The sequence below is a fragment of the Henckelia pumila genome, chromosome 1, assembly GCF_033568475.1.
Source record: "Henckelia pumila isolate YLH828 chromosome 1, ASM3356847v2, whole genome shotgun sequence".
Taxonomy (NCBI): domain Eukaryota; kingdom Viridiplantae; phylum Streptophyta; class Magnoliopsida; order Lamiales; family Gesneriaceae; genus Henckelia; species Henckelia pumila.
This window is the reverse complement of record NC_133120.1, coordinates 9,879,337-10,167,694: the sequence shown is the minus strand read 5'-3', so window position 1 is coordinate 10,167,694 and position 288,358 is coordinate 9,879,337. Positions and strand designations below refer to the sequence as shown.

Sequence of the window (288,358 nt, the reverse complement as noted above, 5' to 3'; positions counted from 1 at the left end):
CCCGATCGAATCAACAACCATTGGTAAATCGAGAGTCGTTCGAGATTCGATAACTATGCAATACATCTTGAAGATCAAATAGTGACATCGCATGTGTTACTAAGAAACCATTTCTTAAAACACATCATGTACTCTGGCCAGAGATTCGTCACACTAATATCTGCTCAGATCGCATAGGATATCCACACTCGCAAGTATGTGGTGAATCCTTGACAACAAAGCATCGAATCCTATATGTGTTGTAACTGTACCCAATCCCGACACCTTATGACCCCAATAGAGTCGGTAAACGAGTCAAAGAACAGTACTAGCATATAGAGTCTCAATGATGTTTCAAGTAGTAAGGACTAATGGTGTACAACCAAAACCGCGGACTTTATCCACTCGATAAGTGATAACCACTTGGAAAGTCCGGATAGGGTAGTTCGATCATTCATCGTATGAATATCCATTTGCATGCTTCGAACATCTCTATGTTCCTTACCAATGAAACGTGGTACTCTGCATCGCAAATTCTAGTCTCAAACTCGAGCGATCCTTATCCTTATTATCGGACGGCTCAATCGACTAGGAACAGTTTAGAATATACAGTGACTATAAGATGTGTTTCATGATAGACATCTCCATGTTCTACCACATCTTACATACACTATAGTATATTCAAGGTCTTTATCAAAACAACAATAGTATATCACAATATAATAATATGAAGAAAGATAAAGTCATTTCCATTAATAAAAGTGTAAATTATATTAAACAAAAGATTGTTTATACAAAGAGACATCAAAGCCCTTAGCCACAAGTTGGCTCACCGGGCACCTACTCTTTCAATTTCCCACTTGCCCTAAAACCAACTAGTCATACTACGTAGACCCATTGCTTCGCGATGTTTGTCAAATAATGGTCCTGGCAAGGGCTTAGTAAGTGGATCAGCGATATTGTCTGCAGAGGCCACTCTTTCGACAGTGATGTCTCCTCTTTCCACAATCTCCCGGATGATGCGGTATTTCCTCAGTACGTGTTTGGATCTTTGATGAGACCTTGGTTCCTTTTCCTGAGCAAAGGCACCCGTGTTGTCACAGTACACCGGGACTGGACCAACAACTTCAGGAATGACGCCCAACTCTTGGACGAAATTACTCATCCAAACGGCCTCTTTAGCAGTAGCTGATGTTGCAATTTATTCTGCCTCAGTGGTGGAATCCGCTGTGGTGTCCTGCTTGGAACTCTTCCAAGAGACAGCACCGCCATTGAGCATGAACACAAATCCAGAGGTTGACTTCGAGTCATCCACGTCACTTTGGAAGCTAGAGTCGGTATAGCCTTCCAATTTTAGTTCTCTTCCTCCATATACCATGAACATATTCTTAGTCCTTCGTAAGTACTTAAGAATGTCCTTCACGGCTTTCCAATGCATTTGACCGGGATTAGCTTGATATCTGCTCGTGACACTCAGAGCAAATGCTACATCCGGTCTGGTAGATATCATCCCATACATGATACTACCTATGGCTGACGCATATGGTACATGTGTCATTTTCTCTATCTCTTCATCCGTCTTGGGACACATAGACTTGGATAGAGAAACTCCATGACACATGGGTAGATGTCCTCTCTTGGACCCATCCATTGAAAACCGTTTCAATATGGTGTCGATGTAGGTTGATTGAGTGAGTCCTATCATTCTCTTAGATCTATCTCTATAGATCTGTATCCCTAGAATATAGGATGCCTCACCCAAATCCTTCATCGAGAATCTACCTGATAACCATATCTTTGTTGACTGCAACATCCCTACGTCATTCCCAATGAGTAGGATGTCATCAACATAAAGTACTAAGAATGTCACAGCATCCTTAACTACTTTCTTGTACACGCATGGTTCCTCCGGGTTCTTGATGATGTTGGAGAACGCGGCGATCAGATCAATCAGAATTGATACCCTTTGCAGCGGAAGTTTAAAAATTTTATATGGAACGATTCCATAATGGGTATCAAAACTTAACGATTAAATTGTGTGTGTAAAAATTAAATAACAATTATAAATTTTTACCTCCAATCTCGAATCGAGATTATGGACACCAACAGATTGCTCTGCTCTTGTTGTATATCCCTGGAACTGATGGACGAACTGTTCTTCAATCTGGTCCACGAACGGATATTAAATCCCTCTGATAGATTGCACTAGAAAATCTATCAGAAGTTTCTACGAAGAGAATTAACGAATTTGATCCATTAAACCAGACTGTAATTCAAAATTCACAGACTGGATTTTTTCGAGTAGAGAGGGAGGGGGGGCGGCCACTTTAGAGAGAAAATAACTAGGTTTTTGAAAATTGTGACCTGTTGTTTTTAATTTCTGTACTGCAATAACTTATTTATAATGTAGGCCGCTAACAGCTTAGGGCCCATTAGTCATAAGTTCAAGCTCGACAAGCAAAGCCCGCATGTTCAGAAATTAATATAAAATTCATCATGACTCCGATTGATCAACCGATTTCACCAATGTGCACAGAAACCATTTCTGCACCTTTTAAAGTCAAGATAAATTTTTCTGAATCCGAATTCATTGATTTCCAAAAATGTCCATCCCTATGTCATTTTAGGAAATCTTACTCCTCTACTCTTAAATAAGAAGTCCAACTTCTTTGTTCATTAAATTTAACTCTTTAAATTTAACTATCTCAACGGGGATTAAAAATCCATTACTCTGTGTGACCCTCAATGGTTCAGGGATACAGCTAGCCGTGGGCTCACAACTCCTTGTGACTCAAAACAACAATTTCCGACTTGCCCATCGAATCATGGTAAGAGCGCCTAGCAACATCGCCCCATGATTCCCTAGGTATCACTGATAGTGCCTGCAAGAACCAATAGATTTTGGTTAGCGTACAGTACGGTCCCTTCATCCATATATCCCGATCGAATCAACAACCATTGGTAAATCAAGAGTCGTTCGAGATTCGATAACTATGCAATACATCTTGAAGATCAAATAGTGACATCGCATGTGCTACTAAGAAACCATTTCTTAAAACACATCATGTACTCTGGCCAGAGATTCATCACACTAATATCTCCTCAGATCGCATAGGATATCCACACTCGCAAGTATGTGGTGTGTTGTAACTGTACCCAATCCCGACACCTGATGACCCCAATAGAGTCGGTAAACGAGTCAAAGCACAGTACTAGCATATAGAGTCTCAATGATGTTTCAAGTAGTAAGGACTAATGGTGTACAACCAAAACCGCGGACTTTATCCACTCGATAAGTGATAACCACTTGGAAAGTTCGGATAGGGTAGTTCGATCATTCATCGTATAAATATCCATTTGCATGCTTCGAACATCTCTATGTTCCTTACCAATGAAACGTGGTACTCTGCATTGCAAATGCTAGTCTCAAACTCGAGCGATCCTTATCCTTATTATCGGACGGCTCAATCGACTAGGAACAGTTTAGAATATACAGTGACTATAAGATGTGTTTCATGATAGACATCCCCATGTTCTACCACATCTTACATACACTATAGTATATTCAAGGTCTTTATCAAAACAACAATAGTATATCACAATATAACAATATGAAGAAAGATAAAGTCATTTCCATTAATAAAAGTGTAAATTATATTAAACAAAAGATTGTTTATACAAAGAGTCATCAAAGCCCTTAGCCACAAGTTGGCTCACCGGGCACCCACTCTTTCAATCTCCCACTTGCCCTAAAGCCAACTAGTCATACTACGTAGACCCATTGCTTCGCGATGTTTGTCAAATAATGGTCCTGGCAAGGGCTTAGTAAGTGGATCAGCGATATTGTCTGCAGAGGCCACTCTTTCGACAGTGATGTCTCCTCTTTCCACAATCTCCCGGATGATGTGGTATTTCCTCAGTACGTGTTTGGATCTTTGATGAGACCTTGGTTCCTTTGCCGGAGCAACGGCACCCGTGTTGTCACAGTACACTGGGACTGGACCAACAACTTCAGGAATGACGCCCAACTCTTGGACAAAATTCCTCATCCAAACGGCCTCTTTAGCAGCAGCTGATGCTGCAATGTATTCTGCCTCAGTGGTGGAATCCGCTGTGGTGTCCTGCTTGGAACTCTTCCAAGAGACAGCACCGCCATTGAGCATGAACACAAATCCAGAGGTTGACTTCGAGTCATCCACGTCACTTTGGAAGCTAGAGTCGGTATAGCCTTCCAATTTTAGTTCTCTTCCTCCATATACCATGAACATATTCTTAGTCCTTCGTAAGTACTTAAGAATGTCCTTCACGGCTTTCCAATGCATTTGACCGGGATTAGCTTGATATCTGCTCGTGACACTCAGAGCAAATGCTACATCCGGTCTGGTAGATATCATCCCATACATGATACTACCTATGGCTGACGCATATGGTACATGTGTCATTTTCTCTATCTCTTCATCCGTCTTGGGACACATAGACTTGGATAGAGAAACTCCATGACACATGGGTAGATGTCCTCTCTTGGACCCATCCATTGAAAACCGTTTCAATATGGTGTCGATGTAGGTTGATTGAGTGAGTCCTATCATTCTCTTAGATCTATCTCTATAGATCTGTATCCCTAGAATATAGGATGCCTCACCCAAATCCTTCATCGAGAATCTACCTGATAACCATATCTTTGTTGACTGCAAAATCCCTACGTCATTCCCAATGAGTAGGATGTCATCAACATAAAGTACTAAGAATGTCACAGCATCCTTAACTACTTTCTTGTACACGCATGGTTCGTCCGGGTTCTTGATGAAACCAAAATCCTTTATTGTTTCATCAAATTTCTGGTTCCAACTTCTTGATGCTTGTTTTAGACCATAAATTGATCTCTGAAGCTTGCATACCTTATGCTCGCTTCCCATGGATGTGTACCCCTCAGGCTGCTTCATATAGATTTCTTCCTTAATGTCTCCATTAAGAAAAGCAGTCTTCACATCCATTTTCCATATCTCATAGTCATACCAAGCAGCTATGGCAATAAGGATTCTTATGGACTTGAACATTGCAACTGGTGAAAAGGTTTCATCATAGTCAACTCCTTGTCTTTGAGTATAACCTTTCGCCACAAATCGCGCCTTGTAGGTCAATACCTTACCATCAGGCTCAAGCTTTCTCTTGTAGATCCATTTACACCCTATTGGAACAATTCCATCAGGAGGATCTACTAAAGACCAAACTTGGTTTGTATGCATCGAATCTATTTCCGACTGCATAGCTTCAAGCCATAAATTTGAATCCGCATCAGAAATTGCTTCCTTGAAGTTTCTTGGATCACATCCAACATCGGGTTCATCTTGATCCCCTTCAAGAAGAAGACCATATCGAATAGGAGGTCTAGAAGTCCTCTCGGATCTTCTAGGTATAGGCGTGTCTATCAATGGTTCCTGAGGTGTAGGATCGTTATTTTGTATTTCGGGTTCTTCTCGAATATCTTCGAGTTCCATCATCTCGCCTTTCTTATCCAATAAGAACTCCTTCTCCAAGAAGGTGGCATTCCTTGAAACAAACACCTTTGTTTCAGCAGGATGATAGAAATAATATCCGATTGAATTCTTTGGATACCCTACAAAATAACATAAGGTGGATCGACTATCCAACTTATCTCCCACTGTCTTCTTCACGTAAGCAGGACATCCCCAAATCCTCAAGTACGAATACTTAGGAGCTTTGCCATTCCATAACTCGTATGGTTTTTTGTCCACTGCTTTAGTGTGGACGTTGTTCAACAACAATACCGCCGTTTCAAGCGCATAGCCCCAAAACAAAGGTGGAAGCTCAGTGAAGCTCATCATGGATCGAACCATGTCCAACAAAGTTCGATTACGACGCTCCGATACACCATTCAGCTGAGGTGTCATAGGAGGAGTCCACTGAGAGAGAATCCCATTCTCTTTCAGATAGTCCAAAAACTCGGTACTCAAGTATTCTCCACCTCGATCTGATCGAAGTGCTTTAATACTTTTACCTAGCTTGTTTTCTACTTCAGCCTTGAATTCTTTGAACTTTTCAAATGCTTCAGACTTATATTTCATTAAATATAAATACCCATACCTAGAATAATCATCAGTAAAGGTAATGAAGTAGGTGTGGCCATATTGAGTACCAACTCTAAATGGACCACAAACATCTGTATGGATCAAATCCAACAGATTTTGACTACGCTCAGGTTTCCCCTTAAAAGGAGATTTAGTCATTTTTCCCTTTAGGCAGGATTCACAAGTAGGTAGAGAGTTAATATCAGACATATCAAACATGCCCTCTCCCACTAGCTTGTTCATCCTCCTTGAGGAAATATAACCTAGCCTAGCGTGCCAAAGGTTTGCCGGGTTTTGACTATCGATTTTCCTTTTGTTTGTTGTTGCCGGTTTATCAACATAATTTAATGGAACGTCTTTTAGTTTTAAGTTATATAGATCATTTTCAAGTTGTCCATTTCCAATCAAACATTCATTCTTGTAAATATTGCAAATCTCATTCACAAAATTGCAAGAATAACCATCTCTATCAAGCATAGAAACAGAAATAATGTTTTTAATCAAATCCGGAACAAATAAAACATCTCTCAAAAGTAACTTAAAACCATTCTGCAAAATTAAATAAATATCTCCCACAACTTTAGCTTCAACTCTGGAACCATTTCCGAGCCTCAGCTGGGTCTCACCCATTCTAAGCCTGCGACTTCTTGTCATCACCTGCAAATCATTGCAAATGTGAGATCCACATCCGGTATCCAATACCCAAGAAGTAGTATTAAGTGAAACATTTATTTCAATATAGAACATACCCTTCGCAGTTTGCAACTGCTCTAGATATTCCTTGAAGTTACGCTTCCAATGACCGGGCTTCTTGCAGTAATGGCATGTTGGAAAACTGGCGTTCAGATCAATCACGATTGATACCCGGTGCAGCGGAAGTTTAAAAATTTTATTATGGAACAATTCCATAGTGTGGGTATCAACCGTTTAACGATTAAATTATAAGTGTGTGTAAAATTAAATAACGATTATTAAATTTTACCTTCAATCTCGAAGCGAGATTATTGGACTCCAACAGATTTCTCTGCTCTTGTTGTCTCTCCCAGGAACTGATGAACTCCTTCAATCAGGTCCACGAATGGAGGTTTAATCCCTCTGATAGATTGCACTAGAAAATCTATCAGAAGTTTTCTGCGAAGAGAATAAATGAATTTGATTCGCTATTCCAGACTGCAATTCAAAATCACAGACCGGAATTTCTCAGACAGAGAGAGGGAGGGTGTTCGGCCGAAATATTTGAGAGAGAGGCTAGGGTTTCGAAATTTTTCTCTCAAAATTATGACCTGTTGTGTGTAATTTCTGTACTGCAATAACTTATTTATAATGCAGGTCACTAACACCTTAGGGCCCATTAGTCATAAGTTGAGGCCCGACAAGCAAAGCCCGCATGTTCAGAAATTAATATAAAATTCATCGTGACTCCGATTGATAAACCGATTTTACCAATGTGCACAGAAACCATTTCTGCACCTTTTAAAGTCAAGATAAATTTTCCTGAATCCGAATTCAGTGGTTTCCAAAAATGTACATCCCTATATCATTTTAGGAAATCCTACTCCCTTACTCTTATTTAAGAAGTCCAACTTCTTTATTCATTAAATTTAACTCTTTAAATTTAACTATCTCAACGGGGATTAAAACTCCATTACACTGTGTGACCCTCAATGGTTCAGGGATACAGCTAGCCGTGGGCTCACAACTCCTTGTGACTCGGAACAACGATTTCCGACTTGCCCAACGAATCATGGTAAAGCGCCTAGCAACATCGCCCCATGATTCCCTAGGTATCACTGATAGTGCCTACAAGAACCAGTAGATTTTGGTTAGCATACAGTACGGTCCCTTCATCCAAATATCCCGATCGAATCAACAACCATTGGTATATCCAGAGTCGCTCAAGATTCGATAACTATGCAATACATCTTGAAGATCAAATTAGTGACATCGCATGTGCTACTAAGAAACCATTTCTTAAATCACATCAAGTACTCTGGCCAGAGATTCGTCACACTAATATCTCCTCAGATCGCATAGGATATCCACACTCGCAAGTATGTGGTGAATCCTTGACAACAATGCATCGACTCCTATATGTGTTGTAACTGTACCCAATCCCGACACCTGATGACCCCCATAGAGTCGGTAAACGAGTCAAAGCACAGTACTAGCATATAGAGTCTCCATGATGTTTCAAGTAGTAAGGACTAATGGTGTACAACCAAAACCGCGGACTTTATCCACTCGATAAGTGATAACCACTTGGAAAGTCCGGATAGGGTAGTTCGATTATTCATCCTATGAATATCCATTTGCATGCTTCGAACATCTCCATGTTCCCTACCAATGAAACGTGGTACTCCGCATCGCAAATGCTAGTCTCAAACTCGAGCGATCCTTATCCTTATTATCGGACGGCTCAATCGACTAGGAACAGTTTAGAATATACAGTGACTATAAGATGTATTTCATGATAGACATCCCCATGTTCTAACACATCTTACATACACTATAGTATATTCAAGGTCTTTATCAAAACAACAATAGTATATCACAATATAACAATATGAAGAAAGATAAAGTCATTGCCATTAATAAAAGTGTAAATTATATTAAACAAAAGATCGTTTGTACAAAGAGTCATCAAAGCCCATAGCCACAAGTTGGCTCACTGGGCACCCACTCTTTCAATCTCCCACTTGCCCTATAGCCAACTAGTCATACTACGTAGACCCATTGCTTCGCGATGTTTGTCAAACAATGGTCCTGGCAAGGGCTTAGTAAGAGGATCAGCGATATTGTCTGCAGAGGCCACTCGTTCGACAGTGATGTCTCCTCTTTCCACAATCTCCCGGATGATGTGGTATTTCCTCAGTACGTGTTTGGATCTTTGATGAGACCTTGGTTCCTTTGCTTGAGCAACGGCACCCGTGTTGTCACAGTACACCGGGACTGGACCAACAAATTCAGGAATGACGCCCAACTCTTGGACGAACTTCCTCATCCAAACGGCCTCTTTAGCAGCAGCTGATGCTGCAATGTATTCAGCCTCAGTGGTGGAATCCGCTGTGGTGTCCTGCTTGGAACTCTTCCAAGAGACAGCACCGCCATTGAGCATGAACACAAATCCAGAGGTTGACTTCGAGTCATCCACGTCACTTTGGAAGCTAGAGTCGGTATAGCCTTCCAATTTCAGATCTCGTCCTCCATATACCATGAACATATTCTTAGTCCTTCGTAAGTACTTAAGAATGTCCTTCACGGCTTTCCAATGCATTTGACTAGGATTAGCCTGATATCTGCTCGTGACACTCAGAGCAAATGCTACATCCGGTCTGGTAGATATCATCCCATACATGATACTACCTATAGCTGACGCATATGGTACATGTGTCATATTCTCTATCTCTGCATCAGTCTTGGGACACATAGACTTGGATAAAGAAACTCCATGACACATGGGTAGATGTCCTCTCTTGGACCCATCCATTGAAAACCGTTTCAATATGGTGTCGATGTAGGTTGATTGAGTGAGTCCTATCATTCTCTTAGATCTATCTCTATAGATCTGTATCCCAAGAATGTAGGATGCCTCACCCAAATCCTTCATCAAGAATCTACCTGATAACCATATCTTTGTTGACTGCAACATCCCTACATCATTCCCAATGAGTAGGATGTCATCAACATAAAGTACTAAGAATGTCACAGCATCCTTAACTACTTTCTTGTACACGCACGGTTCCTCCGGGTTCTTGATGAAACCAAAATCTTTTATTGTTTCATCAAATTTCTGGTTCCAACTTCTTGATGCTTGTTTTAGACCATAAATTGATCTCTGAAGCTTGCATACCTTATGCTCGCTTCCCATGGATGTGAACCCCTCCGGCTGCTTCATATAGATTTCTTCCTTAACGTCTCCATTAAGAAAAGCAGTCTTCACATCCATTTGCCATATCTCATTGTCATACCATGCAGCTATGGCAATAAGGATTCTTATGGACTTGAACATTGCAACTGGTGAAAAGGTTTCATCATAGTCAACTCCTTGTCTTTGAGTGTAACCTTTCGCCACCAATCGCGCCTTGTAGGTCAATACCTTACCATCAGGCCCAAGCTTTCTCTTGTAGATCCATTTACACCCTATTGGAACAATTCCATCAGGAGGATCTACTAAAGACCAAACTTGGTTTGTATGCATTGAATCCAATTCAGACTGCATAGCTTCAAGCCATAAATTTGAATCCGCATCAGAAATTGCTTCCTTGAAGTTTCTTGGATCACATCCAATGTCGGGTTCATCTTGATCCCCTTCAAGAAGAAGACCATATCGAACAGGAGGTCTAGAAGTCCTCTCGGATCTTCGAGGTTCAGGCGTGTCCAGTAATGGTTCCTGAGGCGTAGGATCGTTATTTTGTATTTCGGGTTCTTCTCGAACTTCTTCGAGTTCCATCATCTCGCCTTTCTTATCCAATAAGAACTCCTTCTCCAAGAAGGTGGCATTCCTAGAAACAAACACCTTTGTTTTAGCAGGATAATAGAAATAATATCCGATTGAATTCTTCGGATACCCTACAAAATAACATAAGCTAGATCGACTATCCAACTTATCTCCCACTGTCTGCTTCACGTAAGCAGGACATCCCCAAATCCTTAAATACGAATACTTAGGAGCTTTGCCATTCCATAACTCGTATGGTGTTTTGTCCACTGCTTTAGTGTGGACGTTGTTCAACAACAATACCGCCGTTTCAAGCGCATAGTCCCAAAACGAAGGTGGAAGCTCAGTGAAGCTCATCATGGATCGAACCATGTCCAACAAAGTTCGATTACGACGCTCCGATACACCATTAAGCTGTGGTGTCATAGGAGAAGTCCACTGAGAGAGAATCCCATTCTCTTTTAGATAGTCCAAAAAATCGGTACTTAAGTATTCTCCACCTCGATCCGATCGAAGTGCTTTAATACTTTTACCTAGCTTATTTTCTACTTCAGCCTTGAATTCTTTGAACTTTTCAAATGCTTCATACTTATATTTCATTAAATATAAATACCCATACCTTGAATAATCATCAGTAAAGGTAATGAAGTAGGTGTGGCCATGTTGAGTCCCAACTCTAAATGGACCACAAACATCTGTATGGATCAAATCCAACAGATTTTGACTACGCTCATGTTTCCCCTTAAAAGGAGATTTAGTCATTTTCCCTTTTAGGCAGGATTCACAAGTAGGTAGAGAGTTAATATCAGACATATCAAACATGCCCTCTCCCACTAGCTTGTTCATCCTCCTTGAGGAAATATGACCTAGTCTAGCGTGCCAAAGGTTTGCCGGGTTTTGACTATCGATTTTCCTTTTGTTTGTTGTCGCCGGTTTATCAACATAATTTATTGGAACGTCTTTTAGTTTTAAGTTGTATAGATCATTTTCAAGTTGTCCATTTCCAATCAAACATTCATTCTTGTAAATATTGCAAATCCCATTCACAAAATTGCAAGAATAACCATCTCTATCTAGCATAGAAACAGAAATAATGTTTTTAATTAAATCCGGAACAAATAAAACATCTCTTAAAAATAACTTAAAACCGTTCTGCAAAATTAAACAAACATCTCCAATGGCTGTAGCTTCAACTCTGGAACCATTCCCGAGCCTCAGCTGGGTCTCACCCATTCTAAGCCTGTGACTTCTTGTCATCACCTGCAAATCATTGCAAATGTGAGATCCACATCCGGTATCCAATACCCAAGAAGTAGTATTTAAGTGAAATGTTTATTTCAATATAGAACATACCCTTTGCAGTTCCCAACTGCTCTAGATATTCCTTGCAGTTGCGCTTCCAATGACCGGGCTTCTTGCAGTAATGGCAAACATCCTTGGATTTTCCATTGTTTGAAGCCTTTGTCTTGTGCTTCTTCTCGGGTTCGACTTTCTTGGGTGGGGCAGAACGTTTCTTACCCTTCGTACTTGGCCCCTTCTTAGCAGAAGATGAGGCCCACCAAGAAAGCTGGTTTATCCTTCTTTAGTGTGGATTCATATGTCACAAGCATATTGACCATCTCTTCAAGGGTGGCCTCTATCTTGTTCATATTAAAATTTACCACAAATCCGTCAAACGAAGAAGGAAGAGACAGAAGCAGTAAATCCACGTTGAGTTCATGCTCCAACACCAAATCAAGAGTTGCTAACTTCTGTATGAGCCAAATCACTCGTACCCCATGATCACGGACCGAAGTCCCTTCACGCATGCGACACGTCATTAGCTCCTTAACAGTAGCGAACCTTTCAGCCCTCGATTGAGCCCCAAAAAGTTCATTGAGTTGAGCGTGAATGTCAGCAGCATTCACGGTGTCCTCAAATCGCCTCTGGAGTTCATCAGACATCGAGGCTTGCATATAGCATTTGGTCTTGATGTCATGGTCCCACCATGCATCAAGTTTGGCCAATTCCTCCGGACTTACGTCAGCTGGTGCTTCCTTCGGAGGTGATTTCTCTAACACGTAGAGCATCTTCTCCGAAGTCAAGACAATCTTCAACTTCCGGAACCATTCCGTATAGTTTGCGCCTGTCAACTTGTTTTGTTCGAGGATCGAGAATAATGGATTACGCGAATTCATTGTATGAAATACTGAAAAGAAAAACAGACATATATCAATGATTGTTTAAGCAATTTACTAAGACATAAAATAGGCGAATTTAATTTTATGAATCTCACTCCCACTATTTTAACGATTTCACTACCCTCTAGTGAAAACGGGAAACTTTTTCCTTAGTGAGAACATGGAGTCCAATTGACAAACTTATGGTCCCGAATAATATCAGCCAACCATAATTCTCAAAAGGTAGAGCCCAATTGCTTCCAAAGCAACCCCCATGTATTTACCTCATGTCCAATAAGGGCCCAATAATATGACGCCGTTTATAGTGACATGTCAAGATGACCCATCAATATTAAGTTGTGATGGACGGTCGCCATGTGGATCCCCCAATAATATGAGCCGATCCCATGGGAGTTCTACCCAACTTACAACATGTGTCGATCCAATGTACAGCTTTCCGACGGACGGGCCCTCCCAATAATATGAGCCGGACCGTATCCGCGGGTAGCATCACATACATTGACCGTTGATGGAAGGTAGGAACATTTAAACAAATTTAAATTTCCTTTATTTATCTTGATATCAATTTTAAATCATATTTAAAATGAGGGATTTTTAATTATGAAAATTTGTCTCATCATTTTTCAATTTATTGTATGCTTGCCGGATTCATACAATTATGTCTAAAACATGCATACAATCATAATATCATATATTATATATAGGATGATCGATTCCATTTCTAATTGACTCGTGGTTGCCAATCACGAGTCTTAGTCCAATCCTAGGTAATATGCAGTATGCAATGCAATCCTATTACATTAGCTTCCAATTTACATTTCTTCGTCTTTATTGTCTGCTGGGCCCACCATCTTCAAATCTTGATCTCCCACTAAATCTAATGTATTTACAATAAATAGCAATGACAAGTAGGGGATACATTTTAGGGGTGGGAACGGGCCATAAACCAAGCCCACTTTTATTACATATGACATTCATATTGGGCCATAAACCAGGCCCATTAATAAAACCAACAACAATAAAACAAATGTAAATTCCTAACATACACCTACAAAATTGGTCATGGCAATCGATCATCCTTATCCAATAACATTTAATTCAAAATTAATTTATTGGATATCATGCATATGGCAATTTAAATTTAAACAGGATAAAATCATATTTTATATATAAAATCATATTTTACATATAAAATCATATTTTACCTTTTATTAAATAAAATCATATTTTATCTACAGAATCTAATTTTATAGATAAAATCATATTTTACTTAATATATACATAAGATCAAATCTTATCATCAATTTTACCAAAAATAATTGATTTCAAAATTCAATTTAAGGATAAAATATTAAAATTTTCCAAAAATTCAAATTTATCCAAAAATCAATTTTAAAATTTTCGGACTCGAACAATTCGATCCGATGCCTCGTGAACCAATCAAAAACAATTTTTTGACCGAACCAAAAATAAAATTTTAACACATTAAAATTAATTTAAATAAAAAAAAATAATTTTTCCCGCGGGCCGCCCGGGACACTCCCGGGCCGGCCCGCACCCGTGGGCGCGGGCCGGGGCAGCCCGGCTGCCCCTTTAGGGCAGCGACAATCGCTGCCCTGGCGGCGCCGTGCGCTGCCCTGCGCCGAGCGCTGCCCTGGCGGCGCTGAGCGCCGCCCATGGGCGGCGACGTGTGCCGCCGTGGGTGGCGCTGTGCGCCCCTTTTGGGCGGCGCCGTGCGCCGCCCGGGGCAGCGACCGTCGCTGCCCGGGTTTTGCCCGAAAAAAAAAATTTTTTTTTTATTTAAAATATTTATTTTGTTTTAAAAAACCAAGACTCAAAAATTTTTGTACAATCGATTAATTTAATCGTTTGATCTGAGCAACCTGGCTCTGATACCACTGATGGGTAACTGGCGTTCAGATCAATCACGATTGATATTCGGTGCAGCGGAAGTTTAAAATTTTTAGTATGGAACAATTCCATAGTGTGGGTATCAACCATACGATTAAATTATTTGTGTGTGTAAAATTAAATAACTATTATTAAATTTTACCTTCAATCTCGAAGCGAGATTATTGGACACCACACAGATTTCTCTGCGCTTCTTGTATCTCCCTGGAACTGATGAAAAAGCTTTCCTTCAATCAGGTCCACGAATGGAGGTTTAATCCCTCTGATAGATTGCACTAGAAAATCTATCAGAAGTTTTCTGCGAAGAGAATAACGAATTTGATTCGCTAATCCTGTCTGCAATTCAAAATCACAGACCGGAAAATCTCTGACAGAGAGAGGGAGGGGCGGCCGAATTTCTAGAGAGAGCTAGGGGTTTTTTTCGAAAAATGTCTCTCAAAATTATGACCAACTGTGTGTAATTTCTGTACTGCAATAACTTATTTATAATGCAGGCCACTAACACCTTAGGGCCCATTAGTCATAAGTTGAGGCCCGACAAGCAAAGCCCGCATGTTCAGAAATTAATATAAAATTCATCGTGACTCCGATTGATAAACCGATTTTACCAATGTGCACAGAAACCATTTCTGCACATTTTAAAGTCAAGATAAATTTTCCTGAATCCGAATTCAGTGGTTTCCAAAAATGTACATCCCTATGTCATTTTAGGAAATCCTACTCCCTTACTCTTATTTAAGAAGTCCAACTTCTTTATTCATTAAATTTAACTATCTCAACGGGGATTAAAACTCCATTACACTGTGTGACCCTCAATGGTTCAGGGATACAGCTAGCCGTGGGCTCACAACTCCTTGTGACTCGGAACAACGATTTCCGACTTGCCCAACGAATCATGGTAAAGCGCCTAGCAACATCGCCCCATGATTCCCTAGGTATCACTGATAGTGCCTACAAGAACCAGTAGATTTTGGTTAGTGTACAGTACGGTCCCTTCATCCATATATCCCGATCGAATCAACAACCATTGGTATATCGAGAGTCGCTCAAGATTCGATAACTATGCAATACATCTTGAAGATAAAATTAGTGACATCGCATGTGCTACTAAGAAACCATTTCTTAAATCACATCAAGTACTCTGGCCAGAGATTCGTCACACTAATATCTCCTCAGATCGCATAGGATATCCACACTCGCAAGTATGTGGTGAATCCTTGACAACAATGCATCGACTCCTATATGTGTTGTAACTGTACCCAATCCCGACACCTGATGACCCCCATAGAGTCGGTAAACGAGTCAAAGCACAGTACTAGCATATAGAGTCTCCATGATGTTTCAAGTAGTAAGGACTAATGGTGTACAACCAAAACCGCGGACTTTATCCACTCGATAAGTGATAACCACTTGGAAAGTCCGGATAGGGTAGTTCGATTATTCATCCTATGAATATCCATTTGCATGCTTCGAACATCTCCATGTTCCCTACCAATGAAACGTGGTACTCCGCATCGCAAAGCTAGTCTCAAACTCGAGCGATCCTTATCCTTATTATCGGACGGCTCAATCGACTAGGAACAGTTTAGAATATACAGTGACTATAAGATGTATTTCATGATAGACATCCCCATGTTCTACCACATCTTACATACACTATAGTATATTCAAGGTCTTTATCAAAACAACAATAGTATATCATAATATAACAATATGAAGAAAGATAAAGTCATTGCCATTAATAAAAGTGTAAATTACATTAAACAAAAGATCGTTTGTACAAAGAGTCATCAAAGCCCATAGCCACATGTTGGCTCACTGGGCACCCACTCTTTCATCATGTTCAGCTCAGATTGGGAAAACAGATATTTTAAACTCTTATGATCAGAAAATATTTCAAACTTTTTACCATACAGATAATGTCGCCAGATTTTTAATGCAAAGACGATAGCTGCCAATTCAAGATCATGAATTGGATATCTGAATTCATGTGGTTTTAGTTGTCGAGAAGCATACACAACAATATGTCCTCTCTGAATCAAAACACATCCCAAAACTTGTGAGAAGCATCACAATACACAACAAAATCACCAGTACCTGAAGGGATTGTCAATACTGGTGTTGTAGTCAATCTTTTCTTCAACTCAAGAAAACTAGCTTCACACGCCTCAGACCAAATAAACGGTGCATTCTTCTGTGTAAGATGTGTAATAGGCTTTGCAATGGACAAAAAGTCTTTGATAAATCGACGGTAATAACCTGTTAAGCCCATAAAACTTCAAATTTCTGGAACAGATGTCGGTCTCTGCCAACTTATCACAGCTTCAACTTTACTTGGATCAACTGAAATATCATCTCCTGAAATAATATGACCCAAAAATACTACCTGTTTCAACCAAAACTCACATTTGGATAGCTTAGCATATAGTTTCTCCTCTCTCAACGTCTTCAAAATTGTTCTCAAGTGGCCAGCATGATCACATAGGTTCTTAGAGTATATCAAAATATCATCAATAAAGATAATCACAAAATCTCTAGATACTTTTGAAATACTCTATTCATCAATCCCATAAACACTGCTGGTGCATTCGTTAGACCAAAAGGCATGACTATAAATTCGTAATGGCCATACCTGGTTCTAAATGCAGTCTTAGGGATATCTTCATCTCTTACCCTCAGTTGATGATAGCCAGATCGTAAATCAATCTTCGAATATACCGAGGAACCCTGCAACTGATCAAATAAGTCATCTATTCTAGGTAAAGGATAACGGTTCTTTACCGTTGCTTTATTCAATTGCCGGTACTCAATACATAACCTCATCGATCCGTCTTTCTTTCTGACAAACAATACCGGAGCGCCCCAAGGAGAAACACTCGGTCTGATATAACCTTTGGCTAACAGATCTTCAAGCTGCTCTTTCAACTCTTTCAATTCAATTGGTGTCATACGGTAAGGTGCTTTCGATATCGGTTGCGTACCTAGCATCAATTCTATGCTGAAGTCTACCTCTCGAAACGGAGGCAATCCCGGAATCTCGTCAGGAAAAATATCAGCAAACTCACTAACCATTGGCAAATCAGCCAATTTCGGGCTAGTTTTTAATACATCAACTGCGTAAATAAGGAATCCTTCTGCCCCTTTCTGCAATAAATCAGTCATAGCAAGAACATATATCAAAGGAATTCTGGCTCGTGATCCCTTACCATAAAATTTCCACTCGTCAACCATCTCCGGTCTGAACCTCACAATCTTCTAAAAACAATCAATTGTAGCCCTATACTTAGTTAACGTGTCTATACCGATAATACAATTAAAGTTGGATAATCCAAGTACAATACAGTCTAAGTCAATCTCATTACCATCATACTGGAATGAAAAGTTTCTAACCGACTTCATGGATACTATACCTTTTCCCAAAGGTGAGGAAATAGATACAATAGCAGATAATGGCAGGTACTGAATGCAATAACGCAAATTGTTCAGAAATAAAGTTATGAGAAGCTCATGTATCAACTAGTACATAAGCAGGATAACCGCAAAGAGAACAATTACCTGCTATCACATCATCAGGTGATGCGTGCCTGCTCCTCAGTCAATGCAAATACTCTAGCTTGTTGTCTCGAAGGTTGACTCACAGTCTAACTTCCTCCTCCTCTACCTTGCTGCTGAGTCTGTGGTTGGAACGAATGAACAGAAGATGCAGATTGAGCCACTGGTCTTGATGATCCTGCACCTTGTGAACCTCCAACACCCCGCTGTGGGCAGACCCTCGCAAAATGTCCGGTCTGATTGCAAATATGACAACTACCAAACACTCCCCGACACTGGTCACTGGCATGATGACCTCCACACTTGGTGCAATACACCTCAGAACCACTAGACTTTTGTCCAGCTTTAAACGGTTTGGATCCACTCGAACTTGATGAACTACCTCCAGACCGCTTAAACTGCTTACTCTTTCCTTTGAAGAAGTTCTTCTTACCACTTCTAGAACCTCCTCCTTCAAATTGTGATGGTGGTGGAATCTGTGGCTGATCAGCAATTGGCACATGTATAGCTGGTGCTGGCACAAACAGTGCTCCTCGTTGCCTTAACATCCCAGCTTCAGCCCCTTTTCCACGATCAAGAGCATCGACAAAATTGTTCGGTCGTCCCGCATTCACGAGAGTAAAAACATCTGGATTCAACCCGTTAATGAATTGGTGAGCTTGAGCTTCATCACTGTCTACTATATGGGGAGCAAATTTCAACAGACTCGTAAATTTGGCAACATATTGTTCAGTGTTCAATTGCCCTTGCCGCAAGCTAGCAAATTCCGCTCCTTTCTCCTTCATATAAGATACTGGGAAGAATCGTTGATAAAAAGAAGTTTTAAAAACAGCTCATGTAATGACTGTACCTCAATGCTCTAGTGCTCTTCGTGTTGCTATCCACCAACCTTTGGCAACTTCATGTAGTTGGTGTATAACAAGTTTGACTCGATGATCGTCGGCATAGTCAAGGGATTCAAACAACTCTTCCATATCCTCAAGCCAACTCTCACATTCCACAGAGTTTTCAGTTCCTTTCAGTGTTGGCGGTTTAAACGACTAAAAGCATTTCAACAGTGTTTCCATCGGAGTAGCAGTTATATCTCCCATATCTCTCGAAGTACTACCCTGTTCAGTTCTAGGAATTTCTGTTATCGGTGGCGCTATCGGTTCTACTCTCGGTGCTTCAGTTGCTTGTGGCACTGTCGGTTCCATCACTGCCTATTCTTGCAACGAAGTTGGGCCAGTGTGTCAAGTCACTGGTCTTCGAGGCATATCTGATTATCAAACATATTAGTACACAATTCAATTCTCAAATATAACAAATTTGTTTCAGTCCTCCTCTTATTAGCACACAAATGCCAGATCGAGTTCTGATTCAGTCGCAATCAAGACATGCTTCCAATCATATCAAATAAATAGATAGCATGCAATTCTTAAAGCTGGAAGTCAGTTCAGATAAAAAACATGCTCCAAGAATAAATAAATCAGAATAGAAGACTCGATCTGCCCCGCTCATTCACTACAGTTCAATCTAGGTCCAAGAGCAACATCAGCTCTGATACCACCTGTTGTAGGGCCTCGGGTTGCTAATCTCAATCTTAGGGCAATTAGAATTTAAACATCATTAATTAAACAAGGAAGGAATAAGATCAAACAAATTTTTTTTTTCAAAGAGGGGTGCGCGGGGTCTGTCAAAAACAGCAGACCGAGCACAGAGGGGTGCGCGGTGTCCGTAAAAAACAGCGGACCGAGCGCCCCCTCTAATCCAACTCTCGGGTTGAGAAAAAAATTGGGCTACGCTCGGTCTGCTAAAAAGAGCAGACCGAGCAAAATTCTGGGCAGTCTTGTGCTCTGGTTTTTTACAGCAAATTTTGATCCTTTTAACCCTTCCAATTCAACATAATGATATCTCAAAACATGTAAAAATACATAGAACAAGATCTAAACATGTTTATAACAAGTTGATACATCAAACCAACCATTAGAAATTCAACAAAAGCAAGAAACTATACAAGGTGTTCATCAACTTCCTAAGAACAACATTCATAAGTGTTTCCAACATGCTTTCTATTCTTCTAAATTCATCAAATCAGCTACACAACCCGAGTCCACATATCTATCTTCTCTCATAAGCTACCCTCGATGGCTTTGGCCAGCTCTTGCCCCATCTGTTGTCATGCACACATACAAAACAAGACAACAGCCGAAAACATCCGGTGAGAATACAATCTCAGTATAATCAACATATATACGCGTTAAATAAAAACATATCGACTCTAAATATTTCAACTCAAGAATAGAGTAAACGCATATATATAAAGAATTGATTCCTATCACACTCTTTGCCATCAAGATTCGTATACGATCTTGACATGGATATTCATCTATCGTCGTCTCATCAGACTCAAAAATAAGGTCGCCTCAGACCTTGGCATAAGAATCAATTCATATCTCATATCGTATCATAATCAAATAGAACCAAAGATCCACTACTTGAGATGGATCGACAACATCATAACAAAATCAAAACAATAAACAAGCATGTGATTTTGGCGGGTGATAAGTGCATTTTGTATGCATTATTTCATGTTATTTTTATGTCTATTTTGTGTGCATTCATATTATTTTTATGTGTTTTTATGTGTTTTAGTGCATGTGTGTGTATTTCACTCCTTGGGTTAATTGTAGGAAAATGGATTTTTGAAGAGTGAATTACGGAGCAGCCTTGATCGAAAAATCATATTTAATTTTAAAAACATTGAAATCCAATCTCCACCGTTCAGATTCAAGTTAAAGATGTTTTGAAGCTGCTGTTCAAATTTCAGCTCAATCCGACGGCTAGATCTCCAGATATGAATGATTGAAAATTGTCGCTCGGCGCATATTTTTTGTACTGCGCGCGCGCGCGAGTCCGACGTACAGGCCTCTGTTTTTATGTGCTGCGCGCACGCGAGGCCTATGCCCCGCGCGCGCGCGTGTTCGGGCGTCATATGTGTTCCGAAAAATCCTTGTTTTGAGAGGAAATTAACTGATAGGCGTTCCGGACCATATATATACAAGATATAACATATTTTTGAGGGTTTCGGAAGCTCCAGAGCGCAGACAACGCAAGAGGAGGCGGCTACAAGGCTTGGGAGAGAAGATTTCTTCTTTCTTTTCTTTTTTTATTTTTATTTTTGAATTATTGTTTTTAATTATTGAGTAGTTTATTTTCAACCAAGACGGCGTGATTGGGCCGAACAAATTTATGTAGAAAACTTGGATGTTTCTTTGGGATTTTTTAGAGTTGATTTTATTTTATTGATTGTCAGATTTATATTTGTCTTGTGAATAGTCTGATTAACTGTTTGCTTGAATGTTAATCAATTCCAAATCGACAGAGGAGGTTTTGATTTTGATCACTCTAATAATTAACATATTGTAAAACCGACTAGAAATAGAATTCGGTTTCAGTGTGCGGTTTAGGTGTAAACTGAATTTTCACAAATATTTAATGCATTCAAATTTGATTAGAATTACGAAAGATTATTTCATCAATATTTGAATAGGTTTGATTGTTCTAGAAATAGACCTTTGAACAAATTAGGAGAATTCCCGTGAATTAAGATTAAATCTAAGTCCTGAATCGACTACATATTACGTGATTTGTTCGGTACCTACGTGTGTCTTGGTTGTCTTTATTTTAATTATTTTTATCTTTAGTTATTTTTATTCGTATTTCTTAAGCAGTTTTTATTTTATATTCTTATTTTATTTAATTCAAAATATTTTCTATTATTTTGTCTAGATTAAGTAAAATAATTAAATCTTGAGAATTGACAACAGTTCCTGTGGGATCGATACTTGGACTCTCAGTCCACTTTACTATTACTTGACCTGGTGCGCTTGCCAGTAGATTTTTATCAAACCGATTTAGCCGGTCAAGTTTTTGGCGCCGTTGCCGGGGACTGTTTAGTTGATATTAGGATAGATTATTTGCTTGAGGCTAGACATTTTTTTTTTATTTCTATCTTTTCGTTCTTTTCGTTTTTTTTTATTTTATTTTAATTTTGATTTTTTTTTCTTTTCTTTTGCTTGTGAGGTACTTGGAGATGGATCATCATCAGGTGTTCACAAGATTTGGCCAGCAATACTTGGAGCCATTCTATGCTGTTTGGGGGAGATTCAATGATTTGGAGAACAGATTTCGATGCCATAAATTTTCGAGCTACACCCTCACTCAATTTTTTTATGGTGGTTTGGATGAGATTACAAGAAGTTGGGTGGATTATGGAGCGTTGGCCACTGGCAGTCAATTGTTTAGAAGAGATGAAGACAGTGCGATGCACTTATTAAATGATATGGCAGATTTTGACTACCATTGGCATTGTGATCCTTCACTGCAGGGTTGGAGTCACCAATATCTTCCAGATATCAACTCTAAAAATTTTGCGAACCAGCCACCGGAGCATCAAGAAGAGTGCATAGGGCGTTCCGAAGATTATGTGGCTCAATTGGAAAATCTTGTGCGACAGCAGACAGAGTCAAATCAATTTTTTGGAAGCCGCATAAGTCTTTTGGATGAACAGATTGCGCTTATTAGAGAACCAATTTTGGATATCTGCCAATTGAGTGAAGTAACTGAGCCAGAGCATGAAGAAATCATTTTTGAGGAATCTTCTTGTGAGGATGAGCCAAACATGATAGTGGAGGAGGAAGAACCATACAAGGATAGAGATTTTACCTCGTCAGTGGTCGTTTTATGTACACCGTTAGAAGATACTTTTTTGCCATTGACGCCACCTCCACAGTATTACATCCTCTTTGAGCTTCAGCCTAGAATCAGAGTCTCTTTCCAAAGGAAAATTTTCATGCCGAGTACTGTTGGACCGACAAGCTTAAACTGCAAATATCACGCCAAGCTTGAGGGCGAAGAAATTCAAAACCCATACGTAGAATCGTATGATTCTTACTATGGGCGGCAGCCGCTCTTTGATGGTGGCTTCTGCATAGTCGGGCTATAGACTATAATTTTAGCGCTGACTGGGAGGCAACCCAGTGTTTTTGCTTTTGTTTTTATTTTGTTTTTTTTTATATTTTGTTTTTATTTGATTTTGTTTTCTTTCCCATGCCAGTTGGTCATACCTGCCGATATATCTAGACTGATGCTACTATCCCAGCTGATGCCGTCAAGAAGGAAGAGAATGAAACGAAAACCAGGGGAGTGTTATTTCTGTTTTCATTGTGTTTTTGTTCGTTTTGAATTCTGTTCATTGTCTGAAGCATTGAGGGCAATGCTTTGGATAAGTATGGGGGGGTAGACTAGTTTATTTCATTATGTTTTGTGTTTGTGTTGCATAAAGTTCGTTTCATGTCTGTTTGCATATAGTGTGTTTTTGTTGTTGTTTGTGTTGTCCTGCATGGGTAGGACGAGTCATGATAGCCAATGATGATGAAGTTTATTTGAAAAAAATGGATTTTTGAAAAATGAATGCTCTTGACTGGACATGAGAAACTGTAGGTTGAACCGTGAATATTTTTAAGCACTAATGTTAGACCAGTGAATTGTAGCGAAAGATTTGATGAAGTTTCTATCTGTTTGACCATTGCACGGCAATAGATGGTTTGTGGATCTTGATTGTGTTCTATGAATTTTGATGAGGCTCTAGTTTACACTTATGATCTTGGGCGCACCTAGAAAAAATTTATATACAATTCCATCCGGGCCTTGAAAGGATTAAAATCCTAAAAAAAAAATTAAATAAATAAATTTAAGGCTAAGTATGCGGATTCAATGGGATTGATGCTCCATCCGGGCTATAGACGAGGGGATTAGAAAGAAAAAATAAAATGATTTTTCGTATCCTAGCCAGTTATAGCTAAGTCAGTGGGTAATTATTGGGGCTAATGCAATACCGGGTGCAAAATCCGGAGGTGTGTAATTCATTATCTCAAGGGAGGTGGGTTTAGTCTAGAGGTCGTTGGAAGGAATGGGCACTTGAAGAGTGAAACTTGCACTGATTTGTCATAGGTCGCTAAGCAGATTTGAGACGAATTCGGTCTAAGTTGTATGAAACTGGAATGACATTTCACACACACACGTTCACGTTCAACCGAAGGTGTATTATGAAAAGTTGAGAGCATGTCTGTGTTTTATGTTTTGTGATTAAACTTCTCGGAGGCTGTGCACTCTCATGAATCATCCTTACTTATATTTTTGTTTGCATTTTGTTTTTTCATGTCTTGCTCGAGGGCGAGCAAGGTTTAAGTATGGGGGTATTGATAAATGCATTTTGTATGCATTATTTCATGTTATTTTTATGTCTATTTTGTGTGCATTCATATTATTTTTATGTGTTTTTATGTGTTTTAGTGCATGTGTGTGTATTTCACTCCTTGGGTTAATTTTGTAGGAAAATGGATTTTTGAAGAGTGAATTACGGAGCAGCCTTGATCGAAAAATCATATTTAATTTTAGAAACATTGAAATCCAATCTCCACCGTTCAGATTAAAGTTAAAGATGTTTTGAAGCTGCTGTCCAAATTTCAGCTCAATCCGACGGCTAGATCTCGAGATATGAATTATTGAAAATTGTCGCTCGGCGCAGATGTTTTGTACTGCGCGCGCGCGAGAATCAAGCTCGCGCGCGCGCGAGTCTGACGTATAGGCCTCTGTTTTTATGTGCTGCGCGCGCGCGAGGCCTATGCCGCGCGCGCGCGTGTTCGGGGGTCATATGTGTTCCGAAAAATCTTTGTTTTGAGAGGAAATTAACTGATAGGCGTTCCGGACCATATATATATAAGATATAACATATTTTTTAGGGTTTCGGAAGCTCCAGAGCGCAGACAACGCAAGAGGAGGCGGCTACAAGGCTTGAGAGAGAAGATTTCTTCTTTCTTTTCTTTTTTTTATTTTTATTTTTGAATTATTGTTTTTAATTATTGAGTAGTTTATTTTCAACCAAGATGGCGTGATTGGGCCGAACAAATTTATGTAGAAAACTTGGATTTTTGTTTGGGATTTTTTAGAGTTGATTTTATTTTATTGATTGTCAGATTTATATTTGTCTTGTGAATAGTCTGATTAACTGTTTGCTTGCATGTTAATCAATTCCAAATCGAGAGAGGAGGTTTTGATTTTGATCACTCTGATAATTAACATATTGTAAAACCGACTAGAAATAGAATTCGGTTTCAGTGTGCGGTTTAGGTGTAAACTGAATTTTCACAAATATTTAATGCATTCAAATTTGATTAGAATTACGAAAGATTATTTCATCAATATTTGAATAGGTTTGATTGTTCTAGAAATAGACCTTTGAACAAATTAGGAGAATTCCCGTGAATTAAGATTAAATCTGAGTCCTGAATCGACTACATGTTACGTGATTTGTTCGGTACCTACGTGTGTCTTGGTTGTCTTTATTTTAATTATTTTTATCTTTAGTTATTTTTATTCGTATTTCTTAAGCAGTTTTTATTTTATATTCTTATTTTATTTAATTCAAAATATTTTCTATTATTTTGTCTAGATTAAGTAAAATAATTAAATCTTGAGAATTGACAACAGTCCCTGTGGGATCGATACTTGGACTCTCAGTCCACTTTACTATTATTTGACCTGGTGCGCTTGCCAGTAGATTTTTATCAAACCGATTTAGCCGGTCAGCGGGACAACTCAAGAAGCTTCATTCTCGAGTTATAAATCCCTGACTTGCGATGTCGTCTTATACCTTCTCGTTTTGTCTCTGTTCTGGAAGCTTTAAATCTCAAGCAAATCTTCTTCGGTTCGAAGGAGGACTTCAGAAGTTTATCAAACTTTTACTAATACGAAATCAAAGCCTTTGTCGCAAGGATTCCAGAACTATTTTCGAAATCGAAATCGGACGATCGGATCAAAAGTTACGGGGTTTTGAAATTCGGAAAGCAAAAGAAAAACGAAGATCTCGGCTCTTGCTTCTGAAAATGCTGAATGAACTAGCAAGAATACACGTTAAAAGCTGACTCACCAATTATCCAAAATCAGATATGTTCAAGAAAAATTGAAATTTAACCTCTGGAAACTTAAAAAATTACAATTTAATCATCGGCCCTCTTTTTAATTCAATTTAAATCCTAAATAATTTAAGAATATTAGAATTTAAATCGAAACTCTAAATATTCCCGAATTAAAATTAAATAATCTCGTATTAAATTAAATAATTCCGGGCCTTACACCTTTGATGATCCTTTGAGATGATCTGATGAATAGCTTGTATATGTGGGCTTGGTGAGCAAGTAATCTGTAAATTCAAAGTGCTCGGAGAGATAGCTTTCTTATGTTCTTCTTTTTGTATTTGTTCACTAACTCATTTCTGAAGTTGTCTCTCTAATATATATTCATCTTTTGCAACGTTCTTCTTGATGACTTAGATTCTCTCTCTGAACTGTCTTGTTATAGTTCTGAGAGACTTTATAAATGTCTTCATAAATGTGAAACGAGATCCAAGATGAGTAAAAATTAATCCTTGCGGCTATTTATATGGACAATAAATTCTCTCATGGAAATATTCAAATATAACGAAGAGTCTTCTTGAGCAGACAAAATACTTTTAATGCTTTGAGCAGTCCAAATAGTCATTTGAGTAGTTCAGGCAGTTCGAGCATTTCAAGATCTTTTACTTGTTTTACAAAACTTGGCAGTTCAATTTGTGATCACCAAAACTAAGGGTCCAACAGAGTTACAACAAGAGCTATCTTCGCTAATATCGGAATAGTGACGCCAAGTGAATTTTTCACTAAGATATAAATTTTGTAACACCATATGTATGTTGATTAAACCATACGAGTGCCCAAGCAATTTTGAATGTCAAAATTAAAATTTTTAAAACTTCCGCTGCATCTTGGGCACGAGAAAAATAGTACTCCAACACTCCTATCATATTGTCATGGTCTACCCAACAAAATATGACAAGCAGGCATAGGAAACACATCACACAACACCTCATCTACATACTTCCCAATAGAAAATGCTACCAAAACTATCATTAAATCACAACAACCTATATGGTTGAAGATGTTTAGTGTAGGCAAACTCAACTTCTCCACAAGCTCACAACTAGCCACATTGGTGCAACTTCCCCCATCTATAATAAGGCTGCACACATTTTCATTCACAAAGCTCCTAGTGTGAAACAAATTTTCCCTTTGGATATCCCCCTCCTCCTTATGTTGGGCACTCATAATCCTCTTAGTCACCAACAATTCTCCAACAACAGCTGTAACGACCCACTATATCAAGACGTGTCTTTTCAACGTGCTTATGTCCTCACTCACACGCACCCTGAGAAACTTTCCAGGGGGTCACCTATCCTATAATTGCCCCAAGTCAAGCACGCTTAACTTTAGAGTTCTTATTTGATGAGCTCACGAAAAGAAGATGCACCTTCTTGATATGAATAGTACATATGAAATCTTTTAAGCCCTTCTCAACCATATAGTCCCATACCTACACAGTCTCAGAATCCCTCTCATTTCGGCACGGGATCGGTTCATTCATGTCTCCCTCTGCCTAGGAGCCTACCAGGAGCCGCTCATTGTCCGTGCAACCTCTTGGCACCGGCGATCACTCCCTGCCTCTTCAGCCCCGGGCGTCACATGCCCACCAGCTTCCGCTTGGTTCGTCCCCGAACCATACCGTACTAAGAGAGATCGGCTCTGATACCATTTGTAACGACCTACTGTATCAAGACGTGTCTTTTCAGCGTGCTTATGTCCTCACTCACACGCACCCTGAGAAACTTTCCAGGGGGTCACCCATCCTATAATTGCCCCAAGTCAAGCATGCTTAACTTTAGAGTTCTTATTTGATGAGCTCACGAAAAGAAGATGCACCTTCTTGATATGAATAGTACATATGAAATCTTTTAAGCCCTCCTCAACCATGTAGTCTCATACCTACACAGTCTCAGAATCCCTCTCATTCCGGCACGGGATCGGTTCATTCATGTCTCCCTCCGCCTAGAAGCATACCAGGAGCCGCTCATTGTCCGTGCAACCTCTTGGCACCGGTGATCACTCCCTGCCTCTTCAGCCCCGGGCGTCACAACAGCCCCACATTTCTCATCGGGATCCTCCAACGCAAACATATAATCATAATTTTCAACATCCTCCTCACTTTCAGATTCAAATTTTCCATATGCATTCACAATCATCACTCTTATTTGGGTATTGGATAGCAATATTACCAACCCCTTGACTCCTAAAACATTTAATGTCTCTAGAATGATTAATAGGAGTTTCATATTTACCTTGCACTCCTTTTTTTGGAGCCTCTTTCTTGGTGTCGATTTTTGTCTTGAACACTATCTTGTCATCCTCTCGTTTTGAAACGTTTGGACGCCAAGAGGTCGAAGAACCTCCAGTTCAGTTGGTTCGACTAATACCCCTTCTTTTGAGTTGTTGTTCCACTTTAATAGTCACCTGCACCATCTCATCCAAATTAAAGCAGTGACTAAGCTCCACCTGATCTTGAATATCCCTATTCAAACCACATAAAAATCGTGTCATGGTATCCTCAAGGTCTTCCTCTATCTTAGTTCTAATCATGGCCATCTCCAACTCCTTATAATAATCCTCTACACTCCTTGTACCTTTCTTCAAATTTTGCAAACGCTTAAACATCTCAAGATAGTAGTGATTAGGTACAAATCTCTTCCTCGTAACTATCTTCATATCATCCCAAGTCTCAATAGGTCTCTCATCATACCTCCTCCTAGTAGTCACAAACTGATCCTACCAAATAAGGGCATAATCAACAAATTCAACCACCGTCAACCTAACCTTTCTGAGTTCGGTGTATTGGTGACAATCGAACACAAACACTACCCTTTTTTCTCACTCCAAGTATTCTTCAGGATCGGATTTCCCATGAAACGAAGGGATTTTCATCTTAATACTATTAATATTTTCATCCTCTCTACCCCCATAAGTATATCTTCCACGCAACGTTTCTCTCTTACCTCTACCAAACCTTTGGTCTCGCCTTTCTCTTTCCCCATTCTCATTATGAATTTTTGCATCATCACCAACATCATAATCATCTTTAGCTGTCCTATTCCTATTCTTACTCTCACTGGCACTAACTTCCAATTTATTCATCATTTCATGTATTGGCTCTAACTCGGCCTTCATTATCCTAGTCAATGCTTCGATTTGAACCTTGGAATATCCTAGGTTCGAACCTTCTCCTTCTTATTTATTAAAATTTTTATCAACCATTGTACCTGCAAGAAAAGTTAGTAATAAAATTTTACCTCACCCAAATTCTCACAAGTCTCCAAAGAAAAATAAATCAAACTCTCTTTTTTGTTTCTTCACTCAAATATATGGAATGACTTATACTTTGTGGTTTTATGTGTATCAAACTCACAAGTTTAAACTTGTAGACACTTGCAAATCGACTCACGTAAACTGCACAAAAACAAGCTAATTGACTATGAAGATTGAAGTAGATTTGGCACCCAAAGATGAACAAAGACACAAGAAATTGACCACAAGTTATTTTTTTAAAAAAAAAAAATTCGGTATCTTTCTTTTTTTTTTACCGAATTTTTTTTTTAATTTATAACTTGTAGCACAAGAAAAAACGAAGCTTGTGAAACAAGATAGAAAAAAAAACGACGTAGAAAGTCAACAAAAAGTAGACTCGAACAAATAAAAACAAACGAATAACGACTAAAACAAAGAACGATTAATAAAAGAGATATGACTTACTTGGATCAAAGGAACCGTGCTCTGATTAATAGCATTAATAGCAAACAAGATTATAGATGGCAAACATGCCTTGAATTAAATTTTTTCAGTCTTTTGAAACAAGTAAGTTTGTGAAAATTCACCCCTAGTTTACGAGAACTGGTAACAAAGATTCACGAAAAACAATTGAAAAATCAAGAGGACCTTCAAAGGAACTTGTCTTTGACCATCCAAGTGATAATAAACCGACAAACGACATAAAGTAATAAACTTTGATAAGTTTGATTCAAGAACAAAGCAAAGCTTTGGGAAAAAATTCTAGTGTTATTTTCAATCCACTAACTTCATGAATCCGTATAATATTTTATGTGCATCCGACATTGGACAACACATTTAGTACTAATTGCTAATGAACTATCAAACACTCAAAATAGGAAAAATATCAAAAAATAAAAAATTCCTCACGATACACACAACACGCCGCACTGTGTGTGCACATACCCTAAATAAGGGTCTGGAAATATGTCCGTGTGCCCACGACGATTCGAAATTTACGTCGTCACTTGGACACGGACCCTGTGCTAGGTCCGTGCTTGGGTTCGTTCCATGCATGGATGGGGCAAAAAAGGTGCACAGGGTCTGGGTCGGGTCTAGACATGGGTCCAGGCAAGGTATGGACATGGGTCTGGGCCTGGGTATGGACATGACAACACATTTAGTACTAATTGCTAATGAACTATCAAACTCTCAAAATAAGAAAAATATCAAAAAATAAAAAATTCCTTGCGATACACACAACACGCCGCACTATATGTGCACATACCCTAGATAAGGATCTGGAAATATGTCTGTGTGCCCACGACGATTCGAAATTTACGTCGTCACTTGGACACGGACCCTATGCTAGGTCCGTGCTTGGGTTCGTTCCATGCATGGATGGGGCAAAAAAGGTGCACAGGGTCTGGGCCGGGTCTAGGCATGGGTCCAGGCCAGGTATGGACATGGGTCTGGGCCTGGGTATGGACATGGGTTCGGGACTGGTCCTTGTCTTGGTCTGAATTTTGTCCGAGCGTGTCTTATCTCCTTGATCTTTTTGCACTCAAATCATGTTAAAATATCCTGCAACTTGATTACCATTCTTCTCAAATCCATCAAAACTCGTTACCGCTCTTGCAAACATTCCTTGGAGTGCTTCCTTGAATCATTTGCTTCGATATCTCATTATTGATACTTTTGGTAGCTCCAACGGATCCCTAATATACTTGGTTATTTGACCATCTTGAGATTCATCCATGATCGCATCGTCAAGCAGCTGGAAGGAGGTGTGGGATTGACTATATGTCAGACAGCTCGACTGCTAGGCACGAGTGGAAGCCTCCGCAGACCAGTCGAGCTAAACATCGCTCAATGAATGGTCCACGTAGAAACTAATACAACTCCAGACCAATTCAGAGAAGATATAGGCAACTGTAAGATTTGGGGAAAGTCAAACAATACACGGTGTCAAACACACACAGAGAACATATTGCATCTGCATCTGCATGAACACACATACATTGGCGTGCACACAAAGTATTTCAGTTAGGGTGAACCAAGTGTGGGTTCCCAAAGGCCTAATCCATGCTGGACCAAAATAGATGTGGGGACCATGTTATTCAACTTTGTGATTGCGGGTACAAATATGAGCAGAAGACCTACAACCATCAATTTGGTACCTTGACAGTGGCTGCTCTAGGCACATGATTGAAAACACGCTACCGCTCACTCAACTAAGTCACTACTCAAGACCACAAATCACATTTGATGACAACTCCAAAGGTAGAATTGTGGTAAAGATAAGATTATTCACGGTAACATTATTATTGATGGTGTTTAGTGGTTGATCACTTAAATTATAATTTGATAAGAATCAGTCAACTGTGTGACAAAGGACTTAGTCGAGTTTATGAAACATAGTTGTCTAGTTAAATATTTTTCTGGTTATTTAATCTTAACATGTAACAAATGTGGAAACACATATAAAATGGCTTGGATGGACCAACCAGTCTAGCCGGTATGCTTTGTAGCTGCTAATCAACAAAAGAACTGGCTCTGGCCCAAGTGACTGAACCACCTTAACTTTAAGGCTATTGCTAGTCTGAGCAAGCATGCTCTGGTCACTTGTCTGCCAAAACTAGATTTTAACAAAGACAAAGTATGCTCAGCTTCTTAGCTTGGGAAGAAGTTCATATCATCTTTTAAAAACAAAAGGTGCAATTCATCAACCTGATGCTTAGGACTGCTGCACATGGAATTCTTTGGTCTTGTATCAATCATGAGTCTAGAGGAAATGAAGTACTCTCTAGTAGTTGTAGATGACTATTTCCGTTTCACTTGGGTCATCTTTTTAAAATCAAAAGATCAAACTACTTCTCAACTGATCAAAACTTTTTAAACGTCTTTTAAATGAAAAATATTTTGGGATTGAAAAAATCAGAAGTGATAAGGAAACTGGGTTTGTCAATAAAACTTTGTCTTCATTTTTAGAACATCATGGAGTCAAACACAAGTTCTCAGCAACTAGACACCACATCAAAATGGTGTTGCAGAAAGGAGGAATGAAACTCTAAAGAAGCTGCTGAACTATGTTGGCTAATTCTAGGGTGTCACGATGTGTTTGGGCAGAAGCAGTGAACACGACTTGCTACACTCAGAACAGGTCAATGATTAATAAAAATCTTGGAAACATATCGTATGAGACCTGGAATGGCAAGAAGCCAGTGGTATCCTATTTTAAGGTGTTTGGTTGCAAGTATTTTATCCACAACAACGGTAAAAGTCATCTGACTGAATTTAATGATAAGTCAGATTAGGGTATCTTTCTTGGTTACTCCTTATAGTAAAGCTTATCGAGTTTTTAACAAATGAACTCTAAATGTTGAAGAGATTGTACATGTTTTTGATGAAACAACCTCGACTGACATGACGATTGATCCAACTCAATTGACAAACCGCTTATGAGAAAGAAATAACTCTGGAAGATGACAGTGAAGATAATGTCCAGTTGAGGGCACTTCAGTCTCCAGAACCTGTTGTTGTAGATCAACCAGTTGATCCAATTGTTCCAACAGTCGATGCAAAGGCAACTGAGGAGATCCTCACTGATGGAGTGTGCAGTACAATCTGGGGTCAACTCCGTCGTGTAACTCCCCAAACTCGTCAAGATCACCGTAGCATCAGTCTCCGTCATCACAGTGTCTCCCGATGTTCGACCATATAACAAGAGTGTAGGGTTGAGCGACCATACTCAAAAGACTATCTCAAATGAGAAATGACTCAACATGAATATGCACATACAACATAATATGATAAAGCAGTAAAACATGGATCATGACATATAAAATGCATTGTATAAGCATGCATACTCGCTGTCAATATTAGTGTACTTACGTACTTTTCTAAGATAGTCCTAACAATATAAGAAGTCTAGGGTCCAAGCGTGCAAGCCAATAATTATCATATCACTACAATTGATCTAAAAACCTTAGGTGTTCCCAAATTCTAATAGGGATCTCGGACTATACATGTGTCTGTCGTCAGTCTTTTTCTGTCAAAGGCTCCAACTCTTGGGCACGCTCAGCTGCTTCCCGGCCCTCGATTATAAGGCTAAAAATGTCCTAAGAAACACCAAGATTGAAAGGGAAAGTGTGTGAATTGACAAGAAATCTGAATCTCGGATGACTTTTTTATAGGCGGAGTTGGACTTTTCGAACTGCACTTCGGACATTCCGAACTGTGCATGCATGCCACATTCCGGACTGCTCTGATCGAAAGCTCCGAAGTCTTGACACCTAAGAGGAAGCCTGAGTTTGGACCTTCCGAATTCCCACGTGTCCGCGTATAGTTGACACTTCACATTGCATGGTCTAACACGAATCGAACCTTCCGATCATGGTTCGGACCTTCCGAACCTCCCTTTGCTTCTTAACTCAACATTGGTTACTTCAGTGCTTCCGAACTCTTTAGGGGTTCCGAAGCCTTCTTTCCTTATTTCTGATTCGATTAAACACTTAGTTAATTAGTATAAAGATCTCTTAATCGTGTTTTACCATTTAATCTCGTAAAACGAGATGCGAGTTACTACATTTAATCTTGTAGCCGCTCCTAAATGAGTTCACCAATTATATATTAGTTGGATTTTAATTATAGTTTGGACTTAGGTACTGCCAAAATTATATATAGAAATATTTATAGCACAACACAATAATTTTTTTTTCGTTACTAAATTAAATAAAATTCACTAATCACTAACGGTAGGGATATACACTTTTTTATTAAATTAAATAACCACCACTAACACTAATTATAGGGATTCACAATTTAGTCACGTATTCATATAGAAATGGAAATAGATAATAAATATATTCCTCATTAAAAAAAAATCCCAAGTTGATAACATCATTTGGATAACCAACACCATTTATTAATTGGCACTTGCAAAAAGTTGGGTAGTACCGGAGGCATTTAGCTAATGTCTCATAAACACTGCAGCATGAGTCGACAATGACGATCACCATTACGCATCAATGCTACAGACATGATAATTGACAATTGACAATTGACAATTGTTTTAATTTCAAAAATTGCACAAAAAAACCAGATCTATAATGGCTGCAACAGCATATAATTGCTTTTCTCACGAATCACATTGATCTTTTCCACTTTGCACCACTATTCACAAGCTTAGTGTAGACATTCTTAAAATCTTCAAAAAATAAGGCCTGATCATCAGCATACTTGGAGATCCATCTGTTGTCAATCAGAGGAAAAATTCTGGATCAAACTCCTATGCATATTGATCAGATATTTCTTTTTAAGATTTTGTTTACAAATATAAATAGCTAGATTCTAGCTCGTGACGTACATGTAACACCACTATTGACATGTTAAATGCACTATCGATATTTAGGAGTGTTTAAGTTCAAGGGTGCCAATATAATCACATAGCACATAGACGACAACTATAAGAGAAACCAGTTTGTGTCACCCCGCGTTTAATGTAATTCTCTTGAGCTTTGAAACACTGTTACAACCATCAGTGCCTGAGATTTTTCTCACACACAACAGATAGTAGAACAAGATGTTAATGAAATAAGCACTGAATTCAATGATTAATATTAGGATTCCATCTTTACAGAGTAAGTTTGTTCCCCCCTGAAAAGAGTAACACGCAAAAAAATATATCGGGATACCCTAACAACTCTCTAATGTTGGATGGCTAAAACCACGGCCATGATCTTGTTCTCATGTCAAAGCTCTTGATGCTAGAGCCTTACTAAAGTAAACCATTGTCTTAATTGAATTTAATTGAGATAATAAGAGATTATAGATTTCGGGGATCGACTTGTATTTGAGCAGGGGCTACTTTGCAATTTTCAGAAATTTCAGGGACTAAAATGCAAATTTGGAGATTATTAGATATTTAAGTCCCTTTTGACTTTTCTCCTTCACTTCACCTCCTCCCCATCGCCTTCTCCTTCTTATCCAACCTCCATGGACACCTCCTTGAGCTTTCAGATTTTACCCCGAGCTCGATCCGTCCTTTGAAAATTAATTCTGAAGGCATATTAGCGATCACGACAGCGAGAGCTTCGTTATATCGTAAGTATTTCTCCGATCAGATTCGTTCTATTTTCGGATGTTGTTAGAATCGATTGAGTTGCGAGTATGTCGTTCTTGGCAGAGTTCTGATCGTTTATTCTCAATCGGTTTTGAATTAGGACGTCGTTCGGAATTGTTAGAAATTTTGGAAGTTTATACTAAAAATTGAGTTTTGAGATTTGTTGGGTTTGAACCTTTATTGTAGTTTTAGCATTGATATGAGTTGTTTGAGATGCTGTACTGATGTCTGTATTTCCGGTTTGATCAGTTATAGCCGTTATGCCGCCAGTTTGAGTTTTGGAATATCAATCGTTTATATTGATGAGATTTTGGATTTAGGAGTTGGAATTGAGTTTGAATGGTTTGAATTGGATGGATTGACTTTGGAACTCTTTTATATCTCCTTTCAGATTCAGTTGCAGATCGTGGAGTTCAGAATTGACAGAATTCGAATCGTTGAAGAATTGATCAAGGTTTGGTATCGAGGTTACTTGATTCTTTGACTTGAATCGAATGATGTTTGATTGAGCCTTTTGTGCTTGTAGCTTGTCCTGATTGCAGCTACGTCAATCAAAGAAGAGGTAAAAGATGACTTAGACTAGAATGAAACGAGTAACTCGAATCCGACTTGATTCGAGTGTTTCGAAGAATCACATACTTGCACGTTATTTGGTTTTACTTGAAATCAGTTGAATGTGTAATATTTTGCGTTGCATTCATATTGAGCCAATTACCTTTGTTTTGCGGGCAAAAGAGGCCTAGAGGAGTTAGATGTTCTGTGGACTATAGTTGAGCGGCATTGGTTAGCAGATTTTTTTACCAATTGTCGAGAAACACTCTCTATAGGCGCCCAGAGTCTAGAGGAGTAAAATATGCATCGTCCACCTCGATCGGGAGAGTCGGTGTGTTGAAGATATTTTGTCCTCGGGATCCCAAATGAGAGAAGAAGAACATTTACCTTGTGATTATCCAGACTTGATAATCCTGGTTTTAAAGACATGCATTGCATTTTATGCATTTGATTTGGAGTTATGGACATGCTATTGAAATTCTTGTTTGGTTGTTTCATATATCGCGTTCGATATATTATTTGATATGCATGTTTTGTCTTTTTTTACTGGGAATATTATTCTCACCGGATTATCCGGCTGTTGTCTTGTCTTTGTATGTGTGCTTGGCAACAGGTGGGGCAGGACCGAGTCAGAGGCAGCATGGCTAAGGGTTGAGTCGAGTAGAAGTGAGGATCGGTTTAGGAGTTGAATTTATTTTCAAACTCGATTTGTATTTTGGATTGTAAACTTAAATTGAAAGCATGTTCTATTATTTTGGATTGGATGTATAACTTTAGAACTATTTTGTAATGTATTATGCACGTTGGATGTGTTGATGCATGTTTTAGATTGAAGATTTGAATGGTGGTTTGAATTGAAGAAAGCCTGCCATAATTCTGATGTTTTCTGGGCAGAGGGCGCGCTCGATTGCACGAGTTCGTAGGATCGAGTGCGACCCTTAATTTTGTTGAGGCAGTAGACCTGCAAAAATGGTGCGCTCGATCCCACGAGTTCGTAGGATCGAGCGCAACACTTGAGATTTCTCCGGCAGTACTTGATGCATGGATGGTGCGCTCGATCGCACGTGCAGCCCTTTCAAAAAAAATTTGTCTTGCCTTGACTTTTGAATTATTGTTGATGATGGTTTAAATTATTTTAAGATTAGAGGATTAGAACCGAGGCCTCACATTAAGTGGGTATCAGAGCGATAAGTTCTTGGTTAAACTAGAGTGAGCGGGGTAGTTCGAGTCCGCATGAATTAAATCCTCGCATGTGTTTGAATTATTTAATTGACTTATTAAATACCATGCGAGCATGCTTTATTATGTGAAGATTATTTGAATTGCATGATTTGTGATTAAATTGTAAAGAATGAATTATCTGGAATATAAACTGCAATTGTTTCTCAATTGCAATTGAATATTTCTGAGATAGAAGAAAATTGTTGAATAGAGATTATGGACACGAGATGATTGAGATTGAGATGTTTGTGTCCTAATGCTCTCGAAATTGAGATATGTGTTCCTCGATGAATTTTGAATAGGAATCTTTCCACATCGGAATCCGATTGAACGAGGTTGTTCTACGACTGAAGAATGGACGTTACTCCGACGCCGATGGAAGCCTTGTTGATGAGGTTCCAGACCTTTCAACCCCCAACCCTGAGGAGTACAGAGAATGCGGTGGAATGTGTAAATTAGTTAGAAGAAATCGACCAGTTATTTGATTCTCTGGAATACAACGATGACCGTAGAATTCGGTTAGTTATGTACCAACTGCAAGGGACTGCCAAAAGTTGGTGGATTTCAAGGAAGAAGGCATTAGAGAATCAAGGCTTGGTTGTTTTGTGAAGTTTGTTTAAAGCTGAATTTCTTAGGCAAATTCCGTTCCAGAAATCGAACGTGTACAGAGGAAGTACCACTAGGGGTATTTTGCAACCGAGAGGATAGTCATTCAAGTAGTATGGGAGTAGTTCTTCTAGCTCCAGCGGATCGAAACAGTCTGGTTCGGGACATAGTTCAAGATCTTCCGGTGTATCTTGCAATAATTGTGGAGGTCAACACCTCAGTGAGCATTGTCTCGGAATTTCTGGATGCTGCAATATCTGCCATTTGCCAAGACACTTTGCTAGGAGATGTCCTCAAAGTTATACCAGTGGATCTCAGTCGGGGAGTTCTTTTAGACCAATGGTTCAACATGAGAGACAAGCTCGTGTGGTTCACTCATTTCAGACGCCGCACCAGAATCGACTTAGAGGCTCTTCGATCATGAATCAACCTCCGATTCAACGGACGTTGAATCTTGCTCTCAACGAGGATCCGCAGACTTGTGTTGCACCCGATGATGACACAGCAGGTAACCGTTGAGTATGATTTTATGCTCTTATTCTGATAGTTCTGTTACGCTCCTTACTTTCTTAACTGAGGATATTACTATGATGCACAATCTGCCTTTTGAGCTCTTACTTTCCGTAGTTGTTATTGTCTGTCGTATGACATCTTGATTTCAGAATTGTACGGAGGAATTCTCTTTGTATGCAGTTGATGTCCTAGAATCTAAACCGAATTGGTTGATAAACCAGTGGTTAGAGAGTTTGCTGGTAAATTTTTTTTCAGATGAGATTCATGGATTGCCTCTGAATTATGAGGTTAGATTCAGCAACGACTTGAGATCAGAAATCATCAGCTGAGAGTTAGTAAGAAAGAGGTTTAGAAGACGGGATTTGGAATGAGTTATCCTCTATGACCGATGTCTTCCTCACTTCTGGTTGGAGTGTAGATCTGTTTTATGTTATCTACTATCGGTATTTCACCTGAATGATGATTGATGCAGTTCTGGTTTAGAGTTTGAAGCAGATATGAGAATTCGTTGAAGGAATTCGGATTGGGATAGCAGTTCGAGTTTCGGGTCAGTGCCGAGATCGTTTGTTGTGAGTAAGTGATTCTATTATGCCAGATTTTTCGGGGAAAGCAAAGTATCTTGAGATTGGCACTTTGCAGTTATTCAGTATTCTTGATTTCGGTACTGATGATCTTTCAGTACTTGGCTATTCTTCTTATTGAGATTTTGGATGTATTCTTGTTCAGAGGAATCACGCTCTAGTCTATACATCGAGACAGCTGAAGACGCTCGAGACTCAATGTCTAAATCTGGACTTTGAGCTCGCAACGATCTTATTGATTAGTAGATCTGTTATCTATTGTCTTATGAGGAGATTTCCGTGATCTTTTCTAATCTTAAGAGTTGGAGTATTTGTTTTCGCAGACGGAACTGATTTGGAGGCAGAGAAGAGGATTAGATTGTATGAGATTTCTGACTACGAATCTTTATCTGAAGAATTGAATGCAACAGCTGATGTCTTGATCCGTAGGATTTGATCTTATTTTATCTACTATATGTTTATGATTGTCTGATTGATGAAATCTGCAACCGTATTCCGTACATAATGACTTTTAGTCAGGATCAGAGGATTTATATTTTGTCAGAGGTCGTCAGATGTCTTGTTTTGCCGAAGTCCGTCAGTTTAGATAGAGATCCTCGTTGCACTCGTTCTTTCGGAAAAGACTTCGAAGAGACTTTTGTTGTTTTGATTACAACTTATTTCAGTTCAATATCCTCAGAACGACAGACAGCCAAATCAGATAAGTCGACTTTTGATTGACGGACTTGAAAGAGTAAATTGAGAGATAGAGTTCGTGTTGGAATCGTGTTCGATTTCGAGGACGAAATCAGTTCTTAGAGGGGGAGAATTGTAACGCCCCAATTTTATTTTAATTGACTTTAATTGAGATAATAAGATATTATAGAATTCGATGATCGACTTGTATTTGAGCAGGGGCTACTTTGCAATTTTCAGAAATTTCAGTGACTAAAATGCAAATTTGAAGATTATTAGATATTTAAGTCCCTTTTGACTTTTCTCCTTCACTTTACCTCCTCCCCATCGCCTTCTCCTTCTTCTCCAACCTTCATGGATGCCTTTTTGAGCTTCCAGATTTCACCCCGAGTTCGATCCGTCCGTTGAAAATTAATTCTGAAAGCAGATTAGCGATCACGAGAGCTCCGTTATATCATAAGTATTTCTCCGATCAGACTTGTTCTATTTTTTAAATGTTGTTAGAATCGATTGAGATGCGAGTATGTCGTTTTTGGCAGAGTTATGATCGTTTATTCTCAGTCGATTTTGAATTAAAACGTCGTTCGGAATTGTTAGGAATTTTGGAAGTTTATTCTAAAAATTGAGTTTTGAGATTTGTTGGGTTTGAACCTGTGGTTTTAGCAATGATATGAGTTGTTTGAGATGTTGTACTGATGTCTGTATTTCTGGTTTGATCAGTTATAGCCGTTATGCCGCCAGTTAGAGTTTTGGAATATCAATCGTTTATATTGATGAGATTTTGGATTTAGGAGTTGGAATTGAGTTTGAATGGTTTGAATTGGATGGATTGACTTTGGACTCTTTTATATCTCCTTTCAGATTCAGTTGCAGATCGTGGAGTCCAGAATTGACAGAATTCGAATCGTTGAAGAATTGATCAAGGTTTGGTATCGAGGTTACTTGATTCTTTGACTTGAATCGAATGATGTTTGATTGAGCCTTCTGTGCTTGTAGCTTGTCCGGATTGCAGCTACGTCAATCAAAGAAGAGGTAAAAGATGACTTAGACTAGAATGGAACGAGTAACTCGAATCCGACTTGATTCGAGTGTTCCGAAGAATCACATACTTGCACGTTATTTGTTTTTACTTGAAATCAGTTGAATGAGTAATATTTTGCGTTGCATTCATATTGAGCCAATTACCTTTGTTTTGCGCGCAAGAGAGGCCCAGAGGAGTTAGATGTTCTGTGGACTATAGTTGAGTGACATTGGTTAGCAGAATTTTTGTACCAATTGTCGAGAAACACTCTCTATAGGCCCCCAGAGTCTAGAGGAGTAAAATATGCATCGTCCACCTCGATCAGGAGAGTCGGTGTGTTGGTGATGTTTCGTCCTCGGGATCCCAAATGAGAGAAGAAGAACATTTACCTTGTGATTATCCAGACTTGATAATCCTGGTTTTAAAGACATGCATTGCATTTTATGCATTTGATTTGGAGTTATGGGCATGCTATTGGAATTCTTGTTTGGTTGTTTCATATATCGCGTTCAATATATTATTTGATATGCATGTTTTGTCTCTTTTTTACTGGGAATATTATTCTCACCGGATTATCCGGCTGTTGTCTTGTCTTTGTATGTGTGCTTGGCAACAGGTGGGGCAAGACCGAGTCAGAGGCAACATGGCTAAGGGCTGAGTCGAGTAGAAGTGAGGATCGGTTTAGGAGTTGAATTTATTTTTAAACTTGATTTGTATATTGGATTGTAAACTTAGATTGAAAGCATGTTCTATTAGTTTGGATTGGATCTATAACATTAGTACTATCTTATAATGTATTATGCATATTGGATGTGTTGATGCATGTTTTAGATTGAAGATTTGAATGGTGGTTTGAATTGAAGAAAGTCTGCCCTGTTTCTGATGTTTTCTGGGCAGAGGGCGCGCTCGATCGCACGAGTTCGTAGGATCGAGCGCGGCCCTTAATTTTGTTGAGGCAGTAGACCTGCAAAAATGGTGCGCTCGATCCCACGAGTTCGTAGGATCGAGCGCAACACTTGAGATTTCTCCGGCAGTACTTGAGGCATGTATGGTGCACTCGATCGCACGTGCAGCCCTTTAAAAAAAAAAAAAATTGTCTTGCCTTGACTTTTGAATTATTGTTGATGATGGTTTACATTATCTTAAAATTAGAGGATTAGAACCGAGGCCTCACATTAAGTGGTATCAGAGCGATAAGTTCTTGGTTGAACTAGAGTGAGCGGGGTAGTTCGAGTCCGCGTGAATTGAATCTTCGCATGTGTTTGAATTATTTAATTGACTTTTTAAATACCATGCGAGCAGGCTTTATTATGTGAAGATTATTTGAATTGCGTGATTTGTGATTAAATTGTAAAGAATGAATTATCTGGAATATAAACTCTAATTGTTTCTCAATTGCAATTGAATATTTCTGAGATAGAAGAAAATTGTTTAATAGAGATTATGGATACGAGATGATTGAGATTGAGATGTTTGTGTCCTAATTCTCTCGAAATTGAGATATGTGTTCCTCGATGAATTTTGAACATGAATCTTTCCGCATCGGAATCAAATTGAACGAGGTTGTTCTACGACTGAAGAATGGACGTTACTCCGACGCCGATGGAAGCCTTGTTGATGAGGTTCCAGACCTTTCAACCCCCAACCCTGAGGAGTACAGAGAATGCGGTGGAATGTGTAAATTAGTTAGAAGAAATCGACCAGTTATTTGATTCTCTGGAATACAACGATGACCGTAGAATTCGGTTAGTTATGTACCAACTGCAAGGGACTGCCAAAAGTTGGTGGATTTCTAGGAAAAAGGCATTAGAGAATCAAGGCTTGGTTGTTTTGTGGAGTTTGTTTAAAGTTGAATTTCTTAGGCAAATTCCGTTCCAGAAATCGACTGTGTACAGAGGAAGTACCACTAGGGGTATTTTGCAACCGAGAGGACAGTCATTCAAGAAGTATGGGAGTAGTTCTTCTAGCTCCAGCGGATCGAAACAGTCTGGTTCCGGACATAGTTCAGGATCTTCCGGTGTATCTTGCAATAATTGTGGAGGTCAACACCTCAGTGAGCATTGTCTCGGAATTTCTGGATGCTGCAATATCTGCCATCTGCCAGGACACTTTGCTAAGAGATGTCCTCAAAGTTATACCAGTGGATCTCAGTCGGGGAGTTCTTTTAGACCAATGGTTCAACAGGAGAGACAAGCTCGTGTGGTTCACTCATTTCAGACGCCGCACTAGAATCGACTAAGAGGCTCTTCGATCATGAATCAACCTCCGATTCAACGGACGTTGAATCTTGTTCTCAACGAGGATCCGCAGACTTGTGTTGCACCCGATGATGACACAGCAGGTAACCGTTGAGTATGATTTTATGCTCTTATTCTGATAGTAATGTTACGCTCCTTACTTTCTTAACTGAGGATATTACTATGATGCACAATCTGCCTTTTGAGCTATTATTTTCCGTAGTTGCTATTGTCTGTCGTATGACCGCTTGATTTCAGAATTGTACGGAGGAATTCTCTTTGTATGCAGTTGATGTCCTAGAATCTAACCCAAATTGGTTGATAAACCAGTGGTTAGAGAGTTTTCTGGTAAATTTTTTTTCAGTTGAGATTCATGGATTGCCTCTGAATTATGAGGTTTGATTCAGCAACGACTTGAGATCAGACATCATCAGCTGAGAGTTAGTAAGAAAGAGGTTTAGAAGACGGGATTTGGAATGAGTTATCCTCTATGACCGATGTCTTCCTCACTTCTGGTTGGAGTGTAGATCTGTTTTATGTTATCTACTATCGGTATTTCTCCTGAATGATAATTGATGCAGTTCTAGTTTAGAGTTTGAAGCAGATATGAGAATTCGTTGAAGGAATTAAGATTGGGATAGCAGTTCGAGTTTCGGGTCAGTGTCGAGATCGTTTGTTGTGAGTAAGTGATTCTATTATGCCAACTGAAGACGCTCGAGACTTTGGATGTATTATTGTTCAGAGGAATCAAGCTCTAGTCTATACATCGAGACAGCTGAAGACGCTCGAGACTCAATGTCTGAATCTGGACTTTGAGCTCGCAGCGATCTTATTGATTAGGAGATCTGTTATCTACTGTCTTATGAGGAGATTTCCGTGATCTTTTCTAATCTTAAGAGTTGGAGTATTTGTTTTCGCAGACGGAACTGATTTGGAGGCAGAGAAGAGGATTAGATTGTATGAGATTTCTGACTGCGATTCTTTATCTGAAGAATTGAATGCAACAGCTTATGTCTTGAGCTGTAGGATTTGATCTTATATTATCTACTATCTGTTTATGATTGTCTGATTGATGAAATCTGCTACCGTATTCCGTAAAAAATGACTTTTAGTCAGGATCAAAGGATTGATATTTTGTCAGAGGTCGTCAGATGTCTTGTTTTGCCGAAGTCCGTCAGTTTAGATAAAGATCCTCGTTGCACTCGTTCTTTCGGCAAATACTTCGAAGAGACTTTTGTTGTTTTGATTACAACTTATTTCAATTCAATATCCTCAGAACGACGGACAACCAGATCAGATGAGTCGACTTTTGATTGACGGACTTGAAGGAGTAAATTGAGAGATAGAGTTCATGTTGGAATTGTGTTCGATTTCGATGGCGAAATCAGTTCTTAAAGGGGGAGAATTGTAACGCCCCAATTTTATCTTAATTGACTTTAATTGACATAATAAGAGATTATAGAATTCGGGGATCGACTTGTATTTGAGCAGGGGCTACTTTGCAATTTTCAGAAATTTCAGGGACTAAAATGCAAATTTGGAGATTATTAGATATTTAAGTCCCTTTTGACTTTTCTCCTTCACTTCACCTCTTCCCCATCGCCTTCTCCTTCTTCTCCAACCTCCATGGACGCCTCTTTGAGCTTCCAGATTTTACCCCGAGCTCGATCCGTCCGTTGGAAATTAATTCTGAAGGCAGATTAACGATCACGGCAGCGAGAGCTCTGTTATATCGTAAGTATTTCTCCGATCAGATTCGTTCTATTTTTCGGATGTTGTTAGAATCGATTGAGTTGCGAGTATGTCGTTCTTGACAGAATTCTGATCGTTTATTCTCAGTCGGTTTTGAATTAGGACGTCGTTCGAAATTGTTAGGAATTTTGGAAGTTTATTCTAAAAATTGAGTTTTGAGATTTGTTGGGTTTGAACCTTTATTGTGGTTTTAGCATTGATATGAGTTGTTTGAGATGCTGTGCTGCTGTCTGTATTTTCGGTTTGATCAGTTATAGTTGTTATGCCGCCAGTTTGAGTTTTTATATTGATGAGATTTTGGATTTAGGAGTTGGAATTGAGTTTGAATGGTTTGAATTGGATGGATCGACTTTGAAACTCTTTTATATCTCCTTTCAAATTCAGTTGCAGATCGTGGAGTCCAGAATTGCCAGAATTCGAATCGTTGAAGAATTGATCAAGGTTTGGTATCGAAAAGCCCAGCAGCATTTTTATATGTTGAGAGTTGATCCGTGACTTTATCTTGAAGCTCAGTATCTTCACACATCTTCTCAATACACGCATACAACCCCTTCATAACTTCAGCATCCTTTTCTATCTCAGGATTTGCATAAAAGAATTCCGAATTCAAAAAGTAACCAGTTGCATGCAAAGGCCTATGAAGCTGATCGGTCCACCTTTTATCAACGATTTCAAAAATCTTTTTGTATTTCTTTTCATTGTTGTTGAAAGTCAAAGCAATAGCCTCCTTAGCTCGATCCATAGCCTCGTATATATACCCCATTGGAGGTTTTTTTTCACCATCAACTAATCGAAGCACTTTCACAATTGGACCACCAACTTTAACTGCAAAAACAACATGATTCCAAAATGAAGGCATCAATATAACCTCGCTTGCACGTTTACCTTCGGCTTCCTTAGCAAATCGACTCGTGTTCCACTTTTCTGAAGTGAACATCTTTCTTAAATTCACCTTCTGTTTTTGAAATCTCTTCAATGTCAAAAATGCAGTGGCAAATCGAGTTTTCCCAGCCCTAACCATTTCTCTTTGACAGGTGAATTCTCTCATCATGCTCAACACTTGTGGCCTATTGTATATGTAGTCATTCACCATCATTCCCTTCTCGTAAACCTTCTTCAATACTGGAATTTTGAACAAATCTTCAAGCATTAAATCCAAACAATGGGCAGCACATGGAGTCCAAAATATATGTGGAAACCTCGACATCAAATGCTTCCCTATATATAAAATTTTTTTGTTGTCACTTAATTAACAAATTTAATACTCATTAAAAATAATCACTTGAATTCACATTTCATACCTGCTGAAACATTTGCAGAAGCATTGTCCATAACCACTTGAACAACATTTTTTGGACCAATTTGCTCCACATATTTTTCAAGTAACTCAAACAACTTGAGACCTGTATGAGAAAAGCCAGAGTCATCCACAGATTCCAAAAATACTGTCCCTCTTGGCCTGTTCACCAAAAAATTAATCAAACTTCTATTCTTTCCATCAGTCCATCCATCAGCCATCAATGTGCATCCATATTTTCTGTAATCAGCCTCGTACTCTTTCAAAATACGTTTCGTACTTTCTATTTCATTATTTAAATAAGTTATCCTAACTTCATGGTAAGTTGGGGGCTTCCAATCAATAGTACAGTAAGTAGCTGCTTTACAAAATTCCTTAAAACTCTGATACTTTACAGCGTTGAATGGAATATCTGCATCGTGCATCCATTTGGCAAAACATTGCACCACAGACTCTCTCACTCTTTTCTGAACTTCAGCATACTGCTTTGAATCTGTTGCTCCTTTTTTCTTTCCATGATTCATAACTTTATCCATATTATTGACAAAAAAATAATCAAGGGGACCAACCGTTTTTGTCTTTTGACTTGAGAAAACAGGAGGGATGTTGCCAGTACTCGCTGTTGAAATTGTCATTGGTTGTTTCCCTTTTCGATGGATTGGAATTGGTAACACGTCATCTTCCAAATTTTCCAATTGCTCAACAAATTCATCGAAATCAGGATTCACTTCCATTTGATGCTTGACTTTTTTTTTCTTGGACATGTAATCTTGAAACAGTCTCAGGGCATTTTGGACATGCTTTGGCATTTCGATGGCCTCCGGCAAGATGTTGCTTGATTCGAAATATTCCTCCCTTGAGAGTTTTGCAACAAAAATTACATTGCACGGTATTAGTATCGTTTGGATTGATTAAATTCCCATAGTTCCAACCAAGATCTTTTCGATTGTCCGAATTTCCAGAAGTCGACATTGATCTGCAAAAATTGCAACCAATATGTATATTATTTCAGAATTCAGATTATCAATAATCTGTAATTCATGTCAATTTTCAATTTTCAGTATATAATTATATATAATAACAAAAGATAACAACAAAAACAAATTAATAAACTATGCAGATTGGCAGCAAGTCAAAAACCAAACAAAAATGTTGCATAATTAAAGTTTAATTGATACTCTGTCATTCACAAGTCAATATTTCATTTTTAAGTATATAATAATTATATATTATATATAATAACAAAAGATAACAAAAAAACAAATTAATAATTCCATGTGCTTGAAATAAATGAATATGCAGAAAATGAATGGGCAACCGACAGCAAGATTAAAGTTTAAAAATTAAAACTGAAATTAAAGTGTATAAAACAGGGTATATGAGTATATACATGATTCCATGTGCTTGAAATAAATGAATATGCAGAAAATAATACCTAAAAAATATCTTGATTATTTGGAGTTGGAGCTTGCGTTGCTGCTGCAGTGTTCCGTGTTCTCTTCTGCCTCTGCCTCTTTTGCCGTTGCTGTTTTCTCTCTTTTTCGTTCTTTTTTGCAGCTGCAGCTGCAGCTGCAGCTTTCAGTCGTAGTCGTTCTGTGATCTCTTCTGTTTTTTTCTGCCGATGGGTTGCTAGTGTTGGGGCTTTGGGCTTTGGGCTTTTTGTTTTAAGTAATTAACTTAAAAAAAAATAGAGAAGTTGCATTTTCAAAATGCAACTTCTCAGTTTTTAAGAAATAAAAAAAAAGTTTTCTCAGGCGCGCTCTGTGAAAACTTCCAAGGCGAGCCCAGGCGCGTGCCTGGCTCGCCTGACTGAATCACTGCGCCTGGGAAGCTCCCAGGCGCTAAAGGTGCGCCTGGTGGCGCCTCTCGCCAGAGCCTTTGACAACTATGGTTCGGATTACAGATACGTCAATCAAAGAAGGGGTAAAAGATGACTTAGACTAGAATGGAACGAGTAACTCGAATCCGACTTGATTCAAGTGTTCCGAAGAATCACATACTTGCACGTTATTTGTTTTTACTTGAAATCAGTTGAATGAGTAATATTTTGCGTTGCATTCATATTGAGCCAATTACCTTTGTTTTGCGGGCAAGAGAGGCCCAGAGGAGTTAGATGTTAGCAGATTTTTTTACCAATTGTCGAGAAACACTCTCTATAGGCGCCCAGAGTCTAGAGGAGTAAAATATGCATTGTCCACCTCGATCGGGAGAGTTGGTGTGTTGGTGATATTTTGTCATCGGGATCCCAAATGAGAGAAGAAGAACATTTACTTTGAGATTATCCAGACTTGATAATCCTGGTTTTAAAGACATGCATTGCATTTTATGCATTTGATTTGGAGTTATGGACATGCTATTGGAATTCTTGTTTGGTTGTTTCATATATCACGTTCGATATATTATTTGATATGTATGTTTTGTCTCTTTTACTGAGAATATTATTCTCATCGGATTATCCGGCTGTTGTCTTGTTTTTGTATGTGTGCTTGGCAACAGGTGGGGCAAGACCGAGGCAGCATGGCTAAGGGTTGAGTCGAGTAGAAGTGAGAATCGGTTTAGGAGTTGAATTTATTTTCAAACTCGATTTGTATTTTGGATTGTAAACTTAGATTGAAAGCATGTTCTATTAGTTTGGATTTGATGTATAACTTTAGAACTATCTTGTAATGTATTATGCATGTTGGATGTGTTGATGCATGTTTTAGATTGAAGATTTGAATGGTGGATTGAATTGAAGAAAGTCTGCCCTGTTTCTGATGTTTTCTGGGCAGAGGGCGCGCTCGATCGCACGAGTTCGTAGGATCAAGCGCGGCCCTTAATTTTGTTGAGGCAGTAGACCTGCAAAAATGGTGCGCTTGATCAACACTTGAGATTTCTCCGGCAGTACTTGAGGCATGGATGGTGCGCTCGATCGCACGAGTACATGCGATCAAGCGCAGCCCTTTTAAAAAAAATAAAAAATTTGTCTTGCCTTGACTTTTGAATTATTGTTGATGATGGTTTACATTATCTTAAGATTAGAGCATTAGAACCGAGGCCTCACAACCATGAACTGTCCTCATTGAGATAAAGCAGCCGCTACCCCGCACCCCAACGATCACAATTTATCCCATGTGTATCAACCTCAGATCTTCTATAATATACGTAACGATGGGCGGCTTCTAATTCTCTTTGGGGCTCATATTATGTGAACCCATATAAACCACACACTTAACATGCTAGCCGGTTTTCTTTATTCACAGCCCAACTTCTCCCATTCTCACTTAACAAAACTACCACAGTAATAAATCCCAACAGAAAGACCAAAACAAAGTTAATCAATAGCATACCTCATACATTCGTCATCTTGAACAAGTGCGCGGTCTGTGGGTAGGCCAATCATACTAGACATCCCATCTGCACGTATGAGAAACATGCTCATTTTGGAACGAGTCACATCCATGGAATTAATAGTTTGGAGTTTCTGTACAAAAGTAGAAAGATATATTGTAAATAATAGACAGATTTGATTGGATCTTTTCATATTTTTGTTTGTCACCTCTGAGTTTTTCCTCAACTTTATGGCTACGGCTTGATTTCTTTCAGTTTCATACGAGTTAGGGGTGTGTAGTACATTGACGGAAAACAGAGAGAATCACATCATGCTAAAGTTGTTAGGTAACCAAAGTTGATAGTAACCTGATGATGACCACGGCTTCGCCAGAAGAATTTTATAGTAAGAATTGTCAAACACTGTTGGATTTCCAAAACCTTTGTTTCCTAGGGTATGAGCTCCAAACAAAGCAACAAGTTCCCGGGTTCTGTAAGTACAAAACACAGATAATTTCCACATGACATGATCAAGAAATCTCAATATGTGAAAAATGTAAATATAAGTGGTAAGCATTCCAGGCATCATTATTTGATAATCAAGACCACTTCTTAACATACTACGGAAGAATTTGTTGGGTGCCTACATTCTTATTCATCAATCCAACAATTTCTCTAACACGAAAAGGAAAAACAGACAGTTTTAGCACATAGCAGAGAATCCAAGGTATTTGTACTGAGAAGGTTCAACGAGAAACTTACAATTCCAGATCCAAACTCATTTTCAAAACAATACCCTTGAAAAGTATATTCAACAAAATACAGAGCAAGATATTGATCAACATGATAGGCAAAATGTCCACCACGAATGTCAGGAAAAAGACAACATGTTGTATTTAGATATTTGAAAATGTCAGGGCATAATATTAAAAGGGGAAGTGGCTGTTAATCTCAAATGTGTAATGGTACAAAATCACACCTATACCAAAACATGGTTTGCACGCATACTGGAAAATGCTAATAAATAAGTGAGCAGGTAAAGAAAAACTATAAAGTCAAAATTAACTCTCACGAGAAGCCTTTTCTCTTAAAGCTCTGCTTCATGGAAGCAACATCCAGTGTTTCTACAGGAAGCTTCCCTTCAGGATCAGGACCCCTATCAGGCAAATTAAAACTTTTCAGTTATAAAAACAGTGTAGTATACACCAATTAGAATTCCCAGATGCCTCTAAAATGATACCGAGTATCTCAAATAAAGGGTACTCATAGAAAAGTGTTTCATCATAAGATTGGATTTCAATTTTCAATTCAATATTTCATGACAATTTTATCTAAGACTAGAAAAATGTTCATGCAAGTTCAAGCTTTATGCTATAGTCGTTCAGTTCTTCTACATTGTAAGTGGTAAGCTATTGATTGGCAAAACCACCAAATTCTCCTAGCAGCAAAGAGCTAGATGACTTCATGGAAGTGTAAAACAGAGATGAGCAATTTACATGGCATCTACTCTTCCCAGCTCAACATTGATAGTTGGACCTCCACATATTAAAACAGCAGATGCTCCAGCAGCAGCTATCAAATCTGCCCATGATACTAAAAGTACATCGAGAATCGAGGGGTTGTAAGGTGTCCATGTGGTGGCTGCTAAAGCTAATAAATCTCATAGTCATGTCTATAAAAACCTGGTTTTACTGAATCCACTTCAGCTTTAGCTTTCTCCAGAATCTGGACAACAAAGTATCTACTTATGTATCAGAAAATTAGATGTTGAGAAAAGCTTAACCAGACTGGATGCCCAAGTGAAGCCCAAAGGTATCTCAAACATAATAATAAACAAGTAAAAGTATAGTGATAAATCATACAACAGCAAGTCCTGGTAAGCATGCATACAAGGAGATTGTTTAGTAAAAGAAAGGGAAAAAATAAAACAAAAGGAGAGAGGCTCGCCTTCAATGACCTCTTAAGACCTGTATTTTCGGATCTGTCTAGTTCATAAATTATAGATCCATTCATTCCACCTGAAATAAAATTCGTTAGCTGCCAGTGAAAAGTGTTAAGAGATGCAGATCAGAAGAATGGGTCAAAAAGGATACCAAAATTGTTTTTGCATAGACCACACAAAATTTATTTTGTGAGTAGGTCCATGAGAGAATGATTTACACTCATATGACCTATAATCAGAATAATTGGACCTCTTTATTATATTGAGAGCTGTCTGAAAAGAGGACATTGGTTTACTCCCCTATGGTACAAAGGCAGAATGTTTTTCAATACAATTTTGCTGCAACACTCACTAGTAGGCTGTGCTAAAGGTGCTTATTTCCCAAGGATTTAACATAACGAAAATGAGCTGGGAGATACGACAAATTGGACTGAGATTTGGAGGGAGATTAGTTCCCATAACCAGTGGAATCATAGCCTTCTCTGACAGAGTATTTTAGTAAACACAGCCAGTTTTTTCTATTAATTAATTTACCAGATCTCAAACGACATAACTATGACTACAAGCTCTAGGTTATCCATTTCTGACCACAATACACCAATATTTGAACAAAAATTATAAGTATTTGGGTATGTGAGAGTGGAACCAAATACTACTTGAAGAGTTTTCACGGGTAAATGAATAGCATTTGCAAATAAAATCGATAGGAATATAAAGCCTCTGAAAGACTACCCGTTTTGTCATCCTTATCAAATGTTCCAGCGTCATGAAAGACTAAACGAAGTAAACCAGCTGCATTGCCCTTGGATAGTATTTTGCTGATCTCTTCCTGTAAGTAGACATTTACACTGAAAACAAAAAACTGTGAGGTCAATTAGGCTAAAAAATCAATAATTACTAACAATTAACCGTCAAACAACAGTCGTTTTGAATAATTCAAAAGCAACCAATATCTAATTGGTGAAGTCATAAACTTACTCTTCAGCGGCAGAAACATTGGCACCACGCAAGAGCAACGACGTAGTTGCAGTGAACATAAGCTCCCGCCTTCCAAAAGTGCAGGAAACGCGTCCATCTATGACAGAACAGACAAATATCAATATATAGGCAACTTGTGAGATATGAGGGAATGAGAAGTCGTGCCTGAAGCTGAAGAAGAAGCAATGGTTAGCTTTTTCCCACCAACTTTGACCAACGGCGAGATTTGAGAAGGAACTGATGCATAGCGGAGCAACGACAGATCCACGGTTGCTGCGGCGTTCCTCATCTCCAGCTGTTGGTTGGGATTAACCTTTCTTTTTATTCTTGGAATCCATTCCAATTATTCCATTTTTATCGTAATATTATATTCAGGTGATATTTTGGACAACTTTTAGGAATTATTTCTAAAATTTTGTTAAGAAAAATCACAAAAATACTTATTACAAATTGTTCGAAATACGGCCTCAATATAATTTTACGGACAGGATAAAATTGGAATTGACCAATAATTGGAATGGATTCCAAGAATAAAAAGAAAGGTTATAATATGAATTTAATAAATTTTTAGGAAGTATTTTTAAGATTTTCTTAATAAAATTTTCTAAATTTTGTTTAAAATAAAAGTTCAGAAGTATTTTCTAAAAACTTTACAAAATACTATATCATAATCAAAATAGTAACCCGTTACTTGTTTTACAAGATTAAATAATAAAATATGATTAAAGGACCATTATCCTAATTAGCCAGGGACGTAGTCAACGTGTAATATCCAGAAAATTCATAAATCTATTCATGATTTATTAAAATAATTTTAAATGAGTTTTAAGTTATTTTATTTTATTTAATCAAGATTTAATACTTATTCTTAATTGAATGATTTCATGTGTCGTGTTAAATGATTTTTAAGTTATTTCATTTTATTATTTATGATTTAAAAGTGTAATATTGATTAAATGATTTTATATTCTTAAATTGTTTTAAATTATTATTATGCATATGATTTCATGAATTGTGTCTATATTATTTTAACGATTTCGATTGAGTTGATGGTTTCAGGTTGAGTTTAATTTTGGACTCACGGGACGAGGCTAACCTACTCACGAAGTATTAAAAAATAATTATAAGAGTATTTTGAGTATAATATTGGTATCATTTTATTTTATTCATCGGGAGAAGAAAATTTTATTAGTCTGAGTTGGGATGTTCTGGACAGACTACGTTTTATGTAGTCAACACACGCATCGTATTAACTCCCCTCTTTCACACTTATCTACCCCTCTACCCCATCTTTAATTTCAATTCCCCACTCCTTTAATGTGTTGTCTCCTCTCCCTCATTGATTCTCCTTGCACGTCACTTTTCCCCTTCCTTTCCACTCCTTTGGTTCTTCATTTTGTTCATCTATTATTTCATCCGAGGTAAGTCCAAGATTCCGAATTCCGGTTGTGCTAAGGTTAACTCGTTGCCAAGACTCCGAATCAACTCCATCTTCGGTTAAGGCAAGCTTTTCAACAATTATTTTAAGATTTTGAAACTCATTCAAGATTATAATTATTTTAATATCAAAATGTATGTTGATGTGTATGTTTTAATGGTTTATGATTTTGAAGAAGCATGAAATTACGAGTATCAAGTTATGAAGTGTTGAAATTGTGAATCGTGGTCGTTCTTGACAAGTTTTTGATAGATGTGTAAAAAAAATAATGATTCTTTTGACGATTATGATGTTATTGGAAGTTTTAAAGGTGAGAAATTGATGTTTAATTGAAAGAAAATGAATTTTTGAGATTTTGAAGAAGTTAAGCAATTTTGATGGTAGTTACTGTAAGGTCCAAATCCACTAAAATCACTTACGATGATTTTAAAATAATTTTTATGATTTTATGCCATAAATTGTTTAAGTTATGATTTAATGTGAAACGACCCTAACTACTCGCTACTAGACTATAATTAAAATAAAGGAAAATTACGGATTTTTAAAAATTTTGCCATGACCTATTTGTAAAACAAATAAGCCATCAAGACTCAAACATCAATTTAAATAAGGAAAGAAAATTGACTTCAAAACTTAAGTGCGTTAAACATAAACATGCAATCCTAGTAACCACCTCCCGGTTACAGCATAAAGTAAACTAAAGCATTTAAAATTAATTCCAACGATAATCATAAACTTGCAAAAGCGGAAAACGTACTTCAAAACATAAGCTGTAGCACAGGGAATGCACATCCTGGCTATAAATACTACAAGATCTCAAATAATACTTCATTATTACAAATTCGATAACTGTGCGGAAAAACATAAACTAAAAGGAAGCAACGGTCACTGGGCCTTGCACTACCGATGGCCTCATCCCAATAGATCACGCCCCTCCGTCTCCTCCACAAAATCCTCACCTGCAAACATTCAAGCATAGTGAGTCTAAAGACTCAACAAGCATAACAAGGATAATAACAAGGGTTTAAAATACGTGATGCAAAAACTCAACTTAAACTGTAATATGCATGAAACTAGAAAGATATAGAAATCATGCATTAATGAACTCACACTATGATAAACTTTAACTTTCATAACATTCAACTTAGACTCATGCATAACTGAAAGACTGACATCAAGGCAAAACGAGTCAACTAAAATTGTGAAACTTTAACTTTTAAACTTTTCTTTACTTTTTCCTCTTAGAAATCCGATCCCTGATTTGTGACCCTCTGTTTCGATCATGATCATGGCTGCAGTGCACTATGCCGGCAAGACGACGAGATTTCTTCCGACGAACTTAACCCCTCTATGGCAAGGAGACCGAGATGCCTCCCGATCCCACATTGCCCCTCTGTGGCAAGGGTAAACAAGATGTCTCTTGCTCCTTGCCTAACCTCTATAACCTCTTGGTGAGTAGACCGAGGCATCCCCCGGTCTAGCAACACCCCTCTTGTCACAAACAGATCACTTCATTCAAAAATATTTGCTTTCTTTTCCCTTTTCATTTATAAAGACTCAACTCATACATTAAATGACATGCAAACAAGTAAACTTCCTTTTTCTTTATTAAACTCAAGAACACGTCAAATGCACACGAATAAGCAATCTTTAAGACATGAGACTCGACTCGAAAATGTGAGTTTAAGGTGGATGAGTGGCTGCCCCTAAGTCCAAAGAAGACAACTTACCCAACAAAATCCTCAAACTTGACTTAACTCGAGCAAGTAAACCGAAAAGCCCTTAACTTTGTCATGCCTTATCCAAAACCCGTCCCGCTTGAACCGACACTCAACAAACTCTCCAAATAATCCCAAGGAATAGGTGGTATCATCAAAAGATCAAAAGAGCAAATTTACAAAACACAAAAATCGGACAGCCCCTATTCAAAGGAAAAATCTTCACTTGCACCCAATTTTGAAAAATCCATAACTCACTCAATTCTTATCCGAATCGAGCCCATTTTATATCGACGCGACCACAACGTCATGAACTTTACCATGGAATAGCCTAACCCTGCCCAGACCTCAGCCATGACCCTGCCCTGCCCCGTGAACAGTGCTGCCCTGCATACTCACACACCTCCAATTCCAACAATTCAAACACTTAGCCCACTTTCCTCAACTTATCTCCACACCAAACACCCAAACACCTCAAATAACCTCTCTTAGGAATTTTCCCAAACACTTGGGCTACACTCAATCCACACTTTCACAACACATATCAAGAACATCAAGAATTAACCATCAAAACTCCAAAATGTTGAACAATCAATCAAGACCAATGCAAGACCATTAAATACTTCAACATCAATTAAATTTCAGCCCTCACATGCAAAATTTCGAAATTTAGGTCCTTATACATTCTGAAAATTCGAATTTTGGCAAGAACATCCATATAAATCCATGTCATTACACATATACTCAACATTAAATCACATAAACTCAACCCCATAACACATTTAGCAAAAATCAGCCCCTTAAATGCCCAAATTCGAAACCCTAACATCACAACATCATGCATTTTCGAAATTATTGCAAGAAGTCTTAAGGGTGGGGGTAGATATTGCTTGAATGTTAGCCCAAAGAAATAGTTACACTTGCCTTCACCAATCTACCAACAAATTTCGAACAAGAAGAGGAGATGAGAGTGGAACTTCAACCAAACACCAAGCTAAGCATCTAGGGGAGCTTCTCCGGTGGCTGGGACGGCGGCAGGCGGCGGCGGACGGCGGCTGGGCGGCGGCTGGAGGGGTTGGACGGCTTCTTCAAGGGAGAGGGGAGAAGTGGGCGGCTAGGGCTAGGGTTTGGGAGTTAGGGTTTGTGTTTGATTTTTTTTTAATTGAAATGTTTTAATGATAGTGTAAATTAAAAGTGTAGTGTATTGTGTGTAGTGTTTTAAAATTTTACTTGTACTAGCAAAAGTACTACTTGTACTATTAAAACTTTTTACCTCAAACTTTTTGCTATTTTCAAACTTCTAAATTTAAAATTTCAACTCACAACATTTTGATTGAAATTCCACTAACCCGGATTTAATAAAATCCTATTTTATGGAAAATTTAGGAAATAACCCAAGAAAATGATAAAATTGCTTTTTGACCCCTAAAAGTTCAAAATTTGCATTTTTGGCCAAAACCCCCCTTTTACCTCTAACTTAAAATCTTAAAATTAAAAATCTTGAAAATAAACCACCGAAGCCCACCGTCGTCGCCTGCCTGGATAAAAATTACTAACTAAACAATTCAAGGCATTTAATTCAAATAAGTCAAGCAAGGCTAACTTTAACTGAAACTTAAACAATTAACTTCAAGAAATTTAAAATATAAATACTGAAAATAATTTTAGGCATGATTTTCAAATTTTAGAAGTTCTTGGTGCTACAATTCCTCCCTCCCTAATAAGAAATTTCGTCCTCGAAATTAAAACTTACCAAAAAGCTTCGGATATCGAACTCTGATATCTGCTTCTGCTTCCCAAGTGGCCTCTTCATCCGAATGGTTCTGCCATCTCACCTTGATCATTGGAATCGACTTGTTACGGAGTCTTCTCTCCTGTCTATCCAAAATCCGGATGGGATTCTCCTCATAGGTCAAGTGAGGAGATAGCTGAAGCGGTTCCGAACTAAGCACATGGGATGGGTTCGAGATGTACTTCCTCAACATCGACACATGGAAGACATTATGGATCTTATCAAGGTTAGGCGGCAAGGCCACTCTATAAGCCAGTACCCCTACCCTATCCAAAATTTCGAAGGGCCCTATGAACCTCGGTGCCAACTTCCCTTTCTTTCCAAACCTCATCACACCCTTCATGGGTGCAATACGGATAAAAACATGATCACCCACCGAGAACTCCAAGTCTCTCCTCCGGTGATCAGCATAGCTCTTCTGCCTACTCTGGGCAGTCCTCATCCTATCACGGATCTTAGCCACTACCTCGGTGGTCAACTGAACAATCTCCGGACCAAAGTCTGATCTCTCACCTATCTCATCCCACAACACTGGAGATCTACACTTCCTCCCATATAGTGCCTCGTAGGGAGCCATGCCAATAGTGGACTGAAAACTGTTATTATACGCGAATTCCACTAGTGGTAGTCTCGACTCCCAACTACCTTGAAAATCAATAGCACATGCCCTCAAAAGATCCTCCAAAATCTGAATCACCCTCTCTGACTGGCCATCAGTCTGCGGGTGAAAGGCGGTGCTAAAAAGTAGCTTCGTACCCATAGCAGAATGAAGACTCTTCCAAAAAGACGAAGTAAATCGTGGATCTCTATCAGACACTATGGAGACTGGAATACCATGTAGTCTAACTATCTCCCGGATATACAACTCCGTGAACTGAGTCATCGTGAAATTCATCTTCACCGGTAAAAAGTGAGCCGACTTAGTGAGACGGTCTACAATCACCCAAATGGCATTCGAACCTCTCAATGTCTTCGGCAATCCCACGACAAAATCCATGGAGATGTTCTCCCACTTCCACTCCGGAATAGGGAGAGGCTTAAGCAAACCGGCGGGTCTCTGATGCTCCGCCTTAACCTGCTGGCATGTCAGGCATTCTGACACGAATCGGGCAATGTCACTTTTCATGCCTGGCCACCAATAAAGCTGCTGAAGATCCCGATACATCTTCGTACTACCAGGGTGGATTGAGTACGGCGATGTATGTGCCTCTGCCATGATAGTAACTCGCAGAGAATCACCTGCGGGAACCCAAAATCTACCTCTGTACCTCACAATCCCATCTACCACAGCATACAAACCGCTGCCTTTCTCCTCATCTCTCTGTCTCCACTTCCTGATCTGCTCATCAACTGACTGCGCTGCACGGATACGATCAAAAAGTGTAGTCTGCACACTAAGGGAAGACAAACGGGGAGCTCTACTACTCGCATAAAACTCAAGACCATACCTCTGAATCTCAACCTGCAGCGGTCTAGACACTGACAAGGAGGTAATCACTGCAGTCTTCCTGCTCAAAGCATCTCCAACCACATTAGCTTTACCAGGGTGGTAGCTAATATTGCAGTCATAGTCCTTCACCAACTCTAACCACCTACGCTGCCTCATATTCAACTCCTTCTGGGTGAAGAAGTACTTGAGGCTTTTGTGGTCTGTGAAGATCTGACTCTTCTCTCCGTAAAGATAGTGTCTCCAAATCTTAAGAGCAAACACTACCGCTGCCAACTCTAAGTCATGAGTAGGGTAGTTCTTCTCGTGCTCCTTCAATTGCCTAGAAGCATAGGCAATAACTCTATCTCGCTGCATCAGAACTGCTCCCAATCCCAACTTGAAAGCATCAGTATACACCACAAAATCACCTTGCCCGGATGGCATGGTCAACACTGGCGCTGTCGTAAGAGCTTCCTTCAAAGTATCAAAGCTCCTTTGACACTCGGCACTCCAAACAAACTTGGCGTTCTTCTTAGTCAACGCTGTCATAGGCACAACAATGGAGGAAAAACCCTTGATAAATTTTCGGTAATAACCGGCTAATCCAAGAAAACTGCGAATCTCAGACGCGCTCCTCGGTATAGACCACTCCTTCACTGCTTGAACCTTTGAAGGGTCTACTTCCACACCGCTCTTAGAAATAATATGACCCAAGAAAGCAACTTTCTCCAACCAGAATTCACACTTATCAAACTTGGCCAACAACTTGTGCTCTCGAAGCACCTCAAGAACGGTCCTCAAATGCTGTTCATGCTCCACTCTATCCTTCGAATAAATGAGGATGTCATCGATGAAAACAATGACAAAGCGGTCCAAGTAAGGCTGAAACACGCGGTTCATAAGATCCATGAAAACCGCAGGCGCGTTCGTCATCCCAAACGGCATCACAAGGAACTCGTAATGACCGTAACGAGTCCTAAAAGTTGTCTTCGCCACATCTGACTCCTTCACCTTCAACTGGTGATAACCTGAACGAAGATCAATCTTCGAAAAGACGGATGCACCTTGCAATTGATCGAAGAGGTCCTCGATCCTAGGTAATGGGTACTTGTTCTTCACCGTCACTCCGTTCAAACCTCGGTAGTCTATGCACAATCTTAGACTACCGTCCTTCTTCTTAACGAAGAGAACTGGTGCGCCCCATGGGGAGAAACTAGGGCGTATGAATCCCTTGTCAAGCAACTCTTGAATCTGCTCTTTTAACTCCTTCATTTCGGTAGGAGCCAATCTGTACGGTGCCTTGAAGATAGGCACAGTACCGGGAATCAAATCTATAGAGAACTCCACTTCTCTATCGGGCGGAATTCCCACAACATCGCTAGGGAACACATCCTCAAACTCCCTGACGATAGCCACATCAGAAATAACTGGTCGCTCTGGCAGCTCTGTCAAAGATAAACTGGCTAGAAATGACTCGCACCCACTAAGTACAAGCCTCTGAGCTTGCAAAGTAGAAATGACTCGAGTCTTCCTCAAGCTCTTAGCAGCCTCAAACCAAAACGGTTCCTCGCCCTCAGGCCTGACTAGTACTGACCTCTGCTGAAAATCTATCATCACCGCATTCTTCGTCATCCAATCCATCCCAAGAATCAGGTCAAACTCTGGCAAAGGTAGCACTATGAGGTCTGCTACCACTGACTGACCCTGCAAAAGCAATACAAGGTCTCTCACCAAGCTCCTGGTGGATAGCTCTTCCCCTGAGGGGATAGTAACTGAGAATCCAACCTCCAATTCCTCGCTCTGAATGCCCCTCTCAAGGGCAAAAGACTCCGATATAAAGGAATGGGTAGCCCCTGAGTCTAATAAGGCCCTCGTGGCTACGCCTGCCACAACAATCCTACCTGCATAGCAGTAGTTACAACGACGAAAGGTTGAAGTTAAAACCACGAGTTCTACTTAGGCTCATTCTAATTCAACAATTCCCAAACAAGATACTATTCATGCTAAATAGTCAAAGGTCCTAAGGCATGCAACAAGTTACTAGAGTAAAACCTCAAACAAGCAAAGATTTAGAGTCGCATGCATCAAAAAAATCTTTAACTGCTCTAACCCAAAAGTTAAGATATTACCTGTGAGAAGAGTAGTGTCTGGGTCGGCCTGCTCGGCCTCCATCACGAACACTCTGCCCTGCACGGGCCTCCTCAGCTCTGGACAATGGGTAGACATATGTCCTGGCTTCTTGCACTTGAAGCAAACTCCAGCATCCTTCAAACACTTCCCAAAATGCGGACGATGGCAAAACTGACAAATAGGCTTCTCCCCAGCCTTGGGAGGAACCTGTCTCTGGGCCTGACGCCCCTGCGGTGCCTGCTGTCTCGGGGGCCCATGATACGGATTCTTGCCGTGCTGCTGCTGCTGAGAGTGGCCCTGATGAGGGAAGGGCCTCTTGCCATGCGCCTCCGCGCTAATATCTCTCAGCGTCTGCTCGGACCTCAAGGCACGCCTCAGTGCTGAAGCATAATCAGATGGCTCAGCCATCAGCACATCCCTACGGATGGTAGGTCGAAGCCCTACAAGAAAGTGTTCCAGCTTCTCTTTCTCATCATCTCCAATCAACGGCACGAAATGGCAGCCTCTCTCAAACTTCACCACGAACTGGGCTACCGACAGATCACCCTGCCTCAAGCTCATAAACTCCGTCTTCAAACGGGCTCTCACATCAGCAGTAAAGTACTTCTCAAAGAACAACTTCTTGAACTCAGCCCAAGGTAGAGTAGCTGGGTTCACAATCTTCTCCATACCTCCCACCAGAGGGCGGCATCATCCTGGAGGAGAAACACAGCACATCTCACTCTATTTGGATCTCCCATCTGCATATAGCGAAAGATCACCTCAAGGGAGCGGATCCAACCCTCCGCTATCAACGGATCAGTGGTGCCAGCGAAGTCCTTCGGATTCATCTTCCGAAACTGCTCATAAGTAGTCTCCGATCTAGCAACAGGAGCATCCACATGACGCTCGAGGATACGGGCCAATCCTGCTAGCACCTGCCCTCCTATATCCACCTGCGGCGCCGGTGGAGGCGGTGGAGGCGTAACTGCACGCGGATCATGACGACGAGCCATCTAAACGCATTGAGAAAATCCAACATTCAAATTTCATGCCTTAGAAAATATTTTTAATTCAAATTTAAACTTCTCAATAACTCAAGAAACTAATACATCAAAACTTAAACAGATAGAGACATTAAACTTAAATCTTACAGACTTTGAGGCGAGATCCCCTGAGTTTCAGCAACCGACAGTAGGCTCAGCCCAAACCAAGACCGTGCTCTGATACCAACTGAAACGACCCTAACTACTCGCTACTAGACTATAATTAAAATAAAGGAAAATTACGGATTTTTAAAAATTTTGCCATGACCTATTTGTAAAACAAATAAGCCATCAAGACTCAAACAACAATTTAAATAAGGAAAGAAAATTGACTTCAAAACTTAAGTGCGTTAAACATAAACATGCAATCCTAGTAACCACCTCCCGGTTACAGCATAAAGTAAACTAAAGCATTTAAAATTAATTCCAACGATAATCATAAACTTGCAAAAGCGGAAAACGTACTTCAAAACATAAGCTGTAGCACAGGGAATGCACATCCTGGCTATAAATACTACAAGATCTCAAATAATACTTCATTATTACAAATTCGATAACTGTGCGGAAAAACATAAACTAAAAGGAAGCAACGGTCACTGGGCCTTGCACTACCGATGGCCTCATCCCAGTAGATCACGCCCCTCCGTCTCCTCCACAAAATCCTCACCTGCAAACATTCAAGCATAGTAAGTCTAAAGACTCAACAAGCATAACTAGGATAATAACAAGGGTTTAAAATACGTGATGCAAAAACTCAACTTAAACTGTAATATGCATGAAACTAGAAAGATATAGAAATCATGCATTAATGAACTCACACTATGATAAACTTTAACTTTCAAAACATTCAACTTAGACTCATGCATAACTGAAAGACTGACATCAATGCAAAACGAGTCAACTAAAATTGTGAAACTTTAACTTTTAAACTTTTCTTTACTTTTTCCTCTTAGAAATCCGATCCCTGATTTGTGACCCTCTGTTTCGATCATGATCATGGCTGCAGTGCACTATGCCGGCAAGACGACGAGATTTCTCCCGACGAACTTAACCCCTCTATGGCAAGGAGACCGAGATGCCTCCCGATCCCACATTGCCCCTCTGTGGCAAGGGTAAACAAGATGTCTCTTGCTCCTTGCCTAACCTCTATAACCTCTTGGTGAGTAGACCGAGGCATCCCCCGGTCTAGCAACACCCCTCTTGTCACAAACAGATCACTTCATTCAATAATATTTGCTTTCTTTTCCCTTTTCATTTATAAAGACTCAACTCATACATTAAATGACATGCAAACAAGTAAACTTCCTTTTTCTTTATTAAACTCAAGAACACGTCAAATGCACACGAATAAGCAATCTTTAAGACATGAGACTCGACTCGAAAATGTGAGTTTAAGGTGGATGAGTGGCTGCCCCTAAGTCCAAAGAAGACAACTTACCCAACAAAATCCTCAAACTTGACTTAACTCGAGCAAGTAAACCGAAAAGCCCTTAACTTTGTCATGCCTTATCCAAAACCCGTCCCGCTTGAACCGACACTCAACAAACTCTCCAAATAATCCCAAGGAATAGGTGGTATCATCAAAAGATCAAAAGAGCAAATTTACAAAACACAAAAATCGGACAGCCCCTATTCAAAGGAAAAATCTTCACTTGCACACAATTTTGAAAAATCCATAACTCACTCAATTCTTATCCGAATCGAGCCCATTTTATATCGACGCGACCACAACGTCATGAACTTTACCATGGAATAGCCTAACCCTGCCCAGACCTCAGCCATGACCCTGCCCTGCCCCGTGAACAGTGCTGCCCTGCACACTCACACACCTCCAATTCCAACAATTCAAACACTTAGCCCACTTTCCTCAACTTATCTCCACACCAAACACCCAAACACCTCAAATAACCTCTCTTAGGAATTTTCCCAAACACTTGGGCTACACTCAATCCACACTTTCACAACACATATCAAGAACATCAAGAATTAACCATCAAAACTCCAAAATGTTGAACAATCAATCAAGACCAATGCAAGACCATTCAATACTTCAACATCAATTAAATTTCAGCCCCTACACATGCAAAATTTCGAAATTTAGGTCCTTATACATTCTGAAAATTCGAATTTTGGCAAGAACATCCATATAAATCCATGTCATTACACATATACTCAACATTAAATCACATAAACTCAACCCCATAACACATTTAGCAAAAATCAGCCCCTTAAATGCCCAAATTCAAAACCCTAACATCACAACATCATGCATTTTCGAAATTATTGCAAGAAGTCTTAAGGGTGGGGGTAGATATTGCTTGAATGTTAGCCCAAAGAAATAGTTACACTTGCCTTCACCAATCTACCAACAAATTTCGAACAAGAAGAGGAGATGAGAGTGGAACTTCAACCAAACACCAAGCTAAGCACCTAGGGGAGCTTCTCCGGTGGCTGGGACGGCGGCTGGGCGGCGGCTGGAGGGGTTGGACGGCTTCTTCAAGGGAGAGGGGAGAAGTGGGCGGCTAGGGCTAGGGTTTGGGAGTTAGGGTTTGTGTTTGATTTTTTTTTAATTGAAATGTTTTAATGATAGTGTAAATTAAAAGTGTAGTGTATTGTGTGTAGTGTTTTAAAATTTTACTTGTACTAGCAAAAGTACTACTTGTACTATTAAAACTTTACCTCAAACTTTTTGCTATTTTCAAACTTCTAAATTTAAAATTTCAACTCACAACATTTTGATTGAAATTCCACTAACCCGGATTTAATAAAATCCTATTTTATGGAAAATTTAGGAAATAACCCAAGAAAATGATAAAATTGCTTTTTGACCCCTAAAAGTTCAAAATTTGCATTTTTGGCCAAAACCCCCCTTTTACCTCTAACTTAAAATCTTAAAATTAAAAATCTTGAAAATAAACCACCGAAGCCCACCGTCGTCGCCTGCCTGGATAAAAATTACTAACTAAACAGTTCAAGACATTTAATTCAAATAAGTCAAGCAAGGCTAACTTTAACTGAAACTTAAACAATTAACTTCAATAAATTTAAAATATAAATACTGAAAATAATTTTAGGCATGATTTTCAAATTTTAGAAGTTCTTGGTGCTACATAATGATTATGGTTTCATGATATAATTATTTTATATTTAACGCTTTCGATTAAGTTAATGGTTTCAGGTCGAGTTTGATTTTGGAATCATGGGACGAGGCTAACCTACGAACGAGATGATAGAGCGTATTTTTACGAACGTTTTAAGTATAATATTGATATTGTTACGCCTTAAACGCATATAAATCTCGAATTATGAGATTAATGTTTTTAATGCATTAACAAGTCTTATTTCTCTATGTTTTGATGATTAACAAAACTAGGTTAAAATATTACTAATATTTACATTGAGCTTATTACAGAGTTAAAATTTTCAAGATGAATTAAGACTAAATTCATACTCAAGATCAGAAACAAAATTCGAAGAAGTATACTGCTACGGGATCGGAACCTCCGATCATGATCAGAAGCATCTTCGGAAGCTAAGGGTAGATCGGAAGCTCCGATCATGGTTCGGAAGCTCCGATCTATTTCAGGGAGTTTTATATTGTTCGGAATGAAGAACGAAAGCTACGAAGAACAGGTTCGGAAGGTCCGATCTATGATCGGAAGGTCCGATCAATTTCTAAGGAATATTATATTGTTTGGAAGCAGATCGGAGGCAACGAAGTGAAGCAGATCGGAAGCACCGAACGTGATCGAACGTTCCGATCTTGAACGGCCGCCTGATAATCTTGTCCGGAAGACTTTTGCCCGACACCACATTTATTGCGCCGATCGGAAGCTCCGAAGTGGATCGGACGTTTCGATCCAGTACACCCGCGTGTCTCAGAATTCAAATTTCGGAAGCTCCGATGCAGGGATCGGAAGTTCCGATCGATGCCGAATTTTCAGCTAAAAAAGGAGGCATTCCGAGGCCATTCAATCCATCCCAACATCTTCAAGTCTCTCAATCCTCTCAAGCATTATTCAAGCCATTTGTTGAGCAATTTTGTAGCCCCTTTTGAGTGTTCAAAATATATTCACATATCGAGTTGTATACGGGGTTGTAAAATCGAGGGTTGTTAGTTTGTGAGTTGGTTGCTCGGTTTTGTAAACACTTGTGTGTGAAGCCAAGTGTATTTTACGAGTGTTGAGGCTATCCTTGGAGCCCTTAAGGCCAAGTGTTCGAGTTGTATCGGCGCGGTGATCGTGTTGAGTTGTACGGCTATCCTTGGAGCCATCAAGGCCAAGACGTTGAAGTGCTAGTGGATCCTTGGTTAATCGACTTAACCAAGAAGGGGAGACGTAGACGATTTATCGTCGAACTTCCATAAACATCTCTTATCCCTTTTACTGCTTTATTTACATTACGCATTTATTTACCGCACTTATTATTTGATTGCTTAAGTCTTCTGCTTGCGTACTTGCATAATCGCTTTAAATTGCTAAAGTTGCCAATAAAACCTAAATCCCCCCCCCATTAGGTTCTAACAAGTGGTATTAGAGCCATTTGAAAATACTTTTCAAATCCTTTTTATGGCAAACCTAGCGAGTGATTATGCTCAAGGGCAATCTACTAATCGTCCTCCTCTTTTTAATGGCATAAACTACGGGTATTGGAAAAATCGTATGTCCCTATATATCCAATCCGTAAACTATGACCTATGGAAAGTGACGGTGAAAGGTCCCTATACACCTATGAAAATAGTTGATGGGATTGAAATTCCTAAGGGAATGGATGTCTTTTCAAAAGAGGACATGAAATTAATTTCGCAAAATGCTAAAGCTATGAATATCTTGCATTGTTCCTTAGATATGAACGAGTACAACCGGATATCGATGTGCTCATCCGCTAAAGAGATATGGGACAAGCTAGAGATATGTCACGAAGGCACCAACCAAGTGAAAGAGACAAAGATCGACTTACTCCAACTCAAATACGAAACATTTGAGATGGAATCCAATGAAGATGTTGACACCATGTTCCGAAGGCTTACTCAAATCATCAATGAGTTAGCACAATTGGGAGAACAATATCCTACCAAGCAAGTTTGGAGGAGAGCTCTTCGTGCCCTACCAAAAGAATGGGATGCAAAGAGAACCGCCATCATCGAATACAACAAAGGGGACACTGCCGCCTATGATCTTGATCAACTACATGGGACCCTAAAAACCCATGAGTTAGAAGTGTCCACGAGAAAAGAATCAAAGAAAGAAGATGTCAAGCACAAAGGGATAGCTTTGACTACACAAGTCGAAAAAGATGACGATGATGACATGGCTCTCCTCGCAAGAAAATTTAAGAAATTCATGCGAGGAAACAAATTCAAGAAAGACAAGAAACCTGAGAGAGAAGTGACCTGCTACAACTGTCAACAACAAGGTCACTACGCCAATGAATGCCCACTCAAGAAGAAAGTGGACAAAGGAAAGAAGAAAGCCCTACTAGCTACCTGGAGTGATAGTGACGACGACGACGAGGAAGCAAACCTCTGCTTCATGGCTAAGAGTGATGACATCGTCTCTGACGACGATGACGAGGGAACTAGGAAAACTGTTCTCCCTAGCATATGGTATCTAGACAGTGGATGTTCTAGACATATGACGGGGAACAAGGATCTACTCCAATCAGTCAAACCTAAGGAGAAGGGAACAGTCACCTTTGGAGACAACAACAAAGGAGTCATTGAAGGCATCGGCTCAATAGGTATATCTGAATCTTGCCTGATTGATGATGTACTCCTAGTGAAAGGGCTTAAGCATAATCTACTAAGCATAAGTCAATTGTGCGATAGAGGTTATGAAGTCAAATTCACTCCCCAACACTGCACTATATCACTCACGACTGACAAATCCATAAATTTCAAAGGATATAGAAGTGAAAATGTTTACAAGGTTTCTTTAAACAATTTATCTTTATCAAATATTAAAAGCCTTGTATCCTTGAATGTTGATGACAACATTCTTTGGCATAGACGACTAGGTCATGTTGGTCCTAGTACCATAGAAAAACTTTTTAAACTTGATTTAGTTGTTGGTATGCCAAAATTCAATTTAAAATTAGATTCTATTTGTGATGCATGTCAACTTGGCAAACATACAAGGAAATCTTTTAAAAGCAAAAATTTTATATCAACTTCTATGCCCCTTGAACTTCTTCACCTAGATCTATGTGGTCCCTCGAGGAACGCTAGCCTAGGAGGGAAGCTTTATGCATTTGCCATTGTGGATGATTTTTCACGTTACACGTGGACATTGTTTTTAGCCCACAAAAATGATGCCTTTGATTATTTTAAAACTTTTGTCAAACGAGTTGAGAATGAGAAAAATATTTCAATAAAGCAGATCCGTAGTGACCACGGAACTGAATTTCAAAATGAGAGTTTTTCAAACTTTTGTGAAGAGAAAGGCATCGGTCATAATTTTTCTTGTCCTAGGACTCCTCAACAAAACGGGGTCGTTGAGAGGAAAAATAGGACACTTGTGGAGATTGCGAGGACCATGATATGTGAGCATTCTCTACCAAAATATTTTTGGGCTGAAGCAATGAACACTGCCTGTTACATTATCAATCGCGTATCAATAAGGCCAATTCTCAAGAAAACTCCATATGAATTATGGAGAGGGAGAAAGCCTAACATTTCTTACTTTCGAGCTTTCGGTTCCAAATGCTACATACATAACAATGGTAAGGACAACCTTGGAAAATTTGATGCCAAATCCGACAAAGGTATCTTTCTCGGATATTCTACCTCAAGTAAGGCCTTTAGAGTTTTTAATAAACGCACTTTACTTGTTGAAGAATCTATGCATGTTATTTTTGATGAATCTATGTCTACTATTGTTCGCACTAACATTGATGATGTAGAATTACTCGAAGAAGAGTTGGCTTCCTCAAGCCTAAATGATATAGATGTTTCCGTTGAGAAAACACCACTTTCGAAGGATTGGACGCTTCACAAAGATCACCCAATGGATCTTATCATCGGAAGTCCTTCGAAGGGAGTAGCCACTCGTTCTTCTCTTAATAATATTTGTAATCATCTTGCCTTTGTTTCGCATGTTGAACCTAAATGCATAGATGATTCTTTGTTAGATGATGCATGGATAATTGCGATGCAAGATGAGTTGAATGAGTTTAAACGCAATGATGTTTGGTTTCTTGTTCCTAGGCCGCATGATAGATCTATCATTGGTACTAAATGGGTGTTTAGGAATAAACTTGATGAGCATGGCACTATCACTAGAAATAAAGTTAGGCTTGTTGCTAAAGGATATAGTCAAGAAGAAGGCATAGATTATGATGAAACTTATGCGCCTGTTGCTAGACTAGAATCTATTCGCATGCTACTTGCTTTTGCTTGCTATAGAAATTTTAAGTTATTTCAAATGGATGTCAAGAGTGCATTTCTTAATGGTGAATTGAAATAAGAGGTTTATATTGAGCAACCTGATGGCTTTGTTGATCTTTCTTTGCCTGATCATGTGTTTAGACTAAACAAAGCTTTGTATGGTTTGAAACAAGCTCCTCGAGCTTGGTATGATAAAATGTCTACTTTCTTGCTTTCAAATGGTTTTTCAAGAGGAAAGATCGACATTACCTTATTTACCAAGAATGTCAAAAATGATCTTTTGATTGTGCAAATTTATGTTGATGATATAATTTTTGGTTCTACTGACGAAACTCTTTGTCAAGATTTCTCTAAGTTGATGCAGGAACACTTCGAGATGAGTATGATGAGAGAACTTAACTATTTCCTCGGATTACAAATCAAACAGTGCAAGGATGGGTTCTTTGTGAACCAAAGCAAATACATCAAGGAGATTCTAAAGAAGTTTGGAATGGAGAACACAAAATCATCATCTACACCGATGAGCACAACAATCAAACTCGATAAGGATGAAAATGGTAAAACTGTAGATCAATCTTCCTTTCGTAGTATGATTGGTTCCTTATTATATGCTACTGCTAGTAGACCGGACATTATGTTTAGTGTTTGCCTGTGTGCACGATTTCAATCATGTCCAAAGGAATCACATTTGTTCGCCTTAAAACGCATTTTCAAATATCTTTCAAATACTCCAAATCTCGGCTTGTGGTATTCGAAAAATTCTTTCTTTGATTTAAAAGCATATTGTGATGCCGACTTTGGTGGATATAAGGTGGACCGTAAAAGCACTAGTGGAACTTGTTTTTTTTTAGGAAACTGTTTAGTTTCTTGGTTTTCAAAGAAACAAAATTGTGTTGCGTTGTCAAAGACCGAAGCCGAATATATGGCTGCTGGTAGTTGTTGTGCGCAAATTCTTTGGATGAAACATCAATTGCTCGACTATGGCGTCTCTTTTTCAAAAATCCCTATTTTCTGTGACAACACTAGCGCCATATGTCTAACAAAAAATCCGATTCAACATTCGCGCACCAAACATATTGACATTCGTCATCATTTTATTCGTGACCACATCGAACGAAATGAAGTTGAACTTCAATATGTTGATACAACTAATCAAATTGCTGATATTTTTACAAAACCACTAGATGAAAATACTTTTATTCGTTTGCGTGGTGAACTTGGCATGATTGAGTTGTAATCACTTGTTGACATATTCTAAAGATAATTACATATTAAGGGGGAGCTTAATATTAAATTCGAGCAAATTAATTTTGGATAATACAAATCAATTGTATTTATTCAAAATTAAGAAGCTCACATTTTTTTTTTTGTGAATTATTTGCTTAAATGTTAAATAAAATAAATTTTAAAGAGTCGAAATCATGCATTCTTCCTAAGGAAGATCGGAACCCCCGATCCAGATCGGAACTTCCGATCTGTATCCCGCCACTTTTCATCTTGCGCGGTAAATTTTCCCTCCCGGATGCGGATCGGAACCACCGATCACGATCGGAACGTCCGATCCCCATCTGATCCGACTTTTCAAATTACTTTTCACCGCCTTATCTTTAATTACCGCCTCAGGATCGGAACGTCCGAAGCCTGTTCGGAGCTTTCGATCGTGGCCTTACCTCAGTGGACCGCACGATCGGAACGACCGATCCAGATCGGAGCTTCCGATCGTTCCAACCCCTATAAATATCAGAAAGCTCATTCCGATTTCTTGCACCTAAATTTCTTCTCTTTTCTCTATTTCATCCGATTCCAACCTATAAAAATGCCTGTCAAACGTCGTCGCGATCAGGCAAGTTCTAGTCGCCCTATTATTATCCGTGATCCTACCCAACCAGCTGTTTCTAGGCCCATTCCTGATGATTATTTGCATCGTCAGATTCATCCGGGTCGTATCTTAGATACTACCTACTTGGCCCAATCCCATCTCCTACTGTTGAACTTAATCAATGCTCAACATTGGGAATCCTTTTTTCAGCCATCTGTCCCCGACCGAATCTTTCCTCCACTGATTCACGAGTTCTATGCAAACCATGAACTCGAATTAGGGCATGGTGATATCACCATTGCCACCATCGTTCAAGGTAGGCATATCATTTTTTCTTCTGCTGATCTGTCCTCCTGGTTTGATCTTCCCAGGAATGGACCCGGTGAATACTTTTCCCAAACTTGGCCACAAAATGATCCAAACTTTGATCGTGATCTCTTTCTTACTACTATTCTCGGTCGTCAAGCCACTGCTGCTGACGATCGAATCCATCTCAAGAGTCTTTGTCCTGATTTCCAAATCATTCAAAAACTCATCACCACATCCATAGTTCCCCGCAGTGGAGACCTCTCCACTTGCAAATATCTAGATTTGTATATTCTTTTTCATATCATCTCCTCTCGACCTTTTAACCTTCCGCGCCTTGTTATGCAGACTATGCATCACATGGCAACGACGACCAAAAAGGTTTCCTTTCCTTTTGCCCGGTTTATTAACCGGATTTTGAGTCGTTTTGATATTGATTTTGAGGGGATCCCTTCTCTTGAAATCCAGTCGAGTCATATCATCAACCATCAGTCTATTATCAGGATGGATTTATCTTGGAATCCTGTGTATTCTCGATGGGTTGATGATCCTAGTAGAGCTTTTTCTAGATTTTCTCCTATTTCTGATTTTCATCGAGACTTTTCCTCTCTTCCTCACTCTATCCAAACCAAAGGTTTTCCGACTGGTCCGCTCAACACTGATATTCCATCCTCTTCCAGTTTTGAGGCCTTTGCGTCTACCATTGGTGATCTTCCTTTCCAGGCTCCTGAGGTTCCTCCTACACAAATAAACCAATTTCCTAGCGACCGACTCTTCGAGACTCTTCATCGCATTGAGACGAGTATGCACACTCATTTTACCGAGTTGACTGCTAGAGTTGCCTCTCTGGAGACTCGATTTGATGACTTCGTCGCTCACTACCCTCCTCCGCAGCATGATGATGACTCTTAGATTTTTATTTTATTTTTATTTGTATTTTTTTTCTTGCGTTGTATTAAAAAAAAAATTTATTATTGTAATGAAATTATTGCGTATTTTTTTAATTAATGTTTCATTACTTTTTGCTTATCACAAAGGGGAAGAATTAATGGTTAAAATATTAATTGGGATAAAATTTGTTTATCTGATAAAATTTGTTTATCCGTTAAACTCTGTTGTTTATAAAAATTGTTTATGATTATCGTATATTTTATCTCCTGTTTTTAACCAAGTTTTGTGATCATCAAAAAGGGGGAGATTGTTACGCCTTAAACGCATATAAATCTCGAATTATGAGATTAATATTTTTAATGCATTAACAAGTCTTATTTCTCTATGTTTTGATGATTAACAAAACTAGGTTAAAATGTTACTAATATTTACATTGAGCTTATTACAGAGTTAAAATTTTCAAGATGAATTAAGACTAAATTCATACTCAAGATCAGAAACAAAATTCGAAGAAGTATACTGCTACGGGATCGGAAGCTCCGATTGGAGATCGGAACCTCCGATCATGATCAGAAGCATCTTCGGAAGCAAAGGGTAGATCGGAAGCTCCGATCATGGTTCGGAAGCTCCGATCTATTTCAGGGAGTTTTATATTGTTCGGAATGAAGAACGGAAGCTACGAAGAACAGGTTCGGAAGGTCCGATCTATTATCGGAAGGTCCGATCAATTTCTAAGGAATATTATATTGTTCGGAAGCAGATCGGAGGCAACGAAGTGAAGCAGATCGGAAGCACCGAACGTGATCGGACGTTCCGATCTTGAACGGCCGCCTGATAATCTTGTCCGGAAGACTTTTGCCCGACACCACATTTATTGCGCCGATCGGAAGCTCCGAAGTGGATCGAACGTTCCGATCCAGTACACCCGCGTGTCTCAGAATTCAAATTTCGGAAGCTCCGATGCAGGGATCGGAAGTTTCGATCGATGCCGAATTTTCAGCTATAAAAGGAGGCATTCCGAGGCCATTCAATCCATCCCAACATCTTCAAGTCTCTCAATCCTCTCAAGCATTATTCAAGCCATTTGTTGAGCAATTTTTTAGCCCCTTTTGAGTGTTCAAAATATATTCACATATCGAGTTGTATACGGGGTTGTAAAATCGAGGGTTGTTAGTTTGTGAGTTGGTTGCTCGGTTTTGTAAACACTTGTGTGTGAAGCCAAGTGTATTTTACGAGTGTTGAGGCTATCCTTGGAGCCCTTAAGGCCAAGTGTTCGAGTTGTATCGGCGCGGTGATCGTGTTGAGTTGTACGGCTATCCTTGGAGCCATCAAGGCCAAGACGTTGAAGTGCTAGTGGATCCTTGGTTAATCGACTTAACAAAAAAGGGGAGACGTAGACGATTTATCGTCGAACTTCCATAAACATCTCTTATCCCTTTTACTGCTTTATTTACATTACGCATTTATTTACCGCACTTATTATTTGATTGCTTAAGTCTTCTGCTTGCGTACTTGCATAATCGCTTTAAATTGTTAAAGTTGCCAATAGAACCTAAATCCCCCCCCCCCCATTAGGTTCTAACAGATATGTTTTTTATGTATGAGTCAGGGGATGGTATTTTTATCAGACGAGTCGGGACGGGTGACTGACTGCATTTTAGAGATGAACACACATTATGTATTGAATGATCATTATCCTATCTATCTACCCGGTTCCCCCACCCCATTTGTAAGGCCCAAAAATATTAAGTTCTTAATTACGGGATTTAAGATGTAAATTCCAAATATGAGAAAAATATTTATTTGAAGAAGTTAATAAATTAGAAATTTCAATTCGGGTCAGAAATATTTAATTTGAGGATTTTCGGATTTTAAGATTTTAATATCCGAAATTCTTAAATTAAAATATTAAAAATATGTGAATTGATATTTATGGAATTTAAGATTTAATTCCAAGAGTATAAATATCAAGGATTGAATTTGAGGATGAAATCCGAGTAAGGGCCATTTGCAAATATTGAATAGTTCAAGGACTAAAATGATAAGGTCCGAAATGATTTAATTTTAATTCGAGAATATTTAATTTGAGAATATTTAGAGTTTAGAATTAAATTCTAATATTCTTAAATTATTTAGAATTGAAATTGAATTAAATCGCTTGTCCGGGGACTGAATTGCAATTAGGCCAAAGTTTAGGGATCAAAATGCAATTCCCTTGCAACTTGGTCATTAAAAACGTGTAAAGGGAAGAAAATTCATCAGAATTCCCAGCCAAGAACCGAGAAGGAGGGAGAGAAGGGGTTTCAACCATTTTTCATGTTTCAAGCTTCCGTAAAAATCAATCCGCCCGGTAGATCCGATTGAACATATATTTGCGATCACAGCTCCGAGTGCTACTTTTTGATGTAAGTTTTATGAAGTTCTACCATGTTTGAATTTTAAGTTGTTGTTAGAATTAAGATTTGATTGTATAAACATGTTCTAGCATATACGACGATAGCATATCTAAGACGGATCGAGAAAAGATCGTCGTTTGAACATGATTTCGATTATTGTTCGAATTTTCAGAAATCTGAGTTTAGGGGCTGCATATTTCGAAAATTCAGCTGAAGAATTGATGATGTTATATTATTAAGTTGATGATCATATTGATGTTAAAGCCTTTGAGATTTTCGAAATCGTACCGTTACGCCGTCGGTTCAAGATTTTGAATTGCTATGCATTCTAAATGTCTAGAGCTCATCTTCAAGCTTATTGTAGATGAATTGAATATGTGATTATGTTGAGAATGAAGATATAATGATATTTGAATCTAAAGATTTATCGGACTCGAATAGTTGCGACGTCGGTTTGAATTCCGATTGTATTAGCAAGATTTGAACTATATAAGCTTTAAAGAAACATCGATTCAGATTGGACATTGATGTTTAGCTATGTTATAAACCATTTCAGATTTGAATTGAAGATTATCGAAGTTGAATCGACGAGTTCGAGTTCGAATGACTTGAAGTGTTTGAAGTTGAATCAAGAATACCTTCAAGTAGCACTGATTGAAATGAGCAGCATTGTATGACCGATTTGGCTAGATTTGAGATGATCAGCATTGGCAACAGATTCAAGATATTTGAATTGCGATGAAAGGTATGAGTTGACATTATTCTTGCCAGGTAGAACAACTCGAGAACGTGGTGGTTTTCGAGTTATCCTGAAATCACATAATTAGTTGTTTAAGTGCTCTTATGTGATTTACTTGCTTTTGTTGCTATGAATATTGACTTATGTGTTCAAGATGTTTATCAGTATTTATTTGATTAATGCATACAGATTATATTGCATTCATCTTGAACCCTACCTTGAGTAGCACAGAGGGCAGAATGGCCTAGAGTGCATATGACGTTTGGAGAACTGTAGTGAGTGGCATGGAATGCAGATTTACTTCCAGAGTCAAATGACTCATGGCACGGAATATAGATTTATATCCAGAGCTAGATGACTCACTATAGTTGCACCAAAGTCAGGGGAATTAAGATATTTAACACCACCTTGATTGGGAGAGTCGGTGGTTAGTTAAAGATTTTATTCCCCGGGATCCCAAGAACTAAGCTTATTGGTATCAGATTTGATAGCCTATTCCTTGGCACATGCATTGCAATTATGCATTAACCTAGAGCTTTCTATGGTTTAGAATATGCAGTTATAAATGCCAATATGTTGTCATTCAAGATATGAATGTTTTGATATGCTGTATATGCTATTGCTTGAGATTAATAGTTATGCTTCAAGAATTTAAGAATTGATGATGATTCTATTATTTACATGTTATTACATGTTTTACGATTTCAGATTATTATGACATATAGATTTCATATGCTTTAATGATGTATATGCATGTCTTTCATACTGAGATTTATTCTCACCGGAGTTATCCGGCTGTTGCTTTGTTTGTATGTGTGCATTGCATCAGGTTGGGGCATGATCATGCTATAGTTGGCTTGGATAGCTTGAGAAGAGAGATAGCATGTGGTGATTCGGGTTTTAAGAAGATGACATGTAATTATTATTTGGTAAACATGTTAGAAAACAAGAACCTTTGTATAGGTTGTTTTTGTCAAGTATTGATTTATACTTGAGAGTTCATGTATTCTAGATCACTTGATATTAGTTTGAATGCATGTAAATTAGCTAGAATCATGTTTAGAAGTTTATATGAAAGTTGTATAAGTTTTGGAATCACATTGTACAACAAGATTCATTTTATTTTTCTGGACAGGGTGCCCGCTCGATCGGGTGAACTCCACCGATCGAGCGCGGCCTGTGAATTTCCAAAGCAGAGAAGTGAGTTTTTGGGCTCGCTCGATCGGGTGATTTCCACCGATCGAGCGAGACCAATATGGATTCAGACCCGAGAGCTGGACTTTCTTGCCCGCTCGATCGGGTGAATTTACCCGATCGAGCGAGGTGCTCAGTTTTAAAAAAAATAAAAAATTTAGCTCTTGGTTTGAATATTCTTTTATTGTTCGATTAATTGTTTATTAATCGTTAATTGCCCTAAGATGAGATTAGCAACCCGGGTCCCCACAACAGGTGGTATCAGAGCATAAATTCTTGGACTAAGATAAAAGTTGAGCGGGGTAGATTGAGTCGCATGCATTTATAGTATTGCATTAGTATGATTTACTTGCTTTACAGAATTGTATGTGACTATGATTGCTTGATTGAACACTACTTGCTTTATTGAGATGAGAATTACATGCTTATATGTTGATATGTATGCATGATTTCTTGAATTCATCAGAATAAGTGAATTCGTTGCAAGCATGTAATATGTGAAAAAGCATGAGAATTTGCAAGAATGTGTTCTATTCAGAAGCATGAGATTATATGTATGTTATACTGACATTGTATTTTATAATCTCTGCCATATATATATTGCTTCTGTTAGTGAATAAGACAGATTATGCAGAGAACATGAGAACCTCAGACAGAACAGAACCGCAGATAAAATAAAACAGTGTTGAGGTAAGTTTTTGAGCCGATTGCAATGAGTTGTATGTTAGTTGAACAACTCCAAAGCTATGAATCATCAACTCAGAAAGATACAGAATATGCTATGTCTAGAAAGGGGTTGATTTGAAGAGCTGGATCAGTTGTTCAAGAGAAGAATATTCAGATGAACTTAGATTCAGCTTGATTTTATATCAACTTCAGGACTTAGCAAGAAATTGGTAAAGTTGCCAGAAGAAGTACTGAAATTGTTTGGCAGGTAAGTAAACAGAATTGTTTCTTTTCGTATATGCTAAAGAAGATAGAACAGTAGACTTTGCAGAATAGAAGCATAAGTTGACTTCAAGCCAGGAATAGAAGAACGAAATCACGAACCGGTAGTACGAGGTAGAGTTGAATTTTTATTCACGCCTCTATAATTGTGAAAACCTATGATCATCACCTCCACTTTTCATAGCAGTATAGCTATGAAGCAAGAGATAGTGACAACAACAGCAAAGATTGATTCAGCCTAAACGCCAGCAGATGAAGACATATAAGCATAATTCCCCCGGCTGAAACTGATCAAGAGAAAATATAAATGACAGATAATGTCATAGGCAATAAGCAAGTACAGAAAAGAAGGCTCAAGTTGTATCAGATAAGAAGATTACAGGTAAGTGAGTTAATTCTAGTTAACCGCTTGTATATTGATTGCATAGCATACATTCATAGATCAGTGATTTGTTATGCTATAATCTGTATCTAATGAGCCTGTATTCATCGTATTTGCTAAAATTTTGCCTTTGAGTAGATGGAATACATTTGTAAGATTAGTCATAGAAGATGAAATACAAAATTGAGGAAATAAGATTGAATGTGCTGATATCAGGCGTGAGATATTAAGCTAGAATGCATTATAGATATTAATGCAATATCTGAGTACTAGTTACCAGTTGATTGAATCCGTGCACTGATAAAGAAATAGACATGACTAGCAATTTATGATATGAGTTTCAGAAAGTAGATTTTGTTATTTCGGTACTGGTTATATTACGTTTGACCGTGGAAGAATGTCAGTAGAAGTCTAGTCGATATATTGAACTAGTACAGAAGTAACCTAGAATTGACAGCTATGTCAGTGGTTAGAATGTACAGAAATAGTTCAATGACATATTTCGACCTTTCTACGACATGAATGCAGTTCTATATAGAGTGGTGTCTAGTACAATGGTATTATGACAACTTGTATAGAAGAGAATTACTTAAACTGAAGAACTTCAGAAACAGCTAGCAGATTGCGTAGAAAAGAGTTATGTAGTACCGAAATGATGATTAATTCTATGACAATAACTTAAGTCGAAAAGAGTATATTCGACTATTGTCAGCTGAGAATTAAGAATTAATAAATGAACTCATATCAATAGAGAATAAGAAAAATCAGTTACAGTGGAGCTTTTTCTTCAATTTTGCTGAAGCTATTACATCATAGAAATCATGATTCTTGAATTTCTTGATATCGATTCAGAGGTTGTGTTATTTGACCTCGATTGATGTTGATTGACTCTTATTCTTTGCTAGAGTCTACTTTGATTCACTCGCTGTCATTCAGAATATTTGATTTTGACTGACATTTCCTTGAGCGAGTTCCTTTGATTTGAAATTTGAGAATTATTGATTATTTGATGTGTTTATTCAGTGTATCTTGATGTATTTGGCTCGTAACTGATAGAAATTCAGATTCAGACTAGAAGCAAGATTTATGGGTTTTAGATAATTGATGGATTTATTGGGTACAGATCTGTACTTGTTGAATGTTTATGCTTGACAGATACTTAAACGATCAGAATTGTTGCGATCCAAGCTAAACTCGATTGTTTTGGAAAGATGAAAGCAACATTGATCTTAGATCAAACAATAGAATATTGATTGAGAACGCTAGATTAAGATATGAGATAAGAAAACAGAGCAGAACAAATGAATTTTTGCGGTGAATAATCATTTGATTATGCCAGATATTCTAGATATGGAATATCAGATTCTGAAAGAGGTATATGACAACAGATTTAATATCCATTCAGTTGTCTAAACATGTATGACTTACACGTAGTCAGTACTTGGAAATTAGTATTGGAAGAAGAACTGAAAACAGATACGATAGAATTGACAGTACCAATACTAAAATTCCAGTAAAAGAAGCAGAAAAGAAGAACGCAAATAGTTTATGTAACAGATTAGTTACATAAGAGTTGAAAACAGATCAACTTTGTGAACGACTTTAGTTTGAATCTACTTGAATCGTCATGATTTTGCGATTTAGAGTATAGTAGATTTCGACAGATTCAAGAATATGTTTGATTAGATAAGATACAAACATAAAGCGATAATCGTTATGCATGTAGCAAGATGATCAGATTACAGGAATTATTGAAATCGATTGTCAATATAGAGACTTTAGATTTGTCTTCTAGATTGTGACAATGATTGTCAGATGTTCTGAGTGTTTGGTTGTATGAGATTTCAGTATACCATCCTCTGATTAGTGGACTATAAGATGTGATTATCCAGATTTCCGAGGATATGCTCAGAACTATAGTACTAGATTCGGTACTAGTTGATTGATTATTTGCCACGTGAGTACTATGATTCCTGTGATAGCTATTAGATAAAGATCAAGACAGTATTTTGATGATTGATTGATCATAAATACAGAATTGTCTTTCTATTGAACGATCTTTTCAGCTATGAGACCAGATATGAGTCAAGAAAAGATAGAGAATGTGAAGATTGCTTTGAACAGAATAAGAACAAAATAGCAGTGACAAAGCTAGCAAATGAGCAACAGATATAGATTTTGAAGCCTGAACAGAATGATCGATCAAGAAGTTCTTTCCCTTCGGTTCAGAAAGAGATTTCCGAAATTATGAGTATATGATCTAGCTTATGGATTAATACTCGAATTGTCCGATAGATGAATTGTTATCCATATGCATTGGCTGAAGAATATCAGCTAGAATATGTATGTGCATTCAATTCAGAGGAAATTGAAACAGATTATAGTTTAAGAAAAGCTGACTAACTGATGCAGAGTTAGATCACGAGAAAGAGCAACTTAGATATAAGTTGACTCAGTGATTATATGTTGTGCAGAAGCAATCAGAAAGAAGATTAAGATACGATAGAAGAGAAGATATCAGAATAGATAGCGAAAGCTCAGAGAATTGAAGTCAGTATTACTTCAGTTAACTATACAGCTTACGAGAATCAGCAATAAGACCGGATGCAATTTCGAGGACGAAATCATTCCTTAGAGGGGAGGAATTGTAAGGCCCAAAAATATTAAGTTCTTAATTACGGGATTTAAGATGTAAATTCCGAATATGAGAAAAATATTTATTTGAAGAAGTTAAGAAATTAGAAATTTCAATTCGGGTCAGAAATATTTAATTTGAGGATTTTCGGATTTTAAGATTTTAATATCCGAAATTCTTAAATTAAAATATTAAAAATATGTGAATTGATATTTATGGAATTTAAGATTTAATTCCAAGAGTATAAATATCAAGGATTGAATTTGAGGATGAAATCCGAGTAAGGGCCATTTGCAAATATTGAATAGTTCAAGGACTAAAATGCGATAAGATCCGAAATGATTTAATTTTAATTCAAGAATATTTAATTTGAGAATATTTAGAGTTTAGAATTAAATTCTAATATTCTTAAATTATTTAGAATTGAAATTGAATTAAATCGCTTGTCCGGGGACTGAATTGCAATTAGGCCAAAGTTCAGGGATCAAAATGCAATTCCCTTGCAACTTGGTCATTAAAAACGTGTAAAGGGAAGAAAATTCATCAGAATTCCCAGCCAAGAACCGAGAAGGAGGGAGAGAAGGGGTTTCAACCATTTTTCATGTTTCAAGCTTCCGTAAAAATCAATCCGCCCGGTAGATCCGATTGAACATATATTTGCGATCACAGCTCCGAGTGCTACTTTTTGACGTAAGTTTTATGAAGTTCTACCATGTTTGAATTTTAAGTTGTTGTTAGAATTAAGATTTGATTGTATAAACATGTTCTAGCATATACGACGATAGCATATCTAAGACGGATCGAGAAAATATCGTCGTTTGAACATGATTTCGATTATTGTTCGAATTTTCAGAAATCTGATTTTAGGGGCTGCATATTTCGAAAATTCAGCTGAAGAATTGATGATGTTATATTATTAAGTTGATGATCATATTGATGTTAAAGCCTTTGAGATTTTTGAAATCGTACCGTTACGCCGTCGGTTCAAGATTTTGAATTGCTATGCATTCTAAATGTCTAGAGCTCATCTTCAAGCTTATTGTAGATGAATTGAATATGTGATTATGTTGAGAATGAAGATATAATGATATTTGAATCTAAAGATTTATCGGACTCGAATAGTTGCGACGTCGGTTTGAATTCCGATTGTATTAGCAAGATTTGAACTATATAAGCTTTAAAGAAACATCGATTCAGATTGGACATTGATGTTTAGCTATGTTATAAACCATTTCAGATTTGAATTGAAGATTATCGAAGTTGAATCGACGAGTTCGAGTTCGAATGACTTGAAGTGTTTGAAGTTGAATCAAGAATACCTTCAAGTAGCACTGATTGAAATGAGCAGCATTGTATGACCGATTTGGCTAGCTTTGAGATGATCAGCATTGGCAACAGATTCAAGATATTTGAATTGCGATGAAAGGTATGAGTTGACATTATTCTTGCCAGGTAGAACAACTCGAGAACGTGGTGGTTTTCGAGTTATCCTGAAATCACATAATTAGTTGTTTAAGTGCTCTTATGTGATTTACTTGATTTTGTTGCTATGAATATTGACTTATGTGTTCAAGATGTTTATCAGTATTTATTTGATTAATGCATACAGATTATGTTGCATTCATCTTGAACCCTACCTTGAGTAGCACAGAGGGCAGAATGGCCTAGAGTGCATATGACGTTTGGAGAACTGTAGTGAGTGGCATGGAATGCAGATTTACTTCCAGAGTCAAATGACTCATGGCACGGAATATAGATTTATATCCAGAGCTAGATGACTCACTATAGTTGCACCAAAGTCAGGGGAATTAAGATATTTAACACCACCTCGATTGGGAGAGTCGGTGGTTAGTTAAAGATTTTATTCCCCGGGATCCCAAGAACTAAGCTTATTGGTATCAGATTTGATAGCCTATTCCTTGGCACATGCATTGCATTTATGCATTAACCTAGAGATTTCTATGGTTTAGAATATGCAGTTATAAATGCTAGTATGCTGTCATTCAAGATATGAATGTTTTGATATGCTTTATATGCTATTGCTTGAGATTAATAGTTATGCTTCAAGAATTTAAGAATTGATGATGATTCTATTATTTACATGTTATTACATGTTTTACGATTTCAGATTATTATGGCATATAGATTTCATATGCTTTAATGATGTATATGCATGTCTTTCATACTGAGATTTATTCTCACCGGAGTTATCCGGCTGTTGCTTTGTTTGTATGTGTGCATTGCATCAGGTTGGGGCATGATCATGCTATAGTTGGCTTGGATAGCTTGAGAAGAGAGATAGCATGTGGTGATTCGGGTTTTAAGCAGGTGACATGTAATTATTATTTGGTAAACATGTTAGAAAGCAAGAACCTTTGTATAGGTTGTTTTTGTCAAGTATTGATTTATACTTGAGAGTTCATGTATTCTAGATCACTTGATATTAGTTTGAATGCATGTAAATTAGCTAGAATCATGTTTAGAAGTTTATATGAAAGTTGTATAAGTTTTGGAATCACATTGTACAACAAGATTCATTTTATTTTTCTGGACAGGGTGCCCGCTCGATCGGGTGAACTCCACCGATCGAGCACGGCCTGTGAATTTCCAAAGCAGAGAAGTGAGTTTTTGGGCTCGCTCGATCGGGTGATTTCCACAGATCGAGCGAGACCAATATGGATTCAGACCCGAGAGCTGGACTTTCTTGCCCGCTCGATCGGGTGAATTTACCCGATCGAGCGAGGTGCTCAGTTTTAAAAAAAATAAAAAATTTAGCTCTTGGTTTGAATATTCTTTTATTGTTCGATTAATTGTTTATTAATCGTTAATTGCCCTAAGATGAGATTAGCAACCCGGGTCCCCACACCATTACTTCCCATGTCCCCTTGTTCCCTTGACTCTCTCTTCTTCCCTATCCTCTACACGATTCTTTCCCCTTCTCTCCATTATATCATCTTCTCCTTCTTGTTTCTTAATTGAACCTTCACGGTTCTTCAAGAAAGTCACAAGACAAAGTTCCAAATCTCGTTCTTGGTGTGGTTAGCTCGTTGCCAAGAATCCGAATCAACTTCGTCTTCATTTCAATGCAAGTACAAATTTAAAAGATTTTGAAATCCATTCAAGCTATTATGTATTTTGATATGAATTGTTGTGTGTTGAAATATGTATGCATGGTTTTCATGAATTTCAAGAGCATGAAGTTATGATTTTACGAGATTGTGAAGCGCAGGTTGTTCTTGTCAAGTACTTGAGTTGATTCAAGAGGTTCATGTTCTTTTAAGATTTTAATGTTTTGAAGTTAGTTAAACCATGTTCAATTACAAGAAAATGAGCTTTGATGATTTATGTAGTTAGGATTTTGATTAAAAGAAGTTTATGTTTGAAGTTTGAAGTGTTGAAGTTGTGTTTGGTGGCACCAGATTACCTATATTTGTTATGATTTTGAGGATAACAATTATGATAGTGATCCAAATGATATGAGGCCAATTCTATTTGAAAGCTAGCTTATTTATCTACAACTTTCATGTTTTGAGTTTTGTCAAAATCATTTTGAAAGATTGGTCAAAGTCACCCCAAAGTGTGTAGAGTGTTTTGATTTCCCGGCAGTGACACATCTGGGGAGAATGAGCATAACTTTTCACTGAAAACTCCAATTGAGGTGAGGTTTTCGGAATTAGAAAGCCAAGATCCAGAGCTTTCATGTTTACCACCTTTGTTGGAAAACGTGTTCAGATCAATCAAGAATTGATACCCGGTGCAGCGGAAGTTTAAAAATTTTATTTTATTATATAGAACAATTCCATATCAAGGGTATCAAAACTTTTACGATTAAATATGTGTAAGTAAAACAAATAATCACAATTAAATATTTTACCTTAAAATCTCGAAGCGAGATTATGGACACCAACAGAACTTAATCTGCTCTTCTTGTAAATCCCGGGAACCGATGGCGTCACGATCAATCACCGGAATTAGGTCCACGAACGAAAAACAAAAACCCTCTGATTGACTGCACTAGAAATCAATCAGAAGTTTTACGTAGAGAATAAACAGATTTGATCTGTTAATTCGGATTGCAATTTTTCACAAAAATCACAGTCCGAATTTTCTCAAAAGGGACAGAGGAATTTTCGAAAATCCTCTTGAATAATTTGATGCAGTATTTTCGAAAATTCAAGAATGAACTGTATGGAATTTTCGAACACTGCTGCCTATTTATAGATAATTTCTAGACTAGATTAAGTTATAATTGTATTAGGACTCTAACTCCTTAAAGCCCACAATCCATAACTTAATCCCAACAAGGCAAGCCCGTTGTTCTAGAAATTAATATAAAATTCATCGTGACTCCGATTGATAAACTGATTTCACCAATGTGCACAGAAACCATTTCTACATCTTTTAGAGTCAAGATAATTTTTCTGAATCCGAATTCAGTGATTTCCAAAAATGCCCATCCCTATGTCATTTTAGAAAATCTCACTCCCTTTAGTTAAGAAGTCCAACTTCTCTTTCATTAAATTTAACTCTTTAAATTTAACTATCTCTAAGGGGTTTTAGTAATCTATTACTTGTGTAACCCTCAATGGTTCAGGGATACAGCTAGCCGTGGGCTCACAACTCCTTGTGACTCGGAACAACAATTTCCGACTTACCCATCGAATCATGGTAAGAGCGTCTAGCAACATCGCCCCATAATTCCCTAGGTATCACTGATAGTGCCTGCAAGAACCAGTAGATTTTGGTTAGCGTACAGTACAGTCCCTTCATCCAAATATCCCGATCGAATCAACAACCATTGGTACATCGAGAGTTGTTCGAGATTCGATAACTTTGCAATGCATCTTGAAGATCAAATAGTGACATCGCATGTGCTACATGGAAACCAAGTAACCTAAATCACATCGAGTACTCTGGCCAGAGATTTGTCACACTATTATCTCCTCAGATCGCATAGGATATCCACACTCGCAAGTATGTGGTGAATCCTTGACAACAAAGCATCGACTCCTATATGTGTCGTAACTGTACCCAATCCCGAGACCTGATGACCCCAATAGAGTCGGTAAATGAGTCAAAGTACAGTACTAGCATATAAAGTCTCAATGATGTTTCAAGTAATAAGGACTAATGGTGTACAACCAAAACCGCGGACTTTATCCACTCGATAAGTGATAACCACTTGGAATGTCCGAATAGGGTAGTTCGATCATTCATCAAATGATTATCCATTTGCATGCTTTGAACATCTCCATGTTCATTACCAATGAAACGTGGTACTTGGCATCACAAATGCTAGTCTCAATCTCGAGCGATCGTTATCCTTATTTGCGGACGGCTCAATTGACTAGGAACTGTTTAGAATATACAGTGACTATAAGATGTGTTTCATAATAGTGATCTCTCTTTATTCACTATCTCATCTTACTTACACTATAGTATATTCAAGGTCTTTATCAAAACAGCAATAGTATATCACAATATAACAATATGAAGAAAGATAAAGAAAATGCCATTAATGAATATAAATTATATTAAACAAAGATTGTTTATACATAGAGTCATAAAAGCCCTTTAGCCACAAGTTGGCTAACCGGGCACCCACTCTTTCAATCTCCCACTTGCCCTAAAGCCAACTAGTAATACTACGTAATCCCATTGCTTCGCGATGTTTGTCAAACAATGGTCCTGGCAAGGGCTTAGTAAGTGGATCAGTGATATTGTCTGTAGAGGCCACTCTTTCGACAGTGATGTCTCCTCTTTCCACGATCTCTCGGATGATGTGGTATTTCCTCAGTACGTGTTTGGACTTCTGATGAGACCTTGGTTCCTTTGCCTGAGCAATGGAACCCGTGTTGTCACAGTACACCGGGACTGGACCAACAGCTTCAGGAATTACACCCAACTCTTGGATGAATTTCCTTATCCAAACCGCCCTTTTAGCCGCAGCTGATGCTGCAATGTATTCTGCCTCAGTGGTGGAATCCGCTGTGGTGTCCTGCTTGGAACTTTTCCAAGAGACAGCACCGCCATTGAGCACGAATACAAATCTAGAGGTTGACTTCGAGTCATCCGCGTCACATTGGAAGCTAGAGTCAGTATAGCCTTCCAACTTCAATTCTCTCCCTCCATAAACCATGAATAAATTCTTAGTCCTTTGCAAGTACTTAAGAATATCCTTCACGGCTTTCCAATGCATTTGACCGGGATTGGCTTGATATCTGCTCGTGACGCTCAGAGCATAGGCCACATCCAGTCTGGTAGATATCATCCCATACATGATACTACCTATGGCTGACGCATATGGTATGTGTGTCATCTTCTCTATCTCTTCATCAGTCTTGGGACACATAGACTTGGATAGAGAAACTCCATGACACCTAGGTAGATGTCCTCTCTTGGACCCATCCATTGAAAACCTTTTCAATATGGTGTCGATGTAGGTTGATTGAGTGAGTCCTATCATTCTTTTAGATCTATCTCTATAGATCTGTATTCCTAGAATATAGGATGCCTCACCTAAGTCCTTCATCGAGAATCTACCTGATAATCATATCTTTGTTGACTGCAACATCCCTACGTCATTCCCAATGAGTAGGATGTCATCAACATAAAGTACTAAGAATGTTACCGCATCCTTAACTACTTTCTTGTACACGCATGGTTCCTCCGGGTTCTTGATGAAACCAAAATCCTTTATTGTTTCATCAAATTTCTGGTTCCAACTTCTTGATGCTTGTTTGAGACCATAAATTGATCTCTGAAGCTTGCATACCTTATGCTCGCTTCCCATGGATGTGTATCCCTCAGGCTGCATCATATTGATATCTTCCTTAATGTTTCCATTAAGAAATGCAGTCTTCACATCCATTTTCCATATCTCATAGTCATACCAAGCTGCTATGGCAATAAGGATTCTTATGGATTTGAACATTGCGACTGGTGAAAAAGTTTCATCATAGTCAACTCCTTGTCTTTGAATATAACCTTTTGCCACCAATCATGCCTTGTAGGTCAGTACCTTTCCATCAGGCCCAAGTTTTCTCTTGTAGATCCATTTACACCCTATTGGAACAATTCCATCGGGAGGATCTACTAAAGACCAAACTTGGTTTGTATGCATCGAATCTATTTCCGACTGCATAGCTTCAAGCCATAAATTCGAATCCGCATCAGAAATTGCTTCCTTGAAGTTTCTTGGATCACATCCAATGTCGGGTTCACTTTTATCCCCTTTAAGAAGAAGACCATATCTAATAGGAGGCCTAGAAGTCCTCTCGGATCTTCTAGTAATAGATGTGTCTTTTGATGATTCTTGAGGTATAGGATCATTATTTTGTATCTCGGGTTCTTCTCGAATTTCTTCGAGTTCCATCATCTTGCCTTTCTTATCCAATAAGAACTCCTTCTCCAAGAAGGTGGCATTCCTTGAAACAAACACTTTTGTTTCAGTAGGATGATAGAAATAATATCCGATTGAATTCTTCGGATACCCTACAAAATAACATAAGGTGGATCGACTATCCAACTTATCTCCCACTGTCTGCTTCACGTAAGCAGGACATCCCCAAATCCTCAAGTACGAATACTTAGGATCTTTGCCATTCCATAACTCGTATGGTGTTTTGTCCACTGCTTTAGTGTGGACGTTGTTCAACAACAATACCGCCGTTTCAAGAGCATAGCCCCAAAACGATGGTGGGAGCTCAGTGAAGCTCATCATAGATCGAACCATGTCCAACAAAGTTCGATTGCGACGCTCCGAAACACCATTCAGCTGAGGTGTCATAGGAGGAGTCCACTGAGAGAGAATCCCATTCTCTTTTAGATAATCCAAGAACTCGGTACTTAAGTATTCTCCACCTCGATCTGATCGAAGTGCTTTAATACTCTTACCTAGTTTGTTTTCTACTTCAGCCTTGAATTCTTTGAACTTTTCAAATGATTCAGACTTATATTTCATCAAATATAAGTACTCATACCTAGAATAATCATCAGTAAAGGTAATGAAGCAGGTGTGACCAAATTTTGTACCAATACTAAATAGTCCGCAAACATCTGTATGGATCAAATCCAATAGATTTTGACTACGCTCTGGCTTCCCTTTGAAAAGAGATTTAGTCATTTTTCCTTTCAGGCAGGACTCACAAGTAGGTAGAGAGTTAATATCAGACATATCAAACATGCCCTCTCCCACTAGCTTGTTCATCCTCCTTGAGGAAACATGACCTAGCCTAGCATGCCAAAGGTTTGCCGGGTTTTGATTATCAATTTTCCTTTTATTTTTTGTTATCGGTTTATCAACATAATTAATTGGAACGTCTTTTAATTTTAAGTTATATAGATCGTTTTTAATTTGTCCATTTCAAATCAAACATTCATTCTTGTAAATATTGCAAATCCTATTCGCAAATTTTCAAGAAATATCTTCTCTATCAAGAATAGAAAAAAAAAAAGAAATAATGTTTTAATGAAATCTTGGTACAAATAAAAACATCTCTCTCAAAATATAGCTTAAAATTGTTTTTGCAAAATTAAACAAATGTTTCCCATAGCTTTTGGATTCAACTCTGGAACCACTCCCGAGCCTTAACTGAGTCTTACCCATCCCAACCTTACGACTTCTTGTCATCATCTGCAACTCATTGCAAATGTGAGATCTACATTTGGTATCCAATACCCAAGAAATAGTATTAAATGAAACATTTATAAAATATATCCTTTGTAGTTCGTAACTACTCGATATACATTCTTTGCAGTTGCGCTTCTAGTAACCGGGTTTCTTGCAGTGATGGAAAACTTGTTTAGACTTATCCAATTTTGCATGTAACATTTGGCCTTGAGATCATGGTCCAACCATTTCTCTAGTTCGGCCAACTTTTCGGCAGTTACATCAGTCGGGGCTGTTTTCGGAGAAGCCTTTTCTAACACTTAAAAAATCTTTTTCCGAACTCTGGACAATTTTAACCATTCCGTATAGTTGCGCCAGAAAGTTTGTTTTGTTCAAGAATTGAAACATGTGGATTACGAAGATTCATCATAATGATATACTGAGATGAAACAGACAATAATCGATGATTGTTTAATTAATTTACTAAGACATAAAATATGGCGAGATTTATTTTATGAATTACACTCCCACTATTTTAACGATTTCACTACCCTCTAGTGAAAACGAGAAGCCGATTTCCTTAGTGGGAACATGGAGTCCAATTGACAAATCATAGTTCCGAATAATATCAGCCAACCATAATTTTCAAAAGGTAGAGCCCAATTGCTTCCAAAGCAATCCCCATGTTTTTACCTCATGTCCAATAAGGGCCCAATAATATGACGCCGTTTATTGTGACATGTCAAGATGACCCATCAATATTAAATTATGATGGACGGTCGCCATGTGGATCCCCAATAATATGAGCCAATCCCATGGGAGTTCCACCCAACTTACAACATGTGTCGATCTAATGTACAGCTTTCCGACGAACGGGCCCCCCCCAATAATATGAGCCGGACCATATCCGCGGGTAGCATCTCATACATTGATCGTTGATGGAAGGTAGAAATATTTAAACAATATTTAAATTCCCTTTTTATTAATCTTGATATCAATTTTAAATCATATTTAAAATGAGGGATTTTAATTTTGAAAATTTGTCTCATCATGCAATTTATGTATGCTTGCGGGATTCATACAATTTAGTCTAAACATCCATACATCAATAATATCATATATTATTTAAGGATGATCGATCCCATTAACTAATCGACCCGTGGTTTCCAATCACGAGTCTAAGTCCAATCCTAGGTGATATGCAAGTATGCAATGCAATCCTATTACATTGATCTTCCAATTTACATTTCTTCGGTCTTCATTGTCTGTTGGGCCCACCTTGTCTTCAAATTTTTGTCTCCCACTAAGTCTCATAAATTTACAATAAATTTCGATGACAAATATGAGATACATTTTTAGGGGTGGGAACGGGCCATAAACCAGGCCCATTTTTTATTACAAATGACAATCATATTGGGCTATAAACCAAGCCCATTAATAAAATCCAACAACAATAAGACAAATGTAAATTACCTAACATACACCTAAAACATTGGTCATGGCAATCGATCATCCTTTATCCAATAATTAATTTAATAATTAAATAATTGGATAAACATGCAAAGACATCATAATTTAAAAGATAAAATCATATTTTATCTTATCCATCCATAAGATCATATCTTAATATCAATTGTACCAAAATAATTAATTTTATAAAATTTATTTTAACTGATAAAATTTATAAATTTTCCAAAAATTTAAATTTATCCAAAAATCAATTTTAAAATTTTCGGACTCGAACAATTCGATCTGATGCCTCGTGAACCAATCAAAAACAATTTTCGATCGGATCAAAAACTAGAATTTCAAAATATTAAAATTTTAATTAAAAAATTAAAAATTAATTTTTTCGGGATGCCCGGGACAATCCCGGGCAGCCCGCCCCCCAAAAAGGGGCCCGGGCAGGGCAGCGACGCTCGCTGCCTCGGGAAGCGACGATCGCTGCCCGATTTGCCCATTAAATTTTAATTTTAAAAATTCGTTTTGTTTCAAAAACCGAGGCTTAAAAAATTTTGTACAATCGATCAATTTAATCGTTTGATCTGAGCAACCTGTCTCTGATACCACTGTTGGAAAACGTGTTCAAATCAATCAAGAATTGATACCCGGTGCAGCGGAAGTTTAAAAATTTTATTTTATTATATGGAACGATTCTATATCAAGGGTATCAAAACTTTTACGATTAAATATGTGTAAGTAAAACAAATAATCATAATTAAATATTTTACCTTAAAATCTCGAAGCGAGATTATGGACACCAACAGAACTTAATCTGCTCTTCTTGTAAATCCCGAGAACTGATGGCGTCACGATCAATCACCGGAATTAGGTCCACGAACGAAAAACAGAAACCCTCTGATTGACTGCACTAGAAATCAATTAGAAGTTTTACGTAGAGAATAAACAGATTTAATCTGTTAATTCGGATTGCAATTTTTCACAAAAATCACAGTCCGAATTTTCTCAAAAGGGACAGAGGAATTTTCGAAAATCCTCTTGAATAATTTGATGCAGTATTTTCGAAAATTCAAGAATGAACTGTATGGAATTTTCGAACACTTCTGCCTATTTATAGATAATTTCTAGACTAGATTAAGTTATAATTGTATTAGGACTCTAACTCCTTAAAGCCCACAATCCATAACTTAATCCCAACAAGGCAAGCCCGTTGTTCTAGAAATTAATATAAAATTCATCGTGACTCCGATTGATAAACTGATTTCACCAATGTGCACAGAAACCATTTCTGCATCTTTTAGAGTCAAGATAATTTTTCTGAATCCGAATTCAGTGATTTCCAAAAATGCCCATCCCTATGTCATTTTAGGAAATCCCACTCCCTTTAGTTAAGAAGTCCAACTTCTCTTTCATTAAATTTAACTCTTTAAATTTAACTATCTCTACGGGGTTTTAGTAATCCATTACTTGTGTAACCCTCAATGGTTTAGGGATACAGCTAGCCATGGGCTCACAACTCCTTGTGACTCGGAACAACAATTTCCGACTTACCCATCGAATCATGGTAAGAGCGTCTAGCAACATCACCCCATTATTCCCTAGGTATCACCGATAGTGCCTGCAAGAACCAGTAGATTTTGGTTAGCGTACAGTACAGTCCCTTCATCCAAATATCCCGATCGAATCAACAACCATTGGTACATTGAGAGTTGTTCGAGATTCGATAACTATGCAATGCATCTTGAAGATCAAATAGTGACATCGCATGTGCTACATGGAAACCAAGTAACCTAAATCACATCGAGTACTCTGGCCAGAGATTTGTCACACGAATATCTCCTCAGATCACATAGGATATCCACACTCGCAAGTATGTGGTGAATCCTTGACAACAAAGCATCGACTCCTATATGTGTCGTAACTGTACCCAATCACGAAACCTGATGACCCCAATAGAGTCGGTAAACGAGTCAAAGTACGTACTAGCATATAAAGTCTCAATGATGTTTCAAGTAATAAGGACTAATGGTGTACAACCAAAACCGCGGACTTTATCCACTCGATAAGTGATAACCACTTGGAAAGTCCGAATAGGGTAGTTCGATCATTAATCATATGAATATCCATTTGCATGCTTTGAACATCTCCATGTTCATTACCAATGAAACGTGGTACTTGGCATCACAAATGCTAGTCTCAATCTCGAGCGATCCTTATCCTTATTTGCGGACGGATCAATTGACTAGGAACTGTTTAGAATATATAGTGACTATAAGATGTGTTTCATAATAGTGATCTCTCTTTATTCACTATCTCATCTTACTTACACTATAGTATATTCAAGGTCTTTATCAAAACAGCAATAGTATATCACAATATAACAATATGAAGAAAGATAAAGAAAATGCCATTAATGAATATAAATTATATTAAACAAAGATTGTTTATACATAGAGTCATAAAAGCACTTTAGCCACAAGTTGGCTAACCGGGCACCCACTCTTTCAACCTTTTCAAATTCTGACTTAAAAATAGTGTTTCGGAGCGAGCAAGATGAACCATTTGCGCAGGTCAGGCACGCCCGCGCCTAGAAGTTGAGCGGCCGCGCCTTTCCTTCGAAATTCATGATTTGTTTATGTTATTTTAGGGTCCTAAATTCATGATTATGATCTTCGAAGGCTTATAAAATATATTTAAGAGTTTCTATGCAAAAAGTTTCAAGTTTTAAGTCAAGAACGACAAGAACGACTTACGTGGATCGATTACGCTATGTGATGCATGTAAATGTCTAAGTTTCATTCATGAAACCTATGTTCAATATGAAAGTATGATTTTTATCATCTATGACATGCATGAAGTAATTGAGTAAAGTTTTATGTTCATGAAATGAAAGTTATGACGGAATTTACGATGAAACAATGATGTTTCATAATGAATGAAATGATATGATGAATGATGTTAAGATGAAGCATGATATGATATGTTGATGCATGAAAATATTTTGATGTCTTATGTGTCTTTGTGGTGGCAAACACGGGATTGGTGCTCCGGTTTGGGCTCCGGAGAGGGCCTTTCCAAACATGGCTCATGAGACAGATAAGTACACGGGACTGGTTCTCCGGGATAAGTTCCGGAGAGGGCCTTTCCAAAGAACGAATGTTATGAGACTTAGTGCCATATGATTGTTGATCAACAAGAAAAGGATGAATGTGCCCATTATGACGGTTGCCACAATTTCGCATAATTCGTCACCAAATGATGAGTTTATGTTATGTTATGTTACGTTTAAATGATATTTGAAATCTCACGATTTTTACTGCATATACTTGCTGAGTCTTTAGACTCACTATACTTGAATGGTGCAGATAATGAGGATGACATTTATGCATATGTCGACGAGTTTAATGTCGGACATGAAGAAGAGCAAGGAGTCGGACCGGCGGGAGATGCATGAGTGTGTTATGTGTTGAGTGTGATATGCTATGTCTTGAGTTATTTGCAACTTTATGATGTATTTTAAGGTTGTAAACAAGTTTTATAAATTTTAAGGTTTGGATTTGGTTTGTAAACTATTCTGAAATGTTTTAAGTAAGGTTTGATGTATGCATACATCTTTCAAAAAATTTCTTTTCCGCGTTATTTTAAGGTTATGTTAGTTTTGTAACATCTTCATCGGTTGAGAGTGTTACAGTTTGGTATCAGAGCAGTTCGCTCTGGGTTTTCTTGAAACATTCATGCATACTCGCCACGACTCCAACGCTCCGTCTTCATGTCTGTAAGTTATGATGTTTATTCGATTATGTGTATGATAATGTGATGAGATATTGTATGCATGTTACATGTTAAAGTATATTTACGTATTGAATCGTAACTGAGCGGTGTGGATAATATTGGACTTTAGGACTATGGCATCACGTAAGGAAAATAACACCAACGCCAACGCCAATGCCGCTAAAAACAACCATAATGATTGCGGGCCAGATAGTGAGAACAATAAAAAAAACCAGTTTTTGGCGGGATTAACTGCTCTTCTTCAAGAGCAAAGCCGTGCTCAGGGAGCTCAAATCCAACAGTTGCTTCAAGCCCAGACAGCTAATGCCGGAAATAACCATCCTGCAGCTAATCAAAACCCTATCTACAAAAGGTTCTTAGAGTTGGGACCACCTGAGTTCAAAGGAGAGACTGATCCTTTGATTGCAGAACAATGGTTCCAAGCTATGGAGACTGCTTTTGAATTCATGCAGATCACGGATGCGGATAGATTGAGATGTGCTACCTATATGTTCCGTGATGACGCTCGTGTTTGGTGGAATGGAGCCAAAGCAGCGTTGAACCTAACCACCCTTACTTGGAATGGATTCAAGGATGTGTTTTACGGCAAATATTTCACGGTGAGCACCCGAAATAGGTTGGCTAGAGAGTTTTTGGAGATCCGTAAAGGAAACATGTCAATTGCGGAGTATGTAAAGAAGTTTGAAAGGGGAAGATACTTTGTACCGATGATTTCTGATGATCCTGCTGAAGAGTTGAAACACTTTACAGAAGGGTTGAATGCCTTCATCAGAAAGGATGTTAGACTAAGTGGAGCGAAAAATTACAAAGAAGCGGTAGATCAGGACATGCTGTCCGAAAAGGACAGAAACGATATTATCAAAGAGTCACAGGCAAAGAGATCTAACTATCAGGGTCGAGACCAACAAGGAAATTCTAGCAGAAAGAGGCCGTACCAAGCCCTTCCCCAACACCGACCGTACCAACAACAACAGCCTCGACCTCAAGGGCAAAAACAGTTGGCTCTGCCAGCACCAAAACTGGCAAATGCACCAACAGCTTGTCAAAAATGTGGAAAAATTCATTCAGGCCAATGTATGATGGGAACTGGTGTATGTTATTTGTTCAAACAACCAGGACATTTTGCGAAGGAATGTCCCCAACAAAGAGGACCGGTCAAAGGCCGAGTGTTTGCCATGACTCATGAGCAAGTGGACACAAACTCAGCCATCGTCACAGGTATGATTAATGTTTCCAGTATTCCTGCTCATATCTTAATTGATACTGGAGCTACACATTCATTCATATCTGTTGAATTTGTTAATAAATCGGGTTTGGTACCAGATAAGTCAATTTTGGGGTTTAGTATATCTTTGCCTTCAGGGGAAGAATTGAGTAGTGATTTGATTATCAGAGGATGCAGTATACAGATGCAAGGTCATGAGTTGTATGCTGATCTTATTATCCTCAAAATGTCGGACTTTAACGTGATATTTGGTATGGATTGGTTGTCTTGTTACGAGGCTACCATAGATTGTAAACGGAGGACGGTTTCCTTGAAAACTAAGGATGGAGAAACGTTTCTATTCCATGCCACACCGAAAAATAATTCCTCTCTTTTAATTTCAGTAGGTAAGGCATGGCAACTGTGAATAAGGGATGTGCAGGTTTCCTCGCAAGTGTCACTTGCGACCAAGAATTACCTCGACCGAAACTTGAAGACGTCGAGGTAGTGAGAGATTTCCCAGAAGTATTTCCTGATGATATTGCAGGATTACCTCCAGCTAGGGAGGTAGAATTTGGGATTGAATTAATGCCCGGAACCCAACCAGCTTCCAAAGCACCATACAGATTAGCACCGACTGAAATGAAAGAATTTAAGGAGCAACTACAAGAGCTACTCAATAAAGGCTTTATTAGACCGATTATATCGCCTTGGGGTGCACCGGTATTGTTTGTCAAGAAGAAAGATGGGTCTATGAGACTGTGCATCGATTATAGAGAGCTGAATCGAGTAACAGTGAAGAACAAATATCCACTACCAAGGATTGATGATTTGTTTGATCAGTTACAAGGGGCAGTAGTATTCTCCAAGATCGATTTGAGATCAGGTTATCACCAATTGAAGGTGAAAGATGAAGATATTCATAAGACGGCTTTCAGGACTCGTTATGGCCACTACGAGTTTTTAGTCATGCCATTTGGAGTTACCAATGTACCAGCAGTATTCATGGATATTATGAACAGAGTGTTTCAGCCTTTCTTAGATCAGTTTGTCATAGTATTCATAGATGACATACTGATTTACTCTCGTAGTTTGGATGAGCATCGTCAGCATCTAACTACAGTCTTGCAGATTCTGAAAGAAAAACAACTGTTTGCTAAGTTCAGTAAGTGTGAATTTTGGCTGGAACAGATTTCATTTTTGGGTCACATAGTTTCGGCTAAGGGAATAGAGGTTGATCCAGCAAAGATAGAAGCAATTAAAAATTGGGTTACTCCAAAGAATGCTACAGAGATACGGAGTTTCTTGGGATTAGCGGGTTACTATAGGAGATTCATTCAGGATTTCTCCAAGATAGCGCTGCCACTAACGTTATTAACTCGCAAAAGTGTGAAGTTTGAATGGTCTAATCAGTGTGAGAAAAGCTTTTTAGTGTTAAAAAAAAAAGTTGATGACAACACCAGTACTAGCCATACCAGAAGGAACAGGTCGATTCGTAATTTATACAGATGCTTCCAAGAGTGGATTAGGGGCTGTCTTGATGCAAGATGGAAAGGTGATAGCATATGCTTCACGACAGTTGAAGATTCATGAAAAGAATTACCCTACCCATGACCTTGAATTGGCAGCAGTTATCTTCGCACTCAAACTGTGGAGACATTACCTTTATGGTGTGAAGTGTCAGATTTTCACTGATCATAAGAGTTTGAAGTACTTCTTCACCCAGAAAGAGTTGAACATGAGGCAGAGAAGATGGCTCGAATTGGTGAAAGATTATGACTGTGATATTAGCTACCACCCATGTAAAGCTAATGTAGTAGCAGATGCTTTGAGTCGTAAATCTGCAACCTTGAACAGAATGACAACTCAACAAGAGTTGATTGCAGATTTTGAACAACTCAGATTGGAAGTAGTTGAGCCGATGGAAGTTTGTGCCCTGTCAGCCTTAACAATGGTTCCAAGTTTGCTCGACAAGATTCGAATAGGTCAGGCTTCAGACAAGCAATTATTAACTTGGAAACTTAAAGATGAAGCTAAAGGGGGTGCATTGTAAACAGTGAAGGATGGGATCGTGCATCACAAAGGGCGAAAGTGCATTGTATACAGTGAAGCCAATTTTATTTGAAAAAAAACTTATTTATCTACAACTTTCATGTTTTGAGTTTTGTCAAAATCATTTTGGAAGATTGGCAAAAATCGCCCCAAAGTGTGTCAAGTGGTTTGAATTTCTGGCAGTGACACATCTCGGGAGAATGAGCATAACGTTTTACTGAAAATTTCCATTAAGGTGAGGTTTTCGGCATTAGAAAGCCAGGATCAAGGGCTAAAACTTTCTTGTTTACCACGTTTTAAAATTTCGAATGTACAATAGAGTTTCAGAGCAAGCAAGAAGACCCATTTGCGCAGGTCAGGCGCGCCCGCGCCTAGAAGTGGAGCGGCCGCGCCTTGCCTTCGAAATTCATGATTTGTTTATGTTATTTTAGGGTCCTAAATTCATGATTATGATCTTTTAAGGCTTCTAAAATATATTTAAGAGTTTTTATGCAAAAAGTTTCAAGTTTTAAGTCAAGAACGAAAAGAACGACTTACGTGGATCGATTACGTTATGTGATGCATGTACATGTCTAAGTTTCATTCATGAAACCTATGTTCAATATGAAAGTACGATTTTTATCATCTATGATATGAATGAAGTTATCGAGTAAGTTTTTAAGATCACGACATAAAATTTTATGAAAGGAATCATGATGTTATGATGAATGTTTTATGGCATACAAGTCATGCAAAGATGGAATGTTATGATGAGATGATAACGATATGATATGAAAAATGAATGACATGTTAATGTATGAAATTACTTTTGATGTATTATGTGTCTTTGTGGTGGCAAACACGGGATTGGTGCTCCGGTTTGGGCTCCGGAGACGGCATTTCCAAACATGGCTCATGAGACAGATAAGTACACGAGACTGGTGCTCTGGGATGAGCTCCGGAGAGGGCCTTTCCAAAGAACAAATGTTATGAGGCTTAATGTCATATGCTTGTTGATCAACAGGAACTACGAATGTGCCCATTATGAAGGTTTCCACAATTTCACATAATTCATCACCCCAAAATGATAAGTTTCTATGTAATTTTCATGGTTTATGTTCATGATTTGATGTTGTCCAAGTTGCATGATTTTATTTATTAGATGTTAAGTGCAAAAGTTTATTTAAGAATGAAATGGTAATGTTTTGGGAATATGCATGAAGTCTATTTTCAAGATTTAAAGTTAAGTAAGTTGATGTCTATGTTTAAGTTTCTTGCATCTTTTAAGAGTTTTGAAGTTCATGTTTAAGATTTTAAGTTTAAAGTTCCATGATGTTTACGTTAAAATTCTTCAAGTTCAAGGTATCATGTTATGTATGCTCAAGTCATTTTAAGTTTAAATTATTTTGAAGCTATAATGACATCGATATGTATATTTTAATCTTGCTGAGTCCTTTAGACTCACTATACTTGAATGATGCATATGGTTTAGCAGTTTTGATTTAAAAAGCTTTGGCAGCACGACTAAAGAGTCCAAGAGGCAAAGACATTGCATGACACAATAGTTCAAAAGCTCTGATGTATTTAAAAAGAAAATATTTACCTATGTTTATTTATGTTATGTTGTTACAATATTTTATTTACGATGTTCAAAAGTAATGGTTTAATTATTTTCATTGTCAGTCTTTTAAAGATGAGTTGGGATTTCAAATATTTCGTCTTTTAAATGTTTATTTTAGTTTGATATTTGTTATGAAAGTTCCTCGATTATTTTAAATGTATTTGATGTAGTAGTTTATTTATAGTAACTCACATTTCCTTATCCCATTTAAATATTAGAAGTAGGTTTTGACGTGTCGTATTTTAAAAGGTATTTGTGGTAGGGTTGCATCCGTGTTTCAAATATTTTGTGCGTGGTGGAGTCACGAAATTATATTGTTATTAGTTATACTTTGAAATTCATTTTGATTTAGCGAGATGCACTCCCTACATCATTTAAAAGTTTTGAAAAATTTTATCACTCTTTTTCCGCAACTCCTTTATTAAATGTTTTAAAATACGGGACGTTACACAACGCGAGCTGATGACTCGCGTTTACTAGGAATTCCTCGTTGAAGACCAACAATTGCAATGATCTATCCCCATCACGATGGAATTTAAAGATTACCAAGACCCGTCGGTCATGTCTATAGACTCGTTGAATACATCAGTGTAGTGCATGTGCGGCCTAAGGGCATCACAGACCTGTTATTGCCTCAAACTTCCGCGGCCTAAAAGGCCGTAGTCCCTCTAAGAAGCTGGTCGCGAAGGTGTACCTCCGCATAGCTAGTTAGCAGGCTGAGGTCTTGTAGGGACCTCGGGTTGCTAATCTCATCTTAAGGGGCAATTAATGAATAAGCATCATTAACGAGACAATAATAATTCAATCTGAATAAAATTAACCAGAACATTTGGCGACGCAAAACTATACATTTGGCGACGCAAAATCACGTCGCAGAAAGAAACAAATTTTTTTTTCAGGACCCCATGCATGCCCGCGCATAGGTTTCGGACAGAATCTGGTAAAATGATAAACATAAAAGTTGTAGATCTTTGTCTTAGCTTTCCAATGCCGCCAACCGCACCCTAATCGGAGTTTTCAGTAAAACGTTATACTCATTCAACCAAGAAGGGTCGGTGCAGAAATTTACAAAAATTATCAAAGGCTACAACAAAGATCAAAGTTGCTAGGGCTATTTCAAATCTGAAAAATTGCATACATAATCTCAATATGTCCGAAGCATAAACACATGCATATCTAGACATAACAATAATCGCATACATGTTTCTAAGGTGCAATACAATAAACTCAATTCTAAGTTTTCTAAGCTCAAACTAAATCAACACCTTCTAACATGCATTTGACAGCAATCTATTCTTAGCCCGAAGTCACCACATGCTAATCTTTCTCAATCTTGAGCTATCCAAGCCACATCTGACTCGCTCATGCCCCAAACCTGATGCAATGCACACATACAAACAAAGCAACAGCCGGATAACTCCGGTGAGAATAAATCTCAGTATCAACAACATGCATATACATCATTTAAGCATGTAACTTATGCAATCATGGATGTCATATAATAACATAACATGCTAGCATTTATAAACGCATATTTTAAACCATAGAAATCTCTAGGTTAATGCATAAATGCAATGCATGTGCCAAGAAATAGGCTATCAAATCTGATATCAATAAATCGTAGTTCTGGGATCCCGGGGAAATAAAATCTTTAACCGACCACCGACTCTCCCAATCGAGGTGGTGATAAATATCTCAATTCACATGACTTTGGTGCAACTATAGTGAGTCATCTAGCTCTGGAAAATAAATCTATATTCCGTGCCATGAGTCATCTGACTCTGAAAGTAAATCTACATTCCATGCCACTCACTACAGTTCTCCAAACTTCATCTGCACTCTAGGCCATTCTGCCCTCTGTGCTTTTCAGGCTGGAGTTCAAGATGAATGCAACATGTTCTGTATGAATTAAATGCTATAAAACACCTTGAACACATCAATCATATAATCATATGATCATAATCACTCAACGATACCGACAAATCTGTAAGTATCACATGTAATACATAAAACATGTTCAATACAGAAAATACTATAAATCAAAGAAGACAAGTAAACATTTACATAAATATTCTGGGAATTCAAGAAGATATCTATCTTGAATAATCTATCTCATTTATGTAAACGTAAACAATAACATATATTAAAACATGCATGTATGTGATTTTAGGCAACTCGATAATCAGAAACAATCTCGAGTTATTCTGCCCATCTTATTAATGTCTATTCATACCTGTATTCTGATTAAAAGATCTGACACTCTGTCAATTCTTGATCAACTACAAGCTATCCAAATCTGTCATCAACTGCTGCTCATTTCAATCTTTGCTAATTGAAGGTGTTCTTGATTCAATCTTAAACACTTCAATTCATTAGAACTCGAACTCGTCGATTCGACTTCGATAATCTTACACTCCCAACTGAAATGAAGTATAAACCATTCTCAATATCATTATCAAATCTGATATTTAGTGCTAAGTTTCAATCTATAGTTGATATCGGATTGAATTGCAACCCGCCGGCATAACGGTTCAAAATCGGTAATTCCGAATACATTAACATCAATATCATCACCATCTTAACAATATAACATCATCAATTCTTCAGCTGAATTTTCGAAATATGCAACCCCTAAAAAATCAGATTTTCGAAAATTCTTTCAATATTCCAAAACATGTCCAAACGACGATCTTTTCTCGATTCGTCTTAGATATGCTATCGTCGTATATGCTAGAACATGTTTATACAATCAAATCATAATTCTAACAACAACTTAAAATTCAAACATGGTAGAACTTCATAAAACTTACGTCAAAACGTAGCACTCGGAGCTGTGATCGCAAATATATGCTTAATCGGAAATTCTACCGGGCGGATTGAATTTAATCGGGACTTGAAGGGACAAAAATGGCTTAAACCTTCGTTTTTTTCTTCTCTCTCATTCAATTCTGAACATTCTGATCCCTTTGTCACGTTTTTATGTCCAAGTTGCTAGGAATTTGCATTTTGGTCCCTGAACTTTGGCCTAATTGCAATCCAGTCCCCGAACAAGCGATTTAATTCAATTTCAATCCTAAATAATTTAAGAATATTAGAATTTAATTCTAAATTCTAAATATTCTCAAATTAAATATTCTCTAGTTAAAATTAAATCATTTCGGACCTTATCGTATTTTAGTCCTTGAATTGCTCAATATTTGCAAATGGGTCCTTGCTCGGATTTCATCCTCAAATTAAATCCTTGATATTTATAATCTTGGAATTTACATATTAAATTCCATAAATATCAATTCAAATATTTTTAATCTTTTAATTTAAGAATTTCGGATATTAAAATCTTAAAATCCAAAAATCCAAAAATTAAATATTTCTGACCCGAAATTGAAATCTCAAATTTCTTAACTTCTTCAAATAAATATTTTCTCATCTTCGGAATTTAAATTTCAAATCCCGTAATTAAAAACTTAATATTTTCGGGCCTTACAATTCTTCCCCTCTAAGGAATGATTTCGTCCTCGAAATCGCATTCGATCTTACTGCTGATTCTCGTAAGCGTATAGCTAACTGAAGTAATACTTACTTCAATTCTGTGAGCTTTAGATATCTATTTTGATATCTTCTCTTCTATCGTATCTTAATCTTCTTTCTGATTGCTTCTGCAATTATATCAATTCTTATTAACATGTAATCACTGAGTCAAATTATATCTAAATTGCTCTTTCTCGTGATCTAACTCTGCACCAGTTAGTCTGTCTTTCTTAAAATCTTATCGACTTCGGTTGTATATGAATTGAATGCATATACATATTCTAGCTGATATTCTTCAGCCAATGCATATGGATAACAATTCATCTATCTGACAATTCACGATTGAGTATTAATCAACTAGCTAGATCAAATACTCATAGCTTCTAAAATCTCTTTCTGAACCTAATGATGCTTGGGAAAGAATTTCTTTTCTGATCATTCTGTTCAGGCTTCAAATCTCTATCTGTTACTCATCTACTAGCTCTGTTAATGCTGCTCTATTCTTATTCTGTTCGAAGCAATCTTCACATTCTCTATCGTTTCTTGACTCATATCTGGTCTGATAGCTGATATTTCTGTAAGATTGTTTTAATATAAAGACAATTCTGTGTTTCTGATCAATCAATCATCAAAATATTGTCTTTATATCTATCAAATAGCTGTCACAAGAATCATAGTAATATCACGTGGCAAATAATCAATCAACTAGTACCGAATCTAGTACTATAGTTCTGAGCATATCCTCGGAAATCTGAATAATCACATCTGATAGTTCACTAATCAGAGGATGGTATAATAAAATCTCATACAACCAAACACTCAGAACATCTGATAATCAATGCCAAAATCTAGAAAACAAATCTAAAGTCTCTATCTCGCCAATAGATTTCAATAATTCCTGTAATCTGATCATCTTGCTAAATGCATAACCAGTATCGCTTTATGTTTGTATCATGTCTAATACAACATATTCGTGAATCTGTCGATATCTACTACAATCTAAATTGCAAAATCATGACAATTCGAGTAGATTCGAACTAAAATCTTTTACAAAATTGATCTTCCTTCAACTCCTATGTAACTAATCTGTTACAGAAATCACTTGAGTTCTTCTTTTCTGCTTCTTTAATTCTTTTACTGGAATTTTAGTATTGGTAATATCAATTCTATCATATCTGTTTTCAGTTCTTTTACCAATACTGATTTCCAAGTAATGACTATATGTAAGTCATACATGTTTAGACATGTTGTCATATGCCTCTTTCAGAATCTGATATTCCATATCTATAATATCTGGCATAATCAAACTATTATTCACTGCAAAATTCATCTGTTCTGCTCTGCTGTCTTATCTCATATCTTAATCTAGCATTCTCAATTATATTCTATTGCTTGATCTAAGATCAATGTTGCTTTCATCTTTCCAAACCAATCTAGTTTAGCTTGGATCACAACAATTCTGATCGTTTGAGTATCTGTCAAGCATAAACATTCAATAAGTATAGATGTGTACCCAATAAATCCAACAATTAGCTAAAACCCATAAATCTTGCTGATGGTCTAAATCTGAATGTCTATCAGGTACAAGACAAATACTTCAAGATATACTGATTAAACACATCAAATAATCAATATTCTCTAATTTCAAATCAAAGGAACTCGCTCAATTCAAAGTCATCCAAAATCAATTATTCTGAATGACAAAATCTGCTAAGTGAAAACAACTCACTTGCATTTCAAAACTCAACGCAAATGAATCAAAACAGACTTTAGCAAAGGAATAAGAGTAAATCAAAAATCGATCAAGGTTGAATACAAAAACCTCAAAATCGATAGCAAGAAATTCAAGAATCATGATTTCTATGATGGAATAGCTTCAGCAAAATTGAAGAAAAAGCTCAATTGTAACTGATTTTTCTTATTCTCTATTGATATGAGTTCATTTATTAATTCTTCATTCTCAGCTGACAATAGTCGAATATACTCTTTCCGACTTAACTTATTGTCATAGAATTAATCATCATTTTGGTACTACATAACTCTTTTCTACTCAATCTGCTAGTTGTTTCTGAAGTTCTTCATTTCAAGTAATGCTCTTCTATACGAGTTGCCATAATACTTTCGTACTAGACACCACTCTATATAGACCTGCATTCATGTCGTAGAAAGGTCAAAATATGTCATTGAACTATTTCTGTACATTCTAACCACTGGCATAGCTGTCAATTCTAGGTTAATTCTGTACTAGTTCAATATATCGACTAGACTTCTACTGACATTCTTCCATGGTCATCGTGATATAACCAGTACCAAATTAACAACATCTAATTTTTGAAACTCATATCATAAATTCTATTCATTTCTATTGCTTTATCAGTGCACGGATTCAATCAGCTGTTAACTGGTACTCAGTTATTGCATTAATATCTATAATGCATTCTAGCTTGATATCTCACGCCTGATATCAGCACATTCAATCTTATTTCCTCAATTTTGTATTTCATCTTCTATGACTAATCTTACAAATGTATTCCATCTACTCAAAGGCAAAATTTCAGCAAATACGATGAATACAGGCTCATCAGATACAGATTATAGCATAACAAATCATTGATCTATGAATGTATGCTATGCAATCAATATATAAGCGGTTAACTAGAATTAACTCACTTACCTGTAATATTCTTATCTGATACAACTTGAGCCTTTCAGCTAGGGGAACTATGCTGATAGTTCTTCCTCTGCTGGCATTTAGACTGACTTGATCTTTGTTGCTATTGTCACTATCTCTTGCTTCATAGCTATACTGCTATGAAAGTTTAGTGAAGGTGATGATTATAGTGTTTCCACAATTATAGAGGCGTGAATAAAAAAAAATCAACTCTGTCTCATACTACCAGTTCATGATTTCGTTCTTCTATTACTGGCTTGAAATCAACTTATTAGCTTCTATTATGCAAAGTCTACTGTTCTATCTTCTTTAGCATATACGGAAAGAAACAATTCTGTTTACTTACCTGCCAAACAATTTCAGTACTTCTTCTGGCAACTTCACCAACTTCTTGCTAAGTCCTGGAGTTGATATAAAATCAAGCTGATTTTATGTTCATCTGAATATTCTTCTCTTGAACAACTGATCCAGCTCTTCAAATCAACCCCTTTCTAGACATAGCATATTATGTATCTTTCTGAGTTGATGATCAATAGCTTTGGAGTTGTTCAACTAACATAATCCTCAGTGCAATCGGCTCAAAAACATACCTTAACACTGTTCTGTTCTATCTGCGGTTCTGTTCTGTCTGAGGTTCTCATGCTATCTGCATAATCTGTCTTATTCAATAACAAAAGCAATATATATGGCAGAGATTATAACATACAATGTCAGTATATCATACATATAATCTCATGCTTCTGAATAGAACACATACTTGAAATTTCTCATGCTTTTTCACATATTACATGCTTAAAACGAATTCACTTATTCTAATGAATTCAAGAAATCAGGCATACATATCAACATATAAGCATGTAATTCTTATCTCAATAAAGCAAGTAGTGTTGAATCAAGATATCATAGTTGCATACAATTCTGTAAAACAAGTAAAGCATACTCATGCCATACTATAAATGCATGCGACTCAATCTACCCCCGCTCAACTTCTAGCTTAGTCCAAGACTTTACGCTCTGATACCACCTGTTGTGGGGATCTCGGGTTGCTAATCTCATCTTAAGGGGCAATTAATGAATAAGCATCATTAACGAGACAATAATAATTCAATCTGAATAAAATTAACCAGAACATTTGGCGATGCAAAACTATACATTTGGCGACGCAAAATCACATCGCAGAAAGAAACAAATTTTTTTTTTTAGGACCCCATGCGCGCCCGCGCCCCACTTCAGGCGCGCCCGCACATATGTTTCGGACAGAATCTGGTAAAATGATAAACATAACAGTTGTATATCTTTGTCTTAGCTTTCCAATGCCGCCAACCGCACCCTAATCGGAGTTTTCAGTAAAAAGTTATGCTCATTCTACCAAGAAGGGTCGGTGCAGAAATTTACAAAAATTATCAAAGGCTACAACAAAGATCAAAGTTGCTAGGGCTATTTCAAATCTGAAAAATTGCATTCATAATCTCAATATGTCCGAATCATAAACACATGCATATCTAGACATAACAATAATCGTATACATATTTCTAAGGTGCAATACAATAAACTCAATTCTAAGTTTTCTAAGCTCAAACTAAATCAACACCTTCTAGCATGCATTTGACAGCAATCTATTCTTAGCCCGAAGTCACCACATGCTAATCTTAATCAATCTTGAGCTATCCAAGCCACATCTGACTCGCTCATGCCCCAAACCTGATACAATGCACACATACAAACAAAGCAACAGCCGGATAACTCCGGTGAGAATAAATCTCAGTATGAACAACATACATATACATCATTTAAGCATGTAACTTATGCAATCATGGATGTCATATAATAACATAACATGCTAGCATTTATAAACGCATATTCTAAACCATAGAAATCTCTAGGTTAATGCATAAATGCAATGCATGTGCCAAGGAATAGGCTATCAAATCTGATATCAATAAATCGTAGTTCTGGGATCCCGGGGAAATAAAATCTTTAACCGACCACCGACTCTCCCAATCGAGGTGGTGATAAATATCTCAATTCCCCTGACTTTGGTGCAACTATAGTGAGTCATCTAGCTCTGAAAAATAAATCTATATTCTGTGCCATGAGTCATCTGACTCTGAAAGTAAATCTACATTTCATGCCACTCACTACAGTTCTCCAAACGTCATCTGCACTCTAGGCCATTCTTCCCTCTGTGCTTTTCAGGCTGGAGTTCAAGATGAATGCAACATGTTCTGTATGCATTAAATTCTATAAACACCTTGAACACATCAATCATATAATCATATGATCATAATCACTCAACGATACCGACAAATCTGTAAGTATCACATGTAATACATAAAACATGTTCAATACAGAAAATACTATAAATCAAAGAATACAAGTACACATTTACATAAATATTCTGGGAATTCAAGAAGATATCTATCTTGAATAATCTATCTCATTTATGTAAACGTAAACAGTAACATATATTAAAACATGCATGTATGTGATTTTAGGCAACTCGATAATCAAAAACAATATCGAGTTATTCTGACCATCTTATTAATGTCTATTCATACCTGTATTCTGATTAAAAGATCTGACACTCTGTCAATTCTTGATCAACTACAAGCTATCCAAATCTGTCATCAACTGCTGCTCATTTCAATCTTTGCTAATTGAAGATGTTCTTGATTCAATCTTAAACACTTCAATTCATTAGAACTCGAACTCGTCGATTCGACTTCGATAATCTTCCATTCACAACTGAAATGAAGAATAAACCATGCTCAATATCATTATCAAATCTGATATTTAGTGCTAAGTTCAATCTATAGTTGATATCGGATTGAATTGCAACCCGAAGGCGTAACTGTTCGAAATCGGTAATTCCGAATACATTAACATCAATATCATCACCATCTTAACAATATAACATCATCAATTCTTCAGCTGAATTTTCGAAATATGCAACCCCTAAAAAATCAGATTTTCGAAAATTCTTTCAATATTCCAAAACATGTCCAAACGACGATCTTTTCTCGATCCGTCTTAGATATGCTATCGTCGTATATGCTAGAACATGTTTATACAATCAAATCATAATTCTAACAACAACTTAAAATTCAAACATGGTAGAACTTCATAAAACTTACGTCAAAACGTAGCACTCGGAGCTGTGATCGCAAATATATGCTTAATCAGAAATTCTACCGGGCGGATTGAATTTAATCGGGACTTGAAGAGACAAAAATGGCTTAACCCTTCTTTTTTTTTTCTTCTCTCTCGTTCAATTCTGAACATTCTGATCCCTTTGTCACGTTTTTATGGCCAAGTTTCAAGGAATTTGCAGTTTGGTCCCTGAACTTTGGCCTAATTGCAATTCAGTCCCCGAACAAGCGATTTAATTCAATTTCAATCCTAAATAATTTAAGAATATTAGAATTTAATTCTAAACTCTAAATATTCTCAAATTAAATATTTTCGGATTAAAATTAAATCATTTCGGACCTTATCGCATTTTAGTCCTTGAATTGCTCAATATTTGCAAATGGGTCCTTGCTCGGATTTCATCCTCAAATTAAATCCTTGATATTTATAATCTTGGAATTTACATCTTAAATTCCATAAATATCAATTCAAATATTTTTAATCTTTTAATTTAAAAATTTCGGATATTAAAATCTTAAAATCCAAAAATCCGAAAATTAAATATTTCTGACCCGAAATTGAAATCTCAAATTTCTTAACTTCTTCAAATAAATATTTTCTCATATTCGGAATTTAAATTTCAAATCCCATAATTCAAAACTAAATATTTTCGGGCCTTACAGGTCTCGTTCGTTAACGGAATTAACCAGACAAATCGCTCCACCAACTAAGAACGTCCATGCACCATCACCCATAGAATCAAGAAAGAGCTATCAGTCTGTCAATCCTTACTATGTATGGATGTAAGACTCTGAATATATTAAGTTATTAATTACGGAATTTGAGATTTAAATTCCGAATATTGGAAAATATTCAATTAGATTATGTATGAAAATTGAGATTTAATTTCCGAGTTGAGAATATTTAATTTGAGAATTTACGGATTTTGAGACTTAAATTCGGGATTCTTAAATTAAAAGGATTAAATATTTGACTTGAATATTTATGGGATTTAAGATTTAAATTCCGAGTTTCGTGAATTTAAGAGGAAATTCGGAGGTGAAACTCGAGCATAGACTGTTTTGCAAATATCGAAGTTTCGAGAGCTAAAATGCAATTTTTAATTTTAATTCGAGAATATCTAATTTGAAAATTTTTGAAGTTTAGATTTAAATTCTAATATTCTTAAATTATTTAGGATTGAAATTGAATTAAATGATTGGCCGATGACTAAATCGCAATTAATGAAGAGTTGAGGGGCTAAAGTGCAATTTCCCTTGCAAGTGGGAAATCACACGTGTGTTCTATACATTTATATGTGTAATTGATGTATGAATCATCACACTTCAGCAGAAAAGTCGAGACCTTCAGCTCCTAAGTCATCTTCTTAGTTTTTAAATTGTGATATTTTTTTATCCGACCGTCCGATTTTTATTTCGAAGATAGTTTTGGAATCCTTGCGATGAGGGGATACGAATTGATGTAAGTATTTATATGTTTACAACATACTTCGAAATTAGAATATTTGTGAAATCAGAATTGAAGCATGAATTAGTGTTCTTGAGGTTATATGCGCTACCGTATCGAAGTCGAATTGAAGAAGGATATCGGTTTGAATGTTATATTATTTTTCAGCCTATGTTCAAAAATTTATGCTTCTGATATACTGGTTTATTGATGATATACATGCTGATATGTGTGGGTTTAAGTGAAGAGGATTGATATATGTTGTTATATTGAAATCGGATCGAAGAATCCATGCCGTATGAACTTGTTATGAAATTTCAAAATTATCTTCGATCCTATGCATACTGATATAGCTGATATATGAGGTATTCTTGCTGATTTGAGGTATACTTGAAGTTTATTTGATACGGTTGCCGAATTTTAACCGTTATGCCATTGAGTCAAGAATTAGCAAGTGTTTGAATCTAGATTGATTGAGCTGGATATTGTTTGAGTTCTTGCTGATATTCTTGGATATATATGCTGTGTTTTCAGATTGAAAACAGGGGGCTTCAAGTTAAGAAGACAACTTCGAAACCGATTGACGAAAGAACAAGAGTTGTGACTTGTTAGCCTTGAAGATTGAGTTAAAGTTTTGAATAGAAGTTTGATATGAGTTTGTTGTGTTAATTGTCCAGATTGGGAGCAACTCAACCACGACTGAACGACTGAGAGGTATAAGACGACATCGAGAGTCAGGGGTTTGAAACTCAAGAATGAAGGTTCTTGAGTTGTCCCGATAAACCACATACTTGTTACTCTTTATTCTTGATTTAGAATTTGATGTTGTCGATCCATCTCAGATAGTGGATCTTTATTTGAGTTATATATTATATGAAGAAAATTGAATTGATTCTAGTGCCAAGGTCAGATGAACCTTATTTTCGAGTCTGATGAGACGACGATAGATGGATATCCATGCCAAGACCGTATACGAATCTTGATGGCATTGATTTATTATGAATCAATTCCTTAGCGCGCTATATAAATCTATTGATTTAAAGTATGATTTGAATTATTACTTTGAAGCTTTGATTTGAAGTATTTAGAGTTGAATTGATATGAATTGTTATGTATATGTCTTTTATAATGGGAATTATATTCTCACTGGATGTTTTCGACTATTATCTTGTTTGTATGTGTGCATGACAATAGGAAGGGCTGAAGCGAGTTGGATGAGACGTGGATAGCTCAAGAGAGAGATTTAGCATGTGGAGACTCGGGTTTAGAAGTTGACAAATACAGCTAATGCATGTTAGAAGATTATTAGTCTAGTTTGAGATTTGAGCTAGATTTACAAGTGTTGTATTATACCTTTAAAAACTTGTAAATGGTTATTCACTACAAGAAAAAAGGTAATAGACAACACATAAAAGACAACGCTTTTTTTAAAAAGCGTTGTCTTTTTTTTTTCAACAACGCTTTTCATTAAAAGCATTGTCATTTTTTTGTTCTGTAAATAAAAGACAACGCTTTTTCAAAAAAGCGTTGTTAAAAATGCATATTTTGGGTAAAACAACAACGCTTTTGGAAAAACGTTGTGGATTAGTGCTTTTTATACTCTCTACCACAACGCTTTTGGAAAACGTTGTGGATGAGCATTTTTTCTGCACTTTACCACAACGCTTTTTAGAAATATTGTGGATTAATTTTTTTTTTAAAACCAATTACCAGGCTTTTTGTTAAGTTCCGTAAAAAAACAAAGCCTACCCCAATTTACACTTATACGCTGAAGGTTTGAAGAACCCTAGCCTGTACGCGTCGCCCCTTTTTATCCACTCTCTTTCTTCCTCTCCTTTTGGCTATTCTCTTTCGATTCTTGCTGTAGCTTCATAGATAAATTTTTGCTTCAAAAATTTCCCATATGCTCTACGCTCAAATTGCTGCTTCACGGATTTCCCATCTGTCGTGAGTTGTTAGGGTTAGCTTGGAGTAGTGCGGCTGTTGTGAATCATTTGCAGGTGGTTGGGCTTTGTTCTTGGTGCATCTATTTCGTGATTTTGAGTCATTTTGATGTTGGATTCGGGCTAGAACAGTTGCTGGTGGTCGGATTTTAGCACATTTAAATCTTCTCTGCCGTCTGCCGTAGCTTTCCTCTCAAAATCCACCGCCGAAGCTTTCTCCTCCTTGGACTCGCCCACGCAACTGCCCACTTGGGCTTGGCTGCTCATCTCCTCACTGCCAGTTTGCCACACAAAATTACTAGTCAATCTCCCGCACTGCCCATCGGTTTGTTTCTAAAAACTTGGACTAATGATTGCTTGATATTATTTCTTGGTCTATAAAAAAGTGTTGTATAGACTTTTAGATTGTCAGGAAGTGTTTCTTTATTTCATCGAATTTTGTATTGGTATATTCTGTTGGTTTTCTTGAATCCATATGATTATAGAATCAATTTTCGTAAAGAAAAAAAATTAATGAAAAAATGTTGTTAACACTTGGCTTCCCAAAATTGGAGAGCCAAAGGGGCGTCCACTAGCTTTGTTGAGACCGAGTGCTCCACTTAGTATAGCATTGAATTTATTAATTCAAGGTAGTTAGTAAACTTTAGAATTGCGAGTTCTATGGAAAAATGGAGGTCCCCTTAAATGGGTCCATGTCCTTAAATTTGTGCTGCTATAAGAAAGATCCATGAGCACCGGCGGAGACGAGCATTTTTTCTTGGATTTAGCCAATTGCCGATTGAGTTTATTAACACACTTATCGATTCTCAAAATAGGGATATTAAGCTTGTTACCGATGAAGCAAGTCGCAATGCGGAAAAAGAGCGTGGATCTGATTTCTACGGCCAACCTTGGTATGTGAATTTTAGATTTGTGTTCTTGTTAATTGCTCTAATTCTATAACTCATTGCTTTGTGTTTCTTGCATCTGACAAATGATCAAAGGAACTTGTTTGGTTTCCACTGCTGTGACTTAGCATGATCTACCTGAATTACTTTGCTCGTTACCAAAGACAATATGATCTCTTTTATCATTTTCGAGGCCAAAGTATTCATTTATACTGATAAGTTATGAGATTGGATGAGAAATGGAATCTTTGCAACTTTTGACAGGGTTGAAGATGCTGTTATTCGGTACTTGAACCAAAAGCCACCAGCAGCAGACGTCCCCGCAAACACTTGAACTGGGATGAATTTGACTCGAAGGACGACTAGAAACTAGTATGCATCTGGTAGCTAATTGGCTTGTTGGGTCTTAGTACGAGTGATCTTTTGACAAAAAGGTTTTGCGGACTTGAAAGTTGCTTGCATCTATCAATAAGTGCTCGAATAATCCACAGTAATTTTAATGCTGCTGAAAACACGACATGGTGTAGATGTAATCTGGAATGAGATACGACACGCGAGATAAGTTTTACAAAATGGCGATGCGATGCCTACTCGACCTCGAGCTGTAATCTGCTGAGATGCATGGATAAGTTGAAAATACGGCACACATGTTACTGTTTTTTCGTTGTTAAATATATATTTAGGTTCAATATGCCAACTGGGTACCTTGTCTTAAAATAATTCGCATTAGATCAACTAATTTATCATTAATTCTTAAACAATTCAATTGAAATCTGGTATTTGTTAGAGAACTTCTATTGACAACTGTTGTTGTTTTAGCATGGTTAACTGTTTGAGCTTCATGGTGTTTCTTGATGATTTTATTTCGAATAATCTTTTATTAGAAGCATGTGAGACTTGATTTTATTCCATGGTAGTAGCTTGAATATCCAGTAAATTATTAACTTATTTGTGATGAATTTATATTTTTATGAACCTGGACCATTCAAAGTGAATTCTCTTAAACTGAGTTTTCCAAATGGCTGAGAAGGAATGAGTAAACATAAATGTGACTTTTTTTTGGAATTTTTCAATCTGACTTATCACTTTAACTGTTGATTCTTTTTCTTTATGATGTCCACTCATTTATATCCATGATTTTCTGTATGAATTCTTGTCTCAAAACCATATTCTTTCTCTGTAGAAAAATCATATTTATACATCAGGAGCTTCATTTACTAATGTTGCCGTAATCAGAGGAGCTCTTCGTGCTAAAAAACCAGAGCTGCTCACTGTCATATTGCTGCAGAATTTGAAAAAGCAACCCCCAGAAAGTCAAGAGTTACTGAATCTGCATTTTCTTAGGTAAGAATTGAGGATTGATTGTCATTGGTTGTCCAAGCAATCATCAGTTTTTATTTTTCAGCTATAATTGTGACTGAATCTGCATTTATTTATTGGAGTGAATCTTGTATGTTTCTCTTATTTATCTATGCTCTGCACTGTGGGAGAAACCGTTTATAATTTCTAACTGTGCTAGGGTGTCGAACTGTAATCGAAAGAAATATAGTTTCATGATAGACCCTTTAATATCTTAAAATGCTAAATTGGAAAGGAAACCTGGAATTATCAAAACCACAAGGTTTGCTGTAGCTAAAGTTTCATATACATTTCTGTTTAAAATATATGTTCCCACTATGCAAAATATCAATCTACTGCTCTAAGATGCCTTCATATGTCTCAGATTCTTCACCCTTTCATGAGTTTATGTGCCTAGAAAGATGGTCTAGGAAAACTTGTACAACAGATGATAATGATGCAATGATTTATGGATTTCCAGGTACAAAATGTGATAGAAAAACCACACAATGATCATCTTCCATTGATAGAGGCCAGCAGGTATGCTTGTTTTGCTTTTGAGGAAGCACGCTTAATTTCCCATTATCATGTTTCTTATTTCCATGTGGAGATTAAAATTTAAAGGAGCATCATTAGAAATAAATTTTGATGATTAACTTAATGTCGTGGGTTTGATTCTAATTGGTTTAAATTATGATTTCTTTTTCATTAACATATAATTTTTTTTTGTTTGCATGGGTTGACATTAACTTTTTAATTTTGGTTTTGTAATGCACTAACTTCATTTTTCAGATTTTATCATGTCTATTTTTTTTGAAATGTCATATGCGGATATGCGCATCATATTTTCCACTTGTTACATAGTTGAGTTTCTTACAATGTTGGTAAAACTTTGGTTTCTTTATTTATTCATAAACTATTAATTTAGATTTTTGCATGAAAACGAGATTTATGGTTTTGGATTCGGTATTCTGCACAGCACCATCGTTGGATTACAATCTTAGGTCCATCGTTTAATTTCATCACTCATCAGTTAGGTCCAATCCCTGCACAGCACCATCGTTCTATAAAATACATAAATCTAATTACAATCTTTAATTAGTGTGTCTAATCACAGCCTGTGCTAACAAAATCTCTTGCATTCTAGGGAAATATTGGAACTTTTCCTATTCGAAGTATGCAGATTTGCTAAGGTTAGAGCGCTTCAAAATATCTTGGCTACTCAAAAGTCTTGCTTGCCTTCTTTTGCTGGTAACCCAAACTTTTTCTTTCTTTTCTCCCCCTCCAAGTTCAAAATTTTTTTTTATTTGGATTTCTTAATTAGGTTATGAGATTTGGTTTAATTTAATTTCTGAGACAGACATAATTTGTCAGTAGCATCATCTTTGGAGTTTCCAAATTCACAAAGTGCATTCTGAATGCTCAATTGATCTTTCTCTGTTAAGTTTATAGATTTTAACTCGTTCATACAAGAACTATAACAGCTGGTCATTCCTGAATTTAATGTATGAGTCACAAGTCACATAAGAATCTGCATAACATTTCTTCAAGTATTCTTATTTCTAGACAATGCATTTATTTGTGATTACATAATGTATCTAAAAGTTTACAGGAAAGAGTTCGACAACTAGAGAATACTTATCAGTGCTTGTATTTTCTGTAGGTTTTGGCTTCTGAAAAGCTGTTGGAGAACAAATATAAAGCTGCCCAATGAAGCAAAGCAGTTCCTGATTAGCGTCTGCTGTTTCAAGGTTTTTTCTACTTTTTTGGGGCTAAATCTGGTTTGAACTGTAAAGCTTACAACTTACATTTTGTTCTGAACTTTTTAGTACTTTGAAGCAAGCTTTGGTAGATGATCTCAATCCCGTTGGAACTGCTTTCATTGTCCTTGTTCCGGATCATCTTGAGTTGATAAAATGCTTATTTGTTGTTTTTTGGAATTTTGAACCCGATTCTGTGATTTTTTTCCCGTTTTTAGGTCTATTTCTCGTCTGTTTTATGTATATGTTAATTCGAAGGGATATTTATTTCTTGAGTATGAGGAATTTTCAGGATTTTTCTTTTTAATTTTGTTTTTCTTGTGTTTGATTTGCGTAAACACCTGGGCTTAAGCGATGATCGATTCAGGGAGATGCTTTTGTGAAGCGGTGATTTAGATTTTAGCATGTCCTATAAATTTGGCTGCAGGTTTCCATACTACTGGCATTCTGTTTTTTAAGTTATGTACACCTTCATGAAAACAGGAATAAGTTATGACACAAAGTAGAACTTGTATAACAGTATAATACCTCTTGATGCAGGTTTTTGGCTGTGAACATCTAACGGTGTTCACGAGAAGTGTTAATTTTAAATTGCTAATGACATTGTCTCTGCACTTTTCTCTTCATGTATGCATCATAATATAGGATTAGAAGTGTTATAGTTTCCAACATTGTTTGAGTTTTTCGATCCCATGGACATTTCTCATCCTCAATCTTGTTCTTAGTGATCGAGAATTCGATAATTCATGATAAGAAATTTAGAGGTGCTCTAAGATTGTTCAATTGCATATACAGTGGCTCTCAATTTGGCAATCAAACAAATTATTTCATTTAGTGCCTCAATGTTGATAAGAAATTAGGCCTGCTTATGTTTTGTGCTGAAATTTTTCATCTTATATTGATGTTAAATCTATCTGTTATGTGCCATTCGTCTCATAGATTCTATTAACTTCAGTCTTGTTAAAACTTTTTGTTAGAATCACTCACTTTGCTAATGGCAGATTAAATTTTTTCCAGAATCAGATCTATTTCCCAATTTTACTTCTTCCTTAATTGCCTCATATATTAGCATTTTCTTCCACATGTTAAGCTAGCTCTATAAATACCTGTGATCTCAACACGTATGTTTGCATATATATATATAACACACTTGAAAATTTGTGGATTTGGATTGATTCATTAGGGTAACTGATCCAGAACTTTATGAAGAACAGAGCTAGTCAGTTGAAAATATTTGGGGTAAATCAAGAATGAGTCTCATCGCGAGGGTTCAAATGGTAATCCATTGTATGTGTACGTAAACTTTTCTGAATCTGGATTTAAAGGAATGCCATAATTATTTCTTCTATATGGAATAAATATGCAGTTTTCGAAGTTGAAATTAAGCCTTAGACTGTGGCTATGAATAATTATTTTTTCATTACTGAACTTTTTATCTCTACTACTGTTTTATTGTATTCTGTGTTGAATGCTAGTCTGAAACTTCAGACTTGCAGTTTCAGGTTCAAACTATTAGACAAAGTTATCTCTCAAAACGTTCGTCAAGCCTGAGAGGTGATTAATTGGAAAAGAAGGTTTCTTGAAATGATGCGGGGCTGGAGCTTTTGGATGATGAGGAACACATTTTCAGTATGCGGATTATGTATTTGTTTCCATTTTACTTTTCTTCTTTGATGTTTGATTTATTGTGACATTCATAACCATGACATTGAAATGTTATTCTTGTTTGCTGCTATTGTTCAGCACATTTCCAGTCCTCCAAATGGATTTAGCATTCTGAGAGTTGGTATGATCGCCGACTCCGGTTTGAGGCAGAAAGCATAGCGCAAATGGCCGAGATGAACATGAAGAATTAGATTATTTGTTATATTTGAATGATTTTTGTTATATTTGAATGATTTATAATATTGAAATATTGTATATTATATTTAATTTTCAAAAAATTTGAATATTGAGTGATAATATTGAAAATTTGTGAATTATATTTTTTTTTGTTTTTTATTTGAGAAAAAACAACGCTTTTTAAACTTTGTCGTAGGTGGAAAAAGCGTTGTCGTTACTAAAAAAGACAACGCTTAAAAAGCTTTTGAACTACGACAATGCTTTTTTGTGACAAAGACAACACGAAAAAAGCATTGTCGTAAAGCGTTGTCTTTAACAGAAACGACAACGCTTTTTCCGCGTTGTCTTTGAGCGTGGTCTTTTACAACACTGGCTATGACAACGCTTTTTCGGGGACATTAACAACGCAGAAAAAAACGTTGTCTTTGGCTGTTTTTCTTGTAGTGATTGTTATTCATAATTATACATGAGATTATGTTTAGAACTTGATTTGTATCTCAATGCTTGTTTTAGACTTGTAAAACATGGATTGGAATAAGTTGGAAGGATCAAAAAGTGCTGTTGAAAAATAGAGCAACTGGCTGCCCAGATCAGCACCCGATCTGCTCTTTTTGGCAGACCGGGCGCAGGCCAAAAACCCCCAACCCGAGAGTTGGGTTAGGGGGGGGGGGGGGGGCGCTCGGTCGGCAGTTTTTGACCGACCGAGCGCACCCCTATTTGAAAAAAAATTTTGTTGTTCTATTTATCTTTGAACCTTTATTAATTAATCATGTTTAGTGATTAATTTCCCCACGATTTGATTAGCAACCCGAGGCCCCACAACAGGTGGTATCAAAGCAGTGGTTTGCTCTTGGACTGAGATAGAAATGAGTGAGCGGGGTAGATTGAGTCGTATGCATTTATCGTATAGCATGATTAATGTTTTATTTGATTTGATGAATTGCATGCGAGTATGATTACTATTGAAAGACATGCCTGTCTTACTGAGTTATGAATTTTTGTAAATTCTTATAGCTTTTGTTATAAGGTTTCCCCGGGTGAAGTAAGCACCCCAGAACAGTGCATTGTTTTGAGTAAGGTAAGTACCCTAGATGGGACAAAACTGTAGTCTTCAGATGAAATAAGTATCTCAGAGTGAATCAGACTGTTTATGAATAAACTCAAGAATGCTATGCTTACCTTGATGAAGAAAGTATTGAAGCGATTTCAGACATACCATCCGCCAACTATGAAAGATACAGATGATGCCAATGTATGTAGAAGTTGGTTTGCGGAGCTTGATCATTTGTTGAGTCTTTGAAATATTCAGATGAACAATGATTCAAGATGATTGTATATCAACTTCATGATTTTACAAAAGCTGGTGGATTGTTACGAAGATATTGTTACGAAGATATTCGTTGAGAGCCGATGTATGCTATTTATTTGGCTTATGTTGAGAACAGATTTGTTTTATCAGCGATTTCTTTCCGTATCAGATAGGAAAGATATGAGAATAGAACATGCCAAGAAAGCAGAATATGCTTATTAGAGGCAAAGCAATTTGATTATTGAGGACTATGAAATTAGATCCTCAAGTTTGTTGTTGTGTGTTCCTTGAGTAGTTGATAATGAAGAAACTCAAGTTGAGTTGTGTATAAAAGGCCTGAACCTGGAGATTTATGTTAGATTATGGCGACCGCAGTTTTTACAAAAGCCATATATAGGGCCAAGAAAGTTGAATCTAGTTTTCTAAAGTAGAAAGAAAATTAGACATGCCACAGAATGTGAGATAATCACAACCTCAGCCAGAATTTTCACAACAGAACAGATTTGAGGCCTAAGGTAGTGGCAGTAGCAGCAAAGATTAACCTCAGCTTAGGAGTCATCAGTTTACGAGAGTAATTCCTTTAGCTCTAGCGGACCGAAACAGATTATTTTGGGTCAGAATGCAGAGTGTGCTGGTGGTTTTTGTACTCATTGTGGAGGGAGATATCCTAGCAATCAATACAGATAATTGTCAGAAAAATGTAATAGATGCAAGCAAATGACATGTTGCCAGAATGAAGATTATTCCCAAAATCATACAGATGATCAGACATAAATTGTACCTGAGAATGAGATTACAAATAACAGATTATTTTGTTAAGTTAACCTTTTTATGTTATTGGTGCAAGAGATATATATTGATAGCTTTGTTCTATTATGATCTCTGTATAAGAAGGGAGAATCAATGAATGTGACTGATGAATTGAGCTACAGTTTTGAAGAGACATGATTGCACATGAATTTTGTTTGTACTTGGGATAATTATTGATGTTTGCATAATAGATGATGATGCTTTACTCAAGTACAGAATAGCAGGAGATTGTTTCTCCGAAATGATTAAGCTGGATTAACGAGAATAAAAAGTGCATATGAATATGGTGATATGGTATGGAACCTAGAATTTAGATTTCTTTTATTTCTGTAAGTGATTACAAAGAAATATCGAGATAAGTATATTCTATGCACTAGATATGGTCAAGAACTAAACCAGAATTGGTAGATATGCCAATGGTTGAAGTTTGCAAGTTTGCAATTAAGTTTATATTAAGTTGTGAACTGGAATTCAATAGAGAAGCATAAGATTACGAAATAAATATTGTGATTGAGAGTTTATAGAATATATATTGATAAGAAATTAGTTACAGTTGAGTATTTTTCTTTGATTATGCTAAAGTTATTACATTAGATTGGAGATATGATTCTTGAAATATTTGATATTGATTGGCTCTCATTGCTTATTCATAGAGCACTACAAGAAAAACGCTAAAAGACAACGGATTTTATCCGTTGGCATAGAGGGTAAAAAATTGTTGTAACTAATGGTGTTGTTAAAAACACGCTCAAGGACAACGGATAAAATCCGTTGTCGTTGAGGTCAGAGACAACGGATTTTATCCGTTGTCGTTGATATCAAAGACAACGGATTTTATCCGTTGTCGTAGTTAAAATCCGTTGTCTTTGAGGTCAAAGACAACGGATTTTATTCGTTTTCGTTGAGCGTGTTTTTAACAACACCATTAATTACAATAGATTTTCACCCCCTACAACAACGGATTTTATCCGTTGTCGTTTTCCATATAAAAAACAAAAAAAAATTTAAAATTAATATACAAATTTCAATATTATAAATAAACCAAAATTTAAAATTTCAAAAATAAAATTTCATATACAATATTTTTGTAGTGACCCTTACCCGGATCACCTACTAAACAGAACTTAGGCATGCAATTAACTTAATTAAACAGATATCAGAATAAAACTGCGGAATCCATAACATTATACAATCCCAAGTAAAGGAATCTGTAATTATCCAATAATATACAACCAAATCGAATAGCTGTATAAACCCAAACAACAGTAATAAAACTTAGACGAAGCTCCAGCTGGCCAACCACAGACTAGCCATTCCTGGATCCACCCTCCTCGTCCAATCGCAAACCTGCCCCATGGAATAGGGTGTCCAGAAAATACAGAGTACGAGACGTGAGCATAAAACGCTCAGTGCGAGAGTATGAGTATACATGCATGCAAAGTGAACTCCCTATAGACTCGAGGTCAAGGATCAGATAACAGAGACAGACCGGGCCCTGGTATGTAGCACGCTGTGCCGTCGCTTCAGGAGGTGGCTCCCATACCGAGATAACTGTGGATACGCCGGACCCAAATCGATGGAAGTCCATCCACTAACAGGATAGGGTAAAACCCTACTAATAGACATCTCGAAAGAGATACAGCAAGATGCAAATAAATGCAGCATAATATCATGGCATATAAATCATGCAGTCACGTAATACATGCATACTCAGTCAGGATATCTCAAACAGTACTTTCGTACCTCAATACAGTGCAAGCTCTACCAACTCTAGGTCCACACCTATAGTCTGCTCTACACTGCCAAATGATACTACTATCATTAAAGTGCTCTAAAAGCCTTAACTAAGCTATTGCATACTCCTAAATATTTATAGGAAGCAAAAGCTATACCTTCGTCCGTCGTTAGCCCTTTGATGTCAATGCCTCCAGAACTTGGGCACAACTCCGCTATGACTACCGAACGCCTCTCCGACCTCCGGACCAAGCCTAAGAAGACTAGAACAGCTCCAAAAGGACTAGAAAGGAAAGGAGAACTCGGAATTGGCAAATGAAAGTGAAGTCTCGGCCTTCTATTTATAGACAACGATCGGAACTTCCGATCCTTGATCGGAACGTCCGAACGTCGATCGGAACGTCCGATCCTGTCATCGGAGCTTCCGAAGATCCTGATCTGCCACGTGTCAAAATATCACTTGTTGACTCCGGATAGGGGTGATCGGAGCTTCCGATCCTGATCGGAGCTTCCGATCCAACCACACGTCATGCCTGACGTAATAACATCGGTGCCTCCGATCGCTCATCGGAGCTTCCGATCCTGTTCGGAGCTTCCGATCGTGCCTTCGGAGCTTCCGATCCGTCCAGTACCCAATTCAATTAATTAGCATTAATCCTTTAATTACTCAATTAGGGTACGGGCTACTACATTCTCCCCCACTTAAGATATTTCGTCCTCGAAAACAGATCTTAAGTACCGAATGCAAATACAGAAATCAGAAACATTCTTTATTCAAATCAAACGTTTACAGAGTTTGCAACTGAATACAACTTAAAGAATGAAATCAAAACAACTCAGGATGGTCTTTACGCATCCTGTCCTCAAGCTCCCAAGTAGCTTCCTCAGTGCCTCGGCGCTGCCACTGAACTAAAACCAAAGGAATGACTTTGTTCCGTAAAACCTTATCCTTATAATCCAGGATACAAAGAGGTTTCTCAACATAAGTCAAATCCTTGTCTACCTGAACCTCAGACCGCTGCAGAATATGAGATTCATCTGCCACATACCGTCGCAACAAAGATACGTGGAACACGTCGTGAATACTGGACAGATGCGGTGGCAAAGCTAGTCGATAAGCCAAATCGCCAATGCTTTCCAAGATCTCAAACGGACCGATAAATCTGGGAGACAACTTGCCCTTAAGGCCAAATCTGAGAATCTTGCGGAAAGGTGACACTCTCAGAAACACTTTCTCCCCGACCTCGAACTGCAAAGGCCTACGCTTGATATTAGCATAGCTGGCCTGACGATCCTGTGCAGTCTTAATCCGTTTCTTGATCTGATCAACAATGTCTATTGCCTGCTGGATAAATTCCGGTCCCTCAGCCTGTCTCTCTCCCACTTCTTCCCAAAAGAGTGGAGTACAACAACGTCGCCCATACAACGCCTCAAAAGGTGCCATCCCAATACTAGTATGATAGCTGTTGTTGTAAGCGAACTCGATCAACGACAAATGATCCTGCCAGGCTGAACCAAAATCCATGACGCACACTCTAAGCATATCCTCAAGGGTACGGATAGTGCGCTCTGACTGACCATCAGTCTCCGGATGATAGGCTGTACTCAAACTGAGAGTAGTACCCATCGCACGCTGAACACTCCCCCAGAACCTAGAAGTAAACCTGGGGTCCCGATCGCTGACAATGCTCACAGGCACTCCATGAAGTCGGACGATCTCCTGAATGTACATCCGTGCCATGCGATCCACAGAGTACTCTCGGCTATAGGCAATGAAATGCGCTGACTTGGTGAGTCGGTCCACCACCACCCAGATAGCATCACAGTTCCTCGGGGATACCGGCAAATGGGTCACAAAGTCCATAGTGATAAACTCCCATTTCCATTCAGGAATAGGGAGACTGTGAAGCAATCCTCCAGGTCGTCGGTGCTCTGTCTTGACCTGTTGACACACCAAACATCTCGAAACAAACTGATAAACACTGCGTTTCATTCCCTTCCACCAGAAACGAGTACGTAGATCCTTGTACATCTTGTTGCTCCCAGGATGAATACTCAACTTAGTGCGATGTGCCTGAGATAAAATCTCCTCTCGCAACTCTTCATCCTGTGGAATCACAAGCCTACCAGACAAACACAAAAATCCATCTGACTGATAATGAAATCCAGACGAGCTACCCTCGTTAGCTAGACGTGCTAAACGCTGGGTCTTTGAATCAGACATCTGAGCATCTCGGATCCGGGAATACAAGGCTGGCTCAGATAATATCGCAAACATCTGGATACTCTGCATACCTTTCTTATGCTTGAAGGTATAACCTGAAGTACAACAGTCACTGATCGCACTAGACATCGAACAAGTCTGAAGTGCGGATATTCGCACCTTGAGACTCAAAGCATCAGCGGTGAGATTAGCAGCTCCCGGATGGTACTTAATCTCGCAATCATAGTCCTTAAGCAAGTCCATCCAACGTCTCTGCCTCATGTTCAACTCCGCCTGAGTGAACAAATACTTGAGACTCTTATGGTCGGTGAAGATCTCAAATTTCTCGCCATACAGATAATGACGCCAGATCTTCAAAGCGAACACAATGGCTGCTAACTCCAAATCATGGACTGGGTAGTTGTCCTCGTGAAGCTTCAGTTGTCTAGAAGCGTATGCGATCACATGCCCATTCTGAGTCAGGACACAACCTAACCCCTGAAGAGAAGCATCCGTGTAAACTACATACCCTCCAGATCCTGACGGTAATGCTAACACCGGCGCAGAAGTCAACCGCCGTCGAAGCTCACGGAAATTCTCCTCACACTCGGAGGACCACTCAAAATCCACACCCTTGCGGGTAAGCTGCGTCAACGGTCGAGCTAACTGAGAGAAGTTCAGAATGAAGCGACGATAATACCCTGCTAGACCCAGAAAACTCCGGATCTCAGCAACTGTCGTCGGACGCGACCAATTAAGTACCGCTTCAATCTTGCTTGGATCAACAGAAATCCCCTCCCTGGATATGATATGGCCAAGAAAAACCACTCTATCCATCCAGAACTCACACTTGCTCAGCTTGGCGTACAATTGCTCATCTTGAAGAGTCTGCAGTACCAACCGCAAGTGAGAAACATGCTCTTCTGTATTACGCGAATACACCAAGATGTCGTCAATGAAGACCACGACAAACTTGTCCAAATACTCCCTGAAGACACGGTTCATCAGATCCATGAATATAGCCGGCGCATTAGTCAAACCAAATGGCATCACTAGGAACTCGTAATGCCCATAGCGAGTACGGAATGCAGTCTTGGCTACGTCCTGATCACGGACTCTCAACTGATGATACCCAGATCTCAAGTCAATCTTGGAGTAAATTGATGTGCCCTGCAGCTGGTCAAACAAGTCATCAACACGAGGCAACGGATACTTGTTCTTCACAGTGACTCGATTCAGCTGCCGATAGTCAATGCACAGCCGCATCGACCCATCCTTCTTCTTCACGAAGAGAACAGGAGCTCCCCAAGGAGATACACTAGGACGAATATACCCCTTGTCCAAAAGATCCTGTAGCTGATTTTTCAACTCACGCATCTCTGACGGAGCCAGACGATACGGTGTTCTAGAAATAGGCGAAGTACCCGGCATCAACTCTATGCCAAACTCAACTTCCCTAGCAGGAGGAAAACCCGGAATCTCATCAGGAAATACATCTGGAAATTCATCCACAACAGGAATGCTCTCTATCCCAATACTCTCAGCGGACAAATCAACTGCATAGATAAGGTAGCCTTCCCCGCCAGACTCTAGAGCTCGACAGGCTCTCAAAGCTGATACCAAAGGCATCGGGGGTCGCGCTCCCTCACCATAGAAAAACCAACTCTCACTCCCTTCCGGATGAAAGCGTACTAATCTCTGATAGCAGTCCACTGAAGCTCGATAGGTAGTCAGCACATCTATTCCCAGAATGCAATCAAAGTCGTCCATCGCCAGGACCATGAGATTCGCCAACAGAACATTCCCTTCGAACTCTAAAGGGCAACCCATCACTAGACGCTTAGCCAAAGCAGATTGGCCCGTCGGAGTAGAAACAGACATCACTACGTCTAGTGCAATGCATGGTAACTTATGCCTCTTAACAAAACGTGCAGAAATGAAGGAATGAGATGCACCAGTGTCAATAAGTACAAGAGCAGGTATACCATAAAGCATAAATGTACCTGCGATGACTTTCTCATTCTCCTCCACAGCCTGATCATGTCTCAGGGCGAACACCTGGCCAGAAGCTCGTGGCCTCAAATGAGAACTCCCAGCAGACTGTCCCTGCGACCTCTGCTGAACGGTGGCCTGAGAACCCGATCCTGAACCAGAACCAGAACCGCCTCCCCCAGACTGTGGACAATCCCTCCGGATATGACCAGTCTCTCCACAACGGAAACAAGCTCCAGAAGCTCTACGGCACTTGTCGGATGGATGGTTCTTCCCACAGTGATCACACTTGTCCTTCTTACCGAAACGGACAATACCTCCAGAACCAGAGGAAGAAGAAGATCCAGACTTCTTGAAAGCTTGGGCACGGGGACCCAAAGAACTAGCAGGCCTCGACTGAGGGAAAGACCTGTTCCGCCGAATGCTGTCCTCTGCCTGATGACAACGGCTCACCAAACCCTCGTAGGACATGTCGTCACCAACCGCCACACGGTCATGGATCTCAGGGTTAAGGCCCTGAAGGAACAGATTATACTTCATCTCTGAGCTATCTGCAATCTCGGGGCAATAGGATAGCAGATCAAAGAACCTCTGCTGATACTCATCGATAGACATGGTTCCCTGTCGCAGACTCAGTAGCTCGCCTGCCTTCGACTGACGGAGTGCAGGAGGAAAATACCGCTTTTGGAAAGCTGTGCGGAACTCGGCCCAGGTGGCCACTCCTCTCGCCGCAACAAAAGGTGTAGAAGTAAACCTCCACCACCTGCGCGCACGCCCATCCAGAAGATAGCCAAGGGTCTCCACCTTCTGCTCATCGGTGCATTGGAAAGTCTGAAAAGTCGTCTCTATGCGGTCTAACCTGTTCTCCGCATCCTCCGGAGACTCACCTCCAACTAAGGGCTTAGGACCCATAGCTAAGAATCGACGCACAGTGAAACGCTCGTCGTCATGGTGACGATGACGCCGTTCTCGACGAGGCTCCCGGTCAGCATCTCCCCAACGCCCACCAACACTGCCATGAGAACTCTGGTCGTCACGATTTGACATCTACAAAAATACCTCAAGATGAGACTAAATCCCAAGAAATCTTTTGCATGCTCTGATACCATAAATGTAGTGACCCTTACCCGGATCACCTACTAAACAGAACTTAGGCATGCAATTAACTTAATTAAACAGATATCAGAATAAAACTGCGGAATCCATAACATTATACAATCCCAAGTAAAGGAATCTGTAATTATCCAATAATATACAACCAAATCGAATAGTTGTATAAACCCAAACAACAGTAATAAAACCTAGACGAAGCTCCAGCTGGCCAACCACAGACTAGCCATTCCTGGATCCACCCTCCTCGTCCAATCGCAAACCTGCCCCATGGAATAGGGTGTCCAGAAAATACAGAGTACGAGACGTGAGCATAAAACGCTCAGTGCGAGAGTATGAGTATACATCCATACAAAGTGAACTCCCTATAGACTCGAGGTCAAGGATCAGATAACAGAGACAGACCGGGCCCTGGTATGTAGCACGCTGTGCCGTCGCTTCAGGAGGTGGCTCCCATACCGAGATAACTGTGGATACGCCGGACCCAAATCGATGGAAGTCCATCCACTAACAGGATAGGGTAAAACCCTACTAATAGACATCTCGAAAGAGATACAGCAAGATGCAAATGAATGCAGCATAATATCATGGCATATAAATCATGCAGTCACGTAATACATGCATACTCAGTCAGGATATCTCGAACAGTACTTTCGTACCTCAATACAGTGCAAGCTCTACCAACTCTAGGTCCACGCCTATAGTCTGCTCTACACTGCCAAATGATACTACTATCATTAAAGTGCTCTAAAAGCCTTAACTAAGCTATTGCATACTCCTAAATATTTATAGGAAGCAAAAGCTATACCTTCGTCCGTCGTTAGCCCTTTGATGTCAATGCCTCCAGAACTTGGGCACAACTCTGCTACGACTACCGAACGCCTCTCCGACCTCCGGACCAAGCCTAAGAAGACTAGAACAGCTCCAAAAGGACTAGAAAGGAAAGGAGAACTCGGAATTGGCAAATGAAAGTGAAGTCTCGGCCTTCTATTTATAGACAACGATCGGAACTTCCGATCCTTGATCGGAACGTCCGAACCTCGATCGGAACGTCCGATCCTGTCATCGGAGCTTCCGAAGATCCTGATCTGCCACGTGTCAAAATATCACTTGTTGACTCCGGATAGGGGTGATCGGAGCTTCCGATCCTGATCGGAGCTTCCGATCCAACCACACGTCATGCCTGACGTAATAACATCGGTGCCTCCGATCGCTCATCGGAGCTTCCGATCCTGTTCGGAGCTTCCGATCATGCCTTCGGAGCTTCCGATCCGTCCAATACCCAATTCAATTAATTAGCATTAATCCTTTAATTACTCAATTAGGGTACGGGCTACTACAATTTTAGTATTACAAATTATTCGAAATTAAATTCTAATGCAATGCATACTACAAAAAAAATACAAAAAATTAAATTATATAGATGGAATCAAATGTAGATTTCAGATGAATCCTTGGACGACCCAGTAAAGCGCGCCTATGTTGCTCACAGTTGCTCAGTCATCTCTTGGAGCAGAATCTAAAGCTATAAACTTCATTAGTTACAAGAGATTTAAATAATGAAAGAAACAATATGCATGTTAAGTACCTTGTAAAAGTTCTTTGAAACAAGGCCATCATTTTCAGAAGCACTCAATTCTTGCACAATATTTTGAGCTCTTTGCTGATGGCTTGCATTTACTCTGCCAAAAACTTCAACTGCAGAGTTCACAATATTCAAACTATTTCTCAAATTTGAAACCTTTAGTAAATGGAGAAGAGAAATATAAGTTCTAGAAAAAAAATTCATATTTTAACGGGTCACAATTAAGAGGAGGATAAACATAGGATGTAAGGAATTGCACTCAAATTCCTTTCAAACATTGATTCTAACTCAACAAATGTCTCGTTAATTAACAAGAACCATCCTACACAAATGTAGAAGCCGAGGTATAAATTAGGAAAACAAAAAGAGTGTGGGCAATTACCTCGTGTTGTATAGCCGTATAGATATGATCTCTATTGATGGTGGTGACTTCAGTTCTATTCGATCTTCCATAAGCAGCAATTGAGAAATGAATAGCACACAAAACAAATGACAAGAGAACAAGAGATGACCAAGGATTTGAAATGGAATCGAGAAATACATTTAATTTTATCATACCTCGGTTTCTTTCTAGAGAGAAAGTAGACATGTCACAAGAAACTTGGCATTCGGCCTTTCTCGTGCTTCATATTGTAGACATCGGGTAGCTAACCGTACCAACTCGGTTACGTCATCAGTAGAAAAATGACTCTCCAAACAAGAATCCATCAGCATCAAAACTAAAACCATAAAATAATCTGCGTAAGAACATGTATGACCGCAGATTAGAGAACTTCTCATAAAAAATTCATATAAAATTAATTTTACATCCAAATGTCCTATATCAGTGTCAAATCAAAGAACACGCAATTTTTGGATCGACGAATATATACCTCAACGTAGTCCAACCATCACACCTACAACATAAACAAAATTAATAGCAAATATTAGTATCATAATTACAATAAAAACAAAATAAATCGAAGTGGGTAACATCCCAAACTTACAAACTAGAAGAAAACAGTTAGAATCTTGGATTAAAAACTGAACCCGAGCTCAAATAATTCCTAGGACTCAAAATACATTTTGTTGGAATAGGGGCATCACTTTCTTACAAGAAAACTTGCCGAACAGCCCGAACGTGAATGAAGGGCTCAAAAAAAATTGGGCTTGGCTAAGATATTTTCTAAAATTTTGAACCAATTCTAAAAGTACACGACCTAAAACAAAAAGAAGATGAGCAACGCGACGTTCTGTCTCAATCTCAGAGCTTCGAGTCACACAAATCGGGATTTTAAACTCGAGATTCAAGGCTTAGATGTGAGCGTATGTTTAAATTAGAAAAAAACCACCTAGCCTCTTGAATCTCAGGCTTTCTGATGTGTGGTTTTTCTCACAAAGATAAGGTTCTTGTGATTCTTCCAATTGGAAATGTAATACAATGGTTTAGTATTCAAGTCCAACGTATAAAAAATATTTATACAAGCAAACAACATAATTAAGGCTAATACACTCTACATTATCCCAACTCTGCATCTAAGTTAGCACATACTTGAAATTGTGCTAATCATTATCAATATCAGAACATGTTAATTTAAACTGGTGAGTGAAGGTTGAGTTGAAATTGACAAACATCTTTCAAATAATTTTGCAGCACAAACATAAAATATGCCACCAAAACAACCGAAAATAAAACTTTTCAATGTCTCAACTTAAAAATCAGATCATATTTTCGAATTATAAATCATGTCATATAGATTTGTGACTCTCGGCCACTTCAAGTAGCAAATTATAAAATAAACAAAATAATTTTCTTGTCATGACAAGAGCATCAAAATAGCAATCTTTAAACATTTTCAAATGTCTAGTTTCATCAAATTTATAAACATTAAAAGATATGCATCAGTAAATCCAATAATTTCATAACACTTTTCATCTAAAAATTGCAACAAAATATTCTATATCATACGAGGCAAAGTACCAAGGTACAACATAAAATTATCTTACTTTCCCCCTCCTCTTCTCAATATCAATATCAATGTGTCGCACAAATGAGTTACAAGTTTCAAGTTGTCTGCATAATCATTTAATTAAAGTTTATGTCTGCTTCCACTCCTCGGAGCTTAATGGATGCTTTATGTTATGCAGTGAAATATTATATAGAACAGAAAACTCGGGACCATTTCATTTCATTTTTTAAAAATAAATATGTTGTAGCGATAGAGAGCAGAAGAGGGATCATACCAGCCGCCATGTGAGCCGTATCGAAACCTCCTGTAAAGTTTTTAGAATCAGAATGGTTTTACTCGTATTTATAAATGAGTGTATAGCTATGAAATTAAACTTACCTAAGTAAACTTGCTTTACACAATCCCTGAATTAATTAAGAGGATAAATAACTACCTTATATTGTATCTCACTAGTGATTTCATACCGCATTTGAGAACAGATGGATGACAACGGGAGGCTGTGCCACCTCCATCGTGTCGGCTGACTCCGATTGCTGGAAGTTAACTCCCATCCAGTGATCCCTCGAAATTGGGCGGCGCGCCAGTACTCCACGTCTCAGACTCACCCGCCCGGAAAAACTTATGGGTCACTGAAAATTCACTTTTTGGCGAGAGAGGACCCGGTTCGTCATCTTTGCTGTTGCCCACAGAAAACCCGAAGATTCTGCAGCCGCATCTTTTGCTTGCATTCCTCTCTCCTGCATCTTCATCCTAAACCTTCTCTTCTATAACCAAATTTTCAAAACCTGAATCCACGATAGAACACCAAGAATCGACCAAAAGTATGCGTTCAAACTCACCAGAGAAGAAGCGCACAAATCGCGGAAACACTTCGATCGCACGAAGAGCTCAAATCAGTCGATCTTAGTATGAAAAAAAAGATAATGTTATGGGAAACAAACCACAAAAAAAATTTTATGATTCAGGAGAAAAGGAAGGGGACTCGATGGCAAGAGTGTGCGGTTAGGGTTGTGAGACGAGAAAGGAATCGAAATTGAAGAAGATGGAAATGAAAGTGCAAGACAAGGAAAATAATATATAATTTTTTTTTAGAAAATAAAAAATCAAAGACAATGGTTTGACCCAAAAAAATACAACGGATTTTATAACTGTTGTCATAGACCCTCCAAAAACACGCTCATATACAACGGTTTTTTTATAAACCATTGACGTAGACCATAAAAAACACGCTCATAGACAACGGTTTTTAAAAACCGTTGTTTTTGACATATAACCGTTGTCTTTGTTTATTAAAATATGGCCAACAACAACGGTTTTCGTAAAAACCGTTGTTAAAGACCATAAGACAACAATTTTGTTAAAACACCATTGTCTTTTTTATGTTGTTGATACCCAAATTTGTTGTAGTGGAGCCTGAGTTGATTCACTGTTCTGAGTTATGAGATGCAAGTGAGTTGTTTTCACTTAGCAGAGTTTGTTATCCGAAAGATTTGATTTTGGATGACCTTGATTGAGAGATTCTCTCAATCTTGATTTATTTTTTTGATTTCGAGAATTATTGATCTTTCGATGGTTGTTTCAGCGTAATTTAAATTTGTTGGCTCGTAACTGATAGAAAGATTAGAGTATCATCATAATTTATTGGTTGATTAGATGATTCGTCAGTACTTGGGAAACAGAAAGAGAGAATCTGATGGACACATGAGTATTTGATGACATATTTCTACGTTTTCTGATTTGAATGTTTCAGACAAAGGAGTTCTCAATCAGAAATTCTTAAATTGAGAATGAGCTTGAATTGCTTAAAGATGATAAAAGATATACAAAATTGAGATCAAAGCAGTTTGAGTTCAATAGAGAATGCCAGATCAAGATATGAATTGAAGACGACAGATAAGAATTGATGGAGTTTGTAGTGAATAATCGTTGGATTATACCAGATATTCTAGATATAGAATATCAGAGATTGGTAGAGGCACACTACACTAGATTGAATATCCATCTAGTTGTTTGAAAATGTATGAACTACTTTGGAAATCAATATTGATGAAAGGAAATGAATGCAGATATGACAGAATTGAATGTTAGATATCAAGATTTTCAATGGGCGAAACAGAAAAGAAGTGAGCAAGTGTTCTATGATACAGTTCAGCCACTTTAGAGTCGAAAGAAGAACAGTTTTGCGACAGAATTGTCCTCCGAAACTATTCAGATAGTCAAGAATTTTTGATTTGAATTGAGATAGAGTTTGACAAAGTCTTGAATACGCTGTATTTTGGATAATACAGAAATGATTTAAAAGATAGATATGTGTGGAAGAACAGGAATTATTGCAATCTTTTGTTGAGATGGAAACTTTAGATTTATTTTGGTAAATTGTGGCACTGATTATCAGAGATTTTGAGTGATTGGTTGTATGTGATTGCATTATATCATCCTCTGATCGATGAATTTCATGAGGTGACTATCCAAATTTTGAGGAGTTACTCAGAACTCTAGTACCTGACTCGGTACCAACTGATTGATTTTGCCACTGGATAATTTTAATTCATGTGACAGCTACCTGACAAATGTAGAGATAGTGTTTTGAATAGTAGATGAAAAGAAAATTAGAGTTCTTATGTTGAGATAGTATTTTTGAAGTATCACATCAGATATGATTTGAGAAAAGACAGAAAATGTGAAGATTGATCTGTACAGAATGAAAGAAGAATAGTGTATGATTGATACAAATTTCGAAATGATAATCAGCATGATAGTGTAGACTTGATATATGTTCTTTGCCAAGCATGGAATGATATAACAAAAACAAGTCGTCACGAAAGCTGAATTGTACTGTATGAGATTTTCAATACAGTTAATGAGTTCATGTGTTTAATAAAGTATTAGTTAGATTCTTCCGATGTACTTTAGTCAGCAGAAGTAGAATTTGTTAAGAGCCCGAGTTACTTCAAGCATCCGAAATAGATACTAAATCTGACAGAGAAATAGCTCAGAGAGAAATCAAATTCCAGTCAGCTAACTAAGTACAAGAGAATAGACGCAATTTGAAGAAAGAACTTGAAGAGATAGATTCAGATATGATATTAGAGATTCGGAGTTTAATGATTGAAGTAAGAATTACTTCAACTAAACTTTTACCGTGAACTGTAATAAAGTGAGATTAATAAGATTTTGTATTGATCAGAATGATCGATACAGATTGTGATCACGAAGAGGAGCAGCTTAGATGTAAATTAGCTCAGTGATAACAAAATGAGTGAAGAAGTGATCAGAGAGAAGAATACGAGAAGATATCCGAAAAGATATCTAGAACTTACAGAATTGACGTAAGTATTACTTCAGTTAGCTTTACACTGACGAGATTCAGTAGTAAGATTAATTGTGATTTCGAGGACGAAATCATTCCTTAAAGAGGAAGAATTGTAAGGCTATGAAAATATTAAGTTATTAATTATAGAATTTGAGATTTAAATTCCGAATATTAGAAAATATTCAATTAGATTATGTATGGAAATTAGAGATTTAATTTTTGAGTTGAGAATATTTAATTTGAGAATTTACGGATTTTGAGACTTAAATCCGGGATTCTTAAACTAAAAGGATTAAATATTTGACTTTAATATTTATGCAATTTTTAATTTTAATCCAAGAATATCTAATTTGGGAATTTTTGGAGTTTAGATTTAAATTCTAATATTCTTAAATTATTTAGGATTGAAATTAAATTAAATGATTGGCCGAGGACTAAATCGCAATTAATGAAGAGTTGAGGGGCTAAAGTGCAATTTCCCTTGCAAGTGGGAAATCACACGTGTGTTCTATACATTTATATGTGTAATTGATGTTTGAATCATCACACTTCAGCAGAAAAGTCGAAACCTTTAGCTCCTAAGTCGTCTTCTTTGTTTTTAAATTGTGATATCTTTTGATCCGGCCGTCCGATTTTTATTTCGAAGATAGTTTTGGAATCCTTGAGACGAGGGCTACAAATTGATGTAATTATTTAGGTGTTTACAACATATTTTGAAATTAGAATGTTTGTGAAATCAGAATTGAAGCATGAATTAGTGTTCTTGAGGTTATATGTGTTACCGTATCGAAGTCGAATTGAAGAAGGATATCAGTTTGAATGTTATATTATTTTCCAGCCTATGTTCAAAAATTTATGCTTCTGATATACTAGTTTATTGATGATATACATGCTGATATGTGTGGGTTTAAGTGAAGAGGATTAATATATGTTGTTATATCGAAACCGGATCGAAGAATTCATGCCGTATGAACTTGTTATGAAATTTCAGAATTATCTTTGATCCTTTGCATACTGATATAGCTGATATATGAGGTATTCTTGCTGATTTGAGGTCTACTTGAAGTTTATTTGAATGATAGAGTTGGTAGAAATGAGTTACGGTTGCCGAATTTTAACCGTTATGCCGTCGAGTCAAGAGTTGGCAAGTGTTTGAATATAGATTGATTGAGCTGGATATTGTTTAAGTTCTTGCTGATATTCTTGGATATATATTCTGTGTTTTTAGATTGAAAACAAGGGGCTTCAAGTAAAGAAGACAACTTCAAAACCGATTGACGAAAGAACAAGAGTTGTGACTTGTTATCCTTGAAGATTGAGTTGAAGTTTTGAATAGAAGTTTGATATGAGTTTTTTGTGTTGATTGTCCAGATTCGGAGCAACTCAACCACGACTGAACGACTGAAAGGTATAAGACGACATCGAGAGTCAGGGGTTTGAAACTCAAGAATGAAGCTTCTTGAGTTGTCCCGATAAACCACATACTTGTTACTCTTTATTCTTGATTTAGAATTTGATATTGTCGATCCATCTCAGGTAGTGGATCTTTATTTGAGTTATATATGATATGAAGAAAATTGAATTGATTCTAGTGCCAAGGTCAGATGGACCTTATTTTCGAGTCTGATGAGACGACGATAGATGGATATCCATGTCAAAATCGTATACGAATCTTGATGGCATTGATTTATTATGAATCAATTCCTTAGCGCGCTATATAAATCTATTGATTTAAAGTATGATTTGAATTATTGCTTTGAAGCTTTGAATTGAAGTATTTAGAGTTGAATTGATATTAATTGTTATGTATATGTCTTTTATACTGGGAATTATATTATCACCGGATGTTTTCGGCTATTGTCTTGTTTGTATGTGTGCATGACAATAGGAAGGGCTGAAGCGAGTTGGATGAGACGTGGATAGCTCAAGAGAGAGATTTAGCATGTGGAGACTCGGGTTTAGAAGTTGACAAATACAGCTAATGCCTGTTATTAGATTATTAGTCTAATTTGAGATTTGAGATAGATTTACAAGTGATGTATTATACCTTTAAAAACTTGTATATGATTATTGTTATTCCTAATTATACATGAGATTATGTTTAGAACTTGATTTGTATCTCAATGCATGTGTTTAGACTTGTAAAACATGGATTGGAATAAGTTGGAAGGATCAAAAAGTGTTGTTGAAAAATAGAGCAACAAGCTGCCTAGATCAGCGCTCGATTAGCTCTTTTTGGCAGACCGGTCACATCCCAAAAACCCCCAACCCGAGAGTTGGGTTAAGGGGGGGGGGGGGGGGCGCTCGGTCGGCAGTGTATTTGAAAAAAAAAAATTAAAAATTTGTTTTTTTTATTTATCTTTGATCCTTTATTAATTAATCATGTTTAGTGATTAATTGCCCCACGATTTGATTAGCAACCCGAGGCCCCACAATGGACCTGATAAGTTTCCCTGTGTTGAGTCAAATTAAGAAGCATGCTCCACTTCTGGTTGTTCCTTTCCGTCAATTCCTTTAAGTTTCAACCCCCGATGAGTTTGGAACTTCCGAAGTGCGTTCGGAAGCGCCGAACATAGAGATGCATAGTTCGGAAGTTGAGGGTCGGATTAGAACCACCGAACGGGAGATCGGAGCTTCAGAATGTTAGGTCATGCGCACTAAATGATGTGTCACCGACATTTGGACACGCAATCACATGCATGTGATCAGAGATTCCGAAGTGGAGATTGAAGAGTCCGATCGGGACAGTTTGGAATGTGGCATGCATGCAGGGATCGGAGCTTCCGACCATCGCCTATAAATAGGGCATCCAAGGTTCACTTTTGCCGATTCACAACTTTCCTCTATTGTTTTGATTTCTTTAAGGCATTTCTAGACATTTAATCAGGGCCCGGATAGTAGCGAGGTGCTTTCGGAGGAGCTATGGAGCGGTGCTCAGGAATTGGGGCATTCGACAGCCAAAGGCTAACGACAGATGCAAGTATAATCCGAGATTCTCTAACAGTATTAGAGAGTATCTATTAGCTTAGTTAAGAATTTTATACTAGCTTTAGTGATATGATAATTGTTGTCTTGCAGGCTTGGACCCTAGACTGGTATTGTTAGGACTGAGTTAGTGAGGTACGTAAGTACTGACTGAGATTGTCAGCGATTATTCATTCTTATATGTTTCACTTTATGTCTCATGATCCATGGTTTACTGCTTCTATATATTATGATGCATGTGCATATTCATGTTCAGCCATGACTGCTTAAATCGGTGTGAATAAATTCTACTGGCAAGCGTACCATGTCAAGTAATAGTAAAGTGAATAAAATCAGATATCGTACCCACTGGGACAGTATAATTATGAATACCAGAATATGATTATTTCTACATAATCTAGACTAATTAAAAAGGTGATGAAAATGCAGGTTTTAAATTTAAAACTTAAATTGCAATTAAAATTCAACTTCAACTCAATGAAAACGCAGCAATGGTTTTTGGATTAAATTACAGAACTCCGAAGTTAAGCGTGCTTGGGCGAGAGGAATAGTCGCTGCACTTTCAAACGGACATAACTTTCGGCCGGATGAGAGTTATGGGAGCTTCAGCCTGCTCATGCGAAGCTCTTCACGATACCTACAGCGCATCTCGATCAAAGAAACGAAGACTCTCAAATTCCAACCTGGAGATGGACTTTTGGGGCGTTTTTCCCGTAGGGCACGTTGGGACCCACAGAAGCAGCCCGCGTCACCCAGATCGCACGTTCACGTCGTGTGATTTAGTTTATTGCATCTTTTCTCTCCACGGATTGGATGGAAAGAGTCGGGAATAGGAAAGTGAGGAATCGAAAGAACAAGAAGTACGAGTAAAAGAAAAAAAAATTAATGAAAAAGGGGTGTAACACGTGGACTTCCCAGGGGGTCACCCATCCTAGTATTGCTCTTACTCAAGCACGCTTAACTTCGGAGTTGTGATGGGATCCAGTGCATTAGTGCTGGTATGATCGTACCCAACAGTGAATGAATTTTTTATTTTTTTGTCTCTCGAATTGCAGATCGGAGGAACAGGCACTGCACTTTCAAACGGACATAACTTTCAATCGGCTGGAAGTTACGTGAGCTTCAGCCTGCTCACGCGAAGCTCGTCTCGATACCTACAACTCGCATCTCGGTATAAGAGATGGAGACACTCAAATTCCAACTCGGAGATGGACTTTCCGGGCATTTTCGCGTGGGGCATGTTGGGACCCACCGAAGCGGCCCGCGTCACCCAGATCGCATGTTCACGTCGTGTCATTCAGTCTATTGCATCTTTTCTATCCGTGAATTGGACTGAAAGAGTCGGGAATAGAACAGCGAGGAATCTGAATAATAAGAAGTACGAGTAAGAAAAAAAAAGAAATTAATGAAAAAGGGGTGCAACACGAGGACTTCCTAGGGGGTCTCCCATTCTAGTACTGCTCTCGCCCAGGCACGCTTAACTTCGGAGTTCTAATCGGATCCGCTGCATTAGTGCTGGTACGATCGCACCCAACACTGAATGAATTCTTTATTTTCTTGTCTCTCGAGTTGCGGATCGGAGGAACAGGTGCTGCACTTTCAAACAGACATAACTTTCGGCCGGTTGAGAGTTACGGGAGCTTCAGCCTTCTCACGCGAAGCTCTTCTCGATACCTACAGCGCATCTCGGTCTATGAGATGGAGAATCTCAAATTCCAACTCGGAGATGAACTTTTGGGGCGTTTTCACGTAGGTCATGTTGGGACCCACCGAAACGGCCTGCGTCACCCAGATCACACTTTCACGTCGTGTCATTCAGTTTATTGCATCTTATCTATCCGCGGATTGGACTGAAAGAGTCGGAAATAGGACAGCGAGGAATCAAAAGAACAAGAAGTACGAGTAAAAGAAAAAAAAGAAACTAATGAAAAAGGGGTGAACCACGAGGACTTCCCAGGGGGTCAGCAATCCTAGTACTGCTCTCGCCCAAGCACGCTTAACTTCGGAGTTCTGATGGGATCCAGTGCATTAGTGTTGATATGATCGTACCCAATATTAAATGAATTCTTTATTGTTTCATCTCTCAAATTGCGGATCGGAGGAACATGCACTGCACTTTCAAATAGACATAACTTTCAGCCGGCTGAGAGTTACGGGAGCTTTAGCCTACTCAAGCGAAACTCGTCTCGATACCTAAAGCGCGCATCTCGGTCTAAGATACACAGATTCTCAAATTCCTACCCGGAGATGGACTTTTGGGGCATTTTTCAAGTAGGGCACGTTGGGACCCACCGAAGCTGCCCGTATCACCTAGATCGCACGTTCACGTCGTGTTATTTAGTCTATTGCATCTTTTCTATCCACAAATTGGCCTGAAAAAGTCGGTAATAGGACAGCGAGGAATCGAAAGAACAAGAAGTACAAGTAAAAAAAAAAAGAAATTAATGAAAAAGGGGTGCAACACGAGGACTTTCCAGGGGGTCACCCATCCTAGTACTGCTCTCGCCCAAGCACGATTAACTTCAAAGTTCTGATGCGATCCGATGCATTAGTGCTGGTATGATCGCACCCAACAGTGAATGAATTCTTTATTGTTTTGTCTCTCGAATTGCGGATCGGAGAAACAGGCGCTGCACTTTCAAACGGACATAGCTTTCGGCCGACTAAGAGTTACGAGAGCTTCAGCCTGCTCACGCGAAGCTCGTCTCGATACCTATAGAGCGCATCTCGGTCAAAGAGACAGAGACTCTCAAATTCCAACCCGAAGATGTACTTTCATGGCGTTTTTCCCGTAGGGCACGTTGGGACCCACAAAAGCGGCCCGCGTCACCCAGATCACACGTTCACGTCATGTGATTCAGTATATTGCATCTATTCTATTCGCGGATTGGACTGAAAGAGTTGGGAATAGGACAACAAGGAATCGAAAGAATAAGAAGTACGAGAAAAAAAAAAAGAAATTAATGAAAAAGGGGTGCAACCTGAGGACTTCCCAGGGGGTCACCCATCCTAATAATGCTCTCGCCCAAGCACGCTTAACTTCGGAATTCTGATGTGATCCGGTGCATTAGTGCTGGTATGATCGCACCCAACAGTGAACGAATTCTTTATTTTTTTGTCTTTTGAATTGCGGATCGGAGGAACAGGCGCTGTACTTTGAAACGGACATAACTTTCGGCCGGCTGAGAGATACGGGAGCTTCAGCCTGCTCATGCGAAGATCGTCTCGATACCTACAGCGCGCATCTTGGTCTCAGAGACGGAGACACTCAAATTCTAACCCGGAGATGGACTTTCGGGCGGTTTTTCCATAGGACACGTTGGGACCCACCGAAGCAGCCCGCGTCACCCAGATCGTACGTTCACGTCGTGTGATTCAGCATATCGCATCTTTTCTATCCGCGGATAGGACTGAACGAGTTGGGAATAGGACAGCGAGGAATCGAAACAAAAAAAAGTATGAGAAAGAAAAAAAAATTTAATGTAAAAGGGGTGCAACCCGAGGACTTCCCAGGGGATCACCCATTCTAGTACTGCTCTCGCCCAAGCACGCTTAACTTCGGAGTTCTGATGGGATCCGGTGCATTAGAGTTGGTATGATCCCACCCAACAGTGAATGAATTCCTTATTGTTTTGTCTCTCGAATTGCATATCCGGTGCATTAGTGCTGCCCCCAATTGAAACGATCCTAACTCTACTTTAAGTAATAATTAAATAAAATGCGGATTTTTCAGAAAATTTAATAAAATTTCGGCATGACTTATTGGTTTAAGTGAAAACCCGCGTGTCTCGGACAGCAAACAAAATAAAATAAAAGAAATAAACAACCGACGACACAAGCAAACTAGACCGAGACAAGAACGAAAACCCAAGAAAGAGATTCGACATATCAAATATCCAAAAGTTTGAAAATATAATGTTTACATGCCCAAAAACAATTCTATCAAAACATTACGCATACATTTGTCAAATAAGAAAAATAAATGTTTCATAACATATTAATTCGAGTAACTATGCGGAAGACAAGCATAGGTCGGAGCGATGTGTCGTGCCCGCATTTCAGTCCACTCGATAGTCTTGCCCCTCGATCTTAATGATGACTTATACCTGCTTGTAAACAAATAAGTGTAGTGAGTCTAAAAGACTCAGCAAGAATATAGGGGGGGGGGGGGATAATGAGTACTACATAAATACAAGCACAGGCAGATTGAAAATAACTTGTAATAAAATACTTTTGTTCCCTTAAACTTAAATAGATGATTTCTGAATAAATTACTTGAATATGAATGTAACATATGCATGGCTAAGTCAAACATGAACAATGAAACTGAATATATTGTACTAAACATGTATATAAATGACTTGAACTGAAACTGTGAACTTAGATCATTGGATTGTGACTCTGTGGTTTCGATCATGATCATGGCTGCAGTGCACTATGCCGCAAGGAAGTCAGGATAACACCCAACACGTCTTGCCCTATTGTTGGTATGGGAAGCTAAGATTTCTCCTAGCCCATCCATACACATGAATTTTGGTAAGGGAAGCTAAGACGCCTCCCAGCCAGTCCAAACACATGAATTTTACTGTAGTCACAATCATCTCACTTCATTCGTAAAATACTTTCTTTCATTCATAAATATGAGACTTAGCATGAATATGTAAATATGATGTACATGTAAATGTTGATTGATAATCATGCATATGACTCACACAAAAATGACCGAGATGGTGATTTAGGAGACAAACCAAAGGATGAGAAAACTAAACCATAGTGAAGCGCTTAAGACAAATTGGAGCGGTTCGCTCGTAAAATTTGTAATTCGCTCGATTCTTAATCAAAAAGGATTGCGATTGAAACCATGACTCCATGACACATAGAACTAAGTAGGGAAATCATCCTTGGAATTTATTTTCTAGGCGATCATTTTACAAAAAACATAATTCCGGGCAGCAGCCCTGTTTTGCTTCAAAAATTCTGCACGTAATCAATTAAAAATCTAGAACTCGACCAAAACTTAACCGAATTAAATCCCGCTTGAACCGACATATTCCGAACATCTAGGACAAGTTTCAGACCCGAGCCCTTGATCAAAACACTAGTTTATCCCTGTTTTAAAAAAATTAGTTTCCGGACATCTCACATAGCAACAAAATTCTGCTCATGTCTTGTTTCAAAACTCACTCCTAAAAAAACCTATCTATTTGTCTTCAACCCCCAGACACTATCTTGGTATCATAACCAACATTTAAGCTCACCCAAAACCCCCTTAAACTCACCCCATAACAGCCCAAAAGCCAGCTCAAACTGCACGTTCAAACGGACATAACTTTCGGTCGGTTGAGAGTTACGGGAGCTTCAGCCTGCTCACGCAAAGCTCGTCTCGATACCTACAGCGCGCATCTCGGTCTAAGATACGCTGACTCTCAAATTCAAACCCGGAGATAGACTTTTGGGGCATTTTTCCTGTAGGGCACGTTGGGACCCATCAAAGCGGCCCGTGTCACCTAGATTGCACGTTCACATTGTGTCATTCAGTGTATTGTATATTTTCTATCCGCAGATTGGCCTAAAAGAGTCAGGAATAGGACAGCGAGGAATAAAAAGAACAAGAAGTACAAGTAAAAGAAAAAAAATAAATTAATGAAAAAGGGGTGCAACACGAGGACTTCCCAGGGGGTAACCCATCGTAGTAGTGCTCTCGCCTAAGCATGCTTAACTACGGAGTTCTGATGCGATCCGGTGCATTAGTGCTGGTATGATCGCACCCAACAGTGAATGAATTCTTTATTGTTTTTTCTCTCGAATTGCAGATCAGAAAAACAGGTGCTGCACTTTCAAACGAACATAGCTTTCTGCCGGCTGAGAGTTACGGGAGCTTCAGCCTGCTAACGCGAAGCTCGTCTCGATACCTACAGCGCGCATCTCGGTCAAAGAGACAGAGACTCTCAAATTCCAACCCGAAGATGTAATTTCGGGGCGTTTTTCACATAGGGCACGTTGGGACCCACCAAAGCGGCCTGCGTTACCCAGATCGTACGTTCACGTCATGTGATTCAGTATATTGCATCTTTTCTATTCGCGGATTTACTGAAAGAGTTGGGAATAGGACAGCGAGGAATCGAGAGAATAAGAAGTACAAAAAGGGGTGCAACACGAGGACTTCCCAGGGGGTCACCCTCCTAGTACTGCTCTCGCCCAAGCACGCATAACTTCGGAGTTCTGATGGGATCCAGTGCATTAGTGCTGGTATGATCGCACCCAAAATGAAAGAATTCTTTATTGTTTTGTCTCTCGAATTGCGGATCGGAGGAACAGGTGCTGCACTTTCAAACATACATAACTTTCGGCCGGCTGAGATTACGGGGCTTCAGCCTGCTCACGCGAAGCTCGTTTCGATACCTACAGCGTGTATCTTGGTCTTAGAGACGGAGACGCTCAAACTCCAACCCGGAGATGGAATTTCGGGCATTTTTTCTGTAGGGCACGTTGGGACCTACCGAAGCGGCTCGCGTCACCCAGATCGCACGTTCACGTTATGTGATTCAGTATATTGCATCTTTTTTATCCGCGGATAGGACTGAAAGAGTCGAGAATAGGACAGCGAGGAATCGAAAGAACAAGAAGTATGAGAAAGAAAAAAAATTAATGAAAAAAGGGTGCAACACGAGGATTTCCCGCGGGGTCACCCATCCTAATATTGCTCTCGCCCAAGCACGCTTAACTTCATAATTCTTATGGGATCCGGTGCATTAGTGCTGGTATGATCGCACCCAACAGTGAATGAATTCTTTATTGTTTTGTCTCTCGAATTGCGGATCCGTTGCATTAGTGCTGGTATGATCGCACCCAACTGAAACGACCCTAACTCTACTTTAAGTAATAATTAAATAAAATGCAAATTTTTCAGAAAATTTATTAAAAATTTCGGAATGACCTATTTGTTTAAGTAAAAACCCGCCTGTCTCAGACAGCAAAAATAATAAAATGAAAGAAATAAACAACCGACGACACAAGCAAACTAGACCGAGACAAGAACGAGAACCCAAGAAAGAGATTCGACATATCAAATATCCAAAAGTTTGAAAATCTAATGTTTTCATGCCCAAAAACAATTCTATCAAAACATTACGCATTCATTTGTCAAATAAGCAAAATAAATGCCTCATAACATATTAATTCGAGTAACTATACGCAAGACGAGCTTAGGTCAGAGGGATGTGTCGTGCCGGCATCGCAGTCCTCTCGATAGTCTTCCCCCTAGATCTTAATGATGACTTATACCTGCCTGAAAACAAATAAGTGTAGTGAGTCTAAAAGACTCAGCAAGAATATGGGGGGAGGGGGATAACGAGTACTACATAAATACAAGCACAGGAAGATTGAAAATAACTTGTAATAAAATACTTTTGTGCCCTTAAACTTAAATAGATGATTTTTGAATAAATTACGTGAATATGAATGTAACATATGCATGGCTAAGTCAAACATGAACAATAAAACTGAATATACTGAACATGTAGATAAATGACTTGAACTGAAACTGTGAACTTAGATCCTTGGATTATGACTCTGTGGGTTTCGATCATGATCATGGCTGCGGTTAACTATGCCGCAAGGAAGTCAGGATAAACCCAACCCATCTTGCCCTATGGTTGGTATGGGAAGCCAAGATTTCTCCTAGCCCGTCCATACACATGAATTTCGGTAAGGGAAGCTAAGACGTCTCTCAGCCCGTCCAAACACATGAATTTTACTGTAGTCACAATCATCTCACTTTGTTCGTAAAATACTTTCTTTCATTCATAAATATGAGACTTATCATGCATTTGTAAATATGATGTACATGTAAATGTTGATCGATAATCATGCATATGACTCACACAAGAATGACCAGAATGGTGATTTAGGAGACAAACCAAAGGATGAGAAAACTAAACCATATTGTAGCGCTTAAGACAAATTGGAGCGATTCACTCGTAAAATTTGTAATTCGCTCGATTCTTAATAAAAAAGGATTTGCGCTTGAAACTACGACTCCATGACACTTAGAACTAAGTAGGAAAATCATTCTCGGAATTTATTTTCTAAGCAATCATTTTACAAAAAACACAATTTCGGGCAACAGCCCTGTTTTGCTTCAAAAATTCTGCACCTAATCAATTAAAAATCTAGAACTCGACCAAAACTTAACCGAATTAAATCCCGCTTTAACCGACATATTCCCAACATCTAGGACAAGTTCCAAACCCGAGCCCTTGACCAAAACCAGAGTTTATCCCTGTTTTTAAAAATTAGTTTCCGCACTTCTCACACACCAACAAAATTCTGCTCATGTCTTGTTTCAAAACTCACTCCAAAAAATACCTATTTATTTGTCTTCAACCTCCAGCCACTATCTTGGTATCATAACCAACATTTAAGCTCACCCAAAACCCCCTTAAAATCACCCCATAACAGCCCAAAACCCAGCTCAACTTCCTTCAAAAGGGCAGCCCCTAGTCACAATCATAACCGAGCCCAACCATCCCCATTACTCGAATGCACTGTTGGAGAACGGCGATCAGATCAATCAGAATTGATACCCGGTGCAGCGGAAGTTTAAATATTTTATATGGAACGATTCCATAATGGGTATCAAAACATTACGATTAAATTGTGTGTGTAAAAATTAAATAACAATTATAAATTTTTACCTCCAATCTCGAATCGAGATTATGGACAGCAACAGATTACTCTGCTCTTGTTGTATATCTCTGGAACTGATGGACGAACTGTTCTTCAATCAGGTCCACGAACAGAGATTTAATCCCTCTGATAGATTGCACTAGAAAATCTATCAGAAGTTTCTACGAAGAGAATTAACGAATTTGATCCGTTAAACCAGACTGAAAATTCAAAATTCTCAGGCTGGATTTTCCCGACAGAGAGAGGGAGGGGGCGGCCACTTTAGAGAGAAAAACAACTAGGTTTTCGAAAATTGTGACCTCTGTTGTGTAATTTCTGTACTGCAATAACTTATTTATAATATGGGCTGCTAACAGCTTAGGGCCCATTAGTCATAAGTTCAAGCCTGACAAGCAAAGCCCGCATGTTCAGAAATTAATATAAAATTCATCGTGACTCAGATTGATAAACCAATTTCACCAATGTGCACAGAAACCATTTCTGCACCTTTTAAAGTCAAGATAAATTTTTCTGAATCCGAATTCAGTGTTTTCCAAAAATGCCCATCCCTATGTCATTTTAGGAAATCTTACTCCTCTACTCTTAAATAAGAAGTCCCACTTCTTTGTTCATTAAATTTAACTCTTTAAATTTAACTATCTCAACGGGGATTAAAAATCCATTACTCTGTGTGACCCTCAATGGTTCAGGGATATAGCTAGCCGTGGGCTCACAACTCCTTGTGACTCGGAACAACAATTTCCGACTTGCCCATCGAATCATGGTAAGAGCGCCTAGCAACATCGCCCCATGATTCCCTAGGTATCACTGATAGTGCCTGCAAGAACCAATAGATTTTGGTTAGCATACAGTACGGTCCCTTCATCCATATATCCCGATCGAATCAACAACCATTGGTAAATCGAGAGTCGTTCGAGATTCGATAACTATGCAATACATCTTGAAGATCAAATAGTGACATCGCACGTGCTACTAAGAAACCATTTCTTAAAACACATCATGTACTCTGGCCAGAGATTCGTCACACTAATATCTCCTCAGATTGCATAGGATATCCACACTCGCAAGTATGTGGTGAATCCTTGACAACAAAGCATCGACTCCTATATGTGTCGTAACTGTACCCAATCCCGACACCTGATGACCCCAATAGAGTCGGTAAATGAGTCAAAGAACAGTACTAGCATATAGAGTCTCAATGATGTTTCAAGTAGTAAGGACTAATGGTGTACAACCAAAACCGCGGACTTCATCCACTCGATAAGTGATAACCACTTGGAAAGTTCGGATAGGGTAGTTCGATCATTCATCGTATGAATATCCATTTGCATGCTTTGAACATCTCTATGTTCCATACCAATGAAACGTGGTACTCGGCATCGCAAATGCTAGTCTCAATCTCGAGCAATCCTTATCCTTATTAACGGACGGCTCAATCGACTAGGAACCGTTTAGAATATACAGTGACTATAAGATGTGTTTCATGATAGACATCCCCATGTACTACCACATCTTACATACACTATAGTATATTCAAGGTCTTTATCAAAACAACAATAGTATACCACAATATCACAATATGAAGAAAGATAAAGTCATTGCCATTAATAAAAGTGTAAATTATATTAAACAAAAGATTGTTTATACAAAGAGTCATCAAAGCCCTTAGCCACAAGTTGGCTCACCGGGCACCCACTCTTTCAATCTCCCACTTGCCTTAAAGCCAACTAGTCATACTACGTAGACCCTTTGCTTCGTGATGTTTGTCAAATAATGGTCCTGGCAAGGGCTTAGTAAGTGGATCAGCGATATTGTCTGCAGAGGCCACTCTTTCGACAGTGATGTCTCCTCTTTCCACGATCTCCCGGATGATGTGGTATTTCCTCAGTACGTGTTTGGATCTTTGATGAGACCTTGGTTCCTTTGCCTGAGCAATGGCACCCGTGTTGTCACAGTACACCGGGACTGGACCAACAACTTCAGGAATAACGTCCAACTCTTGGACGAAATTCCTCATCCAAACGGCCTCTTTAGCAGCAGCTGATGCTGCAATGTATTCTGCCTCAGTGGTGGAATCCGCTGTGGTGTCCTTCTTGGAACTCTTCCAAGAGACAGCACCGCCATTGAGCATGAACACAAATCCAGAGGTTGACTTCGAGTCATCCACGTCACTTTGGAAGCTAGAGTCGGTATAGCCTTCCAATTTTAGTTCTCTTCCTCCATATACCATGAACATATTCTTAGTCCTTCGTAAGTACTTAAGAATGTCCTTCACGGCTTTCCAATGCATTTGACCGGGATTAGCTTGATATCTGCTCGTGACACTCAGAGCAAATTCTACATCCGTTCTGGTAGATATCATCCCATACATGATACTACCAATGGCTGACGCATATGGTACATGTGTCATTTTCTCTATCTCTTCATCAGTCTTGGGACACAGACTTAGATAGAGAAACTCCATGACACATAGGTAGATGTCCTCTCTTGGACCCATCCATTGAAAACCTTTTCAATATGGTTTCGATGTAAGTAGCTTGAGTAAGTCCTATCATTCTCTTAGATCTATCTCTATAGATCTGTATCCCTAGAATATAGGATGCCTCACCCAAATCCTTCATCGAGAATCTACCTGATAACCATATCTTTGTTGACTGCAACATCCCTACGTCATTCCCAATGAGTAGGATGTCATCAACATAAAGTACTAAGAATGTCACAGCATCCTTAACTATTTTCTTGTACACGCATGGTTCCTCCGGGTTCTTGATGAAACCAAAATCCTTTATTGTTTCATCAAATTTCTGGTTCCAACTTCTTGATGCTTGTTTTAGACCATAGATTGATCTCTGAAGCTTGCATACCTTATGCTCGCTTCCCATGGATGTGTATCCCTCAGGCTGCGTCATATAGATCTCTTCCTTAATGTTTCCATTAAGAAATGCAGTCTTCACATCCATTTGCCATATCTCATAGTCATACCAAGCAGCTATGGCAATAAGGATTCTTATGGACTTGAACATTGCAACTGGTGAAAAGGTTTCATCATAGTCAACTCCTTGTCTTTGAGTATAACCTTTCGCCACCAATCGCGCCTTGTAGGTCAATACCTTACCATCAGGCCCAAGCTTTCTCTTGTAGATCCATTTACACCCTATTGGAACAATTCCATCGGGAGGATCTACTAAAGACCAAACTTGATTTGTATGCATCGAATCTATTTCTGACTGCATAGCTTCAAGCCATAAATTTGAATCCGCATCAGAAATTGCTTATTTGAAGTTTCTTGGATCACATCCAACATCGGGTTCATCTTGATCCCCTTCAAGAAGAAGACCATATCGAATAGGAGGTCTAGAAGTCCTCTCGGATCTTCTAGGTATAGGCGTGTCTATCAATGGTTCCTGAGGTGTAGGATCGTTATTTTGTATTTCGGGTTCTTCTCGAATTTTTTCGAGTTCCATCATCTCGCCTTTCTTATCCAATAAGAACTCCTTCTCCAAGAAGGTGGCATTCCTTGAAACAAACACCTTTGTTTCAGCAGGATGATAGAAATAATATCCGATTGAATTCTTCGGATACCCTACAAAATAACATAAGGTGGATCGACTATCCAACTTATCTCCCACTATCTGCTTCACGTAAGCAGGACATCCCCAAATCCTCAAGTACGAATACTTAGGAGCTTTGCCATTCCATAACTCGTATGGTGTTTTGTCCACTGCTTTGGTGTGGACGTTGTTCAACAACAACACCGCCGTTTCAAGCGCGTAGCCCCAAAACGAAGGTGGAAGCTCAGTGAAGCTCATCATGGATCGAACCATGTCCAACAAAGTTCGATTACGACGCTCCGATACACCATTCAGCTGTGGTGTCATAGGAGGAGTCCACTGAGAGAGAATCTCATTCTCTTTCAGATAGTCCAAAAACTCGGTACTTAAGTATTCTCCACCTCGATCCGATCGAAGTTCTTTAATACTTTTACCTAGCTTGTTTTCTACTTCAGCCTTGAATTCTTTGAACTTTTCAAATGCTTCAGACTTATATTTCATTAAATATAAATACCCATACCTAGAATACTCATCAGTAAAGGTAATGAAGTAGGTGTGGCCAAATTTAGTACCAATTCTAAATGGACCACAAGCATCTGTATGGATCAAATCCAACAGATTTTGACTACGCTCAGGTTTCCCCTTAAAAGGAGATTTAGTCATTTTTCCTTTCTGGCAGGATTCACAAGTAGGTAGAGAGTTAATATCAGAAATATCAAGCATGCCCTCTCCCACTAGCTTGTTCATCCTCCTTGAGGAAATATGACCTAGCCTAGCATGCCAAAGGTTTGCCGGGTTTTGACTATCGATTTTTCTTTTGTTTGTTGTTACCGGTTTATCAACATAATTTATTGGAACGTCTTTTAATTTTAAGTTATATAGATCGTTTTCAAGTTGTTCATTTCCAATCAAACATTCATTCTTGTAAATATTGCAAATCCCATTCACAAAATTTCAAGAATAACCATCTCTATCAAGCATAGAAACAGAAATAATGTTTTTAATCAAATTTGGAACAAATAAAACATCTCTCAAAAGTAACTTAAAATCGTTCTGCAAAATTAAATAAACGTCTCCCACAGCTTTGGCTTCAACTCTAGAACCATTTCCGAGCCTTAGCTGGGTCTCACCAATTCTAAGCTTGCAACTTCTTGTCATCACCTACAAATCATTGCAAATGTGAGATCCACATCCGGTATCCAATACACAAGAAGTAGTATTAAGTGAAACATTTATTTCAATATAGAACATACCCTTCGCAGTTCGCAACTGCTCTAGATATTCCTTGCAGTTATGTTTCCAATGACCGGGCTTCTTGCAGTAATGGCAAACATCCTTGGACTTTTCCATGTTTGAAGCCTTTGTCTTGTACTTCTTCTCGGGTTCGGTTTTCTTGGGTGGGGCAGAACGTTTCTTACCCTTTGTACTTGGCCCCTTCTTAGCAGAAGAAGAGGAGCCCACCAAGAAAGCCGGTTTATCCTTCTTTAAAGTGGATTCATATGTTACAAGCATATTGACCATCTCTTCAAGGGAGGCCTCTATCTTGTTCATATTGAAATTCACCACAAATCCGTCAAACGAAAAAGGAAGAGATAGAAGTAATAAGTCCACGTTGAGTTTATGCTAGAGCATATTCTCCGAGGTCAAGACAATCTTCAACTTACGGAACCATTTCGTATAGTTTGCGCCAGTCAGTTTATTTTGTTCGAGGATAGAGAATAGTGGATTGCGCGAATTCATCTTAATGAAATACTGAAAAGAAACAGACAATTATCAGTGATTGTTTAATTAATTTACTAAGACATAAAATAGACGAAATTTATTTTATGAATCTCACTCCCACTATTTTAACGATTTCACTACCCTCTAGTGAAAACGGGAAACTGTTTTCCTTAGTGGGAACATGGAGTCCAATTGACAAACTATGGTCCCGAATAATATCAGCCAACCATAATTTTCAAAAGGTAGAGCCCAATTGCTTCCAAAGCAACCTCCACGTTTTTACCTCATGTCCAATAAGGGCCCAATAATATGACGCCGTTTATTGTGACATGTCAAGATGACCCATCAATATTAAGTTGTGATGGAAGGTCGCCATGTGGATCCCCCAATAATATGAGCCGATCCCATGGGAGTTCCACCCAACTTACAACATGTGTCGATCCAATGTACATCTTTCCGACGAACGGGCCCCCCCAATAATATGAGCCGGACCGTATCCGCGGGTAGCATCTCATACATTGATCGTTGATGGAAGGTAGGAACATTTAAACAATATTTAAATTTCTTTTATTTATCTTGATATCAATTTTAAATCATATTTAAAATGAGGGATTTTAATTTTGAAAATTTGTCACATCATTTTAAAAATTTGTATGCTTGCGGGATTCATACAATTTTGTCTAAAACATGCATACAACTATAATATCATATATTATATAGGATGATCGATTCCATTTCTAATCGACCCGTGGTTGCCAATCACGAGTCTAAGTCCAATCCTAGGTAATATGCAGGTATGCAATGCAATCCTATTACATTAAGCTTCCAATTTACATTTTTTCAGTCTTTATTGTCTGCTGGGCCCACCTCCGTCTTCAAATCTTCATCTTCCACTAAGTCTAATGTATTTACAATAAATAACCATGACAAGTAGGGGATACATTTTAAGGGGTGGGAACGGGCCATAAATCAGACCCACTTTTATTACATATGACAATTCATATTGGGCCATAAACCAGGCCCATTAATAAATCCAACAACAATAAAAACAAATGTAAATTCCTAACATACACCTACAAAATTGGTTATGGCAATCGATCATCCTTATCCAATAATATTTAATTCAAAATTAATTTATTGGATAACATGCAATGACAATTTAAATTAAAAGGATAAAATCATATTCCATATATAAAATCTTATTTTACATACAAAATCATATTTTATCTTTTTATCAAATAAAATCATATTTTACATATAAAATCCAATTTTATACATAAAATCATAATTTACTCAATATTTCCATAAGATCATATCTTATCATCAATTGTACCAAAAATAATTAATTTCATAAAATCTGATTTAACGGATAAAATCTATAAATTTTCCAAAAATTCAAATTTATCCAAAAATCAATTTTAAAATTTTCGGACTCGAACAATTCGATCCGACGCCTCGTGGACCAATCAAAAACAATTTTCGATCGGACCAAAAATAGAATTTTAATATATTAAAATTTTAATTTTAAAATTAAAAATTAATTTTCGCGGGCCGCCCGGGACGCTCCCGGGCAGCCCGCGCCCCAAGGGGGCTCGGGCCGGGCAGCCCGTCACTGCCCCTAGGGCAGCGATCGTCGCTGCCCTAGGGGCAGCGACCCTCGCTGCCCCCCGGGCAGCGATCCAATCGCTGCACGTGTTTTTGCCCGAAAAAATTTTATTTTTTTAAAAAAAATTTATTTTGTTTCAAAAACCGAGGCTTAAAATATTTTTGTACAATCGATTAATTTAATCGCTTGATCTGAGCAACCTGGCTCTGATACCATTGTTGGAGAACGGCGATCAGATCAATCAGAATTGATACCCGGTGCAGCGGAAGTTTAAATATTTTATATGGAACGATTCCATAATGGGTATCAAAACTTTACGATTAAATTGTGTGTGTAAAAATTAAATAACAATTATAAATTTTTACCTCCAATCTCGAATCGAGATTATGGACACCAACAGATTACTCTGCTCTTGTTGTATATCCCTGGAATTGATGGACGAACTGTTCTTTAATCAAGTCCACGAACAGAGATTTAATCCCTCTGATAGATTGCACTAGAAAATCTATCAGAAGTTTCTACGAAGAGAATTAACGAATTTGATCCGTTAAACCAGACTGAAAATTCAAAATTCACAGGCTGGATTTTCCCGACAGAGAGAGGGAGGGGGCGGCCACTTTAGAGAGAAAAACAACTAGGTTTTCGAAAATTGTGACCTCTGTTGTGTAATTTCTGTACTGCAATAACTTATTTATAATATGGGCTGCTAACAGCTTAGGGCCCATTAGTCATAAGTTCAAGCCTGACAAGCAAAGCCCGCATGTTCAGAAATTAATATAAAATTCATCGTGACTCAGATTGATAAACCAATTTCACCAATGTGCACAGAAACCATTTCTGCACCTTTTAAAGTCAAGATAAATTTTTCTGAATCCGAATTCAGTGATTTCCAAAAATGCCCATCCCTATGTCATTTTAGGAAATCTTACTCCTCTACTCTTAAATAAGAAGTCCCACTTCTTTGTTCATTAAATTTAACTCTTTAAATTTAACTATCTCAACGGGGATTAAAAATCCATTACTCTGTGTGACCCTCAATGGTTCAGGGATACAGCTAGCCGTGGGCTCACAACTCCTTGTGACTCGAAACAACAATTTCCGACTTGCCCATCGAATCATGGTAAGAGCGCCTAGCAACATCGCCCCATGATTCCCTAGGTATCACTGATAGTGCCTGCAAGAACCAATAGATTTTGGTTAGCATACAGTACGATCACTTCATCCATATATCCCGATCGAATCAACAACCATTGGTAAATCGAGAGTCGTTCGAGATTCGATAACTATGCAATACATCTTGAAGATCAAATAGTGACATCGCACGTGCTACTAAGAAACCATTTCTTAAAACACATCATGTACTCTGGCCAGAGATTCGTCACACTAATATCTCCTCAGATTGCATAGGATATCCACACTCACAAGTATGTGGTGAATCCTTGACAACAAAGCATCGACTCCTATATGTGTCGTAACTGTACCCAATCCCGACACCTGATGACCCCAATAGAGTCGGTAAACGAGTCAAAGCACAGTACTAGCATATAGAGTCTCAATGATGTTTCAAGTAGTAAGGACTAATGGTGTACAACCAAAACCGCGGACTTCATCCACTCGATAAGTGATAACCACTTGGAAAGTCCGGATAGGGTAGTTCGATCATTCATCGTATGAATATCCATTTGCATGCTTTGAACATCTCTATGTTCCATACCAATGAAACGTGGTACTCGGCTTCGCAAATGCTAGTCTCAATCTCGAGCGATCCTTATCCTTATTAACGGACGGCTCAATCGACTAGGAACCGTTTAGAATATACAGTGACAATAAGATGTGTTTCATGATAGACATCCCCATGTACTACCACATCTTACATACACTATAGTATATTCAAGGTCTTTATCAAAACAACAATAGTATATCACAATATCACAATATGAAGAAAGATAAAGTCATTGCCATTAATAAAAGTGTAAATTATATTAAACAAAAGATTGTTTATACAAAGAGTCATCAAAGCCCTTAGCCACAAGTTGGCTCACCGGGCACCCACTCTTTCATGCACCTCAACTCCATCCCACAAGATATTTTCACGTCATCCTAGTTTCTACCATGTGAACTTCATATCATCCATGGTAGCTCTAAATCACCATCCAAATCAACACAACAAACACCAAGTGTTTGAACCCAAACATGTATATAATCTGGAAATTTGAATCGATCCATAAGCCATCAAAAATCTGAAAATTCGATCACATAACATGAGGGAAAAAAATCTGGAAATGGTTCGAACACTTGCTATACATAAATTCTAAAAATTTCGAATGCCACAAGACAAGGGGAAAACTAAAAGAAATTCGAACATCATAATAGGAAATGGACTGGACAGTGTTCAAACACAAGCCAAGGCAATTTCTGAACCAACATACAAACTCAAAGCATGAAGAACATCTGATAAATATTCGAACCACAAGCTTATAAAAGAAATCTGGAATTTCACAAACACATGCTATGAAAATTCTGGACATTTCGATCTCATGCTATGGACAACCAACAAAAAATTACAATACATGAATCCATAAATTATAGCAGCAAACCAAGCCAAGTGAAAATGCAAGAATTTTCTGGAATTAAAATCGAAGGGCAGGGGAAACATGACTTTCGAACAAGGCAGTAATATTCTTAAAAAAATTCGAATGCTTCAAGAAAATGCAACACACAACATATAATAATTTACAAGGTGAAGCAAAGAAACCATATCCTTGCCTAGCTAAAACCGAAGTGCACGAGCTCAAATGAGCTGAAGAAAATCGATCCAAGGGCTGGAATGAGCAGAAACCGAGCTGCAAGGGGGATGCACCAGCTCGTTCAGCTCGCCATGGTTGAGTTTTGCCGGAGAAGAGAGGTGGCTGGCAGCGGCGAGCTTGAAGAGAAAAGGAATAGAGAGCCGATGGATTGAGCTTGGGAGAGAAACAGGGGAATGTTGGCTTCTTTTGTGTGTGTGTGCATGTGTTGTGTGGGTTTTTGAGTGGGTGTGTGTGTGTGGCTAGGATTAAATATTTGAGTCCAAGTGCTAGCATAGATAAACCCTAGAAAAATAGGAGTGTAGGAATTCCTTGAAAAAGTACAACACACTTTTAAAAATTGTTAAACCAATGCTAGTAATTAGGACTTAAATTAAATCGCACTAAATAAAAATACAAGCTTAAAAATCCTAATTTAAAACATTAAATTGATTTTACTAGACCGGGAATAAAAATACTAATTTTCGCAAAATTTAAAAATAATGAATTCTAATGCGTGGAAAAAATGAAATATTTAGGCAATTAACACATTAAATATTCTGATGTCACGGCAACGAGTAAAATATTTAAATAACGAGCAGAACGATTAAAATAATTAAACAAACTAGACTAACGTTTAAAAGTAATTTAAATAAATACACAAGTGAAAATAAAAACCTTTAAAATAATTTGGACAAATAAAAAGAAAGGTTTGAATAAACAAGTCTAAAACATTAAAATGATTTGGACACTTAAAACATATTTAAATAATAAGATAGACATTTAAAATGATTTAAAATAACTAACCGCTACACTTATGCTATTGAAAATAAATAAGTTGGACACTCAAAATATTTAAAAAAATAATCTAAACAATTAAAATCATTTAAATATGCAAGTTTAAACCTTTAAAATATTTAAACAAATAAATTGCACAATAAAATCATTTGAATAAATAATCAAATATTCTATTAGCACGCAATTCAAATAAGGAATTTAAATCAGATAAACTTAAAAATAAAAATTCTAATATTTATTAAATTAATGCATGCGATTTAGTAGATTGGATTTTAGGCGTCACAATTCCTTCCCCCTTTAAATGGAATTTCGTCCTCGAAATTCAGGACAAACTAACTAGGTTTGAATACCTTAGACCAGATCAACACTAAATTCTCAACTTTGCACCTACAAAAGTTGGCCCAAATCAGCTTTCGCTGTGCACTCTGATGCTTATCAACACCTACAAAGCAAGGGCTAACTAACTCCACTGCAAAATAAATTTGCAAATTCCTATTTATCCCCAAATGATGGTAGTTCAAGAGAAATTTTTAATCACTGTTCCCATGTGACTGTAAGAGTTTTTAATTCACCCCCTAAACTCCTAAAATATCTGATGCCTGCCTTAGTTTGATAACCTTAAATTCTGGATCGCAACTTAAATCAATAAATATCCGTAAAACCAATAAATAATTTATGTCGACCTTACTTCTAACTTAAAAGTTTCCTAACAACGAAACTATGCTTAATGTCTAATCACCAGCTAAACTTAACTCATATAATATAAAACTCGAGCTCTAAAGAAATTCATAAGTTCCCAAAATACTTAGCAACAAAACACTAAACTTTTCTAAATATAATAAATAGCTAAGAGAACTATTCAATTCTACCTCAACTGTCCTCAAGATACAAGATGATTCTAACTCGTACTTCCACAACAACGACACATGAAACCCATCATGCGTCCCTAACAACTCTGCGCCAGCTCAATATATAAAAAAAATTATATATCTCCTTGACAATTGCATAAGAACCGACAAAACGAGTAAATTTCATTATATTCCCAAATCGGTAATATTACGGAACAATGATATCTTCAAGAACAACTTAATATCAATTTTGAAATTCTAAAGGTCTATGCCACTTATTAGTAGTGCTACACTTAATGGTCCTGGGCTTATGTTCAATCCCTTACGCAACGACTAATAAATCCATAATTTACACCTTAAGTAAAAATATAACACGAGTTATTATCCATTTATTGGATTAGATGGTCTCTAAGTACCAAATAATTCTAACATATCACCTGAAGACATATCTCAAATCTCTAGTTCAACTTGATAGCAAGTTTGGAAAATCCAAAAATTCCCAAATTATTATATGGTACAACCTGAATTCATATTTCAAGAACTTAGTACCCAATTAGGCACCTTGAAGAGTTTGTAATTCGATTGAAAACGCCTTCTCATTGTTCCTCAAGTACCTTAGCATTTCACCGGTAAATAAATCTAAAGTTTATCCGAAAAGCTGCCTGAATATTCTATTCATCATTATGTACCCATATTTGGTGCAATAGCCTTACCGGTTGACATTCACAAAATCTTAGAATTCAAATATAAAGTACCCAAAAGTCTCTAGGGACAACTTTATTTCCTATCTCGCAACTGTTCACCCATCCAGCTTACCAAAAATTATTTGTTTACTCTTAACGATCATATTAAAAATTAAAACACTCATTCAATTAATTCACTAACCAGAAGTCTTCTCGCTAAAACTAGATATGGCTGGTAGTCATCATTCCTCGGATCACAACAATAACTTAGGATTTCATCTAGTATTAATACTAAATTCCCAACAGTCTAAACACTTAATAAGCGATTACGAGCAAATTCTTTACACAAGAAGTTAAAATGAAAATTGAAACCATAATCCATCCAAATTCTCATCATGATGGATCATGAAAGGAAACAAACATACAATTAATGCTTGTTTAATATGAAATGAAATAACGCAAGCATTACAAACAAACAAGCTGAGAATAAAAATCTAGATTAGTGAAAGAAACTCACGCATGGTCCAATTCTAGGGATAAATGAATAATGATAGAGGCTCCATGAATAATGAATATGAGCCAACAAGATACAAATCTCGTGATCATTCATCTATAGGTAGTGAAATCATGCTCAAACAATCAAAGCACAATCAAGGCAATCAGTGTGACTTCAGTCGAGAGAAGTCCACACAATACAATAATCAATGGAACCAATGGTCTCAAGGTAAAATCAGATGTCAGCCACACGACATAAGTATATTACCATGAAGGGAGACAAAGTGAATCTTACTCACATCAAATTGTGGCTCTAGAACTGAAGAAAAATTTCAAAAAGTGCGAAATATAAACAATATTTTATTAAGAAGTTTAACCAAGGTCAAAGTAGTAAAATACAATGTTGATTGATGTCATACGAATCCATAAATGAACAAAGGATGTGAAAAGAAATTTCGGATACTCAAAAGTATTTTTTGAAATAGATACAAGCACAAATGATGAATAAGAAAATAGTTATTGAAATAATAGTTCACATAATTCGAAGACTCATAGTAACCGACTCACTATTTTCCAAAATCATACTTGTCCAAATAAACAAGGAAAACTCAACTATCTATAATAATATAAATCCAAGTTCGTATCCCAAGTCTTCACACGAGTTGAAAGAGTGGGTGCCCAGTGAGCCAACTTGTGGCTATGGGCTTTGATGACTCTTTGTACAAACGATCTTTTGTTTAATGTAATTTACACTTTTATTAATGGCAATGACTTTATCTTTCTTCATATTGTTATATTGTGATATACTATTGTTGTTTTGATAAAGACCTTGAATACACTATAGTGTATGTAAGATGTGGTAGAACATGGGGATGTCTATCATGAAATACATCTTATAGTCACTGTATATTCTAAACTGTTCCTAGTCAATTGAGCCGTCCGATAATAAGGATAAGGATCGCTCGAGTTTGAGACTAGCATTTGCGATGCGGAGTACCACGTTTCATTGGTAGGGAACATGGAGATGTTCGAAGCATGCAAATGGATATTCATAGGATGAATAATCGAACTACCCTATCCGGACTTTCCAAGTGGTTATCACTTATCGAGTGGATAAAGTCCGCGGTTTTGGTTGTACACCATTAGTCCTTACTACTTGAAACATCATGGAGACTCTATATGCTAGTACTGTGCTTTGACTCGTTTACCGACTCTATGGGGGTCATCAGGTGTCGGGATTGGGTACAGCTACAACACATATAGGAGTCGATGCATTGTTGTCAAGGATTCACCACATACTTGCGAGTGTGGATATCCTATGCGATCTGAGGAGATATTAGTGTGACGAATCTCTGGCCAGAGTACTTGATGTGATTTAAGAAATGGTTTCTTAGTAGCACATGCGATGTCACTAATTTGATCTTCAAGATGTATTGCATAGTTATCGAATCTTGAGCGACTCTCGATATACCAATGGTTGTTGATTCGATCGGGATATATGGATGAAGGGACCGTACTGTACGCTAACCAAAATCTACTGGTTCTTGTAGGCACTATCAGTGATACCTAGGGAATCATGGGGCGATGTTGCTAGGCGCTTTACCATGATTCGTTGGGCAAGTCGGAAATCGTTGTTCCGAGTCACAAGGAGTTGTGAGCCCACGGCTAGCTGTATCCCTGAACCATTGAGGGTCACACAGTGTAATGGAGTTTTAATCCCCGTTGAGATAGTTAAATTTAAAGAGTTAAATTTAATGAATAAAGAAGTTGGACTTCTTAAATAAGAGTAAGGGAGTAGGATTTCCTAAAATGACATAGGGATGTACATTTTTGGAAATCACTGAATTCGGATTCAGGAAAATTTATCTTGACTTTAAAATGTGCAGAAATGGTTTCTGTGCACATTGGTAAAATCGGTTTATCAATCGGAGTCACGATGAATTTTATATTAATTTCTGAACATGCGGGCTTTGCTTGTCGGGCCTCAACTTATGACTAATGGGCCCTAAGGTGTTAGTGGCCTGTATTATAAATAAGTTATTGCAGTACAGAAATTAGACACAACAGGTCATTATTTTTGAGACAGGATTTTCGAAACCCTCCTCTCTCTCTCAAACATATTTCGGCCAAACCCCTCCCTCTCTGTCAGAGAAATTCCGGTCTGTGATTTTGAATTGCAGTCAGGAATAACGAATCAGATTCGTTTAATCTCTTCGCAGAAAAACTTCTGATAGATTTTCTAGTGCAATCTATCAGAGGGATTTAAACCCCATTCGTGGACCTGATTGAAGGAGTTCATCAGTTCCTGGGAGAGACAACAAGAGCAGATTAATTCTGTTGGTGTCCAATAATCTCGCTTCGAGATTGAAGGTAAAATTTAATTAATTGTTATTTGAATTTTACACACACAATATAATTTAATCGTTGAATGGTTGATACCCACACCATGGAATTGTTCCATGATAAAAATTTTAAACTTCCGCTGCACCGGGTATCAATCGTGATTGATCTGAGAGCCGCGTTTTCCAACAGTGGTATCAGAGCCAGGTTGCTCAGATCAAACGATTAAATTAATCGATTGTACAAAAATTTTTGAGTCTCGGTTTTTGAAACAAAATAAATATTTTTAAATAAAAAAAAATTTTTCGGGGCAAAACCCGGGCAACGATTGGATCGCTGCCCGGTGGGGCAGCAATTGTTGCTGCCCCGGGCGGCGCACGGCGCCGCCCAAAGGGGGCGCACGGCGCCGCCCACGGCGGCGCACGGCGTCGCCCAGGGGCGGCGCTCTGGCCGAGCGCTGCCCAGCGCAGCGCTGTGCGCTGCGCAGGGCAGCGCTGGGCGCTGCCCAGGGCAGCAACTGTTGCTGCCCTAAAGGGGCAGCCGGGCTGCCCCGGCCCGCGCCCACGGGTGCGGGCCGGCCCGGGAGTGTCCCAGGCGGCCCGCGGGAAAAATTAAATTTTTTATTTAAAATTAATTTTAATGTGTTAAAATTTTATTTTTGGTCCGGTCAAAAAAAATTGTTTTTGATTGGTTCACGAGATTTCGGATCGAATTGTTCAAGTCCGTAAATTTTAAAATTGATTTTTGGATAAATTTGAATTTTTGGAAAATTTTAATATTTTATCCTTAAATTGAATTTTGAAATCAATTATTTTTGGTACAATTGATGATAAGATTTGATCTTATGATATATTAAGTAAAATATGATTTTATCTATAAAATTGGATTTTGTAGATAAAATATGATTTTATTTGATAAAGAGATAAAATATGATTTTATATGTAAAATATGATTTTATCTTGTTTAAATTTGAATTGCCACTGCATGTTATCCAATAAATTAATTTTGAATTAAATGTTATTGGATAAGGATGATCGATTGCCATGACCAATTTTGTAGGTGTATGTTAGGAATTTACATTTGTTTTTATTGTTGTTGGTTTTATTAATGGGCCTGGTTTATGGCCCAGTATGAATGTCATATGTAATAAAAGTGGGCTTGGTTTATGGCCCGTTTCCACCCCTAAAAATGTATCCCCTACTTGTCATTGTTATTTATTATAAATACATTAGATTTAGTGGGAGATCAAGATTTGAAGATGGTGGGCCCAGCAGACAATAAAGACAGAAGAAATGTAAATTGGAAGCACATGTAATAGGATTGCATTGCATACTGCATATTACCTAGGATTGGACTAAGAATCGTGATTGGCAACCACGAGTCAATTAGAAATGGAATCGATCATCCTATATAATATATGATATTATGATTGTATGCATGTTTTAGACATAATTGCGTGAATCCGGCAAGCATGCAATAATTTGAAATTGATGAGACAAATTTTTATAATTAAAAATCCCTCATTTTAAATATGATTTAAAATTGATATCAAGATAAACAAAGGAAATTTAAATTTGTTTAAATATTCCTACCTTCCATCAACGGTCAATGTATGTGATGCTACCCGCGGATACGGCCCGGCTCATATTATTGGGGGGGCCCGTCCGTCGGAAAGCTGTACATTGGATCGACAAATGTTGTAAGTTGGGTGGAACTCCCATGGGATCGGCTCATATTATTGGGGGATCCACATGGCGACCGTCCATCACAACTTAATATTGATGGGTCATCTTGACATGTCACTTTAAACGGCGTCATATTATTGGGCCCTTATTGGACATGAGGTAAATACATGGGGGTTGCTTTGGAAGCAATTGGGCTCTACCTTTTGAGAATTATGGTTGGCTGATATTATTCGGGACCATAAGTTTGTCAATTGGACTCCATGTTCTCACTAAGGAAAAAGTTTCTCGTTTTCACTAGAGGGTGGTGAAATCGTTAAAATAGTGGGAGTGAGATTCATAAAATTAAATTTCGCCTATTTTATGTCTTAGTAAATTGTTAAACAATCATTGATATATGTCTGTTTTTCTTTTCAGTATTTCATACGATGAATTCGCGTAATCCATTATTCTCGATCCTCGAACAAAACAAGTTGACTGGCGCCAACTATACGGAATGGTTCCGGAAGTTGAAGATTGTCTTGACTTCGGAGAAAATGCTCTACGTGTTAGAGAAAGCACCTCCGAAGGAAGCACCAGCTGATGTAAGTCCGGAGGAATTGGCCAAACTTGATGCATGGTGGGACCATGACATCAAGACCAAATGCTATATGCAAGCCTCGATGTCTGATGAACTCCATAGGCGATTTGAGGACACCGTGAATGCTGCTGACATTCACGCTCAACTCAAGGAACTTTTTGGGGCTCAATCAAGGGCTGAAAGGTTTGCTACTGTTAAGGAGCTAATGACGTGTCGCATGCGTGAAGGGACTTCGGTCCGTGATCATGGGGTACGAGTGATTTGGCTCATACAAAAGTTAGCGACCCTTGATTTGGTGTTGGAGCATGAACTCAATGTGGATTTACTGCTTCTGTCTCTTCCTTCTTCGTTTGACGGATTTGTGGTAAATTTTAATATGAACAAGATAGAGGCCACCCTTGAAGAGATGGTCAATATGCTCGTTACATATGAATCCACACTTAAGAAGGATAAGCCAGCTTTCTTGGTGGGCTCCTCATCTTCTGCTAAGAAGGGGCCAAGTATGAAGGGCAAGAAACGTTCTGCCCCACCCAAGAAAGTCGAGCCCGAGAAGAAGCACAAGACAAAGGCTTCAAACAATGGAAAATCCAAGGATGTTTGCCATTACTGCAAGAAGCCCGGTCATTGGAAGCGCAAATGCAAGGAATATCTAGAGCAGTTGGGAACTACAAAGGGTATGTTCTATATTGAAATAAACATTTCACTTAATACTACTTCTTGGGTATTGGATACCGGATGTGGATCTCACATTTGCAATGATTTGCAGGTGATGACAAGAAGTCGCAGGCTTAGAATGGGTGAGACCCAGCTGAGGCTCGGAAATGGTTCCAGAGTTGAAGCTACAGCCATTGGAGATGTTTGTTTAATTTTGCAGAACGGTTTTAAGTTATTTTTAAGAGATGTTTTATTTGTTCCGGATTTAATTAAAAACATTATTTCTGTTTCTATGCTAGATAGAGATGGTTATTCTTGCAATTTTGTGAATGGGATTTGCAATATTTACAAGAATGAATGTTTGATTGGAAATGGACAACTTGAAAACGATCTATACAACTTAAAACTAAAAGATGTTCCAATAAATTATATTGATAAACCGGCGACAACAAACAAAAGGAAAATCGATAGTCAAAACCGCGAACCTTTGGCATGCTAGGCTAGGTCATATTTCCTCAAGGAGGATGAACAAGCTAGTGGGAGAGGGCATGTTTGATATGTCTGATATTAACTCTCTACCTACTTGTGAATCCTGTCTAAAAGGGAAAATGACTAAATCTCCTTTTAAGGGGAAGCCTGAGCGTAGTCAAAATCTGTTGGATTTGATCCATACAGATGTTTGTGGACCATTTAGAGTTGGGACTCAATATGGCCACCTACTTCATTACCTTTACTGACGATTATTCAAGGTATGGGTATTTATATTTAATGAAATATAAGTCTGAAGCATTTGAAAAGTTCAAAGAATTCAAGGCTGAAGTAGAAAACAAGCTAGGTAAAAGTATTAAAGCACTTCGATCGGATCGAGGTGGAGAATACTTAAGTACCGAGTTTTTGGACTATCTAAAAGAGAATGGGATTCTCTCTCAGTGGACTCCTCCTATGACACCACAGCTGAATGGTGTATCGGAGCGTCGTAATCGAACTTTGTTGGACATGGTTCGATCTATGATGAGCTTCACTGAGCTTCCACCTTCGTTTTGGGGCTATGCGCTTGAAACGGCGGTATTGTTGTTGAACAACGTCCACACTAAAGCAGTGGACAAAACACCATACGAGTTATGGAATGGCAAAGCTCCTAAGTATTCGTACTTGAGGATTTGGGGATGTCCTGCTTACGTGAAGCGGACAGTGGGAGATAAGTTGGATAGTCGATCCAGCTTATGTTATTTTGTAAGGTATCCGAAGAATTCAATCGGATATTATTTCTATTATCCTGCTGAAACAAAAGTGTTTGTTTCTAGGAATGCCACCTTCTTGGAGAAGGAGTTCTTATTGGATAAGAAAGGTGAGATGATGGAACTCGAAGAAGTTTGAGAAGAACCCGAAATACAAAATAACGATCCTACGCCTCAGGAACCATTACTGGACATGCCTGAACCTAGAAGATCCGAGAGGACTTCTAGACCTCCTGTTCGATATGGTCTTCTTCTTGAAGGGGATCAAGATGAACCCGACATTGGATGTGATCCAAGAAACTTCAAGGAAGCAATTTCTGATGCGGATTCAAATTTATGGCTTGAAGCTATGCAGTCTGAATTGGATTCAATGCATACAAACCAAGTTTGGTCTTTAGTAGATCCTCCTGATGGAATTGTTCCAATAGGTTGTAAATGGATCTACAAGAGAAAGCTTGGGCCTGATGGTAAGGTATTGACCTACAAGGCGCGATTGGTGGCGAAAGGTTACACTCAAAGACAAGGAGTTGACTATGATGAAACCTTTTCACCAGTTGCAATGTTCAAGTCCATAAGAATCCTTATTGCCATAGCTGCATGGTATGACTATGAGATATGGCAAATGGATGTGAAGACTGCTTTTCTTAATGGAGACATTAAGGAAGAAATCTATATGAAGCAGCCAGAGGGGTTCACATCCATGGGAAGCGAGCATAAGGTATGCAAGCTTCAGAGATCAATTTATGGTCTAAAACAAGCATCAAGAAGTTGGAACCAGAAATTTGATGAAACAATGAAAGATTTTGGTTTCATCAAGAACCCGGAGGAACCGTGCGTGTACAAGAAAGTAGTTAAGGATGCTGTGACATTCTTAGTACTTTATGTTGATGACATCCTACTCATTGGGAATGATGTAGGGATGTTACAGTCAACAAAGATATGGTTATCAGGTAGATTCTCGATGAAGGATTTGGGTGAGGCATCCTACATTCTTGGGATACAGATCTATAGAGATAGATCTAAGAGAATGATAGGACTCACTCAATCAACCTACATCGACACCATATTGAAACGGTTTTCAATGGATGGGTCCAAGAGAGGACATCTACCCATGTGTCATGGAGTTTCTTTATCCAAGTCTATGTGTCCCAAGACTGATGCAGAGATAGAGAATATGACACATGTACCATATGCGTCAGCTATAGGTAGTATCATGTATGGGATGATATCTACCAGACCGGATGTAGCATTTGCTCTGAGTGTCACGAGCAGATATCAAGCTAATCCCGGTCAAATGCATTGGAAAGCCGTGAAGGACATTCTTAAGTACTTACGAAGGACTAAGAATATGTTCATGGTATACGGAGGACGAGATCTGAAATTGGAAGGCTATACCGACTCTAGCTTCCAAAGTGACGTGGATGACTCGAAGTCAACCTCTGGATTTGTGTTCATGCTCAATGGTGGTGCTGTCTCTTGGAAGAGTTCCAAGCAGGACACCACAGCGGATTCCACCACTGAGGCTGAATACATTGCAACATCAGCTGCTGCTAAAGAGGCCGTTTGGATGAGGAAGTTCGTCCAGGAGTTGGGCGTCATTCCTGAATTTGTTGGTCCAGTCCCGGTGTACTGTGACAACACGGGTGCCGTTGCTCAAGCAAAGGAACCAAGGTCTCATCAAAGATCCAAACACGTACTGAGGAAATACCACATCATCCGGGAGATTGTGGAAAGAGGAGACATCACTGTCGAACGAGTGGCCTCTGCAGACAATATCGCTGATCCGCTTACTAAGCCCTTGCCAGGACCATTGTTTGACAAACATCGCGAAGCAATGGGTCTACGTAGTATGACTAGTTGGCTATAGGGCAAGTGGGAGATTGAAAGAGTGGGTGCCCAGTGAGCCAACTTGTGGCTATGGGCTTTGATGACTCTTTGTACAAACGATCTTTTGTTTAATGTAATTTACACTTTTATTAATGGCAATGACTTTATCTTTCTTCATATTGTTATATTGTGATATACTATTGTTGTTTTGATAAAGACCTTGAATACACTATAGTGTATGTAAGATGTGGTAGAACATGGGGATGTCTATCATGAAATACATCTTATAGTCACTGTATATTCTAAACTGTTCCTAGTCAATTGAGCCGTCCGATAATAAGGATAAGGATCGCTCGAGTTTGAGACTAGCATTTGCGATGCGGAGTACCACGTTTCATTGGTAGGGAACATGGAGATGTTCGAAGCATGCAAATGGATATTCATAGGATGAATAATCGAACTACCCTATCCGGACTTTCCAAGTGGTTATCACTTATCGAGTGGATAAAGTCCGCGGTTTTGGTTGTACACCATTAGTCCTTACTACTTGAAACATCATGGAGACTCTATATGCTAGTACTGTGCTTTGACTCGTTTACCGACTCTATGGGGGTCATCAGGTGTCGGGATTGGGTACAGTTACAACACATATAGGAGTCGATGCATTGTTGTCAAGGATTCACCACATACTTGCGAGTGTGGATATCCTATGCGATCTGAGGAGATATTAGTGTGACGAATCTCTGGCCAGAGTACTTGATGTGATTTAAGAAATGGTTTCTTAGTAGCACATGCGATGTCACTAATTTGATCTTCAAGATGTATTGCATAGTTATCGAATCTTGAGCGACTCTCGATATACCAATGGTTGTTGATTCGATCGGGATATATGGATGAAGGGACCATACTGTACGCTAACCAAAATCTACTGGTTCTTGTAGGCACTATCAGTGATACCTAGGGAATCATGGGGCGATGTTGCTAGGCGCTTTACCATGATTCGTTGGGCAAGTCGGAAATCGTTGTTCCGAGTCACAAGGAGTTGTGAGCCCACGGCTAGCTGTATCCCTGAACCATTGAGGGTCACACAGTGTAATGGAGTTTTAATCCCCGTTGAGATAGTTAAATTTAAAGAGTTAAATTTAATGAATAAAGAAGTTGGACTTCTTAAATAAGAGTAAGGGAGTAGGATTTCCTAAAATGACATAGGGATGTACATTTTTGGAAATCACTGAATTCGGATTCAGGAAAATTTATCTTGACTTTAAAATGTGCAGAAATGGTTTCTGTGCACATTGGTAAAATCGGTTTATCAATCGGAGTCACGATGAATTTTATATTAATTTCTGAACATGCGGGCTTTGCTTGTCGGGCCTCAACTTATGACTAATGGGCCCTAAGGTGTTAGTGGCCTGTATTATAAATAAGTTATTGCAGTACAGAAATTAGACACAACAGGTCATTATTTTTGAGACAGGATTTTCGAAACCCTCCTCTCTCTCTCAAACATATTTCGGCCGAACCCCTCCCTCTCTGTCAGAGAAATTCCGGTCTGTGATTTTGAATTGCAGTCAGGAATAACGAATCAGATTCGTTTAATCTCTTCGCAGAAAAACTTCTGATAGATTTTCTAGTGCAATCTATCAGAGGGATTTAAACCCCATTCGTGGACCTGATTGAAGGAGTTCATCAGTTCCTGGGAGAGACAACAAGAGCAGATTAATTCTGTTGGTGTCCAATAATCTCGCTTCGAGATTGAAGGTAAAATTTAATTAATTGTTATTTGAATTTTACACACACAATATAATTTAATCGTTGAATGGTTGATACCCACACCATGGAATTGTTCCATGATAAAATTTTTAAACTTCCGCTGCACCGGGTATCAATCGTGATTGATCTGAGAGCCGCGTTTTCCAACACGAGTTCGATTCATAAACTTAACTGACTAAACACACAACTAGAAATTTCCAAGCAAACTATACACTTAGTTTTATCCGACTAAATTTCATCCATAAGAGAATAAATGACAACAAGGACACAACGATTATTATCTCCTAATACGCAAGTTTAATATTTTCCATCAAGCTCCTACAATCTCATAAAATTATTAACACTACCTAATAACTCAAACTACATCCACGTACTATCCAAAATTGGAAGGAATATTAGTACACCAACTCCGTTTAACTTGGAACCGCATGCTATAAAAATAAACAGTCAAATGATACACTTTAAACTACTAAAAGAAATTTTTAAACGAAAATAAACACTGAGTTAAACATTTAAATAAATTAAACATTTAGTTTTGAAAATATTTTTAAATAAAAGAAAGACATCAAAGCATTTAAAGTATTAATTCAAGTATGACTAACATATAAATTTTTTTAAAAACTTACATACTTTGAGGTGAGATTTCTCGAGTTTCTTGCAACCGGCAGTAAGCACAAACCAAACCAGAACCATGCTCTGATACCAACTGAAACGACTCTAACTCTACTTTAAGTAATAATTAAATAAAATGCGGATTTTTTAGATAATTTAATAAAAATTTCAGCATGACCTATTTGTTTAAGTGAAAACCCGCCTGTCTCGGACAGCAAACAAAATAAAATGAAAGAAATAAACAACCGACGACACAAGCAAACTAGACTGAGACAAGAACGAGAACCCAAGAAAGAGATTTGACATATCAAATATCCAAAAGTTTGAAAGTCTAATGTTTACATGCCCAAAAACAATTCTATCAAAACATTACGCATACATTTGTCAAATAAGAAAAATAAATGCTTCATAACATATTAATTCGAGTAACTATGCGGAAGATGAGCATAGGTCGGAGGGATGTGCCGTGCCCGCATCGCAGTCTACTCGATAGTCTTGCCCCTCGATCTTAATGATGACTTATACCTGCCTGAAAACAAATAAGTGTAGTGATTCTAAAAGACTCAGCAAGAATATGGGGGGGATAACGAGTACTACATAAATACAAGCACATGCAGATTGAAAATAACTTGTAATAAAATACTTTTGTGCCCTTAAACTTAAATAGATGATTTCTTAATAAATGACGTGAATATGAATGTAACATATGCATGGCTAAGTCAAACATGAACAATGAAACTGAATATACTGTACTGAACATGTATATAAATGAATTGAACTGAAACTGTGAACTTAGATCCTTGGATTGTGACTCTGTGGGTTTCGATCATGATCATGGCTGCAGTGCACTATGCCACAATGAAGTCATGATAACATCCAACCCGTCTTGCCCCATGGTTGGTATGAGAAGCCAAGATTTCTCCTAGCCCGTCCATATACATGAATTTCGGTAAGGGAAGCTAAAACGTCTCCCAGCCCGTCCAAACACGTGAATTTTACTGTAGTCACAATCATCTCACTTCGTTTGTAAAATACTTTCTTTCATTCATAAATATGAGACTTAGCATGCATATGTAAATATGATGTACATGTAAATGTTTATCGATAATCATGCATATGACTTACACAAAAATGACCGGGATAGTGATTTAGGAGACAAACCAAAGGGTGGGAAAACTAAACCATAGTGTAGCGCTGAAGACAAATTGGAGCGGCTCGCCGCGTCACCCAGATCGCACTTTCACATCGTGTCATTCAGTTTATTGCATCTTATCTATCCGCGGATTGGACTGAAAGAGTCGAGAATAGGACAGCGAGGAATCAAAAGAACAAGAAGTACGAGTAAAAGAAAAAAAAGAAACTAATGAAAAAGGGGTGAACCACGAGGACTTCCCAGGGGGTCACCAATCCTAGTACTGCTCTCGCCCAAGCACGCTTAACTTCGGAGTTCTGATGGGATCCAGTGCATTAGTGTTGATATGATCGTACCCAATATTAAATGAATTCTTTATTGTTTCATCTCTCAAATTGCGGATCGGAGGAACATGCACTGCACTTTCAAATAGACATAACTTTCAGTCGGCTGAGAGTTACGGGAGCTTTAGCCTACTCAAGCGAAACTCGTCTCGATACCTAAAGCGCGCATCTCGGTCTAAGATACACAGATTCTCAAATTCCTACCCGGAGATGGACTTTTGGGGCATTTTTCAAGTAGGGCACGTTGGGACCCACCGAAGCTGCCCGCATCACCTAGATCGCACGTTCACATCGTGTTATTCAGTCTATTGCATCTTTTCTATCCACAAATTGGCCTGAAAAAGTCGGTAATAGGATAGCGAGGAATCGAAAGAACAAGAAGTACAAGTAAAAAAAAAAAGAAATTAATGAAAAAAGGGTGCAACACGAGGACTTCCCAGGGGGTCACCCATCCTAGTACTGCTCTCGCCCAAGCATGATTAACTTCAAAGTTCTGATGCGATCCGGTGCATTAGTGCAGGTATGATCGCACCCAACAGTGAATAAATTCTTTATTGTTTTGTCTCTCGAATTGCGGATCGGAGAAACAGGCGCTGCACTTTCAAACGGACATAGCTTTCGGCCGGCTAAGAGTTACGAGAGCTTCAGCCTGCTCACGCGAAGCTTGTCTCGATACCTACAGAGCGCATCTCGGTCAAAGAGACAGAGACTCTCAAATTCCAACCCGAAGATGTACTTTCATGGCGTTTTTCCCGTAGGGCACGTTGGGACCCACAAAAGCGGCCCGCGTCACCCAGATCACACGTTCACGTCGTGTGATTCAGTATATTGCATCTATTCTATTCGCGGATTGGACTGAAAGAGTCGGGAATAGGACAACAAGGAAACCAAAGAATAAGAAGTACGAGAAAAAAAAAAGAAATTAATGAAAAAGGGGTGCAACCTGAGGACTTCCCAGGTGGTCACCCATCCTAATAATGCTCTCGCCCAAGCACGCTTAACTTCGGAATTCTGATGTGATACGGTGCATTAGTGCTGGTATGATCGCACCCAACAGTGAACAAATTCTTTATTTTTTTGTCTCTCGAATTGCGGATCGGAGGAACAGGCGCTGTACTTTGAAACGGACATAACTTTTGGCCGGCTGAGAGATACGGGAGCTTCAGCCCGCTCATGCGAAGATCGTCTCAATACCTACAGCGCGCATCTTGGTCTCAGAGACGGAGACACTCAAATTCTAACCCGGAGATGGACTTTCGGGCGGTTTTTCCATAGGACACGTTGGGACCCACCGAAGCAGCCCGCGTCACCCAGATCGCACGTTCACGTCATGTGATTCAGTATATCGCATCTTTTCTATCCGCGGATAGGACTGAACGAGTTGGGAATAGGACAGCGAGGAATCGAAACAAAAAAAAGTATGAGAAAGAAAAAAAAAATTTAATGTAAAAGGGGTGCAACCCGAGGACTTCCCAGGGGATCACCCATTCTAGTACTGCTCTCGCCCAAGCACGCTTAACTTCGGAGTTCTGATGGGATCCGGTGCATTAGAGTTGGTATGATCCCACCCAACAGTGAATGAATTCTTTATTGTTTTGTCTCTCGAATTGCATATCCGGTGCATTAGTGCTGCCCCCAATTGAAACGATCCTAACTCTACTTTAAGTAATAATTAAATAAAATGCTGATTTTTCAGAAAATTTAATAAAATTTCGGCATGACTTATTTGTTTAAGTGAAAACCCGCGTGTCTCGGACAGCAAACAAAATAAAATAAAAGAAATAAACAACCGACGACACAAGCAAACTAGACCGAGACAAGAACGAGAACCCAAGAAAGAGATTCGACATATCAAATATCCAAAAGTTTGAAAATCTAATGTTTGCATGCCCAAAAACAATTATATCAAAACATTACGCATACATTTGTCAAATAAGCAAAATAAATGTTTCATAACATATTAATTCGAGTAACTATGCGGAAGACAAGCATAGGTCGGAGCGATGTGCCGTGCCTGCATTTCAGTCCACTCGATAGTCTTGCCCCTCGATCTTAATGATGACTTATATCTGCTTGTAAACAAATAAGTGTAGTGAGTCTAAAAGACTCAGCAAGAATATAGGGGGGGGGGGGGGATAATGAGTACTACATAAATACAAGCACAGGCAGATTGAAAATAACTTGTAATAAAATACTTTTGTGCCCTTAAACATAAATAGATGATTTCTGAATAAATTACTTGAATATGAATGTAACATATGCATGGCTAAGTCAAACATGAACAATGAAACTGAATATATTGTACTAAACATGTATATAAATGACTTGAACTGAAACTGTGAACTTAGATCATTGGATTGAGACTCTGTGGTTTCGATCATGATCATGGCTGCAGTGCACTATGCCGCAAGGAAGTCAGGATAACACCCAACACGTCTTGCCCTATGGTTGGTATGGGAAGCCAAGATTTCTCCTAGCCCATCCATACACATGAATTTTGGTAAGGGAAGCTAAGACGCCTCCCAGCCCGTCCAAACACATGAATTTTACTGTAGTCGCAATCATCTCACTTCGTTCGTAAAATACTTTCTTTCATTCATAAATATGAGACTTAGCATGAATATGTAAATATGATGTACATGTAAATGTTGATTGATAATCATGCATATGACTCACACAAAAATGATCGAGATGGTGATTTAGGAGACAAACCAAAGGATGAGAAAACTAAACCATAGTGAAGCGCTTAAGACAAATTGGAGCGGTTCGCCCGTAAAATTTTTAATTCGCTCGATTCTTAATCAAAAAGGATTGCGCTTGAAACCATGACTCCATGACACATAGAAATAAGTAGGGAAATCATCCTTTGAATTTATTTTCTAGGCGATCATTTTACAAAAAACATAATACCGGGCAGCAGCCCTGTTTTTCTTCAAAAATTCTGCACGTAATCAATTAAAAATCTAGAACTCGACCAAAACTTAACCGAATTAAATCCCGCTAGAACCGACATATTCCGAACATCTAGGACAAGTTTCAGACCCGAGCCCTTGATCAAAACACGAGTTTATCCCTGTTTTAAAAAAATTAGTTTCCGGACATCTCACATAGCAACAAAATTCTGCTCATGTCTTGTTTCAAAACTCACTCCTAAAAAAACCTATCTATTTGTCTTCAACCCCCAGACACTATCTTGGTATCATAACCAACATTTAAGCTCACCCAAAACCCCCTTAAACTCACCCCATAACAGCCCAAAACCCAGCTCAAATTGCACATTCAAACGGACATAACTTTCGGTCGGTTGAGAGTTACGGGAGCTTCAGCCTGCTCACGCGAAGCTCGTCTCGATACCTACAGCGCGCATCTCGGTCTAAGATACGCAGACTCTCAAATTCAAACCCGGAGATAGACTTTTGGGGCATTTTTCCCGTAGGGCACGTTGGGTCCCACCAAAGCGGCCCGTGTCACCTAGATCCCACGTTCACATCATGTCATTCAGTCTATTGTATCTTTTCTATCTGCAGATTGGCCTAAAAGAGTCAGGAATAGGACAGCGAGGAATAAAAAGAACAAGAAGTACAAGTAAAAGAAAAAAAATAAATTAATAAAAAATGGGTGCAACACGAGGACTTCCCAAGGGGTAACCCATCGTAGTAGTTCTCTCGCCTAAGCATGCTTAACTACGGAGTTCTGATGCGATCCGGTGCATTAGTGCTGGTATGATCGCACCCAACAGTGAATGAATTCTTTATTGTTTTTTCTCTCGAATTGCAGATCGGAAAAACAGGCGCTGCACTTTCAAACGAACATAGCTTTCTGCCGGCTGAGAGTTACGGGAGCTTCAGCCTGCTCACGCGAAGCTTGTCTCGATACCTACAGCGCGCATCTCGGTCAAAGAGACAGAGACACTCAAATTCCAACCCGAAGATGTAATTTCGGGGCGTTTTTCACGTAGGGCACATTGGGACCCACCAAAGCGGCCTGCGTCACCCAGATCGCACGTTCACGTCGTGTGATTCAGTATATTGCACCTTTTCTATTCGCGGATTGAACTGAAAGAGTTGGGAATAGGACAGCGAGGAATCGAGAGAATAAGAAGTACAAGAAAGAAAAAAAAAATAATGAAAAAGGGGTGCAACACCAGGACTTCCCAGGGGGTCACCATCCTAGTACTGCTCTCGCCCAAGCACGCATAACTTCGAAGTTCTGATGGGATCCAGTGCATTAGTGCTGGTATGATCGCACCCAAAATGAAAAAATTCTTTATTTTTTTGTCTCTCGAATTGCGGATCGGAGGAACAGGTGCTGCACTTTCAAACATACATAACTTTCGGCCGGCTGAGATTACGGGGCTTCAGCCTGCTCACGCGAAGCTCGTCTCGATACCTACAGCGTGTATCTCGGTCTTAGAGACGGAGACGCTCAAACTCCAACCCGGAGATGGACTTTCGGGCATTTTTTCTGTAGGGCACGTTGGGACCTACCGAAGCGGCTTGCGTCACCCAGATCGCACGTTCACGTCATGTGATTCAGTATATTGCATCTTTTTATCCGCGGATAGGACTGAAAGAGTCGAGAATAGGACAGCGAGGAATCGAAAGAACAAGAAGTATGAGAAAGAAAAAAAATTAATGAAAAAAGGGTGCAACACGAGGATTTCCCACGGGGTCACCCATCCTAATACTGCTCTCGCCCAAGCACGCTTAACTTCATAATTTTGATGGGATCCGATGCATTAGTGCTGGTATGATCGCACCCAACAGTGAATGAATTATTTATTGTTTTGTCTCTCGAATTGCGGATCCGTTTCATTAGTGCTGGTATGATCGCACCCAACTGAAACGACCCTAACTCTACTTTAAGTAATAATTAAATAAAATGCAGATTTTTCAGAAAATTTATTAAAAATTTCGGAATGACCTATTTGTTTAAGTAAAAACCCGCCTGTCTCAGACAGCAAAAATAATAAAATGAAAGAAATAAACAACCGACGACACAAGCAAACTAGACCGAGACAAGAACGAGAACCCAAGAAAGAGATTCGACATATCAAATATCCAAAAGTTTGAAAATCTAATGTTTTCATGCCCAAAAACAATTCTATCAAAACATTACGCATTCATTTGTCAAATAAGCAAAATAAATGCCTCATAACATATTAATTTGAGTAACTATGCGGAAGACGAGCATAGGTCGGAGGGATGTGTCGTGCCGGCATCGCAGTCCACTCGATAGTCTTTCCCCTGGATCTTAATGATGACTTATACCTGCCTGAAAACAAATAAGTGTAGTGAGTCTAAAAGACTCAGCAAGAATATGGGGGGGGGGGGGGGGGATAACGAGTACTACATAAATACAAGCACAGGCAGATTGAAAATAACTTGTAATAAAATACTTTTGTGCCCTTAAACTTAAATAGATGATTTTTGAATAAATTACGTGAATATGAATGTAACATATGCATGGCTAAGTCAAACATGAACAATGAAACTAAATATACTGAACATGTAGATAAATGACTTGAACTGAAACTGTGAACTTAGATCCTTGGATTATGACTCTATGGGTTTCGATCATGATCATGGCTGCGGTGAACTATGCCGCAAGGAAGTCAGGATAAACCCAACCCGTCTTGCCCTATGGTTGGTATGGGAAGCCAAGATTTCTCCTAGCCCGTCCATACACATGAATTTCGGTAAGGGAAGCTAAGACGTTTCCCAGCCCGTCCAAATACATGAATTTTACTGTAGTCACAATCATCTCACTTTGTTCGTAAAATACTTTCTTTCATTCATAAATATGAGACTTATCATGCATTTGTAAATATGATGTACATGTAAATGTTGATCGATAATCATGCATATGACTCACACAAGAATGACCGGAATGGTGATTTAGGAGACAAACCAAAGGATGAGAAAACTAAACCATAGTGTAGCGCTTAAGACAAATTGGAGCGGTTCATTCGTAAAATTTGTAATTCGCTCGATTCTTAATCAAAAAGGATTGCGCTTGAAACCACGACTCCATGACACTTAGAACTAAGCAGGGAAATCATTCTCGGAATTTATTTTCTAAGCGATCATTTTACAAAAAACACAATTTCGGGCAGCAGCCCTGTTTTGCTTCAAAAATTCTGCACCTAATCAATTAAAAATCTAGAACTCGACCAAAACTTAACCGAATTAAATCCCGCTTGAACCGACATATTCCCAACATCTAGTACAAGTTCCCGACCCGAACCCTTGACCAAAACCCGAGTTTATCCCTGTTTTTAAAAATTAGTTTCCGGACTTCTCATACACCAACAAAATTCTGCTTATGTCTTGTTTCAAAACTCACTCCAAAAAATACCTATTTATTTGTCTTCAACCTCCAGCCACTATCTTGGTATCATAACAAACATTTAAGCTCACCCAAAACCCCCTTAAAATCACCCCATAACAGCCCAAAACCCAGCTCAGCTTCCTTCAAAAGGGCAGCCCCTAGTCACAATCATAACCGAGCCCAACCATCCCCATTACTCGAATGCACCTCAACTCCATCCCACAAGATATTTTCACGTCATCCTAGTTGCTACCATGTGAACTTCATATCATCCATGGTAGCTCTAAATCACCATCCAAATCAACACAACAAACACCAAGTGTTTGAACCCAAACATGTATATAATCTGGAAATTTGAATCGATCCATAAGCCATCAAAAATCTGAAAATTCGATCACATAACATGAAGGAAAAAAATATGGAATTGGTTCGAACACTTGCTATACATAAATTCTAAAAATTTCGAATGCCACAAGACAAGGGGAAAACTAAAAGAAATTCGAACATCATAATAGGAAATGGACTGGACAGTGTTCAAACACAAGCCAAGGCAATTTCTGAACCAACATACAAACTCAAAGCATGAAGAACATCTGATAAATATTCGAACCACAAGCTTATAAAAGAAATCTGGAATTTCACAAACACATGCTATGAAAATTCTGGACATTTCGATCTCATGCTATGGACAACCAACAAAAAATTGCAATACATGAATCCATAAATTATAGCAGCAAACCAAGCCAAGTGAAAATGCAAGAATTTTCTGGAATTAAAATCGAAGGGCAGGGGAAACATGACATTCGAACAGGGCAGTAATATTCTTAAAAAAATTAGAATGCTTCAAGAAAATGCAACACACAACATATAATAATTTACAAGGTGAAGCAAAGAAACCATATCCTTGCCTAGCTAAAACCGAAGTGCACGAGCTCAAATGAGCTGAAGAAAATCGATCCAAAGGCTGGAATGAGCAGAAACCGAGCTGCAAGGGGGATGCACCAGCTCGTTCAGCTCGCCATGGTTGAGTTTCGCCGGAGAAGAGAGGTGGCTGGCAGCGGCGAGCTTGAAGAGAAAAGGAATAGAGAGCCGATGGATTGAGCTTGGGAGAGAAACAGGGGAATGTTGGCTTCTTTTGTGTGTGTGTGCATGTGTTGTGTGGGTTTTTGAGTGGGTGTGTGTGTGTGGCTAGGATTAAATATTTGAGTCCAAGTGCTAGCATAGATAAACCCTAGAAAAATAGGAGTGTAGGAATTCCTTGAAAAAGTACAACACACTTTTAAAAATTGTTAAACCAATGCTAGTAATTAGGACTTAAATTAAATCGCACTAAATAAAAATACAAGCTTAAAAATCCTAATTTAAAACATTAAATTGATTTTACTAGACCGGGAATAAAAATACTAATTTTCGCAAAATTTAAAAATAATGAATTCTAATGCGTGGAAAAAATGAAATATTTAGGCAATTAACACATTAAATATTCTGATGTCACGGCAACGAGTAAAATATTTAAATAACGAGCAGAACGATTAAAATAATTAAACAAACTAGACTAACGTTTAAAAGTAATTTAAATAAATACACAAGTGAAAATAAAAACCTTTAAAATAATTTGGACAAATAAAAAGAAAGATTTTAATAAACAAGTCTAAAACATTAAAATGATTTGGACACTTAAAACGGATTAAAATAATAAGCTAGACATTTAAAATGATATAAAATAACTAACCGCTACACTTATGCTATTGAAAATAAATAAGTTGGACACTCAAAATATTTAAAAAAATAAGCTAAACAATTAAAATCATTTAAATATGCAAGTTTAAACCTTTAAAATATTTAAACAAATAAATTGCACAATAAAATCATTTGAATAAATAATAAAATATTCTATTAGCACGCAATTCAAATAAGAAATTTAAATCAGATAAACTTAAAAATAAAAATTCTAATATTTATTAAATTAATGCATGCGATTTAGTAGATTGGATTTTAGGCGTCACAATTCCTTCCCCCTTTAAATGGAATTTCGTCCTCGAAATTCAGGACAAACTAACTAGGTTTGAATACCTTAGACCAGATCAACACTAAATTCTCAACTTTGCACCTACAAAAGTTGGCCCAAATCAGCTTTCGCTGTGCACTCTAATGCTTATCAACACCTACAAAGCAAGGGCTAACTAACTCCCACTGCAAAATAAATTTGCAAATTCCTATTTATCCCCAAATAATGGTAGTTCAAGAGAAATTTTTAATCACTGTTCCCATGTGATTGTAAGAGTATTTAATTCACCCCCTAAACTCCTAAAATATCTGATGCCTGCCTTAGTTTGATAACCTTAAATTCTGGATCGCAACTTAAATCAATAAATATCCGTAAAACCAATAAATAATTTATGTCGACCTTACTTCTAACTTAAAAGTTTCCTAACAACGAAACTATGCTTAATGTCTAATCACCAGCTAAACTTAACTCATATAATATAAAAGTCGAGCTCTAAAAAAATTCATAAGTTCCCAAAATACTTAGCAACAAAACACTAAACTTTTCTAAATATAATAAATAGCTAAGGGAACTATTCAATTCTACCTCAACTGTCCTCAAGATACAAGATGATTCTAACTCGTACTTCCACAACAACGACACATGAAACCCATCATGCGTCCCTAACAACTCTGCACCAGCTCAACATATAAAAAAAATTATATATCTCCTTGACAATCGCATAAGAACCGACAAAACGAGTAAATTTCATTATATTCCCAAATCGGTAATATTACGGAACAATGATATCTTCAAGAACAACTTAATATCAATTTTGACATTCTAAAGGTCTATGCCACTTATTAGTAGTGCTACACTTAATGGTCCTGGGCTTATGTTCAATCCCTTACGCAACGACTAAGAAATCCATAATTTACACCTTAAGTAAAAATATACCACGAGTTATTATCCACTTATTGGATTAGATGGTCTCTAAGTACCAAATAATTCTAACATATCACCTGAATACATATCTCAAATCTCTAGTTCAACTTGATAGCAAGTTTGGAAAATCCAAAAATTCCCAAATTATTATATGGTACAACCTGAATTCATATTTCAAGAACTTAGTACCCAATTAGGCACCTTGAAGAGTTTGTAATTCGATTGAAAATGCCTTCTCATTTTTTCCTCAAGTACCTTAGCATTTCACCGGTAAATAAATCTACAGTTTATCCGAAAAGCTGCCTGAATATTCTATTCATCATTATGTACCCATATTTGGTGCAATAGCCTTATCGGTTGACATTCACAAAATCTTAGAATTCAAATATAAAGTACCCAAAAGTCTCTAGGGACAACTTTATTTCCTATCTCGCAACTGTTCACCCATCCAGCTTACCAAAAATCATTTGTTTACTCTTAACGATCATATTAAAAATTAAAACACTCATTCAATTAATTCACTAACCAGAAGTCTTCTCGCTAAAACTAGATATGGCTGGTAGTCATCATTCCCCGGATCACAACAATAACTTTGGATTTCATCTAGTATTAATACTAAATTCCCAACAGTCTAAACACTTAATAAGCGATTACGAGCAAATTATTTACACAAGAAGTTAAAATGAAAATTGAAACCATAATCCATCCAAATTCTCATCATGATGGATCATGAAAGGAAACAAACATACAATTAATGCTTGTTTAATATGAAATGAAATAACGCAAGCATTACAAACAAACAAGCTGAGAATAAAAATCTAGATTAGTGAAAGAAACTCATGCATGGTCCAATACTAGGGATAAATGAATAATGATAGAGGCTCCATGAATAATGAATATGAGCCAACAAGATACAAATCTCGTGATCATTCATCTATAGGTAGTGAAATCATGCTCAAACAATCAAAGCACAATCAAGGCAATCAGTGTGACTTCAGTCGAGAGAAGTCCACACAATACAATAATCAATGGAACCAATGGTCTCAAGGTAAAATCAGATGTCAGCCACACGACATAAGTATATTACCATGAAGGGAGACAAAATGAATCTTACTCACATCAAATTGTGGCTCTAGAACTGAAGAAAAATTTCAAGAAGTGCGAAATATAAACAATATTTTATTAAGAAGTTTAACCAAGGTCAAAGTAGTAAAATACAATGTTGACTGATGTCATACGAATCCATAAATGAACAAAGGATGTGCAAAGAAATTTCGGATACTCAAAAGTATTTTTTGAAATAGATACAAGCACAAATGAAGAATAAGAAAATAGTTATTGAAATAATAGTTCACATAATTTGAAGACTCATAGTAACCGACTCACTATTTCCCAAAATCATACTTGTCCAAATAAACAAGGAAAACTCAACTATCTATAATAATATAAATCCAAGTTCGTATCCCAAGTCTTCACACGAGTTCGATTCATAAACTTAACTGACTAAACACACAACTAGAAATTCCCAAGCAAACTATACACTTTGTTTTATCCGACTAAATTTCATCCATAAGAGAATAAATGACAACAAGGACACAACGACTATTATCTCCTAATACGCAAGTTTAATATTTTCCATCAAGCTCCTACAATCTCATAAAATTATTAACACTACCTAATAACTCAAACTACATCCACGTACTATCCAAAATTGGAAGGAATATTAGTACACCAACTCCGTTTAACTTGGAACCGCATGCTATAAAAATAAGCAGTCAAATGATACACTTTAAACTACTAAAAGAAATTTTTAAACGAAAATAAACACTGAGTTAAACATTTAAATAAATTAAACATTTAGTTTTGAAAATATTTTTAAATAAAAGAAAGACATCAAAGCATTTAAAGTATTAATTCAAGTATGACTAACATATAAATTTTTTTAAAAACTTACATACTTTGAGGTGAGATTTCTTGAGTTTCTTGCAACCGGCAGTAGGCACAAACCAAACCAGAACCATGCTCTGATACCAACTGAAACGACTCTAACTCTACTTTAAGTAATAATTAAATAAAATGCGGATTTTTTAGAGAATTTAATAAAAATTTCAGCATGACCTATTTGTTTAAGTGAAAACCCGCCTGTCTCGGACAGCAAACAAAATAAAATGAAAGAAATAAAAAACCGACGACACAAGCAAACTAGACTGAGACAAGAATGAGAACCCAAGAAAGAGATTTGACATATCAAATATCCAAAAGTTTGAAAGTCTAATGTTTACATGCCCAAAAACAATTCTATCAAAACATTACGCATACATTTGTCAAATAAGCAAAATAAATGCTTCATAACATATTAATTCGAGTAACTATGCGGAAGATGAGCATAGGTCAGAGCGATGTGCCGTGCCCGCATCGCAGTCTACTCGATAGTCTTGCCCCTCGATCTTAATGATGACTTATACCTGCATGAAAACAAATAAGTGTAGTGAGTCTAAAAGACTCAGCAAAAATATGGGGGGGATAACGAGTACTACATAAATACAGCACATGCAGATTGAAAATAACTTGTAATAAAATACTTTTGTGCCCTTAAACTTAAATAGATGATTTCTTAATAAATGACGTGAATATGAATGTAACATATGCATGGCTAAGTCAAACATGAACAATGAAACTGAATATACTATACTGAACATGTATATAAGTGACTTGAACTGAAACTGTGAACTTAGATCCTTGGATTGTGACTGTGTGGGTTTCGATCATGATCATGGCTGCAGTGCACTATGCCACAAGGAAGTCATGATAACATCCAACCCGTCTTGCCCCATGGTTGGTATGAGAAGCCAAGATTTCTCCTAGCCCATCCATACACATGAATTTCGGTAAGGGAAGCTAAAACATCTCCCAGCCCGTCCAAACACGTGAATTTTACTGTAGTCACAATCATCTCACTTCGTTTGTAAAATACTTTCTTTCATTCATAAATATGAGACTTAGCATGCATATGTAAATATGATTTACATGTAAATGTTTATCGATAATCATGCATATGACTTACACAAAAATGACCGGGATAGTGATTTAGGAGACAAACCAAAGGGTGGGAAAACTAAACCATAGTGTAGCGCTGAAGACAAATTGGAGCGGCTCGCCCGTTAAATTTGTAATTCATTTGATTCTTAATCAAAAAGGATTACGCTTGAAACCACGACTCCATGACACTTAGAACTAAGTAGGAAAATCATCCTCGGAATTTATTTCTTAAGCGATCATTTTACAAAAAACACAATTCTGGGCAGCAGCCCTGTTTTGCTACAAAAATTCTGCACCTAATCAGTTAAAAGTCTAAAACTTGACCAAAACTTAACCGAATTAAATCCCACTTGAACCGACATATTCCCAACATCTAGGAAAAGTTCCAGACCCGAGCCCTTGACAAAAACCCGAGCTTATCCCTGTTTTAAAAAAATTAGTTTGCGGATAGCTAACACACCAACAAAATTCTGCTCATGTCTTGTTTCAAAGCTCACTCCAAAAAAAACCTATCTGTTTGTCTTCAAACTCTAGCCACTATCTTGGTATCATAACCAACATTTAATCTCTCCCAAAACCCCCTTAAACTCACCCCATAACAGCCCAAAACCTAGCTCAACTTTCTTCAAAAGGGAAACCCATAGTCACAATCATAATCGAGCCCAACCATCCCCAGTACTCGAATGCACCTCAATTCCATCCCACAAGCTAACTTCACGTCATCCTAGTTGCTACCATGTGAACTTCATATCATCCATGGTAGCTCTAAATCACCATCCAAATCAACACAACAAACACCAAGTGTTCGAACCCAAACATGTATATAATCTGGAAATTTGAATCGATCCATAAGCCATCAAAAATCTGAAAATTCGATCACATAGCATGAAGGCAAAAATCTGGAAATGGTTCGAACACTTGCTATACATAAATTCTAAAAATTTCGAATTCCACAAGCGAAGGGGAAAACTGAAAGCAATTCGAACATCATAATAGGAAATGGACTGGACAGTGTTCAAACACAAGCCAAGGCAATTTCTGAAACAACATATGAACTCAAAGCATGAAGAACATTTGAGAAATATTCGAACCACAAGCTTATAAAAGAAATCTAGAATTTCTCGAACACATGCTATGAAACTTTTGGACATTTCGATCTCATGCTATGGACAACCAACAAACAAATGCAATACATAAATCCATAAATTATAGCAGCAAACCGAGCCAAGTGAAAATGAAAGAATTTTTTGGAATTAAGATCGAAGAGCAGGGGAAACATGACTTTCGGATAGGGAAGTAATATTCTTAAAAAAATTCGAATGCTTCAAGAAAATGCAACACACAACATATAATAATTTACAAGGTGAAGCAAAGAAACCATATCCTTTCCTAGCTAAAACCGAAGTGCACGAGCTCAAATGAGCTGAAGAAAATCGATCCAAGGGCTGGAATGAGCAGAAACCGAGCTGCAAGGGGGATGCACCAGCTCGTTTAGCTCGCCATGGTGGAGTTTCGCCGGAGAAGAGAGGTGGCTGGCGGCGGCGATCTTGAAGAGAAAAGGAATAGGGAGCTGATGGATTGATCTTGGGAGAGAAACAGGGGAATGTCGGCTTCTTGTGTGTGTGTGTGCGTGTGTTGTGTGGGTTTTTGAGTGGGTGTGTGTGCGTGGCTAGGATTAAATATTTGAGTCCAAGTTCTAGAATAGGTAAACCCTAGAAAAATGGGAGTGTAGGAATTCCATGAAAAAGTGCAACACACTTTTAAATAGTGTTAAACCAATGCTAGTAATTAGGACTTAAATTAAATCGCACTAAATAAAAATTCAAGTTTAAAAATCCTAATTAAAAACATTAAATTGATTTTACTAGACCGGGAATAAAAATACTAATTTTTGAAAAATTTAAAAATAATGAATTCTAATGCGTGAAAAATGAAATATTTAGGCAATTAACACATTAAATATTCTGATGACACGACAACGAGTAAAATATTTAAATAACGAGCAGAGCGATTAAAATAATTTAAACAAACTAGACTAACGTTTAAAAACAATTTAAATAAATACACAAGTGAAAATAAAAAAAAACCTTTAAAATAATTTAGACAAATAAAAAGAAAGGTTTGAATAAACAAGTCTAAAACATTAAAATGATTTGGACATTTAAAATGGATTTAAATAATAAGCTAGACATTTAAAATGATTTAAAACAACTAACCGATAAACTTATGCTATTTAAAATAAATAAGTTGGACACTCAAAATATTTTAACAAATAAACTAAACAATGAAAATCGTTTAAATATGCAAGTTTAAATCTTTAAAATATTTAAAGAAATAAATTGCACAATAAAATCATTTGAATAAATAATCAAATATTCTATTAGCACGCAATTCAAATAAGAAATTTAAATCAGATAAACTTAAAAATAAAAATCCTAATATTTATTAAATTATTGCATGCGATTTAGTAGATTGGATTTTAGGCGTCACATCACCCATCCTAGTACTGCTCTCGCCCAAGCACGCTTAACTTCAGAGTTCTGATGGGATCCGGTGCATTAGTGCTGGTATGATCAGACTGTCCTTGTGGTACAAGCCGTCAGACACCTAGTAATTTACTTTCGTCAGATACTAGTATTTATTGTTTTGTTTCTCGAATTGCGGATCGGAGGAACAGGCACTGCACTTTCAAACGGACATAACTTTTGGCCGAATGAGAGTTACGGGAGCTTCAGCATGCTCACGCGAAGCTCGTCTCGATACCTACAGCGCGCATCATTGTCTAAAGGACGGAGACGCTCAAATTCCAACCCAGAGATGGAATTTCGGGGCGTTTTTCCCGTAGGGCACGTTGGGACCCACCAAAGCGGCCCGCGTCACCCAGATCGCACGTTCACGTTGTGTGATTCAGTCTATTGCATCTTTTCTATCCGCGGATTGGACTGAAAGAGTCGGGAATAGGACAGCGAGGAATCGGAATAATAAGAATTATGAGTAAGAAAAAAAGAAATTAATGAAAACGGGGTGCACTGCGAGGACTTCCCAAGGGGTCACCCATCCTAGTACTTCTCTCGCCCAAGCACGCTTAACTTCGGAGTTTTGATGGGATCCGGTGCATTAGTGTTGGTATGATCGCACCAAACAGTGAATGAATTTTTATTGTTTTGTCTTTCGAATTGCGGATCGGAGGAACAGGCGCTGAACTTTCAAACGGACATAACTTTCGGTTGGCTGAGAGTTACGGGAGCTTCAGCCTGCTCATGCGAAACTCGTCTCGATACCTACAGCACGCATCTCGGTCTAAGAGACGTAGACGCTAAAATTCAAACCTGGAGATGGAATTTCGGGGCATTTTTCCCGTAGGGCACGTTGGGACCCACCAAAGCTGCCCGCGTCATCCAGATCGCACGTTCACGTCGTGTGATTCAATCTATTGCATCTTTTTTATCCACAGATTGGACTGAAAGAGTTGGAAATAGGACAACGACGAATCGAAAAATAAGAAGTACGAGTAAGAAAAAAGAAATTAATGAAAAAGGGGTGCAACACGAGGACTTCCCAAGGGGTCACTCATCCTAGTACTGCTCTCGCCCAAGCATGCTTAACTTCGGAGTTCTGACGGGATCCGGTGCAATAGTGCTGGTATAATCACACCCAACAGTGAATGAATTATTTATGTTTTATCTCTCGAATTGCGGATCGGAGGAACAGGAGCTGCACTTTCAAACGGACATAACTTTCGGCCGACTGAGAGTTACGGGAGCTTCAGCCTGCTCACGCGAATCTCGTCTTGATACCTACAACGCGCATCTCGGTTAAAGAGACGGAGACGCTCAAATTTAAACCCAAAGATGGACTTTTGGGACCCACCGAAGCGGCCCGCATCACCCAAATCGCACATTCACGTCGTGTGATTCAGTCTATTGCATCTTTTCTATCCGCGAATTGGACTGAAAGAATTGGTAATAGGACAGTGAGGAATCGGAACAACAAGAAGTACGAGTAAGAAAAAAAAGAAATTAATGAAAAAGTGGTGCAACACGAGGACTTCAAATGGGGTCACCCATCCTATTACTGCTCTCGCCCAAGCACGCTTAACTTTGGAGTTCTGACGGGATCCGGTGCATTAATGCTGGTATGATCGCACCCAACAGTAAATGAATTCTTTATTGTTTTGTCTCTCGAATTGCGGATCGGAGGAACAGGCGCTGCACTTTTAAACGGACATAACTTTCGGCCGGCTGAGAGTTACGGGAGCCTCAACCTGCTCACGTGAAGCTCGTTTTGATACCTACAGCACGCATCTCGATCAAAGAGACAAAGACGCTCAAATTCCAACCCGAAGATGGACATTTGGGGCGTTTTTCCCGTAGGGCACGTTGGGACGCACCGAAGCGGCCCGCGTCACCTTGATCGCATGTTCAAGTCGTGTGATTCAGTCTATTGCATCTTTTCTATCCGTGGATTGGACTGAAAGAGTCGGGAATAGGACAACGAGGAATCGAAAGAACAAGAAGTACGAGTAAGAAAAAAAAAAAGAAATTAATGAAAAAGGGGTGCAACACGAGGACTTCACAGGGGGTCACCCATCCTAGTACTGCTCTCGCCCAAGCATGCCTAAATTCGGAGTTCTTATGGGATCCGGTGCATTAGTGCTATCATGATTGCATCCAACAGTGAATGAATTCTTTATCGTTTTTTTTCTCTCGAATTTCGGATCGGAGGAACAGGCGCTGCAATTTTAAACGGACATAAATTTTGGCCGGGTGAGATTTACGGGAGCTTCAGCCTGCTCACGCGAAGCTCGTATCGATAACTACAGCGCGCATCTCGGTCCAAGAGACGGAAACGCTCAAATTCCAACCCGTAGATGGACTTTTGGGGCATTTTTCCCGTAGGGCACGTTGGGACCTACCAAAGCGGTCTGCATCACCCAGATCGCACGTTCACGTCGTGTTATTCAGTCTATTGCATATTTTTTATCCGTGGATTGGACTGAAAGAGTCGGGAATAGGACAACGAGGAATCGAAAGAACAAGAAGTACGAGTAAGAAAAAAAAATTAATGAAAAAAGAGTGCAACACGAGGACTTCCCAGGGGGTCACCCATCCTAGTACTGCTCTCGCCCAAGCAGGCTTAACTTCGGAGTTCTGATGGGATCCGATGCATTAGTGTTGGGATGATCGCACCCAACATTGAATGAATTCTTTATTGTTTTGTCTCTCGAATTGCGGATCGGAGGAACAGGCGCTGCACTTTCAAACGGACATAACTTTCGGCCGGCTGAGAGTTTCGGAAGTTTCAGCCTGCTCACGCGAAGCTCGTCTCGATACCTACAACACGCATCTCGGTCTATGAGACGGAGTGAAACGACCCTTACTCGAATTTTTTTTAGAATATTACATATATGCCCATACATATATGAATCTATACTTAAAATAGATTTTCATAAAATTTAATGCATAATAAAAATCGATTGCATCTTAAAAGTTTAAAAAGTCTAACAGGTTAAAATTCATGCAAATGACCATAATCTCAAAAGTATGCAAACTAATGAGAAATAGTTAACATGTGCGGAAAATAGCTAAATACATAAAATATCTCATCATAAACTAAATCAACTGAAACAAGAGCCAGGGAAGGTCACGGGTGTGCTAGCTCACCACGGATGCACGACGGTCTTCACCACCAGTCGAGACCACAACCTCTTGAATAACATAAAACTCACCTGCACACCATTTAGATCTAGTGAGCCTAAAGGCCCAACATGTTCTACCTTTAATAACGAGTACTACTAAATAAAACCACAAGCAAGAATATAACGTATATAAAAATTACCTGAGGATTCTAATGCATGCATGATCGTAAAATCGTATGCATAAACTGCGTCGTAATCTAAATCATTACATAATACGTAACATAATACATAACATAAGCATTTCATGTCATAAACATAAAAATTATTTTTCTGTGGGTCATATCAGTGAAGTGTAACCTAATTCGATTGATCAATCTAAATCCATCGTACGTGGCGGCGGCCTGTGGAGTGTACCCCTAACGCCCTATGCCACTTCACCCAATATTTGGGGATCCATAGAGTCATAATCGTAAGTGGAAAGGTCATCGGACGCGGTATCCCAACCTCCAGTCCCGTATTTGTCACAAATCACTTCAACATCCCACATGCCCGTTATCTCATCATAAAATACATGCATGAATCATGAACTTAGAAATATCATTTTCTTAAAATTTTACCCGTAAATATATATTTAATTCATTTTTCATAATAAAAATCATACTTATATCAAAATATACATATACATCTATTAAATATATATTTACGGACTATTTTGTTTGCCACTGGCTAGTTCGAGTTGCTGCCCCTTAACTAAATCTCATAAACTTAGACTGACTCATTAATATTTATACTGGCCCAAAAATACTTAGACTAACTCAATCACACTTAAAATGACCCAATCAAACTTAGATTGACACAATAGTACTTAGTCCAACTTAGAACTTAGCACAACCAAATAATTAAACAACTTAGGCTCATTAATAAATTTAGCTCAATTATTAAATTAAACCTCCAATAAATATCTTAAGCCCAATATTCTTGGCTCGATAACTAAATCAATTCATTCAAGCCCAAATAACACTTTATGCCAAATAAACAACTAAGCCCAATAAATAAATTAAACTCAATAAACATTTTAAGCCCAATTAACATCTTAAGCCCAATAACAAAATTGATCAAATGAATAAACTAAACACTTAGACTCTTAAATAAATTACCCGGCCCAAAATAAAATAATCCGGAACCAAACCATAACATATGACCCTAATACACTTTACCCAACCCAGACAACCCACTCGCCCAAGCTGCCCGCTAGATAGACCACCCTTACAACCATCCAACTGTTCACTTAGCCGACACTAGTTCAAAACATCTTAAACCAACACCCAAAAGGACCTAATCCAACCATCAACCATTGAACAAAAACTAAGACCTAGCCATGACAGAAAAATCACCCACAATACATAAAAACGTGAATAATGCATGCGTTAAAATTTGAGCTATCATATCCACATACAAATGCAACAATACAATTTAATAACCAAAACAGTGAATATACTGATCTAAACGGTGTAAGAAAGGAAGGGTATAACATGCCTTTGCATTTTAAACGCATGAAAAACTTATATTGCGGTTGCGTATATCGAGACTCAGGAATCTCACAGCTTCCAATTTTGGAAGATCAAATCCCTAAATAGTTGATTTCTGCCTCTACATATCCTCAACTAGCTTCCGATCTGCGAAAAATCACACAACGGTCAAAAGTCAACCTTAGTTAACTCTAGTCAAACTTGACCAAAAATTTCCGAACCTTATTGCGCTCTCACCGCTTAATCGATGAGACGATTCCAACGCACTAAGACACGATTGGATTGAACCATTGAGGCGGCGTAGATCGGAGAAAAATAAGCGGTGGCGGCGTGAGCATCCCGAGCTCCGATCTGCCCCATTCGCGACGGAAAAAGCTACTACAAGCTTAGGAAATGTTCTACACATCACCTACTACCACTAGCATCACAAAAACCAACCCAATCGAGCAAAAATCCGATCAATACGCGCGAGGAAGACGATGAATAGTGGCCACTCCTTCTCGACTTTGTGTTCGGCAACTTGGACACCAAAAATCACAATTCTTGGTATGGTTGTGATCGAATTGAAGAGAGCTACAAGATGGCATGCTCAATTGACTATGAAGGGCGGAGGCCGACGGTCGGCGACGGGAGGAGCGTGGATGGGGTTAGGGTTTAGTGTGTGTTTTAGGTGTTTAGTGTGTGAGAGAAAGTGCACCACTTAATATTATAAAAATTGGTCCTAAAATGACCCGATCTGATACATTTCAATGCTCTTGTATTATTTTACTCCAATATGGAATTTAACACATTTTTACCATAATCTGGAATAGCGAACTTTGTTCTGTCAACTAGACCAGTAAATTCCCAAATAAATAAATTGAGTCAATATTAGGCTTTGACCAATCACTCAAACTGATTATTTTCTCCAAATTAAATTATCTTGCATAAATAATTATTTTAATTTCATTATCTCAATAATTATCTCAAAATGCCAATATTATCAGATATCCAGAAATAGTCAAACCCATTGACTAATTGGCACATGTATTTTATAAATACACTATGTAACTCAGTTGGCTGCAATAATTATTTTATACACTAAATAAATATATTTTTAATTACCAAATAATTCGGTAAAAAAATTCTGGGGCGTTACACGGAGGCGCTCAAATTCCAACCCGGAGAGAGACTTTCGGGGCGTTTTTCCCGTAGGACATGTTGGGACCCAACGAAGCGGCCCGCGTCACCCAGATTGCACGTTTACGTCGTGTGATTTAGTCTATTGCATCTTTTATATCCGCGGATTGGACTGAAAGAGTCAGAAATAGGACATCAAGGAATCGGAATATAAAAAGTACGAGTAAGAAAAAAAAAATTAATGAAAAAGGGTAGAACACGAGGACTTCCCATGGGGTCACGCATCCTAGTACTGCTCTCGCCCAAGCACGCTTAACTTTGGAGTTCTGATGTTATCCGGTGCATTAGTGCTGGTATGATAGTACCAAACAGTGAATGAATTCTTTATTTTTTTGTCTCTCGAATTGCGGATTGAGGAACAGGCGCAGCACTTTCAAACGGGCATAACTTTCGGCCGGCTGAGAGTTACTGGAGCTTCAGCCTGCTCACGCGAATCTCGTCTTGATACCTATAGCGCGCATCTCGGTCCAATAGACGGAAATGCTCAAATTCCAACCCGTAGATGGACTTTTGGGGCTTTTTCCCGTAGAGCACGTTGGGACATACCAAAGCGGCCCGCGTCATCCAGATCACATGTTCACGTCGTGTCATTCAGTCTATTGCATCTTTTTTATCCGCAAATTGGACTAAAAGAGTCGGGAATAGGACAACGAGGAATCTAAAGAACAGAAAGTATGAGTAAGAAAAAAAAGAAATTAATGAAAAAGGGGTGCAACACGAGGACTTCCCAGGGGGTCACCAATCCTAGTACTGCTCTCGCCCAAGCACGCTTAACTTCGGAGTTCTGATGGGATCCGGTGCATTTGTGCTGGTATGATCGCACCCAACATTGAATGAATTCTTTATTATTTTGTCTCTCGAATTGCGGATCGAAGGAACAGGCGCTGCACTTTCAAACAGACATAACTTTCGGCCGACTGAGAGTTACGGGAGCTTCAGCCTGCTCACGCGAAGCTCGTCTCGATACCTACAGCGCGCATCTCGGTCTAAGATACAAAGATGCTCAAATTCCAACCCGGAGATGGAATTTTGGGGCTTTTTTCCCATAGGGCACGTTGGGACCGACCAAAGCGGCCCGCGTCATCCAGATCGCACGTTCACGTCGTGTCATTCAGTCTATTGAATCTTTTCTATCCACGGATTGGACTAAAAGAGTTGGGAGTAGGACGGCGAGGAATCGGAATAACAAGAAGTATGAGTAAGAAAAAAAGAAATTAATGAAAAAGGGGTGCAACACGAGGACTTTCCAGGGGGTCACCCATCCTAGTACTGCTCTCGCCCAAGCACACTTAACTTCGAAGTTTTGATGGGATCCGGTGTATTAATGCTGGTATGATCGCACCAAACAGTGAATGAATTCTTTATTGTTTTGTCAATCGAATTGCGGATCCGAGGAACAGGCGCTGCACTTTCAAACGGACATAACGTTCGGCCGACTAAGAGTTACGGAAGCTTCAGCCTGCTCACGTGAAGCTCGTTTCGATACCTACAACACGCATCTCGATCAAAGAGACGAAGACGCTCAAATTCTATCCTGGAGATGGACTTTTGGGGCATTTTCCCGTAGGGCACGTTGGGACCCATTGAAGCGGCCCGCGTCAACCAGATTGCACGTTCACGTCGTGTGATTCAGTCTATTGCATCTTTTTTATACGCTGATTGGAGTGAAAGAGTCGGGAATAGGACAGCGAGGAATCGAAAGAACAAGAAGTACGAGTAAGAAAAAAAAAATTAATGAAAAAGGGGTGCAACACGAGGACTTCCCAGGGTGTCACCTATTCTAGTACTATTCTCGCCCAAGTGCGCATAACTTCGGAGTTCTGATGGGATCCGGTGCATTAGTGCTGGTATGATCGCAACCAACAGTGAATGAATTCTTCATTGTTTTGTCTCTCGAATTGCGGATCGGAGGAACATGCGCTGCACTTTCAAACGGACATAAATTTTGGCCGGATGAGATTATGGGAGCTTCAGCCTGCTCACGCGAAACTCGTCTTGATACCTACAGCGCGCATCTTGGTATAAGAGACGGAGCCGCTCAAATTCCAACCTGGAGATGCACTCTCGGAGTGTTTTTCTCGTAGGTCATGTTGGGACCCACCGAAGCGGCCCGCGTCACCCAGATCGCACGTTAAAGTCGTGTCATTCAGTCTATTGCATCTTTTTTATCCGCGGATTGGACTGAAAGAGTCGGAAATAGGATAGCGAGGAATCGAAAAAAACAAAAAGTACAAGTAAGAAAAAAAAGAAATTAATCAAAAAAGGGTGCAACACGAGGACTTCCCAGGTTTCAACCATCCTAGTGCTGCTCTTGCCCAAGCACGCTTAACTTTGGAGTTCTGATGGGATCCAGTGCATTAGTGCAGGTATGACATCCGGTGAATGAATTCTTTATTATTTTGTCTCTAGAATTGCGGATCGAAGGAACAGACGCTGCACTTTCAAACGGACGTAACTTACGGCCGACTGAGAGTTACGGGAGCTTCAGCCTGCTCACGCGAAGCTCGTCTCGATACCTACAACGCGAATTTTGGTCTAAGAGACGGAGACTCTCAAATTCCAACCCAGAGATAGACTTTCGGGGCGTTTTTCCCGTAGGGCACGTTGGGACTCAATGAAGCGGCCCGCGTCACCCAGATCGCACGTTCATGTCGTGTCAATCAGTCTATTGCATCTTTTTTATCCGCGGATTGGACTGAAAGAGTCTGGAAAAGGATAGCGTGAAATCAGAAGAACAAGAAGTACGAATAAGAAAAAAAAGAAATTAATGAAAAAAGGGTGCAACACGAGGACTTCCCAGGGGGTCACCATCCTAGTGCTGCTCTCGCCCAAGCACGCTTAACTTCGGAGTTCTGATGAGATCTGGTGCATTAGTGCTTGTATGATTGCAACCAACAGTGAATGAATTCTTTATTGTTTTGTCTCTCTAATTGCAGATCGGAGGAACAGGCGCAACACTTTCAAATGGACATAACTTTCGGCCGACTGAGAGTTACGGGAGATTTAGCCTGCTCACGCGAAGCTTGTCTTGATACCTACAACGCGCATTTAAGTTAAAGAGACGGAGATGCTCAAATTCCAACCCGGAGATGGACTTTCAGGGTGTTTTTCCGTAGGGCACGTTGGGACACACCGAAGCGGCCCGCGTCACACAGATCGCACGTTCACGTCGTGTGATTCAGTCTATTGCATCTTTTCTATCCGCGGATTGGACTGAAAGAGTCGGGAATAGGACAGCGAGGAATCGAAAGAACAAGAAGTACGAGTATGAAAAAAAATAAATTAATGAAAAAGGGGTGCAACACGAAGACTTCCCAGGTGGTAACCCATCCTAGTTCTGCTCTCGCCCCGGCACGCTTAACTTTGGAGTTCTGATGGGATCCGTTGCATTAGTGCTGGTATGATCGCACCAAACAGTGAATAATTCTTTATTATTTTGTCTCTCGAATTGCGGATTGGAAGAACAGGTGCTGCACTTTCAAACGGACATAACTTTCGGCCGACTGAGAGTTACGGGAGCTTTAGCCTGCTCACGCAAAGCTCGTTTCGATACCTACAGCACGCATCTCGGTCAAAGAGACGGAGATGCTTAAATTCCAACCCGGAGATGGAATTTACGGGCGTTTTTCCCGTAGGGCACAATGGGGCCCACCGAATCGGCCCGCGTCACCCAGATCGAACGTTCACGTCGTGTGATTCAGTGTATTTCATCTTTTCTATCCGCGAATTGGACTGAAAGATTCGGGAATAGGACAGCGAGGAATCGAAAGAACAAGAAGTACGACTAAGAAAAACAAGAAATTAATGAAAAAGGAGTGCAACACGAGGACTTCCCTGGCGGTCACCCATCCAAGTTTTGCGCTCGCCAAAGCACGCTTAACTTTGGAGTTTTGATGGGATCTGGTGCATTAGTGCTGGTATGATAGCACCCAACAATAAATGAATTCTTTATTGTTTTGTCTCTCGAATTGCGGATCGTAGGAACAAGCGCTGCACTTTCAAACAGATATAACTTTTGGTCGGCTGTGAGTTACGGGAGCTTCAGTCTGCTCACGTGAAGCTTGTATTGATACCTACAGCACACATCTTGGTTGAAGAGATGGAGACGCTCAAATTCCATCCCCGAGATGGACTTTCGGGTCGTTTTTCTCATAGGGCACGTTGAGATCCACCGAAGCAGCCCGCGTCACCCAGATTGCACGTTCACGTCGTGTGATTCAGTCTATTGCATATTTTCTATCCGTGGATTGGATTGAAAGAGTTGGGAATAGGACAGCGGGGAATCAAAATAATAAGAAGTTCGAGTAAGAAAAAAAGAAATTAATGAAAAAGGGGTGCAACACGAGAACTTCCCAGGAGTCATCCCATCCTAGTACTGCTCACGCCCAAGCATGCTTAACTTCGGAGTTCTGATGGAATCCGGTGCATTAGTGCTTGTATGATCGCACCACACAGTGAATGAATTCTTTATTGTTTTGTCTCTCGAATTGCGGATTGGAGGAACAGGCGCTGCACTTTTAAACGGTCATAACTTTCGGCCGACAGAGAGTTAGTGGAGCTTCTTCCTGCTCACGCGAAGCTCGTCTTGATACCTATAGCGCGCATCTCGGTCAAAGAGACGGAGACACTCAAATTCCAACCTGGAGATGGACTTTTGGGGTGTTTTCCCGTTGGGCATGTTGGGACCCACCAAAGCGGCCTGCATCACCCAGATTGCACTTTCACGTTGTTTTTTTTAGTCTATTGCATCTTTTCTATCCGCGGATTGGTTTGAAAGTGTCGGGAATAGGACAGCGAGGAATCGGAATATCAAGAAGTACGAGTAATAAAAAAAATTAATAAAAAAGGGGTGCAACACGAGAACTTTCTAGGGGGTCACACAACCTAGTACTGCTCTCACCCAAGCACGCTTAAATTAATGGTTTATTGTTTTGTCTCTCGAATTGCGGATCGGAGGAACAGGCGTTGCACTTTCAAATGGACATAACTTTCGGTCGGTTGAGAGTTACGGGAGTTTCAGCCTGCTCACGCAAAGCTCGTCTCGATACCTACCGGGCACATCTCGGTTTAAGAGACGGAGACACTCAAATTCCAACCCGGAGATGGACTTTCCAGGAGTTTTTCCCATTGGGACCCACCGAAGTGGCCCGCGTCACCCAGATCGCACGTTCACGTCATGTGATTCTGTCTATTGCATCATTTCTATCCACGGATTGGACTGAAAGAGACGGGAATAGGACAGTGAGGAATCGGAATAACAAGAAGTGCGAGAAAGAAAAAAAAAATTAATGAAAAAGGGGTGCAACACGAGGAATTCCCAGGGGGTCACCCATCCTAGTACTGCTCTTGCCCAAGCACGCTTAACTTCAGAGTTCTGAAGGGATCTGGTGCATTAGTGCTTGTATAATCGCACCCAACAGTGAATTAATTCTTTATTGTTTTTGTTTTTCGAATTGCGGATCGGAGGAACAGGCGCTGCACTTTCAAACGGACATAACTTTCGGCCGGTTGAGAGTTACGTGAGCTTCAGCCTGCTCACGCGTAGCTCGTCTCCATACCTACAGCGCACATCTCGGTCAAAGAGACAGAGACGCTCAAATTCCAACCCGGAGATGGACTTTCGGGGCATTTTTACCTTAGGGAACGTTGGGACCCACCGAAACGGCCCGCGTCACCCAGATCGCACGTTCACGTCGTGTTATTTCAGTCTATTGCATCTTTTATATCTACGGATTGAACTAAAAGATTTGGGAATTGGACAGCGAGGAATCAAAAGAACAAGAAGTACGAGTAAGAAAAAAAAGAAATTAATGAAAAAGGGGTGAAACACGAGGACTTCCCATGGGGTCACCCATCTTAGTACTGATCTCGCCCAAGCACGCTTAACTTCGGTATTCTGATGGGATCCGGTGCATTTGTGCTTGTATGATCGCACCTAAAAATGAATAAATTCTTTATTGTTTTGTCTCTCGAATTGCGGATCGAAGGAACAGGCGCTTCACTTTCAAACGGACATAACTTTCGGCCGGCTGAGAGTTACGGGAGCTTCAGCCTGCTCACGCGAAGCTCGTCTCGATACCTACAACGTTCATCTCGGTCTAAGAGACAGAGACTCTCAAATTCCAACCGAGAGATGGACTTTTGGGGCATTTTTCCCGTAGGGCATGTTGGAACCCACCAAAGCGGCCCGCGTCACCCAGATCGTACGTTCACGTCGTGTCATTCAGTTTATTGCATCTTTTCTATCCGCGGATTGGACAAAAAGAGTCGGCAATAGTACTGCGAGAAATCGGAATAACAAGAAGTACGAGTAAAAAAAAAGAAATTAATGAAAAATAGGTGCAAAACGAGGAATTCCAAGGGGGTCACCAATCCTAGTACTTCTCTTGCCAAAGCACGCTTAACTTTGGAGTTCTAATGGGATATGGTGCATTAGAGCTGGTATGATCGCACCCAACAGTGAATGAATTCTTTATTGTTTTGTCTCTCGAATTGTGCATCGGAGAAACAGGCGCTGCCCTTTCAAACGGAAATAACTTTCGACCGGCTGAGAGTTACGGGAGCTTCAGCCTGCTCACGCGAATCTCGTCTCGATACCTACAACACGCATCTCGGTCTAAGATATGAAGAATCTCAAATTCCAACTCGGATATGGATTTCGGGGAGTTTTTTCTCGTAGGGCACGTTGGGACCCACCGAGGCGACCCGCGTCACCCAGATTGCACGTTGACCGTGTCATTTAGTCTGTTTCATCTTTTCTATGCACGGATTGGACTGAAAGAGTCGGGAATAGGACAGCGAGGAATCGAACGAACAAGAAGTACAAGTTAGAAAAAAAAGATTAATGAAAAAGGGGTGCAACACGAGGACTTCCCAGGGGTCACCCATCCTAGTACAGCTCTCTCCCAAGCACGCTTAACTTCGGAGTTCTGATGGGATCCCGTGCATTATTGCTGGTATGATCGCACTAAAAAGTGATTGAATTATTTATTGTTTTGTCTCTCGAATTGCGGATCAAAGGAACAGGCGCTGCACTTTCAAACGAACATAACTTTCGGCCGGTTGAGAGTTACAGGAGCTTCAGCTTGCTCACGCGAATCTCGTGTCAATACCTACAGCGCGAATCTCGGTCAAAGAGATGGAGATGCTCAAATTCCAACCCGGAGATGGACTTTTGGGGCGTTTTTTCCGTAGGGCACGTTGGGACCCACCAAAGTGGCCCGCGTCACCCAGATCATACGTTCACGTCATGTCACTCAGTCTATTGCATCATTTCTATCCGCGGATTGGACAAAAAGAGTCGGGAATAGGACTGCGAGAAATCGGAATTACAAGAAGTACGAGTAAGAATAAAAATTAATGAAAAAGAGGTGAAACACGAGGACGTCCCATGGGGTCACCCATTCTAGTACTGCTCTCGCCCAAGGACACTTAACTTCGGAGTTTTGATGGTATCTGGTGCATTAGTGCTGGTATGATTGAACCCAACAGTGAATGAATTCTTTATTGTTTTGTCTCTCGAATTGCGGATCGGAGGAACATGCGCTGCCCTTTCAAACGAACATAACTTTCGACCGGCTGAGAGCTACGGGAGCTTCAGTCTGCTCACGTGATGCTCGTCTCGATACCTACAGCGCGCATCTTGGTCATAGAGACAGAGACGCTCAAATTCCAACCCAGAGATGGACTTTTGGGGATTTTTTCCCTTAGGGCATGTTAGGACCCATCGAAGCGGCCCGCGTCACCCAGATCGTACGTTTCAGTCTATTGCATTTTTTCTATCCGTGGATTGGACTGAAAGAGTCGGGAATAGGACAACGAGGAATCGAAAGAACAATAAGTACGAGTAAGAAAAAAAAGAAATTAATGAAAAATGGGTGCAACACGAGGACTTCCCAGGGGATCACCCATCTTAGTACATCTCTCGCCCAAGCACGCTTAACTTCGGAGTTCTGATGGGATCTGGTGCATTAGCGCTGGTATGATCGCACCCAAAAGTAAATGAATTCTTTATTGTTTTGTCTCTCGAATTGCGGATCGGAGAAAGTGGCTCTGCACTTTAAAATGGACATAATTTTCGCCTGGCTGAGATTTACGGGAGCTTCAGCCTGCTCACGCGAAGCTCGTCTCGATACCTACATCGCGCATCTTGGTCTAAGAGACGGAGACACTCAAATTCCAATCCGGAGATGGACTTTTGGGGCGTTTTTCCCATAGGGCACGTTGGGACCCACCAAAGCGGCCCGCGTCACCCAGATCGCACGTTCACATCATGTCATTCAGTCTATTGCATCTTTTCTATCCGCGTATTGGACTGAAAGAGTCGGGAATAGGACAGCAAGGAATCAGAATAAAAAGAAGTACAAGTAAAAAAAAATATTAAAGAAAAAGAGGTGCAACACGAGGACTTCCCAAGGGGTCACTATCTTAGTACTGCTCCCGCCCAAGCACGCATAACTCTTGATTTTTGATGGGATCCGGTGCATTAGTGCTGGTATGATCGCACCCAATAGTTAATAAATTCTTTATTGTTTTATCTCTCGAATTGCGGATCAAAGGAACAGGCGTTGCCCTTTCAAACGGGCATAACTTTCTTTAGCTGAGAGTTACGAAAGCTTCAGCATGCTCACGCGAAGAACGTCTCGATATCTACAGCGTGCATCTCGGTTAAAGGGACGGATACTCTCAAATTCCAACCCGAAGATGGACTTTTTAGGCGTTTTTCCCGTAGGGCACGTTGGGACCCACCAAAGCGGCTGCGTCACCCAGATTGCACGTTCACCAAGTCATTCAGTTTATTGCATCATTTCTATTCGTGGATTGGACTAAAAGAGTCGGGAATAGGATAACGAGGAATAGAAAGAACAAGAAGTACGAGTAAGAAAAAAAAAAGAAATTAATGAAAAAATGGTGCAACACGAGGACTTTCTAGGGGGTCATCCATCCTAGTACAGCTCTCGCCCAAGCACGCTTAACTTCGGAGTTCTGATGGGATCCGATGCATTATTGCTGGTATGATCGCACCCAAAAGTGAATGAATTCTTTATTGTTTTGTCTCTCGAATTTTGGATCGGAGGAACAGGCGCTGCACTTTCAAACGGACATAAATTTTGGCCGACTGAGAGTTACGGGAGCTTCAGCCTTCTCACGCGAAGCTCGTCTCGATATCTAAAGCGCGCATCTCGGTCGAAGAGACGGAGACGCTCAAATTCCAACCCGAAGATGGACTTTTGGGGCGTTTTTCCCGTAGGGCACGTTGGGATGGACCGAAGCATCCCACGTCACCAAGATCGCATGTTCACGTTGTGTCATTCAATCTATTGCATCTTTTCTATCCGCGGATTGGACTGAAAGAGTCGGAAATAGGACAGCGAGGAATCAAAAGAACAAGAAATACGAGTAATAAAAAAAAATTAATTAAAAAGGGGTGGAACACGAGGACTTACCATGGGGTCACCCATCTTAGTACTGCTCTCTCCCAAGCACGCTTAACTTCGTATTTTTGATTGGATCCGGTGCATTAGTGCTGGTATGATCGCACCCAAAAGTGAAGAAATTCTTTATTGTATTGTCTCTCGAGTTGCGGATCGGAGGAACAGACGCTGCACTTTCAAACGGACATAACTTTCGGCCGGCTGAGAGTTACGGGAGCTTCAGCCTACTCATGCGTAGTTCGTTTCGATACCTACAGCGCGTATCTAGGTCTAAGAGACGGAGACGCTCAAATTCCAACCTGAAGATTGACTTTCGGGGCGTTTTTCCCGTAGGGCACGTTAGGACTCACCGAAGGGGCCCGCGTCACCCAGATCGCACGTTCACGTCCTGTGATTCAGTCTATTGCATCTTTTCTACCCGTGAATTGGACTGAAATATTCGGGAATAGGGCATCGAGGAATCGGAATAACAATAAATACGAGTAAAAAAAAAGAAATTAATGAAAAAGAGGTGCAACACGGGAACTTCCAAGGGGGTCACCCATCCTAGTATTGCTCTCGCCCAAGCACGGTTAACTTTGGAGTTCTGATGGGATCCGGTGCATTAGTGCTGGTATGATTACACCCAACAGTGAATGAATTCTTTATTTTTTTGGCTCTCGAATTGCTGATCGGAGGAACAAGCGCTGCACTTTCAAACGGACATAACTTTCGGCCGGCTAAGAGTTAAGGGAGCTTCAGCCTTCTCACGCGAAGCTCGTTTCGATACCTACAGGGCACATCTCGGTCAAAGAGACGGAGACGCTCAAATTCCCACCCGGAGATGGACTTTGGGGCATTTTTCCCATAGGGCACGTTGGGGCCCACCGAAGCAACCCGCCTCTCCCAGATCGCACGTTCACGTTGTGTAATTTAGTCTATTGCATCTTTTCTATCCGCGGATTGGACTGAAAGAGTCGGAAATAGTACAGCGATGAATTTGAATAACAAGAAGTACGAGTAAGAAAAAAAAATCAATTAAAAAGTGGTGCAACACGAGGACTTACCAGGGTGCGACTCATCCTAGTACTGCTCTCGCCCAAGCACGCTTAACTTCGGATTTTTGATGGGATTCGGTGCATTAGTGCTGGAATAATCGCACCCAAGAGTGAATTAATTCTTTATTGTTTTGTCACTTGAATTCCGGATCGGATGAACAGGCGCTGCACTTTCAAACGGACATAACTTTCGGCTGGCTGAGAGTTACGGGAGCTTCAGCCTGCTCACACGAAGCTTGTTTCGATACCTACGGCGCGCATCTCGGTCTAAGATACGGATACGCTCAAATTCAAACCCAGTGATGGACTTTGGGGCATTTTTCCCGTAGGGCACGTTGGGACCTACCAAAGCATCCCGCGTCACCCAAATCGCACGTTCACATCATGTGATTCAGTCTATTGCATTTTTTTTCCCGGATTGGACTGAAAAATTTTGAAATAGGACAGCGAACACTCGGAATAACAAGAATTACGAGTAAGAAAAAAAAATTAATGAAAAAATGGTGCAACACGAGGACTTACCTGGGGGTCACTCATCCTAGTACTGCTCTCGCCCAAGCACACTTAACTTCGGAGTTCTGATGGGATCCGGTGCATTAGTGCTGGTATGATCGCACCCAAAAGTGAATGAATTCTTTATTGTTTTGTCTCTCTAATTGCGGATTGGATGAACAGGCGCTTCACTTTCAAACGGACATAACTTTCGGCCGGCTAAGAGTTACGGGAGCTTCAGCCTGCCCACGCGATGCTCGTTTTGATACCTACAGCGCGTATCTCTGTCTAAGAGATGGAGACGCTCAAATTCCAACTCGAAGATGGACTTTGGGGCATTTTTACCGTAGGGCACGTTGGGACCCACAGAAGCAGCCTGCGTCACCCAGATCGCATGTTCACGTTGTGTGATTTAGTCTATTGCATCTTTTCTATCCGCGGATTGGACTGAAAGAGTTGAGAATAGGACAGCGAGGAATCGGAATAACAAGAAGTACGAGTAAGAAAAAAAGAAATAAATGAAAAAGGGGTGCAACACGAGGACATCCCAGGGGGTCACCCATCCTAGTACTGCTCTCGTTCAAGCACGCTTAACTTCGGAGTTTTGATGAGATCCTGTGCATTAGTGCTGGTATGATCGCACCCAAAATTGAATGAATTCTTTATTGTTTTGTCTCCCGAATTGCGGATCGGATGAACAGGCGCTTCACTTTCAAACGGACATAACTTTTGGCCGGCTGAGAGTTACGGGAGCTGCAGCCTGCTCACGCGAATCTCGTCTCGATGCCTACAATGCGCATCTGGGTTTAAGAGACCGAGACTTTCAAATTCCAACCCGAAGATGGACTTTCGGGGCGTTTTTCCCATAGGGCACGTTGGGACCCACCAAAGCGGCCCGCGTCACCTTGATCGCACGTTCATGTCGTGTGATTCAGTCTATTGCATTTTTCTATCCGCGGATTGGACTGAAAGATTCGGGAATAGGACAACGAGGAATCGGAATAACAAGAAGTATGAGTAAGAAAAAAAAAGAAATTAATGTAAAAGTGGTGCAACACGAGGACTTCTCAGGGGGTCACCTATCCTATTACTGCTCTCGCCCAAGCACGCTTAACTTTGGAGTTCTGATGGGATCCGGTGCATTAGTGCTGGTATGATCACACCTGTGAGACCCCGATTCTAATCATCTAATCTCGAAATAATACAAACATACATCGATAATCAAAGCCCGAAGAAATTGAATAAAAAAATAAAAAAAAATTCTTTTAAAGGTGCCGCGCTCGATCGCCTCAACTCGCGCGATCGAGCGCACCATCCAAGCATCAAACACTGCCAGAAAAATTTGAGATGCCGCGCTCGATCCGCTGAACTCGTGCGATCGAGCGCGCCACCACCTGGACATAACACTTCCTCAAAAATTGAAGGGCCACGCTCGATCCGCTCAACTCGTGCGATCGAGCGCGCCCTCTGCCCCCAAAAAAAAAAAATCAGAAAACAAAGCAGGTTCCCCAACTCCAATTCAACAAACCAAATCTAATCAAATTCAACATGAGCTCGTCCAACATGCACAATACAATACCATACAAAGTAGTTCTAAAAATATTTGTCCATTCAAAAATATTACAACATGCTTCAATTTCTAGGTTTACAACTCAAGAAAATACAACGAGTTCGAATACAAAATCGACTCTTAAACACCAAGGCCTCACTCCATCAACTCGACCACCTAGCCATGCGATCTTTGACTCGGTCCTGCCCCACCTGTCACCAAGCACACATACAAAGACAAGACAATAGTCGGATAATCCGGTGAGAATAACATTCTCAGTAAAAGCAACGAACATGTAATATCATTCAATATAACAACTAATGATATACAACATCAACAATACAATTCAAATACTCTAAATGAAATGCATTACTTTAAAATCCGGGATTATCAAGTTTGGATAATCAAAGGTGCTCCGGTTATTCTCTTCCTCTATTGGGATCCCGAGGATGAAATATCACATCAATCACACCGACTCTCCCTTCGAGGTGGATAATGTATATTTCAATCCTCTAGACTCTGAAGCAAATATATAGAGTTAAGTCGGTCATTACAGTAATTCGCCTGCCAATGACCCCCTACTATAGTTCTTAGAATGTCTAATTCAAAATGAAATAATCATTTGGCTCAATATGAATGCAATGCAAATCATAACTCATTCAATTAAAATCAAACACATCAATTAACATGCCAGTATGTGATTTCTCCGGAACACTCGAATCAAGTCGGATTCGAGTCATTCGTTCCATTCAATTCTAAGTTGTCTTTTACCGCTTCTTTGATTCAACGTAGCTTCCAATCTCGATCAAGCCCTAACAATACTTTGACGATTCAAATCCTGCCAATTCTGAACTCCACGATCTTCAGTCAAATCTGTACGAAGATATCAAAAATCTAATATTAATCCATCCAAATCAAATTAACTTCAAAACTCAATCAAACTCCCTAAAAACTGAAAATCTCAAACCGACGACATAACGACTATAAATCGACTAACCAAAAATCACAAACAGAAAAAAGTCAATCCAAGGAAACTCTTAACATCCATACTTTATCCAAAACAACTCAAAATACAACAAATCCCAAAATCTCCATTTTCGAATTAGGCTTCCAAAAATCATAACAAATTCGAACGACGCTCTAATTCAATTCTGACTGAGAATAAACGATCACAACTCGATCAAGAACAACATACTCGAAACTCAGTTGATTCTAACAACATCCAAAAATTAGAATGTGACCGATCGAATAAAAAATTTACGATATAACGGAGCTCTCTCTGCTGTGATCGCTAATCTGCCTTCAGAAATAATTTCCAACGGACTGATCAAGCTCGGACTGAAATCTGAGAGGTTGAAGTCACGCTTTTCTCTTCAACAATGGTGGAAACGAGATGGAGGAAGGGGATGGAGTGAGTCAAAATGTCAACCAAGACAAGATATTATATAAAAACCAATATTTGCATTTTAGTTCCTGAAACTTCAAAAATTTGCAAAATAGACCATGATCAAAATCAAATCGATCCTTGAATTCAATAATCTCTGATTATCCTTCTTAAACTCCTAAAATATCAATTAGGCTAATTTTGGGGCCTTACAATTCTCCCCCTCTAAGAACTGATTTCCTCCTCGAAATCAAATATTATTCAATCTCAAAAGCTAAAGGATAAAACCCAACATTGTAAGAAAATTCATCTTTCAGCATTAAGTCAGTGAAGCTATTATGGATTTGAAGAAAGAATTGGAAGACAGAGTTCATTTTGAGACATCAGTAAGTCCCAAAAATTCTGTCTCAAATGAACTCTGTCTTCCAATTCTTTTCTTCAAATCCGTAGCAGCTTCACTGCACTAACACAAACTGAATCGGTTTGTCTCAGAACTGCTTCTAATTCAGGTCAAAACTCTGAATCAGTTGTCTCAAGCAATTCAACATCTCACAAATCCGGTCTCAATAGTTAAAGAACACAAGAAACTATGGTGTGGTAATTTTGCAACAAAGATCTGGTGATAATCCGCATCAAAAGACGGAAAAGCACCTCGTGAACAACCAGAAGGAGACGGAACCAAACAAGTCTTATATGCAAGATCGACTGTCATCTCTAGACTTTACTGCGAACAATCAATCTCAGAAACGATTTCTCTCTCTTCTCAAGTCTGACATGTTTTCTGAAAGTCAAAATCTTCAGAAAACACCGGTCTTACTGATCAAAATACAAAAGTCTGCATCTAAACATTTGTACTACGATGGTTTAATCTAAGTCTTCTTCATTCTCGACATAAAATCTTCATCTGTCATCCAACCTCGAAACAAAATTGATCACAAATCAGGTGACTCATAAAATTTATCCCAATTAAGCTATTCAGATACTGGGCTGGCCCATTACTACAGCTTGACCAAGCCTCTAAATCCAAATTGTCTTTTCTGGCTGTCCGTCGTTCTGAGGATATCAACTGTACTCAGATGTACTGGAATAATAAAAACCTCTTCGGAGACTAATCCAAAAGAAAAGGTATAACAAAGATCTCTTTCTGAAATGACCAAATCCGGCAGTCAAAACAATCTGACAAAATTCTGACAGAATATCCATCATCTGATCATGTCAGAGAACCAATCTGTAGGGAATACAATAGAAGATTTATTAATCGTCAATCATACACGGATAACAACTCAACTCAAACAGATCATATAAGTCTCGCGACGTATTGCTCGAACACAATCTCTATACCATTCTGATTCGGCTCAAAAGAAAAATTCCTGATAGGCCTCCTATCTATTTCAAAATATAATCAGAAGTGTAACAATCATCGATCAAAGAAAATACCGATAGTAGATAAAATAAGAACAGATCTTTTGGCTCAAAGCATCAGCTGTTGCATTCAGTTTCTTCAGATAGAATCAGGCTCCAAATCAGAAGTTCCTCAGTACTTCAAATCCTCTTCTATTTCTCATACTCAGTCTGTACGGCGAAACTAGTACCACAACTTCCGAGATCAGAGAATATTACGGAATCTCCTCCAAAGAAAAGAAACGATGCCAGATCTTCCAATCAATAAGATCACTGTGAGCTCAAAGTCTAGATTCAGACATTGAGTCTCGCGCGTCTTCAGCTGTGTCGGCGCTCGAGCTAATAAGTGATTCTTCTCAACAATAATATACCCCAACCTCAATAAGAAGAAGTGTAAAGCACTTGTAAGGTCATCAATATAGAAGAAATAAGGAATAAAGAAGCGCTGATAAATATCTTCTTCAACAATAAGAACTGGTCTCATAAGATGAAGTCCAAATAGAAGAACATAATCTGCAGAGTAATCGGCTTAACAAACGATAATAATTCCTCAAAGATTCTGCGATAGAACTCATAAATCTTCAAATTTCAGGTAAGGATGTCGATAGAATAGCATATAACTGCTCGACATGCAATTCTGCAAACAACTTTCAAAGAATCTGAAAGATTCGGTTCCTAAAATTCCTAAATGCTGCAGGAGCGTCTGGCATGACAAAATCAGCGCGGTCATACCTCTACATGAGTGCGGTCTAAGGAACACTTCCTCTCAATTCTCAACTGCGATGTCCTGATCCCAAGTCAGAGCTATCTTCGATCTGACAATCAGAGGTAATCTGAGAATCTCGTCCAGATCAAATTCGATCCACTCTATAACCACTGGTAATCAACCAATTCAGGTTACAATCCAGGACATCGACTGCAGCATTTAGAATTCCTCCGCACGATTCTGTAATAAATGGTTTCTCTACAGAATAATATCAAGGAATCCTTGAATCAAAAATTCTTACAAGAGGATTTCCACTTGTCTAACGATTCAGATATGAATTTGGCAACTTTCTGAAAATAATCCTCGGTTGTCCTGTACTTGGTTAACAGCTCCACAGATAATAAACTCAAAATCCGATAACCAATATCTAACATCTGATCAGTCGCAGTGTCACTCTATCCAGTCTGGATTCTATGCAGTTCGATTCCTGTTCAATATACATCAAGAACATATATCTTAAGCTCACGAGAGTTAGGACACAATTACATCGGTCTTCAAACATTTGGTATCCAAAACCTCTGCTTTTCTTACTCAAGTCATACGAATGAATCCGTATTTAAACAGGAAAAATACAGTTCGTATCTCAATTAATTCATGCTTTATCAATTAAATCACTAAATCATACAATTTAAATAACTCTCAACTGATAAAGTATGCTCGCATGGTATTTAAATAAATCATTTTAAATAATAAAACACATGCGAGAATTCAATTCATGCGGACTCGATCTAACCCGCTCACTATAATTCAGTCCAAGAACTTATCGCTCTGATACCACTTAATGTGAGACCCCAATTCTAATCATCTAATCTCGAAATAATACAAACATAAATCGATAATCAAAGCCCGAAGAAATCGAATAAAAAATTAAATTTTTTTAAAGCTGCCGTGCTTGATCACATGAACTCGTGCGATCGAGCGCGCCATCCAAGCATCAAACACTGCCGGAAAAATTTGAGGTGCCGCGCTCGATCCGCTGAACTCGTGCGATCGAGCGCGCAACCCTTGGATATAACACTGCCTCAAAAATTGAAGGGCCGCGCTCGATCCGCTCAACTCATGCGATCGAGCGCGCCCTCTGCCCAAAACAATCAAAAAACAAAACAAGTTCCCCAACTCCAATTCAACAAACCAAATCTAATCAAATTCAACATGAGCTCGTCCAACATGCACAATACAATACCATACAAAGTAGTTCTAAAAATATTCGTCCATTCCAAAATATTATAAAATGGTTCAATTTCTAGGTTTACAACTCACGAAAATACAACGAGTTCGAATACAAAATCGACTCCTAAACACCAAGGCCTCACTCTATCAACTCGACCACCTAGCCATGCGATCTCTGACTCGGTCCTGCCCCACCTATCGCCAATCACACATACAAATACAAGACAACAGCCGGATAATCTGGTGAGAATAAGATTCCCAGTAAAAGCAACGAATATGTAATATCATTCAATATAACAACTAATGATATACAACATCAACAATGCAATTCAAATACTCTAAATGAAATGCATGACTTTAAAATCCAGGATTATCAAGTTTGGATAATCAAAGGTGCTCCGGTTATTCTCTTCCTCTATTGGGATCCCGAGAATGAAATATCACATCAATCACACCGACTCTCCCTTCGAGGTGGATAATGTATATTTCAATCCTCTAGACTCTGAAGCAACTACATAGAGTTAAGTCGGTCATTACAGTAATTCGCCTGCCAATGCCCCCTAATATAGTTCTTAGAACGTATAATTCAAAATGAAATAATCATTTGGCTCAATATGAATGCAATGCAAATCATAAGTCATTCAATTAAAATCAAACACATCAATTAACATGCAAGTATGTAATTTCTCCGGAACACTCGAATCATGTCGGATTCGAGTCATTCGTTCCATTCAATTCTAAGTTGTCTTTTACCTCTTCTTTGATTCAACGTAGCTTCCAATCTCGATCAAGCCCTAACAATACTTTGACGATTCGAATCCTGCCAATTCTAAACTCCACGATCTTCAGTCAAATCTGTACGAAGATATCAACAATCCAATATTAATCCATCCAAATCAAATTAACTTCAAAACTCAATCAAACTCCCTAAAAACTGAAAATCTCAAACCGATGACATCCAAATCAAATTAACTTCAAAACTCAATCAAACTCCCTAAAAACTGAAAATCTCAAACCGACGGCATAACGACTATAAATCGACAAACCAAAAACCACGGACAGCAAAAAGTCAATCCAAGGCAACTCTTAACATCCATACTTTATCCAAAACAACTCAAAATCCAACAAATCCCAAAATCTCCATTTTTGAATTAGGCTTCCAAAAATCATAACAAATCCGAACGATGCTCTAATTCAATTCTGACTGAGAATAAACGAACATAACTCGATCAAGAACAACATACTCGAAACTCAGTCGATTCTAACAACATCCAAAAAATAGAATGTGTTCGATCGAAGAAAAACTTACGATATAACAGAGCTCTCTCTACTGTGATCGCTAATCTGCCTTCAGAAATAATTTCCAACGGACGGATCGAGCTCGGACTGAAATCTGAGAGGTTTAAGTCACGCTTTTCTCTTCAACAATGGTGGAAACGAGATGGAGGAAGGGGATGGAGTGAGTCAACATTTCAACCAAGACAAGATATTATATAAAAACCAATATTTGCATTTTAGTCCCTAAAATTTCCAAAATTTGAAAAATAGACCCTGATCAAAATCAAATCGATCCTCGAATTCTATAATCTCTGATTATCCAGCTTATACTCCTAAAATCGCAATTAGGCTAATTTTGGGGCGTTACAATTCTCTCCCTCTAAGAACCGATTTCGTCCTCGAAATCAAATACTGTTCAATCTCATAAGCTAACGGATAAAACCCAACATTGTAAGAAAATTCATCTTTCAGCATTAAGTCCCAAAAATGCTGTCTCAAAATGAACTCTTTCTTCCAATTCTTTTCTTCAAATCCATAACAGCTTCACTGCACTAACACAAACTGAATCGGTTTGTCTCAGAACTGCTTCTAATTCAGGTCAAAACTCTGAATCAGTTGTCTCAAGCTTCAGCCTGCGAACGCAAAGCTCGTGTCGATACCTACAGCACGCATCTCGGTCTAAAATACGAAGATGCTCAAATTCCAAACCGGGGATGAACTTTCGGGGAGTTTTTACCGTAAGGAACGTTGGGATCCACCGAAGCGGCCCGCAACACCCAGATCGCACGTTCACATTGTGTGATTCAGTCTATTGCATCTTTTCTATTCGCGGATTGGACTAAAAGAGTCGAGAATTAAACAACGAGGAATCGAAATAACAATAAGTTCGAGTAAGAAAAAAAAAAGAAATTAATGAAAAAGGGGTGCAACACGAGTACTTCCCAGGGGGTCACCCATCCTACTACTGCTCTCGCCCAAGCACGCTTAACTTCGAAGTTCTGATGGGATCCGGTGCATAAGTGCTGGTATGATCGCACCCAAAAGTGGATGAATTCTTTATTGTTTTATCTCTCGAATTGCGGATCGGAGGAACAGGCGCTGCACTTTCAAACGGACATAGATTTTGGCCGGCTGAGAGTTATGGGAGCTTCAGCCTGATCATGCAAAGCTCATTTCGATACCTACAGCACACATCTCAATCTAAGAGACGGAGACGCACAAATTCCAACCCGAAGATGGACTTTTGGGGCGTTTTCCTCGTAGGGCATGTTGTGACCCACCAAAGAAGACCGCGTCACCCAAATCGCACGTTCACGTTGTGTGATTCAGTCTATTGCATCTTTTCTATCCGCGGATTGGACTGAAAGAGTCGGAAATAGGACAGCGAGGAATCGGTATAATAAGAAGTACGAGTAACAAAAAAAAAGAAATTAATGAAAAATGGGTGCAACACGGGGACTTACCAGGAGGTCTCCCATCGTAGTACTGCTCTCGCCCAAGCACGCTTAACTTCGGGGTTCTGATGGGATCCGATACATTAGTGCTGGTATGATCGCACCCAAAAGTGAATGAATTCTTTATTGTTTTGTCTCTCGAATTGCGGATCGGAGGAACAGGCGCTGCACTTTCAAACGAACATAACTTTCGGCCGGCTGAGAGTTACGGGAGTTTTATCCTGTTCACACAAAACTTGTCTGGATACCTACAACGCGCATCTTGGTCTAAGAGACGGAGACTCTCAATTTCCATCCCGGAGATGGACTTTTGGGGCATTTTTCACGTAGGGAACTTTGGGACCCATCAAAGCGGCCTGCGTCACCCAGATTGCACGTTCTCGTCATATGATTAAGTCTATTGCATCTTTTCTATCCGCGGATTGGAGAGAAAGAGTTGGGAATAGGTCAATGAGGAATCGGAATAACAAGAATTACGAATAAGAAAAAAAGAAATTAATGAAAAAGTGGTACAACACGAGGACTTACCAGGGGGTCACCCATCCTAGTACTGCTCATGCCTAAGAACGCTTAACTTCGGAGTTTTGATGGGATCCGGTGCATTAGTGCTGGTATGATCGCACGCAAAAGTGAATGAATTCTTTATTGTTTTGTCTCTCAAATTGCGGATTGGATGAACAGGTGCTGCACTTTCAAACGGACATAACTTTAGGCCGGCTGAGAGTTACGGGAGCTTCAGCCTGCTCACGCGAAGCTCGCATCGATACCTACAACCCGCATCTCGGTCTAAAAGATGGAGACGCTTAAATTCCAACCCGGAGATGGACTTTCGGGGAGTTTTTCCCGTAGGGCACGTTGGGACCCACCAAAGCGGCCCGCGTCACCCAGATCGCCTTTTCACGTCGTGTGATTCAGTCTATTGCATCTTTTTTATTCGTGGATTGGACTAAAAGAGTTGGGAATAGGACAACGAGGAATCAAAAGAACAAGAAGTACGAGTAAGAAAAAAAAAGAAATTAATGAAAAAAGGGTGCAACACGAGGACTTCCCAGGTGGTCATCCATTCTAGTACTGTTCTCGCCCAAGCACGCTTAACTTCGGAGTTTAGATGAGATCCGGTGCAGTAGTGTTGGTATGATCGCACCCAACAGTGGATGAATTCTTTATTGTTTTGTCTCTCGAATTGTAGATCGGATAAACAGGCCCTGCACTTTCAAACGAACATAACTTTCGGCTGACTGAGAGTTACGGGAGCTTCAGCCTGCAAAAGCGAAGCTCATCTCGATACCTACAGCGCGCATCTCGGTCAAAAAAGACGAAGGCGCTCAAATTCCAACCCAAAGATGGACTTTCGAGGCATTTTCCCGTAGGGCACGTAGGGACCGACCGAAGCGGCCCGTGTCACCCAGATCGCACGTTCACTTCTTGTAATTTAGTCTATTGCTTCATTTCTATCTGCGGATTGTAGTGAAAGAGTCTGGAATAGGACAGCGATGAATCGAAAGAACAAGAAGTACGAGTAAGCAAAAAAAAAAAGAATTTAAAGAATAAGGGGTGCAACACGAGGACTTTCCAAGGGGTCACCCATCCTAGTACTACTCTCACCCAAGCACGCTTAAATTTGGTGTTCTGATAGGATCCGGTGCATTAGTGCTGGTATGATCGCACCCAACAGTGAATGAATTCTTTATTGTTTTGTCTCTCGAATTGCGGATCGGAGGAACAGGCGCTGCACTTTCAAACGGACATAACTTTCGGCCGGCTGAGAGTTACTGGGAACTTTATCCTACTCACGCGAAGCTTGTCTCGATACCTACAGCGCCCATCTTGGTCTAAGAGACGGAGACTCTCAAATTCCAACCCGGAGATGGACTTTCGGGGCGTTTTTCACGTAGGCAACTTTGGGACCTTTCAAAGCGGCCCGCGTCACCCAGATCGCACATTCACGTCGTGTGATTAAGTCTATTGCATCTTTTCTATCCGCGGATTGGAGTGAAAGAGTCGGGAATATGTCAACGAGGAATCAGAATAACAAGAATTACGAGTAAGAAAAAAAGAAATTAATGAAAAAGTGGTACAACACGAGGACATACCAGGGGATCACCCATCCTAGTAATGCTCTTGCCTAAGAACGCTTAAATTCGGAGTTCTGATGGGATCCGGTGCATTAGTGCTGGTATGATCACACCCAAAAGTGAATGAATCTTTATTGTTTTGTCTCTCAAATTGCCGATCGGATGAACAGGCGCTGCACTTTCAAACGGACATAACTTTCGGCCGGCTGAGAGTTACGGGAGCTTCCGCCTGCTCACGCGAAGCTCACCTCGATACCTACAGCCCGCATCTCGGTCTTAAAGACGGAGACGCTCAAATTCCAACCCGAAGATGGACTTTCGGGGAGTTTTTCCCGTAAGGCACGTTGGGACCCACCAAAGCGGCCCGCGTCACCCAGATCGCCTATTCACGTCGTGTGATTCAGTCTATTGCATCATTTTTATTCGTGGATTGGACAAAAAGGGTCGGGAATAGGACAACGAGGAATCGAAAGAACAAGAAGTAAGAGTAAGAAAAAAAAATAAATTAATGAAAAAAGGGTGCAACACGAGGACTTCCCAGGTGGTCACCTGTCCTAGTACTGCTCTTGCCAAGCACGCTTAACTTCGGAGTTCAGATGAGATCCGTTGCATTAGTGTTGGTATGATCGCACCCAATAGTGAATGAATTCTATATTGTTTTGTCTCTCGAATTGCGGATCGGATAAACAGGCGCTGCACTTTCAAACGAACATAACTTTCGGCCGATTGAGAATTACGGGAGCTTCAGCCTTCAAACGCGAAGCTCGTCTTGATACCTACAGCGCGCATCTCGGTCGAAAAAGACGAAGACGCTCAAATTCCAACCCGAATATGGACTTTCGGGGCATTTTTCCCGTAGGGCATGTAGGGACGCACCGAAGCGGCCCGCGTCACCCAGATCGCACGTTCACATCTTGTGATATAGTCTATTGCATCATTTCAATCCGCGGATTGGACTGAAAGAGTCTGGAATAGGACAGCGATGAATCGTAAGAACAAGAAGTATGATTAAGCAAAAAAAAAAAGAAATTAAAGAATAAGGGGTGCAACACGAGGACTTTCCAGGGGGTCACCGATCCTACTACTGCTCTCGCCCAAGCACTCTTAACTTCGGAGTTCTGGTAGGATCTGGTGCATTAGTGCTGGTATGATCGCACCCAACAGTGAATGAATTCTTTATTGTTTTGTCTCTCGAATTGCGGATCGGAGGAACAGGCGCTGCAACTTCAAACGAACATAACTTTAGGCCGGATGAGAGTTACGCGAGCTTCAGCCTTCTCACGCGAAGCTTGTATCGATACCTACAACGCACATTTCAGCCTAAGAGACGGAGACGCTCAAATTTCAACCCGTAGATGGTCTTTCGGGGCATTTTTCCCATAGGGAACGTAGGGATCCACCGAAGCGGCCAACGTCAACCAGATCACACATTCACGTCGTGTGATTCAGTCTATTGCATCTTTTCTATCCGCGGATTGGACTGAAATAGTCGGAAATAGGACAGCGAGGAATCGGAATAACAAGAAGTACGAGTAAGAAAAAAAAAGAAATTAATGAAAAATAGGTGCAACACGAGGACTTACCAGGGGGTCACCCATCCTAGTTTTGCTCTTACCCAAGCACACATAACTTTGGAGTTCTGATGGGATCCGGTGCATTAGTGCTGGTATGATCGCCCCCGAAAGTGAATGAATTCTTTAATGTTTTGTCTTTTGAATTACACTTTCAAACGGACATAACTTTCGGTCGGCTGAGAGTTATGGGAGCTTCAGCCTGCTCAGGCGAAGCTCGTCTCGATACCTACAGCGCGCATCTCGGTCAAAAAGACGAAGACGCTCTAATTCCAACCCGGAGATGTACTTTTGGGGCGTTTTCCTCGTAGGGCACATTGGTACCCACCAAAGTGTTGCGTAACTGGCGTTCAGATCAATTACGATTGATACCCGGTGCAGCGGAAGTTTAAAATTTTTAGTATGGAACAATTCCATAGTGTGGGTATCAACCATACGATTAAATTATTTGTGTGTGTAAAATTAAATAACTATTATTAAATTTTACCTTCAATCTCGAAGCGAGATTATTGGACACCACACAGATTTCTCTGCGCTTCTTGTATCTCCCTGGAACTGATGAACAAGCTTTCCTTCAATCAGGTCCACGAATGGAGGTTTAATCCCTCTGATAGATTGCACTAGAAAATCTATCAGAAGTTTTCTGCGAAGAGAATAACGAATTTGATTCGCTAATCCTGTCTGCAATTCAAATTCACAGACCGGAAAATCTCTGACAGAGAGAGGGAGGGGCGGCCGAATTTCTAGAGAGAGCTAGGGGTTTTTTTCGAAAACTATCTCTCAAAATTATGACCAACTGTGTGTAATTTCTGTACTGCAATAACTTATTTATAATGCAGGCCACTAACACCTTAGGGCCCATTAGTCATAAGTTGAGGCCGACAAGCAAAGCCCGCATGTTCAGAAATTAATATAAAATTCATCGTGACTCCGATTGATAAACCGATTTTACCAATGTGCACAGAAACCATTTCTGCACATTTTAAAGTCAAGATAAATTTCCTGAATCCGAATTCAGTGGTTTCCAAAAATGTACATCCCTATGTCATTTTAGGAAATCCTACTCCCTTACTCTTATTTAAGAAGTCCAACTTCTTTATTCATTAAATTTAACTCTTTAAATTTAACTATCTCAACGGGGATTAAAATTCCATTACACTGTGTGACCCTCAATGGTTCAGGGATACAGCTAGCCGTGGGCTCACAACTCCTTGTGACTCGGAACAACGATTTCCGACTTGCCCAACGAATCATGGTAAAGCGCCTAGCAACATCGCCCCATGATTCCCTAGGTATCACTGATAGTGCCTACAAGAACGAGTAGATTTTGGTTAGCGTACAGTACGGTCCCTTCATCCATATATCCCGATCGAATCAACAACCATTGGTATATCGAGAGTCGCTCAAGATTCGATAACTATGCAATACATCTTAAAGATCAAATTAGTGACATCGCATGTGCTACTAAGAAACCATTTCTTAAATCACATCAAGTACTCTGGCCAGAGATTCGTCACACTAATATCTCCTCAGATCGCATAGGATATCCACACTCGCAAGTATGTGGTGAATCCTTGACAACAATGCATCGACTCCTATATGTGTTGTAACTGTACCCAATCCCGACACCTGATGACCCCCATAGTGTCGGTAAACGAGTCAAAGCACAGTACTAGCATATAGAGTCTCCATGATGTTTCAAGTAGTAAGGACTAATGGTGTACAACCAAAACCGCGGACTTTATCCACTCGATAAGTGATAACCACTTGGAAAGTCCGGATAGGGTAGTTCGATTATTCATCCTATGAATATCCATTTGCATGCTTCGAACATCTCCATGTTCCCTACCAATGAAACGTGGTACTCTGCATCGCAAAGCTAGTCTCAAACTCGAGCGATCCTTATCCTTATTATCGGACGGCTCAATCGACTAGGAACAGTTTAGAATATACAGTGACTATAAGATGTATTTCATGATAGACATCCCCATGTTCTACCACATCTTACATACACTATAGTATATTCAAGGTCTTTATCAAAACAACAATAGTATATCATAATATAACAATATGAAGAAAGATAAAGTCATTGCCATTAATAAAAGTGTAAATTACATTAAACAAAAGATCGTTTGTACAAAGAGTCATCAAAGCCCATAGCCACAAGTTGGCTCACTGGGCACCCACTCTTTCAATCTCCCACTTGCCCTATAGCCAACTAGTCATACTACGTAGACCCATTGCTTCGCGATGTTTGTCAAACAATGGTCCTGGTAAGGGCTTAGTAAGCGGATCAGCGATATTGTCTGCAGAGGCCACTCGTTCGACAGTGATGTCTCCTCTTTCCACAATCTCCCGGATGATGTGGTATTTCCTCAGTACGTGTTTGGATCTTTGATGAGACCTTGGTTCCTTTGCTTGAGCAACGGCACCCGTGTTGTCACAGTACACCGGGACTGGACCAACAAATTCAGGAATGACGCCCAACTCTTGGACGAACTTCCTCATCCAAACGGCCTCTTTAGCAGCAGCTGATGCTGCAATGTATTCAGCCTCAGTGGTGGAATCCGCTGTGGTGTCCTGCTTGGAACTCTTCCAAGAGACAGCACCGCCATTGAGCATGAACACAAATCCAGAGGTTGACTTCGAGTCATCCACGTCACTTTGGAAGCTAGAGTCGGTATAGCCTTCCAATTTCAGATCTCGTCCTCCATATACCATGAACATATTCTTAGTCCTTCGTAAGTACTTAAGAATGTCCTTCACGGCTTTCCAATGCATTTGACCAGGATTAGCCTGATATCTGCTCGTGACACTCAGAGCAAATGCTACATCCGGTCTGGTAGATATCATCCCATACATGATACTACCTATAGCTGACGCATATGGTACATGTGTCATATTCTCTATCTCTGCATCAGTCTTGGGACACATAGACTTGGATAAAGAAACTCCATGACACATGGGTAGATGTCCTCTCTTGGACCCATCCATTGAAAACCGTTTCAATATGGTGTCGATGTAGGTTGATTGAGTGAGTCCTATCATTCTCTTAGATCTATCTCTATAGATCTGTATCCCAAGAATGTAGGATGCCTCACCCAAATCCTTCATCGAGAATCTACCTGATAACCATATCTTTGTTGACTGCAACATCCCTACATCATTCCCAATGAGTAGGATGTCATCAACATAAAGTACTAAGAATGTCACAGCATCCTTAACTACTTTCTTGTACACGCACGGTTCATCCGGGTTCTTGATGAAACCAAAATCTTTTATTGTTTCATCAAATTTCTGGTTCCAACTTCTTGATGCTTGTTTTAGACCATAAATTGATCTCTGAAGCTTGCATACCTTATGCTCGCTTCCCATGGATGTGAACCCCTCCGGCTGCTTCATATAGATTTCTTCCTTAATGTCTCCATTAAGAAAAGCAGTCTTCACATCCATTTGCCATATCTCATAGTCATACCATGCAGCTATGGCAATAAGGATTCTTATGGACTTGAACATTGCAACTGGTGAAAAGGTTTCATCATAGTCAACTCCTTGTCTTTGAGTGTAACCTTTCGCCACCAATCGCGCCTTGTAGGTCAATACCTTACCATCAGGCCAAAGCTTTCTCTTGTAGATCCATTTACACCCTATTGGAACAATTCCATCAGGAGGATCTACTAAAGACCAAACTTGGTTTGTATGCATTGAATCCAATTCAGACTGCATAGCTTCAAGCCATAAATTTGAATCCGCATCAGAAATTGCTTCCTTGAAGTTTCTTGGATCACATCCAATGTCGGGTTCATCTTGATCCCCTTCAAGAAGAAGACCATATCGAACAGGAGGTCTAGAAGTCCTCTCGGATCTTCTAGGTTCAGGCGTGTCCAGTAATGGTTCTTGAGGCGTAGGATCGTTATTTTGTATTTCGGGTTCTTCTCGAACTTCTTCGAGTTCCATCATCTCGCCTTTCTTATCCAATAAGAACTCCTTCTCCAAGAAGGTGGCATTCCTAGAAACAAACACCTTTGTTTCAGCAGGATAATAGAAATAATATCCGATTGAATTCTTCGGATACCCTACAAAATAACATAAGCTGGATCGACTATCCAACTTATCTCCCACTGTCTGCTTCACGTAAGCAGGACATCCCCAAATCCTTAAGTACGAATACTTAGGAGCTTTGCCATTCCATAACTCGTATGGTGTTTTGTCCACTGCTTTTGTGTGGACGTTGTTCAACAACAATACCGCCGTTTCAAGCGCATAGCCCCAAAACGAAGGTGGAAGCTCAGTGAAGCTCATCATGGATCGAACCATGTCCAACAAAGTTCGATTACGACGCTCCGATACACCATTAAGCTGTGGTGTCATAGGAGGAGTCCACTGAGAGAGAATCCCATTCTCTTTTAGATAGTCCAAAAAATCGGTACTTAAGTATTCTCCACCTCGATCCGATCGAAGTGCTTTAATACTTTTACCTAGCTTATTTTCTACTTCAGCCTTGAATTCTTTGAACTTTTCAAATGCTTCATACTTATATTTCATTAAATATAAATACCCATACCTTGAATAATCATCAGTAAAGGTAATGAAGTAGGTGTGGCCATGTTGAGTCCCAACTCTAAATGGACCACAAACATCTGTATGGATCAAATCCAACAGATTTTGACTACGCTCAGGTTTCCCCTTAAAAGGAGATTTAGTCATTTTCCCTTTTAGGCAGGATTCACAAGTAGGTAGAGAGTTAATATCAGACATATCAAACATGCCCTCTCCCACTAGCTTGTTCATCCTCCTTGAGGAAATATGACCTAGTCTAGCGTGCCAAAGGTTTGCCGGGTTTTGACTATCGATTTTCCTTTTGTTTGTTGTCGCCGGTTTATCAACATAATTTATTGGAACGTCTTTTAGTTTTAAGTTGTATAGATCGTTTTCAAGTTGTCCATTTCCAATCAAACATTCATTCTTGTAAATATTGCAAATCCCATTCACAAAATTGCAAGAATAACCATCTCTATCTAGCATAGAAACAGAAATAATGTTTTTAATTAAATCCGGAACAAATAAAACATCTCTTAAAAATAACTTAAAACCGTTCTGCAAAATTAAACAAACATCTCCAATGGCTGTAGCTTCAACTCTGGAACCATTCCCGAGCCTCAGCTGGGTCTCACCCATTCTAAGCCTGCGACTTCTTGTCATCACCTGCAAATCATTGCAAATGTGAGATCAACATCCGGTATCCAATACCCAAGAAGTAGTATTAAGTGAAATGTTTATTTCAATATAGAACATACCCTTTGCAGTTCCCAACTGCTCTAGATATTCCTTGCAGTTGCGCTTCCAATGACCGGGCTTCTTGCAGTAATGGCAAACATCCTTGGATTTTCCATTGTTTGAAGCCTTTGTCTTGTGCTTCTTCTCGGGTTCGACTTTCTTGGGTGGGGCAGAACGTTTCTTACCCTTCATACTTGGCCCCTTCTTAGCAGAAGATGAGGAGCCCACCAAGAAAGCTGGTTTATCCTTCTTTAGTGTGGATTCATATGTCACAAGCATATTGACCATCTCTTCAAGGGTGGCCTCTATCTTGTTCATATTAAAATTTACCACAAATCCGTCAAACGAAGAAGGAAGAGACAGAAGCAGTAAATCCACGTTGAGTTCATGCTCCAACACCAAATCAAGAGTTGCTAACTTCTGTATGAGCCAAATCACTCGTACCCCATGATCACGGACCGAAGTCCCTTCACGCATGCGACACGTCATTAGCTCCTTAACAGTAGCGAACCTTTCAGCCCTCGATTGAGCCCCAAAAAGTTCCTTGAGTTGAGCGTGAATGTCAGCAGCATTCACGGTGTCCTCAAATCGCCTCTGGAGTTCATCAGACATCGAGGCTTGCATATAGCATTTGGTCTTGATGTCATGGACCCACCATGCATCAAGTTTGGCCAATTCCTCCGGACTTACGTCAGCTGGTGCTTCCTTCGGAGGTGATTTCTCTAACACGTAGAGCATCTTCTCCGAAGTCAAGACAATCTTCAACTTCCGGAACCATTCCGTATAGTTTGCGCCAGTCAACTTGTTTTGTTCGAGGATCGAGAATAATGGATTACGCGAATTCATTGTATGAAATACTGAAAAGAAAAACAGACATATATCAATGATTGTTTAAGCAATTTACTAAGACATAAAATAGGCGAATTTAATTTTATGAATCTCACTCCCACTATTTTAACGATTTCACTACCCTCTAGTGAAAATGAGAAACTTTTTCCTTAGTGAGAACATGGAGTCCAATTGACAAACTTATGGTCCCGAATAATATCAGCCAACCATAATTCTCAAAAGGTAGAGCCCAATTGCTTCCAAAGCAACCCCCATGTATTTACCTCATGTCCAATAAGGGCCCAATAATATGACGCCGTTTATAGTGACATGTCAAGATGACCCATCAATATTAAGTTGTGATGGACGGTCGCCATGTGGATCCCCCAATAATATGAGCCGATCCCATGGGAGTTCCACCCAACTTACAACATGTGTCGATCCAATGTACAGCTTTCCGACGGACGGGCCCCCCCAATAATATGAGCCGGACCGTATCCGCGGGTAGCATCACATACATTGACCGTTGATGGAAGGTAGGAACATTTAAACAAATTCAAATTTACTTTATTTATCTTGATATCAATTTTAAATCTTATTTAAAATGAGGGATTTTTAATTATGAAAATTTGTCTCCTCATTTTTCAATTTATTGTATGCTTGCCGGAATCATACAATTATGTCTAAAACATGCATACAATCATAATATCATATATTATATATAGGATGATCGATTCCATTTCTAATTGACTCGTGGTTGCCAATCACGAGTCTTAGTCCAATCCTAGGTAATATGCAGTATGCAATGCAATCCTATTACATTAGCTTCCAATTTACATTTCTTCGTCTTTATTGTCTGCTGGGCCCACCATCTTCAAATCTTGATCTCCCACTAAATCTAATGTATTTACAATAAATAGCAATGACAAGTAGGGGATACATTTTAGGGGTGGGAACGGGCCATAAACCAAGCCCACTTTTATTACATATGACATTCATATTGGGCCATAAACCAGGCCCATTAATAAAACCAACAACAATAAAACAAATGTAAATTCCTAACATACACCTACAAAATTGGTCATGGCAATCGATCATCCTTATCCAATAACATTTAATTCAAAATTAATTTATTGGATATCATGCATATGGCAATTTAAATTTAAACAGGATAAAATCATATTTTATATATAAAATCATATTTTGCATATAAAATCATATTTTACCTTTTATTAAATAAAATCATATTTTATCTACAGAATCTAATTTTATAGATAAAATCATATTTTACTTAATATATACATAAGATCAAATCTTATCATCAATTGTACCAAAAATAATTGATTTCAAAATTCAATTTAAGGATAAAATATTAAAATTTTCCAAAAATTCAAATTTATCCAAAAATCAATTTTAAAATTTTCGGACTCGAACAATTCGATCCGATGCCTCGTGAACCAATCAAAAACAATTTTTGACCGGACCAAAAATAAAATTTTAACACATTAAAATTAATTTAAATAAAAAAATAATTTTTCCCGCGGGCCGCCCGGGACACTCCCGGGCCGGCCCGCACCCGTGGGCGCGGGCGCGGGCTGGGGCAGCCCGGCTGCCCCTTTAGGGCAGCGACAATCGCTGCCCTGGCGGCGCCTGGCGCCGCCCCTGGGCGGCGCCGTGCGCCGCCCTGGGCTGCGCTCTGCGCTGCGCTGAGCGCCGCCCATGGGCGACGACGTGTGCCGCCGTGGGCGGCGCTGTGCGCCCCCTTTGGGCGGCGCCGTGCGCCGCCCGGGGCAGCGACCGTCGCTGCCCCACCGGGCAGCGATCCAATCGCTGCCCGGGTTTTGCCCGAAAAAAAAATTTTTTTTTATTTAAAATATTTATTTTGTTTTAAAAAACCAAGACTCAAAAATTTTTGTACAATCGATTAATTTAATCGTTTGATCTCAGCAACCTGGCTTTGATACCACTGTTGCGTAACTGGCGTTCAGATCAATCACGATTGATACCCGGTGCAGCGGAAGTTTAAAATTTTTAGTATGGAACAATTCCATAGTGTGGGTATCAACCATACGATTAAATTATTTGTGTGTGTAAAATTAAATAACTATTATTAAATTTTACCTTCAATCTCGAAGCGAGATTATTGGACACCACACAGATTTCTCTGCGCTTCTTTTATCTCCCTGGAACTGATGAACAAGCTTTCCTTCAATCAGGTCCACGAATGGAGGTTTAATCCCTCTGATAGATTGCACTAGAAAATCTATCAGAAGTTTTCTGCGAAGAGAATAACGAATTTGATTCGCTAATCCTGTCTGCAATTCAAAATCACAGACCGGAAAATCTCTGACAGAGAGAGGGAGGGGCGGCCGAATTTCTAGAGAGAGCTAGGGGTTTTTTTCGAAAACTGTCTCTCAAAATTATGACCAACTGTGTGTAATTTCTGTACTGCAATAACTTATTTATAATGCAGGCCACTAACACCTTAGGGCCCATTAGTCATAAGTTGAGGCCCGACAAGCAAAGCCCGCATGTTCAGAAATTAATATAAAATTCATCGTGACTCCGATTGATAAACCGATTTTACCAATGTGCACAGAAACCATTTCTGCACATTTTAAAGTCAAGATAAATTTTCCTGAATCCGAATTCAGTGGTTTCCAAAAATGTACATCCCTATGTCATTTTAGGAAATCCTACTCCCTTACTCTTATTTAAGAAGTCCAACTTCTTTATTCATTAAATTTAACTCTTTAAATTTAACTATCTCAACGGGGATTAAAACTCCATTACACTGTGTGACCCTCAATGGTTCAGGGATACAGCTAGCCGTGGGCTCACAACTCCTTGTGACTCGGAACAACGATTTCCGACTTGCCCAACGAATCATGGTAAAGCGCCTAGCAACATCGCCCCATGATTCCCTAGGTATCACTGATAGTGCCTACAAGAACGAGTAGATTTTGGTTAGCGTACAGTACGGTCCCTTCATCCATATATCCCGATCGAATCAACAACCATTGGTATATCGAGAGTCGCTCAAGATTCGATAACTATGCAATACATCTTGAAGATCAAATTAGTGACATCGCATGTGCTACTAAGAAACCATTTCTTAAATCACATCAAGTACTCTGGCCAGAGATTCGTCACACTAATATCTCCTCAGATCGCATAGGATATCCACACTCGCAAGTATGTGGTGAATCCTTGACAACAATGCATCGACTCCTATATGTGTTGTAACTGTACCCAATCCCGACACCTGATGACCCCCATAGAGTCGGTAAACGAGTCAAAGCACAGTACTAGCATATAGAGTCTCCATGATGTTTCAAGTAGTAAGGACTAATGGTGTACAACCAAAACCGCGGACTTTATCCACTCGATAAGTGATAACCACTTGGAAAGTCCGGATAGGGTAGTTCGATTATTCATCCTATGAATATCCATTTGCATGCTTCGAACATCTCCATGTTCCCTACCAATGAAACGTGGTACTCCGCATCGCAAAGCTAGTCTCAAACTCGAGCGATCCTTATCCTTATTATCGGACGGCTCAATCGACTAGGAACAGTTTAGAATATGCAGTGACTATAAGATGTATTTCATGATAGACATCCCCATGTTCTACCACATCTTACATACACTATAGTATATTCAAGGTCTTTATCAAAACAACAATAGTATATCATAATATAACAATATGAAGAAAGATAAAGTCATTGCCATTAATAAAAGTGTAAATTACATTAAACAAAAGATCGTTTGTACAAAGAGTCATCAAAGCCCATAGCCACAAGTTGGCTCACTGGGCACCCACTCTTTCACAAAGCAGCCCGCGTCACCCAGATCGCACGTTAACGTCGTGTGATTCAGTCTATTGCATCTTTTCTATCCGCAAATTGGACTGAAAGAGTCGAAAATAGGACAGCGAGGAATCGGAATAACAAAAAGTACAAGTAAAAAAAAAAGAATTAATGAAAAAGGGGTGTAACACGTGGACTTACAAGGGGGTCACCCATCCTAGTACTGCTCTCATCCAAGCACGCTTAACTTTGGAGTTCTGATGGGATCCGGTGCATTAGTGCTAGTATGATCGCACCCGAAAGTGAATGAATTCTTTATTGTTTTGTCTCTCGAATTGCGGATCGGAGGATTAGGCGCTGCACTTTCAAACAGACATAACTTTCGGCCGGCTCAGAGTTACGGGAGCTTCATCCTGCTCATGCGAAGCTTGTCTCGATACCTACAGCGCGCATCTTGGTCTAAGAGACGGAGACTCTCAAATTCCAACACAGAGATGGACTTTAGGGGCGTTTTTCATGTAGGGAACGTTGGGACACATCAAAGCGGCTTGCATTTCCCAGATCGCACGTTCACGTCGTGTGATTAAGTCTATTGCATCTTTTATATCTATGGATTGGAGTGAAAGAGTCGGGAATAGGTCAACGAGGAAACGGAATAACAAGAATTACGAGTAAAAAAAAAAGATATTACTGAAAAAGGGGTATAACACGAGGACTTACCACTGAGTCACCCATCCTAGTACTGCTCTCGCCTAAGCACGCTTAACTTCGGAGTTCTAATAGGATCCGGTGCATTAGTGCTGGTATAATCGCACCCAAAAGTGAATGAATTCTTTATTATTTTGTCTCTCAAATTGCGGATTGGATGAACAAGCGCTGCACTTTCAAACGGACATAAATTTCGGCCGGCTGAGAGTTAAGGGAGGTTCAGCATGCTCACGCGAAGCTTGTCTCGATACCTACCACGCGCATCTAGGTCTAAACGACGGAGACGCCCAAATTCCAACCCAGAGATGGACTTTCGGGGCATTTTCCCGTAGGGCACGTTGGGATCCATCGAAGCGGACCACGTCACCCAGATCGCCTGTTCACGTCGTGTGATTCAGTCTATTGCATCTTTTCTATTCGCAGATTGGACTAAAAGAGTCGAAAATAGGACAACGAGGAATCGAAAGAACAAGAAGTACGAATAAGAAAAAAAAATTAATAAAAAAAGGGTGCAAAACAAGGACTTCCCAGTTGGTCACCCATCCTAGTACTGCTCTTGCCCAAGCACTCTTAACTTCGGAGTTCAGATGGGATCCGGTGCATTAGTGCTGGTATGATCGCACCTAACAATGAATGAATACTTTATTGTTTTGTCTCTCAAATTGCGGATCGGATGAACCGGCGCTGCACTTTCAAACGAACATAACTTTTGGCCGATTGAGAGTTACGGGAGTTTCAGCCTGCAAATGCGAAGCTCGTCTCGATACCTACAGTGCGCATCTCGGTCGAAAAAACGAAGACGCTCAAATTCCAACCCAAAGATGGATTTTCGGGGAGTTTTTCCCGTAGGGCACGTAGGGACCCACCGAAGCGGCCCGCGTCACCTAGATCGCATGTTCACATTTTGTGATTTAGTCTATTGCATCATTTCTATCCGTGAATTGGACTGAAAGAGTCTGGGATAGGACATCGATGAATCGAAAGAACAAGAAGTACGAGTAAGCAAAAAAAAAAAGAAATTAAAGAATTAGGGGTGCAACACGAGGACTTCCCAGGGGGTCACCCATCCTAGTACTGCTCTCGCCCAAGCACGCTTAACTTCAAAGTTCTGATAGAATCCGGTGCATTAGTGCTGGTATGATCGCACCCAACAGTTAATGAATTTTTTATTGTTTTGTCTCTCAAATTGCGGATCGGAGGAACAGGCGCTGCACTTTCAAACGGACATAACTTTAGGCCGGAAAAGAGTTACGGGAGCTTCAGTGTAACGCCCCAAATTTATCTTAATTGACTTTAATTGAGGTAATCGGAGATTACAGAGTTCAAGAGCCGCTTGATTTTGATCAGGGTCCTTTTTACAAATATCGGATTTTTTAGGGACTAAAACGCAATTTGGACTTTAATAGATATTTGTAGCTTGTTTTGGCTTCTCCTTCACTCCATCCTCTTCCCCTTTAGCCGTCTCCTCCATTGAAGGCGCCCAAACCATTTTCCAAGCTTTGTGATTTCAGTTTTCGGTCGATCCGTCCGTTAGAATTTATTTCTGAAGGCAGATTAGCGATCGCGGCTGCGAGAGCTTCGTTCTATAGTAAGTTCTTCTTCGATCAGCTAGACTTATATTTTCGGATGTCGTTAGAATCGATTGAGTTTTGGTTATGTTGTTCTTGAGAGAGTTCTTATTGTTTATTCTCAGTCGGTTTGAAAATTGAGCGTCGTTCGAATTTGTTATGAATTTTCTTGTGATTTTCGAGAATTGGAGTTTTGAGATTTGTTTGTTTTGAGTTGTTTTTGATGATTTGGTACTGATTGGAGTTGGTATCGATATTATAATGTTGTATGCATTTCCGGTTTGATCAGAATATAGCCGTTATGCCGCCGGTTTGAGTTGAGGGCTATAGTGGGGTTGAGTTGATTGAGCCATTTTTAGTCATGTTTGAATGTCGATAGTGATCTCGGGCCTTTATTACTTATTTTGCAGATTCGTTTGAAGGCCGTTGAGTTTCGAGGTTGCAGGAGTTGTATCGTTTTAGAGATTATAGCCGGTATAGTATCGATTCTCTTATTATCGACTAGGAAGTTTGATTGAATCTTGAATGAGTTTATTGTTGTTGTTTCCAGGTTGGAGCATCGACGTTTGAAAGAGGTATAAGACGACTTAGACTGGAACGAAACGAGTGACTCGAATCCGACGTGATTTGAGTGTTCCGAAGAAATCACATACTTGCATGTTAATTGAATTACTTGAATTTATTGAATGAGTTATGATTTGCATTGCATTCATTTTGAGCCAAATCATTGATTTCAGCGGGCAGGACGACCCTTTTATGTTAGACGTTTTGGGAGCTATAATCGAGTGTACTAGGTCGTAGCCATTTTGCCTAGTGCTAGCATACTCATTATAGTTGCTCAAAGTCTAGAGAAGTGGGATACGTGGCACCACCTCGATTGAGAGAGTTTTGTACTTATCCTGGAGGTACAAGGTTCGAGTCCTGGGGAGGGCATGAAACTTCCCACCAAGGGGAAGAATTGGAACCAAAGATGATTCGGATTTTGACTGAGCAGAGGAAGATTATTCTGACGAGAATGAGTCGACTTTTGATTGACGGACTTGAAGGAGTAATTAGAGAGACAAAGTTCGTGTTGGAACCGTGTTTGATTTTGAGGACGAATGTTTTCTTAGAGGGGGAGAATTGTAATGCCCCAAATTTATCTTAATTGACTTTAATTGAGGTAATCGGAGATTACAGAGTTCAAGAGCCGACTTGATTTTGATCAGGGTCCTTTTTGCAAATTTTGGATTTTTCAGGGACTAAAACGCAATTTTGGACTTTAATAGATATTTATAGCTTGTTTTGGATTCTCTTTTACTCCATCCTCTTCCCCTTTAGCCGTCTCCTCCATTTAAGGAGCCCAAACCATTTCTAAGCTTTGTGATTTCAGTTTCCGGTCGATCCGTCCGTTAGAATTTATTTCTGAAGGCTGATTAGCGATCATGGCTGCTAGAGCTTCGTTCTATAATAAGTTCTTCGATCAGCTAGACTTATATTTTTGAATGTCGTTAGAATCGATTGAGTTTCGGTTATGTTGTTCTTGACAGAGTTCTTATTGTTTATTCTCAGTCGGTTTGGAAATAGAGCGCCGTTCGGATTTGTTATGAATTTTCTTGTGATTTTTGAGAATTGGAGTTTTGAGATTTGTTTGTTTTGAGTTGTTTTTGATGATTTGGTATTGATTGGAGTTGGTATCGATATTATACTGCTGTCTGCATTTCCGATTTGATCAGAATATAGCCGTTATGCCGCCGTTTTGAGTTGAGGGCTATAGTTGGGTTGAGTTGATTGAGCCATTTTCATTCATGTTTGATTGTCGATAGTGATCTTGGGTCTTTAATACTTATTTTGCAGATTCGTTTGAAGGCCGTTGAGTTGCGAGGTTGCAGGAGTTGTATCGTTTTAGAAATTGTAGCCGGTATAGTATCGATTCTCTTATTATCGACTAGGAAGTTTGATTGAATCTTGAATGAGTTTATTGTTGTTGTTTCCAGATTGGAGCATCGACATTTGAAAGAGGTTAAGACGACTTAGACTGGAATGGAACGAGTTACTCGAATCCGACGTGATTCGAGTGTTCCGAAGAAATCACATACTTGAATGTTAATTTAATTACTTGAATTTATTGAATGAGTTATGATTTGCATTGAATTCATCTTGAGCCAAATCATTGATTTCAGCGGGCAGGACGACCCTTTTATGTTAGAATTTTTGGGAGCTATAATCGAGTGGCCTAGGTCGTAGCCGTTTCGCCTAGTGCTAGTATACTCATTATAGTTGCTCAAAGTCTAGAGGAGTGGGATACATGGCACCATCTCTATTGGGAGAGTCGGTGGGTTGTTTTACGTGATCTCGTCCTCGGGATCCCAAAAGCAGAGCAACAATTTCGTGATTATCCGGACTTTATAATCCAAGTGTTTTAAAGTCATGCATTCATTCTGATTTCTCTTGGAATTTCATGGTTGATATTTGAATATATGGAAATGGATGTATTTCATTTTGAGATGCTTATTTGATATACATGTTCTGTCTCTTTTACTGGGAAATGTATTCTCACCGGATTATCCGGCTGTTGTCTTGTATTTTTATGTGTGCTCGGCAACAGGTGGGGTAGGACCGAGTCAGAGATCGCATGGCTAGGTGGTCGAGTTGATAGAGTGAGGCCTTGGTGTTTTAGAAGTCGACTATGTAGTCGAACTTAGATTGGATTCGTACTCGTTATGCTTTGTATTGAATAAGCTAGACTGACGCATGTTCTACTAGTTTGAGATTGTATAACCCTAGAACTATCTTGTATTGAAGCTTGTATGATGTTTGGATGAATTATGTATTGGTTTATGCATAATTTAGATTGAGTTTGTACAAGTTTTCTGTTGTATTTTTAGTTCAAAACTGTCACCGATCGATCGGTAAGATGTGACCGATCGAGCGATTGAGTTTTAGCCAAGTTTCTGTTTTTGTGAAAACTTGCCCAATCGATCGGTAAGATCTTACCGATCGAGCGGAGCACTATTCACGAAAAAAAAATAAATTTTTTTGCTTTATCTCTTGGACCTTTTTATGATTATAGATAGGATTAATTCTTGATTAGATGATTAGAATCGAGGTCTTACATTCAGACTGCTCACGCGAAGCTCATCTCGATACCTACAACGCGCATATCAGCCTAAGAGACGAAGACGCTCAAATTCCAACCCATAGATGGTCTTTCGGGGCGTTTTTCCTGTAGGGCACGTTGGGATCCACCATAGCGGCCCATGTCACCCAGATCGCATGTTCACGTCATGTGATACAGTCTATTGCATCTTTTCTATCAGCGGATTGTACTGAAAGAGTCGAAAATAGGATATCGAGGAATCGGAATAACAAGAAGTATGAGTAATAAAAAAAAAAGAAATTAATGAAAAAGGGGTGAAACACGGAGACTTACCATGGGGTCAACCATCCAAGTACTGCTCTCACCGAAGCACGCTTAACTTCGGAGTTCTGATGGGATCCGGTGCATTAGTGCAGGTATGATCGCACCCGAAAGTGAATGAATTCTTTCTTGTTTTGTCTCTCGAATTGCGGATCAAAGAAACAGGCGCTGCACTTTCAAATGGACATAACTCTTGGCCGGCTGAGAGTTACGGGAGCTTCAGCCTGCTCACGCGAAACTTTTCTCGATACCTACAACGCGTATCTCGGTCTAAAAGATGGAGATGCTCAAATTCCAACCCGGAGATGGACTTTTGGGGCGTTTTCCTCGTAGGGCACGTTGGTACCCACCAAAGCAGCCCGCGTCACACAGATCACACGTTCACGTCGTGTGATTCAGTCTATTGCATCTTTTCTATCCGCGGATTGGACTGAAAGAGTCGGAAATAGGACAGTGAGGAATCGGAATAACAAGAAGTACTAGTATGTCAACCATCCAAGTACTGCTCTCACCCAAGCACGCTTAACTTCGGAGTTCTGATGGGATACGGTGCATTAGTGCTGGCATGATAGCACACGAAAGTGAATGAATTCTTTATTGTTTTGTCTCTCGAATTGCGGATCGGAGGAACCGGCGCTGCACTTTCAAACAGACATAACTTTCGGCCGGCTGAGAGTTAAGGGAGCTTCATCCTGCTCACGCGAAGCTTGTCTTGATACCTACAGCGCGCATCTTCGTCTAAGAGACGAAGACTCTCAAATTCCAACACGGAGATGGACTTTCGGGGCATTTTTCACGTAGGGAATGTTGGGACCCATCAAAGCAGCCTGCGTCACCCAGATAACACGTTCACGTCGTGTGATTAAGTCTATTGCATCGTTTCTATTCGCGGATTGGAGTGAAAGAGTCGGGAATAGGTCAACGAGGAATCGGAATAACAAGAATTACGAGTAAAAAAAAAGAAATTAATAAAAAAGGGGTAAAACACGAGGACTTACCAGGGGTCACCCATCTTAGTACTGCTCTCGCCTAAGCACGCTTAACTTCGGAGTTCTGATGGGATCCGGTGCATTTGTGCTGGCATGATCGCACCCAAAAGTCAATGAATTCTTTATTGTTTTGTCTCTCAAATTGCGGATCGGATGAACAGGCGCTGCACTTTCAAACGGACATAACTTTCGGCCGGCTGAAAGTTACGGGAGCTTCAGCCTGCTCACGCGAAGCTCGTCTCGATACCTACAGTGCGCATCTCGGTCTAAAAGACGGAGACGCTCAAATTCCAACCCGGAGATGGACTTTTGGGGCGTTTTTCCCCTAGGGCACGTTGGGACCCACCGAAGCGGCCCTTGTCACCCACATCGCCTGTTCACGTCGTGTGATTCAGTCTATTGCATCTTTTCTATTCGCGGATTGGACTAAAAGAGTCGGGAATAGGATAGAGAGGAATCGAAAGAACAAGAAGTACGAGTAAGAAAAAAAAAAGAAATTAATAAAAAAGGGGTGCAACACAAGGACTTCCCAGGTGGTCACCCATTCTAGTACTGCTCTCGCCCAAGCATGCTTAACTTCGGACTTCTGATGGGATCCGGTGCATTAGTGCTGGTATGATCGCACGCAATAGTGAATGAATTTTTTATTGTTTTGTCTCTCGAATTGCGGATAGGATAATAGGTGCTGCACTTTCAAACGAACATAACGTTCGGCCGACTGAGAGTTACGGGAGCTGCAGCCTGCAAACACAAAGCTCGTCTCGAAACCTACAATGCACATTTCAGTCAAAACAGACGAAGACGCTAAAATTCCAACCCAAAGATGAATTTTTGGGGCGTTTTTCCCATAGGGCACGTAGGGACCCACCAAAGTGGCCCGCGTCACCTAGATCGCACGTTCACATCTTGTGATTAGTCTATTGCATCATTTCTATCCGCGGATTGGACTGAAAGAGTCTGGAATAGGACAGCGAGGAATCGAAAGAACAAGAAGTACGAGTAAGCAAAAAAAAAGAAATTAAAGAATAAGGGGGTGCAACACGAGGACTTTCCAGGGGGTCACCCATCCTAGTACTCCTCTCGCCCAAGCACGTTTAACTTCGGAGTTCTGATAAGTTCCGGTGCATTAGTGCTAGTATGATCGCATTCAACAGTGAATGAATTCTTTATTGTTTTGTCTCTCGTATTGCGGATCGCAGGAATAGGCGCTGCACTTTCAAACGGACATAACTTTAGGCCGGATGAGAGTTACTGGAGCTTCAGCCTGCTCATGCGAAGCTCGTCTCGATACCTACAGCGCGCATATCCGCCTAAGAGACAGAGACGCTCAAATTCCAACCTATAGATGGTCTTTCGGGGCGTTTTTCTCGTAGGGCACGTTGGGATCCACCGAAGCGGCCCACGTCACCCAGATCGCACGTTCACGTCGTGTGTTTAAGTCTATTGCATCTTTTCTATCCGCGGATTGGACTGAAAGAGTCGGGAATAGGACAACGAGGAATCGAAAAAACAAGAAGTACGAGTAAGAAAAAAAAATTATGAAAAAGGGGTGCAACACAAGGACTACCCGGGGGTAACCCATCCTAGTACTGCTCTCGCCCAAGCACGCTTAACTCCAGAGTTCTGACGGGATCCGGTGCATTAGTGCTGGTATGATTGCACCCAACAGTGAATAAATTCTTTATTGTTTTGTCTCTCAAATTGCGGATCAGATGAATAGGCGCTGCACTTTCAAACGAACATAACTTTTGGTCGGCTGAGAGTTACGAAAGTTTCATCCTGCGAACGCGAAGATCGTCTCGAGACCTACTACGCGCTGCTCGGCCTAAAAGACGGAGACGCTCAAATTCCAACCCGTAGATGGAATTTCGGGGCGTTTTTCCCGTAGGGCAAGTTGGGTCCCACCGAAGCGGCCCGCATCACCCAGATCGCACGTTCACGTCATGTGATTCAGTCTATTGCATCTTTTCTATCCGCTGATTGGACTGAAAAATTCGGGAATAGGACAGCGAGGAATCGAAAGAACAAGAAGTACGAGTAAGAAAAAAAAAGAAATTAATGAAAAAGAGGTGCAACACGAGGACTTACCAGGGGGTCACCCATCCTAGTACTGATCTCGCCCAAGCACGCTTAACTTCGGAGTTCTGATGAGATCCGTTGCATTAGTGCTGGTAGGATCGCAGCCAACAATGAATGAATTATTTATTGTTTTGTCTCTCAAATTGCGGATCGGAGGAACAGGCGATGAACTCTCAAACGAACATAACTTTTGGCCGACTGAGAGTTACGGGAGCTTCAGGCTACTCACGCGAAGCTCGCCTTGATACCTACAGCGTGCATCTCGGTCTAAGAGATGGACACGCTCAAATTCCAACCTGTTGATGGATTTTTGGAGCTTTTTTCCCGTAGGGCATGTTGGGACCCACGGAAGCGGCCCACGTCACCCAGATCGCACGTTCACATTGTGTGATTCAGTCTATTGCATCTTTTCTATCCGCAGTTTGGACTGAAAGACTCGAGAATAGGACAACGAGGAATCGAATATACAAGAAGTACGAGTAAGAAAAAAAAATAATGAAAAAGGGGTGCAACACGAGTAATTCCCAGGGGGTCACCCATCCTAGTATTGCTCTCGCCCAAGCACGCTTAAATACGATGTTCTGACGGGATCCGGTGCATTAGTGCTGGTATGATCGCACCCAATAGTGAATGAATTCTCTATTGTTTTGTCTCTCGAATTGCGGATCGGATGAGCAGGCGCTGCACTTACTAATGAACATAACTTTCGGTCGGCTGAGAGTTACGAGAGTTTTAGCCTTCGAATACGAAGCTCGTCTCAAGATCTACTGCGCGCAGCTCGGCCTAAAAGAGGGAGAAGCACAAATTCCAACTCGGAGATGGACTTTCGGGACGTTTTTCCCGTAGGGAAAGTTGGGACCCACCGAAGCGGCCCGCGTCACCCAGATCGCACGTTCACGTCGTGTGTTTCAATCTGTTGCATCTTTTCTATCCATGGATAGGACTGAAAGAGTTGGGAATAGGACAACGAGGAATCAAAAGAACAAGAAGTACGAGTAAGAAAAAAAAGAAATTAGTATTGCTCTCGCCCAACCACGCTTAACTTCGGAGTTCTGATGGGATCCGGTGCATTATTGCTGTTATGATTGCACCAAACAGTGAATGAATTCTTTATTGTTTTGTCTCTCAAATTGCGAATTGGATGAAGAGGCGCTGCACTTTCAAATGAACATAACTTTCGGTCGGTTGAGAGTTACGGGAGCTTCAACCTGCGAACGCGAAGCTCGTCACGATACCTACCGCACGAATCTCGGTCTAAAAGACGGAGACGCTCAAATTCCAACCCGGAGATGGACTTTTGGGGCGTTTTTCCTGTAGGGCACGTTGGGACCCACCAAAGCGGCTCGCGTCACACAAATCGCACGTTCACGTCGTGTGATTCAGTATATCGCATCATTTATATTCGTGGATTGGACTTAAAAAGTCAGGAATAAGACAGTGAGGAATCGAAAGAACAAGAAGTACGAGTAAACAAAAAAAGAAATTAAAGAAAAAGGGGTGCAACACGAGGACTTCACATGGGGTCACCCATCCTAGTACTTATTTCGCCCAAGAACGCTGAAATTCGGAGTTCTGATGGGATCCGGTGCATTAGTGCTGGTATGATCGCACCCACTAGTGAATGAGTTCTTTATTGTTTTGTCTCTCGAATTGCGGATCGGAGGAACAGGCGCTGCACTTTCAAAAAAACATAACTTTAGGACAGATGAGAGTTACGGGAGCTTCAGCCTGCTCACGCGAAGCTCGTTTCGATACCTACAGCGCGCATATCGGTCTAAGAGACGGAGACGCTCAAATTCTAACCCTTAGCTGGTATTTCGGGGAGTTTTTCCCGTAGGGCACGTTGGGATCCACCGAAGCGGCCCGCGTCACCTAGATCGCACATTCACGTCGTGTAATTCAGTCTTTTGCATCTTTTCTATCCGCGGATTGGACTGAAAGAGTCGGTAATAGGACAACGAGGAATCGAAAGAACAAGAAGTACGAGTAAGAAAAAAAAATTAATGAAAAAGGGGTGCAACACAAGGAAAATTCCCAGGGGGTCACCCATCCTAGTACTTCTCTCGCCCAAGAACACTTAACTTCAAAGTTCTGATGGGATCCGGTGCATTACTTCTGGTATGATCGCACCCAACAGTGAATGAATTCTTTATTGTTTTGTCTCTCGAATTGCGGATCGGATGAACAGGCGCTGCACTTTCAAACGAACATAACTTTCGGTCGGCTGAGAGTTACGAGAGTTTCAGCCTGCGAACGCGAAGCTATTCTAAAGACCTACCGCGCGCAACTCGGCCTAAAAGACGAAGACGCACAAATTCCAACCCGGAGATGGAATTTTGGGGCAATTTTCCCGTGGGGCACGTTGGGACCAACCGAAGCGGCCCCCGTCACCCAGATCGCCCATTCACGTCGTGTGATTCAGCCTATTGCATCATTTCCATCCGCGGATTGGACTAAAAAAGTCGATAATAGGACAACGAGGAATCTAAAGAACAAGAAGTACGAGTAAGAAAAAAAAAATTAATGAAAAAAGGGTGCAACACGAGGACTTCCCAGGGGGTTACCCATCCAGTACTGCTCTCGCCCAAGCACGTTTAACTTAGGAGTTCTAATGGGATCCGTTGCATTAGTGCTGGTATGATCGCATCCAACAGTGAATGAATTCTTTATTGTTTTGTCTATCGAATTGCAAATCGGAGGAACAGAAACTACACTTTCAAACGAACATAACTTTCGGCCAATTGAGAGTTACGGGAGCTTCAGCCTACTCACGCGAAGCTTGTCTCGATACCTACAGCGCGCATCTCGGTCTAAGAGACGGAGACACTTAAATTCCAACCCGTAGTTGGATTTTTGGAGCGTTTTTCCCGTAGGGCACGTTGGGACCCACCGAAGCGGCCCGCGTCACCCAGATCGCACGTTCACGTCGTGTGATTCAGTCTATTGCATCTTTTCTATCTGCGAATTGGACTGAAAGAGTCGGGAATAGGACAACGAGGAATCGAAAGAACAAGAAGTACGAGTAAGAAAAAAAAAAGAAATTAATGAAAAAAGGGTGCAACACGAGGACTTCCCAGGTAGTCACCCATCCTAGTACTGCTCTCGCCCAAGCACGCTTAACTTCGGTGTTCAGATGGGATCCGGTGCATTAGTGCTGTTATGATCGCACCCAATTGTGAATTAATTCTTTATTGTTTTGTCTCTCGAATTGCGGATCGTATGAACTAGCGCTGCACTTTCAAACGAACATAACTTTTGGCTGCCTGAGAGTAACGGGAGCTTCAGCCTGCAAACGTGAAGCTCGTATCGATACCTACAGTGCGCATCTCGGTCGTAAAAGACGTAGACGCTCAAATTCCTACCTAAAGATGGACTTTCGGGGCGTTTTACTTGTAGGTCACGTTGGGACCCACCAAAGCGACCCCCATCACCCAGATCGCACATTCACGTTTTGTGATTCAGTCTACTGCATCTTTTCTATCCGCGGATTGGACTGAAAGAGTCGGGAATAGGACAGCGAGGAATCGAAAGAACAAGAAGTACGAGTAAGAAAAAAAAATTTAATAAAAAAGGGGTGCAACACGAGGACATCCCATGGGTCACCCATCCTAATACTGTTTTCGCCCAAGCACGCTTGACTTCGAAGTTCTGATGGGATCCGTTGCATTAGTGCTGGTATGATCGCACCCAATAGTGAATGAATTTTTTATTGTTTTGTCTCTCAAATTGCGGATCGGAGGAACAGGCGCTGCACTTTCAAACGAACATAACTTTCGGCCGGCTGTGATTTACGGGAGCTTCAGCCTGCTCACGCGAAGCTCGTCTCGATACTTACAGCGCGCATCTCGGTCTAAGAGACGGAGACGCTAAAATTCCAACCCGTAGATGGATTTTTGGAGCGTTTTTCCCATAGGGCACATTGGGAACCACCAAAGAGGCCCGCGTCACACAGATCGCACGTTCACGTTGTGTGATTCAGTCTATTGCATCTTTTCTATCCGCGAATTTGACTGAAAGATTCGGGAATAGGATAGCGAGGAATCTAAAAAACAAGAAGTACGAGTAAGAAAAAAAAAGAAATTAATGAAAAAGGGGTGCAATACGAGGACATACCAAGGGGTCACCCATCCTAGTACTGCTCTCGCCCAATCATGCTTAACTTCGGAGTTCTGATGGGATCCGTTGCATTAGTGCTGGTATGATCGCACCCAACAGTGAATTAATTCTTTATTGTTTTGTCTCTCGAATTGCGGATCGGATGAACAGGCGCTGCACTTTCAAACGAACATAACTTTCGACCGGCTGAGAGTTATGGAAGCTTCAGCCTGCGAACACGAAGCTCTTCTCGATATCTACAATGCGCATCTCGATCGAAAAAGTTGGAGATGCTCAAATTCCAACCCGAAGATGGACTTTCGGGGCAATTTTCTTGTAGGGCACGTTGGGAGCCACCGAAGCGGCCCGCATCACCCAGATCTCACGTTTACATCGTGTGATTCAGTCCAATCTGCGGATAGAAAAGATTCAATAGACTGAATCACACGATGTGAACGTGTGATCTGGGTGAAGCGGGCCGCTTCGGTGGGTCCTAACGTGCCCTACAGGAAAAACGCCCCAAAAGTCCATCTTCGGGTTGGAATTTGAGCATCTCCGTCTCTTAAACCGAGATGCGCGCTATAGGTATCGAGACGAGCTTCGCGTGAGCAGGCTGAAGCTCCCGTAATTCTCAGCCGGCCGAAAGTTTTGTCTGTTTGAAAGTGCAGCGCCTGTTCCTCCGATCCGCAATTTGAGAGACAAAACAATAAAGAATTCATTCACTGTTGGGTGCGATCATACCAGCACTAATGCACCGGATCCCATCAGAACTCTGAAGTTAAGAGTGCTTGGGAGAGAGCAGTACTAGGATGGGTGACCCCCTGGGAAGTCCTCGTGTTGCACCTCATTTTCATTAATTTCTTTTTTTTCTTACTCGTACTTCTTGTTATTCCGATTCCTCTTTGTCCTATTTCTGAATCTTTCAGTCCAATACACAGATAGAAAAGATGCAATAGACTAAATCACACGACGTGAATGTGCGATTTGGGTGACGCGGGCCGCTTCTGTGGGTCCGAACGTGTCCTACGGGAAAAACACCCCAAAAGTCCATCTTCGGGTTGGAATTTGAGCGTCTCCGTCTTTTAGACCACGATGCACGCTATAGGTATCGAGACGAGCTTTGCAAGACCAGGCTGAAGCTCCCATAACTCTCAGCCGACCGAAAGTTATGTATGTTTGAAAGTGCAGCGCCAGTTCCTCTGATCCGCAATTCGAGAGACAAAAAAATAAAGAATTTGTTCACTGTTGGCTGCGATCATACAAGCACTAATGCACCGGATCCCATCAAAACTCCGAAGTTAAGCGTGCTTGGGCGAGAGCAGTACTAGGATGGGTGACCCCCTAGGAAGTCCTCGTGTTGCACCCCTTTTTCATTAATTTATTTTGTTTTCTTACTCATACTTATTGTTCTTTCGATTCCTCGCTGTCCTATTCCTGACTCTTTTAGTCCAATCCACGGATAGAAAAGATGCAATAGACTGAATGAAATGACGTGAACGTGCGATCTGTGTGACGCGGGCCGCTTTGGTGGGTCCCAACGTGCCCTACGAGAAAAATGCCCAGAAATTACATCTCCTGGTTGGAATTTGAGAGTCTCCGTCTCTTAGACCAAGATACGCGCTGTAGGTATCGAGACGAGCTTCGCGTGTAGCGACCTAACCCGGATCCACTACCTAATCAGAGTTAAGAGCATAATTAAGCATGCATTAAATAAATCGCTGCGAAAGACTTAAATAAAAATAGAATGGCAGAATACAACCGTTTAAACAAATTCAATTATACTACCCAATCGAATAATAAGCCTAAAAGTAAAAACCTATAGCTAATCTTGTTGTCTTCACTGGTCACTGGCGACTCCAAGCTCCTGGAGCTTAATACTGCACTTACACCTACCCCGTAGAATGGGGTGTCCAGATACACAGAAAAGACTGGACGTGAGCTCTTATCTCAATACGAAAGCACGGGTAAAACATACAAATATGATGCATGCACATGACAGGGTATCCATATCTGGGATAACTATATACAAGTGCTCAGTAATGACGCCTAGGACATGAGTGGTACAACCCGGGAAGCAAAACCTGCGTACACTACTTTTTCCTAACGGACGTAGGCCGTGTCTTCCAGATGCCAGTGCCGGCTAACCCGTCGGTTGTGGGGCTATCGATATCTACCGTCCGAACTGGGCTGAGTGGCCCTACGTGGCTCATATCAAAAGATGGACATGCACAATATGATATGCACATGCTGCATAATAATATGACACACAAATGCAACATATAAGCATGCAAAACCCACTGGCTATCTCAGTCAGTACTTACGTACCTTACTATAGGCAGTCCTAGCAGTCCCACTCTAGGTTCCAAGCCTAACATCAACTCTACAATGCAAATACTCATGCATCATTTAATAAGCTCTAAAAGCCTTAAATAAGCTATTGTATACTCCTAAATAATTTAAGGAGATCATAGCTATACCTGAGTCCGTCGTCAGCCCTTTGCTGTCCCTGGCCTCAAAACTAGGCCATAGCTCCGCTACGATGCCTGGATCGCTATGCCATTTCCAGATTCTCCATAGGACGCCTAGATCTCCCTAGATCTGAGGTAGAAGGCTAAGGAATTGAGAGAGACAAAGGAAAGGTGCGAGTTGAAAATGAAATTTTGGACCCCTATTTATAGGAGAAGTTCGGAGCCTCCGAACTCGACTTCGGATCCCCCGAACTGGTTCGGATCCCCCGTTCCTGAATTCGGAGCCTCCGATCCTGTCTTCGGATCCCCCAAAGTCCCATCAATGACATCACCAATGACGCATTATCTTCAGAGCCTCCGATCCGAGTTCGGATCCTTCGAACCCGTTCGGAGCCTCCTAACCTAGTTCAGATCCTCCAAACCCTCCGAACCCTCGGAACCTACCCGGCCTTTTTTGAGTGTCCTGGATCCATTTCTGGACTCCGTTAACCCATTTGAAATTTCCTTAATAATCTTTTACTTAATCTAAACATGATTACACAATTAATTACTCATTCATCAGTAATTCTGGATACGGGTTAATACATTCTCCCCCCCCCCCCCTTTAAAAGATTTCGTCCTCAAAATCTAGGGTAGAACCTCGAGAACATACTAAAGACCCTTGATCGAGTATCTAGTCGAAATATCTTCCGACACACTCAGATTCTTGTCGAATTCCCTGTAAGCTCCATTAATGCTGAACCACATTAACATTCTCCCAGCTAAAGATTACTGCGCTACTGGTCGATAGTCGAACTCCTTTGGCTCTAATGTATCATAACAATGATACCTCTTCTATCCTGATCACAATATCTTTGATCATGAAGGACGCAAACACCCGCTCGATCGAGATTATCGTCTCAAAGAAAAGTCTTAGACTGACGAAGACAAAGTCATAACCTGACTGGCTTACAACATTCATCAAATTGCTAATCGAATCTAACCATCTAATGGTTTCAAAAAGCTCTCGATATCTAACACTTCTAGTGAGAAAACACCATTCCCCACACTGTGCTGACACATTAAATTCCGAATTTCTCCTCAAGAGAATCTAATTGACACAAAGCTATACTCCAACGTAACTGCTTAACATGATTCCAGACTGGTCATCCTCCCCATGCTCCATCGAAGCGAACGAGTTTCCCAAGCAATTACTGGGAACTCAGACCATCCAGTCTAGTACCAATAACAGTTCATGTTTCTTAGTATAACACATCACTATGCCCTAATGAAAACTATCATCGCTCACCAATAATGACGCTAAGTCATCTCCTAGCCATTGGCCTACGAAGCCACGCGTACTCCAATTGAAATCATCACTCCTTTGATGATCTACATCATCTCGACCATAGGTTATTCACCCATGAATTAAATCGATGGACATCCTCCTGATAGTTATACATACGCGCAATCACTGTACGCTCATCAAGACTAATGCAAGCTCCCACCAATATGCTCGACTGGGACATTCCACAGTGCACAGACATATGGAAACACTTCCTATTCTGTCTCAAAACTCGACAGTCACTGCATCTGGTATAACTCACCTGGGAGTCTCTAATGACACCATCATCACTAGTTGCTTATCACGCACCCGACCATTTTCCATTGCTAAAACGCAATATCCTTGACAAACAGTCTGCACGGATGTGACTCACTGACTGGAAAGAACGAATTTGATTCATCCCGATCTTGCGAAATCTTCGATCCCAAAGGCAAACCTCGTTGGCTACAAAGTCAATCCTTGACTATCTCAGTCACCTCAGAGATATCGCACATCACTCGCTAAAAGATTAGTAACACAACCTGCTAGACCTCATAAACTAGATCCTAGCTAATTTCATATCTCACGATCAGACAACTGATGTCCCCTTGCTAATGTCCATTAGATTTTTCAACACTCGTCGGATTCAACACTACGGTTCAACATAAGAACACTTCGTCGAAATGTTCTGTTGAAATCCTTAATATCTTGTCAGTGGACAACTCTCACATGAAGCAGAAGTCCTGTTCCCATTTGTTACTCAACCCGAGTACGCAATTGCTATCACTAAGCAATTTTTGGAATCAATATTAGTTTCCTTCTTAACAAGAATGCATAATCCTAGGAAACCACCAACTCCCTTGCTTGTCTCCCATGTCAAGTCATCGCCTAACTTGATCATACAAGTCCAATTACAATCGTTCCCGATTACAACAATCCCAAATTATTCATCTTCGGTAATCCTAGAGACTCTAAAACGTCCAAATTGCCGAATGCTCTGAGACTGTACCAAGTACTCATCTCCTAAGCACTAATATAAAAATACTAACTCAAGTATTTCTTAATTGTTACACTTCGATCATAGCTGATTGGCTCAACCAATCAAACTGTCGATGTATTTAGGCTCTCACACATCAGATAAGACCACCACTGATCATCCATCCTACGTGGCTAGATCAAACTTGATTCCGTTGCCATAACGAACTATTCCCAACACTGGAATACTCAAATCGCTCTGGTTTCAACACACCCATAATTGATAACCAGACAATAGCTATTAGTAGCCTATCGACACAATCTTGTGCCTTAGTACTGACAGCTGCCTTGTACACTGAACTTAATCAACCTAACTCTGACAGAGTTATCTAATAGCCACTAGTAGTCATTAGTACAGATCCCGTGCCACTTTAGCACTACCAATCGTTGTCTTGTTCACCCAAGGCGAACATCAAGACGAACTAAGCCCAAGATTTCCTCGCGATCTATCAACCTAGACCATTTCCATCCCATGGAAAATCCTACGCTCAACCTCTGAAAATATCAGATAGTACTTAGAGCAAACACTGGACTCACTATCCTTGCCTCGTTCATTCAGGATGAACATCACGATTCGTCAAGTTCAGAAATCATAACTAAAAAATCTCCAAGATTCTCACAATCTCCGGACACACTCCTGATTATATCCCTCGCTAAGATTGTGCAACAATTCAAGACTAAGGTAGCTTACCACAATAACCCACCTGGACAACCACCAAGGCTTCACGGCTATAGGCCACGCTTCCCTCACATCTCAAATAATCTTGTACAATCCTTAACATCTAATATAATCCACCTAGACTAAGTAGATTGCCCACCGTCATCCCCTAAAGCACAAAGGCTCCCTGGTACATCGACATAGGGTCGCTCCTCCTCACGTAAAATCATGGTCATAGTCCACAACTCTCGGCATATACTGGACCTGGCATCCTGATGAAAACCCATCATCATAAGTCTCAACCTAACGAAGGTCAGACAACCTACTGTTCTAAGGAAACAACCTAGAACAAAGCCCAATGTTCTAAACCGAGCAATATTCCCATGCCTCCAAATGAACCACCTCATCACTGGCACTAACTTAGTCCACTGACTCATTAGGTCAACCCTAGGAAAACGCCTGGACTAACCAAAAATAAAACAGTTACAATCGGCCCACTCAAACCCCATGAGCTACAATAGTTGAACACTAATCAACTAAAACCAAGTCAACCTTCTGCACAATCATGCAATCATTCACGAATTGCTGGATAAATAGTACATGTATCATTTATTTCAAGTTATGTACAATTATTTTTATTACAATCCCATGTAATACATACAGTATTTGAAATACAATGAAATGTACAAACGAACTTGAAATGATACAACAAAAGTATGATGATTCATTACAACTGAAATACTATTTACAACTACAACAATACAGTATTTAAAATCATCGTACTAGTATTCGTTTATTGATCATGAAGCTTGTAATCAACACACGCATCAATGCAAGCATACTCCTGCTCGACTCTCTTGGTATCTCGTCCTGCCAAGACTTCTGGAGAAATTAACTCGAGCTCGCTAACCAGCTATGCTCTGCATCAGTTCCTGTCAGTCGACCTCTTCTGCTCATGATCTACCGTCAGCTTTCTTCTTGTATTCATATCATGCGTTTGAACATGAAGTTTCCCGTTTGCCTACCAAATGCATCGATACAAGCATACCGGCAAAACCATGTTTTGCATGAATTTAATGGCCTTACGCTCGAATCCTGTCATGCCTTAGGCACTCGAGGCATTCCTTGATAAAGGTCTATCTGAAAATCTCTCCAACTACGACTGGAGAATCTTCAGAGTAGTGTCATCATGGTACGGACTGTACAGATGCAAACATCAAGTAAGTCCCCACCAATCCTCTGCCACTGCCTCTAGCATCCGGTACTCGATCCAAAGCTAGGATCCACATGAGTAGAAGTCTTGAAAACTCGGACACGATCCATTGCTCCTGTCCGCACTTGCTGGAATACCATAAGACGAATCTTTAAAATTCCTGCCGATGATGATAGTCTTCGGGCAACCTAATTGCCTCATCATCGCTTCTTCCAAGGTCTCATCAATCCTACAAGGATAACCCAAAAATTCTCATTACTATCTCCCAAGTCTCTTGCATGCATGCTCTGATACCAAATAAATGTAGCGACCCAACCCAGATACACTACCTAATCAGAGTTAAGAGCATAATTAAGCATGCATTAAATAAATCGCTGCGGAAGACTTTAATAAAATAGACCGGTAGAATACAACCGGTTAAATAAATTCGATTATACAACCCAATCGAATAATAAGCCTAAAAGGTAAAAACCTACAGCCAATCCTGCTGTCTTCACTGGTCACTGGCGACTCCAAGATCCTGGTGCTCAATCCTGCACCTACACCTGCCCCGTAGAATGGGGTGTCCAGATACACAGAAAATACTGGACGTGAGCTCTAAGCTCAATACGAATGCACGGGTAAAACATACAAATATGATGCATGCACATGACAGGGTATCCATATCTGGGATAACTGTATACAACTGCTTAGTAATGGCGCCTAGGACATGAGTGGTACAACCTGGGGAGCAAACCCTGCGTACACTGATCATTCCTAATGGACGTTGACCGTGTCTTCCAGATGCCAGTGCCGGCTAACCCGTCGGTCGCGGGGCGCTCGACATCTACCGTCCGAACAGGGCTGAGCGGCCCTACGTGGCTCATCTCAAAAGATGGACAGACACAATATGATATGCACATGCTGCATAATAATATGACACATAAATGCAACATATAAGCATGCAAAACCCGCTGGATATCTCAGTCAGTACTTACGTACCTTACTATAGGCAGTCCTAGCAGTACCACTCTAGGTTCCAAGCCTATCATCAACTCTACAATGCAAATACTCATGCATCATTTAATAAGCTCTAAAAGTCTTAACTAAGCTATTGTATACTCCTAAATAATTTAAGGAGATCATAGCTATACCTGCATCCGTCGTCAGCCCTTTGCTGTCGCTGACCTTAAAACTAGGACACAGCTCCGCTACGACGCTTAGATCGCTATGCCAATTCCGGATTCTCCATAGGACGCCTAGATCTCCCTAGATATGAGTTAGAAGGCTAAGGAATTGAGAGAGAATAAGGAAAGATGCGAGTTGAAAATGAAATTTTGGACCCCTATTTATAGGCGAAGTTCAGAGCTTCAGAACTCGACTTTGGATCCCCCGAACTGGTTCGGATCTCCCGTTCCTGACTTCGAAGCCTCCGATCCTGTTCGGAGCCTTCGATCCTGACTTTGGATCCCCCAAAGTCCCATATATGACGTCACCAATGATACATTATCTTTGGAGCCTCCGATCCGAGTGCGGATCCTCCGAACTCGTTCGGAGCCTCCTAACCTGGTTCGGATCCTCCGAATCCTTCGAACCCTCGAAACTTCCCGGCCTTTTTTGAGTGTCCTGGATCTATTTTTGGACTCCGTTAAACCATTTGAAATTTCTTTAATCATGTTTTACTTAATCTAAACATGATTACATGATTAATTATTCATTACTCAGTAATTCTAGATACGGGTTACTACATCGCGTGAGCAGGCTGAAGCTCCCGTAACTCTAAGCCGGCCAAAAGTTATGTCCGTTTGAAAGTGCAGGGCCTGTTCCTCCGATCCGCATTTCGAGAGACAAAAAAATAAAGAATTCATTCACTGTTGGGTGTGATCATACCAACACTAATGCACCGAATCCCATCAGAACTCCGAAGTTAAGCATGCTTAGGCGAGAGCAGTACCGGGATAGGTGACCCCCTGGGAAGTCCTCGTGTTGCACCCCTTTTTCATTAATTTTTTTTCTTACTCGTACTTCTTGTTCTTTCGATTCCTCGCTGTCCTATTCCCCACTCTATCAGTCCAATCCACGGATAGAAAATATGCAATTGACTGAATCATACGACGTGAACGTGCGATCTGGGTGACGCGGGCCGCTTTGATGGGTCCCAACGTTCCCTACAGGCAAAACGCCCCGAAAGTCCATCTCCTGGTTGGAATTTGAGAGTCTCCGTCTCTTAGACCGAGATGCGTGCTATAGGTATCGAGACGAGCTTCGCGTGATTAGGCTGAAGCTCCCGTAACTCTCAGCCAGCCAAAAGTTATGACCGTTTGAAAGTGCAGCGCCTGTTTCTCCGATCCGCAATTCGAGAGACAAAACAATAAAGCATTCATTCACTGTTGGGTGCGATCATACCAACACTAATTGTGAGAACCTCGGGTGCTAATCAAATCTTATAGGGAGATTAATAACTAAAAAAAATAGTTAATCTGCAATACCGGACATTTGGCGACGCAAAACCTCGTCGCAAAAGAAACAACAATTTTATTTTTTTTTACCTAGGTGGCTCTCTCGAGCGAGCCTCACTTGCGCTCGAGCAAGCACCTCTCGGGTTCAAACACCATTGGCTCGCTCGAGTGAGCCTAGGCTGCGCTCGAGCGAGCTGAGTTCTGCTCGGCTGCTAAAATCTGACCTTTTGCTGTCAAATGAAAGTTTTTGATGCATAACTTCTTCCAACAAAACCATATATGTACAAGATAAGATGAGAACATCAAAAACACAAACCCAACATGTATATATAATCTTTGTCAATGTACAAAATAATAGAAATGCTATCTCACAAACATAATAGAAAGCTAAAAAGTACTTGACAACAACATACAAAGTTCTTGTATCATTTCTAACATATTTAACCCACTCAAAGTACAATTCGTTCTGCTAAAACCCGAGTCCTCACATGCTAAGACTCTCTCTCTCGAGCTATCCTTGTCGCTTCTGACCAGCTCCTGCCCCACCTATTGCCATGCCCACATACAAAACAAAGCAATAGCCGGATACCTCCGGTGAGAATAAAATCCCAGTATAAACAACATAAAGTGCGAGATAATAAATGTGAATGCAATGCATATGTCAAAACAGGCTATCAATCTGATATCAATAGGATATTGGTTCTTGGGATCCCGAGGAAATAAAATCTTCAACGAACACCAACTCACCCAATCGAGGTGAAGTCAAATACTTTATTTCGTCTAACTTTGGTGCAACTATATTGAGTCTTCTGGCTCTGGAAGTAAGTCTACATTCCGTGCCACTCAACTACAGCCCTCCAAACGTCATATGCACTCTAGGCTTTTCAACCCTCTGTGCTTATCAGGCTGGAGTTCAAGATGAATGCAACATAATCTGTATGCATTAAAGACTATAAACTATCTTGAACATATAAGCACATAAGCACACAAAGCATCAAAGTCATCTAAATCACATAAAATACAAAATCAAACAATTATGTGATTAACAAGGGATACTCGAAAATAATAGCTATTTCGATTTTTCTATCCCATCTGGATTAGCTTTCATTTATACCTTTCAATGTTGCGTCTGAAAGTACTTCAAATCTGAAAACATAACATGACGAATATATATCAAAATCTGCTCGAATTCGTTGCAAGTCAATCAATCAAACTACTTCAAACCTTCTTCAATCTTTCTCGGTTCGAAGACTATTGTCTCGGCTTCAATACACTTTGATACCAAGCTGAAAATGGAATATGAATGAGCCAAAAACTCAGCTATACATTCAATCTAAGCTTCACTAATTCAATAGACTCAAAAGTGTAGTAATTCTGAAATCGACGACGTAACGGCTAAAAAACCGGCAACCGAATCAATATCACAATCAATATATCAAGCACTTCTCAACATAATTCTCAACGTATCATCACACATAACTCGAAAATCAGCATAATCAGAAATGATAGGGTTCGAATTTCACTTTCTAAAATCATATAAAATCTGAATAACAGTCTTTTCTCGAACCGTCTACGAATACACAATCGATACAGCTCATATATGCATATATCTTAAAATCATAAATTTCCATATTCAACATAAAAATAAAATCTAAGAAAAATGAATGAAACTTGTACCAAAACGAAGGTCTCGAAGCGGTGATCGCAGATATATATTTATCTCAAATTTCTGACGATCGGATCACGAGTTATCGGAGCTTTTACGGATGAAAATGGCTTCCAAAAGGGTGTCAGCCGTGTTCTGCCCTTTCCTTCCTTTTCTTCTGATGCTTCACGTTAATAATGGTTGAAAAATATGTAAGTATAGATATATATTATCCAAATTGCAATTTAGTCCCTGAACTTTTGGTTATTTGCAATTCAGTCCCCAAAAAAGAGATTTAATTCAATTTCAATCCTTATTCATTTAAGAATATTAGAATTTAATTCTAAACTCTAAATATTCTCAAATTAAATATTCTCGGATTAAAATTAAATAATTTCGGGCCTTACATTTCTCCCCCACTAAGGCATGAGTTCGTCCTCGAAATCATAAGCAAGTTGTATAAGCAATCTGTATACACATAAGAGAATGAAATAACAGAAAGCAGAATAAGAACTCACATCAATGAAACAACTCTGGAAATCTCTGTCTCATATCTGACTCAGTCTCCCAAGTTGCTTTTTCTGTGCCATGTCGACTCCACTGAACTTTGACTAGCTGAATTGTCTTGTTTCTGAGCTGTTTATCTTTGCGATCAAGAATCTGAATAGGCTGCTCAAAATAACTGAGAGTCTCGTCAAGTTCAGCTTCATCAGACTGAAGAATATGGGAAGGATCAGGCTGATACTTCCGCAGCATAGAGACGTGAAATACATCATGAATACCAGACAAAGATGGAGGAAGAGCGAGGCGATAAGAAAGATCACCTATCTTCTCGATAATCTCATATGGACCAATAAAACGCGGAGATAACTTTCCTCTCTTGCCAAATCTGACTGTACCTCTAAATGGAGAAATCTTTAAGAAAACGCTGTCTCCCTGATTAAAAGATAGAGGTCGACGTCTAATATTTGAATACTTTGCTTGCCTTTCCTGAGCTGTTTTCATTCTTTTCTATATAAGCTTCACCTTTTCAGTCATTTCTTGGATCATATCAGGCCCAACGTCCGGTACTTCTGAGATATCATCCCAGTACAACGGTGATCTGCATTTCTTTCCGTACAGTGCTTCAAAAGGAGCCATCTTAATGCTAGTCTGATAGCTGTTATTATAAGAAAATTCTGCAAGTGGTAATGAATCTTGCCAACTAGTACCAAAGTCTAGTACTACAGCTCTCAACATATCCTCAAGTGTCTGGATAGTCCGCTCTGACTGTCCATCTGTTTGAGGATGATAAATCTTGTTGCAAACTATGCCAAAAGTGTGATGTAAATCTAGGGTCTCGATCGGAAAAAATAGATTTAGGCACACCATGTAATCTTACCACTTCTCTGACGTAGATTTCTGCCATCTGATCATGTCTGTACATCATTTTGTACGGAATGAAACATGCTGATTTCGTCAAACGATCAATAATCACCCAAATGGCATCGCACCCTCTGGATGAACGTGGTAGCTGTGTAACAAAATCCATGGAAATGTGATCCCATTTCCATTCTGGAACTGATAAATTCTGTAATAGACCACCTGGCTTCTTTCGTTCAGCTTTCACCTGTTGGCAATTCAAACATCTGGATACAAATTCAGCCACATCTGACTTCATCTGTTTCCACCAATACTGCATTTTCAAATCATTATACATTTTTCTGCCAGCAGATATTGAAAGAGGCTCACAGCATCTGTTTCCACCAATACTGCATTTTCAAATCATTATAAATTTTTCTGCCACCAGGATGAATACTGAATCGACTGCTGTGAGCCTCTTTCAATATCTGCTGTTTCAAATCTGATATATCGGGAACAACCAATCTGTTATTTACATATAACACATTATCAGCACTGACCTGATATTCAGATTGATGTCCAGATCTGACCATATCAATCGATTTCTGAATATTCTGATCCACTTTATGTGATTCTTTGATTCGTATCAACAATTCTGGCTCAGCTTTCATAGCACAAACTCGGATAGGCTGTATATCTGTGTCAAATACTAATCCAGAAATACAACAATCTTCTACCATTTGTGATACACCTATCGTAGATAAGGATAATGAACATACCTTCCTACTCAAGGCATCTGTAGCTGCATTGGATTTTCCTGGATAATATTTGATCTCGCAATCGAAATCTTTCAGTAAATCTAGCCATCTACGCTGTATCATATTCAATTCTGATTGCGAAAACAGATATTTCAAACTTTTATGATCAGAAAAAATTTCAAACTTTTCACCATAAAGATAATGTCGCCATATTTTCAATTCAAAGACAATAGCAGCAAGCTCCAAATCATGGATAGGATATCGAGTCTCGTGTGACTTTAACTGTCTCGAAGCGTAAGCGATAACATGACCTCGCTGCATAAGCACACAACCCAGACCCTTGTGAGAAGCATCAAAATATTCCACAAAATCACCCGTACCTGATGGAATTGTCAAGACAGGTGCACTGGTAATCCTCTTCTTTAACTCCAAGAAACTTGTTTCACAAGATTCAGTTCAGACATACGGCTTATTTTTCTGAGTCAATTGCGTAATAGGCTTGGCAATGCTGGAAAAATCTCTGATAAATCTGCGATAGTAGCCTGCTAAGCCCATAAAACTCCGTATTTCTGGCACTGATGTAGGTCTCGGCCAATTTAGTACAGCCTCTACCTTTCTTGGATCCACTGAAATCCCATCACCAGAAATAATATGCCCAAGAAACACAACTTTCTGCAACCAAAACTCACATTTCGATAACTTGGCATACAATTTCTCAGTTCTCAAAGTCTGTAAGATGATTCTGAGATGTTTAGCATGATCATGTACATTCTTGGAATATATCAAGATATCATCAATAAAAATAATGACAAAGTCATCCAAGTATTTCTGAAATACCCGATTCATCAATCCCATAAATACTGCAGGAGAATTAGTTAAAACAAAAGGCATGAAAATAAATTCATAATGTCCATACCTTGTTCTGAAAGCAGTTTTAGGGATATCTTCATCTCGTACCCTCAGTTGATGATATCCGGATCGCAAATCAATCTTAAAATAGATAGCGGAACCCTGTAGCTGAACAAACAAATCATCTATTCTAGGCAGTGGATATTTATTCTTTATGGTTACCTTGTTCAATTGACGATAATCTATACACAACCGCATTGAGCCATCTTTCTTTTGTACATATAGTACCGGAGCGCCCCAAGGTGAAACGCTCGGCCTAATTTACCCTTTGGCCAACAAATCTTCCAATTGATCCTTCAACTCCTTCAATTCAATAGGTGCCATTCTGTAAGGAGCTTTGGATATTCGTTGCGTACCTGGAATTAACTCAATACTGAAATCTATTTCTCGAACTGGAGGTAACCCAGGAATTTCATCAGAAAATACATCAGCAAATTCATGCACAACTGGAATATCTGTTACTGCTGGACTGGATTTCAATACATCAACTGCATAAATTAGAAATCCTTCTGCACCTCTCTGCAATAAACGGGTCATAAATAACACAGATATCAAAGGGATCTTGGCTCTGGAACCCTTACCGTAGAATTTCCATTCAGCTGCCATTTTTGGTCTAAATCTGACCACTTTCTGAAAACAGTCTACAGTCGCCCTGTACTTGGTTAACATGTCTATACCGATAATACAATCGAAATCTGATAATCCAAGTACTATACAATCTATATCAATCACATTCTCGTCATATTGCAAAGCACAATTGTGAATCATTCGAACAGATATAATACCTTCACCCAAAGGTGAAGAAATAGAAATAACAGTAGGCAATGGCTCAGACGATAAAGAATGCATCATAACAAATTTTTCAGATATGAATGTATGTGATGCACCTGTATCTATCAAAACATAGGCAGGATAACCAAAGATAAAGCAGTTACCTGCTATAACATCATCAGGTGCTGCCTGAGCCTGCTCCTCCGTCAGTGCAAACACTCGTGTCTATTGTCTAGGAGGTTGAGTCACAGTCTGGCTTCCTCCTGCTCTAGTTTGTTGCTGAGGCTGAAATGAATGCACTGATTGTCTTTCTCCCTGAGGTGCTGGTCGAGAAGAACTTTCACCAATAGCTCGTTGAGGACACACCTTGGCATAGTGAACTGGTTGACGACAAATATTACAATTCCTTGACACACCTCTACACTGATCAATAGCATGTCGTCCACCACACTTACCACAAAATACTCCTGACTCACTAGTTCTCTGTCCTGTACAAAACTGCCTCTGTCCACTAGAACTGGAAGAACTACTTTCAGACTTCTTAAACTGTTTACCTTTAGGCCTGAATCTAGAATCCTTTCTACCACTGCTTCCTCCCTCAAATCTGGGAGATGGTTGCTGAAACTGTGGCGGATTCTGTGGCACTGATGCTGATACAGGCTGTGGAGATGGCTGTGGAAGAAATGGTGCTCCTCTTTGTTGCAATAAACCTGCTTCTGCTCCCTTAGGTTTATTCAAGGCATCAGCAAAGGTATTGGGTCGTCCACTGTTCACCAGAGTAAAAACATCTGGATTGAGGCCATTGATAAACTGGTCTGCCATGGCTTCATCTGTCGCTGCTATATGTGGAGCAAACTTCAAAAGACTTGAAAATTTGGCCACATATTCTTCGATATTCAAGTTGCCTTGCCTCAGATTAGCAAATTCAGTACCCTTATCCTTCCTGTAGGAGACTGGAAAGAAACGTTGATAGAATTCAGTTTTAAAGACAGTCCAGGTGATAGTCGTACCTCGACGTTCTAACGCTTTCTTTGTAGTAATCCACCAAATTTTGGCAACTTCATGAAGTTGATGTATAAATAATCTGATACGATGGTCATCTGATTAATCAAGTGACTCAAACAAATGTTCAATGTCTTCTAACCAATTTTCACAATCAACTGAATTTTCCGTTCCTTTCAGTTTTTGCGGTTTGAACGATTGAAATCGTTTCAACAGTGTCTCCATTGGAGTAGCAGTAGCATCCATAGAATCAGTAGATGTACTACCCCGTGCATTCTGAGGTTTAGTAACTGGCGGTGGTACTAATGCTGGTTCGGCATGGGGAACCACTAATGGATGTCTAGTGGCCGGTGCTTTACGGGAAGGCATATCTGATTGTCAAACAAATTAGTGCATAAACAATATCATATTCAGCAATTTATTCCATCCTTCTCTGATAAGCATTCTCATGCGTTCTCATAAGAATTCAGGTTCTGACTGAGGATAATCTAGAATACAATTGCATATATAGCATGCAGTAGCAATGAAAGCACATAATCATGCAATCACATAATTATTGCAATATAAAGCATGTTAGCATATAGTGCACATAATCAGATACATGTAATCTCATGCAATATCAAGCAGTCAGACAGACTCAATCTAGCCCGCTCATCAACTTCTATCTGAATCCAGAAACATATGCTCTGATACCACCTGTTGTAAGGACCTCGGGTGCTAATCAAATCTTATAGGGCGATTAATAACTAAAAAAAATACTTAATCTGCAATACCGGACATTTGGCGACGCAAAATCTCGTCGCAAAAAGAAACAACAATTTTTTTTTTACCTAGGTGGCTCGCTCGAGCGAGCACCTCTCGGGTTCAAACACCCTTGGCTCGCTCGAGCAAGCCCAGGCTGCGCTCGAGCGAGCTGAGTTCTGCCCGGCTGCTAAAATCTGACCTTTTGCTGTCAAATGAAAGTTTTTGATGCATAACTTCTTCCAACAAAACCATATATGTACAAGAGAAGATGAGAACATCAAAAACACAAACCCAACATGTATATATAATCTTTGTCAAGCTACAAAATAATAGACATGCTATCTCACAAACATAATATGAAAGCTAACAAGTACTTGACAACAACATACAAAGTTCTTGTATCATTTCTAACATATTTAACAAACTCAAAGTAGAACTTGTTCTGCTAAAACCCGATTCCTCACATGCTAAGACTCTCTCTCTCGAGCTATCCCTGTCGCTTCTGACCAGCTCCTGCCCAACCTATTGCCATGCACACATACAAAACAAATCAATAGCCGGATACCTCCGGTGAGAATAAAATCCCAGTATAAAAAACATAAAGCGCGAGATAATAAACGTGAATGCAATGAATATGTCAAAAGAGGCTATCAATCTGATATTAATAAAATATTGGTTCTTGGGATCCCGAGGAAATAAAATCTTCAACGTACACCAACTCACCCAATCGAGGTGAAGTCAAATACTTTATTTTCTCTGACTTTGGTGCAACTATAGTGAGTCTTCTGGCTCTGGAAGTAAGTCTACATTCCGTGCCACACAACTACAGCCCTCCAAACGTCATATGCACTCTAGGCTTTTCAACCCTCTGTGCCTATCATGCTGGAGTTCAAGATGAATGCAACATAATCTGTATGCATTAAAGACTATAAACTATCTTGAACATATAAGCACATAAGCACACAAAGTATCAAAGTCATCTAAATCACATAAAATACAAAATCAAACAAGTATGTGATTAACAAGGGATACTAAAAAATAATAGCTATTTCGAGTGTTCTATCCCATCTGGATTAGCTGTCATTTATACCTTTCAATGTCGCGTCTGAAATACTTCAAATCTAAAAACATAACATGACAAATATATATCAAAATCTGCTCGAATTCGTTGCATGTCAATCAATCAAACTACTTCAAACCTTCTTCAATATTTCTCGGTTCGAAGACTATTGTCTCGGCTTCAATACACTTTGATACCAAGATGAAAATGGAATATGAATGAGCCAAAAACTCAGCTATACATTCAATCTAAGCTTCACTAATTCAATAGACTCAAAAGTGTAGTAATTTTGAAACCGACGGCGTAAACCGGCAACCGAATCAATATCACAATCAATATATCAAGAACTTCTCAACATAATTCTCAACATATCATCACACATAACGCGAAAATCAGCATAATCAGAAATGATAGGGTTCAACTTTCACTTTCTAAAATCATATAAAATCTGAATAACAGTCTTTTCTCGAATCGTCTGCGAATACAAAATCAATACAGCTCATATATGCATATATCTTAAAATCATAAATTTCCATCTTCAACATAAAAATAAAATCTGAGAAAAATGAATGAAACTTGTACCAAAATGAAGGTCTCGAAGCGGTGATCGTAGATATATATTTATCTCAAATTTTTGACGACCGGATCACGAGTTATCGGAACTTTTACGGATGAAAATGGCTTCCAAAAGGGTGTCAGCCATGTTCTGCCCTTTCCTTCATTTTCTTCTGATGCTTCACGTTAATAATGGTTGAAAAATGTGTAATTATAGATATATATTAGCCAAATTGCAGTGTAGTCCCTAAACTTTTGGTTATTTGCAATTCAGTCCCCGGAAAAGCGATTTAATTCAATTTCAATCCTTATTCATTTAAGAATAATATAATTTAATTCTAAACTCTAAATATTCTCAAATTAAATATTCTCGGATTAAAATTAAATAATTTCGGGTTTTATACTAATGCACCGGATCCCATCAAAACTCCGAAATTAAGCGTGCTTATGCGAGAGCAGTACTAGGATGGGTGACCCCCTGGGAAGTCCTCGTGTTGCACCCCTTTTTCTTTATTTTTTTTTCTTACTCGTACTTCTTGTTCTTTTGATTCCTCGATGTCCTATTCCCGATACTTTCAGTCCAATCCGCGGATAGAAAAAATGCAATTGACTGAATAATACGACGTGAACGTGCGATCTGGGTGACGCGAGCCGCTTCGGTGGGTCTCAACGTGCCTTACGGGAAAAACGTCCCAAATGTCCAACTCCGGGTTGGAATTTAAGAGTCTCTGTATCTTTGACCTAGATGCGCGCTGTAGGTATCGAGACGAGCTTCGCGTGAACAGGCTGAAGCTCCCGTAACTGTCAGTCGGCCGAAAGTTATGTTCGTTTGAAAGTGCAGCGCCTGTTCCTCCGATCCGCAATTCAAGAGACAAAAAAATAAAGAATTCATTTACTGTTGGGTGCGATCATACCAACACTAATGCACCGGATCCCATCAGAACTCAGAAATTAAGCGTGCTTGGGCAAGAGCAGTACTAGGATGGGTGACCCGTGGGAAATCCTCGTGTTTCACCCCTTTTTCATTAATTTATTTTTTTCTTACTCGTACTTCTTGTTCTTTTGATTCCTAGCTGTCCTATTCCCGACTCTTTCAGTCCAATCCGCGGATAGAAAAGATGCAATAGACTGAATGACACAATGTGAACATGCATTCTGGGTGACATGGGCCGCTTCGGTGGGTCCCAACGTGCCATACGGGAAACACTCCCCAAAAGTCCATCTCCGGGTTGGAATTTGAGAGTCTCCATCTCTTAGACCGTGATGCGTGCAGTAGGTATCGAGACGAGATTCGCGTGAGCAGGCTGAAGCTCCCGTAACTCCCAGCCGGACAAAAGTTATGTCCGTTTGAAAGTGCATCGCCTGTTCCTCCGATTCGCAATTCGAGAGACAAAACAATAATGAATTCATTCACTGTTGGGTGTGATCATGCCAGAACTAATGCATCGGATCCCATCAGAACTCCGAAGTTATGCGTGCTTGGACGAGAGCAGTAATAGGATAAGTGACCCCTTGGGAAGTCCTCGTGTTGCACCAATTTTTCATTAATTTCTTTTTTTATTACTCGTACTTCTTGTTATTCCGATTCCTTGCTGTCCTATTCCCGAATTTTTCAGTTCAATCCGCGGATAGAAAAAATTCAATAGACTGAATCACACGACGTGTACGTTCGATCTGGGTGACGGGGGCCGCTTCGGTGGGTCCCAACGTGCCCTACGGGAAAAATGCCCCAAAAGTCCATCTTCGCGTTGGAATTTGAGCGTCATCGTCTCTTTGACCAAGATGCGCACTGTAGGTATCGAGATGAGCTTTGCGTGAGCAGGCTGAAGCTCCCGTAACTCTCAGCCGGACAAAAGTGATGTCCGTTGAAAGTGCACCGCCTGTTCATCCAATCCGCAATTCGAGACACAAAATAATAAAGAATTCATTCACTATTGGGTGCGATCATACTAGTACTAATGCACAAGATCCCATCAGAACTCCGAAGTTTAGCGTGATTAGGCGAGAGTAGTACTAGGATGGGTGAACCCCTGGGAATTCCTCGTGTTGCACCCCATTTTCATTAATTTCTTTTTTTTTCTTACTCATACTTATTGTTCTTTCGATTTCTCGAAGTCCTATTCCCGACTCTTTCAGTCCAATCCACGGATAGAAAAATGTAATAGACTGAATCACATGACGTGAACGTGCGATCTGGATGACGCGGACCGCTTCAGTAGGTCCTAATGTGCCCTACGGGAAAAACGCCCCAATAGTCCATCTCCGGGTTGGTATTTAAGAGTCTCCTTCTCTTAGACCGAGATGCGCGCTCTAGGTATTGAGACGAGCTTCGCGTGAGCAGGCTGAAGCTCCTGTAACTCTCAGCTGGCCTAATGTTGTGTCCGTTTGAAATTGCAGCGCCTGTTCTTCTTATCCGCAATTCGAGAGACAAAATAATAAAGAATTCATTCAATGTTGGGTGCGATCATACCAGCACTAATTCACTGGATCCCATCAGAACTCCAAAGTTAAGTGTGCTTGGGCGAGAGTAGTACTAGGATGGGCGACCCCTTGGGAAGTCCTCGTGTTGCACCCCTTTTTCATTAATTTATGTTTTCTCTTACTCGTACTTCTTGTCCATTTGATTCCTCGTTGCCTTGTTCCCAACTCTTTCAGTCCAATCCGCGGATAGAAAAGATTCAATAGACTAAATCAAACGACGTGAACGTGCGATCTGGGTGACGCGGGCCGCTTCGGTGGTCCTAACGTGCTCTACAGGAAAAATTGCTCAAAAGTCCATCTCCGAGTTGGAATTTAAGAGTCTCCATCTCTTCAATCGAGATGCGCGCTGTAGGTATCGAGACGAGCTTCGCGTGAGCAGACTGAAGCTCCTGTAACACTCAGTCGGCCGAAAGTTATGTCCGTTTGAAAGTGCAGCGCCTGTTCCTCCGATCCGCAATTCGAGAGACAAAATAATAAAGAATTTATTCACTGTTGGGTGCGATCATACCAGCACTAATGCACCGGATCCCATCAGAACTCCGAAATTAAGCGTGCTTGGGAGAGAGCAGTACTAGGATGGGAGACCCCCTTGGAAGTCCTCGTGTTGCACCACTTTTTCATTAATTTCTTTTTTCTTACTCGTACTTCTTGTTTTTAGGATTCCTCGTTGTCCTATTCCCGACTCTTTCAGTCCAATCTGCAGATAGAAAAGATTCAATAGACTGAATCACACGATGTGAATGTGCGATTTGGATGACGCGGGCCGCTTCTGTGGATCCCAACGTGTCCTATGGGAAAAACGCCCCGAAAGTCCATCTCCGGGTAGGAATTTGGGCATCTCCGTCTCTTAGACCGAGAAGCGCGCTGTAGGTATCGAGACGAGCTTCGCGTGACCAGTCTGAAACTCCCGTAACTCTCAGCCGGCCGAAAGTTATGTCCGTTTGATAGTGCAGCGCCTGTTTCTCCGATCCGCAATTTGAGATAAAAAACAATAAAGAATTCATTCACTGTTGTGTGAGATCATACCAGCACTGATGCACCGGATTCCATCAGAACTCCGAAGTTAAACGTTCTTGGGCGAGAGCAGTACTAGGATGGTTGACCCCCTGGGAAGTTCTCGTGTTGCACCTATTTTTCAATAATTTCTTTTTTTCTTACTGATAGTCGTGTTTTGTTTGCATATTTTAATGTTATTTTGTTAGTAGTTTGCATTCATTTATTTGTCTTTGTTCATGTTTTATCTTAGTTTTGTTTTATGCATGCATTTAGCTACATAACGTACTCCCGGGTTTAATGTGTAGGAAGTATCAAGTTTTAAGAAGAAATCGGATGTTTGCATGCGCTCGATCGGACGTACTTAGAGGATCAAGCGATGTACAATAAGAAGTAAAGCGGAATGTTGGCAAAGTTTCATGCGCTCGATCCTGCGTACTCATAGGATCGAGCGCGAACTCTGAAGATTCAAGGCAGTAGGCATCACATTTTTCACGCGCTCGATCCAAGGAACTCTTGCGATTGAGCGCGGCCGAGGAAATTCAAAACAGTAGGTCTCAATTTTTCATGCGCTTGATCCGGCCAACTCATAGGATCGAGTGCGCTAGTCTGTTCGGGAAATTTTTTTTAATTTTGGAAACTCTTTTATTTTGGACTCTAGTTTTTATTAGGCTTTTATTCCGTTTTTTGGAGATTATTATCAGACTTTTACAATCTCTAAGGCGGCTAGGTTTTGTTCTTACAACTCCCTCTCAAGTTTTCTTCTTTTCTTTTGAATTTTTCTTGAGTTTTGATGAATCGTTGCAGCTAAACTTTTTATACTTGGTTGAGGGAGACGAAACCTTGATATAATTTATTCATGAGATTCGATTTTCAGTGTTTAATTCTTGTTGAGTATCGATAGTTGATCTATTTTATTTTATGTTTGTATGCGAGATTTTAGGATTGGTCATCTTAGGATTTTGCTATGCAAACTATAGCTAAATTAGAATTCAAATCCCTAATTTTTTGAATCAACTAATTTGCGAAGCAACTACGTGTGATATTTTCTGCTGTTGAATTTATTAATTCGTAGGAACAACTATTGACTAGGCTAAATACAACCGCTGGTGTTTGTGTTGTCTAGATTCGTCAGTTTTACTCATTTGAATGCTACATTAAATTTAAATCTAGATCGCTGGAATTCGGGTTAATTTATTGGTAAGGGTTAATTTAGAACGCTGGTGTCTAATTAACTAAGCTTAAGGTGAAACAGGAATTTGATTTTCAATGATGAATATTCGATAGGATTAATTATTTTTAGGGAATCGATGATTGAATGAATGAATATCAAGGTTGTATTCGACCGATACCAAGGCTTTTCTTTTATTGATTTCTCCAGTTTAATTTTCAATCTTGCATGATAGTGATAATATTTAATTTTATTCGTTTGAAATTTCGGTAGTTAAGTTCCAAAACTCAAAAACCCCCTTTAGTTTATTTAGAACACATTAAATTTACCTTTCCTCGTGGGAACGATCCCTACTCACACTACAACATTTTCGTGGTTATCTGATTGAGTTGGGTAATATGGGCGTGACGCGACTTAGCGCTGCCAAATTTTGGCGCCGTTGCCGGGGAACGATGTTTAATTTTTTGTGTTCTTTTTTTTTCTTTTTGTTTTGTTTAATCTCACTCTCCTCACTTTTCTTTGTTTCTAGTTCTCTCTCATTCATGCTTTCAGGTGATTTTGCTGAAGAAGACTTTTTCTACGACCCGGAGATCAAAAGGACTTTACACAGGCGAAGGAGAGAACATCGTAGGCAACAACAAAAGGAAATTTCTCGAGCTGCATTCCCAGAAGAAGAAATGGCTACTAATGAGAATCTGAGTCTTAGATAATTGGGCACTCTTAATCCCAATCAACAACCTTTATGCATTACTTTTCCTACATTAGAAAATAATGCTACTTTTGAGCTTAAATCTGGATTGATTCACTTATTACCTTCTTTTCATGGTATTGGAGGTGAGGACCCGAATAAACACTTGATGGAATTCCACGTGGTTTGCACGAGTATGAAACACCATGGAGTGACAGAGGAGCAGATTCAGCTGAGTGCTTTTCCTTTCTCTTTGAAGAGTGCTGATAAGGATTGACTATATTACTTGCCCTCTGGTATCATCACAACTTGGATGGAGATGAAAAGAATCTTTCTAGAAAAATATTTCCCAGCCTCTAGAGCTGCGAACATCCGGAAGGAAATCTATGGAATCAAGCAATACTTAGGGGAATCACTACACGAATACTGGGAGCGATTCAAGAAGCTTTGCGCTAGCTGTCCACAACACCAGATAAGTGAAAATTAATTAATTCAATTATGTTATGAAGGTTTGTTGCCCCATGACAGGAGTATGCTAGATGCAGCAAGTGGAGGCGTTTTTATGGATAAAACGCCGGTACAAACGAGGAATTTAATTGAGAATATGGCTGCCAATTCTCTACAATTTGGCACCATCAGGAATGAGCATGTACTGAAGAAGAACAACGAGGTAAATGTCTCTTCCCTTGAGCAACAATTAATTGAATTGAGGTCTCTTGTGTGTCAGATGGCTGCAGGGAATGGGCAGACTACAAAGGCGTGTGGGATTTGTGCTGCAGTGGGACATACTACTGATATGTGTCCCACATTTCAAGAATAATCGGTTGAACATGTCAATGCTTTTGGAGGATTTCCTGAACCACCACAGCGGAAATATGATCTCTATTCCAACACATACAATCCAGGTTGGAAGGATCATCCAAATCTGAGATATGGGAACCCTCAGGCGAACCAATCTGGACCTCAAGCACCACCGCACAATAAAGCTTATAAGCCACCGTATCCTCTACAACAGCAGCGTCCTCATATTCCCAATCCGGGTGAGTTTCTTGAAAATATTGTTAAGGATCTTGATACTAATACTGTAACTTTCCAATAGAAAACAAGAGCAAGTATCCAAAACTTGAATACGCAGATGGGGCAGCTCGCCACCGCCATCAATAAGTTGGAAGCATAGCATTCCAATGCTTTACCATCTCAAACAATTCCGAACCCAAGCGAAAACACAAGTGAAATCACTCTAAGGAATGGGAAGGAGTTGAAGATCAAGGAGAAAGAAGTGGATACTTCAGCCAAAGAGGAGCTGCAAGAAGAGACGAAATTGACCGATGGAGAAGCATCCAAGGAAGAAGCGCCAAGAGGTATGTTTCCTCCACTTTCTGTGTATAAGCCTGTTGACCCTTTTCCCTTAGCACTTAAGGAATCTAGAAAAGATGAAGGGATAAAGGATCTTTATGAGACTTTTTGTATATGTAAGGTGAATATTCCGTTGTTAGATGCTATTAAGCAGGTACCTCGATACGCAAAGTTTTTGAAAGAATTATGCACAGCAAAGTGTTTTAATGTAATATTATCAAGTAGGGACTCCAATGGACTCTAATTGATTAGATTAAGACAATATGGTGTCTTCATCACTCTTTTACAATGTATAGATCATTGCAAATGCCAATATATGTTGTAATAAGCTTGTAAATGTAGTTTAAGAATATTAAGTTGGTAATCCAATGCATTCCAATTGGTTTGAATAAGCTATGTAGCGACCCTACCCGGATCCACTACCTAATCAGAGTGATTAGCGCAAGCAACAATAATTAAAGCGTTAAATAGCGGATAATTCCAAAGTACAACAAATCCAATCGGCAGAATACAACCGACTATAAAAACAATGTATAATTCTTTATACAACCAAATCGAAATTAGGGTACCAGAGTCCCTAACAAACTACCTCTGCACGGTAGCAACCTCAACCCTGCTGGGAACCACCGGGACCATCCAGCCTCAGACTTGACCCGCCACAAGGTGTCCCAAAACACGAAACATAAAGGGCGTGAGCGACTACGCTCAATCAGGAAGCAATGATATAAATACAAATATGAGCATGCACATGACTTTAAAGATCAGGGTTAAATCACTTTACTCATGGCACCTGGAATACACAGTACCGGGCAAGAGAGCGACTCCGCATGGTACTCGTATATTCCCAAGACACGAATCCTCAGGAAGAATTGCCTCGACTGATGGACACTGTCATGACTCACATCATACCCGATGCAGTCTCCGTAAAAACATATGCATGTGCTAAAAACAGTAAAACATAGCCAATACAACACATACATCATGCATCACACACATATGTATAAATATCATGCCGGCTATCTCGGTCAATACTTACGTACCTCTAACACTGCAGGTCAACTCCTAGCACACCCGTCTAGGTCCAAAGCCTACAAGTCTGCTCTACTGCGTCTACACATGCAAAAGTCCATGCATCACTATAAACGCTCTAAAAGCCTTAACTAAGCTATTTCATACTCCTAAATATTTTTCGGAAGCCAAATTATACCTTCGTCCGTCGTCAGCCCGCTGGTGTAGAATCGCCTCAAAACGTAGGCACACCTCCGCTACGACGCCGGGATCGCTAGGCAACTTCCGGATTCCCAATAGGATGCCTAAAACTCCGTAGATCAAAGTAAGAAGGTTCGAAAACCAGAGGAGAGGAGGGGAAATCGGTGCACAGAATGAGGGCTCGGACCCCTTATTTATAGACGGCGATCGGAACGTTCGATCCCTCATCGGAATGTCCGATCTCGAACGGAGCGTCCGATCGTGACATCGGAACGTCCGATGTCACCTCACGTGCGTAAGCGGTGACGTCATCTTGCTGACGTTGGTGATGACGCCAGCCCTAGCTAGAACGGAACGTCCGATCCTCCAACGGAACGTTTGATCCAGATCGGAGCTTCCGATCTGTGCTTCGGAGCTTCTGATCCACTTTGGATAATTTTAGGCAAAAACCTTGATTAATTGCGGGTCACTACATTCTCCCCCACTTAAGAAATTTCGTCCTCGAAATTACATTTTAAGGAAAACATAGTACGCAAAAATCAATGCTCTTATTATAACTGAACAATATACATTTGATACAACAGAGTACAAAATCTTAAAACAACTCGGGGTGCTCGGCTAACATCCGAATCTCCAACTCCCAAGTAGTTTCCTCGGTACCTCTGCGTTGCCACTGTACCATAACCAATGGTATTCTCTTGTTACGAAGTACCTTGTCCTTCCTGTCAAGAATCCGCAGGGGTTTCTCCACATACGATAGATCCCGATCTACCTTTACCTCGGTCGGATGAAAAATATGAGACTCGCCGCCACATACTTCCTCAACAAGGACACGTGGAACACATCGTGGATCTCCAAAAGATTTGGTGGCAAGGCTAGACGATAAGCCACGTCTCCAACTTTCTCGAGAATCTCGAAAGGACCAATAAATCTTGGTGACAACTTACCCTTGAGACCGAACCTCATCACCTTCTGAAAAGGTGATACACGCAAGAATACATACTCTCCTTCTTCAAAATGAAGTGGCCTGTGGTGAGTGTTCGCGTAGCTAGCCTGTCGATCTTGGGATTCCTTAATCCTGCGTCGGATCAATTCTACTGCATCAGTCATCTGCTGAATCATCTGAGGACCCTCCACCTGCCGCTCACCAACCTCGTCCCAAAACAAAGGTGTACGACAACGATGTCCATAAAGAGCCTCAAATGGTGCCATGCCAATGCTTCTATGGTAGCTATTGTTATAAGCGAACTCCACCAATGGCAAATGATCGTGCCATGCTGGGCCAAAATCCATTACGGTAGCTCGAAGCATGTCCTCGAGAGTACGGATAGTCCTCTCCGATTGTCCATCAGTCTCTGGATGATACGCTGTGCTCAAACTCAAAGTGGTACCAAGAGCACGCTGAAAACTCCTCCAAAATCTTGAGGTGAAACGAGGATCTCTGTCGCTCACAATACTCAGTGGAATACCATGCAAACGGACAATTTCTTGCACATACAGCCGTGCGATCCTGTCGAAGGTGAAATCCCGGTTATATGGTAAGAAATGCGCGGATTTCGACAATCGGTCAACAACAACCCAAATCGCGTCGCAATTCCTGAAAGACATAGGCAAGTGGGTGACAAAGTCCATCGTCACATGCTCCCACTTCCACTCAGGAATATAGAGATTGTGAAGTAGACCTCCGGATCGACGATACTCTGCCTTGACCTGTTGACACACAAGGCATCGAGACACGAACTGATAAACGTTGCTCTTCATTCCTTATCACCAAAATCGAGTACGTAGATCCTTGTACATCTTCATGCTGCCAGGATGTACTGAGAACCTACTATGATGAGCTTGAGATAAGATCTCGTCTCTAAGTGTGGAATCATCAGGCACAACCACACGGCCAGAAAGAGACAACAAACCATCCGCCTAAAAATGGAACCCAGCTGAATTCTCACCCTCAGTGAATCGGGCTAATCTCTGCATCTTGGGATCAACACCCTGTGCCTCACGAATACGTCTATACAAGGCTGGCTCGGCAAGTACAGATGCAACACGAACTCCCTGTTGTTCCTTCTTATGACGGAAAGTGAAACCCAAGGAACAACACTCTTTGACCATTCGTGACACTGCACGGGTACTAAGGGAACTCAAATAAATATTGCGACTAAGCGCATCAGCAACCGGATTAGAAGATCCTGGATGATAATTGGTTTCGCAATCATAGTCCTTCAGCAAGTCCATCCAACGGCGCTGTCGCATGTTCAACTCTGAAAGAGTGGGTGCCCGGTGAGCCAACTTGTGGCTAAGGGCTTTGATGACTCTTTGTATAAACAATCTTTTGTTTAATATAATTTACACTTTTATTAATGGCAATGACTTTATCTTTCTTCATATTGTTATATTGTGATATACTATTGTTGTTTTGATAAAGACCTTGAATATACTATAGTGTATGTAAGATATGGTATCACATGGGGATGGCTATCATGAAACACATCTTATAGTCACTGTATATTCTAAACTGTTCCTAGTCGATTGAGCTGTCCGTTAATAAGGATAAGGATCGCTCGAGTTTGAGACTAGCATTTGCGATGCCGAGTACCACGTTTCATTGGTATGGAACATATAGATGTTCAAAGCATGAAAATGGATATTCATATGATGAATGATCGAACTACCCTATCCGGACTTTCTAAGTGGTTATCACTTATCGAGTGGATAAAGTCCGCGGTTTTGGTTGTACACCATTAGTCCTTACTACTTGAAACATCATTGAGACTTTATATGCTAGTATTGTGCTTTGACTCGTTTACCGACTCTATTGGGGTCATCAGGTGTCGGGATTGGGTACAGTTACAACACATATAGGAGTCGATGCTTTGTTGTCAAGGATTCACCACATACTTGCGAGTGTGGATATCCTATGCGATCTGAGGAGATATTAGTGTGACGAATCTCTGGCCAGAGTACATGATGTGTTTTAAGAAATGGTTTCTTAGTAGCACATGAGATGTCACTATTTGATCTTCAAGATGCATTGCATAATTATCAAATCTCGAACGACTCTCGATTTACCAATGGTTGTTGATTCGATCGGGATATATGGATGAAGGGACCGTACTGTACGCTAACCAAAATCTATTGGTTCTTGCAGGCACTATCAGTGATACCTAGGGAATCATGGGGCGATGTTGCTAGGCACTCTTACCATGATTCGATGGGCAAGTCGGAAATTGTTGTTCCGAGTCACAAGGAGTTGTGAGCCCACGGCTAGCTGTATCCCTGGACCATTGAGGGTCACACAGAGTAATGGATTTTTAATCCCCGTTGAGAAGTTAAATTTAAAGAGTTAAATTTAATGAACAAAGAAGTTGGACTTCTTATTTAAGAGTAGAGGAGTAAGATTTCCTAAAATGACATAGGGATGGGCATTTTTGGAAATCACTGAATTCGGATTCAGAAAAATTTATCTTGAATTTAAAAGGTGCAGAAATGGTTTCTGTGAACATTGGTAAAATCGGTTTATCAATTAGAGTCACGATGAATTTTATATTAATTTCTGAACATGCGGGCTTTGCTTGTCAAGCTTGAACTTATGACTAATGGGCCCTAAGCTGTTAGCGGCCTACATTATAAATAAGTTATTGCAGTACAGAAATTATAACACAACAGGTCACAATTTTCGAAAAACCCTAGTTTTCTCTCTAAAAGGTGGCCGCCCCCCTCCCCTCTGCTCGGGAAAAATCCAGTCTGTGAATTTTGAATTACAGTCTGGTTTAACGGATCAAATTCGTTAATTCTCTTCGTAGAAACTTCTGATAGATTTTCTAGTGCAATCTATCAGAGGGATTAAATCTCTGTTCGTGGACCTGATTGAAGAACAGTTCGTCCATCAGTTCCAGGGATATACAAAAAGAGCAGAGCAATCTGTTGGTGTCCATAATCTCTATTCGAGATTGGAGGTAAAAATTTATAATTGTTATTTAATTTTTTCACACACAATTTAATCGTAAAGTTTTGATACCCATTATGGAATCGTTCCATACAAAAATTTTAAACTTCCGCTGCATCGGGTATCAATCCTGATTGATCTGATCGCCGTTCTCCAACAGTGGTATCAGAGCCAGGTTGCTCAGATCAAGCGATTAAATTAATCGATTGTACAAAAATTTTTAGCCTCGGTTTTTGAAACAAAATAAATTTTTTTAAATTAAAAAAAAAAATTTCGGGCAAAACACGGGCAGCGAGAGTCGCTGCCCCGCGCAGCGCTCGGCGCTGCGCAGTCGCTGCCCTTTTAGGGCTCGGGCCGGGCAGGGAGCGTCCCGGGCGGCCCGCGAAAAATTAATTTTTAATTTTTAAAATTAAAATTTTAATATGTTAAAATTCTATTTTTGGTCCGATCGAAAATTGTTTTTGATTGGTCCGATCGAAAATTGTTTTTGGAAAATTTAAATATTTTATCCGTTAAATTGAATTTTGAAATTAATTATTTTTGGTACAATTGATGATAAGATATGATCTTATGGAAATATTGAGTAAAATATGATTTTATGTATAAAATTGGATTTTATATGTAAAATATGATTTTATTTGATAAAAAGATAAAATATGATTTTGTATGTAAAATAAGATTTTATATATGGAATATGATTTTATCCTTTTTATTTAAATTGCCATTGCATGTTATCCAATAAATTAATTTTGAATTAAATGTTATTGGATAAGGATGATCGATTGCCATGACCAATTTTGTAGGTGTATGTTAGGAATTTACATTTGTTTTTATTGTTGTTGGATTTATTAATGGGCCTGGTTTATTGCCCAATATGAATTGTCATATGTAATAAAAGTGGGCCTGGTTTATGGCCCGTTCCCACCCCTTGAAATGTATCCCCTACTTGTCATGGTTATTTATTGTAAATACATTAAACTTAGTGGGAGATGAAGATTTGAAGATGGAGGTGGGCCCAGCAGACAATAAAGACAGAAGAAATGTAAATTGGAAGCTCAATGTAATAGGATTGCATTGCATACTGCATATTACCTAGGATTGGACTAAGACTCGTGATTGGCAACCACGGGTCGATTAAAAATGGAATCGATCATCCTTTATAATATGTGATATTATTGTATGCATGTTTTAGACAAAATTGTGTGAATCCGACAAGCATACAAATTTTAAAATGATGAGACAAATTTTCAAAATTAAAATCCCTCATTTTAAATATGATTTAAAATTAATATCAAGATAAATAAAGGAAATTTAAAATTGTTTAAATGTTCCTACCTTCCATCAACGATCAATGTATGAGATGCTACCCGCGGATACGGTTCGGCTCATATTATTGGGGGGGCCCGTTCGTCGGAAAGCTGTACATTGGATCGACACATGTTGTAAGTTGGGTGGAACTCCCATGGGATCGGCTCATATTATTGGGGGATCCACATGGCGACCGTCCATTACAACTTAATATTGATGGGTTATCTTGACATGTCACAATAAACGGCGTCATATTATTGGGCCCTTATTGGACATGAGGTAAAAAAAACGTGGAGGTTTCTTTGGAAGCAATTGGGCTCTACCTTTTGAAAATTATGGTTGGCTGATATTATTCGGGACCATAGTTTGTCAATTGGACTCCATGTTCTCACTAAGAAAAACAGTTTTCCGTTTTCACTAGAGGGTAGTGAAATCGTTAAAATAGTGGGAGTGAGATTCAAAAAATAAATTTCGCCTATTTTATGTCTTAGTAAATTAATTAAACAATCACTGATATTTTTCTGTTTCTTTTCAGTATTTCATAAAGATGAATTCGCGTATTCCACTTTTCTCTATCCTCGAACAAAATAAACTGACTGGCGCAAACTATACGGAATGGTTCCGTAAGTTGAAGATTGTCTTGACTTCGGAGAAGATGCTCTACGTGTTAGAAAAATCTCCTCCAAAGGAAGCACCAGCTGATGTAAGTCCAGAAGAGTTGGCCAAACTTGATACATGGTGGGACCATGATATCAAGGCCAAATGCTATATGCAAGCCTCGATGTCTGATGAACTCCAGAGGCGATTTGAGGACACCGTGAATGCTGCTGACATTCACGTACAACTCAAGGAACTTTTTGGGGCTCAATCGAGAGCTGAAAGGTTCGCTACTGTAAAAGAGCTAATGACGTGTCGCATGCGTGAAGGGACTTCGGTCCGTGATCATGGGGTACGAGTGATTTGGCTCATACAAAAGTTGGTAACGCTTGATTTGGTGTTGGAGCATGAACTCAACGTGGAATTATTACTTCTATCTCTTCCTTCTTCGTTTGACGGATTTGTGGTGAATTTCAATATGAACAAGATAGAGGCCTCCCTTGAAGAGATGGTCAATATGCTTGTAACATATGAATCCACTTTAAAGAAGGATAAACCGGCTTTCTTGGTGGGCTCCTCTTCTTCTGCTAAGAAGGGGCCAAGTACAAAGGGTAAGAAACGTTCTGCCCCACCCAAGAAAACCGAACCCGAGAAGAAGTACAAGACAAAGGCTTCAAACATGGAAAAGTCCAAGGATGTTTGCCATTACTGCAAGAAGCCCGGTCATTGGAAACGTAACTGCAAGGAATATCTAGAGCAGTTGCGAACTGCGAAGGGTATGTTCTATATTGAAATAAATGTTTCACTTAATACTACTTCTTGGGTATTGGATACCGGATGTGGATCTCACATTTGCAATGATTTGCAGGTGATGACAAGAAGTCGCAGGCTTAGAATGGGTGAGACCCAGCTGAGGCTCGGAAATGGTTCCAGAGTTGAAGCTAAAGCTGTGGGAGATGTTTATTTAATTTTGCAGAACGGTTTTAAGTTACTTTTGAGAGATGTTTTATTTGTTCCAGATTTGATTAAAAACATTATTTCTATTTCTATGCTTGATAGAGATGGTTATTCTTGCAATTTTGTGAATGGGATTTGCAATATTTACAAGAATGAATGTTTGATTGGAAATGGACAACTTGAAAACGATCTATATAACTTAAAACTAAAAGACATTCCAATAAATTATGTTGATAAACCGGCAACAACAAACAAAAGGAAAATCGATAGTCAAAACCCGGCAAACCTTTGGCATGCTAGGCTAGGTCATATTTCCTCAAGGAGGATGAACAAGCTAGTGGGAGAGGGCATGTTTGATATGTCTGATATTAACTCTCTACCTACTTGTGAGTCCTGCCTGAAAGGAAAAATGACTAAATCTCCTTTTAAGGGGAAACCTGAGCGTAGTCAAAATCTGTTGGATTTGATCCATACAGATGTTTGTGGTCCATTTAGAATTGGTACTAAATTTGGCCACACCTACTTCATTACCTTTACTGATGATTATTCAAGGTATGGGTATTTATATTTAATGAAATATAAGTCTGAAGCATTTGAAAAGTTCAAAGAATTCAAGGCTGAAGTAGAAAACAAGCTAGGTAAAAGTATTAAAGCACTTCGATCGGATCGAGGTGGAGAATACTTAAGTACCGAGTTTTTGGACTATCTGAAAGAGAATGGGATTCTCTCTCAGTGGACTCCTCCTATGACACCTCAGCTAAATGGTGTATCGAAGCGTCGTAATCGAACTTTGTTGGACATGGTTCGATCTATGATGAGCTTCACTGAGCTTCCACCTTCGTTTTGGGGCTATGCGCTTGAAACGGAGGTATTGTTGTTGAACAACGTCCACACCAAAGCAGTGGACAAAACACCATACGAGTTATGGAATGGCAAAGCTCCTAAGTATTCGTACTTGAGGATTTGGGGATGTCCTGCTTACGTGAAGCAGACAGTGGGAGATAAGTTGGATAGTCGATCCACCTTATGTTATTTTGTAGGGTATCCGAAGAATTCAATCGGATATTATTTCTATCATCCTGCTGAAACAAAGGTGTTTGTTTCGAGGAATGCCACCTTCTTGGAGAAGGAGTTCTTATTGGATAAGAAAAACGAGATGATGGAACTCGAATTCGAGAAGAACCCGAAATACAAAATAATGATCCTACACCTCAGGAACCATTGATGGACACGCCTATACTTAGAAGATCCGAGAGGACTTCTAGACCTCCTATTCGATATGGTCTTCTTCTTGAAGGGGATCAAGATGAACCCGATGTTGGATGTGATCCAAGAAACTTCAAGGAAGCAATTTCTGATGCGGATTCAAATTTATGGCTTGAAGCTATGCAGTCGGAAATAGATTCGATGCATACAAACCAAGTTTGGTCTTTAGTAGATCCTCCCGATGGAATTGTTCCAATAGGGTGTAAATGGATCTACAAGAGAAAGCTTGGGCCTGATGGTAAGGTATTGACCTACAAGGCGCGATTGGTGGCGAAAGGTTATACTCAAAGACAAGGAGTTGACTATGATGAAACCTTTTCACCAGTTGCAATGTTCAAGTCCATAAGAATCCTTATTGCCATAGCTGCTTGGTATGACTATGAGATATGGCAAATGGATGTGAAGACTGCATTTCTTAATGGAAACATTAAGGAAGAGATCTATATGACGCAGCCTGAGGGATACACATCCATGGGAAGCGAGCATAAGGTATGCAAGCTTTAGAGATCAATCTATGTTCTAAAACAAGCATCAAGAAGTTGGAACCAGAAATTTGATGAAACAATAAAGGATTTTGGTTTCATCAAGAACCCGGAGGAACCATGCGAGTACAAGAAAGTAGTTAAGGATGCTGTGACATTCTTAGTACTTTATGTTGATGACATCCTACTCATTGGGAATGATGTAGGGATGTTGCAGTCAACAAAGATATGGTTATCAGGTAGATTCTCGATGAAGGATTTGGGTGAGGCATCCTATATTCTAGGGATACAGATCTATAGAAATAGATCTAAGAGAATGATAGGACTTACTCAAGCTACTTACATCGAAACCATATTGAAACGGTTTTCAATGGATGGGTCCAAGAGAGGACATCTACCTATGTGTCATGGAGTTTCTCTATCCAGGTCTATGTGTCCCAAGACTGATGAAGAGATAGAGAAAATGACACACGTACCATATGCGTCAGCCATTGGTAGTATCATGTATGGGATGATATCTACCAGACCGGATGTAGCATTTGCTCTGAGTGTCACGAGCAGATATCAAGCTAATCCCGGTCAAATGCATTGGAAAGCCGTGAAGGACATTCTTAAGTACTTACGAAGGACTAAGAATATGTTCATGGTATATGGAGGAAGAGAACTAAAATTGGAAGGCTATACCGACTCTAGCTTCCAAAGTGACGTGGATGACTCGAAGTCAACCTCTGGATTTGTGTTCATGCTCAATGGCGGTGCTGTCTCTTGGAAGAGTTCCAAGCAGGACACCACATCGGATTCCACCACTGAGGCAGAATACATTGCAGCATCAGCTGCTGCTAAAGAGGCCGTTTGGATGAGGAATTTCGTCCAAGAGTTGGGCGTTATTCCTGAAGTTGTTGGTCCAGTCCCGGTGTACTGTGACAACACGGGTGCCGTTGCTCAGGCAAAGGAACCAAGGTCTCATCAAAGATCCAAACACGTACTGAGGAAATACCACATCATCCGGGAGATTGTGGAAAAAGAAGACATCACTTTCGAAAGAGTGGCCTCTGCAGACAATATCGCTGATCCACTTACTAAGCCCTTGCCAGGACCATTATTTGACAAACATCGCGAAGCAATGGGTCTACGTAGTATGACTAGTTGGCTTTAGGGCAAGTGGGAGATTGAAAGAGTGGGTGCCCGGTGAGCCAACTTGTGGCTAAGGGCTTTGATGACTCTTTGTATAAACAATATTTTGTTTAATATAATTTACACTTTTATTAATGGCAATGACTTTATCTTTCTTCATATTGTTATATTGTGATATACTATTGTTGTTTTGATAAAGACCTTGAATATACTATAGTGTATGTAAGATGTGGTATCACATGGGGATGGCTATCATGAAACACATCTTATAGTCACTGTATATTCTAAATTGTTCCTAGTCGATTGAGCCGTCCGTTAATAAGGATAAGGATCGCTCGAGTTTGAGACTAGCATTTGCGATTCCGAGTACCACGTTTCATTGGTATGGAACATAGAGATGTTCAAAGCATGCAAATGGATATTCATATGATGAATGATCGAACTACCCTATCCGTACTTTCCAAGTGGTTATCACTTATCGAGTGGATAAAGTCCGCGGTTTTGGTTGTACACCATTAGTCCTTACTACTTGAAACATCATTGAGACTCTATATGCTAGTATTGTGCTTTGACTCATTTACCGACTCTATTGGGGTCATCAGGTGTCGGGATTGGGTACAGTTACAACACATATAGGATTCGATGCTTTGTTGTCAAGGATTCACCACATACTTGCGAGTGTGGATATCCTATGCGATCTGAGGAGATATTAGTGTGACGAATCTCTGGCCAGAGTACATGATGTGTTTTAAGAAATGGTTTCTTAGTAGCACATGCGATGTCACTATTTGATCTTCAAGATGCATTGCATAGTTATCGAATCTCGAACGACTCTCGATTTACCAATGGTTGTTGATTCGATCGGGATATATGGATGAAGGGACCGTACTGTACGCTAACCAAAATCTATTGGTTCTTGCAGGCACTATCAGTGATACCTAGGGAATCATGGGGCGATGTTGCTAGGCGCTCTTACCATGATTCGATGGGCAAGTCAGAAATTGTTGTTCCGAGTCACAAGGAGTTGTGAGCCCACGGCTAGCTGTATCCCTGAACCATTGAGGGTCACACAGAGTAATGGATTTTTAATCCCCGTTGAGATAGTTAAATTTAAAGAGTTAAATTTAATGAACAAAGAAGTTGGACTTCTTATTTAAGAGTAGAGGAGTAAGATTTCCTAAAATGACATAGGGATGGGCATTTTTGGAAATCACTGAATTCGGATTCAGAAAAATTTATCTTGACTTTAAAAGGTGCAGAAATGGTTTCTGTGAACATTGGTAAAATCGGTTTATCAATCAGAGTCACGATGAATTTTATATTAATTTCTGAACATGCGGGCTTTGCTTGTCAGGCTTGAACTTATGACTAATGGGCCCTAAGCTGTTAGCGGCCTACATTATAAATAAGTTATTGCAGTACATAAATTATAACACAACAGGTCACAATTTTCGAAAAACCCTAGTTTTCTCTCTAAAAGGTGGCCGCCCCCCTCCCCTCTGCTCGGGAAAAATCCAGTCTGTGAATTTTGAATTACAGTCTGGTTTAACGGATCAAATTCGTTAATTCTCTTCGTAGAAACTTCTGATAGATTTTCTAGTGCAATCTATCAGAGGGATTAAATCTCTGTTCGTGGACCTGATTGAAGAACAGTTCGTCCATCAGTTCCAGGGATATACAAAAAGAGCAGAGCAATCTGTTGGTGTCCATAATCTCGATTCGAGATTGGAGGTAAAAATTTATAATTGTTATTTAATTTTTACACACACAATTTAATCGTAAAGTTTTGATACCCATTATGGAATCGTTCCATGCAAAAATTTTAAACTTCCGCTGCACCGGGTATCAATCCTGATTGATCTGATCGCCGTTCTCCAACAAACTCTGCCTGAGTGAACAGGTACTTCAAACTCTTATGATCAGTAAAAATCTGGAATCGTTAACCGTACAAATAATGAGGCCATATCTTCAGAGCAAAGACAATGGCTGCAAGCTCTAGATCATGTACGGAATAATTCCCCTCGTGAGTCTTTAGTTGCCTGGAGTCATAGGCAATCACATGCCCATTTTGAGTCAACACACACCCCAAACCCTGAAGAGAAGCATCGGTGTGGACTACGAAACCACCAGATCCAGTTGGCAAGGATAGCACTGGAGCAGTCGTCAATCGACGTCTCAACTCACGAAAACTGTCTTCGCACGTGGAAGACCACTCAAAAGAAACATCCTTTCGCGTCAACTGTGTCAAAGGCCTGGCTATCTGAGTGAAATTCTCCACGAATCGACGGTAGTATCCGGCCAAACCCAAGAAACTACGAATCTCAGATGCTGTCGTCGGGTGCGACCAATTAAGAATAGCCTCTGTCTTGCTAGGATCCACTGATACTCCTTCTCTAGAAATGACATGACCAAGGAACACAACTCGGTCAATCCAGAAGTCACACTTGCTGAGCTTAGCATACAACTGATGCTCTCGCAAGGTCTGTAAAACAGTACGAAGATGAAAGGCATGCTCATCCATGCTACGAGAATACACAAGGATGTCATCGATGAACACTACAACGAACTTATCCAAGAGCTCTCGGAAAACCCTGTTCATCAAATCCATGAAAATAGCTGGAGCATTCGTCAGACCAAATGGCATCACTAAGAACTCATAGTGCCCATATCGAGTACGAAATGCTGTCTTCGAAACATCCTCGTCTCTAACTCGCAACTGATGATACCCAGAACGCAAGTCGATCTTGGAATAGACAGAAGTACCCTGCAATTGATCAAACAGATCGTCAATCTACGGGAGAGGATACTTGTTCTTTACTGTCACTTTGTTCAACTGACGATAGTCAATGCACAAACGCATCGAACCATCCTTCTTCTTGACGAATAGAACCGGGGCTCCCCAAGGTGAAACACTGGGTCGAATGTAGCCCTTATCAAGAAGATCCTGCAACTGCTGCTGCAACTCTCACATCTCAGATGGAGCGGTACGGTGCTCGGGAAATCGGCGCTGTCCCTAGCAACAAGTCAATGCCAAACTCGATCTCTCGCACAGGTGGTAACCCTGGAATATCGTCTGGAAACACATCCGGGAACTCACTGACTACTGGTATCTCCTCCATGTCCGGACCCTCTAAGGATGCATCAATCGCATAGATCAGGTAGCCTTCCCCGCCAGACTCTAAAGCACGTCGAGCTTTCAGAGAAGAAACCACTAGCATCGGGGGTCGCGCTCCCTCACCATAGAAATACCAAGCATCCTCAGCCTCGGGGCGAAACTGGACAAATCTCGGGTAGCAATCCACTACCGCTCGATACGAAGTCACAAGATCAATCCCGATGATACCATCAAAGTCATCCATCGCTAAAACCATCAGGTTAGCGCTCAACAGATGTCCCTCAAATCCCAAAATACAACCCAAAACAAGATGCTTAGCTAAGACTTCCTGACCCATCGGAGTCGAAACCGCTAACAAGACGTCTAAGGAAACAAAAGGTAATCTATGCCTCTTAACAAACCGAGCTGATATGAATGAATGCGAAGCACCGGTATCGATCAAAAGATAAGCAGGAAAACCGCACAAACTAAAAGTACCTGCAATCATGTTCTCACTGTCTTCCTGAGCCTGCTCCTGGTTCAGCGCAAACACCTGCCCCTGAGCACGTGGGCGCGATGACTGTCCTCTCGAAGAAGACTGAGAATGATGTCGCTGCGATGGCTGCGACTGCTGACGCTGCTGCGGCGAAGGCTGCTGCTGATACTGCGGTGGCTGATAGATAGTGGTCTGAGAACCACCAACACTCCCCGAACCACTCACTGTACCGAACAAAGTGGGACAATCTCTCTTCATGTGACCCTCCTGGCCGCACTAAAAACAAACACCAGTGTAATGAGGACACGGTCCTGGGTGATGCTTCCGTTTGCACTGATGACAACGTCGTGAATCACCAAAATGATGAACACCGCCAGATCCGAAAGAAGAAGAAGAAATACCACCCTGTCTCTTAAAAGACTGGGCCCTTGGACCCAAATAGCTAGATGGTCTGGATGCAGAAGATCCAAAAGTCATGTTCCTCTGCAGACTGTCCTCTGCCTGGTGACAATTGTTCACCAAATTCTTGAAGTTCCTCTCTCTGCCCACGGCAACCAACTGATGAATGTCAGGGTTAAGGCCCTGAAGAAATAGATCGTGCATCGTCTCTGAGCTACTTGCAATATGGGGACTGAAAGAAATAAGCTCAAAGAATTTCTGCTGGTACTCATCAATGGTCATAGTACCCTGTCGCAAACTCAGCAACTCGCTCGCCTTCGTCTGAAGCAAAGCTGGAGGAAAGTAATGCTTCTCAAAGGAAGACTTAAACTCAGCCCAAGTAGCGGTACCCCTGGTGGCAATAAACGGAGTAGAAGTATCTCTCCACCACCTCTTCGCATTTCCCTCTAGAACAAAAGCTAAAGTCTCCATCTTCTGGGCTTCAGTACACTGATACTCCTGAAAACAACTCTCCATACGCTCCAAGCAGTCCTCAGCAACTGCAAGAGCCTCGCCACCCACCAATGGCTTAGGAGCAATTTGAAGAAAACGGTTCATACTAAAACGCCTATGATCCTCATGATGATGTCTATGGTGATGTCTCCTTGGTGGATCACCCCAACGACCACCGCTAGCCTGACTCACGTAATCATCATCTGCCATCTGTCAATAACAACAGACAACTCTTAAAATCCGCTTTACTAATTCCCAGTTTCAATGCGCTCTGATACCAATAAATGTAGCGACCCTACCCGGATCCACTACCTAATCAGAGTGATTAGCGCAAGCTACAATAATTAAAGCGTTAAATAGCGGATAATTCCAAAGTACAACAAATCCAATCGACAGAATACAACCGACGATAAAAACAGTGTATAATTCTTTATACAACCAAATTGAAATTAGGGTATCAGAGTCCCTAACAAACTACCTCTGCACGGTAGCAACCTCAACCCTGCTGGGAACCACCGGGACCGTCCAGCCTCAGACCTGACCCGCCACAAGGTGTCCCAAAACACGAAACATAAAGGGTGTGAGAAACTACTCTCAATACGGAAGCAATGATATAAATACAAATATGAGCATGCACATGACTTTAAAGATCAGGGTTAAATCACTTTACTCATGGCGCCTGGAATACACAGTACCGGGCAAGAGAGCGACTTCGCGTGGTACTCGTATATTCCCAAGACACGAATCCTCAGGAAGAATCGCCTCGATTGATGGAAACTATCATGACTCACATCATACCCGATGCAGTCTCCGTAAAAACATATGCATGTGCTAAAAACAGTATAACATAGCCAATACAGCACATACATCATGCATCACACACATATGTATAAATATCATGTCGGCTATCTCGGTCAGTACTTACGTACCTCTAACACTGCAGGTCAACTCCTAGCACACCCGTCTAGGTCCAAAGCCTACAAGTCTGCTCTACTGCGTCTACACATGCAAAAGTCCATGCATCACTATAAACGCTCTAAAAGCCTTAACTAAGCTATTTCATACTCCTAAATATTTTTAGGAAGCCAAATTATACCTTCGTCCGTCGTCAGCCCGCTGGTGTAGAATCGCCTCAAAACTTAGGCACACCTCCGCTACGATGCCGGGATCGCTAGGCAACTTCCGGATTCCCAATAGAATGCCTAGAACTCCGTAGATCTAAGTAAGAAGGTTCGAAAACCAGAGGAGAGGAGGGGAAATCGGTGCACAGAATGAGGGCTCGGACCCCTTATTTATAGACGGCGATCGGAATGTCCGATCCCTCATCGGAACGTCCGATCGCGAACGGAGCGTCCGATCGTGACATCGAAACGTCCGATGTCACCTTACGTGCATAAGCAGTGACGTCATCTTGCTGACGTTGGTGATGACGCCAGCCCTAGCCAGAACGGAACGTCCGATCCTCCAACAGAACGTCCGATCCAGATCGGAGCTTCCGATCTGTGCTTCGGAGCTTCCGATCCACTTCGGATAATTTTAGGCAAAAACCTTGATTAATTGCGTGTCACTACAAGCTAGTTATTGGTCCACAAGCAATCAAAATCCGTATAGGTGTTTTAGCGTAATATTATCAAGTAGGGACTCCAATGGACTCTAATTGATTAGATTAAGACAATATGGTGTCTTCATCACTCTTTTTCAATGTATAGATCATTGTAAATGCCAATATATGTTGTAATAAGCTTGTAAATGATGCACGAGTCTAACAGAATCCGTATAGGTGTTTTAGCTTAAGAATATTAAGTTGGGAATCCAATGCACTCTAATTGGTTTGAATAAGCTAGTTATTGGTCCACAAGTCAATCAAAATACGTACAGGTGTTTTAACGTAATATTATCAAGTAGGGAATCTAATGAACTCTAATTGATTGGATTAATACAATATTTTGTCTTCATCACTCTTTTACAATGTATAGATCATTGCAAATGCAAATATATGTTATAATAAACTTGTAAATAATGCACGAGTCTAACAGAATCCGTATAGGTGTTATAGATTAAGAATATTAAGTTTGGAATCCAATGCACTCTAATTGGTTTGAATAAGCTAGTTATCAGAACTCCGAAGTTAAACGTGCTTGGGCGAGAGCAGTACTAGGATGGGTGACGAGAAGTCCTTGTGTTTCACCCCTTTTTCATTAATTTCTTTTTTTTTCTTATTCGTACTTCTTGTTCTTTCGATTCCTCGCTCTTCTATTCCCGACTCTTTCAGTCCATTTGATAAGTGTTTTTTATACACTTAATTTAGTTATGATTTTAATTGTTAAATGTTTGTTTCGAGCAGATTTATGTGGGTATTTTGTTGTTTTTGTGTTTACAGTGATTTATTGAATTTATTTGGAAAAGAGAGGAAAAAAAAGAAATTGAAGAAGAAAATAAGGGAATTAAAAGAATAAAAGAAAAGAGAAAGAAGAAAAGAAAAGAAGTCAGACAAGAAAGGAGAAGGAACAGATATGGGCTTTCTTAATGGGCCAGAGATTAGCGCTTGTCATATGCGCTTGAAGAAGCGCTATCGCGCTGAGTAGTGAAGATTGGAGATTGAATACCAGAGGCTTATGCACGCCCGCGCGTGTTCTTGGAGCGCCCGCCCCGATCGAGAATCTGAGTGTTTTAATTATTTCGGGCAATTATTTTCTTGGGCTTTTGAGTAGGCTTTTCCATGATCATATAAAAGGAAATTTTCATCAGACAATGGGGAGGGCCGCCACACACATAAACGCATATCAGAGAATAATTTAGGGCTTTGATCGTGATTTTTGAAGAGGAATTTCTGGAGCTTTTGTGAAGAACGAAGACGGAGTTCGATAGACCGGACACGGCGTCGACGACAGATTTGTTTTCTATACTTTATTTAATTCTGAATTTATGTCTGGATTTTTGAATATGTTTTGGTTTTATTTGAATTCAGTTATGAACTAATTTTTATAGTCTAGAGGTCGGATAGAACCTAGTGTAGACGCTTTCATGAATTTTTGATTTTATTGAATTGAGTTTCTTCTAGATTAATTATTTTTTTCTAGAATTTATTGTCTTTTCAATTATCTGATAAGGATAAGGATCGCTCGAGATTGAGACTAGCATTTGTGATGCCAAGTACCACATTTCATTGGTAATGGACATGGAGATGTTCAAATCATGCAAATGGATATTCATATGATGAATGATCGAACTACCCTATTCGGACTTTCCAAGGGGTTATAACTTATCGAGTGGATAAAGTCCGCGGTTTTGGTTGTACACCATTAGTCCTTACTACTTGAAACATCATTGAGACTCTATATGCTAGTACTGTACTTTGACTCGTTTACCGACTCTATTGGGGTCATCAGGTGTCGGGATTGGGTACAGTTACGACACATATAGGAGTCGATGCTTTGTTGTCAAGGATTCACCACATACTTGCGAGTGTGGATATCCTATGCGATCTGAGGAGATATTAGTGTGACGAATCTCTGGCCAGAGTACATGATGTGTTTTAGGTTACTCGGTTTTCCTAGTAACACATGCGATGTCACTATTTGATCTCCAAGATGTAATGCATAGTTATCGAATCTCGAACGACTCTCGATGCACCAATGGTTGTTGATTCGATCGGGATATATGGATGAAGGGACCGTACTGTACGCTAACCAAAATCTACTGGTTCTTGCAGGCACTATCAGTGATACCTAGGGAATCATGGGGCGATGTTGCTAGACGCTCTTACCATGATTCGTTGGGCAAGTCGGAAATTGTTGTTCCGAGTCACAAGGAGTTATGAGCCCACGACTAGCTGTATCTCTGAACCATTGAGGGTCACACAAGTAATGGATTACTAAACCCCGTTGAGATAGTTAAATTTAAAGAGTTAAATTTAATGAAAGAGAAGTTGGACTTCTTAACTAAAAGGGAGTGGAATTTCCTAAAATGACATAGGGATGGGCATTTTTGGAAATCACTGAATTCGGATTCAGAAAAATTATCTTGACTTTAAAAGATGCTGAAATGGTTTCTGTGTACATTGGTAAAATCAGTTTATCAATAAGAGTCACGATGAATTTTATATTAATTTCTATAATAACAGGCTTGGCTTGTTGGGCTTAAGTTATGGATTATGGGCCCTAAGGAGTTAGAGTCCTAATATAATCATAACTTAATCTAGTCTAAAAATTATCCATAAATATATGAGTAGTGTTCGAAAATCATAGGCATTCCATCTTGCAATTTTCGAAAATCACTCATAATATTCAAGGGGAATTTTCGAATTCCTCTGTCCCTTTTGAAAAAATTCGGTCTGTGATTTTTGTGAAAAATTACATTCCGAATTAACAGATCAAATCTGTTTATTATCATCGATAAACATCTGATTGATTTCTAGTGCAATCAATCAGAGGGTTTCTGTTTTTTGTTCGTGGACCTTATTCCGGAGATTGATCGTGAAGCCATCGGTTCCCGGGATATACAAGAAGAGCAGATTAAATTCTGTTGGTGTCCATAATCAAGTCGTTGCTTGAAGAGATAAAATATTATTAATTGTGATTATTATTATTTTACTTGCATAATTTAATCGTAAAGTTTTGATACCCATGATATGGAATCGTTCCATATATAATAATAAAATTTTTAAACTTCCGCTGCACCGGGTATCAATTCTTAATTGATCTGAACACGTTTTCCAACATTTTCTTCAATCACTCACGATGCACTTTGTCTGACTGAATATATATATGTTTTAGCAATTTGAGAGCGTTGATGAAGAGTAAGATCCGAAGTATTGTATCCTTGTTTCTCAATTGATCTTGATATTTTATTTAAGAGCATGGTTTGTAACGGCTCTTTTCATTCAAATTATAACCGTTCTGAAATATCGTACTTCTCTGACACGAAGGTACACTGTGGCTCTGTAGTTCTGCAATGTTAGCTATGTACGGAAAAACTCTATTTGCAAGAGTAAAGTGATATTGTATGTCAAGTCTTGGTTATGATAGACTAATTCAGTTTAACTCCTAAAATGAATCCAGTTTAGCTAGTTAACTCAGTCTGGTTGACTCGTCTTGTTGATGACTTCAGTTGGGCACAAGGTCAAAGTCAACTTTGTTTGGGTAGCACTTCAGTTTGGGTTGTGAACATGTCCCATTTACGTCTTCGATTAGCTCGTGGAAATATTCAGTTTACGTTGAGATTTTGCCTATAATTTTTGTCAACACTGAAACCTTGGAATGTTCCAACAATTTATCCCATTTTGATGTTGATAAAGCCTTAGCATAAAATTCCATCTTCGGACAAAATCTAATATTTAAGAATCTTTAGAATCAGGATTTGTATAGAACTCAACTAGTTTCTGTAGTCTGTTTCATATCGTGAGTTGATCTTCTTCAGATACTTTTGTCTTTTCAATTTTCATAATTTCACATGTAATCATTGCGTCTGTTTTTATTCGACCGATACTTGTAAAGACATGATAGACTATGAATAGACATGTGAATCTTCACATAATCCGTGTTTGTCTATAAGAATAGAGTAACTGTCTAGATTTAAATATGCTATATTTCGGAGTAATATTAGCAAAAAAATACAAAAAAAATAATAACTATAGGTAAAAACAATATATGCTGCTGGATTTTCATCCTTTGCATAGGAGAAAGACTTGGAGGAGTATTCTAACAAGGCCACACTTGAAGAAAAAATAAAGAGTACAAGAATATTTTCTTTTTGAAGACAATGTCTACTATGTCCAAGATGGAGGAGTTGCAGTCATACAGAGCTACACCTCTCCCGACAAGAGGACAATCAGAAGCTAGAATATTGTTTAGAATCGAGATGAAGTACAAACGATGGGTTGGTACGTCCAAGTCTGAGGAAATTTTCAAATCTGAAGGTGTTTTTCTTCTGATGCTCATGAAAGAACTTTAGACTATAAGTAAGATCTCCTCTTCCACATAATTTTTGGATACATCTGTAGGTGAACTGAGTACTTGGATGAGCTTCTGGAGGATGGCAGTTGAGTGGGAGATATACATTAAAAAATATAAATTATGAATAAATTTTATTTCATTTTTATTCTTTTGTTCATTTTATTTTATGCATAACAATATCTCAGCATAAAGGTCGGAAGAATATTTTGATTGATAATCACTAGAACATAATAACACATATAACATCGATTGAAATAATATAAAAACATAGGGTAAGAAATCTTAGTTATAAGTTGTGGCGTATCGATCAGTTGGAGTGTGCTCCAGTTGTTCCATTCATGTTGATTCTAAACGGATTCTCCTTAACATCGACTGGTGTTCACCCTTAAAAGGTAATGTCTCAAAACATTTCAATTGAGAGAACTGGACTTGAATGCATCATCTATTTAGGCTGGATATTTTTTTGTTTATGAAGCTGTGATGACTGGTTTTAGAACGTAAGGCGTCTTGTCCAGTAAATGCATATAGATTCATGTTATTATGATCTTAATTGCTTCACTCTTTTGCAAAACTGCCATTCCCCCGGACTTCATTTACCCCTTAAACTAATTTTCTTTCAATCTTTTGTTTATACGATTGGTTGATCTTGTGAGGGTTGCATAGATAAACTCATGACTCTTAATAATATTCTTAAAAAAATAGTCTTCAGTCGACTCTTTATTTGATCAATTTCCACATGCCAAACTGATGTCTTGAACTCTCCAGTTCCTGTCACCTACAAAAACAAAATAAAACTAAACTATGGTACTCCAATATACGTGGGTTTAGGGTGGATTAGTCTTTTAGGAATCCAAATTTTGATTAACATAACTGGTCCACCATCTAATGTGTTACATAAGATTTGTGCCTTGTGCCTTGTTTATGGGTGATTTATTTGTGAATGTTATGCATTGAACTATGGGTAATGTGCATAGTAAGCATTGTGCTCTGTGTGATGTGTATTAAATCTAACATGTTGTTTTACCATTTTCTTATTTTGAAAATACATGTATCGTTTCCTTATCTGCGTCTTCAACTACGACTACGGTCTTCCCTAGAATGGGGCATAAGAGGCCTCTTCCCACTGGGCCCGTGGTGATCACAATCTTGATAGATTGTCCTCTTGGCCTGTGACTCTTTCAAGATGACATTCTTGTCTTTCTTTGACAGCATTTTCTGATCTACTGCATTCCTCACGCGTTAGTGTGGTCAGATTCACTACGGATCAAGCTCCTTGCCACCAGATGAGGGAATCATCCCAGAACATGGAAATGACACACCTCACTCTGTCTACATTGGTTAACTGCTAAACAATTGTCTCAAGATACCTAATCCACTCCTCAGCCACAATAGGGTCAGCGGTACTCTTGAACTCAATCAGCCCCAAGTCCTTAAACTGCTTAAAGATTGGGTTGGTGAATCTAGATGGGCGGTTATTCCCATCATTTCCAGCTTGATCCTATAGTAACTGCTGGATAAGCTCCCCTTGAGCACGACTCTGTTCCTGCAATAATGTGGCTAATGCTTCCAAGAACTAGTTGTTCTGATAATTGACATCATTGTTGTTTTGTCCCCTACTTGTAGCCATAGTCTTGATATCCAATATCGTCCACATCATTCATTATCGTCCACATCACTCATTCACGAATTTTACATAGTAAAAATATAACATTTGACATGCATAAATAATAACTCTAACATACTATATTGTAACCTTTTCATTAAAAACATTAAAACTTACAGACATGAAAACGAAGCATCTGAGTCGTTGGCGATAATGCATGCATGCGCGGTCTTACAGAGCCAATAGGTTTGATACCAAGCTGTAATGTCCCAAAAACTTGAGGACGCTACTTGTAGTAACCTGATTTCAATAATAAGCGATTAACTATCTAAAGCATGTTTAGAAAGGTTAAAACATTATTAAGGAATTTGCGGATGAGGTTATTAAGTAGAAAATTGTATTATGGATGTTCGGAAATGGTCTAGAAGGTTCCAAGTGTTCGAGCAGTTTGGAGGGTTTGAACATGAGCTAGGTGTAGATCGGTGGTTCTGATCCCTTCGAAAGCAAGAATTGAGTTCGAAAGTGCCGAGCAGTTCGGAAGCTCCGAACTGCTGACCGAAAGCTCCGAATCTTTTTGCAGTCAGATAGGGCATGGGTATTGATTTGTTGATTAGACATGACATAGATCGAAAGATCTGAACTAGAATTTGGAAGGTCCGAAAATTGTCGACTGTTGTGTTGTCCAATCAAAGGACACGCTTTCGGAGGATGAAGTTCGGTAGGACGATCGGAAGCTCCAAAATGCGTTCGGAAGTTTAGAACTGGAGATCGAAAGTTCCAATCGTGGCCTAGATATAGAGTCCAAGAGTTCATTTTTCCTTGATCATTTTCCTCTTCTCTCTCTTGTTCCTAGGTGCGTCTAGTGGGTTTTTATAAATTTTTATGTGTAGTTTCGAAGGCCATTCGATAGCAAGGCGCTACTGGGATCGTAGCAAATTTGTGCCAATGTTTTGAGACCATCGTCATCAAAGGGCTAACGACGGATTCAGGTATATTGCTAGACTTTGATTAGCTTCTGAGAGTAGCTATTAATCTATTTAAGGCTTTTAGTTTGCTATAAGTGATATAGTGATTATATGCTTATAGGCTTGGACTTGAGTACGTGACTGGCTAGGCTATTTGAGTTGCTTATTCTGAGGTACGAATGTACTATCCGAGATATCCTGATTGAGAATGCGTGTTCTATGTTTGCATGGTTTATATGACATGAGTTATGTTCATTTATTATGTCACGATTATTATGATGCATGTATTATCACGTTGAGCCTATACCTTGATATTACCTGTAGAGGGGTTGCTCAGCCCCATGATATTTTGTGGATGGATGCCAAGGTTTTGGATCCGGTTATGTCCATATTTTATGGTATGGGAGCCACCTCCTCATGCAACGACCCAGTGTGCTACATACGTGGCACCTTCAGACTGAGCAGTGATTTCTTACCGTGATAGGTTTTCGGTACCTGTTCATTTGGACATAGCATTCATAACATGTGTATACTCATACTTTCGTACTGAGCATGGTTAGCTCACGTCCTCGGTTTTGGTTCTGGACACCCGTTCGATGGGGCATTTGCAAGTTTCTCAGGTTCGGGGACCAGTGAGTAATTGGAGATTCAGGAGTTTTGGACTCAGTTGGTGCTAGTGGCATTAGTTAGGGTCGTCCCCATGGGCTTTGAGGTTTCCGATTGGGTTGTATATTATTTCGGTTTACTGTTAATTACCGGTTTTATTCTTACGGGTTAGTATTTTATTTTAGTTTCTGTAGTTTTCTCTGATTATTGTTATTTAAGTTGTAATTTCATGTTTAAGTTTTTGTTAGTAGGTGATTTTGGAGTGGGTCACTACACTACTAAACACACATTCTTTAAAACTTGAGGAAAAATCCGGAAATTAAAAACTTTCAATTAAAAGATAACTTTGCACCAAACAGCTATAATAATATTTTTCATCAAAGTTTTGCTACATGAAAAAAGATTAAAAGTAAAAAAAATTTCTCCTCAAACAGACTTAAAAGATGCACAAAATAAAAATTCTTCTTACAGTGCGCTCGTGCATCTTCTCCTCGCCTGACCATCTACTCAACTTCCTATCCTTCCACATACTCGTCAATAGCATAATTAATTTCATCATTTCCTGCACCATTCAAGTATAGTGAGTTAAAGACTCAACATACATTATTCACATACATAATAAATACACAATAAATTTCATCATGCTTTAGACGTGTAAAACATAACTATAAACATCATGCATAAAAAGAAACACAAAAGTCAACTTCTTCATTTGGGTGATGAAATACATATAATTGTGGTAATCACATCTAATGAGCATATGGTGTTCCGTCACTACAAGAAAAATTCTCATCAACTACGATTAAAAACCGTTGTTGTAGGCCCTAAAAAACTATTGTTAAAAGCGGTGTTGTTAAAAGGGATGCTCAAAGACAACGATTAAAAACTGTTGTCTTTGAAGTCAAAGACAACCGTTTTACAACGGTGAAAAACCGTTGTCTTTTTCTTCAAAGACAACGGTTTATAATTGTTGTTTTTGGACATGTATTTTTAATAACTGGACATACAACAACAGTTTTAAAGTACCTACTACCGTTGTCTTTTTTCAAATAAAAAGCAAAAAAAAAATTTAATTTAATACACAATTTTATAGTATTAGAAATCATTTCGAATACAAAATTCAAAATAAAAATTTAACATACAATTTTCCAACATTCGAAAATAATATTTACAACATTGAGATATGTAAAAAATCAATAAAATGACAAAGAATGACACTAATAAAATATAGGTAAAACAATACAACACGTGGTAAATTTGCTTAGATGTTTGTGAAGAGGCTCTTCCCCAGCTCCTAATGCTCCTTTATTTATTGAAGTCTTTTCATTTTTCTCGATTTTTCGGTGTTCCTAATTCTATTGGAAATGAAAACTAACTCATTTTGAGCCTTACAAGGAAGGCGTGGTAACAGACTATGGCAGTCCCTTCAAAGAGTACATCCATTTTCAAGGAAAGATGTTGACTGATCACAAATAATTCAACAACCTATTTGACATGTTGAATAAAGGCAATTAAGTCCATATTGAAAACAAAATTGGCTAATAACATAAACAGAAAATCCTACCAAGCGAATCAACCCATCAGAATACAGTACGAGATCGTGTTTTGTTGCTTCAACATCACGTATCAGAGTGCACATGCCACGTATCTAGATTAGATAATAAGGATTTTAGATTATCAAAAGTAAATAAAAAGATTAATATGTAACATCACAACTATATTCAGAAATCATATTCATTTTGTAGAACCAAAGGATGATCGACTTGATAAATATCAACAAGTGTTAAGCTGATCCATAAGGAATTTCGAGTAAGAATATAAAGGCCTCCAATATCACAAAGCAATATACACTATATAGCAAGTTCTCCACCAAAAAACTAAAATACCTTCACCAAAAAGAGGAGGCAGATAGTAATTTAAATCGAGGCTATAAAATTCTCATTTTTGGGCAGCCCCTATACCTCGGGCAAACCTTTGGAAATTCCGATTGGAAACTAGAAACAAGCCCAAATATTATCCATAATCCAAAATAAAGTGGGCTGGAACAAAGTAAAACAAATTGGAGATGTAGGAGCCAAAACTTGCTGGAAAAAAGGGACTGGAACGTGCTGGAATATCCCATAAACTCAAAGCAAACAAGATGTAACCAAACGGAGGAGGTTCAGGGTGGTGCAGCGGCAGAGAACAGCCAAAACGATGTTGAAC

At 39.4% G+C, this 288,358-nt stretch overlaps 2 protein-coding genes, 56 non-coding genes and 24 pseudogenes across 59 annotated transcripts; 10 read left to right on the top strand and 72 right to left on the bottom strand.

Moving 5' to 3' along the window:
• Positions 1 to 34,270: 34,270 nt before the first annotated feature.
• On the bottom strand, positions 34,271 to 52,532 carry LOC140872275 (putative L-ascorbate peroxidase 6). Of its 2 annotated transcripts, XM_073275126.1 has the most exons (10): positions 52,354 to 52,531; positions 52,189 to 52,285; positions 51,943 to 52,058; positions 51,216 to 51,286; positions 50,951 to 50,993; positions 50,765 to 50,861; positions 50,341 to 50,424; positions 49,638 to 49,759; positions 49,289 to 49,355; positions 34,271 to 34,633 (listed from the first exon to the last, which is right to left on the bottom strand). In XM_073275126.1, the coding sequence occupies exons 1-10, from the start codon at positions 52,475 to 52,477 to the stop codon at positions 34,528 to 34,530; spliced, it is 927 nt and encodes a 308-aa protein (XP_073131227.1). In that variant the 5' UTR covers positions 52,478 to 52,531; the 3' UTR covers positions 34,271 to 34,527. The 2 variants fall into 2 exon arrangements, with proteins under 2 accessions (XP_073131227.1, XP_073131287.1); XM_073275186.1 differs by lacking the exon at positions 34,271 to 34,633 and having other exon boundaries at positions 49,289 to 49,422; positions 52,354 to 52,532.
• On the bottom strand, positions 41,674 to 49,272 carry LOC140872192 (uncharacterized). Its single transcript, XM_073275017.1, has 3 exons — positions 47,395 to 49,272; positions 45,964 to 46,935; positions 41,674 to 45,880 (listed from the first exon to the last, which is right to left on the bottom strand). The coding sequence occupies exons 2-3, from the start codon at positions 46,766 to 46,768 to the stop codon at positions 45,099 to 45,101; spliced, it is 1,587 nt and encodes a 528-aa protein (XP_073131118.1). The 5' UTR covers positions 46,769 to 46,935; positions 47,395 to 49,272; the 3' UTR covers positions 41,674 to 45,098.
• An 85,050-nt stretch (positions 52,533 to 137,582) lies between the features above and the next one.
• LOC140876663 (5S ribosomal RNA) lies at positions 137,583 to 137,701 on the bottom strand (annotated as a pseudogene).
• Positions 137,702 to 138,102: 401 nt separating this feature from the next.
• On the bottom strand, positions 138,103 to 138,221 carry LOC140876959 (5S ribosomal RNA). Its single transcript, XR_012149183.1, has one exon. It is a non-coding gene; the product is annotated as a 5S ribosomal RNA (ribosomal RNA).
• Positions 138,222 to 138,621: 400 nt separating this feature from the next.
• LOC140876653 (5S ribosomal RNA) lies at positions 138,622 to 138,740 on the bottom strand (annotated as a pseudogene).
• A 401-nt stretch (positions 138,741 to 139,141) lies between these two features.
• Positions 139,142 to 139,260, bottom strand: LOC140876563 (5S ribosomal RNA). Its single transcript, XR_012148867.1, has one exon. It is a non-coding gene; the product is annotated as a 5S ribosomal RNA (ribosomal RNA).
• A 400-nt stretch (positions 139,261 to 139,660) lies between these two features.
• LOC140876583 (5S ribosomal RNA) lies at positions 139,661 to 139,779 on the bottom strand. The gene has a single exon (XR_012148887.1). It is a non-coding gene; the product is annotated as a 5S ribosomal RNA (ribosomal RNA).
• Positions 139,780 to 140,177: 398 nt separating this feature from the next.
• LOC140876947 (5S ribosomal RNA) lies at positions 140,178 to 140,296 on the bottom strand. The gene has a single exon (XR_012149173.1). It is a non-coding gene; the product is annotated as a 5S ribosomal RNA (ribosomal RNA).
• A 2,044-nt stretch (positions 140,297 to 142,340) lies between these two features.
• Positions 142,341 to 142,459, bottom strand: LOC140876571 (5S ribosomal RNA). The gene has a single exon (XR_012148875.1). It is a non-coding gene; the product is annotated as a 5S ribosomal RNA (ribosomal RNA).
• Positions 142,460 to 142,834: 375 nt separating this feature from the next.
• Positions 142,835 to 142,952, bottom strand: LOC140876587 (5S ribosomal RNA). Its single transcript, XR_012148890.1, has one exon. It is a non-coding gene; the product is annotated as a 5S ribosomal RNA (ribosomal RNA).
• Positions 142,953 to 143,345: 393 nt separating this feature from the next.
• LOC140876609 (5S ribosomal RNA) lies at positions 143,346 to 143,464 on the bottom strand. Its single transcript, XR_012148911.1, has one exon. It is a non-coding gene; the product is annotated as a 5S ribosomal RNA (ribosomal RNA).
• Positions 143,465 to 169,940: 26,476 nt separating this feature from the next.
• LOC140876639 (5S ribosomal RNA) lies at positions 169,941 to 170,059 on the bottom strand (annotated as a pseudogene).
• Positions 170,060 to 170,460: 401 nt separating this feature from the next.
• LOC140876830 (5S ribosomal RNA) lies at positions 170,461 to 170,579 on the bottom strand. Its single transcript, XR_012149062.1, has one exon. It is a non-coding gene; the product is annotated as a 5S ribosomal RNA (ribosomal RNA).
• A 399-nt stretch (positions 170,580 to 170,978) lies between these two features.
• Positions 170,979 to 171,097, bottom strand: LOC140876630 (5S ribosomal RNA; annotated as a pseudogene).
• Positions 171,098 to 171,496: 399 nt separating this feature from the next.
• Positions 171,497 to 171,615, bottom strand: LOC140876934 (5S ribosomal RNA). The gene has a single exon (XR_012149161.1). It is a non-coding gene; the product is annotated as a 5S ribosomal RNA (ribosomal RNA).
• A 2,045-nt stretch (positions 171,616 to 173,660) lies between these two features.
• On the bottom strand, positions 173,661 to 173,779 carry LOC140876586 (5S ribosomal RNA). Its single transcript, XR_012148889.1, has one exon. It is a non-coding gene; the product is annotated as a 5S ribosomal RNA (ribosomal RNA).
• A 398-nt stretch (positions 173,780 to 174,177) lies between these two features.
• Positions 174,178 to 174,295, bottom strand: LOC140876580 (5S ribosomal RNA). Its single transcript, XR_012148884.1, has one exon. It is a non-coding gene; the product is annotated as a 5S ribosomal RNA (ribosomal RNA).
• Positions 174,296 to 174,687: 392 nt separating this feature from the next.
• Positions 174,688 to 174,806, bottom strand: LOC140876617 (5S ribosomal RNA). The gene has a single exon (XR_012148920.1). It is a non-coding gene; the product is annotated as a 5S ribosomal RNA (ribosomal RNA).
• A 10,561-nt stretch (positions 174,807 to 185,367) lies between these two features.
• On the bottom strand, positions 185,368 to 185,486 carry LOC140876807 (5S ribosomal RNA). The gene has a single exon (XR_012149039.1). It is a non-coding gene; the product is annotated as a 5S ribosomal RNA (ribosomal RNA).
• A 397-nt stretch (positions 185,487 to 185,883) lies between these two features.
• LOC140876698 (5S ribosomal RNA) lies at positions 185,884 to 186,002 on the bottom strand. Its single transcript, XR_012148937.1, has one exon. It is a non-coding gene; the product is annotated as a 5S ribosomal RNA (ribosomal RNA).
• A 374-nt stretch (positions 186,003 to 186,376) lies between these two features.
• Positions 186,377 to 186,495, bottom strand: LOC140876565 (5S ribosomal RNA). The gene has a single exon (XR_012148869.1). It is a non-coding gene; the product is annotated as a 5S ribosomal RNA (ribosomal RNA).
• A 404-nt stretch (positions 186,496 to 186,899) lies between these two features.
• LOC140876650 (5S ribosomal RNA) lies at positions 186,900 to 187,018 on the bottom strand (annotated as a pseudogene).
• A 400-nt stretch (positions 187,019 to 187,418) lies between these two features.
• LOC140876760 (5S ribosomal RNA) lies at positions 187,419 to 187,537 on the bottom strand. Its single transcript, XR_012148995.1, has one exon. It is a non-coding gene; the product is annotated as a 5S ribosomal RNA (ribosomal RNA).
• Positions 187,538 to 190,880: 3,343 nt separating this feature from the next.
• Positions 190,881 to 190,999, bottom strand: LOC140876654 (5S ribosomal RNA; annotated as a pseudogene).
• A 399-nt stretch (positions 191,000 to 191,398) lies between these two features.
• LOC140876673 (5S ribosomal RNA) lies at positions 191,399 to 191,517 on the bottom strand. The gene has a single exon (XR_012148932.1). It is a non-coding gene; the product is annotated as a 5S ribosomal RNA (ribosomal RNA).
• A 400-nt stretch (positions 191,518 to 191,917) lies between these two features.
• Positions 191,918 to 192,036, bottom strand: LOC140876864 (5S ribosomal RNA). The gene has a single exon (XR_012149095.1). It is a non-coding gene; the product is annotated as a 5S ribosomal RNA (ribosomal RNA).
• Positions 192,037 to 192,434: 398 nt separating this feature from the next.
• On the bottom strand, positions 192,435 to 192,553 carry LOC140876588 (5S ribosomal RNA). Its single transcript, XR_012148891.1, has one exon. It is a non-coding gene; the product is annotated as a 5S ribosomal RNA (ribosomal RNA).
• A 401-nt stretch (positions 192,554 to 192,954) lies between these two features.
• Positions 192,955 to 193,069, bottom strand: LOC140876693 (5S ribosomal RNA; annotated as a pseudogene).
• Positions 193,070 to 193,467: 398 nt separating this feature from the next.
• Positions 193,468 to 193,585, bottom strand: LOC140876623 (5S ribosomal RNA). The gene has a single exon (XR_012148926.1). It is a non-coding gene; the product is annotated as a 5S ribosomal RNA (ribosomal RNA).
• A 400-nt stretch (positions 193,586 to 193,985) lies between these two features.
• Positions 193,986 to 194,104, bottom strand: LOC140876602 (5S ribosomal RNA). Its single transcript, XR_012148905.1, has one exon. It is a non-coding gene; the product is annotated as a 5S ribosomal RNA (ribosomal RNA).
• A 400-nt stretch (positions 194,105 to 194,504) lies between these two features.
• LOC140876672 (5S ribosomal RNA) lies at positions 194,505 to 194,623 on the bottom strand (annotated as a pseudogene).
• Positions 194,624 to 195,023: 400 nt separating this feature from the next.
• On the bottom strand, positions 195,024 to 195,142 carry LOC140876613 (5S ribosomal RNA). The gene has a single exon (XR_012148916.1). It is a non-coding gene; the product is annotated as a 5S ribosomal RNA (ribosomal RNA).
• An 846-nt stretch (positions 195,143 to 195,988) lies between these two features.
• Positions 195,989 to 196,107, bottom strand: LOC140876697 (5S ribosomal RNA). Its single transcript, XR_012148936.1, has one exon. It is a non-coding gene; the product is annotated as a 5S ribosomal RNA (ribosomal RNA).
• A 403-nt stretch (positions 196,108 to 196,510) lies between these two features.
• LOC140876624 (5S ribosomal RNA) lies at positions 196,511 to 196,629 on the bottom strand. The gene has a single exon (XR_012148927.1). It is a non-coding gene; the product is annotated as a 5S ribosomal RNA (ribosomal RNA).
• A 399-nt stretch (positions 196,630 to 197,028) lies between these two features.
• LOC140876687 (5S ribosomal RNA) lies at positions 197,029 to 197,147 on the bottom strand (annotated as a pseudogene).
• A 397-nt stretch (positions 197,148 to 197,544) lies between these two features.
• LOC140876620 (5S ribosomal RNA) lies at positions 197,545 to 197,662 on the bottom strand. Its single transcript, XR_012148923.1, has one exon. It is a non-coding gene; the product is annotated as a 5S ribosomal RNA (ribosomal RNA).
• A 397-nt stretch (positions 197,663 to 198,059) lies between these two features.
• On the bottom strand, positions 198,060 to 198,178 carry LOC140876681 (5S ribosomal RNA; annotated as a pseudogene).
• A 388-nt stretch (positions 198,179 to 198,566) lies between these two features.
• On the bottom strand, positions 198,567 to 198,685 carry LOC140876598 (5S ribosomal RNA). The gene has a single exon (XR_012148901.1). It is a non-coding gene; the product is annotated as a 5S ribosomal RNA (ribosomal RNA).
• A 397-nt stretch (positions 198,686 to 199,082) lies between these two features.
• LOC140876688 (5S ribosomal RNA) lies at positions 199,083 to 199,200 on the bottom strand (annotated as a pseudogene).
• Positions 199,201 to 199,599: 399 nt separating this feature from the next.
• LOC140876595 (5S ribosomal RNA) lies at positions 199,600 to 199,718 on the bottom strand. The gene has a single exon (XR_012148898.1). It is a non-coding gene; the product is annotated as a 5S ribosomal RNA (ribosomal RNA).
• Positions 199,719 to 200,116: 398 nt separating this feature from the next.
• LOC140876685 (5S ribosomal RNA) lies at positions 200,117 to 200,235 on the bottom strand (annotated as a pseudogene).
• Positions 200,236 to 200,634: 399 nt separating this feature from the next.
• On the bottom strand, positions 200,635 to 200,753 carry LOC140876749 (5S ribosomal RNA). Its single transcript, XR_012148984.1, has one exon. It is a non-coding gene; the product is annotated as a 5S ribosomal RNA (ribosomal RNA).
• Positions 200,754 to 201,150: 397 nt separating this feature from the next.
• LOC140876689 (5S ribosomal RNA) lies at positions 201,151 to 201,269 on the bottom strand (annotated as a pseudogene).
• Positions 201,270 to 201,663: 394 nt separating this feature from the next.
• On the bottom strand, positions 201,664 to 201,782 carry LOC140876852 (5S ribosomal RNA). The gene has a single exon (XR_012149084.1). It is a non-coding gene; the product is annotated as a 5S ribosomal RNA (ribosomal RNA).
• A 399-nt stretch (positions 201,783 to 202,181) lies between these two features.
• Positions 202,182 to 202,300, bottom strand: LOC140876599 (5S ribosomal RNA). The gene has a single exon (XR_012148902.1). It is a non-coding gene; the product is annotated as a 5S ribosomal RNA (ribosomal RNA).
• Positions 202,301 to 202,701: 401 nt separating this feature from the next.
• LOC140876772 (5S ribosomal RNA) lies at positions 202,702 to 202,820 on the bottom strand. The gene has a single exon (XR_012149006.1). It is a non-coding gene; the product is annotated as a 5S ribosomal RNA (ribosomal RNA).
• A 7,303-nt stretch (positions 202,821 to 210,123) lies between these two features.
• Positions 210,124 to 210,242, bottom strand: LOC140876824 (5S ribosomal RNA). Its single transcript, XR_012149056.1, has one exon. It is a non-coding gene; the product is annotated as a 5S ribosomal RNA (ribosomal RNA).
• Positions 210,243 to 210,644: 402 nt separating this feature from the next.
• Positions 210,645 to 210,763, bottom strand: LOC140876982 (5S ribosomal RNA). Its single transcript, XR_012149204.1, has one exon. It is a non-coding gene; the product is annotated as a 5S ribosomal RNA (ribosomal RNA).
• A 400-nt stretch (positions 210,764 to 211,163) lies between these two features.
• LOC140876657 (5S ribosomal RNA) lies at positions 211,164 to 211,282 on the bottom strand (annotated as a pseudogene).
• Positions 211,283 to 211,684: 402 nt separating this feature from the next.
• On the bottom strand, positions 211,685 to 211,803 carry LOC140876547 (5S ribosomal RNA). Its single transcript, XR_012148852.1, has one exon. It is a non-coding gene; the product is annotated as a 5S ribosomal RNA (ribosomal RNA).
• A 405-nt stretch (positions 211,804 to 212,208) lies between these two features.
• LOC140876601 (5S ribosomal RNA) lies at positions 212,209 to 212,327 on the bottom strand. The gene has a single exon (XR_012148904.1). It is a non-coding gene; the product is annotated as a 5S ribosomal RNA (ribosomal RNA).
• Positions 212,328 to 212,728: 401 nt separating this feature from the next.
• LOC140876691 (5S ribosomal RNA) lies at positions 212,729 to 212,847 on the bottom strand (annotated as a pseudogene).
• A 401-nt stretch (positions 212,848 to 213,248) lies between these two features.
• On the bottom strand, positions 213,249 to 213,366 carry LOC140876647 (5S ribosomal RNA; annotated as a pseudogene).
• Positions 213,367 to 213,772: 406 nt separating this feature from the next.
• Positions 213,773 to 213,891, bottom strand: LOC140876582 (5S ribosomal RNA). Its single transcript, XR_012148886.1, has one exon. It is a non-coding gene; the product is annotated as a 5S ribosomal RNA (ribosomal RNA).
• A 402-nt stretch (positions 213,892 to 214,293) lies between these two features.
• LOC140876683 (5S ribosomal RNA) lies at positions 214,294 to 214,412 on the bottom strand (annotated as a pseudogene).
• Positions 214,413 to 224,396: 9,984 nt separating this feature from the next.
• On the bottom strand, positions 224,397 to 224,515 carry LOC140876597 (5S ribosomal RNA). Its single transcript, XR_012148900.1, has one exon. It is a non-coding gene; the product is annotated as a 5S ribosomal RNA (ribosomal RNA).
• A 400-nt stretch (positions 224,516 to 224,915) lies between these two features.
• Positions 224,916 to 225,034, bottom strand: LOC140876644 (5S ribosomal RNA; annotated as a pseudogene).
• Positions 225,035 to 225,431: 397 nt separating this feature from the next.
• On the bottom strand, positions 225,432 to 225,550 carry LOC140876706 (5S ribosomal RNA). Its single transcript, XR_012148944.1, has one exon. It is a non-coding gene; the product is annotated as a 5S ribosomal RNA (ribosomal RNA).
• A 405-nt stretch (positions 225,551 to 225,955) lies between these two features.
• Positions 225,956 to 226,074, bottom strand: LOC140876632 (5S ribosomal RNA). Its single transcript, XR_012148928.1, has one exon. It is a non-coding gene; the product is annotated as a 5S ribosomal RNA (ribosomal RNA).
• Positions 226,075 to 229,883: 3,809 nt separating this feature from the next.
• Positions 229,884 to 230,002, bottom strand: LOC140876642 (5S ribosomal RNA; annotated as a pseudogene).
• Positions 230,003 to 230,869: 867 nt separating this feature from the next.
• Positions 230,870 to 230,987, bottom strand: LOC140876628 (5S ribosomal RNA; annotated as a pseudogene).
• Positions 230,988 to 231,390: 403 nt separating this feature from the next.
• On the bottom strand, positions 231,391 to 231,509 carry LOC140876701 (5S ribosomal RNA). Its single transcript, XR_012148940.1, has one exon. It is a non-coding gene; the product is annotated as a 5S ribosomal RNA (ribosomal RNA).
• Positions 231,510 to 231,912: 403 nt separating this feature from the next.
• LOC140876594 (5S ribosomal RNA) lies at positions 231,913 to 232,031 on the bottom strand. Its single transcript, XR_012148897.1, has one exon. It is a non-coding gene; the product is annotated as a 5S ribosomal RNA (ribosomal RNA).
• A 397-nt stretch (positions 232,032 to 232,428) lies between these two features.
• Positions 232,429 to 232,546, bottom strand: LOC140876569 (5S ribosomal RNA). The gene has a single exon (XR_012148873.1). It is a non-coding gene; the product is annotated as a 5S ribosomal RNA (ribosomal RNA).
• A 402-nt stretch (positions 232,547 to 232,948) lies between these two features.
• On the bottom strand, positions 232,949 to 233,067 carry LOC140876573 (5S ribosomal RNA). The gene has a single exon (XR_012148877.1). It is a non-coding gene; the product is annotated as a 5S ribosomal RNA (ribosomal RNA).
• A 397-nt stretch (positions 233,068 to 233,464) lies between these two features.
• On the bottom strand, positions 233,465 to 233,583 carry LOC140876593 (5S ribosomal RNA). Its single transcript, XR_012148896.1, has one exon. It is a non-coding gene; the product is annotated as a 5S ribosomal RNA (ribosomal RNA).
• An 872-nt stretch (positions 233,584 to 234,455) lies between these two features.
• On the bottom strand, positions 234,456 to 234,574 carry LOC140876574 (5S ribosomal RNA). The gene has a single exon (XR_012148878.1). It is a non-coding gene; the product is annotated as a 5S ribosomal RNA (ribosomal RNA).
• A 398-nt stretch (positions 234,575 to 234,972) lies between these two features.
• Positions 234,973 to 235,093, bottom strand: LOC140876567 (5S ribosomal RNA). Its single transcript, XR_012148871.1, has one exon. It is a non-coding gene; the product is annotated as a 5S ribosomal RNA (ribosomal RNA).
• A 399-nt stretch (positions 235,094 to 235,492) lies between these two features.
• Positions 235,493 to 235,610, bottom strand: LOC140876589 (5S ribosomal RNA). Its single transcript, XR_012148892.1, has one exon. It is a non-coding gene; the product is annotated as a 5S ribosomal RNA (ribosomal RNA).
• Positions 235,611 to 236,013: 403 nt separating this feature from the next.
• LOC140876667 (5S ribosomal RNA) lies at positions 236,014 to 236,132 on the bottom strand. Its single transcript, XR_012148931.1, has one exon. It is a non-coding gene; the product is annotated as a 5S ribosomal RNA (ribosomal RNA).
• A 400-nt stretch (positions 236,133 to 236,532) lies between these two features.
• On the bottom strand, positions 236,533 to 236,650 carry LOC140876634 (5S ribosomal RNA; annotated as a pseudogene).
• A 402-nt stretch (positions 236,651 to 237,052) lies between these two features.
• LOC140876608 (5S ribosomal RNA) lies at positions 237,053 to 237,171 on the bottom strand. Its single transcript, XR_012148910.1, has one exon. It is a non-coding gene; the product is annotated as a 5S ribosomal RNA (ribosomal RNA).
• A 612-nt stretch (positions 237,172 to 237,783) lies between these two features.
• On the top strand, positions 237,784 to 237,902 carry LOC140876941 (5S ribosomal RNA). Its single transcript, XR_012149167.1, has one exon. It is a non-coding gene; the product is annotated as a 5S ribosomal RNA (ribosomal RNA).
• Positions 237,903 to 238,303: 401 nt separating this feature from the next.
• Positions 238,304 to 238,422, top strand: LOC140876724 (5S ribosomal RNA). The gene has a single exon (XR_012148961.1). It is a non-coding gene; the product is annotated as a 5S ribosomal RNA (ribosomal RNA).
• Positions 238,423 to 245,588: 7,166 nt separating this feature from the next.
• LOC140876604 (5S ribosomal RNA) lies at positions 245,589 to 245,707 on the top strand. Its single transcript, XR_012148907.1, has one exon. It is a non-coding gene; the product is annotated as a 5S ribosomal RNA (ribosomal RNA).
• Positions 245,708 to 255,349: 9,642 nt separating this feature from the next.
• On the top strand, positions 255,350 to 255,459 carry LOC140876696 (5S ribosomal RNA; annotated as a pseudogene).
• A 397-nt stretch (positions 255,460 to 255,856) lies between these two features.
• On the top strand, positions 255,857 to 255,974 carry LOC140876640 (5S ribosomal RNA; annotated as a pseudogene).
• Positions 255,975 to 256,374: 400 nt separating this feature from the next.
• On the top strand, positions 256,375 to 256,493 carry LOC140876676 (5S ribosomal RNA; annotated as a pseudogene).
• A 399-nt stretch (positions 256,494 to 256,892) lies between these two features.
• LOC140876614 (5S ribosomal RNA) lies at positions 256,893 to 257,011 on the top strand. Its single transcript, XR_012148917.1, has one exon. It is a non-coding gene; the product is annotated as a 5S ribosomal RNA (ribosomal RNA).
• Positions 257,012 to 257,412: 401 nt separating this feature from the next.
• Positions 257,413 to 257,531, top strand: LOC140876518 (5S ribosomal RNA). The gene has a single exon (XR_012148825.1). It is a non-coding gene; the product is annotated as a 5S ribosomal RNA (ribosomal RNA).
• Positions 257,532 to 257,931: 400 nt separating this feature from the next.
• LOC140876796 (5S ribosomal RNA) lies at positions 257,932 to 258,050 on the top strand. The gene has a single exon (XR_012149028.1). It is a non-coding gene; the product is annotated as a 5S ribosomal RNA (ribosomal RNA).
• A 399-nt stretch (positions 258,051 to 258,449) lies between these two features.
• LOC140876579 (5S ribosomal RNA) lies at positions 258,450 to 258,568 on the top strand. Its single transcript, XR_012148883.1, has one exon. It is a non-coding gene; the product is annotated as a 5S ribosomal RNA (ribosomal RNA).
• Positions 258,569 to 288,358: the final 29,790 nt, after the last annotated feature.

Bases quoted from the DNA above. Each gene is read 5' to 3' on its own strand.
- LOC140872192 (XM_073275017.1), bottom strand. From the start codon at position 46,768: ATGCCAAAGCATGTCCAAAATGCCCTGAGACTGTTTCAAGATTACATG. The intron at 45,881-45,963 runs GTATGAAATGTG...TTTTATATATAG, and splicing joins TTCTGCAAATGTTTCAGCAG to GGAAGCATTTGATGTCGAGG.
- LOC140872275 (XM_073275126.1), bottom strand. From the start codon at position 52,477: ATGAGGAACGCCGCAGCAACCGTGGATCTGTCGTTGCTCCGCTATGCA. The intron at 51,287-51,942 runs GTAGTCTTTCAG...ATTTTATTTCAG, and splicing joins TGATAAGGATGACAAAACGG to GTGGAATGAATGGATCTATA. The intron at 49,760-50,340 runs GTGAGAGTTAAT...TTGTACTTACAG, and splicing joins TTTAAGAGAAAAGGCTTCTC to AACCCGGGAACTTGTTGCTT.